Raw genomic sequence first — 205924 nt, forward strand, 5'->3', positions numbered from 1 at the left:
ACGGCAGATCATACTTTGGTTTTTGAGTCATGGATCAGACCATTTTTTGGATCAGCAAAAAAGGCCTATATGATTTACAAAATAAATAGAATTATACTAAAATATTACTGCAAAAACCATTAGTTTTAACAAACAGAACTGAGAACCTGTAATTTTACTAAAAATTAAAATCAAGAAAGAACCAGCTGAAAAACAAGGAAAACATTCAATAGGGAAAATCATCTTTGCTGCTGTTGCTGATAATGCTAAATATTAAAATCTTGTGCACTATTTCATATTTATTTTCAATTAATTATTCAACAATTCACACATAAAACTTCATTACTTTCATTATAGATGTATCATTTTTGAAAATCTATTCAGTGACAAAATTTTGATGGTCGTTTGTCACCACCCATTGGTTACACAATGTAATTTCTACAACATTCACCAGCATCAAGTTCCATTAAACTGTGATTTTAATCTTTACCATAAACATCAGTGTTTATATCTTAACTATAATCTGTTCTCCCAGTTCTTCGGTGGCATTTAATTTTTTTTAGTAACAAACTGAAGAAGTGTATAAACTGAATCTCTCTGCAACCCATCACTGTGAACCATTGAAAATACTGAAGTAAAATAAATGTTCATATTTTAAAGACATGACGTGAAAAAAATGCAATTTAATGTAGTGCTCCTTGTACATTCGGAGACCCACTTTATATCGTATATCAATCAGGCAGTGAAGATCATTGATTTTTAAAGAAAACACACCTTAAACGTGCCGGTTTTGTAACGGTGTAACAGTGTAACGTCATAGGGTTCACCGGACTCGTTTGACACATACTTCTGCAAATACCCTATTGTTATGTCACATACTATTTTTGACCTATAGTAGGCAAGTATAAACGTTTACTACAGCTAAATGACAAAAAAAAACAGATGTAAATACGAGATAAAAGGGATTTCAGATGTTCTGCTGACTGTTTCTGGTCAAACAAGTTTTAAAGACATAAAATACTGAATTAGTGGCCCTCAGATTAAAATATACACATAAATATAGTCAGTACAAAACTTTCAGTAAAGACTTCAAGTTTCGATTTGTATCAAGTCATGAATTCTTGGATGATTGCTCAATAGAAAAACTAAGAAATTTGAACAAAGCACTGGCAATCCATAAACGACCCCTACTGCATTATTACGGTCTCTTAAAATATTGCCACCTTTTAAAATGCTGAACATGAAAAACACAATGCGGCTTAAAATATTAGGAAGACATGCGACATTGCAAGGTGAAATGCAGTATAAACTTACTAATTATGCATACTACATGCAGACAAGAAGATAAACCCATGTTATTAATGTACTAAAGTCTTGAAGACATAGTTTAATAAAAAATTTATGAAATTAATGAATGAACTCACTATTTACTCACCCTCAAGTGGTTTCAAACCAACCTTGAAGTTTTGTTTGTCTGTTGAACACTATAGAAATTAGTTTGAAAGAAAGCTGAAAACCTGTAACCATACATGTCCATAGTTGGAAAACAAATATATGGAAGTCAATACAATTTCAGCTTTCAAACAATGAAGAATTTAATAAACTGAAAAAAGAAACTTAAAGGCTTGAAGGCGGGTAAATGATGATTAATAATCTTGTTTTTGGGTGAACTATCTCTTTAATATAGTAATTTAAATCACATTGATCTTTGCACATATTTAGTTGGATTCATATTCATCCACTGTGCATCATCTGGGAGAATGATGTTTAACCCAGTAGCTAAATTTTACAAACATGGTTGTCCATTGAGGAAATTCCTTCCAAGCGATTCCAACTGATATCCAAAGCAGTGCATAGGAGGAACACAGTGGGCAGGAATCTTTCCGAGCTCATATAGTGCCACGTGAGAGGATTGTCCAAATAGCCCCCCAAGGACTACACGAGTCACAAGATTCCATCTTTCCAAAGACAAGTCCGGCCAGCAGCAAACACAGTCATCATGATCCACAACACGCATTACAGAAATCAAAATTTTCCAGTGCACAGAAATAGTAATAAGTAATTATCTTAAAGTATGCTATTCACAGGTTTGTTGTTATTAAAAGACAATTCACCCTGCAGGACATAGGTGACCTCCATTACCTTTGGTTTATCGTTTTTGGCATTCGGTCTTAAATGTTGTCAAGGCTTTTCTTCCACTCACATTATGTAAATCAAACATTTGCAGTCTGTGAACAGGCAATCTGCACGATTGAGATTGTAATCAAACTTTGTCAACTGCAGTATCAAGCACAAAAACCATTACAATGAACAATTCAACAACTGAGTCTTCTCTTTCTGCAGCAAACACACAATATCAGCATGTGTGAGTTTTGAGCATCATCATGCGACAGGATATTGTAACATTTTTCCATTCAGCATGCAAAATATTGGATTTTTGCAGGCATATTTATTTTTTACATTTCCCAGAAATGTTGGCCAATACAGATATGTTTTTTAAAATCAATGCAATTACAGTGTTCCCTCGTTATTCTTACTAAAAATAACCGGCAATAGGCAAACACAGCGAAGTAGTCAGCTTTATTATTTTTACAATTAATATAGTTTTATTGCTGTAAATCCCCTCACTACACACTTTATACACTTCTCATTCAGGCATTAACATTTTCACACATTTCTCTTGTTTAAACACTCGCAAAGTTCAAACCTTCATCGAAAAATATGTGAAGGTATTATTAATTGAAACTAAATTTTAAAAACAGTTTTCAGGCCCAAACACACTTCTTTAAGCATGCCCAGAAGTCCAACTTTTGTGTAATTGTTAGCAAAGTTTGTTTGGGAGAAAACTTGCAAACATACAGTACAGCTCTTCAGAGTCACACTGCGAGCAATCAAAGATTTACAGGGCTCAAAATTAACATTTGTTCTTGGTAGCACAGGTGCTCCTAACTTCAAACATTTAGGCACACCAGCCAAAATTTAGGCGAACCTACCAAAAATTATGAGCACAGTTACTACAAGCTTTATAATAATAGATTTATTGCATTTGAAATCAACACTAATCGAAATTAACAAACAAAAAAAAATCTGCATGCATCCACCGGCCCTACAAGCACTGCTTGACTTGAATGAGAACTGAATTAACGTTAATAACATTGCTGTTCTCACGGGTGGTGTCTGATTTTGCACAGATGATATTGACATATAATTCATTATTTGCAGAAGTCATCTTAATCCCAATTACTGTCTTTTCATAAGCTGCAATAGTTTAATCTCAGTGAATGCATGCTCTTTTGCGATGGTTAACGCGGTGCCAGTCACACAACTGACAGCATCGAGACAATTAAATGAAGGATCAAATAACGTTAGAGCATCTCGTGCTTAAAATGTGTACATTTGGCAAACAATGTTACCTGAAAACTCCGTCCCACCAGCTTTAAGGAAAATGGCTTTAGTCATTTTTATAGCACACTTTAACTACCTGGAAGTCTTTTATCCATTCTTTTTAAAAAGTTTAAATGGTGGATTAACATTCACCACATAATCACTCATCAGATGCGCCGTAATTTGTAACTTTAGGTGGTTTCTAAAACACAATCTGTCAGTGTTATTTTCATTCTCTCGTATCCAGACATTTACATTTTGTGGTTGTAGCTCCCTGTCATCAGACCTGAGTGACTGACAGCTGATATTAACCAATTCATTTGCGATCTGTTCTAGAGCAGCGGGCCAATCAGTGCTTAAAGGTGGGGCAAGCATTACGTCATTTGTTTACTGTAGCAAGTTGACATGTAAAATGTTTGAAACTTTTGCCGAGCACTGCGTTTGGTGTATCTTGGTGAGACACAGAATCGAAGAGATTGATTGACATGATCTACAGCCAATCGGGAAGCAAAACTCAATGTGTGAATTAGGACACAGAACACAATGTGCTGTAGAAAAACATCATGTCGAATTGCACAAAGAGAAAAAAACACACACACACACTCACAAAAAAAAAAAGCGGAGGCCACAAAGGTGAACCGTGTTATGGTGAGGAACCACTGTGAGGGACCAAAGCAATTGTTCACCAATTAATAACATATTTTAATGGTGTTTAATGGTGTTCTAAAAGTGCATAAATTCATTGTGAAACCAACCCATATGCTACCAGAGGATTAATGCATGTCTTGTGAAGCAGATGGGTTTTTAATCAAAAGTATTTCCAATTTTTAAACTATAAACTTCAATCATTACACTTCCAGAAGCTGACAAATGTACACTCAACTACTTCTTGGCTTAATCAATGATTGATGCATAACATAAGACACGTTTGTAGCAGAAGCTCTATTGAGAGTAGACCAACAAGAAAAACTAAAAGCTGGAAAATAACTAAAAGTGGAAAACAAAATTTTTTGCACAGCCGAATTAGTTTCAACATGAACATCAACATCATCATCACGGGTGACATGTGAATACTGGGTCAGGGGTAAAAGAAAATAAAAATATTCAGTCAAGATCAAGCTGGTATATTATGCCCAACAAGTCGACCACCTTCTCTTACAAACAAAAATAACGCAGCATACAAGAAAGGAGAAAAGGTGCCGCAGTGATGTATTTGAGATTGTCACAAATGTAAACAGCAGCCTCTAGTGGATTCGTGAAAACAAAAACTGCAAACAGGGTACATATTTCTCAGTTCTCAAAAATGTAGCCCTGGGCACATATCTTTAATGACCCAGAGTTGGTCTTTTTGCACCTCCATCAGCAGATTACACTAGTTCACACTACAGAATTTTAAGCCTTATTTAAACCTTTTTTTTGTTTTTGTTTTTATTAAAGAGCTCGCCAACAGGTTGGATTGTGATCTAGGGGATATCAGCAGATGTTTGGTGCTCAACCAATCTATATGTGTTGACAATAAAGCATCAATAAGGCTCACTGAAGTGAAAAACAAACATCCACCACAAAACTGGGCACTAAGCTGCCAGTACTAATGTTGTTAGTTTATGGATATATTTCTCTATATCATATATGTATTACAGTATTTTTAAATGACAAAAACAATTCACTTTGTTAAACTTTATAGTTATATATCTAATTTGAAAAGTCTCATTTTACCATTTAAAATTGTACATAAACATTAAAATCACACAAACTGAGAAAACCTGGAGAGAATGTTTTGGTAAGGGTCGCTTTTGGTAAATTACTATGATGATTGAACACTACAAAAGAAGGAGTCACTCTGTAGGCCGCTCACATTTTATTTTAAAAGCCTCCAAAAGTCTCTTAAAAAAAAGTCTCAAAAGTCTCTTAATTTGAACTTAAATTACCATTCAGGAAAAACAGTTCACAGGAAATAAACATGTAGTTGATGTGATCTTATTCCTAGCACTCCACATAATCAACACATCAGCTTCTCCTAAAAAGCCTATCAGGCCATATCATTTTAAAACAATTGATGCAATTCATTCCTGCATTCCATTAATAGAGTTTTCAGATTCCAAGAGCGCTATGTTCATTTAACAAAGTGTGTCCATACAAAGTTATCATTAAAAGAATGATGCAACGAAAACTCCTCCATTAAATACTAATCAACTCAAACTGCCTCTATTTTATCATCCTCTCAGCACTCGGCTTCAGTTTATTCAGTGTTATCAGGCAAAATGCTGACAGACAAACACGGAGTCCTTTTCTTTAGGGCTGTTTGTTCCAGTCAAACATCAACACAGCTCTTCTCACTTCACAGAAGAAACTGGACACAAAGCCAGACTTCACTATCTCTGTAATGATGTTTGGCAAACAAAACAAGTCAGACACATCTCCATATCACTGCTGTGCGCAGCATGAGCACTTTTATCATTCATTACTAGTCAAGAAGACATGTTTACATAACCCCAGCGTTCAGTTTGGCACAACCAAAAGTGTTAGTTGGACGGGATACGGTATTCACTGTTTAAACAAGGGAAGACAAAAATGCTTTAAATTAAATTAAACAATGAAGTATATTTATTCAACAGTTCTCTGTAGACATTGTAATGAACATTATATTCATGTGCAAGGGATAAAATTATGATAAAAAAAAGTTACCAGGGCTCAAAGAAGGTTGTTTAAAGTTCTTGCAGTTCCCCTGTCTGGCATATTTAATGTACTCTATGTATGTATTTTAAGTACACTGTAAAACCCGATAAGTTAAGGTAACTCAAAACATTTGAGGAACCCGATTGCAACAAACCATTTAAGTTGAAAAACTAATCCTAATGAGTACTCTGAACTTAATCCATTTGAGTAAATGAAGCAATTTGAGCACAGTAAAACTCAATAAATGAAGAGAACTCAAACCAGCTGAGTACTTTAAAGTAAAGTAATGTAATGTAATGTATTTTTTATTTAATGACAAGTCAGCAACCAAGGCTATTTTCATGGCAGGAACATTTCAATAATAAATATACAATAAAAAAACAACAACAAACAAATGAATACATAAATTAAATAATGTTTTTAGTGTTAATTCTTGATAAGAATTCTAAAATCTTATCTGGTGTCACTTAGCTAAAAATTTCTTTAAAAAAAAGTTCATTTCATAAAAAAAAAGTCTTCTGGAATCATTAAAAGCACGACAGTCCAGTGAAAATGTATTTTACAGTATAGGAAGTTGTGCCTGAGTACTGTAAAACCCAATAAGTTAAGACAACTCAAATCGTTTGAGGAAACTTTACAATTGGATTGCTACAAACCATTTGAGTTAAAAAACTAATCTATATGAGTACTGTGAACTTACACTATACACTGAGTTCAAAACTCTTTTCAAATGAGTAGAATTGACTGTCCGTCAATTTTGAGTTAACGACACTCATTTAATTTGATTAAGTTGACTGTCGGGTTTTACAGTGTAGGGCTGTGCAATATATAAAAATTTTCTAAATAAATGGCAAAATACACATCACAATGGTCTGTGCAATCAATAGCTATATTTCCATCCATCCAGGATTTTGGAGATGAGCATAAAAAAAAAGAAGAAAAAAAAAAGAAAAAGAATCGTTTGATGGAAATAGCAAGATGCGCATCATTTTTCGAAAATGGACATAAAAAAAACATATGTGCATTACTTAAACTTTTTATTAAATAAGAAAATATGCTCAAACTACGATGGAAACACTTACTGAACTTATTCCAGTATGCACAATTGCACATTAAAAAAAAGGTCATGTGATTTTGTTGTAAAAGATCATGTGATGATTAAAATGTGCATGAATGGACAAACCAGCAGGCTGAACACAATGTAAAACATCTGAAATGTTGTTTTGGTCATTGTAATATGTCTTAACCATTTCAGTATTATTGTTATTAGTGACATTTTTGTTCTCCTTGACTCATTGGATGGAAATGCTGATTTATTTGCATGTCTTTTATGCAATCTTCAAGTTTTGCACATAAATTGAATTAACATTTTTAGATGGAAACATAGCTAATGACTGATCTAATACAATAGATGCTAAAAGAGACCAAGCATTCAGGATGCTCACCCAAAAATTACAATTTACACCATTTACACTCAAACGGTTCTAAACTTTTGTGCATTTCTATCCTCTGTTGAACACAAAATAACATATTTAAAAAAATGTTGGGGAAAAGTAGCCATTGACATCCATACAAAAATACTTTGGGAGTCAATAACTGTTCCCAACAATTTTCCTTATATTGTTTTCAAAAGTAGAAAGAAACTTTAACAGGTTGGAAATAAGTAAATGAGCGGTAAATTAAAAATAATAATAATAATAATAATAAATTTTATATATATATATATATATATATATATATATATATATATATATATATATATATATATATATATATATATATATATATTTTTTTTTTTTTTGTTACTTCACTCTGTTTTTTGTTTACCCGATTGTTCTTGATGTTTACAGATTTTTTTTGTTACTTTATTGAAATTGAATTGAAATTAAATTTGAATATGGTTTTATGCAAGCTGTACAAATTTCAGAAACAGTAGTTTTTGTTTCCCCAAAATAATATGAAACATGTTTTTTTTTATTTATTGGTTATTTTAATATATAAATTTTAAAATATTATATCCAGTATGGAATCTCACATCATTTAGCATGCTGTCACAGTACAAATTTTAATCTCACTGATTTAATTTAAAAATATTTGCATTTCAAAGATGAACAACAGTTTTGGAACAAGGAAAAGATGACAACTTTCTTATTATTGCATGTACTTCCTAACTGTTAATGTATGTTTGTTTAAACAAACGATTAATGCTATGAACACTATTTCAACTCAAAACCTTAATGAAAAGTTTCTAGGGCTCTAATATGTTGAAACAAAAACATTCTGGAATTATTTCTTAGTGACATTGAGGGTTTTGCCAGGTGATTTGTTTGAAACTTGCTCTCCTTTACAGTGACTCATTAAACATTCCTCTCATGTATCCGTACACCAGGTGAGACTCGGGTCTGGCCGACAAGAACCAGACACACCCTGGCACACAATCATGCAAACACTCTCACTCACACACCGCACAAGCACACACACAGACACACTCAGATCTACTGAAGGCACACACTTACAAACTAAACCCACTCAGATCTACCAAAGGCACACACAAACCTATATATGCACCCACACGTACACACACACACACACAAACACACACACACACACACACACACACACACACACGTCATGGCAACAGCGCAACGACTGCAGCAATCTGGAACGTTACACCATAAGAACTATAATGTTTGTCTGTTTCCTCAAGCACAGACTCACATCCTTGCAGTGATGTTAACCATAGATCTTAGATCAAAAACCAAATGCTTGAAAATGCCAAATCTTGTTGAGTTTCTGTAGGGATATATTTCTTTTAAACATTTACTCACTGTCAAGTGGTTGTAAATCATTATGAGCTCTCTTGAACACAAAATAAGTTATTTTGAATGTAAGAAACTAGTAGGCATGAAATCCACCCCAGGGAAAAATATCATGGAAGACAATAGCCACCAGTTTGCAATATTCTTCAAAAGAACATTTGTGTTCAGCAGAAGAAATGAACTCAAGCTAACTTTAAAAATAAATGCAGGGTGACCAAATGAGGTCAAATGTATGTATTCATTAATGGGGAGGGGTCCCTTTATCCCTTTGAATACAACATCCTTTGACTACAGACAAAAATGTTTTACATGATAAACTATTTAAAAATTAAGCAATATAAATAATCTCATCATCATTGTTTCAAAGTATTAAAATAATGGACAGACGTAATTAAAGTAATAGAATAACAAAGCAAGCAAAATTTTACACACTATTTCTTTGCAACATTATTACCCTTAATATACAGCCTCAGCAAACAGCACTCCACATGTTCATGACAGTTTGGAGCATTTCTGCTTTTATCCGCTAGTTAAGTGATGACGTGTTGGTGACGTACGTAATACTGTTTCTGGGTCTAAGCCGCCACTCATCTTTGAAAAATTATTTGTTTATGATCACTTATAATTCATATCACACATTAAAGTGAATTTTATATAAAGTCATAGTGTACACAACAATCTCTGGGCTTGCTGCATCACAAATACCAAAATTTTAACAATTTATTTTAAAAAAATGAATCACTTTCTGGCCATCGGATATTAGACATGGACATATATATTGCGATCGTGGTTTTTGAAAGCATTAAATCACTTCGTAAACGTTTATAATTACCACTTCATCAGTCTCCCCATACATTTGAATAGAGCGCTTGGACCCTGGAAGCCACTTCGTGTGACATCACACTTAACTAGCGGATATAAATTTCTTGATTTAGTTTAATTATCATTAGTGTTTTAAAAATAGCAATTTTTGCACACTTAAAGGGCCATAAAACCCCCCTCTTTCAGTTCAAGTCTACCTCAGAATTAAAAAAAAAAAATTGCTTTATGACGGCCATGGATCGCTGCATGTAGACGGAGGAGTGGGCGTGGCCAGCAGAGCAGGGGGAAAAGAGGGAAGCGAACAACTGTCAGTTGGCTCACAAAATAAGACACAAACCATAGGGAGACCCATGATTTTATAGTTTACAAAGTTAAAATGCAAAAAAATAAACAGTAAGTGATTTAATGCCCTGCTACATATGTTAAAAAAATGAATCACTTCTGCCTAATGTCACTTTCTCGGATATTAGGCATGGACATATATATTGCGATCGGGATTTTCGAAAGTATTAAATTCCTTCGTAAACGTTTATTTTTACCTGCAAATAAAAAAATAAACAGTAAGTGATTTAATGCCCTGCTACATATGTTATTTGTAACGTCATATACACATAACCACAATTTGTTATATCATTATAAAGATAATAATGTTTATATGAACACTATAATTGAGGAGAACTTCTCTCCTCCTCAATCCCCGGGTCTGAATGCAGACACAGTGGAGCAGTGCAGCAGGTCTCTTGCCCTGTCTATTCCAACCATTAACCCTACCTGTAAATTCAAAGGTTTTTAAACAGGTGGCAAACACAGCAGAATGGATAGGTGATGTGTCTGAATGGTATCGAACTCAACTGATAAAAGACAAAGCTCGCCATTCTCCAATTCTCGTACAGCTCTCATGACAAAAATGCTTGCTGCAAACCAACAGCTTTGTATCGGCACTAACAGCATCGCAGGGAAAAACATGCAACAAACTCCATGGATCATGAAAACAAACACATACGACCCTTTATAAACAAATAAATACTGCGTGTTGTGCACGAACACGGTCTCACCCAGTCATTGGGTCTCACAGCTTGGCAGGTACTCTAGGGTGTCTTGAACCTTTAAATAAATCCTTATATTTCACAAGGCTTAGTGCAGCTTTTGGGTTAAGGTATTAAGCTACTAGTGAAAGAGTAACTAATTTTGATACACAAATGTTTGACCTTTGTTACGATATTGAGATCGAAACTGGGAAGGGATGAACTAAATCTGAATCAATATAATTAAAACAATGAATCAAAAGATGCATTAAGCAACTACAGGTAAGTCAATACATTGAGCAACTTCTCTTCAAAGTCAATCCGCCTCATCTGAAATTAGTTAAAACAAATTTGTCCACATTGTTGGAACTGTCCAGCTGATCAAGGAGCGCATCATTGAATGGGAAAAACCACACTAGGTACTACTTACCTACAGGGGGGCCAGGAACACCTGAAAGCATTTAACACACAAACACACACACACATTCACAGGACACTAATTGCTTTTAGCTCAGAGTGAATGAGACTGTTTGTCTGCGATGGCGTACTGGGAGTTGAGAGTTGACACTATGCAAGTCTGCTATAAACTCTCAACATATCCCCTTACAATAACACATTATCCGCATTTCAGTCACACACACCTTAAAAAGCTTACACAACTAACACATAGTGGCCCTCTTTCATAATGAGGTCACAGAGAAGGATTGTGCGACTCTCTCTTTCACCCCACACACACTGTGATTATACAGCTGAGCCAGCAAATGATGAAGAGCTGCAGAATTCACAACGGCCTCCTGTCCCGGGATCAACACCTTTCAAACATCTACTCCTGCAGCCCTGAGGTGAAAGATGTGGGCTGGTAGTAATAATTAAAAAAAAAAAAAAGAGTTTGCAGGTTTGATACAGGTTTATCTAGCAAGAAGCATAGCTCAAGTCTGTTTGGATAAATGTGTCAGCTAAAATAACTCGTAGATAAGAAACTGAACTGTGGTTTTATGGGTTTGAAAATGTCATGGGCTTTTATCCCAGATCATGCACAAATTGAGAACGTAGAGCTTGAATGCACTATAAGGGACTGCGTAAATTAGTGTGCCAAATGCAAATATGTAAATGTTACTCTAAAAGTACACTGACTGGAAATTCAGGCCGAGGGAGCTGTAAATAATTAAACAAGATGGAAAAAAATACTTTCAGTAGTGTAATGTTTTCTTAGGAATAAACGAAGGAAGTTAATGAAGGGGATAAACCTTAACAGCCAGCTAAGTTGTAAGCTTAGAGTACAGAAAGAGCTTTATGCTTGCAATGACTAGAAATGATAACCATAAGAAATGCTGCACACAGAAACTGTAATCAGGGAAAAGTTTGCAACTGGGACTGTTTACTTATAATGGACAAGATCCTTTCAAAAGGCAGACTTCTGCAATTAAATGATACATTTTATTCTAAAATGTATCCTTTGGGTACAATAGGATACATAGAAACACAAAAGGATACAATATTAAAGCGCACCTAGTTTTTCACAATGAAAATTTTAGGACAAAAAATAAATAAATAAAATAAAATAAAATACACACACACACACACACACACACACACACACACACACACACACACACACACACACACACACACACACATATATATATATATATAAATGTATGTCTTATTTACAATATTAGGTAGCCTACTGGTGTGCAATATGACAAATTGCCGGCAATTTTCCGGAAAGGTTGTATGTGTGAACAGGTTCTTTTTGAAAATACCGATAAATTCGTTCTGGCTATTTTCCGGAAAGAGAAGTTGTAACATTACCGGCAATTTGCCGGAATGCTGCGCTGTGTGAATGCAGAAGGAAGATTGCCGTAATAAGCGCGTGCATGTCTAGAACGTGCTGACGTGAGACGTCTGCTTTAGCCAATCACAACAGTCAGACGCATTCACGTCCGCGCAGTTTGTGAGAATAAAAGCCTTTGATGATTTTTCCAGACACATTTAGCTGCTAGAAATTAGTCAGATCACGTTTATATGTTCTTCTTAATGCCAACTGTGTAAATAATCATCGATGAGATGCTTATGATAAGCCGTTGTTTGTTTACCTTCAAGCTTTGCCTGTGCCTGTGAAACAGCCTGTGAGCGCCAGCACACGCACATATTATGAACATCTCGACATGCGAAAGTGATCCTGCGAAAGTTGTTCATAATATTGATCATCCACAGAGTTTGTAATTTAGTCAATTGTTTACAAATACAAGTGCAGCCGTTTAAAGCTCATTTGTGGTGAATGATGTCAGAATTTACCGGTATTTTGGAATGGATTTGTGAATGCTCTTTTCCAGAAAATTTCCGTAATGTCCTCGCCTGTGTGAACAGCGCTTTTTTGAATATAACGGTAAAGTCGTTTCGGAAATTTTCCAGATATTTACCGGTATCACTGTGTAAAAGGGGCTATTAACACAAATCATAAAAACAAAGCTTCTTCAAAGACAAAATCTAAAATGGTAGGGATTAAGCCAAAGGAAGGTTGTATAACTCTTATTTTTATCCATGATCTTACTTTCATCTGACATCATGTATCGGACTGTGGACATGTGTTGCAGCTTCCCCTACTGTAATACACCTAAAACACGAATTTCTTTAAAACTCGTCAATGGCAGGGAAACATTTTCTCTCATTGGCAACAGGGAAAGATTTAAACAAAATCATTTATCCATTTCACGAACATCATAACACAAGCCTTACATGTAAAGCACAAACAATGTCCTTCAATTCAGTCAAATCCAGCGGCTGTCATCCTCGAACCAATCTCCATCATTGTAAGCCGCTTGCTTTTCTGTTTGTTCCATTGCTCTGTTTGTTAGGTGTTTGCTCCCACTTTCCTTTGTAGTCTGAAGAGCGCCAAATGCACAAAATGGCAATGTCTAATCGCATGTTTGCATTGACTTCACATGTAAATCACTCGCACTTCTTTCGTGTCTGCTTGCAGCACAGGCTGCAAAAAAATTTCTCCCCCTTCCATGCAATGTTAAGATTGTGAGGGAGCAGGTGAGACGTCATTTTTCGAGAGACGCTCAAATACATCCCGTGCGCTGCAACGCCTATAAGTCATCTAAAATAATTTCTTGTAAACTGAAATGAATATAATTTGATTATATGGTTTGGAATTTGATGTTTTATTAAATTATTTAAATTTTTAAATAAGAATTTTGCAAGATAGCAAAAATTTGCGACTTTGTTGATTTTGTGTTGGATTTAGTGATTGCGGAATCTCGAAAAACTAGGGGGTCTGATTAGTACCTAAAGGGTCCATATTTCATTTTAAAAGGTTCAAAGTAGTACCAAAATGGGACAAAAATCTACATTTTGAATCGGTATAAGCCTAGTGACAGCTTTTGAAGCTGAAGTAAATTTTGATTTGGATCCCACTGATTTTCACTGCCGAAAAACAACAAATCAAACACTTATTTTATGTTACACAAAAGAAAAAGTCAGGTTTGGAATTGACGCGAGTGTGAGAAAATTATTACAGGGTAATCATTTTTTTTAGGTGAGCAATCCCTTTAACACACAACAGCTGCACCTATTTCCAGAGAGATCAGAGAATTTCACAAGACTGCTAGTGAACAACTGAAAGCACTACTGAAAGCATACTGTTACTAAACAATTTTCACTTTTCTAAACTTTGTTCCTTTTCTTTTAAATATTATAAAGAGAATGCAGTTACGAGAAGCACAATAAATAAAATGCAGAAGCTAGATGACCAAAATGGTTTCTTAGTGTATTTTGCACAGCCATAAGCAAAAGGTAAAGTCTTTAATAAATGCATTCAGTCATTTACTCCCCAAGTCGGAATAAAAGAACAGATCATGAAAGGAACAAGCAAACAGGAAATATAGGGGTAGACCTTAAAACGAGAAATAACATCAAAAAACAACGATAAGAGAAAAATAAGAGAAAGAAATGTGGAATAAAAGACTCACATAAAGTGGCACCTCTCCCCTGCTGAGCTCCATTACAGCAGCAGCACCTGAAAGGAGAAAAAACACATGTATAATACATGGAAAAAAGACACACGCCCACAAATAAACCAAACACATCTGCAGAAATGAGCAGACCAGACCCTCACATGAACAATATAAAAGGCCAGTTGCAAAACCCTGAGAGAACAAATGCCTATTCACTGCAAAATCAAATCATGACATTTAGCTAAACACTGGGACAGAGGGAGAAATACAGTACACGAGGAACATAAAGGCCACCAAAGACAGAGTATTTAACATCGCTGACACCATTGGCTCATGTACATTTAAACAAATATGAAACAGAAGGACACGGTCACAATGAAACTGTACTGTCTGTTTGTCCATCCTTTCATTTTGCTGACTCATGGAGTCACCTGACTTCTCTTTTAATTAGGGCAAATCCTCCGAGAGGGATGGGAACAAAAACCTTGCCTTTTAATTGGGACATGTTCACATGGCTGTGCGGACAACAGAGAGCTTAATCTTTTGATCCTCCAAATGTCAGAACACAGCGCCCATCAAAATGCACCTCTCTCTCCCTCTCTCTGTCTAATTCACTCTCGGTTTGAGCATGACTGACTCTCTTACAGGCAACAGGTGGAAGAGCCGCCCTGACAGATGATACATTTGAACATTGTTTAATGATAATTGGTGAAAATATGCTTTTATCACGAGTAAGCTGAACCTGTAAAAGTTCTTTAAATGATTAAAACCTAAAAGTATATATATATATATATATATATATATATATATATATATATATATATATATATATATATATATATATATATATATATATATATATATATATATATATATAGATATATAGATATATAGATATATATATATAAAAATAGTCCATCCAATAAAATATGTGTTTCAAACTACTTTTCTAAAAATTCTTGACAAAAGAGAAAAAAAGTCATGTTTAAAATAACAAGAGGATGAATCAACAGGACAGTTTAGCTATTTTGGGTTGAACTGTCCATTTAATCATAAGTCAGATGAGAATTTTGAAAGCTGTAAGGACAATCTAAGATTGTAGGCAAGCCTTAAAGCAAAAGTTATGCTATGAATCTACTACACACAATATTGACCTTATTATTTACATATGAGTAAGACCAATTAGTGGAATCTTTTTGGCTCAAGACTTCCAGTCTCATTCCCTTCCATTGATTTCTAGACGTTATAAACACCTTGCTATGCTCCTTGTGCTTGATGTTGCAAACTCATATTTTCTCATTGTGTTAGTCTACTTTTCTATGTATAATTTAGGCATGAGATGATAATCGTTTTCAAGGCTTACCACGGTTTGGAAAAGTCAAGGTTTTAAAACTGCCAAAACTTTGTTATATCGTTCCTTTATGTTATTCCTAAACATACAGAATATGTATGTTTTTTTATTATTTAAGTGTGTTTCACAACTATTTTATTAAATTTTTTAGGGCAACAATATCACCAGCTGAAAAAGACCCTCCACATTAAAAACTACTGCCCCAAAATATTTTAAATGTTTCTTTAAAAAAAAAAATTTCTGAGTTCAATAGAGAAAAATGTTGTTGTTTTTTACCCAGACACTTAAAAAAACATGAGCAGTAAACACAATATTGTCATACCATGAAACCGTGATATTCTGATCTAAGGTTACCGTCAGAATCTTATAATGTCCAATGTCTAGTATAATCATAAACACAATTGTTTGTAGAGCAAGTTTGATTGTTTATTATCCTTAATTATTACTACCAATATGCAAATGAATCGGAAGTTCTAAAACAATCACAAAAAAAGAGCGCACTTCCACATCGCAGAATAAAGTCAATACACGTTCAATAAAAGAGTTTAAGATTAATTGAGTGCTCGCTATTGTCCTGTTAGACGTAGCCATTACAAGATGGGTAAACTGTGTTATAAAGAGATGGTCAAGGTCAATCAAAATATTAAATTATGTTGCTCAAATGATTCTCACTTTAAAAAACATCAATTACAATTAAACCACTAGCAGCAGGCTGAACCTTTGATACAAGGAAGCTGAATCAATGCTTTCATGTCATTAACATCAAATTCTAGCCCTCCCATCCAAAATATTACACTGAAAATAAAGTATTATCTAACCAGGCAATGTGTTTCTAATCGTCTATAGTCCAATTTTGGAGAGTCTGTGAAAACTGTAGCCTCAGTTTTCTGTTCTTAACCAATGTGATCTTCTGCAGTGGTAGCTCTACTGTTTCAAGGTTTGACCGGTTGTGCTTTCAGAAATGTTAACTTATTCTGCAGGTCTTGATTGGAACTAGAGTAGCTACTTTAGTTACTGTTCCCTTTCTTTCAGCTTAAACCGGAGTCATTCTCCTCTGGCCACTCTCATTACCGTTTTCAGATAATTCGCTGTAAACCCTAATGATGGGGGTGTGTGAAAACCTCTGAAATGCTCAGATCAGCTGTCTGGAACAGACAACCATACCACGTTCATTTGTTTATTTATTGTTACGTATGGCCAATTCATAACAAATGAAACACATCATGCAGTTTTTACATAAAGATTTTTATTATTAAGGGAAAACAAAATACAAAACTTCATAGCTCTGTGAAAAAGTGTTCCCCCGCCTAAACCTAATAATTGGTTGGGGCAACCTTAGCAGAAACAATTCCATTAAAGTGTTTTCAATAATTGCAATGAGTGTTACAGCAGTGTGGACGAACTTTGTCCCACTCATCTTTGCAGACTGGTTGTAATTCAGCCACATTGGTGTGTGTATGTATGTGTGTGTGTCTGTGTCTGTGTGTGTAAACATGAACCACCTTTTTAAGGTCATGCCACAGCATCTCAATTGAATTCAGGTCAGGACTTTGACTAGGCCACTAAGTTAATTTCATTTTTCTTAGCCATTCTGAAACTGATTGCTGGTGTGGTTTGGCCAAGTTCAATTCAGCTTGATACTTTTTTCACACAGGGCTGTGTAGTTTTGAACTTTGTTTTGCCTTATTAATAAAAACCTTGATTTAAAAAACTGCAAGATGTGTGACAAACATGCAAAAACAAAAGTAATCAATATGGGGTAAACACATTTTCACACCACTGTGAATAAATAGCATGTAAAACATCTTAACAACAAACATCTTTTCCAGTGATGCAATTAAAACCTAGTTAAAATGACTTGGGACAATGGAATCAGAAGCTCAAAAATTATAAAGCAAGTAAAATAATAACAAATCTGTCAATCCATTCTGGGTTCAAGATGTAGACTTTACATTTACATTAGGATGTTTGGTCAAGGTCACAAAACGTTGAGCAAAAAATGTGTTCTTTTTACAGATAAGTTGTATAGGTGTGTGTGTGTGTAACAAAGCATGGTTTAATTTTTGAGCAAGACATCGAAAACAATAGTGTCGTATGTTGTTTTCACACTAATGTTTGCTAGTGGATGACATTTCAAGGGATGATGACGTCTCGCGTAACTCAATACAGCCTTGAGATCCAATAACACACGCACACACGCACGCACGCGCGAAAATACACTGCAAGACAGAAACAATGAATATTACATAATTACACCAACACTAAACATATCCCGATATACATATTGCATGTACATGTATACTCGTGCAAAAATGAATGAGTAAATAAGGAAATTGTGAACCCAAGAAAGAAACAGCGATGACTTTTCGATGGCTTCGCCTGAAGCTCACAGACTTATCAGCTCTGATCAACCTTTAGATAGAGACTGAGCCACTGTTACACAATCCCAACCAGTCAGGGCTGGGAAGGAACATCTCTTCTCTCTTTAGCCTACCACAATAATCCAACAGGTGCTCTGGAGCCAGGATATATTAGAATAAACTTTACGAGATCCTCAAGGCTTTCTAGTTATTCATCCATTTCTTGTTATTACTAGGAAGAATAATGAGATCACACTTATCATATTAAGACATGCTATCTCTCACTCACATGCACATCTGGAAACTGAGTTCAACCTGGAATGCATTAAAGGAGGTGTTTCAGCATTTATGGTGTGATTAGCAAACCATGCCATTTCAAAAACTATTAAGAACTAAAAAGTGGACTTTATTATACCAGCTGAGCAGCAGACATGCAAAGAACATTAAAATAAACTCACACGCGGTGTGCGCACACACATACAAGATAGAGATTTAATAAAACTATTGCAAAAACAGAATAAACAATGCAGAGAAAAGAGACAGCAAAAGGACAAAATACAAGCAGAATGAGTGAGCAGGGTGAGAGAGAGAGAGCCAGAGCGAGAGGTGCACTGAGTGACCCGTGACTGCTTTAGTTTCTCTGGGTGAAATCAAGCTGACTTCAGCCTGACACGCTCAGATTCCACCTGCAGTCTACCGACACATGCCAGATGTCCTCTGTATCACTCTGCCTAATTAAGAATCATCACAATTATTATTAGGTCCAAAAAGGTAGCGAAGAAAAATATGAAGATTTTGAAACTGAATTAAATAGTGACTGAGTGAAATAAAAGGTTGGATCCCACAGCACCCAGAGTTATGTTCATATGACTTCTGAGAGGATGAGTTCAAAATATTAGTGTTGACTAATGTTAGTGACTAAAATGATTGTAAAACAAATTATATGTAGATTATATATTATATTAATATTTATATTATATATATTATAAATATTAATTCATTCATTCATTAATTTTCTTGTCGGCTTAGTCCCTTTATTAATTCGGGATTGCCACAGCGAAATGAACTGCCAACTTATCCAGCAAGTTTTTACACAGCGGATGCCCTTCCAGCTGCAACCCATCTCTGGGAAATATGTAAATATTAAAGGAATAAAAAACAACAAAAGTTGCTTTAAAATTAATAAATATTTAAAATATTAAATAACAGATATGAAAAAAGGCACATCAAAGTTAAGATCAAGTAAAAAGCCAAAGGACACAAACATAAAGAAGATATTTTGAAAAAAACTAAAGTAATATAAATAATAGTCAAACAAACTGTAGGATGACAATGGCCAAATTGCAGATCCTTAAAGGGCACCTATTTTACCCCTTTTACAAGATGTAAGATAAGCCTTTGGTGTCTCCAGAATGTGTCTATAAAGTTTCAGCTCAAAATACCCATCAGTTTATTTATTATAGCTTCCAGAATCTGCGCATTTTGGAGTCTGAGTATACTGTATCCGTTTTTGTAGCCTGTGGCTTTAAATGCAAATGAGCTGCTTCTCCTCAACCATAGTTCCTATATGCGTGTCTGCTTCTCATCATGTGTTACTTCAGATAAATAGTACAGTCACAGAGACGGACTCAGATGATGCTGAAATACAGCTCATTATTTAAAAATGTCAAGTAAGTTTATTTCATGTATTTGAGGTAGAGTTTATTCAAGCCTTTCTAAATTGACGAGTCTCACACAAATGCCGTTTATACATGGTAATTATAATGGTAGTTATAGTGGTTAAGAATTACTTAGCGGTTTTACTGTCTTTATTACAAACATGCTCCATTTTTAAAATGTTATAAATTTATAAAAATCACAGAGTTTAATCTTTTAAAAATATATTTTAATCCCAGTTTATTTGCAAAAAATGTTCTGTGGACATGTGTATATATATGTTATAATAAAAACATGGTGGGTGTCAATCAATTCGGTGGGTGGGGAGAACCACAATCCAAAGTCAAGTTGAGGTGAGCCTCAAAATCACTGGGATTTGGGTCCTATTTTAACATCAGGTAACTTTACAAAAGAGACTTGTTGTGTTTATAGCACTCCAATATGACAGTGGACATACTATACATACACACAGATCTGTCCAAACAGCTTACAAAAGTTATTTTTTCTCATAGGTGCTCTTTAAAATTATTAGTATTATAATACAGCAAATATAATAGCTCGGTTTTGGTAAGCATTTTAAAAATATGGAAATGAATAGTGAATAGGGCCAATAAATAAAACTATTATTGATTCAGTGATGTAGTCACAATTTGTTAAAACAGTTAATAATTGCAGGTTTCATATTTCTTTTGCTTTTAAACACCTCAAATATTGGCACGCCACAAGAACTGTTTTTTTAACTCTCACTTGAGCTCAACTTGAACTGAACCTGGAAATTTCATGTAAAACAACATTTTTCCCTGTTAAACAGCATGAATGTGACTAGACTAACATTGGTCTTGTGTGATATTCACTAGCTACCCTGTAGGCCTATGAACCATTCTTTTGTTGCCTCTGTTTGTTCAGTATTCAACAGAGCAAAGAAGAGAGACAAAGACTGATGAGGAGCGCACTTCAAAGTGCCTTTCATGCCAGACCCTCCTATTTCTCTTTCTCTGAAAGTGAGGGCTGGGACTCTCTCTCGGGCCACGCCATTCATGCAGGATACAACTGGGGAAGGAGGAAGTCAAAATCGCTCCTGATTACCAGGACACAATGCCATTGCCCCTTCTTCACTCTACGTCCTCCAGTTTGGCTCTGGAACATTAACTGGCCTCAAGCGTGTATCCAGATTTCTGTAAACATAATCATGGCTGCAACCCCAACATTGTACAATCAAGTGCTTAAAACACTTTTGATGACAGCTCTGCTCGCTACAAGAATACAGTCACAAAGATTCAATCAAATGGACTAAAGTAACATAATTCTGATTAAACACAAGAAAGCCATCCGGGTACATTTACAAAACACACAATTCATGTTTTTTTCCTTTGTTTTGCTTATTAAGTTTTGCATAATCTGCACAAGAGTTTGGCCAGTGGAGAAATGGTCGTGCCCAACTGAGCCTGGTTTCTCTCAAGTTTTTTTTTTTTTTTTCATTCTTCACTTTCGCCAATTGGTCAAGTTTTTTCCTTGCCGCTGTCGCCACTGGCTTGCATGGTTCAGGATCTGTAGAGCTGCGCATCAATCGATTGCTCTTCAGTGTTTGGACTCTCAGTAATGATTATTAAACCACACTGAACTGAGCTAAACTGAACTGAAATTAAACTCTGAAAACTGAACTAGTTTCTATTTACTATGATCTTTTATGTGAAGCTGCTTTGACACAATCTACATTGTATAAGTGCTATGCAAATAAAGGTCAATTGAATTGAATTCATGTTTTGATATGGTCCAATTAAAGAGGTCAACTGTTATATCAACATGGCCAATTTATCAGACAACATTGAAATTATTTTTTATACATCACCATCAGTAGACCTATATGGGGACATTCCTTGTGGTTGATGCTTCCTTTAAAAAAACAAGCCACACAGGTGTGAATCCAGCACCTGACAGAGAATGATCAATTGTGGTTTGTTAATCCTATCAAGCCCTTTTTTCCCCTTGGACACAAAGCTGGTGCACTTTAGAATTTAAGCTAAATCTACACAAGAGCTCTGTGGCAACTAATAACAATACGCTTGAATTCCCTCATATGTTTATATGGGAATATGCACAGTTTTTGATTGGCCATAATTGGGGTAATATAGCATCTAGCATACCTTTTCATGCAGAATGTTCCAGTCATATTTAAAGGGTCACGAAACACCAAAACACATGTTTTGAGCTGTATACGAGTCGTATATGTGTCCCACACTGCTAAAAACACTACCAGGACACCCAAAAAGTGTAAATTGGTTGTTTTTGCGTTATTTCAAGCAAATTCGTACTTCCGATTTGAAACGAATTTTTGAAGCTGCGTCACGGCCATGAGATAATAGTGTGTATTCCAGCGTGCACACTGGGCGTCTGTGCCAGTGTGATGCATTAATGCATGAGTAAGGCTTGGTTCAAACCAATCAGCGCGCTCTATTGTGCAACTTCATTAATATTCATTACTGTCACAGTGTTTTCACGACAGAGACGCCACGTTGTGTTGGCAAAACAAGCGTGAAGTGTTGCTTTTATAGTTTGCTGCAGTTAAGTTTCGTTTTCATTTTCTCTCTGTGAGAGCTCATCTGGAGTCACGTGAGGATTAACAGTGTACGCGACGCGCGACAACAATAACTTACGTGTCTAAGGAGGATTATTGTTTACCTGAGAGCTGTTCTCATCTGCAAACGCTGAGATCCAGATTCGCTTGTAGTCTCCTCTAAATAAAGACGCGGCTCTAGTTGCTGGTGATTGTCCTGTCTCTACAGATTTGGTAAGTGAGCGACCAGCGCTCTTTGTTTATTCAGTTTGTTCGTATCGAACTAAGTTAACTATTGCACAGAGTCACCGAGTGTAAACACGTTAGCATCACAACTAAACTTTAACCTCGTGTAGGGTTTTTACCGCATTTTGTGACCGGAATAACACACACGGCTTTCTGACGCTACCTGCCGTGTGCATCTAAGTTTCCGGGAAATGCGGAGGGGTTTTTTCTCTCATTCGCCGTGCGGTATCAAACATTGCATGAAAAATACACGCTTAGAGCAGTTCCTCAAATTAAATATCTCGTTTGTCGCGAGGGACATGAATGAATTCCCTGAATGAAAGAGCCAAACTGCAGTTAAAGTCCAACATTTAATAATTTGGCAAATAATTCGACTACAGATGTCCATGTAAACACCATCACTTTCTCCTGTGTGTGTATTTTGACTCTGAAACTCGCAGTTGCCCAAATAGACACTCCCACACCATCCCACTTTAGTTCCTCCGACACTCCCCCCTAAACAGAGCTGGACACGCCCACTTTTCTGACTTTTTCCAAAGTAGAGGTGTGAAAACACCCTGCTGAAACGAGGGGGTTTCATGGCCCTTTAATGTTATTTTTATGCTAGTAACCAAGCATGTTGTTTTATGCTAACATGCTTATGAGCAATTCAAGCGTTTTGGATGTGACGTTTGCAATAAAATCTGAAAACATCAATTTACAGAGAAAGTATATGTTAACATCATATAAAAATGTCGGTTTATATATTCTAAAACAACTAACCACAGAGTTACAGATCAGAAAAATATCAAACAAATAGCAAATATTGTTTATATTTTAAACAAGAAAAATGAACTTGCGTAATGAAACTTTTTTACAGTATACAACATACTTTGTAGAAATTATGTGAATTAAACTGCACAACCCAAAAGAGGTAATGCTTATCAAAAGGATAAGAGTCAGCTCACAATAGAACAAAAATAGTTGATTTTATTTTATTTGAAATTTGCATTTAAGATAAAAAAGCTGTATTATGGATGTGGCAGATGTGATATTGGCACTTATAATATTTTGATAATATTTTGAACAATAATATTTTGAAAACACTGACAGCAACATTTTTGAGTATTTTTAAAGCACTGTAAAATACTTGCTTACACAAAAAACACAGAAATGGTTTTGATATTTTGGCGAAAACTTTTTTTTTCATGGCAAGGATGACATTTGCATGGAATTGCTTTTATATTACTCTTACAATGAAACCAACAAGCAAAACAAAACGAAAACATGCATGTTTATTATTAACAAGCGATCACATAGCACAATTGAAATAACTTGTTGCTCTGTAAACTATACATGTGCTGTACTTAAAGTAAATGGAAGCACACATACTATTTTTCAACAATATTTTATTAATATTAATTTGTTTATTAATTATGATTGCCTTCAGTAAACACCTTTAAGTCATTGTGACTAAAATATCAAATGAAACAAACGTTTTAACTAAAACACATGTAATTTCCTGCTTTGATAAATATTTTTAGACAGTAAAATGTTCAAAACTACTTTGATCAATTTTCTGCATGCCTCTCATTCACTGTACATGCAATATACGCGTCTGATATCAGCAATAGGCAATACTGAATACTCAATATCAGCAATAGCAATGGCTATTAAAAATAACAAATGTTCTGACCCAAACAACCAAAATCACTGCATTACACATGCCAGACCAATAGTTTACAATGTCACTTACAAATACTATGTCCATATATAAACAAACAGTCCTGTGTGCCATCCAAAAACATTTACTGTTTAGTACATACTGCATTTATTTTTTAAATGTCATGACCATTACAATTACTTTCTGACGCCTATCCAACAGCAAATAATAACTTGACTTCTAGCTGATCATTTAGTGTCAGAAGGGGCTTATATAAAAGGCAAAGGCCTCTAGATTACGCTTATTTACCAGAATAAACTATGATCATGGATAGGTTTTTAACTGTCTTGTTACTTAACAGAAATAATGTATGGTACAGAATATAAAGTGATGGTGCAGTGGGAAAAAAAATTATATTGTGAATGAATTCCATGAGCTTGGAAAACAGCATCCACACATCTCTGCAATGACTCAAATAACTTAATAAAATCATCTGGAATAACAAAGAAAGCGTTCTTGCAGGACTCCCAGAGCTCATCAGGATTCTTTGGATTCATCGTCAATGCCTTCTTCTTCATTTACTCCAAACATGCTCAACAATGTTCATTTCTGGTGACTGGGCTGGCCAATCCTGGAGCACCTAGACCTTCTTTTGCCTGCAGGAACTTTGATGTGGAGGTTGAAGTATGAGAAGAAGCTCTATCCTGTTAAAGAATTTGCCCTCTTCTGTGGTTTGAAATGTAATGGGCAGCATAAATGTCTTGACACCTCAGGCTGTTGATGTTGCCATCCACTCGGCCGATCTCTTGTATGCCCCCATACTTAATGAAATCCCAAACAATGATTTTTTTCTTCACCAAACTTGACTTCAACAGTCAAGTTCAACAAAGGATTCAGCAAAAAATCTACCTTCTGCCACTTTTTCCAAATGATCAACTAGAAGACAAGTATTTACTTGTTGCTCTTACAACTGGGATTGACAACAAGATTTTGTCAAGTAGTGTACTATAAATGAAACTGGGATTTACTGTCTCCACCATGTTCTCACTGCCATGTGACCAATGACATCAGTTATATCACTTCACTTTCATTCACAAATCCTGTCCTGTGACCTCCTGAGAAATAAGCCAATCAGATGTGAACTTAAGAATTTCAAAGCAGTGGGAAATACAGAAAGTACAAAGTAACCCAGGTAATTCTCAATGTCAATTTAATTTAAACTTGTACACAGTGTTTGTCTCATCCTATTTCTCTCCCACATTACTATGCAAGTAGACATATTCAGATACATGGTTGTGGTCAGCAATTGTTTGCTTTATCACATACTCACTCATGCCTGTAAATTAAATCTGTTATATGCAAGTATAGGTGCATTTCTGTGGTTTACACAGAGACGATAAAGGCCTTATTTTAAAAGTTAGCATTTTCTGGCCACCAAAACACTACCATGAATGTCGAAAGTGCATAACTTTTAAATATGTTTAGAAATAATTGTAAATAGGCCACTTTAAATATGACTTTTGTAACAAAACGCCAGTTTTTAAAAGTTAGTTAGATAAGAAAATAGTTTATTGAGGCTCAAAGAATTGTGTTCACTGAACCTTTCACAAACATCTCTGTGGACTTGCAGAGCACATAAATGAATGTTCCCTTGTTTGTTTACAAGATGTGAAATAAATACAGACAGACATAGTCCAGTTATCTAATTCAGATGTCTAAATTAGACTATTGGCTAAATGTGGACGTTGCAACCAGAGTGTATTTACATGACTCTTCAACATAACAGCAGGATATACTGTGCATGTAAACACAGTCATGATTATTGCTGCTGCAATTGTCATTAATTGCAGTGATGTGCCATGTGAATACCTGAAGACACTGCACACTGACACTACACCACTAAACTACTCTGCAAAATTACTAAAACGTAAAAAAGTGGTTCATTTACTACTTTTGCCAGTTGTTGGTAAAAATAGTTGCATAAAACAGTAATAAATTCACCTTTTCACAACTTCGACAAGTTCAATGGGCGTAAACTAAGACGCTGTTATTGATCAAAACATTTGTACAGTGGGCTTCAGTTCCCATAGCTGCGACTGTCAACTGACTACAAACAATGACAGCTTTCACTGGCGCTGTCTTTTCCCATGAACAACTTTACAGCAATTCCAGAACATATGCAACATTACTCGAAGGCAAACATATGGAGAACTTCAGAAGCCGCGGGGAATAAACTACTTTCCTGCACTTTAATAAAAGTTAATTACGCCGCACCTGTACAAGACATAAGAGAACACCCACCTCACTCCATACGAAGGTATTTTCTTCAACTTCTCAATGTAAAGCCTTCAGGTTGTTTGCACAAAGTATCCTGACTGATTGAAGGTCAATACATCCGTGTGCGTGACTTGCACTTGTACAAAGCCGAGTGTTTTGAACGGTCACAGGGGTTGTGGATGCGCCACCGGTGTTCGCTCTCTTCAGTGCCGTGTGCGTATGATGATGATGGCCCTGCCCCTAGCGAGCCTATTAACCAATCCTACTACGGTGAGGGCTTGGCTCATTAATATTAAATAGGCTGCTTGACTGGATCCAGTGGAAAGGTAACCAAGCAACGTCACTATAAGGAAATAAATATTCATAAGAAAAACACTCAGTTCATAAGCAGAAATGACTTAAATCCCCTTTGTTTTTTCCCCATTTCCTAACCCTAACCCTAACTTGCTGAATTTTAATCTCTCGTTCCCTATATTAAACTTACTAGAAAACTAGACAACATAACAATATGACAACCTTTTTAAGCACACATAAACCCTTGTCGATTAATTTTTCTCTATTATGTAATTGCTTTAATTTGTGTAAACCCATTAATACAAACCCACATATTTTAGTTTATGTTTCTGTTACTGTTATTATTATTTTTTCTCTTTATTTGAAGTTTACAATTAAGAGAAATAATTGTCATATTTCCTTGTTATGTGCAAGTTTGACAATAAACAAGAGAGAAACCCTCAGCATAGTAGGACTCATTCGTTTCAAAAGGAGAGCGAGAAAACTACCTACAACAGCACAGTCTGGGTTTGGGGACCGTACATTGTTTCAGGCTAGAGGGCTTGGTAATCCATTCTTATTTTTGTCATGTTCAGACATGTTAATATTTTGTCAAATTGTTTCGCTCTATAATTATGTCATTATTATACATGATCAGACAAACAGAAATAAGGGTGATAAAAGCAGCAATCTCTTGCAAAAGTATGATCTTTTACATTATTAAAATGTATATTTTAATGTACAGTGCTTATTTAAACACTGCTTTGTTATATCTGATTAAATGTAAAATGGATTAAAAGGGTTTATTTTTGTAAAATTGGTTGTAGTATTTGTAATTTGATTGTAGCCTATACTTTTCAAATGCTCAGAGAACTACAGGGATTATAGACCATTTTAATGTGTTGATGCCATTGGCCCATGAACGTTTCCTGCTTGTTGTCAAACTATTTCATAATTGTTGAAAATTAGAGAGAATTTAATTATAACCTAATGTTAAAACAGCTCATAACAACATTTATCAATATGTGGACATTTTTTAATTCTCTGAAGCTTTGTAAATGAAAAAAGTAAAACAGGAAATACTTTAGGAACATTGTTTTTGTTTATTTGTCTATATGACTTAAATTATATATATATATATATATATATATATATATATATATATATATATATATATATATATATATATATATATATATATAGGTGCTAAATAAATAAGGGGGCTAATTATATCATCATTAAAATTGTTTAAAAAAAAATAAAAAAACATCTAAACTAACATAAATAAGACTTAAGAAATAAGATTCTTAAGCATTAAGACAGGAACTACTTCCTTGGTCAGGTAAACATCAATTGGGAAATATTTTTTAAAAATACACAAGAGGGTTAATAATTTTTACTTCAACTCTACATAGGTATTAGGTACATAGACCTACATGTTAAATAAGACACATTCTAGCGGGTAAATAAATAAAGGTGTATCACTTATTTGTTTTTATTGATTGTTACATTTATTTAGTTTTGATAAGCAATATGATTTTGGGGTCGCATACAAATTACAAACCTGGACAGTCTATAGAAAGAAAACATTTAATAAAACATAGGAAGTCATATAATCTCTGTATTTTGTATATATAAATCTGTCCTAACTCCTAGCATTAGCAATTAGAATCTTCATAATCAGATTCCTATTTATGGATTAAATGATTAAAAATATTTACAGAAGTTAATTAGTGGGTACTCCTTTTTTCCCTTTTCTTTTGTCTTTAAAATGTTTCCTTTCCCAAAACAAATTTATTTTGGGTCTCATCATTAGTTTGAAATATTTACATTTTAGATTAGCTGTATAAATGTCATGCTTAAACTCATAAGCAAATTTGCAAGTTACACAAGCTGTTGATTTATTAAAAGAGAGATAACCCAAAACTAAAGATTCTGGCATCGTTTACTCACCCTTTATTTGTTTAAAGCCTGTTTGACTTTCTTCGGTTGAACACAAAATATGATATTATGAAGAAAGCTGGAAACCTGCAACCAATGACTTCCATATTTGTTTTCCCTACTACGAAAGTCTAAAACATCTTCTTTTGTGTTCAACAAAAACAAGAAACTTGGGCCCCGTTTACACTAATGCGTTTTAGTTTAAAAATGCATACATTTTGCTAAGGTTACGCCTTATAAAGGCTTAGACCCATTATAGAGAGTTAGTAAATAGTAAGTAAATTTTTATTTTGGGGTGAACTATCCCTCTAAGCAAGTCAGATAAAAGGTAATTTAATCACAATGTCATAATACAATTCACAAACCACAATTTTCCTATGTAATTAGCAATTATTACCATAAAGTATTCTAGCCAGCACTGCTTTTAAAACACAAAATATCACAAGCTCACAACTGCAGCAAACATTGTCGTATGTAAAATATTGATTTGAAAACAGAAGCTTCTCTTCTATTTTAAACTCAAGTCAGTATTGAATACTCAGTTAAAAGTAGCCTTTCTGTTTAAGCTTGTCATGATTCATGCCAAATAACAAAAGTCCTGCAAGCATGCTTGTTAAACAGGATATACAACCAGATCACTCTTAAATCCTAAAACATCCAACACCTACACTGGTATAGCTTTAAAAAGGTATGACAAGCACCATTCCTATAGTCATAGGATTGGTTTACCCAAAGTGCCCCTGGCAATTGAACAGGAAATGGAGGGGAAGTCAATCAGTGTGTCCACCCTTCCTGTCTGTTCTTCAGCAGGCTGGATGCCAACCATCACAGACAGACCTTTATCCAAAAACCCACCAGTGTTTTGGAAAAATGTAAAGTGTAAGGAGAGTGACATCTAGTGGTGGATCAGAGTGAAGTAGTCGCCCTCCAGAAATCTGGACATTCTTTTCGGCTTAGTTCCTTTCATCCCTTAGGTCACCACAGTAGAATGAACCGCCAACCTACTCCAGCATATGTTTTTTACACACTCTTGCACACTCATACACTACGGACAATTTAGCTTACGCAATTCACCTATACCAAATTTTGGACTGTGGCGGAAACCGAAGGACCCGGAGGAAACCCACACCAACACGGGGAGAACATGCAAACTCAGCACAGAAAAGCCAACTGACCCAGCCGGGGCTCTAACCAGCGAACTTTATTCTGTGGGGCGATCATGCTATCCACTGCGCCACCGTGATGCCAGGTCTGGAAAAACCTTGTATAAAAATCAAATGTAACGGTACAAAGATCAAAACAACAATTGTTTTTGAGATTCAAATATTATTACATGTACAGAATAAAACTGCAACTGTATGTGGTGCATCTGTTGTCCGTAAAGAAAAGTTTAAAATGTTTATACATACCAATACATGCGTACATGATGATGATTGTTATTATTAATTAATTCTTTTTCTTTCCTGCTAAGCCACTTTATTAATCTGGAGTAGCCACAGCGGCATTAACCACTTACTTATCCAGCATTTGTTTTACGCAGCGCATGTCCTTCCAGCTTCCACAGACACACTAGGACAACCCAATTCACCTATACCGCATGTCTTTGTACTGTGGGGGATACCGAAGCACCCGCAGGAAACCCACGCAAATAAGCAAACTTCACACAGAAATGCCAACTGACCAAGCCAAGGCTCGAACCAGCGACCTTCTTGCTGTGAGGAGACAGCATTACCTACTGCGCCACTGCGTCGCCCCTATAATAAGAATAATAATTAACAAGTACGACTTTGTTGAGATAACCACTGATTGGTCTAATGAACATAAAATGAATGAGTTTCAGAAATATGACTTAACACTGCCATCTTCTGAATATCACCGTACACCACATCCATGGCCGTGAGAAAACAATACAAGCATTCAACCCCAGTATCTTTTATACTAATGAAGTAACATTAAATAAAACGGGGAAGGAAAGGGAAGGGAAGTAGGCCTATAAATAGAATCAAGTAACAAGTTGAACTTCATCCCTTGAGTAGAAAAAGAGAGAAAAACACAGTCAGTTATTATTTTGGTGCTGTACTGTGACCCTTAAATAATATATTGATGTAATTAATAGATTTTTTTATTGTAATAAAAATCATTTTGCCTGAAAGGATTTTTGGCAGGTTGTGACTACTCTCATTTTAGTTTTGTAAATCATTGTATGCATGTATGACAATTATTATTTTTATGTTATATAAATAAATATGATGATAATTATTTAATAATGAGTATTTAAATTAAATAATACATACATAAATACATGCAGTACATACAGTTGAAGTCAAAATTATTAGCCCTCCTGTGAAAATTAAATTCTTTTAAATATATATGTTTATTGGAGAGAAGTTTTTTCAACAAATTATTAATCAATAATTTTAATAAACAATTTCTAAAGAGTAGTTTATTTGATCTTGATGACAGTATGTACTATTTTTCTAGGTATTTTGTAAGATACTAATATTTAGCTTAAAGTGCAATTAAAGACTTATTTATTATGTTAACAAGACAGGTTATTAATTAGGCAAGTTATTAGAGCTACTGTAGTTTCCTTGATCTGTTAAACATTATTTGAAATTCACAGGTGGGCTAATAATTTTGACTTTCGGCCATCTCTACATATATTGTTCAACAAGACATATTCCAATGGACAGAAAAATAAATAAAGCTGTATCACTTCATTGTTTTTTTCCACTTATTTACAACTTTTTAAATCCAAGTTTAGATATTGAACTAGTCAGATGTTAGCTTGAATTAAGCTAAAGTCAACAGATGCTTGTTAAAAATCACTGATGTCTTATAATAAGTGGTCACGAATATGAAAGCAGAGGTGCAAGCAGCTGACAGAACTTATGTTTAGACTGCCGTACGCAATGGGGGGAAAACGTGTTCTGATCTGCGATATGATTTTGGGGTCACATAAAAATTAATAGAACTGGACAGTCACCGCATGAGGTGGAAGAGAGGAAATCTCCCACCGAGCAAAACCACCATCCTTCCTGTGGACTGGAGCTGGGACGTGACCCAAAAAACTGCCTTTAACCCTCGGATCTCACTCATTAGCAAAAGCACAAGCAACACTAACAAACAAACAAAACAGCAACTGCCCCCCTCCATCCCAATATCCTTCTGTCTGACTCCCTCTCTCCGTGCGAGAGGTGGACTCACGTCATGGTCCACATCCGTGCTGTGAAGAACAGCGGGGGACCAGGCAAAAAGACCGGCCACAAAAGCTCCAGCACGAACTCGAAATGAATCCCATTGACCGGAAGAACATGCAAGGATGTCCAGTCGAGTCTCACGTTATCGGTCTATTCATCAAGCAAACTCTCCCACTGCTGCCCCCCTTTGGTTCCTGAGTCACACCAGCAGGCTTGTACGACAGATCTCCAATCCTCCATCAGATCCAGTGCCTTCTCACATCTCAGAGCACTCAGAGGCAGTAAGGGAATGGAGCGTCATCTAAAAGTTGATCAATCAATAGTGCATCACTTATAATTAACATTACGCATAAACGCAAGATATGGGTGGTTCTCACTTCTCAGTGTGTGGTGGTGGTATGGATGGTTAGTCTGCATTATTTAGGGCAGAAGTGTCCTTGAGGGCCGGTGTTCTGTAGAGTTTAGCTCCAAACCTATCAAACACACCTGAACCAGCTAATCAAGCTCTTACTAGATATACTAGAAACTTCCTGGCAGGTGTGTTAAAGCAAGTTGGAGACAAACTCTCCAGGACATCAGCCCTTCAGGATAGAGTTTGGACACCCTGATTTAGGGCAACCAGAGCCGGGAACACCTCCCAAAAGACATTATAATTTAAACGATATCTGCGATTATGTTAGTCTGTTTTTGTTATTCCAAAGGTTTCCATAATCCTGGATCAGGCTGTATCCTGAGCAGCTGCTGTGGTGGTTATGGAGGACTGGAAAGCATGTGACTAAATCTTGTATGACCCCAGTGACAGACGAGTCTTCGCATTGATCATGAAAGGTCATTCTGTACACCAGTCGGTGACCTCTCCCACCTGCAGCTTCTCCACAATGGACGTCTAGCGCTCTCCAGCTCTGCACAAGAAGTCTGGCCAGAGGAGAAATGGTCGTGCCCAACTGAACCTGGTATCTCTATAGCTTTTTTTCCCTTCATTTTCGTCAATTGGTGAAGTTTGTTCCTCGCCACTTTCGACATTGGCTTGCATGGTTCGGGATTTGCGGAGCTGGCGCATCGATGGATTTGCTCTTCAGTGTTTGAACTCTCAGCAAGTAAATATTAAACCACACTGAACTGAACTGAACTTTAACTCTGAAAACTGAACTACACTGTTTTTAAGAGTTCACACTTAGCTGATGATTGATTATAAGCAAGTATGGCATGCTGTCCCGGGAGAGAGCCCTGAGCTCAAAGGTTCTTGAGCCCTGGGCTCCCTCACAATTGAAAACCCACGCAAGCATGGGAAGAACATGCAAATAAGCACAGAAACGACCACCGGCCTGTTAAAGAACTAGAACCGGTGACGTTCTTGCTGTGAGGCGACAGTGCTAATCACTGGGCCACCGTGCTGCCCTATGGAGGGAAAGGTGAAAAGGTAGGGGTGGAAGGGGGATTCTTCAAATCGAAGATGACTATAGTAAAAAAAACCCTGGCACTTTACAGTGGGTTAGGAATGGCCTGATTGGTGGATCATGCATGCTAATGCAGAACCAGCCGTGTTCAATCATAATCACGTGCTCCTCTCGAAATTAGTTTATAAATAAACTTCTCTTAATTTTCTATAATCTTCTATGTGAAGCTGATTTGACACAATCTACATTGTAAAAGTGCTATAAAAAAAAAGATGAATTGAATTGAAAATATGGGTCATCAAACAGACAAAATACACTCCTAAACAAAATTTAAAGACCAGGGGAAACATTTCAAGTATTCGCATTTTGCACTGGTGGGTAGTGATCAGATTTTACGCACTGTTTTGAAATGCCTCAAGTGCAACACATAAAAAACAGAGTAGGTAATTAAATGAAAATTGCATTTAAACTCAGACTGTTCATCAGCTGATTAAAAGTTAACTTCTTAATTCTGAAAAGGTAAATTCTGTAAAAAGCTGTCTTTGCTGTCATTTTCCTTTTGCCGATCCCACTGATCTCTGATGCCTAAGGCAAAAGATTTTCTCTCTTTAAAAGTGGCAGGATTTTTGAGCTGCACAAGCAAAGACTCCCAAGGCACATCATTGCTGCTGAGGTTAGACGCTCGCAGTAAGACAGTCATTTTAAAGTTTTTAAAAGCTCCTAAGCATTATGGGACAAAAAAAGTCAAGAGGTTGACTCAAAGAAATTTAACCTGCACTAAGCTGAAGGATCTGACAGGCTGTTCGTAAAGACACAGCAGATCCTCAACCCAAATTAAGGTCCTTACTGATGCTGACTGCAGCCCAATAACCACTAGACGACATCTTCGTGACAAGGGCTTAAAGAACAAAAAACATCTTCAAAGTTTTCTCCCACACCACATACACTCTCAGAAAAAAAGGTACAATGAGGGTACAATTTTGTTCCTAGAGGGAACAAAATATAAAATTGTACCTTTAAAGGTCCCATATTGGTCCTTAGGGTACAATTTTGTACCCAAATGGGCTATAAAGGTACAAATGTCCAGATTTAGGTTTGAAAGGTACATTTTTGTACCTTTTATAGCACATTTGGATACAAAATTGTACCGTAAAGGACCAATTTGGCACCTTTAAAGGTACAATTATATATTTTCTTTCCCTATGGAACAAAATTGTACCCTCAGCTCATGATAAGATCAAGACACTATATAACACTAATTTAAATGTATTAATACTAAACATTAATACTAAAATACATAATTTAAAAATAAAATAAATAAATTGATTGAATTAAATATTTTAATAATTAAAATGTTTTTTTATGTATTTAAATTACATTTTTTCTCAAAAATGTTAATAATTTAATTTATAATTGAATGTAATTTTAATCATTAAAAACGTAAATACTGGTCTTTGCTTACTGTTTAAGACCCTATAGTTTATGGGATGTAGAAAAAGAACCATGCAGAGTGACATCATCTTCATACAGGTGGTGATGTTGCTGTCTCTTTAAGAATTTGGCTTGTTGAGACGTTATAGTAGTGTTTGTTACTGAGGCGGTCCGTCGAGTATGCTGGCTGTTTACACAGAACTTCGCACGCTTTTCAAAGAAAAGTCTATTTTGGAGTCCACACTTTTCAGGTAAGAATGTATTAAAGATATATTTTCAGTCTCATTTTTACATGTGAAGCCGTGTTCTGTTGATTTTGTCTGACTCTCGGGTCTCGGCTTTCCCCCGCTTTAAGTGCTCCGGGCTGGCCTGCAGGATGGAGTTTGCTAAGATGTCTGCAGCTTATTAAAGAAGTTAATACAATGTGATATCGAAGTCACCGAGGGACATAACGTTATAGACGGTGAGTACTATATGCTGTTAGTTTTCTCGGTGTAAAAGTTCCCTTTGTCGCCTACGTTACGTATTCGCGCCTTATATCTTACGTTACGTTACTGCTTTATTAATAAGTGTTGCCTATGGCGAGTGGATCGTGCCACTTCTCAGCCTCACATGGAGAAGGAGAAGGAGCAGTCGACCCTTACGTCGCCGCCTCAACGTGTCGAATTTTGAATAGGAGTGAATGGGAGGGCAAACGTCAAGGTAGCGGCGACGACACGGCGACGTCATATAAAAAACATTTTAGGCGGCGACGTAGCGGCGACGCACGTAAGAAAATTGCAAAAAAAATTGACGTGTATAGTACGTCTTAACTAAGTACGCCGCCTCACACGACGTCTCCTTAGCACGACGTCTCCTAAGTACGCCGCCCCACACGACGTCTCCTAAGTACGCCGCCTTACATGACGTCTTCTAAGGACGCCGCCTCACACGACGTGTCCTAAGCACGCCGCCTCACATCGCGTGTCCAAATAAAGCATTACTTTACCTATTAAAGCATTACATAATGCTTGAAAAACAATATCTATGTTCATTTAATAGTTTATTAATCCAAAAAGTTGTGATTGATTATAAAAACACCCAACTTCTCTTCAATGGCTGGTTTGTAAACAATGCAATACATAATTTAGTGTTAAAAAATTTAAATCATTTACAAAATATGAAATTATTAAGCATATTATAGATGTGTTTTTAAGTTATACAGCATTTGTAGCTTAAACTGCTTATAATATAAATAATATAATATAAATATACATATAAATATCTATTAATGTAAAGTTAATGCCTAAATGAAAAACTATACTATTTGCTTATGTTTAATAACTGATTAGTGTGTATTATTATTATAAAGTGTTAACAAATTAGTAGCCTATTAAATTGCAGGCCTATTTTATAATACTTGATCATGTAGAAAAATAACAGGACATGGTCAGGTTTAGGCTTATGGTTTAGAGCATTGAAAAGAAGGTAAATTTCTTGTTCTTAACACTTGAACCACTTGAGATTTCTGTATACATAAAACCGCCAGGTATATTATACACACAAATTCTGTTTTGAAATGGCTTAAATCAGCATACATATTGTTTTTTTTTAGTGTACTATGTGTTAACAAAGAAGTGTCTAGACTCATTAAATGATCGTTTCTAGTATAGTTTGAGGCGTTGTTATGCAGCTCAAAGCAAGGCAGGTTTATTTATATAACATTTTATACAACATTGACAATGGTGATTCAAAGTGCTTTACATAAACAAACAAGAGTAGCCTAAAAGAAACAAGTATAAATCATAAAAACAACAAAAGATATAAATGAATTAAAAACAGATTAAAATGTATATCATTTAAATGTTTCACTTTTAGATTGATACAGAAATCTGCATTCTGACAATGACAATTCAAAGTAAAAAAGGCTAAATACATTTTTGAGTGAGGTAATATTATAATGCATCGTTGTTAATCATAGGTCTATATTAAGATGTAGGCTAATTTCAATATAAACAACAATCAACGATTTATCATTGCATTCACGTGGGCAGCTTCACCTTATATGTTATTCTATTGTTTAGTCTTATAATTTATGGTTTCTTCTGATATGACAGCTACAGTTCTGACTGACTCTCTGCAGGGATTCAGATACAAATTCATAAAATTAAAGTACAGTGATTTTACAGCACATCCTAGACATGTAGACCTACATGTTAATATTGTGAAGGGAAGTGTTATCATATAGGATTAGGATTTAATAATTATTAATACGGCAAGGCAGTGGCGCAGTAGGTAGTGCTGTCGCCTCACAGCAAGAAGGTCGCTGGGTCGCTGGTTCGAGCCTCGGCTCAGTTGGCATTTCTGTGTGGAGTTTGCATGTACTCTGCGTTCGCGTGGGCTTCCTCCGGGTGCTCCGTTTTCCCCAACAGTCCAAAGACATGTGGTACAGGTGAATTGGGTAGGCTAAATTGTCCGTAGTGAGTGTGAGTGTGTGTTTGTGTGGATGTTTCCCAGAGATGGGTTGCGGCTGGAAGGGCATCCGCTGCGTAAAAAACTTGCTGGATAAGTTGGTGGTTCATTCCGCTGTGGCGACCCCGGATTAATAAAGTGACTAAGCTGACAAGAAAATGAATGAATGAATAATTAGGAATACGTTGTAGGCCCAATGTTTGTAATGTTAAATGACTCCAGTACAAAATTATTTGCTGGATTGGTAACAGTATATAAAATAGCCTAATAACAATAGTCTAATACAGTAAGTGGGGTTTATTTATAAACTAATTTTGAGAGGATCACGTGCTTATGATTGAACACAGTTGGTCACTGCATTAGCCAATTAATGATCCTCCAATCAGAGGATTCTTTAGTCCCTATAAATACCCTAAGTTCCTCATCACAGTCATCTTTGTTTTAAAGAATCCCCCCTTCCACCCTTTACTCCTCCTCCTTTCTTAGATGGATGGCACGGTGGCCCAGTGGTTAGCACTGTTGTCTCACAGCAAGAATGTCTCTGGTCTTCACTAAGCCAGCCGACGTTACTGTGTGGGCAACCCCAATTTGTTCATTAGCTATTACAGCAGGGGAGTTCTCAAGATCTACCTGAGCTCAAACTCCCCTCTCGCCATGCAACGTGAGGGAGCCCCGGGCTCGAGTATCTTATGAGCTCAGGGCTCTCCCAGGACAGCATGCCAAACACGCTTGTAATCAATCATCAGCTAAGTGTGAACTCTTGAATAATGATTAAATTGTGGTGTACATGACGCGTTTAGCAGACAGATTTATGTGACCAAATGTAATGAAACTGTTTTCACAGATCAATCCGATCCTAGAAATGCATGGCTCAAAAAGCTCTTAGAGAAGCTTTATTCGTTAATTTGACTAAAACATAGACAAGTAGCCTAAAATTATTCAGATGACTAAATATTCATTCATTGATTTTCTTTTCAGCTTAGTCCCTTTATTAATCAGGGGTCGCCACAGCGGAATGAACCGCCAACTTATCCAGCATATGCTTTACGCAGCAAATGCCCTTCCAGCCGCAAACACTGTGAAACACTCATACACACACACACACACACACACACACACACACTACAGCCAGTGTAGTTGATCAGTTCCCCTATAGTGCATGTGTTTGGACTGTGGGGGAAACCGGAGCAACCGGAGGAAACCCACCCAACATGGGGAGAACATGCAAACTCCACACAGAAACACACACTGACCCAGCTGGGGCTCAAACCGCAGCGACCTTCTTGCTGTGAGGTGATTGGGCTACCCACTGCACCATCGTGCTGCCCTATGACTAAATATGACAGTAATGTTTTGTTATTTATTAGGTTAAACTAAATCAAATTTTGTGGTCAAAATATAACGCATACGACTTTGCTGAAAACGCAGATTGAGTTAACAATTAAGTGAATGTGAATGTTTAATGTGATTATTAATAATAAAAAATAACTAAAGTATAATACAGTATTTATTACAGCTTATCATTTATGCATTATGCACGGGGTATTTTTTTCTGGTGTAAAATGCTGTTAGCTTTTTTTATCATGACGTTTTCTAAAACATTTTCCCAGTGTAAGTTAAAATCAAAGTCTGTTCTGCATTTAGTCTGTTTAATTAAAATAAACACCTTGTTTTTACAGAGTGACATCTTTATTTTATAAATACATGTATTTATATTTATTGCTTATTTATTTTTTACAGTGAATCTGAGGCACGAATAAAGTGTGACTTTAGTAGGCTACAAAAACACTAAGCACATTTTAAAGATAATAGGTTTGTATATAAAACTGCTAATTACATTTCAAATCCGTTATTTAATAGAAAAAAGTTATTATCTAAATTGTTTATTTAGTGATCATGTTTATTTATGTAAATGCTACTTGACTTTGATGAGCGCGTAGGTATCATTCAAACACTGGAGCGGGAGTTGCTATGGGAAACGAGGCAATGCTTTGACAACACAACTTCTCTCACGCTGCTGTTTTCAGGTAAGTTTAGTGCCTAAAACAAAATAAATATTACATAAAACTGTTCTTCACACTTTTATTATTGGTAATTGATGTATATTCTGTTGAATATTTATGTTATATAAATGGTTAGTCTTCAGGAAAAAGTGCGTTAGCATCTTAGCACTGGTAATGTTAACTGGGCTAGCATTGCCTTGACTTAACATTACTGAGCTTTTGTTAAACATGTTTATTAGAGTTTTTGCTTTTAATTCTTCTTTATGTGTAGATGACAGGTTTTGTCAATGTTTTATTTAAAATACTCTAATTTATTTAGTCTAAAATATGCATTGTACTATCAAGGAGCGTGAATCAAAAGTTCAAAGATGTTTTGATGTTTCATGGTAACGTTAAGCAAATATTGGCTAAAAGTGCTCTGTGGTTTCAGGATTGACAGATTAACCCCCTGCTACAAAAAAGAGGATACAAGATATCTACATTTCTGAAGTGAGCTGATCACAGAGATGCAGGAAACACAGGTAACTGTAAGCAGAGGATTAATTAATATGAATTTCAATTGCATATCATTATACACATTAACTGTTACATGTCTATATCATTCATGCTTAGGTATCAAGGTAATAATATACAGTGTCTTGTAGTACATGAGCTGGCTAATACAGACTAGTAAATGTTAAGTTGTGGAACACTTACAGATTAGTTCACTAAATCCTACGCTTGAGACCGGCCGCATATAAACTGCATATGCGGCCGGTAACAGACACTGTATATTATCACCTTGACACTTAAGCTTTCTATAAAAGTATTTTGTGTAACTGAACGCTACACCAGCTATTCCACTGTGTGTATGTATATATATATATATATATATATATATATATATATATATATATATATATATATATATATATGTATATATGTGTGTGAAAATATGTATATAATTAATAGATTCATATGGTCCTTCAGAAAAAAAAAATATTCCAATGCACGAATTCCCTGCTCAAGCTGGAAATTTTAAATATAAAATATTTAAAGAAACTTAATATTTTTCTGTATTCTTGATGTATAAAAAAGTAATTTTTCAAAAGCTTAGTATTTATTTGAAACAAAAAATATTGGCTCTTTGATGATTGATGACAATCAGACATGTTGCACAAAAAGAATGTGCATTCAATTATCGTTTTATCTGAGTATTCTCACTGAGCATCGTCCAACCATATTCCAACGTGTCGTTTAAGTTTTCAAATAAGTCTGAAAGACTTGATTAGCTGCATCAGGTGCATTTAATTAGAAAGTTGAATCTATAATGCATCTCCAGTAAATAGATATCCAGATGCATTAAATATCATGTAACCCTTAAAGCATTATTAAGCAACAGAATATCTTTGTTATTTGTTGCATGTATATAGGCTATACATTTTCATAATGTCATATGCTCACAAAAGTCTGTCCTTTGTGTTAGCTCACTTGAATTGATTTGACAGTACCCCGTCTGCTAGATTAAGTAGTTTTTATAGACATTTTACTGCATTATTAAAGAAATTAATGTTAAAATCACTACGAGGATTTAAGTGAATTGCACATTTTCCCAATTAAAAAAATTATAATAATTATATAAATAAATAATTATTTCCTAATATAGCCCTACATATAATAGTTGTTTGCTGAAAAACATTTTTGTAGCAAAAATAAAATTATACTATATGAAATGTGGTGTACAGTATATAACACTTAAGTTGTCGAAACCCCGCTAAATTAGCATATAATGTGGTATTTGAAGATCGGATATCTGTTTGATACACAATTACACTAACACAACGATACTAAAAGTTAAAAAACTTTATGATTTCATTATGATTTCACAGAGAATTTAACTTCCATAACACATACTTGCACTTCAGTTATAGGTCATGAAACAGTTTTTTGTCTGAGGTAATATGAACTGCTGCAATACGAATCTTTCTCCTTTTGGTTTCTTGTTTTATTTTAGGGTTGCTACTCCAAGGTTTAGATTTGACTACTGCAGTCCTGGTGTGGGTCCAGCCTCACTTGTGAAGACTAAAGATGATGACAACATTTAAGAACACCTTTAGATGATGGCCACACACTTTTTATTCCACCTGTATATCCCTTTTCATGTGTAAGCATCATTCCACAAGACACAACAAAATTTAACAACAGGTTATTTAATTTAATGACAAAATCAGTTTTTTGTGTTGTGCATCAGTTTTCTTGAAAAATGAACTAGGTATCTCTGAGAAAGTATCGTCATTTTATTTTATTCACATGTTATTAGTACAGAGGAGATATTACAAATTGTTAAATACCGTTTAGAAGATTTGTTTTTTACAGAGCATATGACTACAGACTTTAATAAGATTTTATCAGAAAATTATTTTAATTTGTATGATTTCATTTACTCCTGTAAATATTGTTTGCCTGGTATTTTTAGTGTTTATGCACTCTTTTATTTATTATAACTCTATTGTAATTTATTTTAAGAAAGTCTTAGAATTAGACATAACTGTGTTCAGCTAGATTCTGAACACATGACTGATGTTATCTTATATGTTAAAATTATAATCTTGGAAAACATGCATTTTCTTTAACATTATTTAAGAAAGTACCAGCATTGTAAAATGTGCTTGCACAAGTTATTTGTGTTTTTACTATAGTAAAACTGTATCCACCATGAGTGTTTTGAAGTACTTGTAAATATTACTATGGTTTTAATGTAAATGCTGTAATGGATTTTGTATTTAAAATCTTTATTGCAACAGTAATAACTCAGCCATGGTTATTGTGAAACTGGTTGACTTTGTTTTAAATGTGGTAAAGCATGGTTGTGAAAATACTAATAAATCTTGAACTGTTATTGAGAGTGGCGCATCGTTTTTGTTATAAACCAGCAGCTGGTGGTCCATAAGTATGTATGAGCAAAACGCAGGTGAACCGCGCCCCCGCGGAGTGGCCGGTATTTCCGGTTTCGTCGTCCCCCACACCGGACAGCATTTCCGATCTTATTTAGCGACACATATGGCAAGCATTGTTGTCACAAGTTTGATGGGGCGACGTTACTGTGAGACGTAATTGAGGCGACGTTAGTGTCAGACGTCTTTGAGGCGGCGTGCTTATCACACGTTTGTTGAGGCGACGTCAGTGTAAGATGTGTGTATGAGGCGACGTGCTTATCACACGTTTGTTGAGGCGACGTAACCTTCTCAGACGTAAAAGTACACGACTGTCTCCTTCGTTCGGTTATCCGTGGCACTATCCACTCGCCATAGTTGCCAAGGCGGAATATAATCGCAACCCAATTAGCAAAATACACTCGGGCCAGCTGCGGCGGCAGAAGCGAGCCGACGCTGCCGTATCCGTGCACCGGAATCGGGCCGTGACCCGTGAGTAATGTGCGGTGTGGCCCGGAGCTCGCGCGACTAACGTAAAGTCTTCATATAAGTTACCTTGATATAAAACCTTTTGTTATTAATACTGGAAATTTGTAATTATCGATAATGTTTTATATTTTGAGGCCATTTTTCTAGCCACGTTGACCGCTGAAATGTAATTTTAGACGGTTAACTTTATATAAGTTACACCGCCATTTTGTGAAGAAAAATCACAATTTTGTCACCGACAAAGTGACTGATTATGTAAACGTGGCTAGATACAAACGTGGCGTGTGTATGCTTGTACATATCTTCGTTTCAGTGTCTAAGTTACATTAATGTTGAGGAGTGTCCACAAACTCTCATGTCCAGATTTGTTGGTGCTTTACTATCGTTTAAGTTATACTTATGTTAATGTATAATTATTAACATACCATGTTGTATTAATCGACGTTTTAAGTTATACTTTGTTCTTTAATGTAATAATTTGTCTCATCTGTTCTGAAACTGGTACCTTGAGCTATTTTACCTATTTTATTAATATCTCAAAATAAGTAAATAGTTATTGCTTTATCTTATTGCTTTCCAGAAGTTTTTGAAGTTTCCAATTGTCTTTCAGGACAAGATTGAACAACAGAATGCAGCCTAACAGCATCAGACCAATGAAGGCATGTCATATGAAAGCATGGCTCAGTTACAAGATGTAAGTATGTCTCATTATCTATATATACCATGGTTTTAATGGCTTACATACTATTTTAAATTTTTAGGTTTTTACTTACAAACAACAATAAATGTACACCCACGTGTTTAAAATTATTTTCTAGGTTTTCATCGAAAGATGAGAGATCAACTGAAGAATGCTATGGACCTGACTCTAAGGTACTCTTTCTAAACTTTCTCCACTTGATTAATATTATTAAATTCTAGCTTTGGATGGATTCATTCATATTTGTTTGTATGCCACATCTTATGTTCCAGGAATTGATTTTACAGCAGCACTTCTCATGTTGCCAGCCTTGTTAAGCGAGACACTTCAACATTTCGTTGTGCTCCGGTGCGTATGTTGTTTTCTGTTTAGTATATGCTGTGATAAATGCATTTTATAATGCTTGATATTCTTTATATTAGGATGACGGAGTGGGTAGTGCTGTCACCTTACAGCAAGAAGGTCGCTGGTTCGAGCCTCGGCTGGGTCAGTTGGCATTTGTGTGAGGAGTTTGCATATTCTTCCAGTGTTCGTGAAGGTTTCCTCCAAGTGCTCCGGTTTCCCCACAAGTATAAAGACATGCGCTATAGCTGAATTTGGTAAGCTTATTTGTCTGTAGTGTATAAATGTGTGTGTGAATAAGTGTGTCTGGATGTTTCGTAATACTGGGTTGCAGCTAAAAGGGCATCTGCTGCATAAAACATATGCTGGATAAGTTGGTGGTTCATTCCACTGTGGCAACCCCAGATTAATAAAGGGACAAAGCCGAAAAGAAATTGAACGAATGAATGAAATTTATATTAGTCTTTTAATCTGTGATACTTTTTTTTTTTTAATCAGTGAATATTAATTATTTTACTTTCTATGCATGTTGATTTTCTCTTCATCAGTGATAGAGTGACTGATATTAAAGTAATTATTGCTTTGTCATTTACAGTGAATCATCTTCACCACATCCAACAGTTCAAGTACAGGAGGACACCACCGACTGGACAACTGTGTTAACAAGACGAGTCACGGCAGTCTTCAGAGTTGATGGGATTGCGATTGGCCGGGCTAATGATGTGGACGAATATACATTTTTGACATATCCATCTTATTAGAAGAACACCCTGATGTTTCTGCTGTGGAATGTTTTGAATGAACGGTGGACGGTGACAAGCCTCGATCTACTCCAGTTACCAGAGTGATAAACCTTGTTTTTTGTTTCTTTACATGCTCTTGGGATAATCACAATCATCAAGTTTATCCAGCACACTGCTATCATTCATGCATAAAGCAAATTTTTAAATAACTTGTGCTCCTAATGACTATCAAAGAACATTTTCCAGATATGAGTGCCTTACATGTCATGTTTATCAAAAGCATAAACACATATTGTGTTACAACAAATTACAACTCCACTTGAGGATGATGAGGAGTAATCTACTGATGTTGAGGAAGAGGCTACTGATGTATTTGATTTTCTGCACTGTTGAAGCAATTTATAGTGAAAGTTTGCCTTCATTCTGAAATTCAGAGAAAATGTTAATGACAAATTATTTATTATGACCGAGTATTCTGACTAAAGACAAATACTTTGGACTTTATAAAGTGCAGTACTTGTTGTAGCCTGTGTAATGTGTTTATAAATCTTAAACAGTATTCTTGTGGTCTTTGTATTAAGTGTAGATTATTCAGTTTTTATTTGTTATCTAAATTGTTCTTTTTACTGTTTTACATGTCTGCTTTATACTTGCTGTGTAATTTTATTTCTTAACACATTCAGTTGTGAGTTGTAATTAAATATTTCTACATTAATAAATAAAAATGGACATCTGTGAACCAAAATATTTTATTTATTTATTTGTGCATGCAGTCACCAATGGATCAAAATGCCTGGGTCAGTACCCTGAAAATACTATATAATATAAAAAGGTACATTTTTGTACCTTCAGTGTCTAAGGTACAAAATTGTCCCTTAAAGGGTACAAATGTAGAAGGTACAATTTTGTACCTTTAAATAGAGGTACAAATTTGTACCCTTAAGGGTACCACCCCAGTGACGGGCCATTTGTACCCCAAAAGGTACAATTTTGTACCTTTTTTTCTGAGAGTGTACTTGCCCATTTTGATTTAGCAAGGGAGCACCAAACATGGGACATTGAGGCGCACTCACACTATGCTATCCAAACCGTGCGCAGGCCCGTTTCCCGGATTGTTTGATAAGTGTGAGTGCGCTGAATCCGTGCTCAGGCATGGTTCACTTAGCCGGCTCTGGAAGAGGTGGGCCTGAGCGCGGTTCACTTGGGCCCAAAAGCCCAAAACTGAAAGCGAGACGTGACCTTTAAAAGGGACTGTTTCATATGGATTTATTAATCATTCATACTGTTCAGTGAACGCAAACTGCCGTAGTTTATTAAATACGCAAACCCCCCAAAAATGTGAGTACGGCCTTGAAAAGGTGGAAGAAAGTTTGTTCTCTGACGAAAAACAATGTAACCTAAATGGTCCTGGTGGCTTTCAAAGTTACTGGCGAGTTACATCGAGATTCCACAGGAGATGTATTCCACTACAGGGCACAGTGATGGAGGCTCCATCCTGTTTTTGGCTTTTGCATCTGTGTCTTCTTTGGGTATTTCAAAGCAGTACTTATAATCAGATTGTGATCTATCAGTGCAAAATGTAAATACCTGTAATGTCCCCCTAGTCTTAAGATTTTGTTCAGTGTATGTATATTCAAAACCTGGAACCAATAAGTATTGTTTTATTAATAATACCATCTTAATTTTCTCCTGAAAATGGATTGTAATTGGATATTGATTCTTAATCAGCTTGGATCAAATTGCTTTGCATTTGTTCATCTGCAAACATGTGTTAGACATCAAATTTCTGACATTTAGAATATCTTTCTTTAAGATGTTTAACATTTTTATTCAGCGGAATACCTTAAAAATAGATGGTTTCCAGACTAAACAATCTTTAACATAGCCTACATATCAGAGACATTTGTGTGCTATTTGGGGGCCTGCCCTCTTATTAATTCACATTTAGAATGATTTTCAGAATCATGTTTATCATTATTATTAATTATTTTAGAAGTGAATGGGAACCATTAGGATTGGGTATATTTCATTGAAATAAATTGCAATGGGGCCCTCTCTGTTAATCACTCATATTTTATGTTCCTGCAGCTAACTTGGACAGAAAAAGAGCATTCACAACACTGTAAAATATATAAACAATGTAACTATGATGGTAAAGAAGGCATACATGGCTTTTCAATAAATAATAATTTAGAAATTTTGACCATATGTATTTATGCAAATTTTAATAGGACAAAAATGTATCATTTTTTATATCATTGTAAAATATAATAATCATACAAAAATAGTTATACATCTCATGTTCAAATGCATGCCATGAGAAAGTGTTCAACAAGCAAAAAAAAATGATTTCTTCAAATTTGACATTTTAAGTTTCATGATGGAACATAACCTTTTATTATCGCTGATCTACAGATTTGTTCTTTAATCATTCATCAGTTGAGTGACGTCTGACTTCAGTGTTTGTTAAGTTTGAGGAAAGTTTTGTGAAGTGTAGTTTTGTAAATGTGCCCACTGCTGTGCCAGTGGAGGCCTCATGCCAGCCGGAGTGAGAGATCGATGCCTGCCTGAAGGCCACTGAGAGTGCAATTGTGCTTGCATGAAATGAGAGGGCTCTTGTGCTCCCAGACATGCTGTTTTTTGCTATAATGGACACCTGGGTCAATCTTGAACTCAGGTCTAAACTTAGATATTGAACATATTCAGAAAACTATCATCTAGACGTAAACAACAACATCTAAAAATGCAACCATAACAGAGACTTTTCATTTATTTAAGCGCACATAATGTGACGCACTTATGCATTTTATTGTGCACGTTGTCAGTTCAGCCTGAAATTATTTTTTCCATTTAAAATAAAACATAGATTGTTATGAAAGAAAATACTACTTTAGTCTTTCTACTTCAAAATTGTGCATTTCCTTCAATTGTGTTACTTCATTACTTTCTGATTATTTGTAAAAGTGATGCGTGATTTACACCTGTAACCTTTACACCTTTTTCCGAAAATAAAACTGCACAGTTTCCTGTGAGGGTTGAGTTTAGGGGTAGTGTGGCAATTGAAAATACAGTTTGTACCATATAAAAACAATTGAAACCTGTGTAATGTACCCACAATTAACAAAAACAAACGTGTGTGTGAGTGACTTTATCTATTTATATTAGGCATGGAACGATAATCGTTTTCAAGGTATACTGCAGTTTGCAAGTCAAGGTTTTAAAACCACCAAAATGTTCTGCTATATCCTTCCCAGGGTATGTATACAATGTTTTATTTACTTTTTTGGGGGGGAGACAACATCTCCAGCAGAAAATTGAAAAGAAATCAGTGTTTTTGAAACTAGCAAAAACAGCTAAAGTAAATTATTTATCTGAATTATTTAGCCTGACGTGTTGACTGCTCCAAAATATTTTAAAAGCTTCTCAAAATAAAATATATTGTGTTCAAAGGGGGGAAAAAAATCACAATACTGTGAAACCATGATATTTTATCCAAGGTTATCATACCGTCAGAATCTTATACCGCCCCATGCCTAATTTATATCACAATCACAATGTAACTTTTTGTCATAGACATGTTCTGATTATTCAAATCATTTATTTCATATATTTTTTTATTGTAATTGCAATCATGTAAATCTGAGTTCACTTTCAGTTGCTCGTATATCAGTGTGCAGTGATGCTGTAAACAATTAGTCTTTAAAAATTTTGGGTGCTGATATTAACAGTGATTTATTTCTTTAAATAAAAAACAAAAATATTCAAAAGCTTTGTCACAGTCAAAAGATATTTATGATATATTATAAATTATTAAAATCACAAAAACATAAAAAATAAAGTGTCATTTCATTACTATTGTTGCTACTTTTCTAGAATGAAAAAACTTATATAATGCTCTACACTAGGCGGCTCAGTGCTTGTATCCTAATTTTTAAACTATCAATCTTCTCAAAGGTTCAGGAAAAGTTTTACAACAACTACAGTATTATGTGTGTTTGCTTTGGAACAGATTATAAAGGTGTTTTTTTTTTTTTAACTTGGATTAATCTATTTCTCAAATAAATCACAGTACACAAAGCAGAGTCTGATTATTCTGTTAAGTGCTAATCCAAGTTCACCCTTTGTGTTTAGGCATGCAAGGTCATTAATACCTAAGATTCTGTAATCCATTGGCTCAGTCAACACAATTATTTTGTTCTCGGTAATTACAGAAACAGGTCAAATGTGTATAATTATCCTCTGCAATCACTTCAAGCGCCTATCAGTATGTATTGCCAACATATAGAAAATACATCTCTAGGGTCTCTTTAAAAAAAAACAGCAATAAATTGTGAAAAAGAAAAAAGTTGTCAAAATTGTAAGGCAGCTTGCCTTTTTTTGAGTTGACTCAGCGTTCAGCACAAGTACTGCACTTAACTTGATTTAAGTTGAGTAAACTCAAAAAAGTACTGAAGCTGGATCTTTTAAAATCTTAAGTTGAGTCAACTTTTTAAGTGTGTAGGCTCAATACAAGTGTGGTTTAGTAACTAAAAATTAACTTGCATAAGAATTGGTATCATCACAACTCAAATGTTAGCATCAGGAAGAATCACAGTTTTGATTGAAACAGGCTAGAAAAAAAGATTAGTGAAGCAAAACTTGCTAAATCCTAAACAAGAGCTTAAAATGCTGCATCATCCAGCAAGTCCCTAATCACAGAGTTAGGAAATCTCCACTTTGGAGCTCTGGAGGCGTGTGTGCGAATTAGTCTCACAGTCAACTCAAAACAAACAGAGTTAAAGCCATGAAACGCGAGGGGTCAGAGTAAAAGAGGCGAGCAGCTGAATTTGATCCTTTCAGATTAACCTCTCCATAAAAGCTCTGCACACATAGTTCAAACCAAGCTGATGAAATTGTTTCGCTTGGTTTGTCTATAATATATCATCTCAGTGTAAAGGTCAGTATGATTTGGGTGTGATCGTGCTATACTGCCGTCTGCCAAAGAGATGATCTCTTAAATGCCATTCTAACTTTATTGTCCCTGCTTTAATAAAGTACACAGTGACTATTAGCAGGTCTGACGTAAAAACATTAACATTTGTAGTATGTACTTGAGGATTTAGATTCCAAGGGTAGTAATACCAGTGTTTCTCAATGTTTAGGCAGTTTGCTTTGCTTAAAGATAACAAGTGGAGGCACTAGAGAGAATGTGTCCTTTATGAAATAGTCACTCAAAAATTAAAACACTCAGAATTTACTTTCTCTTTCTCAAGTGGCTTCAAATCGTATTGAGTTTCTTTCTTTTGCTCCACCCTAATATATATGTTTTGAAGAACATTGAAAACCTGAAATGATGTACTTGAACTATGAAAGTTAATATTTACAGGTTTCTAAACTAAATAAATAAAAATCATAAATCAAGGTTATTAACTGTTAATATTTTTTTTTATTTAAGTTTTCACTTTGTTTAAATGTATGTACAAAGGTGGATTAATAAAAAGAATGGATATTTAATGATCTTTTAAACAAACAACGTAAAACAGGGTTGTTCGAAACAGAAATATCATCAATACAAACATTATAAAAGAAAACAAAACAAACAGCACTTAACTTTGGGTGGTAACTGAAACAAGATGATGCTGGTGGAGGTAAACACAGTACAGGATTCACAGGATGAGATAACAGACGGGATGACAGGCAAACTGCTGGGAAGACAGGCAGTCTGGGTACTAGCAAGTAGATCAGACAGTGAATGAGTGAATGTTCCAGGCTTAGCGTGTATGTGTGGGGGGGTCCAATTAGTTAAATTCCATTAGATTGGTTTACTTAATATTTGGGGGGCAAAACTGACGCAGCTTCATACTCCAGTCACAACAAAACACATTGGATGTATTGATAATATTACATAAATTTTGTTCAAATTTGTTACTTTTATGTTTTACTAACAAATATCAAACCGCAAAGTGGTTTATCAGTTCAATTATGTTGAAAGTATGTAATCCAAATAGATGCAAGTTTCATATGCAATCAGGATACATAAATCTTATATAAATATTTTTGACTGTAGTTTTCTTCAGAAAGTCAAGAACAATGGTGAGTAAAGGCTGTCAGAGTTTTCAGTTTTGGGTGAACTATCCATTTAAAACCTAAGCAGAGCTCTGACAGGTTATTTAGAAATATGGAATAAATCTCATGAAATCTGATTAGTGTTGTGCAAAAGGGGAAAAACCTATAAGCCTGATAAATGAATGATTGCAGTCAGAGCCAGTTAGCGGAATAGAAAGCTGCAATCAACTGAAAAATACCAGATCTGGATAGTGAGGATAAAAACAATGAAGATTCCCGATGCAGAATGATAAAATAAAAGTGCTAACCATTCAAAACTAGCATTATAGACAAACAGGCTTGCAAATAGTTTTTCAAAAAACAATTTGCCTCTGCTGCAATTTTGTTCATGCAGGAAAAATGTTTTAGTCTGTTCAAACTGAACTCAATCATTTCAGCTGCTTGTGCCCAAGCAGAGAATGGAATGGAAATGTTATTATCTGGGTATTTTTGCAGTGAGCCAGACTCCAGTCTACTTTGTTTCCTCTGCACTCGATTGTTTAGACCAGATTTCTACATAAATATTTAGGCATTGCTCCACTTGGTTCTGAGAATGGCTTTGATTGAGGATTACAGTGACCACTAATTCCAAAATCACACAAATATTTTGAAATAAACAAATGTCAAGAGCTCACGAGCACAAATAGGCTACTCAAAAACATCGCCAAAAAAGACATGCAAGACTTGCTCCAGACTCCAAACTCAACACTCATGCTGAAAAGAATGATTAGCCTAAATTAATCATCCTATTTTTTTCTAAAGGTTTTCCACATTGTACTCCACCCTCTAATATATCTGCAAAGATTTTTTAAAACAAGTTAGAAATTTTCATGTAATTACAAATTTTCATATAAATAAAATAATCATCATCAATATCCACAGCTAGTGTTTTTCAGCCACCAATAAACTTCCAGTGAAAGGTTTATGACTATTTTCAATTTCACAAGGTTCTTTTTACAACATTGATGTTGCAATATAAATAAAGTAATCAGTTAAATAGACTTTCATTTAGTTGTTCAGACGTAAAACGAAATGAATGGCTTTTCAATAAGTACAAATTTAATTCTGGTCTTATCTTTGCAAACTACAGTGCATCCAGACAGTATTCGTAGCTCTTCACTTTTTCCACATTTTTTATGTTACAGCTTTATTCCAAAAAAAGAGCAAATTAATTTATTTCCTCATAATTCTACACACAATCCCCCATAATGACAATGTGAAACAAGATTTTTGTATTAATTGTTGCAAATGTATTAAAAATTAAAAAAATTTAAAATCACATGTACTTGTATATTCACAGCCTTTGCTCAATACTTTGTTGGTGCACCTTTGGCAGAGATTACAGCCTTAAGTCTTTTTGAATATGACGCCACAAGCTTGGCACACCTGCCTTTGGGAAGTTTTGCTCATTCCTCTTTGCAGTACCTCTCAAGCTTTATCAGGTTGGATAGGAAGTGATGGTGTACAGCCATTTTCACATCTCTAAAGAGATGTTTGATAGGATTTAGGTCTGGGCTCTGGCTGGGCCACTCAAGGACATTCACCAAGTTGTTGTGATGCCACTCCATTGATATTTTGGTGGTGTGTTTTGGGTCATTGTCCTGCTGGAAGACGAACTGTTGCCCCAGTCTGAGGTCAAGAGTACACTTAAGCAGGTTATCATTCAGGATGTCTCTGTACATTGCTGCATTCATCTTTCCCTCTATCCTGACTAGTCTTCCAGTTCCTGCTGCAGAAAAACATCCCCACAGCATGAGGCTGCCACCACCACACTTCACTGTAGAGATGGTATTAGCTTGGTGATGAACGGTGCCTGGTTTTCTCCAAACGTAACGCCTGGCATACACTCCAAAGAGTTCAATCTTAGTCTCATCAGACCAGAGAATTTGGTTTCTTATGGTCTGAGAGTCCTTCAGATGCCATTTGGCAAATTCCAGGTGGGGAGTGGCTTCCGTCAGGCCACTCTACCCTACAGACAGACAGAATGACCATCGGGTTATTGATTTCCTCCCTGACTAAGGCCCTTCACCCCCGATCACTCAGCTTGGATGGCCGGCCAGCAAAAAGTACTGGTGGTTCCAAGCATCTTCCACTGTGCTCATTGGAACTTTCAGAGCAGCAGAAATTTTCCTGTAACCTTCCCCAGCCTTGTGCCTCAAGACGATCCTGTCTCAGAGGTCTACAGACAATTCCTTTGTCTTCATGCTTGGTTTCTGCTTTGACATGCACTGTCAACCCTGGGAACTTATATAGACAGGTGTATGCCTTTTCAAATCATGTCCAATCAACTGAATTTACTACAGATGAACTCCAATTAAGCTGCTGAAACATCTCAAGAATGATCAGTGGAAACAGAATGTAGCTGAGCTCAATTTAGAGCTTAACGGCAAAGGCTGTGAATACCTATGTACCATGTGATTTTTCAGGTTTTTTATTTTTAATAAATTTGCAGCAATTTAAACAAAATCTTTTCACCTTGTTATTAAGGCGTATTATGTGAAGAATATTGAGGAAATAAATGAATTCAATCCATTTTGGAATAAGGCTGCATCATAAAATTTGTGGAAAATTGAAGCGCTGTGAATACTTTCTGGATGCATTGTATGTCACAAACTATAAATTAATAATAATTATACAAAATAAGCAGTAGATGAGCATAGAAACTATATAGAAAATAATGTGGTAAAATAAATGTCCATATTTTAAAGACATTGCATGGAACAATGGATTTTTTCAGTGCTTTCTGACTGGTTTAGTGTAGATCACTGATTTTTAAAGAAACCAGATGTTAAATGTAGCGATTTTGCAATGGCAAGACAGTTTACCAGAAGCACTTGAGCCAACTTAATGAAAATTAAAAGTCTGTGCACATAGTAATAAACTAGTTATTATAATATAATAATATTACTATTATTAATGATGATGTTTTTTTGTTGTTGTTGTTGTTTAGTCATTTAGAAATAGTTTAGAAATGGTAGTTTAGTTTTTTGAAATGGTGTTTTTGGATAAACAGTGCCCAAGAAACTTATTTTCTGTCGTTGGCTTTTTATTTTATTTTATACATTTTCTTTGAAAAAGTGAGCTCTGCATGGATTTATTTTACTTTGTTTTATGAAGATAGAAACTTATAAATAATTTACTTCAGTCCACTAACCATTTAACTACAGCCTGTTTATTGAGTTGCTAAAACAAATTACACCAGTTCACACACAATCTACTATAGGCCTATATGTGTGTGCGTGTGTGTGTAGTACACACATACACACACACACACACACACACACACACGGAGAGAGGGAGAGAGAGAGAGAGAGAGAGAGAGAGAGAGAGAGCAAGCACACATATATAATAACTTTACCAACAATTAAAATTATGAGCGCAATTAAAAAATTATGAACTATAATGAGCGCAATATAATTACAAATTACACCCTTTGTATTTTGTTATAGTTTAATATTTTCATCTTCCACAGCCACATGCAGCCGCTTGACTCCGCCCTCTCAGCGTTCGAAAAAGCTTTATTTACAGTTTACTTCAAGGACAACTCGTCATTTCAAAACAAACGATATTAATAAACGGTAGGTATATATGATTTCACTATTAATATAAACGACGCTTTTCAATTGATTAAAATGTTTCACAACATGTACAGTTGTCGATGTTTATGCTGAAGTCATTAGATAGTATCCTTAGCCCTTTAATTCTGCATAAGAAATCAAGCTAAGTAAAGCTGACAAATGAATTAGCCCGGTGTGCTCTCTCGCAATCTGATTTCTGTCTGATCTAAAAAAAAGGCTGGAACTGAGATATATCAGTACACTAAGTTATATGTTCCATTTCCAGCGCAATATATCTGTTAGCGGTCGTTAGCTGGTTGGCTAACCAGGGTTGTTTTGGTCATTGACATTAAACGTGTTCAGTTGTGTACGTTCGTTACGGGTATGGGAGGTGATGTACGTTATTGTCCAGGATTAAAGAGCTTTTATTTCCAAACGAGCAGAGTTTAAAATTAAATTATATAATCTTATCAGTTATAAACCATAACAATATTTGTTATAACGTTACCATTAGTCTATTATTGCTGTTAGTGACTGCTTTGTGGTTATAGACCCAACATGAGAAATCACCAATGTTGAACGCTTTTAAATTAGCTAACAAAACTACAGTTGTAAATGTGAGCTACAGTTTGTGTGAAATTAATCTGATTATTCACCGTTTTCCACTATCTAAATACCCAGGTAGAAAAGCTTCTTTCTACATGGGGCCAAACATCAAGTTACCATAAGGGGTTTATTATATCTACGGAACCTGCTCTGGAACTGTTAGCTTCATTGAAATACTGCAAATCCTGAGTGGTCAATGGCATCAGAGGAGATGGAGGGTTTGTGCCCCTTACCAGAGGTGACGGGCATCAAAGTGGAGCCATCAGTCAGCATTGGCTCGACAGAGGATGCCAGCTCACAGAACGCCATGGGCATAAAGTTTATATTACCCAATCGCTTTGACATGAACGTGTGCTCACGCTTTGTGAAGTCGCTGAACGAGGAAGACAGTAAAAATATCCAGGACCAGGTGAACTCTGATCTGGAGGTGGCTTCTGTTTTATTTAAAGGTAAAGCAAATAAATGGAGCCAAATGACCAACATTTACTGTCAGGAGTGTCATTCATATGCCTCGTCTCTGCCTCTTTCTCTTTACAGCGGAGTGTAATATTCAAACCTCTCCGTCACCTGGTATTCAGGTTAGGCATGTGTACACGCCATCGACCACCAAACACTTCTCTCCGATCAAGCAGTCCACCACTCTCACTAACAAACACCGTGGGAATGAGGTCTCATCCACTCCCTTGCTTGTTCACTGTAAGTCTTCACATCATATTTGTCAACCTCCTTTTTAAAATAAATCATAAGCATAACTTTATTTAAATTACTGCTCTTTCAAATCTGTTCTAGCACTGTCGATACATCAGTTGGCAGCACAAGGAGAGATGGTGTTTTTAGCAAGTCGAATAGAACAAGGCAAGTTTATTTATTTTGTAAAACAGGGTTTCCATGGATAATGGAATATCATGGAATTTTGAAAGCCAATTTTCCCAAGTCATGATGTTTTTCATATTGCATTAAATTTTTGATTTTTCTTTTATTCGAATGTAATTTTACTATTCTGTGCACTCAAAAAATTACTTTTGCTGCTTGTTGAAACTATTGATTTAATATCAGTTGAACCAACTCAATTCTTAAGTTATTTGGGGGCAACTCAAGTGTTTATGTTCCCTTAAATTTTAAAAACAATTGAGTTAACTTAACAGATTTGTGTTGGGACAACATGAAGTATCTTGTGTTGTTTCGCACGATTTGGCTGTGGCTGTTGTTAAGCTCTTTTTCAGTGACATTTTATTAATTTCCTGATTGTCAACTAGCTCCCACTTATAGGAATAGTTTACATATACCACAGTATGAGTTTTGATCATCTTTTCCTTTTGTTGTTCAGAGTCTGTGATAAACCTACAGGATGAGGAGGGATTCACTCCACTCATGTGGGCAGCAGCTCATGGACAAATCGCTGTGGTGGAGTTCCTGTTACAGAGTGTGAGCACAAAATACACATTCACCACATCTGTTTTCTCACAATTGCTTAACAAGTTTATATAGTCTAAATATACCTGCATATTTACATGTCAGTGGGAAATATTTGGCTGACGCGTGCTGTCATCTTTGCTTCAATCCATGCTTTGTACATTTTTGCAAATTAAAAAGCCAGCTGGCTAAAATATCCAGATACTCACAGATGTTTGTTTTTTTCAGGGCGCAGATCCACATCTCTTGGCCAAGGGGAGAGAGAGTGCACTGTCACTGGCCTGCAGTAAAGGGTACACCGATATTGTCAGAATGCTTATCGACTGTGGAGTTGATGTCAACGAGTATGACTGGGTAAGCAATTAAACTGTTAATTCCTGAAAACATCTGAATATAATACATATCCAAATCACAATTAACCTGCTAAATTAATGCTCTTTGGTCAAATGGTTGACCATGTTTTGACTGTTTTAAATAGTGACTGTTAAATTAATTTAAAGGATGAATGTTTTGAATGATGGTTTACACTCACAGCATTCCTGGTTTACAAAAAAATCATACAATCCTGTTGCACCAACATATCAACCCATACCAAATGGTTGCTATTTCAGAAATTATGGGATGTGTTGAAAAAAATGCAATAAGTCTGTTAAATAGCGACTTAGTTAAGAAATGCAATCCAAAATTTTTTTGTTGGTGGGGCAGTTAAAGGGTTAATAGCAGAGCAAATGGGTGCGACAAGTTTGAGTTACAGTTACAGATGAGCACATCAGTGCCAATTCCATTAGCTAAAGGCCCTTTCACACCAAGTAGGATAACTATAAACAATGTGAGTTTAAAAAGTCATTCTGAAAGTAAAACGACAGTGGAGATCAGTGTTCTTTCTTAGCTTATATTTGACAGCCGTTTAGAATTGAAATAAAATAAGCTCACACAATATATAGCTAGAGACAACATTGTGGAAAAGCTCTGCTTATTGTTAAGCCCTCTTATTAAAGATTGTTTAAAAGTAATGACTAATGGGAAAGAATTATAACAAACACACAGAAGTTATGCAAGCCAGGCTGACAAATTGGAGTATGAAACTAAAATTACCTCGAGTATGCAGTGCTAGCTACTGCGACTTTGTATTTTCTCCTTTAAAAATGCTAGAAAAAGAGTTTTTTGTTTTTTTCTTTCACTACACTGACTCTGGTCGCTAGGTTAGTTTGATTAGATTAACACATTTTAAAATAAAGATTCACTGGTCAGATGTGCCAGTAGCACACTAAGGACATCTGCTGGGGGTAATGAAGAATGAAAAGCATAAACTAACAATAAACAGATTTGAACATTGGTTAGTGTGGATGCTAATGTAACTATCAGATTTATATTTACAGTTGTCACACTTGGTGATCCTTAAGAACAAGAAAAAGAAGCTACATTTAAACTTAGTTGGCATAACCGGGAAGGTCCACAAAAATGTCATAAGCACTTTTACCATGGGGGAAAACAAACCATTAGAATGAATGTACATTGCATTAGCTTTACTTTAAAAAATAAATAAATAAATAAATAAACTATTTAGTTTTGCTTAATTTAGTATTGAATTGAGCTGAAATGTGAAGCAGATGTTTTCCTAAACTTAAATTTTATGTAAAATAAAGAGATTGTTACAATGTGTTTTAATTGGGTTTTTTTTTTGGGAGGACCCAAAAAAAATCTATGATCTGACGGGCTGCATATAAAAGTTTCTCAAGTTGTTTCAGGTTGTTTTGGTATTATCCCACATTGTCACACACAAACTGCCCCACATTTAGTGTGTGGTGATGATCATACTAGAAGTCTACTGCTTGTGTCCTGCTGAATTTGTCAAATGATAACTAAACTCATTTGCCAGTATAAGGAATAATAGGCAGATTATTGAGTGGGTTATCTCATTTTTGTGTTATTTTTGGGAAAAAAAGCTAAAACTTTGCAACACTGTTTACAACACTGATATTCATTTCCAATGGAGGGGGGTAAGAATTTTCCCACCGTCGATGCTGCTTCAGGATTATGTGCCATGTCAAAGCATTAAACATCTAATACTAGCCTCTTAAACATGACCATGTTCTCTTTCCTATGCTCAAGTCATCAGATTTATCTAGTAGAGCACCTTTAGGAGATTTGCATCATGGATGTGCAGTTGACGAATCTGTAGCAACTGATGCTCTCATGATTATATGAACTAGATTCTCTGAGGATTGTTTCCAGTACATTATACAATCAGTGCCCCAAAGAATTAAGGTAGTTCTTTAGGAAAAGGTGGAGAATCCAGAAACAATGTTTGTTTTAGCTAAAAACTGATTAGTGCAATGTGTTTCCAGAATGGTGGAGCTCCTCTACTGTACGCGGTGCATGGTAATCATGTTCGCTGTGTGGAAATCCTCTTAGGTAAAGGCCTAATTTGACTTCATTTCTGTTTACTGTAAAGTATTTCAGTGTTGGGTTCTTCAGGCTGGTAGTGTGAGGAATTGTACATTTTGATTTATTTTACAGAAAGTGGATCCGACCCAACCATGGAATCTGACTCTGGGTTCAATGCCATGGACATGGCTGTGGCAATGGGTCATAGAAATGGTAACTAAAACATAATTCCTATTGGTTTTAAACGAATAATGCTATCAATCTTGGCTTTCTCAGGGCTGATATCAAGCAGTTTAGCTCCACTTTGCTTTAACACACCTACCAGGAAGTTTCTAGTGTATCTTGAAAGAGCTTGATTAGCAGATTCACGAGTGTCTAATTAGGGTTGGAGCTAAACTCTGCAGGACATCAGCCCCCAGGACCGAGTTTGGGCACCCCTGAACGAGACCACTTTATACAAACTATATACATATATTTTTAAATACCATGGTTATCACCAACAGGTGTACTACAACAGTCCTAAATAAATTAAGTTATAATCAAATCTGTTTTACCACAATGTCTTGACTTAACATATAGCTATTTAATATAACCAAAATCATTAATCTTTAAATGTACCTGTTTCATGTTGGCCTTAATTTGCATCTAACAGTAATTGCTTCGTATCGTTTTCCAGTCCAACAGGTCTTGGAGGCTCATCTTCTGAAGCTGCTGCAAGGCATCAAAGAATAATCATGGCATGTACAGGAATAAATGTGACTTCTTGAGTGTTTAATGTGTCAGTTGATGAAGTGGACTACAGCATTTCATGTGGCCGAAACAGACTTTATATTAACATTTTTGAGGCCAACATTGAATGAAGAGCCCAATGCACAGATCAACAAACATGAAAGATGCTGACACGAGTGTTTTGAAAATACTGATATATATGTGGTTTTGTTTAGTCAGAGTGATGTTTGTTTAGGTTACTGAACTTTACATAGTTTGAATGTGTACTTGAGAACGTATTTAACTTGCCATGCAATGCAAAATTAAGCTGTTTTACATTAAACTTGACTGGTATTATGAATGGTCCATCCATAAAGCAAAATTAAGACAGGCACTTTAGAATCAACCAAGTGGAAAAGAACATGCTAAAAAACACTTAACAATAACAATTCACAGCAAGAGATGTCAAAGTACTAACTCAACTGTCACATTTGTTATTACCGTTGCACCAGAGTTTCTCCTTGGATTCTCTTGTCCCTATAAGACTGTAAATAAACCTTTATTTATACTGAAGAATGTGATTTTGTCTGACTCTGAAAAACAGCATAACTCTTCACTTTAAAAGTGCTTCCACTGAATCACTTTTAAATCATTCTAACCTCTTCATTGTGGTTAACAAAAAGACATTTCACATCAAGAGACCTCATGTCAAACTTAAACAAAAAGACAAAACAGAGTATTTAATAAGGTTTTTGTCAATAGCAAATGTTTATTTCCAGATGTTGATACAGACAGGCTCCAAACAAATGAGCCTCAGTAACAGGGAAGGTGGAGGCAAAGATGCCTCTTGGACCGCACAAGCAAACACACACATTAAACTGTGTATAAACCTGTGTGGTGCAATCAATCTCACACTCTCAGCTTGGACACGAGGACCACAGCAGTGCACGAAAAAGTATAGGAGATTCAGGGATGCAATATATTTATAAAAGAAATGAAAAACAAACCAAAAAAAAAAAAAAAAACAGTCCCACAAGTCTCCGCTGAGACCAGAGATTCTCAAACGCCTTTTCCTTCCCATGATGTTAATTTGCCTCATTCTTTGAAGCCTCATCAAAATTCTCCACCAGATCTGTGAAAAGAAAACAAGGATTCAGTACAACAGTATTAGATCTACCACATTACAAAAGTGTAAAACTGCTGTGAAACTCATGGATAATGAAGAATTGAATTTATTCATTTGTAATGCCATGACAAGCATCAAGACTGATGAATAACCCATTTCTGCCCATCAGCGTCTATAGTTGACGGTCTGAAGTCAAGTCTGAAGGTTTATCATGTTTAAAAATGACAATATACATAAATGAAGAGACATCCAAAATCAAATTAATGTGATGAACTAAACATCTTTATGAAGCGATCTTGAGATTTATAGAAACATGGTCTGCAAAGTCAATTTGTGTGTCCACGCGTGTGTAAGTGATTTCCACAGAGAACATAAACGAGCACTGGGGGGACCAGTGAAAAGTCCACAGCTGTAAAAATGAAGCCACGGAGGATCAAAAGCAGGTTGCCTTTTGAAAAATGAAATCTGATAAATGGAACATCAACTTTTGTGCTGCGGGGCGTCAAGAGTGGAAATCACTAACAGAAGGCCAGGCTGATTGTTTTCAGAGGGAACAGAAAAAGTTGAATCTCGGCACAATGGCACAAGCTGTTAACCCTTTTTGTCATAGCACGGGCGAGCTAATTTCAGCATCGGAGATGTAATCACACTGTACATGTGCAAGACTTGAGTTACTAACTGGAGTTTGCTCAGGGACGAGAACTGGGGAATTGTAATGGTAACCGCATGTGTTTGAGCCCCTCTCTTTAAAAAGAAAAGCAAACCGAGCTTTCAGTGCTCATAAACAATAGACGAGATTTTAAACACTTGTATATGATGACATGGTAACAGCCAAGACAACCTGCTGAAGCCCTCCTTTTTTGGACGTTTGCACACCACAAGCAAGCGTGCTATGCTTGTATTAGCACACGCACAGAAAGCCATATGGTAATAATTGGGGAGCTCAAGCTAGAAGGCATATAAAATACACAAGGAATAATGGAAAATTCGAGCAAATCATCCTATGCTAATCTGTATTGCGAGTTAAGATTCAGTTCAGACTGATTAGAGGAAATACACACACACACAAAAAAAGGGAGAAACTTACCTGGAACTTCGTCATCATCTTCCTCTCCACCAGCTACCGGTGCCTTTCCATCACCAGCTGAAACAAAAGCGAGGAGAAATTTCAGACTTTTACTTAACAATAGGTGACTTGTCTGCATTTACAGTTTTCAATTACAACGAAACATCTTTAGTTATCAAAAAAGTACTAAACTACTTTCCATAAATAAAGAGAAACATGTATATATAATTGTGAAATTAACCATAATCCTCAACAGAAGCAAAATACATCCATACTACTACTACTAACAATCATAGGTACGAGTAAGGCCTAAGATGTAGACTTTCCTAATGATGAAAAATTTATTAAAATTTCTAAAAATAACTTTCTTTTGGGATTCTAAAGCAAATTAAAAGCAAATAACTCCTGATAAAAGTAAAATAAACTCAAATATAAAAACCTTTACTTGAAACATTGTTTAACCATCCAATGTAAAACCACATTACTGAAATATTCAATCTTTCAAGGCATTTAAAGAAGAGTTTAGAATTACATCTAATTATCCTTAGGTTTACTTCTATCATTTTCTATTACAAACCGCACTTGCTAAATTTGGTAGACTTGGCTGATGAACATGAAACTTGATGTTAGACTTGAACTTGGTTCTGTTCCCAAATACACAGGTCAATGCTTAGACAGAAATTCAAATATTTACGATTCTTGTTAAAAATACACAAGTTCAACACTAGCACTATCACTGACTACTTTTATTACGGAGAGGACATATGCAATAGACTGCATGAATATGTATTGACCGCATCTTTTACAGCAGCGGTCCCCCAACCTTTTTTATTACCACAGCCGCTTGACAACTTTACAGCTGACTTTCCAAGACTTCTGTTTCTTACTCATTTTGCAGCTTGTGGGGTAGAATTGGGCACCCAAATGACCGAAATGTAGCGAAAGAATATGGTAATTTTTCAAAATAAAAGATTTTTCAAACTAAAAGATTGTTCAGATAACAAATAAAATGGAAATAAATATTTCTTGTGTGGCCCGGTACCAATTAATCCATGGACTGGTACCGGTCCGCAGCCTGATGGTTGAGAACCACTGTTCTGCAGAAAAGCTGTATGCATACGGAATCTCTCAGTATTTGGTTGTACAGTCCCTCCCATTAGCAAAGAGATTGGCAATGGGCTAGAAAATTATTCTGACAGTATGATAATCTTGGATAAAAATATGAGGGTTTCACAGTTTATGGTATTGTGATCACTGCTCTAAATTATATTCTTTTTAAATGCCTGGGAAAAAAACTAAAAGTTTTACCCCCCTTTGAACACAATGTTTTATTTTAGAAACAATATTTTTGAGCAGTAAACATGTCAGGGTAAATCATTCAAAATGGATCATTGACTTCTGCTGTCTTTCAGTCTCAAAAACATTTCTTTACAATTTAAAACAAAATCTGGAGTCTTTGGATCTATTCTGCTGGAGATACTGTTATCCTAAACAATATAAGATTAACAATTTTGTCTGTTTTAAAACCTTGACTTTTCCAAAACGCAGTATACCTTGAAAATGGTTATCATCCCATGCCAAAAAGGGATATTTCACTCAAAACGGTCACCATGTAGGTGTTCTAAACCAGTTTGAGTTTTTTGTTGTTCTGTTAAGCTAAAGACACATTGAGGAATTTTGGAAACCTGAAAAATTGACAAACACCATGAAAATCAATGGCTACGTTTACAACATTCTTCAATTCATCATCTTTTGTGTTAAGTGTTTAAAAATGATTTAAAACCAAGGTAACTATGACCATTTATTTTAGGGTATCCCTTTAATTATCCCATTGCTTCCCTCCTGAACTTGAATATTTAATTGACAGAATCGTAGAAATGCTAAATTAAGATCGTATCGAATCGAGATCGATGCTCTACGCCACACATCTTAAAGTAAAAACAGAATTAAAGTCCTAAGTAGTACAGCAGAAAAACACTCAATCCAAATATGCTTAATCGTCAGCAGATTTCCGTTCAACAATTTTGGTAAAAAAAAAAAAAAAAAAAAAGTTAATTCCTGCTTTAGACTAAACAGCCAAGTAAAATGTCTATTTAAGTTTACCCTCTAAAAACAGACCAACAGCAATGACACACCCCTCCCCCAAAACACGCTTCCACCTGTTAGTAACACACCCACACGACTGTCATTTTGTGGCCCACTACATTGCTCTCTCTGTAAAATGAACGAAACAATGGGAGACTCATGCGTTCTGACCCAGTTTGGAGAAGTAAACACACCTTGTTTGGGCAGGGCCTCTGCAAGTCTGCGCAGACTGGTCAGGCTGTCAGCACCCAACTGGTTAAGGATTGAGGGTAGCATCTCGGTCAGCTGCTTGGTCTCGGCGTGGCCTGTGATGGTGAAGGTGTTGGCTGCCAGCGAGGCCTGCACTTTGGGGTTGTTAAAGTGTATCACCGTGCCTTGGTTTGTGAACATGTTCACCTGTAAAGCAACAGTGTGACGGTTGAATCCACAAGAAAAAGTGTGAAAAAAATTACAGTGTACTCGGGCTGAATGAAAGCTAACCTCCTCAATGCCAGAGATGTTATTTACTCCCAATTTCTTGAGGGAGAACTGAAGTTTTTTGTCATCAGCAGTGGCTGTTCTGTGGACCACCTTCTTCTTTCTGCGAGCGGTGCCCTGTCAAAACAGAACGACTGTGAAGAACTACTCTTATTTGACATTACATATAAAAAAATGGGCATTTGTCAAGTTTCAGTGAGTGTTTTACATTCACAAGCTTACCTTTCCACCAATGCGGACTTGTGCCTGCAACTTGGCTAATTTCTCCTGGTTCATTATCGTTTCTTTCATCTGTAAAACACAGAAGGATGTCAGTGATAGTGTGGGGTGAATAGTGCTTTAATGAGTTTCAGGGGTGTGGTCTGAATGACACACACTTAAAGCAAGACACTGCAGGCAAAAAAGGTTTCATACACCTGTCAATTTTAACATTATGGCTAATGTGAAGACAACATCCAAACTACACTGTTGCATTATTAATGCGAGTCTGTAGATTTCAATAACAATTTTTAATGGCAGTTTTCCTCAAAGTGAGTTTTTTTCTTTTGCACTGAGCAATACACCTCAGCAACACGTACGGTTTTTACAGAAGTATATGTTAAAAAATGTAATTATCTGATATAATAATTTTATCTTTTGAAAATCTGCAAATCTTAACATCTACGAGTGAAGTATAGCGAAAAGCATTTTTTTTATTGAGGTTAAGTTGGTTTGATACTCTCACATTCATTCAGTGACAACTTACGACGTGCTCCCTGTATTGTTTACCATGGTACTTTCAATATTCTATGTTTAAATGTAACATTAGCACTATTTAATTGACTGTGAACAATGCATAACTTTGATAATATTGGCTGCTAATAGGATTACACTATGAAAAAATTGCAAATAAATATTTTCTGAAAACGAAAAAACAATATTATTAAGGAGAAATTCAGAATGTGTGAAAATAAAACCAACTTTAACCTCATTTTTCATACCCTGGGCACCTGCAGTGCATTGCCTTAAGAGACAAACTACTCCCAAAGCCACACTCAACACACACATGCACAGCTAAAACAAACGTCCAACACGTTCAGGCGTTTTCTGATCTCCTGCGTTTTTGAACACTACCATTTTGAGAAGTTAGCGGTGTGATAGGAGAAAAAGATCGCAGACGGTTGTCAGGCCTGTATTACAAGAGCGACCACTTGATTGAAATAGCAGGTAAAGTCGTGTAGTTGTTGCACATTCAACACTTTTAGACGGATACTACTATAACGCTGTTTTAACGTTAACTACAGAACTCGAATGATTTTTTTCTGTGAATAAACAGACGATAGTCCACAAAGCAAACGCTTAGCTAGCGTTAACTTGCTAGCTAACTTAACTTATCGCTAAAGGACAGTCGCAACATGAGCAAAAGCACTATTGGCATTAGCTCTGTATATACTAGAAATAATCGATAAATTGTTCGCGGTTTTAGGAGATTTTAGAAGTTTGTTTGCAGTTAGCAGCAATGCTAATCTCACGCGCTTTCAGGCCTGAATCTCTCCCGACAGGGCCGAGTCTCACTGGAGCCGATTTAGGCATCTTTCCGCAGGCCATTCCTACAAAACAGCATCCGCTTTAGGTAAATAAGATACTTATTTACCTTGAGCCTCGGAACCAGGAGTGGTTGTGCAGGAAATATAGTATTTTAGAGCTCCTCACTGACCTGCACGCTAGCAGCAAACACACGCGGAGAGCAAGATGGAAGCGAGAGAGGGGGACGGAAGTGACGACAAGCCTGAAATGAGACGCAGTGGGCTGGATCCATGAAACCGTGCCTACCAACCCTGCCCGAACACTGGGCCAAGAAAAGACCTTCCAGCATCGTAATCCGCATTGGAGCTTAATAGTACACGTTAAAAGTGAGTTTATGCTACACAGCATTGTCTGTGATGTCGTCTCGATATGTTGACAATGTAAACAGTGAACATTTGTTCATTACATCTAACATGTTTTACAAGTTTTATTCATATGTTGTCTTTGCATTTGATTGTTATGGGCTAATTGTGTAATCTCAATTCAACAGGCACTTTTATAAGCATTAATAACATTTGTTGGTGGACATTTGAAGATTTACTGCTTTGTGGGAGAAAAAGCCCTTTAAAGTAGCTAATGTTAGTCTATATTTATACACTCATTTGCATATTAATATTAATACAATTGTGCTTCAAATGGAAATAGCGGCTATAACTTTTGAACGCCACTGTTATTTAAGCCGTTTACAGTATGCTAATATTATCAATTAGCTATTTACCCCACAGATTTTATTTCAAGAAACGTATGAGCTATGGGCTAATACCAAAGCTCTGTAACCTATGTAGCTTACTGAAAAAGGTATAGCCTAAATCAAATTAAACTAAATAAACTGTACTCCAAGTTACAAGATATGTTATTTAAATGATAAAGTCTGCATTTGAAATTAATCTGCTCTAAATCATGAATAGCTTAATGAATATAGGCCTACATTTAGAATTTTTAAGTTTGCATTTGAGGTGTAACTTTTTTCATGTGGATGGAAATCAATACATAGGCCTAATTTGAGTTTGTAAATGTAAATCAGAAAATAAATATAAATGAATTCTCCACTGAAAAGCTAAAAAAGTCTAGGCCTATTTCGTCATGTCCCAGTTGGAGAACGTTTCCTTAGAGCTTTACAAACACACTCATAACTTACACATAAACGAGTTTCATGTCGTGCATGTGAAATTAATTTTCGAGCACGTGCGAATGCCTGCAGAGTTTATACATTACGGATTATATTAGAGGTACTTGTCACCCAGGGCAGCAATGGCAATGAAGTGTTTTCATGGTGGCACGGAAAGCTCCTGCTCGCCCCTCCGGGACATTAGAAACACTTTAGATGTGGTTTGACCACACATACAAGCCCTGACCCGGCTCTCAAACCCGCATTTCATTCAGTCGCACGCGCAGAATAATTAAACAATAGTACAATCACTGCCAGTTATTGTGATGCCCTGATCATGACTGTAAATAATGTTCTTCCCAATAAATAGCACGTACAATGCTTCGCCGATGATAAGTGTTTATTTTTGTACCTGTAGCAATCTGTATTTAAACAATTTTTTTCATTAAGGGTTGATGAAAAATAGCCATTCATGGCTAATTCTGGCACATTTACAGTAGCCTAATGTTTAATCATGTACGTTGACCCTGTAAACAAATAAACTACACTAAAATTATCTGATCAGTTTCCTATACGTTGTAGGAATCCATGTTTAAGCTTACTTTGTCACACAGCATCGTAAATGGTCTTTTAAAAAAATATATAGGTTAGCTATTTATACCGAAATATGAAGCAAACCTGAAACGCCCAAAGCGGTACTCACAATACCCAACATGTCAAAAAACAGATTGTTGTATCAAATAGATCGTCTGTTTTACACCCTATACTTTCACAAAAAATTAAGCTGAGAAGCCTTTTGACATCACACAAAGAAAGTAATTTTATGCAATTAATCCTGTAGCACATTTAAAAATAGATTTAGATTAACAGTTATAACCGCTTCCCAGTATTTTACGTCATACAATCTTTTTCCCAACACCCTAAACATACTGCAGAAATGGACTATAGTATCATGCTTATTATAGAACATGTTATGTTCGAGAAACTCTAGCTAATTATGAAAACAAGATTGAATATTAATTTCATTATAAACAAACAAATGATAAGAAACAGATAGGCCTGTAGGTGACTTAAGGATTGACAAACATTAAGAATTGTTAAACTTATTACAAACAATAGGTTCTATATTGGCAACAATGTTTCCATAAATAACATTTACTTTAATTGAATCTTTTTAGTTTTTTAAAGGTTCTTTGCTGTGCAAAATGGTTCTTTATTTTTTAATAATTCATCTGATTATCTACATTTTATTATACGAAAAATATTGAAATATAACATATTTTTAAAGATAAAACAATTATTTGCAACATTTAACATTTTAATATACAAATACATTTCAATTGAACCTTTCCAAAAGTTAGATTTTAAAAAATATTTCATACACCAACGAGAAATGTTTATTATTATTATTATTATTATTATTATTATTATTATTATTATTATTATTATTATTATTATTATATTGTTGATCAGTAAAGGTCCTACAATGAAGCATGGTTGTACTTTTGGCATCACTGCATGTTAAAAAGTCAACATATTCCAGAACCTTTATGCAAGATAATAGATTTTTTTTAATTGTAAAATAATTACGTGAAGTTATAATCAATAATATAAAATAAATAAAATAATACCGTGGAAGTAAATAAACGTTGGCTATAGCTAGATACAATTTAGATGAAAAGGGTAAACGGATAAAATGATTCTGAGCGGCTTTAGCAAGAAGCCCATCTGAACTGCCGCAAGATGGCACTCTCACAGGCTTTAATAACTGCTGGATGAAGTAAATATATGTTAAATACACAAGCCTGACCGCATGAGTTACCATAAAACGGCCATCAAACCGGACCAGATGTTTTTGCAATCATACAAAAATACCCCTTATGCCCGCTGCATCCTCCAGAACCAACATAAGACTGCAATAAAGAAGGAAGAGATAATTCATTTTGAGAAGTTTGAAAAGACCTGTATTTTATGTCGGGTGCTATGGGTCAGCGTTATGTGTCTTTTGGACAAGTATGTTTTCATCACTCCTACCGCAAGTTGTTTTAGCAGCCAATTTTATATGCAATCTCTCTCTTGTTTTTGTTTTTCTTTTAATTGGCAGAGCACGCTTTAAGCTATTGTTACAATACTACTCAACAATACTATTGTTTATAAGTTTAGGCCTGCCGAATTATCACATTTATGCATTTATTTATAGGTTAATATTCGTAGTTTATAACAAACGTAATGTAGTCTAAAATAATTATCCCTATAATTATAATTAGTAGGCTAATAAATAAGATAAAAACGTTCGTTTTAATTTAATAATTCTTTTTTTTTTGTTTGTTTTAAAAAAACATAACGAAAAATGTTCAAAACAGTAGGCCTTCGCCTTTTTAATACTGCAGTGTTTGTAAGTGCTTTGTTAATCTATTAGTTAATATCCCACTTGATATATCTTATATATTTAATCCTCTGTTATAGAGATTATGTTAGCATTCGATGTAGGCTTTTGTGCAAAAGCAAATGTAGAAAATAAAAGAAAAATACTGAAACTCAACCCAAAGGCAACAGAGGAATCTAAATAAACACTGCAACTTTGTGTACAAAAACAACAACAAAGAGATTTTCGATCTTACGCGTGCTAAATGTAATTAATGCTTATTATGAGAATGTAGGGCTAGGCTTTAATTTTAATTAGGCAGCATTATTCTTTTCAATGAATTGCTCTTTAATTATGTATTGACCTCTTGTTAATTAAGGCCTATTTGCAAGTTAGACGTATAGCCAATCGTTATGAAAGTGTGTCAGTTCAATCAACGACACACCCAGCCTATTTATTATTTTTTTTATAATAGTAAACATTATTCAGAAGCATCTAATATGCCCTATGCCAGTGTTTTAACAAGTAACCCATTTTTACGTTTTAAAAATAGGCTACTCTTGCCCGACAATTGCTAATATATATTATGAATCTGACAATGTTGGCCTACTGAAATTGGGCACATGCGCATGTGCCCTGCTTTTTCGCGAGCTAGAATGCACTTTCGTGATCCGCGTGACTGATGTGAGTTAACAGCTGACTTTTTTTCCATTACCAATGGCTCGCGGATGATCTAGTGCACTCCCGTGTCACGCAAACTGCGATTCGGTGTATGAGGCAGACGTGGAACCGAGTGCACGTTTTAAAGCATTTGTGAAATCATCTACAGTAGCCTATCATATCCAGAATTAACGTGACATTCAGCACCCGAACACATAGAGCAAAAGCATTTATCATGGATTTCATCTTGTAATGATAAATAACAATAGCTGGGAGTGTCCTACCATAACGGCGTGCTTAGATCGCTGAGCTTCTCACATCTTCGAGTTTGATGAATGACAGTGGCATTATACGCAGCAAATGAAAAATCCCACCAACCCTGTGGAATAAGCGGTAGTGACCGCTAAAGATAGAGGTGAACCTCACGGTTCTTTAGAATAATTTTTAAAGACTGTTATTTTTTATCTATTCAATAACAGTGGTGACGATTTGTTGTCATGTGATCAGCGAGCTGGTATAAAGCGCAAGGAAAGGTCCGCCCTCTTTGGAATCCTGGTCTGGCCTTTAGGAGGGTCTCCCCAGATAGAATAAGCGTGTGGATGTGGGGATCTGGGCAACCTTTTGATTCCGTGCCGACAGTAATCCATTAAAAGCCTATGGCACTGGTGACACACTGGCACGTCCTCTCCGCCTCTCCCGCATCTGTTCGGCGCGTCCTATGAGTTCTCCCGAACCGAGAGCGCAGGTAACACGCAGGCTCAGCACACCCGGCGCTTTTCCACCGTAGCCCATCGGGAAACCCGAGAGAGCCATGACTCTGAGCTCCGAGATGTCGGATGCGTCTGTGCTCTCGGAGGAGACCGACATTGACGTGGTTGGGGAGGGAGATGATGGTGACGGCCACACGCGCTCCTACGTGGACGAGGTGGCTCAGATGCACGACGAGATCCTGCTCAACGGTTCGCCGCCTGGTGTGGATGCCTCCCCCGCACGGGACCCCTACAAGCCAGCAAGTAAAAACACCCTGGTGAAGCCCCCATACTCCTACATCGCACTCATCACCATGGCAATCCTCCAGAGTCCCAAGAAGCGCCTGACGCTGAGCGAGATTTGTGACTTCATCAGTAACAGATTTCCGTACTATCGGGAAAAGTTCCCAGCTTGGCAGAACTCTATCCGGCACAACCTGTCCTTAAATGACTGTTTTGTCAAGATACCACGAGAGCCCGGGAATCCCGGCAAAGGCAACTACTGGACGCTAGACCCTGAGTCCGCCGACATGTTTGATAACGGGAGCTTTCTACGCCGCCGGAAACGCTTTAAGCGCCAGCAGGCGCCTGAACTTCTCCGCGAGCACGGAGGTTTTCTTCCCTCTGCTGCTGCGTATGGCTATGGACCCTACGGTTGTGGATACGGTCTGCAGCTTCAGTCTTATCACGCACATTCCGCGCTCCTCGCCTTTCAGCAGCAACAGCAGCAGCAGCCGCCCCCGTCCCGAAACACCGGAACTCTCATCCCAGCGCCTTCCCTCATGCCAACCACAACGGAGCTCACCCGTTCCCGCTTCTACCCCCCTCTAAGTCCCGGGATTTCGTCCTCCCTACAGACTGCAGCCAAGTCTCCGGTTCACCGTTCGCCCTTCTCCATAGACAGCATTATCGGGAGCTCTTTAAGCCCTACGCACTCGCATTGTGCCTCACGGACTTCCCCGGTGGTCCCGGTGCTGCCGCCGGCCCTCGCGGCTCAGCACTCCCCAAACCCACTGCTGGGAGTCCTGCACGGACCGACGTCTTTACACGAAACCTACTCAAATCGGATTGTCAGTGGCACTAGCGGCTGCTAATTTTTTAATCTAAACGTCACGTTTTAAAGCGATACACTCCTGTGTTTAAGGTAGGATTATTTTTGTATTGTTTTTTTTCACGCAGCTGAATGGTGAACATTGCCACGTTCGTGCCTATATTCAAGCTGTGAAATATAAGAAAATATATTTATGTTAACATTTTAGTTCAATCTAATTTTCGCCCCCCACGAACTTTTCGTTGTCAGTGTGATTGTGGTAATCACTGCATAGGGCGTCTCAGGACAACACCTTTTTTAAACAGGCTATAAAATAAATTGTCAGATGTCTACTATGATATATTTTGTGTGAAAACACAGATGTTTTCTAGTTTGGCTAATTGATTTTATTATCTGTACTTTGTAATAAAAATTCACAAGGGTGAAATTTGAGCATTTTTATACAACGTTGTACTTCTCAGTAGCCTAATAAACAATGTACATTCTTTGGTATTGTATACTCGGAGTGTGATATTTTTACACGGTCTGTTTTTCATTAATAATAAATATTGTTTTGCAAAATAAGTTGGAGTGGAAATTACCTCATTGATAGCCTCAATAGCTTGTGCTTGGATAATATCACTCTCATCCTTTCTCTGAAGTGAAGTGTTCACTTAGTATTGTTTCTTGTAAGCATCGTGAAAATTATTGCAATCACAGAATCAAAATGCAAAACCACTTAAAATGCATGCCACTTCTGAAGAGACAAAAAAGTAAATAATACAAAAAGAGGTCCTTTATAACGACAAAATTAACAAGTTAATATATAATACTAATAAAAAATAATTTTTATTGATTCAAACATTTAGCCTATTTATTCATGGGTCAATAACTGTAGTTTGAGTTTTGTTTAGTTTTTTTTTTTTTTTTTTTTTGCTAAAATGCAGCATTTTATGCCGTCATGGAGACAATTTTAAAATAAATAAAAAGGAGACAGTAAAGTTTAAACCAGTTGAACTATAAAATAAAAGTTATCAAACGAGTCGTTTTGAAATGTCAGGCCGCAACATGAGTGTTTTGTCTCAGCCATATGAAGATATAAACTTTGTCAGTACTCAAGATTTCTCGGATGCTTCGTAAAAATTTAATTACCCACCTTTTCATGGCCGTCCATTCTCACTGAGGCCTCTGACAGAATGGCTTTGGCCACTTTTTATTTTTGAAGAAAAAGTGACATGTTTCCGTTGTCCGTCACTTAAATGCATCGCTGTCCAAGCATGTGAAAATTAAACAACATTTGTTGCCATCCGAAAGTTTTATTTGTGCTCTTTGAAGGCCATGAGGGAATTGTGCTTGGTTAAACGATGGCACGCATTCACCTTTTCTATAGTGAAAGCATAGTAGGCCTATTTTAGAAATCACATTTTCAGGAAAGATAATTAGAAAGATCTCAAAAGAAGTCAAATAGCAACTCAACAATACAAACAGTCAGTAGGTATAGAGCTATGTATTTCAAGACGTGCTTCTAAAGTCATAAATAATTGTAGATTTTCACCATTGTCATTCAAACCGAGCCTCTTGACAACATACAAGTCAATTTCTTCCAATATCAATATTAAACAGCTGTATTTGCATTGTTTAGTTTATCAATGCAATATATTCCAAAGCAGGACAATGCATTTTAAAAGCATACTTTAGTTTTCCACCTCAATGACAGACAACAGATGCAATGATGTTGGATCTTCAACAGGGCCTCATATATGCCGTTTCCCACATTTATCTCGCTAATAGCTACTCAGCGACAGCACTGTGTCACTGGGGTGAGAATCGTGGTGTTTCTCTGCCCTTAGGTCGATGATAATCGGCCTGATCTGATCCAGCTGGCCCTGTCCAAAGGAGTACACTGCTTTAAGACAATTATTTTTTGTCGTCTCGTGTCATGTAAAGACTAGGATTCACTTTATTTAGTGAGATAAAAGCTATCGGAGTGTGTAGAAACGCCGAGGCCAAGTGGCTTGAACTTCAGCAAATGCCATATAGTCATCATAATTAACTCCTGTTAGGATGCGTACTACGGGATAATGGTCTATAATTACAGATAAACTTCTTCAAAGGGACGACAATTAAGACCACAATAGAAAAAAAATATTTTGAGACTAACCCAGCTGAAACATATTTTAGGCACTTAAAGAGCACCACAGGACGAACGCGGTTTAAAACGAGCCATGGGTCATCCCGATGAAAAAAATAAAACCAAATGACTGATTTCTAAAACTGTAGTTCTCTATGCCTTTTTTTGTGACTCTAATTGGAGTAGCCTATCTGGAGTGCGCGTCGAGGAAATAGAGGCATAGTTCAGTAGGCCAATGGAGCAGGAAACGCTCGCGTGCTTACATGCACACAAATAGAGTAGTGCCACTATGATGTAACCACGGTTGGAGATAAACGCAATGTGGATTAATATTTTCCTTTCTCCATCCAAACCCTTGTTCATTTAAATGTGCAAACTTGTGTCATATAACCTAAAATATAATTCATTATTTAATCAGGGTTTAGTATTCCATAATAATAACAATAATAGCCTAATACTGTGACTGCATAAAAAGATACAGTAGTATGAACTAAACGTGTAGCTTAGCCTATAATCAATATTATTAAGGTTGCTTTGGAGAGATTTCTTTAGGCTATTTTGCGCATCCATTTAGCTTGTTGCAAGTCAAAGACCGGTCGCGTGCGAAACCATATTTAATCTTGCATGTTTATACATTATTGATTATTACAAGGGGAGCGTCCTGATGTGGACAGAATGTTAGCGGACAGGATAAAGGAGTCGCAACCCAGAACGCAATTCAAGCCCGGTTAATAAAAATAAAATCCACGCACACCCATTAAAAATAAAATTAACCATTTCCATGAGTCCGCAGCTACTGTAGGCTATGTATTTTTATAATCATGCATCTTCAAATCTTTGCAAGGCGCCTTTTGTGCGCGCGCGCACACACACACACACACACAACCCGGCATTAGAGACAGAGGGCGAGACAGATTCACATCATCTCTTAATTCCACCTGTCCCTGTTTCCCCTTGACGATACAAAGAGAGATCACACGCATGCGCAAAGCACACAAACAAGTTCACTTAGAAATAAAGATATAGGCCGAGATTTGGTTATAAGTGACCCGACCACTGATCATAAAGCCAGAGGGGTATCATTTAGTCAGAAATATGATCTTTTTGACCAGCTCAAATATGATCAAAAGCAGGCCAACACACACGCGTGCTAATTCTACAATAATCGTGGCCGTGTTCAAATTAAAAGCATATCTAACAATTTTTATAAGCTGCTTTAAAATTAGCCTACAATCTATATTTATATTGTTGTAACCTGTTTTGTTAAAGCTTTAACATAAACAATTTCTAGGCAGAATATGGTAATATAGCCTACTGTGTAAAGCCATGTTTTAAATCAACCCGTGTTACCCAGATAATTAAAATAGCCTATATATTCGTGCAAAAGGTGTTTTGATGACCCACAGTCAGCGATTTACAGTGTCACAATAATAGACTAATGATGCATGTACCTCAACTTTTAAAATGGCGTTTCCCCTCTATTAAATTCAAGTAGGTTACTATTATTGTCGTAATCTAATAATTGCATTAATTTCAGTACATGCGCCTTTTTGATAGCTCGATCTTCATGAAAAGCACAGCAATTTCCGTGGATTCTAACAAATCATTTGGTTGAAATAAGTATAGAATAGAAGATAGATAACCCACTAGCTAAATAGGCTACTAATGACAGTAAATGAAGAAGAAGAACTAGGCTATACTACAACTGTTGGTAATTTATAATTTAATAATAACAACAATAATGACTATTGTTATTATTATTATTAGGTTATAAGCATTTAATATTTGTTTGCTCGCTCACAAAATAATGAAAAGCAGTTTGTTTTGCCAGTGTGCTCTAAATTAACAGAATCATTGTTTCACAATAAGCAAAACAAAAATTCTGGAAAATGCGCGACTTGCAGGGAAACGGGTCTGGTAAAGTAACGTTTCTGAAGCGAGTAAAAATATGAATAAATCTGATAAACAAAATATGTAAATAATTGTCAAAAAAGATCACCTAGATTTAAATAATTCTACTAGCAACAAACTACAACAAAAATAGTAGTAGTATAGAAGTAATAATAATAGTAAAAAAATAATAATAATAATACATTACAATTTTATTAGCCTGTTAATTAGAAATTTAATAAATTTACTATGAATTCTAAATATATATATATATATGTGTGTAGCAAAGGAAAGTTTGTAACTTTCATCTACAAAAACGTTAACTTCAGTCAATAGACAAACTAACAAGGGTAAAAAAGAAGGAAGTAGAAGATTGAGTGGACTACACAGTGAGTGAATGTCTTTGTGGCCAGCATCAGACCAGAGAACAATACACAAACACTGCTGGCCATAATTTATGTTGTTACATCCACAGTTCTAAACCAATTTAAATATAAAAAAGAGAAAATTGGGTGAGCAGGACCAGTAAACCACACCAAGAGGCTGGAGTTCACAAAACTTAAACAAACTGCAGTTTGCAAAAAGTCAGTGCTGTACTTTTGTATTGTCAAGAATAACAAAAATTTCTTCAGTTGGAAGAAAGGTTTGAAGGTCATGTATCAAGACTATAACTGAAAGCTATGTCACCAAGAAATGCACAGTCTGCAATGATGCTCATACATCTCAATTACAATAATTCATAAATTCTATTTTATTGCGCATTGTTTAAACAATTTTAAAAGTAAAACAAATTTAGAACTTAGTAAAATGCAAAAAGTTATAATGCAGTAATACATTAAATAATATATTTTTTTTACTTGTTCAAACTACTTAATTAAAATGAGCTGAAGCAACACAATTCTTGAGAATTAATTGGGCCAACTTAATTTTTTATGTTCAATCCACATACATTTGTTAAAAGTGTTAAGTTAAATCAATTGATTTGTGTTGGGACAACATGAATGAATTGTGTGGAACCCTGCAATTTTACCGTGCATTTAGTTGACTTCACGTTAATACATTGACTTTTGGTTTAAAATTGACTTTATCTTTATCTCTAACATGATTGTTACTACATCCATCAGATTTATGTATCCTGACAAACAGTTTTTACTTTGTGATCCAAGTGGATTTAGTTTAGAATGACTAAATCATCACAATCAAAAATAACTTTAATGCCAGGTATGTTCACATATACAAGGAATTTGTTTTCGTGACAGAGCTTCTGTAGTGTTTAAATTACAGAGACAGGACAAAAAAAAAGATAACAAATAAACATAATAAGTAATAGATAATAAATATATTTAAAAATAATATCATACTCAGTTGAAAGCAGAATTATTAAACCCTCTTTTTTTCTTTTTTAAATATTTCCCAATTTATATTTAACAAGGGAAGAACATTTTCACAGTATGTCTTATAATATTTTTTTTTTCCTCTGGAGAAAGTCTTATTTGTTTTATTTAGACTAGAATCAAAACAGTTTTTAATTTTTAGGAGAAAATTATCAGCCCCTTTAAGCTACATATTTTTTTCAACTACAGTCTTAAGAACAAACCATCATACAATAACTTGCCTAATTACCCTAACCTATCTAATTAACCTATTAAGCCTTTAAATGTTTAAGCTGTATAGAAGTGTATTGAAAAATATCTAGTCAAACATTATTTACTGTCATCATGGCAAAGATAAAATAAATCAGTTATTAAAAATTGGTTAATAAAACTATTATTTTTAGAAATGTTTCTCTCTGTTAAACAGAAATTAGGGGAAAAGACTTCAACTGTAGTAAACAATAAAATACTTAATTTTCAGATTCAAAGACAACCATAAAATATGGTACAATTAAAATACGAAGGTAAGTTTGTTTCCACATTAAAAGAAACATTCAGTACACTATAAAAATGCTGGGTTCCACATAATTCCTTTGTTTCCCTGCACAAATAGATTAAGTTAACCTAATTGTTTTTACAAATTTAAGCGGACTGAACATAAAACATTAAGGTTGTCTCAAAAACCCCTTAAGAATTGTGTTGAATCTACTCATTTTAAATAAGTAGTTTAAATAGAATAGGCAGCAAAAATAAATGTAGTGTTCACACACACACACACACATTGGTATTGGTGGTTTACGAGGACTCTGCATAGGCGTAATGAATTTTATACTGTAAAAACCACTTATTATATGTCCTACCCCTAAACCCAACCACAGGTTACCTGTGGCAAAATTCGAATGTCAAAAGACATCAAGTATGTCAAAAACCATTTGAATTACATAAATACAAGGCATGTTCTCAGAAACTACCTAAATGTTGTAATTTCTACACTGAAAAAATATTCATTGAATTTACTAAAAAAAATTTAAGTGAGTGGTTACAAACAATCTATATAAGCTGAACTTAAACCAAATCAATTAAGTAATAAAGGTAAAAATGATCAAATTAATGTGTTAAAATTGAGCCCATAAAAAAGGTTTGCAAACACTTATCTTATTTTTTAAGTAAATCCAATAAAAATAAAACATGGAAACCCATTGTGTGTGTGTGAGTATAATTGTAAAAAAATCACACTAAATATGATTTAGTGTGAATTCTATTTTCATCATGAGGACAAACAAATATCACTGTGAGATCAAAAAAGTTGACTATTACTTTTCTTCAGGGGTGTTTTTGTCCCCAAAGCGCAATGAATACCTGAACCAAACACACTTTGCTCTCGCCATGTCCCGCTCTGATTACATCCTCTACTAATGTAACTTTTCAGAAACCATTTTGTGTGTGTGTGAATAAGCAAGAGAGGTATTATGAGGAGAGATGTAATAAGGCAGTGAATGCCCTCCATGGGAGGTGTTGAATCCCGTTCTGATCAATTCACAATGTAGCCCAGCAACACTTATCCTCTGTGTCTGTATAGGGACCAACAGTGTGCTTGTGTGGATGTGTGTGTGTGTGTGTGTTTTACGCTCCATTAGTAAGTTTGAGAACTAAAGGCAGGTCTGAATACAGCTCCAATTAGAGAGAGTTAGAGAGCCGGCGAACACACTAGTCCTCCCTGCCACCCAACTTCAGTCAATTACTTCTCTCTTCCTTTCATGCTTTCTCTTTTCTTCTGCTCATTCTTTCTGTCTTTTGTCAATTCTGCTTTATCTTTTTTATCCCTTTTCTGCTTTCAGCATTGTCTCCTTTCTCTATTTTCTCAACTTGTTTGAAAAACTTGTCCATTGCGATATTTTCACCATCCAGTCTTCCTATCTGTCCTGCTGCCTGTGGTGTCATTGCATTGAAGGGATTCCTGTGGAGAGGTTATGAAAATAAATCTAGCTTCGATCAACACTGCTTTTATGAGCACATGTTTTTTTAAGTTATGATGTTTACCAAATATCAAATCTCCACCTTGACCTAAACTCCACACAGGAGCTTTTCATGTGAAATATGCCTGTCTCATTTTAAGTGTTTATTAACTTCCACAGTCATTCTTACACATATAAGAAATGCAGCGGTAGCACATGTATATCGAAGCAGGAAATGGCTACTTCCGTCGAAGATGGTTTAAAGCACAATCAATTCCTTTACACTGGCTTGATTAAATTAAAACATTTAAAACTCCAATGAAACATAAAACGAATAGGTTAAAAAACTGAAAATAATGTACAAAACAGAACTGAACTCATCTGCAGAGTTAATTTTTGTGTTTGTCCGTATTTTAGCCAGTATTTTTGTAAAGTATACATTGCATAAGCACACTTATTATGTCATCAGCTATGGAAGATATAATTAGACCTTATTTTCTTGGGTTGATTTTGATATAAACAAATGACAAAATTCCAGGATTGTTTGTTAACCTTAATATTTAAATAACACACTTAGTAAATGTAATACACAATATAGTGGCCAGATAATTAAGGAGATAATTTTTTATAATTAATATGGATTATTATTATTATTATTATTATTATTATTATTATTATTATTATTATTATTATTATTATTAAATGTCTAAATAGATGACACACAAAATTAGTTTTTAATTACCCTACAAAAGCATTAAATCATCAAAATTTTAGGAAAATGCTGTATTTCGCACTGTAAAAAATGCAGGGTTCCACACAATTCATTCATGTTGATTAAGTTAACTTAACACTTTTAACAAATTTATGTGGATTAAACATAAAAAATATGTTGGCCTAATGAAATCTCAAGAATTGTGTTGCTTCAGCTCATTTTAATGAAGTAGTTTGAATGAGCAACAAAATATTTTTGAGTTCAATAGAAACACTTTCAACTTGATTAAGTTATTTAATTAATAAATATTTTTATTAAAGAATATTAGTCTATTAAGTAGTTAATTAAAGTATTAAAAGACTATTTATTTTAATTTACAAATGCATGTAAAAACAAAAAAACAACAAATGAAGTAATTAATTGATTTTTTATTCGAATTTACTGATTAAGTAATTAACTCATAATTAACAGATTCAGAAATTAACTTATTCTTTAAGTAAGTTATGTTTCACTGGTTGTCCCTTGTATTTGATTAGCAGCCTTTCTCCTGCACAATAAGCAGCTGTTCTTCTTCTCAAAAATAATATTTCACTGGATTATAACAAATGAAACAATGAAATCAGTTTATGTTTTAAAGTTTTACACTCTCCAAGCACAACTATGCTTACAAAAATGTTCCAAAATACAGTTTTTGCAGTGATGTCATAGAAGAAGAAAAAAGGCTCCCTTTAAAAACATTTCAGTGAACCGTTCCCAAAAGAATCATTTGTTTCTATTGTGTGAAGGCTGTTTTAATAATCTATTTTTTTATTGTTTATGCAATGTAAAAGGTTGTTTGGATATAAAAAAAAAGTAAAATGGCAGTAAAGAATAGTGTATATATGTATTTTTTTTTCAGATAAAAAAATGCTTTAAACAGCTATTACCCTGTATATATATCCACCATCCCCCACCCCGTTATATGTGCATCAGGAAACACAAGATAACTGTGGTTTAGACCAAGCAAGTAAATAAGTTAAATTAAATTTGACTTTCATATTTTCATATGAGGGTTAAGTGTTTAAGATTTCTTTGGTGTCACATATGAAGTCAGAATTATTAGCCCCCCTTTGAATTGTTCTTCCTTTTTAAAAATATTTCCCAAATGATGTTTAACAGAGCAAGGAAATTTTCACAGTATGACTGATAATATTTTTCTTCTGGAGAAAGCCTTGTTTGTTTTATTTCGGCTAGAATAAAAGGAGTTTTAATTTTTTCTAAATATCATTTTAAGCTCAAAATTATTAGCACTTGTAAGTTATTTATTTTTTCGAAAGTCTACAGGCTAGTCTAGTCTACAGAACAAACCATCGATATACAATAACTTGCCTAAGTACAATAACCTCCCTGGTTAACCAAATTAACCTAGTTAAGCCTTTTAAATGTCACTTTAAGCTGTATAGAAGTGTCTTGAAAAATATCTAGTAAAATAATATTTACTGTTATCATGTAATTTGATACTGTCATCAAAGATAAAATAAATCAGTTATTAGAAATGATTTATTAAAACTATTATGTTTAGAAATGTGTTGAAAAAATCGTATCTCCATTAAACCAATTGTGGAAAAAAATTCTGACTATATAGATTTTCCACACTGTCAAAATGTCAAGATTAACAGTTTTCTAGATACAGTATTTCCAGTAATGAATGCAACCAGTGCTTAACAGAGAGACAATGAGGGGGTTTGGTTTCCACAACTGTTCAATTCTGTACATTCACCATTTTCTTTGTAGCAGCTAAAACAAACAACCAGAATGTACAGACCTTTGCATCTAAGGGAAATTGAGAGTTATCATTCAACAATAACAATACAGGATCTTTGGGAAAACAAATCTTTGTAACTTTAAATAAAATGTCCAGCACAGAATCCCAAAGATTTTGCTCCTCCGGACATTCCCACATCATATGTTAAAGGTATCTGGACAATCTGGTTCTCAAACTTATAATAAGGATGTGGAGATAAATGTATGTGTGTAGTTAAATATGCCCTGTGAATGGCTTGAAGTGAATGAACTGGTGATCAGGGTTGAGAGTGTATATATGCTTAACAAATCATGAACTTAACATCTATATGTTTGAATAAATAGCAAATTATAGGGCTGAGATTTTTTTGGGAGAGAATGTGCCAATAAAGCATTCTTTCTAAATAGAGGAGCAAATCCCGAAGGCAACTTTCTAAAAGTTTTTATATATGCTACTGTTTTTCAGCTCATGTGGAAAACCTGGTCAACACAGGCACACTTCCTTACCTTTCATGTCTCCTGTAATGACTGACTCAATCGTATTTCCCCAAACAGCCTGATTGTGGACGCCAGTTACACGCAATAACGCCACTGGAGCATAAACATTTTAGCACGATACGCTGAGCCATTCATCACAGTGACACCCGTAGGTAATGTACACCGCGTGCCACACTTGACGTTAACCAGAGGCTCACAACCCCTCTCTCTCTCTGTTTGCCGTTTAATATGCTAAACATTGAGTCATTTCTATGACAAAGTCACTGTAAAAACTGAACATGAGCATTTGTTAGCTTAATGAGCTAATCCTAGCAAATCAATTTCTGTTGGTGTAACCTGTTTTTTTTTACTAAGAAAAAAGAAATCAATGTTACCACATGAAGTGTATTTTTAGGTTAACTAACAAAACATTTGCACAATCTTTGTTAGCCAAGCTAAAGTTGTCTGATATCCGTTTCACAGGCTATCCATCATCTTTGTATTTTTTTAGGAAGAAAGAAACCCAACAATCGTAGACACTGTTGGTAAAATAAGCATTTTGAGGACGGCTGTCAAAAACGCGCATGTGTGAGAGAAGGCGCATGTGTGTGGCCAGTCAAAGCAGACGTTTAGAGTTCCTGTCTCTGAACTTCGCATTTGCATGACGTCCTTGTCAGTCATTCAGCTAAACCAAAGACAACAGAGGGAACCACCCATGAAGACTCGCTCTTTCAGCCTGCCTCTCACTCGCTTTCCTCCTTTCTCCACTTCCCTCTTCTGGAATGAGTATGAAGCCGTCATTTCATCAGTCATTGACGGTGTTCTCCAGGCAGTGGCCAAAGTTAAGGCATAACACAAGGAGCACATGCAAACTCTTCTTCTACTCACAGCATCACTGTATGACCCAACTGCAGCTTTTTCAGTGTCACAGTTTCTTCTATTCAGCTATTAAAAAGGAAACCTCTTTTGAACAGCAGCAAGAACATGCCAGCAAGCCCTGAAACAGATTTGAAGCCTACTGGGCTTTGATAATATGCAAGATAGTGATCAAAAACTACACAGCAAGTATAAGGGCATCATAAGGTTTGAGGTAAAGCTCCGCACCGCCGTGTCAAAGTGGCTTATGCAGTAAGATGGAGCATGAGATAGGAAAGAAGTGTGCAAAGCCTTGTTGAAACACTTCCAAGGTTATATGGTCCACTGAAACATGTTCAGCATTAGCCAAATGCCAAAGCACACAGAGATGATGGAAAAAGCTAAATTGTGTTATTGAATCAGCGTTTGCAGGGTTTAAAAACATGTATGTTTTAAACTCTGCAAACACTGATCCAATAACGCAATTCTGGGCGACACGATGGCTCAGTGGTTAGCACTGTCGCCTTAAAGCAAGAAGGTCACTGGTTTGAGTCCTGACTAGGTCAGTAGGCATTTCTGTGTGGAGTTTACATGTTCTCCCCGTGTTGGCATGGGTTTCCTCCTGGTGCTCTGGTTTCCCCCACAGTCCAAAGGCATGCGCTATAGGTGAACTGAATAAACTAAATTGCCTGTAGTGTGTGTGTGGGGGTGTTTCCCAGTACTGGGTTGCAGCTGGAAGTGCATCCACTGTGTAAATTTAAAACATATGCTGTATAAGTTGGTGGTTCATTCCAAATAAAAAGCAGAAGGAAAGTGAATGAATGAATAAATAGCAATTCTGTCAACATTTACTCACCCAAACATACTCCCAACTTGTATTAATACACTGTATTAATGATTGATCAATCAGTTGATCATATTAAGGGAAAAGGCAGCTTTTCATGTGTCAGACATGTTTATGTCTGCACCAAATTAAATGTACAAAAGTGATTTAATGTCTGCTTCAAATCTAAAAATAAATTGTGAAATACGGGTGAAATCATTATGGATAAATTATTAAAAGAATAGGCAATTTTTGTAATTCATCATATATTTCATATTGTTAAAAACTTCTTGGTGACGTGGACAAAACTAAGGCTACTTAAAATTTTAAAATGATAGTTAAGTATTTTGCAGCTGTACTATGATAATTAAATATTTTACCTCAAGCTGGGAATCAAACTCAGGTCGCCGTGAGCACTTCGGTGCTATATGTCAACACAATAACTGCTAGTCTCTGGCACAAACTTGATGGAAGTTTTTTAAAAATATATAAACTATTGTTACGCTGAATTACATTTCGATTAGCATCTTTGGTATGTAATAGTAGTATGGTAAAATTATGGTCATTATGCACTTATATATTACATACAAGTAAAGTTTGCCCCAATGTAATTCAATGTGTGGACAAAGGCAATATGTTTTTTATATGAAAAAAACACACTAGATAATAAATCCATATGGGTAAATCCATTTGCACACTGTTCATTAAAGGGCACATATTTGACCCTTTTTTCAAGATTTAAGATAAGTCTTTTGTCTCTCCAGAATGTGTCTGAAAAGTTTCAGCTCAAAACACCCATCAGATTATTTATTATACCTTTAAGAATATTGGATGTTCTGCTCTAAACACAATGTAGCTGTTTTTGTTGTCTAAACCTTTATTCTCCCCGCTCACTGTTCCCACGTGTCTGTCAGAGTGTGCCTCAATCTCCGCTTCGGCTGCGTCAGATAAACAGCACAGTGACAGACATGAAGGAAGCAGATCTTATGTTTTTGAGATATACTACAGTAAGAACTTTCCCAATGATTATTCGATGTATTTGTTGTGGAGTTAATTCAAGCCTTTCAAACAAAGTTCACGCGCTCACTCAAAAACACACTACAAGGTAATATGCATGTGAAGTCATGTTAATACGCAGCTGTCAATTAAATTGTTGGCCGGGGAAACCGCACTCCTACATCACGTTCTGATGGGCGTCAAAATGGGAGGGATTTAAATCCTATTTTAATGTCATGAAATAAAAAAAAAGATTGTGTGCTTATTGTGTTTATATCACTTCACTATGACAGTGGACACACTATACCTACACACAGTTCTGTCTAAAAAGCTTCAAAAGGATGATTTTTATCATAGGTGCCTTTTAAAATAACTTTTTTTTCAACAATCTGAAAACTGAAGTTGGATCCTGCATAGTTGTTACTTTCCACAGAATCTTACCAAAATGTCATGCTTGAAGTGTCGGCAAACAAATTCTTGATTTTCTTGATTTGTGACTTAAAAGTCCCAGCTCTGGTGAAAGCATATTTTTTTTTAGCTTTTTAGCTTAAAAATTAACTTAAATAAATAAATATTATAAATTTGTTTTTTTGTGTGACATTTTTTTCTTTCTATTCCTCTGTTTTTTTCTCTCGCTCCCTCAGGTAAAAAGTGAGCCTGTGCAATAACATTATGTTACCCGATGTGGGCCAGATGAATGCAAGCTTTTGTTTTTTCCTTATCCCCTCTTCCAACGGGCTCGTTTTAAACGTCAGTGCAAAGCACCTCTGACCGGAGCTGAATCTCTTCCTAAAGTAGAAAAAGATGCCGTTTGATTTGATACTTCCTCCCAAGGCAGCAAACGCTTCCTGTGTCCTGTCACAACACGCTGGAAGTGAGTCGGTAGTCGGGGTCTCTGGGACGAGTGAAGGCTAGCACTTTCGGGGTGGTCGGAGGGTCCCTAGATGTGTGTGTGAGGAGTGTAGATTGTGAATGGATCGCAGGAGGAGGTTGGAGAGGAGTCTGTGGGGGGGAAACTGGATATATATGTGAGATGCTGTGTGGCTGAAGGCCTGTAGATTTCCCTCTCAGCGTCCTGTAAATCTATTTCTCTTCCCCAAACAAACCAGCTGCCAGATCTCCACTTCAGCTCTTAAATTTTTTCTGGGGTGCAGTAGAACCCTCCTTCTCTCATCCGTCTAGCTCACTAACATGTTAGTAATCAATCTTCATTCGCATGTTGCTCTATCACACTTAAAAATGAAATTGATAATATAATAATGTTAATAAAAATAAAAGAATAGGGATTAAGTGTGTTCTTGAGCACTAAATAAGTACATTTCTAAAAGATTATTTGACAATACTGAATTATAATAATTTAAATAAAAAAAAAAAACATGAACAGAAAATTGTAATTTTACTTTTTATTTACAATAGAAAATTTATTTTACATTAAAAATATTTTTTATAATTTTTATAATTACAGTATTAATACATTTCTTCAATAAAATACTAAAGCAGTTTAAATTTACAGTAAAACAAAATTACATTTACATTTAACATGAAAACATGCTAACAACTACATCTTAAAACCTCACAGAAAAAAAGCTGAAACCACATGGGGACCTATCTTAAGACTCTTGGGAATTTATTAATTTAAGTTTGTAATTTTCATCTTTATTTCTAACCTATATATTCATGACACTGGCTTTGTAAAAATGTGAGAATTGTCATCTCTTATTTATATGTTTATGCTACATATGTTGTTAGTATTTGGTAACAGAGACAAACCCTATTTCTTTTTTTTCTTTTTTTCTTTTTCTTTTTGTAGGAGGGGTGAAGGGGTTATTGTCAATTATTTTGCACTATAACATTACATAAAGGAATCAGACAGTGAAATTCAATACCTTTTTTAAGACTCTTTCCATACATTTTAAGACCTTACAACAATTTATCAACCAGAAACACTGGCAAGATTTTAACTTACAGTATTTTACTAAATATTATTGTATTAAATAAATATTAAGAAACTAATCCAAAACTAAAAATGATTCATAAACTGAATATAAAATCTATTGAATCTAGCTAATCCAGCAGGTTGGCGCATATAGAACTGCAGAAATAATGGAGTTGCCTTGGTTACTGCAGTAAACAAAACAGCATGATGTTTATTGATTTTATTAACGCAGATTTAATTCAGGCAAACTTTAGCCTACAACTATACATTGCATAATCAAATATGATATAAAATTTTAAGGGGCTTAAATTTCTCTACGTTGATTTAAGAACTTTTAATACTTTTTAAGACCCTGCAGACAACCTGTATTTGTGAAATAAAACAAAGTATTACCCAAAAAAAAAAACCATTAAAACAAGTTTAAACTTAATTTCAGTATTACAGTATTTTTACAGATTTAATTTATTTTAAATCCAATTAAAAAGCAGCTTAGTAGTCACCAAATATTTAACAATAAACACTATGATAAATATATAAAAGATTTTGGACACATCTGTATAGATTTCTGTTTAATTTAACGTAATTTAATTTAATTTAATTTTAATTTAATTTAACGAGTGAATAAATTTTTTTATATTTATTTTTGACCTTTTTGCCTTTATTAAGTGGATAGGACAGTTTTTCAGACAGGAAACGAAGTGGGAGAAAGAGAGGGGGTAGGGATGGGAAATGTTCTCGCGCTGGGATTCGAACTTAGGACGCCCTATAGTGCTACTGCACCATGTGTCAGCGTGCTAACCACAAGGATATTGCGCCACTATTGCCAATTTTTACCATTTATAGATTTTATATTTTTTATTTAAATGAGATCGTTTACGCCCGTCAAGGTCAGAAGCGCAGAAACACCATTGAAAATACTGGGGTAAAAAAAAATGTTTTTAAAGACATGGTGTGGGAAAATTTAATTTAATGTGGTGCTTCATGTACAATCTGAGACCTACTTTATATCGTATATCATGAGGCAGTGGAGATGGTTGATTTTTAAAGAAAACAGACATTAAATGTGTTGATTTTGTAATTGAGTACAGATTACCGAAAGCGTTTGACCCAGGTTACTGAAAAACTAAAAGTCCTTGTGCATTTACCCTATAACTAATTGTTGTTTTAAATCTTTATACTTTGTCAAAACCCTTCAAGCCACTAGGTTTTATTGATTTGCCAGCAAGACATTTCTAATCATGCAAATAATAAAATATAGCATGATTGTTTTTATTTTTATACATTTAAAAAAAGTTAAGATTAGAGTAATTATGTTTGTTACATAACAAATGGATGTGAAGCTGAATAATTATGCAACATTTTTACACATTTTATTTCCACAAATGATTTACTTGAACATTTATCAGTCTTTTTATATAAAATATTTGCATAAGAAAATAACTTAATGCTGACACCAAAATCAAGTCATTTCCTCCAATGTGAGAATAAAAGAGCAAACAGGTAAAGCAACTGCCACTTCAATGGGAAAAAATATATGCATCCAGACACCCACATATAAGTGAAATCCCACAGAAACACACGGTTGTGATTTAGTCCACTCTGTGCAGCTTTTTGGCTGGAGGGCTGTATGGGTGGGTGGTGAGCATTAATTACACCGACTGCCCAGTGTAATGCACTGCTCTTTAACCCACAGCTCTCTTTGAAACCTCTACACCCGCATTTTCAATCCATTTCTATTCCTCAGTTTTATTCCTCCCCCAATCCATGAAACACCAAGAGAAAGCCAACCAGCATCTACAACATCTGTAACCCCATTTGTTTGAATGACAAATATTTATTTGGTCACATGTTCAATCCTAAATCACTTTGTTTTTGAAGTCTGTAAAAACACGGGGGACCAATTAATAAATTAAAACATGCTCTCTAAACTATGAAAGACAATAGAAAAGCCGAGCCAAAGCCAGTTTTCTTGAAAATGCCCTAAAATTAGTCTCTTTTTTTTGTCATTTTTGAAGAATTTATCAAAGAAAAATGACACTATTTGGTAGCATATTAGCTTTCAAATGAAAAGCAACTCATTTAATCTGACTAAAGCTTATTGAGTTGGGCTATATGGTCAGATCTGGTAGAAATATCTCCTTAAAGAACTGTACACTTTCACTTTTTACAGCGTGTGAAGAGATTTAGGAAGACTGCATATAAAAACACAATAGCCGTGCTTGCTTTAACTACCTGAATTAACTTGCACAGCCCAATAAAATGAGTGTTTATTGGCTATATGTTGGGCTGTATATGAGCTTGACCTGGTTTGCTTTTCATTTAACTTTAATAGCAAAAATCGCTTGTCAAAGCTGAGTATAGTATGGTTTATAATTATAAATAATGACAGCAAAATACTATACCAAGCCAACTGAAAGAAAATATTTTTCATTTGAGTTCAGTGAACTTCCCTTTCGACTGTTTGTTTCCTGGCTACCATGTAAAATAACGTGTCTTTTATTTGCATGATTATATCCGCTACCCTGTGTTTGTTTTTGATAATTCATCTATAATTCTTTATTAGGGGGTTCGGACCTCCGCTATTTGCCAGTGCGCATGCCTCTATTCATCTTCGCATTGAAATAATATTTGCACAGCGTTTCTGACAGGTTCCACAAAACACATGCTTGTCCCTCACTAATAGTTCAGTACACCAGAGCCTAAGACAACATTCTCGGCTTTGTTTTTCCACAGTGTTTGTTGTTTTATCCGAGAAATCATCTAGGCTGAGAAAGCGCAAGAAAAATCCTTCACCAGGCATGACATAGGGCTCTGCATGCAGATGCGTGTACTGTCCACGCACATTTACACACAAAACACACGCTCACACGTAAACCCTGCTGCTGTGCCAAAGGAAACCTTAGAGAACATGCAGATTTTAAAGCCATTAATCTGCAGTTTGAGCGACTTTCACCTCTACTTCCCTGTTATTGATGTATGAATGATCTATTTATGCTGGATAAATGGCCTAAAACAAAATGTGCACACAAGCATGTAACATGAGCACAAAAACATCTCCAACACACACACCCAGAGAGAGAGAGAGAGAGAGAGAGAGAATCAGGTCAAAAGTTTATTACTGCATGGGTTATTGTGTATAGTGGCTATTTTTAGAAATAACTACAAATGTTTACAGTTCACTAAAAAAATAGAAGTTTCTAAATGTTTCACCTCAAAACAAGACTGTATCTGGATTAAAAAGAATGAGAAAATAAAAATAATATTCGTGACATTTTATCAGATGGTCATTGTTCACTTTTTAATAAAGTTTTTACATTTTTTGCTAACACAAATAACTGCACAACATGAATAATTTTTTAAGCGTCAGCAAATAGTGAATTCATTATTTGCTAAGCATTAACGTTACATTATTAGATGTTAGTATACAGTTTATAAATACAGCTGCAAATGCTGTATTCTTGACTTATAAGTGCATGTATGATGTGCTTTATGATTGAGTTTATATGCTTTATTAATGATTTATTTTTCATTACTACATTAAACATTGCATTATTTACAAACCAAGGATTTAAGAATAGTTGGTGTTTTTTTAAGATCATTTAAAATGCGTAAGTAAATGATTAATAAACTATTTAAATTAACATTATTATTCAGACATATTTTCATAGTTATTTTTATAAACTCAACCTCATCTGGTTGTGTGATCTAATCTAAAATAAGGGCTATTTATGCTTTACATATCCCTTATAAATGACAATTAAATGTTTGCTTAAAAAATGATTCATAGTTATTATAAAGTGTTACCATTTATATATAATAAGTTTGTATATAACAATTTTACTTTTGTTCTCATAATTTGCAGTGCGAAATTCTTTAATAAAAGAATTCTTTAATACAAGAAATTGCAAGGCATAACTCAATTCTGGATTTGTGTCTTACAATTATCACTTTTTTCTCAGAATTTCGAGTTAACATCTTTCTCAAAATTTTACATCTATATCTAGCAGGTCTGAATTTATTTCTGGATTTTGAATTTCTGCTTTTTATATCTCTAAATTTAGAGTTATAAACTCCATATCCTGGCTGTTGTTTTGTCATAACATCTTGCAGTTCTAACTTTTTCTCAGTGATTCTGGAAAAGTCACAATTCTGAAATTTAAAATATCATATATATATATATATATATATATATATATATATATATATATATATATATATATATATATATATATATATATATATATATATATATATATATATACGTCTGATAATATTTTATCTTCTGGAAAAAAACGTATTTCGGCTGCATAAAAGCAGTTATTAATTTTTTAAACACCATTTTAAGGACAAAGATATTAGCCCCTTTAAGCAAATTTTTTTCCAATAGTCTACAGAACAAACCATCGCTATACAATAACTTGCCTAATTAACCTAACCTGCCTAGTTAACCTTATTAACCAAGTTGAGCCTTTAAATGTCACTTTAAGCTGAATAATAATGACTTGAAAAATATCTAGTAATATTTTATTTACTATCATCATGACAAAGATAAAAGAAGTCAGTTATTAGAAATGAGTTATTAAAACTATTATGTTTAGAAATGTGTTGAAAAATGAATCTTCTCTCCATTAAACAATAAAATGACTATTTTATTGATCAATTTAATCTTTTAAAGTTTTGAGTGATTCTGCCTTTAACTTTAGTGTTTTCATCTGGTAAGAATACACACACACACACATGCACACACACAAGTAGGCATGGGATGATAACCGGTTTCAAGGTGGTTTGCAAAAGTCAAGGTTTTAAAGCTGCAAATGTTTTTTGTTATGCAATTCCTAAGGCAAGTTTTCCTTTTTTAATGTTTTTTTTGTGTTGTAAAGAAATCTGTTTTTAAAACTACTAAAGAGAACAGAAGTCTTTGATTGATTTTAACTATCTAGTATCTATCTTCACTGCTCCAAAATATTTTAAAATAAAATAAAATAAAATATACTGCGTTCAATGGGGAAAAAGTTTGATCCAAAAATAACTTATTTTAGAGCATATCAGAAGCTTAGACCGGCCCATGCCTACACACAAGTAAAAAATAAACTGCTGACAGTCAATTCTGGTGTATAAGGCCACATACAGAAAAGCTGTATGATTGTTTAAGATAATTTAATTTCATTCATTTCGTTTACTGGAAAAAGATGAGCACTACAACTATGAGTTTTAAAAAAGCTATAACATGTAATCATGAGATACAGTCAATAACAAAATCCTACAACCGCATCTGATTCAAACACTACAAATGTGTGACTCTCCTGATCCACAAAAGAAAAGTGACTAGTGTTTCCACAGTGCGGTGATATCATTTGATTATCTTTCCATATGGCATCCTATCAAGTTTTGCTTCAAGTTATTTCAATAAAACCTGTTATTTTCCTTTTTCACTTACTGAAAGTTTTATTAGCTGAACGTCAAATAGTTTCTATAGTGTCCGCACTGATTTGATGATATATTGCCAATATGACTTAGCAGACTATCGGTATCTGGCAGAAGAACACACACGCGCATGCATTCCTGACCCAAATCAATGTGAGATATTCATACTTTGTTTTTCCAAGGCATTCTCTACTGGGACGAATTACAGCCCACCGCAGCTTTATGGACAACACATTCTCACTCCCAACTCGTCACATACTGACGCTTGGTCAGGAACCCTCGGCGTCAGTTATTGACGCACAGGGTACCCCTTTAGCGTCATATTTAGACGTGCAGGGATTCCCTATAGAATCTGTGCCTGAGCCTGAGGCGTCATATGGAGACGCTGGAGGCTCGTATAATTACCAATAGATGTCAACGCAATTTTTAAAACCTGATTTACGCCTATAATCTTAGTTTTCTTATTTTAAAAATATGTAATTTTTATTTTGTTCATGAAAAGCGTCTGTAAACGGGGTCGAAACTACTGTATGAATAAACTTCGGCCCACGTGACATCCCTTCACGGTGAGTTTAACGCCGCTCTGCTATTGGTCAAACTGCATCAGCGGTGAGTTCTCAGATGAGTTCAACTGTCAACATTAAATATTACGTTAATGCTGCATAATATATTTTTATTGGAGATTAGTTGGTGTTTATAAATATTTTATCATTTACTTTATATTTAATGAGTGAAAATATATTCGGTTGTCCAGTTTAGGGTAACTATGCCTAATAAAACTTTGATTCATTCATATTATTTATTATTTTTTTACTTAAAAAAAATATTAAATTTCAAGTACTAAGTTTAAAAATGTTTTCGGCTGATATTTTTCATTTTAAATTATTTATTAAAGTTGGGGTCATTGTATGTGGCGATCTATTTTTTACAGTCTATGCTCGCTATCCCAAGGTTCATTGCGATCCCAAGGTTCACTGCGGTTTTCCACAAGGTAAGTAAAAAGTAAACAAATAAACACGATTTGTTGATAAAGCATGTACTGTAAACTAGCGACGTTATCTAATTACATCAAGTTCATTTATTAAAAACATATTTTTCTCACATATAACGTTGGTCATGCATTAGAACAATATATACATTTTAAGATAAGGAACAGTGTAACCAGATTGTTGTTTTCCACAATAGAATTCGTGCAAAATCTATATATAATATGCAATATGCAACTCTAATAATACAAATGTATTCGTAATTGTTTCAATATTAAAGAACATCAAGTGTTTCCAAAGGTTTATTGTAAAAACAATTATTTTCCATGCCTTTAAAGGAAAAAGGCAGAAATTCTGCCCGTCTGAGCACATTTTATTCATTGTACAACACAAAACTAAACAAAAAAATAGCTTAATCTACCACACACACACACACACACACACACACACATATATATATATATATATATATATATATATATATATATATATATATATATATATATATATATATATATATACAGGTGTACATTATAAGGTGTTCACTGTTCAGATATGAATATTTTTTCTTTGCTCTTTTCAGGTTCTTTAGATTTCTTTAAAAATCCAATTTTGTTTTCTAATAAGCAAAAAGTAAAATCACTTTACCCATGTTTATATGTTAAATTGCACTTGTCTCTCTCTCTATCTCTGTTAACACATTTATATTTGTTTGATTAATTCTTGTGTCTTTCAGCCTGTTTCTGCCTATCACCATGAGTGATTCCTCAATACTCAGATTTATCATCAAGATCTCAATTATAAGCTCAAGTTTTGATGACAACTTGGTGATCTGCAGAAAGCACCACCATGTAAGGAAGGCCAAGACCACTCTGGAATCAGTCAAGGGTTAGTGAAGTTTTTCATTCCATGTATATGAAATGTCTACATTGTTTAGGCATATGTGATTGTATGAGATAAAATGCATTTATTCTTTCACTACTATTGTAATAACAGAAAGAAACGCATTAGTTTTACTATTACTATTGCTTATGACAAACATTAAAAAACTACAGCATAAGCTCACAAAATATTGTGGCCTAACTGTTTAAAACTAATTGTTCTGGGTGTTGATAGTGGCCAACCATTTGTTTTCTTTTTCAGAAAGTATTTTGTTTTGTCTGATTTTATGACACCTTATAGGCAATCAACTGCCCACATTGGGGTTTAGGAAATTAGAACTGCTTATGCTGCTTGTCTACTAGTCTTAGGATAAGTTAGAATTGTTATAAATGTACATTTTTTTGTTGTTTTTATCTGGTACAGCTCATAGGAACTCCAATCTTCCCAACTGTGAGAGGGCCTTGCTCCAGTGACTGTCAGTGTGTATTTCATTGTTTCCATTAGTCCCTGTATCTGTAGACCTAGGTGACAGTGGGCTAGAGTAAAATTTTGGTTTTATTTAAACTAAGGCATACTGATGGCCTTTTTATCTCAGATTTGGTCATGCAAGTATTAATATATCCTAAAGTATTTTTATATTCTTTCCATTGGTGGAAAAGAGTTTGGTATAATTATTTTTAATAGACTGCCAAGTTCTCAGCAGACATTTTTCTGAGATATTCTTGAGTGGGAGTCTGTGCAATACAAGGTGGATAGTATTTGCAAGGAAGAGCCCTTCATCTGTTCTGCTTCCACACTAGATATACTGCCAATTTAAGTAGATATGAACCATAAGCATAACCATTTCAAGAATGCACGAGGTACTTTAAACTGTATGTGTTGAAACTAAATTAACAAGAAAACAGCTCTTTGATGTTCACCTAAGAAAATTAGATTAGAAGATATAAACTGTTATGCACTTGTTCTGTACTGTTTCATTCCTTTTTCAAACACTGGCATTTTTGAAGGTTTATTTACAGCTAAGGATTAAGAATTGACAGGAAGATTTGTGGACTACATCAACTAATGACACTACCTCCAAAGAGTTGCAAAAAGCTGTCCAAAGTTTCAGCACCATCTTTAAGCCCATGATTTTAGTGTGTTTCATGCCTAATCACATGAGTTTATATCTGAGATAGATGAACTATGTGATTGTCTTAAACTGATCTACAAGTAAATGCCAAAACTTATTGGTTTACTTATTTATTTATTTGTTTGTTTGTTTGTTTGTTTGTTTGTATATGTTAACCAGGTGAAATGGAGTGAGGCATACCAGGATATGCCTGGTTTTACTTTTGGGAAGGAGGTTGAACAGTGCAATATTTCTTCTATAGGATTGGAGTGACCAGACATGCTACTGTAACTCTCATGGTCATGTGCTGGAATTAGCAGATATTCAACAATTTGGCCATCTTGCCGACCTATTGATATCAGAAGGTAACAATATCCAGTTGAATTTGTTTTGGTTGTTCAGTAACCTATTTTAATAGTATTGTGATTTTTGATTGCTTATCACTGTAGACCGCAACAGCTCTGCAAAGCAAGTTGCAAAACAGAATCCATGAAACTGGCAGTGACTGGAAACCAGTTGGAAGACTTTGGTCTGTGATGTAGAGGAGTGGGCAGAGGGTGAGGAAATTCTTATTAATATTACATGTAGTCATGAAAAATTGTGTTACTATTACTGTCATTTTTTTTTCAGTAGCAGAAGCAAAGACAACAAAAAGAAGAAGTGATGTGGATGTCTTCGTCATATGGCACGGTATGTACACTAGACTTCTGTCAGTGTTGATTCTTTAAAAGTTGACGTATAATCCTTGTTATACAACTTTCTTTTCATAAATATATTTCAGACTCTGCTGACCCAGCAACAAAGAGGAGGGTGTTCAACATCATCCTGCTAGTCAGGATTCTTCAGGAGAAGCAGTGGATTATTGTGGCAGAGATGGCCATCCACTATAAATACCTTTCAACTCATCCTGGTTCTTTCAAAGAACTTTCCTGCTTGTTTGCTTCTGAAAAGTACTGGTATGTATTTGTATTATTTGGCACAGACATAAGCATAAGGTTACCCAGTCCAAAGGATATTAATATATTTTTATGTTGCTGTGTTCTTCTTTTAAGATTCGACATGTGGCCTTAACGAAGAGGGGTTAAAAGGTCTATGGATCATCATTCTCAAAAAGCAACAAAATAACTGAGAAATAAACAACAATAAGATGGTGCAATCTAGAGACCTGCAAGGTACCTGCAAGTTTTGGCTGGAGCAGAGAACATAGATTTTTTTTAAATAAAGCTCCAGCTGATGAGTATGACATTGACTGTGGATTTTCTTTTACTGTAATCCAGAAGAGGATGACCTTAACCCTGAATCTAAAGCATGTAATAAAATCTGTAAAAAATTAAATAAAATTGTCATCATCTATAACCAAATTGTCTTTTTTTTAAATACATAGATATGTACAGTATGTAAGCATTCCTCTAAAATCAATCAGTGTTGTAAATTAAGAGCATTATTGTATGCCTCACTGCTTACAACATATAACGATTTAAGGAACTCTATATTAAAATGAAATTATTACATTAAGTGACATTAAGAGCTTTTAAAATATTAATTTTATGATACATTTTTATGATAAATTTAATTTTTGCATATACTTGGGCAAAAAATGTACATTATTATGGTCAACTGCTCAGATACCTCCAGTCAATATGTGGCTGAGTCAGGCAACCACACTTCTACCTCTGGAAAAATTAACCTATGATTTACATCAAAGATCTGATGGATCCATTTGGTCCTCATGGATTTTTCTAAAAAAAAAAAAAAAAATTAATCTCCTTTTATTTTTGTCCTTACTTTGAAACATTTGTATTAATTTGTTAGAATGTCTAACAAAAAACTGCTGCACTTGTTGTGAGATAACAGTGCGACTGTTGTTATTCTGAAAATAAAAATTAACTTTGTATAATGTTTTATTGAATGCAAGATAAAAAATAAAATATTTTCCAAGAGATGGATTGCGGCTGGAAGAGCATCTGCTGCATAAAAACATGCTGGAAAAGTTGGCGGTTCATAGCACTGTGGCGACCCCTGGTTAATAAAGGTACTAAGCCAAAAAGAAAATGAATGAATGAAAATAAAATATGTATTGAAATATGTATTTTTGGTAGACATAGAACTACACAGTAACTTATAAATACAGCACAGAACTATTTTACTTCTAGTTTAGATAATTTAAAGGTTTGCATTTTTATTTTATTGGTTATTGACTATGTATTTTTAATCATTTGGAGGTTTGAACTATTCGCAGCATTTGAAAGGATATCTTTTCATCATTGTTACCTCATTTCTCAATATTTTCATGATTCTTACAATGCAGCAAATCTTACAATCATTTGATCATAAAGAAAATAATTAACAAATTAACCCACATGCAGGACAAAGACATTATGTGGAATCATTATTAAACACAAGTTCATCCATTGTCATCAAATCATACTGTTACACAAACAGTTGAAGATTTAGAAAGTAAAAATAATCAGATAAAGAGTGGTTTTTAAACAAATACATGTCTTTAAAAAGGTTTTATTTATAAACATTTACATATTTTAAAAGAGCTTTTATCCATATTTCAAATAAAGTGAAAACAATTAAATATCACATGATGACCATTAATGAAACACACTTTCAGAATTACATCCACACATATTATTCTGAACTCATAACATTTGTGATGAACATAGATCACTATTGCTAATAACTTGTAATTAAAGAGAATACTAATGTTTAGCTTATTTTTACAGCTTTTTTTTTTTTTTTTTTTTTACCACAACTGTACATGTGACAATACAATTTCTTGTCCATGTTGAAGATAATACATCTACATAGGTTAACTGCCCTTTTACTCAAAGGGGATGAGTAGAGCCCCGTAGAAAAGGAAAAAGTATTCACATTTCAAACGAGAAATGAGTGAGAGAATATCAGCAAGACTATTACCTATGCTATGTTCAATAAATAATGTTGGATATAATAGTCTGATATATACTGATCAAGTCAATAAAAGCTGTTTAAAAAATACTCATTGTAAAATAACAAATTTATGCCTGGCTTTCATATATGTCATAAATATATGCACAATGACCTTATTCAGATAGTCTTTAGTTCATTAAAATTTGTATCTGTTCCATTTTATTACAAAAAGGCTTTAAACTACATTACCCACAATCCTTTGTCGCTGTATAGATGGGAGGGGAAAGACATGGCGCTACAAATTGTAGTTCCTTGAAAGGTGTAGTTAGGGTTAAGTTTAGGGTTACGATCTTGGTTAATCGTTAACTATTTAAAACACAGCGATAACTCATTGATAAAGGACACTGTTAGTAAAGTGGCAAAGTTAGCAAAACATAGTTAGCAACACGAAGGATCTTTTAATTTGGCTTTGAAGTTATAGTCCAATCACAACGTCGCAATCTACGTCACACTTTGTCTCTATTTGGTAATCTTCCGGCTGAAGGTTGATTATAACCTTATAATATAACTTAAATATCAAAATGTGTATTAATATTACATGTTATTTATTGTCTTATTAAAAATACAAATGTATATTTACCGTGAGATTACTTTGTGGGGGTAACCTGATGTGCAAAATGATCATAGTAAAACCAGATCATAGGCAGTATACTTAATTTGAAACGAATAATAAAATAATAAAAAAGCTTCATGTTTGAAAACATTTCAAGCATTTGCTGTAACTAAACCCTGCATCATGTAGGTATACAAATATAAATATATGTCAAACTTAAATGACAAATATAGTGCCCATTAAATAGTATAAATAGTAGTTCATTGTAAATGAGTATGCAAATAAACACAATACATTTTTAATGAAACATTTATAATTTATTTATAATGCCACAAATAAAAATAAATAATAAAAATCACACAAAAATGCAAAAATATATATTTTAACCAAAAATATATATTTTATAAGTTTTTAATGCAATAATATATTACCATACATATATAAATGAGTAAAAACAATTATAATTGAAGGAAATGTATATTTTGTATTATTATTATTATATTTATTTTGTGATATTTATTCATGTCATACATCTGGTATGTCAAGCTCAAGTAAAACTGCACTGCAAAAAATCTTTTCAAATGATGCCTTTGGAAATGCCATCATAATAAACAGCTTTCACAACAACAAGAAGTCAAGTTCATGACAAATGCAAATTATGTTTATAATAACAACTTTCTGAACTTAAACATCAAAAGTAGAATAAGTTCAAAACATATTCAAGTATTTACTGAAGAATAGCAAAAACTATTTTTACAAAACACTGAGAACCAAAGTGTGCTTGGTGAGTCCAGGTGTTTATGCTGACTAGACTGTCATATTGCAATCCGGTTAGCATGAGGAGACTTGGGCGTAAAGTGTCAGCAATTCCTGGAGGGCTCCCATGTGTTATTCCAGGTTTTGCCACTGTAAAGTATTAGAAGTGCACAACATCATTACTGAACAAAGAATGAGTGTTAGGTTTCATTTAGAAAGTTCAGTGATATTTATTTATATATGTAAAGTGTCATTAAACCTGGCACTCTTGAATTAACTGTAAAATAGGTTAAACATTTCCAGCATGTTTCCATTTATTCCAAGCAGATCTGTCAGTTCTACAAACTCAGAGATCAGGATAGTAACTGCACTTCTCATTATGAACACCCTTATCCTTCTCATACATTTTTATCACCACTGATGTCCACTGTTGTAGTTTTCATTGAAGGGAATGCTGACACAAATTCCAGTATGATTTTTTAAATAGCAGAATATGGGTATTATTGGGCCAAAACCTTAAAAAATATAAGATGCAAGATTTGAATCTTGATGAACATATTGTTAATTCACTTCTTGCAATTTAAAACACATCTCATGTTTGACTCATCAATTATATGAAAACTACAACAGCATACTGTGCTCCACCCTAAAAATATTTCTAAATTATAACAAGCTTATTGCTTTACATGGCTAAACATTTATTTTATGCCTGCATGATTCACTGCTATTACTGTAACCCATTACACTCTTAACCCAAACTAGTTGACTTTATTAGAAAACTGCATCGAAACATGTTGCCTTAAATCCTTTGTTTTTACACAAGGTGAAACTAAACAGCCCACTTTAAATTAACCTAAAACCTTTACAATCTTCTTGAACTTACAGTAATATTTTAATTCAAGTATGGCTGTTAAGTTGTACCTTGTATAAAATGTAAGGGGTTTAAGGCACTGGGTTTCTATACAATTTTCTAGTAAAGTCAACTAGATTGGGTTAAAGGAATAGTTCACTATTTACTCTCCCTCAAGTGGTTGTAAACCTTTTTTAAAAACTTCCAAGTTACTTTGTGTTGAACATGAAGGAAGTTTTTTGATGAAAGCTGGAAAGCTAAAAACATTGACATACATAGTAGGAAAAAACAAATACTATGGAAGTTAATGTTTGCAGGTTTTCATCTTTCTTTAAAATATAATTTTTTTGTGTTTAACTGAAGTAAGCAAGTCAGACATATTTGGAACAAGTGAAGGATGAGTCAATAATGACAGAATTTTCATTTTTGGGTGAATCTCTTTAAGAGTATACTGAAAGAAATGTCCTACTCAATGTAGCTAACTTCAGCTGCATGTGTAGCCCCATGAGTACTTATCTAGAAATCAAAACAATGATCACGTCAGTCCCATTTTAGGCCCTTTATATCATATTGGCCACAGAATGGACTACTTAGTGTTGCAATAAAATAAAAAAATTAATAAAACTATGACTTACCACACAATACAAGACAAACAGTGAATTTTCAGCTCTGCCTTTGCTGTACACAAGATGAGGTTCCAGCTTCAACACTGATCTGAGTGGGGTAGTTGTGCAGCTCTGTGAGGTTGTGACTGTTTAGCTGCAGTGCTGTGAAGAGTTCTTTATTAAAAGAAAGTACATTTTTTTAAAATCTGTACATAATAACAAAGAAAATACAATGATTTTAAATAATGATTAATTCTGAACAAAAACATTACCCTTAGTCAAGATGAATTCATATGTCAAAAGTTTCTGCATCTGAAATGAATAAAAACAGATGTGACATTAGTTAAACCCACTAAACTACTAGATACATCAGTACTGCATTAAGCAGTTGTAAAGTAATGTAAGTGTAGTCCAAAATGAGCCTTAATCTGTTTAAGATAATAATTTAAAAAAACGTTGCTTGTGTTAAAAACAATCCAGCCACTTGTAATACAAATATCAATGGTAAATTTCTGAGAAGGTGCAAGGTAATCCTTGAATTTTACCATTACCATCCTGACTGACATAATATTTGAAAAGAAGACAGCTTGTTGTGCCTCTTTACCACAATTTAGAGATGATAGATTCTTTCTTTTATTAAATAAATTGGTAAAGGCCAAATTGTACTGGTAATAGTGTATGATATTCATTGTGTGACATACATCAGCTTAAGTTATACTTGAGCTTTTGTTATGCTATATATATATATATATATATATATATATATATATATATATATATATATATATGTATATATATATATATATATATATATATATGTATATATATATATATATATATATATATATATACATATATATACATATATACATATATATATATATATATATATATATATATATATATATATATATATATATATATATATATACATATATATATACATATATATATATATATATATATATATATATATATATATATATATATATATATATATACATATATATATATGTGTGTGTGTGTGTGTGTGTGTGTGTCTGTGTGTGTGTGTGTGTGTGTGTGTGTGTGTTTTAAGGCATGGAAAATAATTGTTTTTACAATAAACCTTTGGAAACACTTGATGTTCTTTAATATTGAAACAATTACGAATACATTTGTATTATTAGAGTTGCATATTGCATATTATATATAGATTTTGCACGAATTCTATTGTGGAAAACAACAATCTGGTTACACTGTTCCTTATCTTAAAATGTATATATTGTTCTAATGCATGACCAACGTTATATGTGAGAAAAATATGTTTTTAATAAATGAACTTGATGTAATTAGATAACGTCGCTAGTTTACAGTACATGCTTTATCAACAAATCGTGTTTATTTGTTTACTTTTTACTTACCTTGTGGAAAACCGCAGTGAACCTTGGGATCGCAATGAACCTTGGGATAGCGAGCATAGACTGTAAAAAATAGATCGCCACATACAATGACCCCAACTTTAATAAATAATTTAAAATGAAAAATATCAGCCGAAAACATTTTTAAACTTAGTACTTGAAATTTAATATTTTTTTTAAGTAAAAAAATAATAAATAATATGAATGAATCAAAGTTTTATTAGGCATAGTTACCCTAAACTGGACAACCGAATATATTTTCACTCATTAAATATAAAGTAAATGATAAAATATTTATAAACACCAACTAATCTCCAATAAAAATATATTATGCAGCATTAACGTAATATTTAATGTTGACAGTTGAACTCATCTGAGAACTCACCGCTGATGCAGTTTGACCAATAGCAGAGCGGCGTTAAACTCACCGTGAAGGGATGTCACGTGGGCCGAAGTTTATTCATACAGTAGTTTCGACCCCGTTTACAGACGCTTTTCATGAACAAAATAAAAATTACATATTTTTAAAATAAGAAAACTAAGATTATAGGCGTAAATCAGGTTTTAAAAATTGCGTTGACATCTATTGGTAATTATACGAGCCTCCAGCGTCTCCATATGACGCCTCAGGCTCAGGCACAGATTCTATAGGGAATCCCTGCACGTCTAAATATGACGCTAAAGGGGTACCCTGTGCGTCAATAACTGACGCCGAGGGTTCCTGACCAAGCGTCAGTATGTGACGAGTTGGGAGTGAGAATGTGTTGTTATGGACCTGCAGAAAGAAGGACGAGCGAGGGAGGGAGTGTTCTGGAGAGAGAGAGGGTGTCTGACGGATTTCCACAGTGGCAGATTACATGCACATTCTCCACAGTCATGAGCAGATCATTCGCTTTCTGTGACCCTCGAAGTCTTCCATCTTCTCCTCGGGAAGAAAAAGCGCCGTCTTGGGTCGTGACCCGTTTACGCTCTCCCTCGCACACGCTCATAAAACTTTAGAGTGGACGTAGTGAAACTGAGCTCGGAGAGACTCACTCTGCGCAACCACAGTTTGCCCGAAAAGATTCAAAGTAAACGGCCACATGTATCATAAATCTCACACTGCGAAACGAAGGGCTTCGCTTGCTCGGGTTGCTCACACACACACACACACACACACACACAAACACACACACAGATGATGTGTTAGTTTTTCCAAAGGTGCTGCTGTGCGTCCTGTGACATTTAACCTGTTAAGCCAGAAGGGTGGATGACTTCCTTAAAACTTCCACAAACATCTGGATGAGTTACACCTCTGATATCCCCTCAAGATCTTACGCACACACAGATGGAGGAAAAAAAAGCAGTAAAGATTTCAGCTCTCCTGCTAATTTTCTACAGCGAGACTCTGAAAGACGCAGAGAGGGATTGTGCAGCTTTTAATGAAATGCTGCAGGAGGAAAAAGGTAAACACTTTCTGCTAATAACTCTCTGATGTGGGTTTGCCTGCACTCAGTGACTTGCACGTTTTCTGCCTCAAGATTGGAAACAAAATGCTGGTGTATAAAAGTCACACAACAGCTCTGGACCTGGTCAACAGCAGACCTATCCTGAAGTCAAACAGGAAATTGGATTTCTAATATTACTTCAAATGTAAAAATTTTGTATCTCACTGACATCTTGCAGGCATGAATTCGCTTTCTCTGACTGACTGAGGGGTTTAATTAATGATTGGTTATTGTGAGTGTGTGTAGTCTTTTCCACATCTGTTTAGCCGAGTGGGAGGACAGACAGCTCAATATCTGACTACACTCCCTCTTTCTGAAAGTTGCATGTGTGTGTGAGTGTATTTGTCATTCCTGAAGGCTGCCACAACAATTTCTCTGAATATAATTCATTAATTTTCTTTTCGGCTTAGTCTCTTTTTTTAATCTGGGGTCACCACATAAGAATGAACCGCCAACTTATCCAGCATTTGTTTTACGCAGTACACTATGGACAGTTTAGCCTACCCAGTTCAACTATACCACATTTTTGGACTTGTGGGAGAATCCGGAGCACTGAGAGAAACCCACGCTAACACAGGGAGAACATGAAAACTCCACACACTCCTAACGCCAACTGCCCCAGCCAAGGCTCGAACCAGCGACCTTCTTGCTGTGAGGCAATTGTGTTCTTGGAAAAGTATACAATTTAGATACAGACAGACAGAAAGGAAGAATATGTAAACTTTCCACGTACACTCACCGGCCACTTTATTAGGTACACCTGTCCAGCTGATCATTAACGCAAATTTCTAATCAGCCAATCACATGGAAGCAACTCAATGCATTTAGGCATGTAGACATGGTCAAGATGATCTGCTGCAGTTCAAACAGAGCATCAGAATGGGGAAGAAAGGTGGTTTAAGTGACTAAACGTGGCATGGTTGTTGGTGCCAGACGGGCTGGTCTGAGTATTTCAGGAACTGCTCATCTACTGGGATTTCCACACACATCCAACTCTAGGTTTTACAGAGAACGGTCAGGAAAAAAAATATATGTCCAGTGAGCGGGAGTTCTGTGGGCGCAAATGCCTTGATGATGCCTGAGGTCAGAGGAGAATGGCCAGACTGGTTCGAGCTGATAGAAAGGCAACAGTAACTTAACCACTTGTTACACCCAAGGTATGCAGAAGAGCATTTCTGAACACACAACACATTGAACCATGAGGCAGATGCGCTACAGCAGCAGAAGACCACACCGGGTGCCTCATCCTGTCAACTAAGAACAGGAAACTGAGGCTACAATTCTCACAGGCTCACCAAAATTGGAAAATAGAAGATTGTAAAAACGTTGCCTAGTTTGATGAGTCTCAAATTCTGCTTGGACATACGGATGGTAGGGTCAGAACTTGGCGTCATTGAGATGGGCCCATTAGTACCAGTTGAGCATTGTGTCAATGCCACACATATTTTTAGTGTCATTGGATGTATTTGTCCAATACTGGAATTATTATCTTTTTTAATACATGCCTTACAAGAACTTACAATCACACAAACTCAAACTGTTAGTAGTGTCGAAAAGCCGGTGTGCGTTTGCTGTTAGAATTTCCGCCAGCCGGCAATGAGATCACATCCAGAATCATCATTTCTTGGGGTCAAGCCCAGATAAGCATGGTGATCGAATGCAACAAAAACACATATAAGACATAGAAAGTGCAGGCTGAGGTGCAAGAGCCCATATTAATACACACACACATGCACAGAGCTTGCGTGACTATGGCTGAGATCCACAGCCACACTGGAAACACTGCTGTCCGGGCAACTCTGCTAGTCACAAGCATCAAATATTATTAGACTGCACTCGCCAAATCAGTCAAGGCCAGACAGACAACTGGAAAAGGATACTTGCGAACAGTCCTAACGAAACGCTACAGGACACTTTCCAAATCTCTTAATTTTCCTCAAAAGAGAAACACACACTCATACAGACACACAAGGCTCATGTGAGGGTTTATTGGAGCGAGAGGAACACCACCTCTTTCCCCGTAGGATTTCCTTGACAAGAAAACTCCAGTGGCGGTTTCAGCGCATCATCTCCATCTCTCTCTCTCTCTCTCTCTCTGCTCTCTTTTGCTTTCAGTGATGGAATATGAATTGAAATTTCAAACCATTGTAAATCATTTAATCAGCACAACCATTTTTCAATGCTACTGATTTTGATAAGATTTGAAAGCATAAACAAACCAAAGAAAACAACATAATCATTTGAACAGCAAACATTTATGTTTATTCTGGAACACCATTTTTGTTTGAAAATGTAATCCATAACTATTCCCTACCCCTAAACCCAACCCTAACTAAATTATTTCCAAAATCAGAGAAATAAATCAGGGAATTATGGTTGGATAAAAAAATATGTGAAAGTGTGTAATCCTAACCGTAAGCCTAAACTTAAAGGTCACCTATGATGAAAATCATCTTTTGTAAGCTGATTGGACAGGACTGTGTGTAGGTTTAGTGTGTCCACAGTCATACTGTGATACTGTGAGTAATTAAAAAAGCTCCTAACATTAAAATAGAATCTAAATACCTCCCATTTTGAGGCACACCGCAACGTGATGTATAGGAGTGTGATTTCCCCGCCCACCAAACTGATTGACAGCCGTGTATTGACATGTCTCTGTAGTAACGAGTATAATCATATCTACAAGACAAAACGTACGCAAAGCAACTCGGAATAAAAGATCTGTTTAGCTCTCTGTGATCCACAATCATCATCAAATGTGATCAAGAATGAGTTTTACATGTTTAAAACATTTTTAAAACAGTGTATGTTTGCAACAAATTACAGCGGTTTTACCGCCTTTGTCAGCACAGCTGCATAGTATCAGTATAATTATATAAGAAAGCGCTTTAATCACGGTTTGTGTACGTTAAATCAGGTTTATTTTGTAATACAGCAGTTATTATATTTATTTAGATATTAACCTGTATCCTGTCATATTTGCCGTGCAAAAAACATGCAAAGTTAATTGAACTTCTTATGTGTGTGTGTGTCCATTGTGTGTGTGTGTGCATGAACTTTGTAAAGACATTGTATGTGACTCGTCGTTGCAGAAAGGCTTGAATTAGCTCCACAACAAATACATCAAATAATCATTGGACTTACTGTAGCATTTCTCACAAACTTTACACAAGATCTGCTTCCTTCATGTCTGTTACTGTGCTGTTTATCTGATGCAGCTGAGGCAGAGATTGATGTACACTCTGGTAGGCATGTGGGAACAGTGGGCGGGGACAAGAGCATTAAAGGCACAGGCCACAAAAACAGCTACATTGTGTTCAGAGCAGACAATTCCAACATTCTGAAAGCTATAATAAATACTCTGATGAGTGTTTTGAGCTGAAACCTTACAGACACATTCTGGAGACACAAAAGACTTATCCCAAGTCTGACAAAAGGGGTATAATAGGTGCCCTTTAACATAAAAAATGAACATAGCTCTTAATTCTGATTGGCTTTTTGGAAAGTTGTTTCAGGATCAACATAGATGTTAATCCACGAACACTACTTGTAAAGTGCATTTTTTTTCTGTAAGAATACTTTTTAATAAGCATTTTCAAGGGTAGAGCAACAAATTTTAGAAAAAAAATAATAATTCAAAATGTATATTTTCTTTTATGATTGTTATGCATGGATGCATTTAATAAAAGTAATAAAAATAAGTAAATAAAAACCAGGATCACATTGCTCAGCACTTTAGGCTTTGAATGTGGAATTTAGAGTGTGTGCTAGAATGTTGTTTTAAGGGATGATCTACAATCATCTTGTCATGTTTCATTTATGAGTGTGTGTGTGTGTGTGTGTGTGTGTGTGTGTGTGTGTGTGTGTGTGTGTGTGTGTGTGTGTGTGTGTGTGTGTGTGTGTGTGTGTGTGTGTGTGTGTGTGTGTGTGTGTGTGTGTGTGTTCCAATAAATTCCTAAAACCAAAAAAAAGGATCTGACTGAAACCATTTGTGGAGCCTTCGAAATGTCAAAAAATGTTAACAAGCTGATTTAGGAAAGAAGTGCAGGCATTGTTTGGAACTATTTAATAAAATAAAGCTAAACAAGCCCATCATTTGTAAACACCCACCAAAATGGATAGCCACCGGGCTTCAGTCACACACACAGACAGGACTGCAGAAGGCCTGATGACAGACTCACTGTGAACTGTCTCTTTAATGACGGATCTACAAGGGAGGGTGAACACTCATTATATCAAAAAAGATTGAGTTGGGTGTTCTTTAATCTGATAATTGGCCAAATATAAAAGAGAGAGAGAGAATGCGGAGGGTAGAATGCGATCATGAGCAGGAGAGAGAGAGGGAGAAGCAGAAAAAAGGCCTCGATAGGCTGAGTAGATAGAGATGAAAATGAATAGGACACCATAGAGAGATCAGAGAGTGGGAAAAGAGAGAGTGAGCTGCTGAAGTGATGGACTAAAAGAAAAGCCCTTGTGGGGATTGTGCGCTCCCCTTCTTTGAAAGTTTGCGTGAGGCAGTCCGGGGCCGTTTTTCCACTTGACCGCTTTCGGCCTGAACTGTAAAACCGAGACGACATTCCCTCATTAGTCCTGCCGCCCTGCCAACCACATGGCCATTTAGTGTACCCAGAATCCCATTGTTTAAATTGTAGAGGTCATGTCAAAGGTCGCCCAAAATATTGATGAACTTTTCCATAGAGCACTAAGACTGTGAGCGGCAGGGGGACGAGGAGGGGGCGACAACACAGCTGTATATGGGCAAACACTGGAGACCTTCTGTGCTGCACCCATTATTATACACTCTGCTACAAAACAACACACACTTTAAATTTTTAAAAATCACACATTCAGTCTGAGGCTTATTTCACTCTCCGTCATTCAGAAAAATTCTCTCTCTCTCTAGCTTTAAACATACAAACACACACACACACACTAGGGTCTGTTAATTCAAAGCTGTTTGAAGTGAGATGGTCTTGTGCATGGTGATTGACTTGGACAGAGATTGTGCTTAAAAAGCAGACTCTCTGGCAAAAGATCTGCTCATGTGTGCACATCGAAGCTGGCGTGAGTCACACAACATTACATCTGACCAGCAGCCTCTTGGAGGACTCGTAACTTGGCACAGAAAGGTGAGCGGATGTCTTAATACGGAGAGAGAAACAACACACTGCGTTCATTAACTAAATGGCCGAGCAGAAAAGAACGGAACCCCCCCCTGGCAGAGTTCAGTTAACCTCAGGCGAATTGTTTCAATGGCATGATGGCTGAACAGCCTGATACACAGTTATCTTAAATCTTAACAGCTGTTGTTGTTGTTGTGTTGTTGTATTTTTGAGTCACAATTAAGATCTTTTTGTGGCCGAAGAATATGCTTTAAGATGAACATTTTAATCTCAACAATATACACACACAGAAAGGTCTTTATTATAATGTTTCTTTGAGTATTTGAGTAGGTGCATATTTTAGGCATGTTTGCTTACTTAATTACAGCGACATTAGGGTTTGAAACTAATAGTTTAGAACTGATTCTTGTCATAAATTTTCTATTGGATAAATGATATATTGAATTTTAATATCATAGCAGAACAGCTTGTTGCATTTGATTTCAAATGCAATTAAAAACAACATGCTTAAATCAGTGAAATGTCATTAAAAAACTCCTATGACATTCAATTCAATTCATGTTTCTTTTATATAGCGCTTTTACAATGTAGATTGTGTCAAAGGAGCTTAACATAAAAGTTCTAGTAAATTAAAACTGTGTCAGTCCAGTTTTCAGTGGAAGTTCAGTTTAGTTAAGTTCAGTGTGATTTAATTTCACTGCTGAGAGTTCAAACACTGAAGAACAAAAACTAGCAACGCACAGCTCCACTGTCGACAGTAGTGAGGAACAAAACTTCATCAATTGACGAAAGTGAAGGGAAAATAACCTTGAGAGAAACCAGGCTCAGTTGGGAATGATGATTTTCTCCTCTGGCCAAACTTCCTGTGCAGGGCATCAGAACATCAGAGTGAAACTACGTTCCAAATGGGACTTTTATTTTTTTTAAATGTAAAACAGGTTATGATAAACACTGTAAAATGTAATAAGTTTACCTTGCTTAGAAAAGTTGAGGAAACCAATTGCCTTAAAATTTCCAAGTAAACAAGTGTTTTAATTTTAAGAGAGCATAACTTAAAACAGTTTGTATTTACAGCTTCTTAATAAATTAACCTTCGGTACCAGTGACTCAAAGTTGTGTTAGCGTCATATTAGTGTTCACATTCAGGAAAATATTAGGAAACTGATTGCCTTAAAATTATCAAGTAAGCTGAACTAAAACATTTAAACCAATAGCTAAAACATTTTTATTGTCTAAATATTGTACAGTACTGTAAACCCAAATTAGTAAGCAGAACTCAAAAAATGTATTTAACTAGATGCAAAAAACTTAAACAGCTTAAATTACAGTGTGCTAAATTTGTATCCTTTTCTATTTATTTATTCCTATTTACTAAAGGCATTGTGTTCATGTGTGATTTTAATTATCAAACAGCTTTTCACTGCAATAGTAACCACACAGTTACCTTTAAATAAAAGAAGATACAGATAACATCAGATACTGACACATACGCTAATATTCTGCACAATATTAACACAAAGCTTTTACAATAATTTGCTGTTTTCTTCTTGATTTTACAAGCAAGTACAGCTGTGGTTTCTGTTTGGTTTTTTTTTTTTTTTTTTTTTACATTTTACATTCGTAAATTCAATTTACTTTGCCAGAGATAGGTTGCAGCTGGCAGGGCATTCGCTGTGTAAAACGTGCAGGATAAATTGGTGGTTCATTCCACTGTGGTAACCCCAGATTAATAAAAGGACTAAGCCGAAAAAAAAATGAATGAATGAAATTCAATTTACAGAATATTCCAATTAAAAATACATTTCACAGTGAAGGGATGTGGGGTTTTGCATGAGCACTGGATAATTCTTACAATACGCTGGGTTTTACTTGTTGTGAAGCTATAAACAGACAAGAGCTTTTCATCAGTCTTCCCTAATTGCAAAAAGTGAGAATGATATTCTCAGGATTCACGCACGTGCTGCAATCATTAACCCGGAACGACTGAATTTCTCAAATGTTTTTCTTTCTTGCACTAAACAGATGCACCACAGTTTCCTTACTGCTACTCTTTAAATTGTTACAGTGAAGGGTGAGAGAGAGAGAGAGAGAGAGAGAGAGAAAGAGAGAGAGAGAGAGAGAGAGAGAGAGAGAGAGAGAGAGAGAGAGAGAAAGAGAGATTTAAGAATATTACTAGTTGCAAGCTGTTTTGCCATCCCATCTGGTTAATGCTGCACTTTCTCACGGATTCACTCACAGCCAAGCAGTTAAAATAGGGCTACATAAGTAGATCGATAAATGCACAAAAACAAACTTAAATAACAATTAAAGTCAAAATAAATAAACCGTGACATGGCGTTAAATTGCCAGGAATGTCTCCAGATGTTCCAATATGTGTTTTAAATTGTGCACAAATGCACAAGTTCAAAGTGCAGAGCAAAGATTGAGAGATAAGGTCAGGGAAACGCCCGTTACCATTTGTGTAGCAATGGCATGAAATAAAAATGATTCATAAAAATGCATATTCCATCATCATTATGACATCAGGTGATTTTCTTTTCTTTCTTTTTATTTGCAATGAATAAACTGGTAATTTCACAAAATCTGGAAGTTTACGTCCAATGGAAATAATCACAGGTAGATTTGTTATAACATATAATTTTGTGATTTCAAAACATATGCATTTGTCTAAAATAATTTTAAAAAGTGGTAAAATAGTATTTGTAATAATTTACCTTTATTAATGCTTATATATAGGTGAGGTTTTTGTCTGTCCTGTTCTTTTTTAGCCAAACAAATTAGCTACCAACTAGCTTAAAATATTCAATCAAGTTACTGTCAGCCCTCTTATCTCCTGGGAGATTTTGGTCTTGATTTGCAAAAAACATACATGGATTACATAACATATTTCATGTAAATATCATCCATGCTGTTCTTGTTGTTCTGGCTTCAGTCACTATTAATTTATATATATATATATATTATAATTTATGTGGCCTTTTATATGTATAGATTGTAACTTTATTTGTATTGCATTTTTAGACAAAACCATTATTTGACTTCTCCTGTTAAAACATAGATCCTCGAAAACTGATGATGCTGTATTCATTTCACTGATAATGAGAAAAATATTAATGCTAAAATAAATCCCCCAAAACGCTAAATTAATGCCTCAACAACAACTCATATTCATTAAACCCGTTCAAAGCTAATGCGGTGAATACGTAGGCTACTAAAAATTCAACCCTGCTTGTTTTTATGGGAACTTCTGTGAGACGCTTACACTCATAGTCTCAAAGAAAAAAAGGCTTTTGCCCCGGGAACTTTTCTGTGACATTTTGCAGCGTGGAGAGCTATTTCCTCCACCATGCAAAGCAAAATGCCCCTAATTGGTCTGGAAGTCTGCAGCAGTTTGGGAAAATGTTTGTGATATACCATGCGCACTTCTCCTATTGATGCTGCCGCCCTGCCTGGCTGGTAAGTAGAGTGTTTACAGTCCGGCAGAAAACAAAATCGTTTATTTGTCCAGGAACTGCAACGTGACAGCAAAGTATTCTCTTGAACTATTGCGCTCCATTGAAAAGCTTTGTGCTCTATTATGGCAATTCATTACATGTGTCACGATAAGTTTATGATGTCATTAAAACCGATTGTACACAGAAGCAAACATTTCACCAACTGGGACTTATCTTTTGGCAAAGCGTAAAGATACACCATTACTAAGCTTCATCTGATATCTGGACTGCCAAAGCAGCATAGCGACGTATTTTGATGATTACAATCTAGAGAATTTTTCCCCTTTGTATACTGAAAAGGCGAATTACTCTTGGAGCTCACCCGAGGGGATCCCGGAGGACTGGTCTGGAATTTCCTCTCCGTTTATCAGGCCTCGCTGTGGGTTGGTCAAGGGCGCGTGCAATATAACCAGTGGAGATGCGGGAACTCCGTTTGAAGACGCGCGCAGATGTTACAACTCCGGTAGAATTAATTACAGTGTCCAAAGTAGGGTGAAGTCAGCTAAATTTTAACATTTTTTTTAGAGTTGAGCTGTGTGTTAAATTGCCTACTAATCTACCTTTTAAAGAAATGTCGATGTAATCATCAACTGAAGGAATTATGGGTGGTTATTTAAAACGTGCCTACAAGAAACAATTTTAGTCATTGGGACAGTGCTACTTGTGAAGTGAGAAACACATTTTACCTAGTATGTGAAGGAAAAATATAATAGTTTACGCTAACACGATTTTTTTTTACCCATTTCATTGTCTTTATTGTTGTTTTTACTCATTTCCCCTGTTATTTCCTCTCAATGTCGTCGTGTCCAGTGGTATAATGCAAAAAAAATATTAAAACGATTTAAAAAATGAAAATCTCACCTATCTGTTAAGTAGGCTATGTTTTATGATGTCCCGCTTTAGCTAATTGCAATGCCTAAATCCAATGCCTAAAAGTAAATTGGGACAATAACAACTTAAAAAGGGCTTAAATTTGACAAATCAAATGGTGATATACCTCAAATAAATACAGTTATTAAAACATTCCAATGCCATTTTTCTTAACTAAACCAAAAACTTTTTTATTCCATTTTAGATGTTTTCCATTTTTCTTACTTGATTTTGCATAAATACTGCTAAAGTATCAGCAAAAAAATGTGAAACATATGAACAGACAGCAAGAGAAAGTTTATTCCACAGACTACTCGTGAGGTAACAATTGGAGGACGTGTGAAAGTGAGCGCATGGGGTCAATGGAATAAGCATCCGCTGGGAAGAGAACCTGGAGGGGCATAGGAAACAAGGAAGATTGTTCGCGCAAGGAGACGAATTGGGCAAGCATGTGGCGCTCAGATGTTAGTGACAGGTAAGTCTAGGGGTGAGAGAGCGAAGACATCAGGGTAAACCATGGTAAAAACAAATGTAATTCCCCCAGAGGAATATTTATGCGTGGAGATGCGCCAAGACTAGAAAATGCGCTATAGGAAAAAAAAATAAATACACAATTAAGCATCTCAGTCTGCATTAGGGCCACTGAATGGCGGTAAATCAATTACTCGGTCTTCACATCTGGTAGCGATTAAGGAGAAGGGGGTGCGATGTATTTTTGGTTGTCTTGTCCAGATGTATTCTGATTTGGAGTATGGTGTGTAATTATTAACACCGATATCTTAATTTAAAGCACAGTTAGCGATTTATTTGAACTATTATTAAATTTGACAGGAAAGTTTTACAGCGAAAAGTAAAATTTGACAGCAGCAGACAAAGTGTTCGATGGCTTTATTTGCCATTGTATGGTAAAGTATGTAGATATAGTGCTCATAAGTTTAAAAGTACATAAATTCTATTTTGCCTGTAGCTGAAAAATACAGCAGAAAATTATATTTCCACCGTCAATATTTTCAAGTGTGAATAAAGCCATTTCAGGATGCTGCTGCTTCCATTAAAGTCAAGATTACGCGTTTACGATTTTCACCAAACCGAAACATATAAACTTTTTTTTTTAAATAAAACAAAATGAAACAAATTACTACCTCCAGACGGATACAATTGAGGTTATGTGAGATGAAAAAAATATCTATATAAAATAAATAAATATCAAGCCTGTCAAGATCCAATGACCTATAGCTAAAGCAAGTAACCGAATTCTTAAAAAGAAAGGCTATTAATAGCATCGATAGCCTATTGTTTCATTTTCATCCCATCAAAATTATGTATGATAGAAAAGCGTTCTTTAGATTATAAAAATGGGAAAAAAACTGACTCTTTGAAATTCATTATAAAGGATTCTCGAGATTTCTTCTGGAATCATTGAAAACTTTTTTTTTGTTCTTCCTGGCAGTGTATGGCTTAATAAAACGCTTACACATTTTTATAAGGTGCACAATGAACTAGGTAGATTGTAAATGTATTAATTTTACGAATTTCCGATCATTTGCAGTTGTGAGCTTCGATTGTCATTTAAAAAAAATAATTACAACAATACCTGAAATAGTATATCTAATGCATTTTGTAACAAGTCTGCATATCAGCAACGATCAGACCTTGTGACAAGACTTAGGATTATAGAGTCGTGACCACTAACCTAACCAGACGCTTGTGAAAAGAAGTTCGAGAGCGACCTTTAACTCCACAACCAACGCTCACACAGCAGACGGGTCCCTGTCACTAAAAGACACACACACACACACACACACACACACACACACACACACACACACACACACACACACACACACACACACACACACACACACACACACACACGTCATCTTCATCTCTGTCTGCACATGTGTTCAGTCAGATTTTTGAATCTCTCGCAGACCCGGCTGTGATTATAACACTTTGCGTGAGAGTGAGATCATACAATTGATATCATAATACGCGTCTTCTGTGAGCTGAAATATGAGAAGAATGCCCGAGCCACATTATTCTATCCAATCATTCGAACCCTGAGCATCAAAAAGAGACACAATTTAACATCTGGTTTCAGACTCGCACTATCCCGAGACCCGACACTCTGCAAGCAGCTCCACACAGCAAATCCGAATCTGTTACAGAGAGATATTTTAGGCTACGTTTAATAAGAAAAACAAGAAAATAACCCATCGCTTCTACCACATGTTCTTTTTTCTTTTTCTTTTGTTTAGAGTGAAAATATATTTTTCAAAAATCTCATCTGTGCAGGAAAAGAGCATATCTATTATCTATCATATCCCATCAATATAAAAATACAAACCTTTTTATACAAAATTATATATATATAATATATATATATATATATATATATATATATATATATATATATATATATATATATATATATATATATATATATATATATATATATATATATATACACACACACACACACACACACACACACACACACACCCACACACACACACTCACACACACACTAATAAAATCATTAGATTTACAAATTTTTAAGGCAAGTGTTTGCAAACAGTTTATTTGGGCCGCATTTAAACAAACAAATTAAGCTGACAATTACTAAGACTAATTTATTTGTTCATGAATTCAGCCCATATAAATTGTTTTAAACCACTTACCTTAATAAAATTAGAAAATCCAATGAGCTTTTTTTTGTGTGTAGGCTATTTTTTAAATAGACAAGTTCATATTGCTTAATTGTAGTTTAAACTGTTAGCGTTTTCAGTGGTTTATTTTGATGAAATTCTTTTCAGTTCGCATTTTAATCATATATACATGAAGCGCGGAAAACATTGAACAAATTTCACTTTTAGAGAATTAAAATGTACTATCTTTATAAATGTAGGCTACTAAACATTTAGGTGCACACGAGCTTGTAAATACGAGGATTAAAATGATTTTTTAAATAAATTTATTTTACGCTGTACACAGCAAATTCATCAGAGTTAAATTCTCGGTGTTGAAGCATTTCAGAGTAAAGTGTTGACGTTAAAGAGTTAGATTTTGACAAATGAATATAATAAGAGTTAAAATTGATTTTATTCAGTGAGAAATCAAGGAGTTATCTTTTCAACACTTGGTGGTGTTATTTCCAACATCCGGGAATTCATGCAGCCCCAGTCACTGAAGAATTTTCCAGACAGCAACTGGTGAGTCAAACTACCTAAATGTTGGTATTTTACTGACTTTCTTTAAGGAAATACAGTTGTAAACACATTGTTAATTTAATAACTTTAGAATGGAGTGACAATTTTAAACTTCTGCAGTTCATTCATGGTCGTTTGTGTATCTAGCTTAACTGCATTACTATTGACTTCTTTTCAAGAATGTTTTTATATATGCTCACGCATACAAAGTGCATAAAAACATCAAATGTACATGTTCAACGCATTTCTGTCACGCTTAATGCCATTTTGTGCGTTGTTTCCCATCTATAAAATAAAATCGACACTTCTCCTTTAATTTGAAGCAAACTAGCGAGGGAATCCCCGGAGCCGCCTAACAGCCTACTCTGCCCGGATGCTAACGGCAACACAGGACGGTTTCCATAAGCTCTGGAGAGTTTCTAAAACATATCTGGTGAGTAAATCAACACATGCTTACTTGTAAAAGGCTTCCTGACTAAAACAAATGATTGTTTGTTATTCGTGTACGTTAATTTGGTTATTTTAAACACTGCGGCCCTTTTAAACTGGTTGATTCGTGGCCGTCCATATACCGTAAGTCCATAGACTCGTGTGATAACGTACGCTTGAATTATATTAAGTGTTGACAACCATTAAAGTCGAAATGTTAACATTAATGCCTTTTAAATGACCGCGTTTGCACTTTCTCGGACATTTAACGTTACAGAACTCTCCCGGAAGTTGCGGGACTAACGTTAACGTTATCCCGCAAATGCACAGAGACTCCCAGATGCCCAAGTAGATGCCCGCAAATGAATGATTATTTCCCGGAAATCGCGCGTCTCCCGCTCGGTCATTAAACACTTTCCACACCCCTCTCCACCGCATGCCTCCCAGCTCTTCAGGTACGTCGCGCGCAAGTCACCCCCACCGCTCTTTAGGTACGTCGCGCGCAACTCATCTCATTGCTCTTCAGGTACCCATCTCTCCCGCTACTTCCCGCAAATCAACTCTGTAACCCCCGAAAATGACTTTTCCCAACTCGGGATGTCTGACGTTAGTAAGTTAGGCTATTTCTGTAGTCAGGAACATCTTAGTCAAACTTTTTCTCCCGCATGATATTGTGCTTATAGACTAAACCTAGCATGTACACAACATTTCCGTTTTATTAAAGACAATTTAGTGCGTTGTAAACAGCCACCTGTCTGTAAAATTAATCAACTGATTCATATTTGAGCAGCCTAATGATGATACAGGTTTGATTTGTAGATTTATTATCAATAATCAACATCTGAATCAAAAGATATCTGAAAAAGTGTGAGGCATACTTTGTGATGTTCATCTCCCTTTTTTATCTGAAGGTTATGCATATGTGTTAGATACTAATGTGTTGTTGTTTTTTAACAGCCACAGTTCTCTATACAATAACACAAGACCCTGTGATGGTGACGGATGGTGTATTTCCAGAGTTGGTGAAATGACCAAGCACACCTTCTTGGTCATATGTGGTGATAATAATGAAGGTATGTTTGATAAAGTTCTGTATTTGTTTCACAATAAGCTGAGAGGGTATTAGAGCATTCAAGAATAACAAATGACATGAAGGTGATAGGTTTTGTATTGTGGGTGATCTGTTACTTAAATAATGTTTTGCTCTTTGCTTTGCACTTTTCCTCTTCTGCTTATCCTAATATTTTAGATTATATTTGGACCTGAAACATCTGCTAGACTCCAGGAAAGGTGGCGTCAATACTGGACCTAAAAGGGCCTAACAAGTTAAATCTGGTAAAGAAACGCGCACGCACACACACGCAGGCACACACTTACATAAAACTGTAAGTTTATGAATATTTTTTACACTGTGGCCAATATTTTGGGGAAGTCAGCATCACTAAATGATATAAAAGATTTTAAGCTCCTCTAAATTTTGCTCCAAGTGTTGTGTTAAATTCAGGATTCTGGACAGACAGCTGCCTGTTTTTCCAGTTCTAGTCATAGTGGTTAACCTAATTGTTTTTGGAGATCCAACAGTGATGTATGTGTTTTTTCTACTTTTCCATATCCTGTCACCTCAACCAGCTGGGAGAGTCAAGTTGTGGATCATCATGAAGATTTTCAAAAGGTGAGTTTAGATTTCTTGAATGTTTTATTTACTTTAAATGTTCTTTTAAATATATCATAGAATTTGATTGCAATTTGTTTTCAAACATTTTTCTTAGTCATGCTGGAGTCTTGAAGAGTTCTTAGATGAGCATCACCCTATATCCGTGCATCAGGAACCACCAGACGAGCGATCAGCAGCTACTACATCATCATGGATAAAACGGTCATCCTGTGGCTGGGAAGCACATCTTTCACAGGACATGCTTGATGAGATTTCCTAGCTAAAGTTTGTTTTCACACAAGTTTACAGCATTTATACCCTCATAAACTGCTGTGTTTGATATGGAGGACCAAGGAAACACCAGAAGTGAAAGATTTGCACGCCAAGTTGTTTAAAATGTCATTTCAGAAGAAAACTATGCGTTTAGCAGAAAACTATGAGTGACACTATATTGAACTTTCAAATTGCACTGATGAAACATCAAGTTTGGACTAAAGGACTGAAACTATTTTGTTGATACTGTCTGTACTAATAAAAAATTTAAAGCATATTTGACATTGTTGCATTTTAAAAACTGAATGAATTGTTGAAGCGGTGAATGTTTTCAAATAAAATGTTTTTTCTTTTGTAATTTACAGTCTATTTGACCTTTTTACCATATTTACACTCAAGAGAGTTGAATAAAATAACAACATATTGTAGTAAAAAAATTACTACCAGGCGGTGTTAAATATAGTTACATTTTTAACTCTGCCCAGAGTTAAAATTAACCCTTACTTCGGTGTCAATGTGCCAACCCTTTTGAAAGTGTTAATTTAACTAAGTTTTGAGTGGACCCCATGAGACACTTTCAAAGTGTTGAAATTAACACCCATAGAGTTGTTTTGGGTCCTCATATTTTGCTGTGTAAGACTCTGAAAACACCCTGTAATAAAAACTAAACCTGTCTTGATGAGCGAATAAAAATTGTTTAACCATACACACACACACACACACACACACACACACACACACACACACACACACACACACACACATATTTTTTCGGTCGCTATCTGTCCATGGAAATTGAACAGAATTACTGTAGCTTTCATTTAGACTCTCTGACACCAGAGTTTCTGTGTGTGGAGAGTGTCAAAATGTGTGTATGAAATATAAATGAAACGACAGGTTTGTAAGGAAATCCACCTGTCGCTGATCTTTCTAAAAGACTGAATGAAAAAAAAATCTGGCTCACCGGTGTACGATCTTGTGAACCGCTCAGCACAGTCTAAATATACCGAAAAGTTGGCAAAAATCCCCAACAACATGAAAGGCGCGAGTGATTTAGTTATGCCAGCCACTTACGCCTCAGGGGCCCACCAAAACGCCGTAAAGCTGCGGATGCCTGTAACATCGGAACCAGGCCCAAAACCTTACATCACTTCCAGCTCTTCTAATTAACAATAGGCTAAAACCTAAATAACTCCCGTTTTCAATTCCACAAACCCTTTTCTGTCATAATTACCTCACTCTGTCATCCAAGTGAAATTGCAAGCCTGAAAAGTTTGATTAACCCTTCCTTTTCATTTTTCACTTTTTGCTCAGCAGATGTTTCGGTGTAAATGTGATCTGCACATGGCAAATAAGTTCCTGAAACCAATTATATCCGATGACATAAATAACTCTCATAAAGTCTCAGGTCGTCTAATTGTAGTTGTAAACTGTAACTAGATAATGTTAGTAGCAGATGCCAACATACCATATATTAACTATATTTCACAGCGCGTATTCATTGAAATTTCTGGCGTGGAAAACCGAACAATGATCCAAATGATAGGCCACAAATACATTGGCTGGGAGGCCGCCGTGCAACCAAAATCTTTAGCGGGGAAATGAAACGGTAAAACTGTGTGTGGTCCAAATGGAACCATTATGATTTAGATTTAAGCAGGTTAAAATAGAGGAACAGAGATGGCAATGGCAGCTGTAGTGTAGAGCAAGCAATTGTTAACTTAATAAAGCCATGAATATACTGTAAGTCATTTTAAATCATATTTTGACCATACATTTTGCAGACTTGCGTTATAAATAGCTAATATAATATAATATAATATAATATAATATAATATAATATAATATAATATAATATAATATAATATAATATGGAATAATATAACGGTGGCTCAGTGGTTAGCACTGTCACCTCACAGCAAGAAGGTCGCTGGATCAAGTCGGTCGCTGCTGTGGAGTTCTCCCTGTGTTTGCGTGGTTTTCTCTGGGTGCTCCAGTTTCCCCCACAGTCCAAAGACATGTCCTGTAGGTGAATTGAATAAATTAAATTGGCCGTAGCGTATGTGTGTGAATGCAAGAGTGTATGGGTGTTTCCCAGTGTTGGTTGGCGGCTGAAAAGGCATCCGCTGCGTAAAACGTAAGCTGGATAACTTGGCGGTTCATTTCGCTGTGGTGACCCCTGATCAATAAAGGGACTAAGCCGAAAAGAAAATGAATAATATAATATAATATAATATAATATAATATCCTAATAATAACAATAATAAACAAATAATAACAATATCAGCATTGTAATGTTTTATATCTGAAGATAACTCAAGGAAAACATAAAGCATTTTAAAGGTAACCCCCTTTTTTGCTTTGTCAACATGAGAATCTTTGTTCTTCTGATTTTAGGATAATTTAAATGCCATTACAGCCTACTGCCAGTCCCCTTAAAATACCATAGTCATCTCTCCTACGGGGGCATGTTTTCTGAGGAAACAAGGTCTCTGTATTATTTATGTACTATTGAGGATTAAGTCGAAGGATAAAGCGCAGGAGTTTGACCCAAGGGCCGGTCGACCCTGCCAGAGGAAAAATTCTTCAAACGTCCACCAAAAGCAGGTCCCCTCTTAACGATATTTCTCACAATGGAGTTATGATAATATTTTTCTTCCACGTTTCCAGGCGCTTTCACTGCACACAGATCGAAACTATTTGCGTGGCGAAATCCCAGAGTGCTGCTTTGAATGATGAGTGTTTTTCGAGCGCGATTGCCGTGCTGAAAGTTGACACTGTTGTCCTACAAATCAATTAAAATCACTTATTTGAATGATCTATCCCAAACATGCAACACGTTCTCACTCCCAACTCGTCACATACTGACGCTTGGTCAGGAACCCTCGGCGTCAGTTATTGACGCACAGGGTACCCCTTTAGCGTCATATTTAGACGTGCAGGGATTCCCTATAGAATCTGTGCCTGAGCCTGAGGCGTCATATGGAGACGCTGGAGGCTCGTATAATTACCAATAGATGTCAACGCAATTTTTAAAACCTGATTTACGCCTATTATCTTAGTTTTCTTATTTTAAAAATATGTAATTTTTATTTTGTTCATGAAAAGCGTCTGTAAACGGGGTCGAAACTACTGTATGAATAAACTTCGGCCCACGTGACATCCCTTCACGGTGAGTTTAACGCCGCTCTGCTATTGGTCAAACTGCATCAGCGGTGAGTTCTCAGATGAGTTCAACTGTCAACTTTAAATATTACGTTAATGCTGCATAATATATTTTTATTGGAGATTAGTTGGTGTTTATAAATATATTATCATTTACTTTATATTTAATGAGTGAAAATATATTCGGTTGTCCAGTTTAGGGTAACTATGCCTAATAAAACTTTGATTCATTCATATTATTTATTATTTTTTTTACTTTAAAAAAATATTAAATTTCAAGTACTAAGTTTAAAAATGTTTTCGGCTGATATTTTTCATTTTAAATTATTTATTAAAGTTGGGGTCATTGAATGTGGCGATCTATTTTTTACAGTCTATGCTCGCTATCCCAAGGTTCATTGCGATCCCAAGGTTCACTGCGGTTTCCACAAGGTAAGTAAAAAGTAAACAAATAAACACGATTTGTTGATAAAGCATGTACTGTAAACTAGCGACGTTATCTAATTACATCAAGTTCATTTATTAAAAACATATTTTTCTCACATATAACGTTGGTCATGCATTAGAACAATATATACATTTTAAGATAAGGAACAGTGTAACCAGATTGTTGTTTTCCACAATAGAATTCGTGCAAAATCTATATATAATATGCAATATGCAACTCTAATAATACAAATGTATTCGTAATTGTTTCAATATTAAAGAACATCAAGTGTTTCCAAAGGTTTATTGTAAAAACAATTATTTTCCATGCCTTAAAACACACACACACACACACACACACACACACACATATATATATATATATATATATATATATATATATATATATATATATATATATAGCATAACAAAAGCTCAAGTATAACTTAAGCTGATGTATGTCACACAATGAATATCATACACTATTACCAGTACAATTTGGCCTTTACCAATTTATTTAATAAAAGAAAGAATCTATCATCTCTAAATTGTGGTAAAGAGGCACAACAAGCTGTCTTCTTTTCAAATATTATGTCAGTCAGGATGGTAATGGTAAAATTCAAGGATTACCTTGCACCTTCTCAGAAATTTACCATTGATCATATGTATTACAAGTGGCTGGATTGTTTTTAACACAAGCAACGTTTTTTTAAATCATTATCTTAAAGAGATTAAGGCTCATTTTGGACTACACTTACATTACTTTACAACTGCTTAATGCAGTACTGATGTATCTAGTAGTTTAGTGGGTTTAACTAATGTCACATCTGTTTTTATTCATTTCAGATGCAGAATCTTTTGTCATATGAATTCATCTTGACTAAGGGTAATGTTTTTGTTCAGAATTAATCATTATTTAAAATCATTGTATTTTCTTTGTTATTATGTACAGATTTTAAAAGAATGTACTTTCTTTTAATAAAGAACTCTTCACAGCACTGCAGCTAAACAGTCACAACCTCACAGAGCTGCACAACTGCCCCACTCAGATCAGTGTTGAAGCTGGAACCTCATCTTGTGTACAGCAAAGGCAGAGCTGAAAATTCACTGTTTGTCTTGTATTGTGTGGTAAGTCATAGTTTTATTAATTTTTTTATTTTATTGCAACACTAAGTAGTCCATTCTGTGGCCAATATGATATAAAGGGCCTAAAATGGGACTGATGTGATCATTGTTTTGATTTCTAGATAAGTACTCATGGGGCTACACATGCAGCTGAAGTTAGCTTCATTGAGTAGGACATTTCTTTCAGTATACTCTTAAAGAGATTCACCCAAAAATGAAAATTCTGTCATTATTGACTCATCCTTCACTTGTTCCAAATATGTCTGACTTGCTTACTTCAGTTAAACACAAAAAAATTATATTTTAAAGAAAGATGAAAACCTGCAAACATTAACTTCCATAGTATTTGTTTTTTTCCTACTATGTATGTCAATGTTTTCAGCTTTTCAGCTTTCTTCAAAAAACTTCCTTCATGTTCAACACAAAGTAACTTGGAAGTTTTTAAAAAAGGTTTACAACAACTTAAAGGAGAGTAAATAGTGAACTGTTCCTTTAACCCAATCTAGTTGACTTTACTAGAAAATTGTATAGAAACCCAGTGGCTTAAACCCCTTACATTTTATACAAGGTACAACTTAACAGCCATACTTGAATTAAAATATTACTGTAAGTTCAAGAAGATTGTAAAGGTTATTGGTTAATTTAAAGTGGGCTGTTTAGTTTCACCTTGTGTAAAAACATAAAGGATTTAAGGCAACATGTTTCTATGCAGTTTTCTAATAAAGTCAACTAGTTTGGGTTAAGAGTGTAATGGGTTACAGTAATAGCAGTGAATCATGCAGGCATAAAATAAATGTTTAGCCATGTAAAACAATAAGCTTGTTATAATTTAGAAATATTTTAGGGTGAAGCACAGTATGCTGTTGTAGTTTTCTTATATAATTGATGAGTCAAACATGAGATGTGTTTTAAATTGCAAGACGTGAATTAACAATATGTTCATCAAGATTCAAATCTTGCATCTTATATTTTTTAAGGTTTTGGCCCAATAATACCCATATTCTGCTATTTAAAAAATCATGCTGGAATTTGTGTCAGCATTCCCTTCAATGAAAACTACAACAGTGGACATCAGTGGTGATAAAAATGTATGTGAAGGATAAGGGTGTTCATAATGAGAAGTGCAGTTACTATCCTGATCTCTGAGTTTGTAGAACTGACAGATCTGCTTGGAATAAATGGAAACATGCTGGAAATGTTTAACCTATTATACAGTTAATTCAAGAGTGCCAGGTTTAATGACACTTTACATATATAAATAAATATCACTGAACTTTCTAAATGAAACCTAACGCTCATTCTTTGTTCAGTAATGATGTTGTGCACTTCTAATACTTTACAGTGGCAAAACCTGGAATAACACATGGGAGCCCTCCAGGAATTGCTGACACTTTACGCCCAAGTCTCCTCATGCTAACCGGATTGCAATATGACAGTCTAGTCAGCATAAACACCTGGACTCACCAAGCAAGCACACTTTGGTTCTCAGTGTTTTGTAAAAATTGTTTTTGCTATTCTTCAGTAAATACTTGAATATGTTTTGAACTTATTCTACTTTTGATGTTTAAGTTCAGAAAGTTGTTATTATAAACATAATTTGCATTTGTCATGAACTTGACTTCTTGTTGTTGTGAAAGCTGTTTATTATGATGGCATTTCCAAAGGCATCATTTGAAAAGATTTTTTGCAGTGCAGTTTTACTTGAGCTTGACATACCAGATGTATGACATGAATAAATATCACAAAATAAATATAATAATAATAATACAAAATATACATTTCCTTCAATTATAATTGTTTTTAATCATTTATATATGTATGGTAATATATTATTGCATTAAAAACTTATAAAATATATATTTTTGGTTAAAATATATATTTTTGCATTTTTGTGTGATTTTTATTATTTATTTTTATTTGTGGCATTATAAATAAATTATAAATGTTTCACTAAAAATGTATTGTGTTTATTTGCATACTCATTTACAATGAACTACTATTTATACTATTTAATGGGCACTATATTTGTCATTTAAGTTTGACATATATTTATATTTGTATACCTACATGATGCAGGGTTTAGTTACAGCAAATGCTTGAAATGTTTTCAAACATTAAGCTTTTTTATTATTTTATTATTCGTTTCAAATTAAGTATACTGCCTATGATCTGGTTTTACTATGATCATTTTGCACATCAGGTTACCCCCACAAAGTAATCTCACGGTAAATATACATTTGTATTTTTAATAAGACAATAAATAACATGTAATATTAATACACATTTTGATATTTAAGTTATATTATAAGGTTATAATCAACCTTCAGCCGGAAGATTACCAAATAGAGACAAAGTGTGACGTAGATTGCGACGTTGTGATTGGACTATAACTTCAAAGCCAAATTAAAAGATCCTTCGTGTTGCTAACTATGTTTTGCTAACTTTGCCACTTTACTAACAGTGTCCTTTATCAATGAGTTATCGCTGTGTTTTAAATAGTTAACGATTAACCAAGATCGTAAGCCTAAACTTAACCCTAACTACACCTTTCAAGGAACTACAATTTGTAGCGCCATGTCTTTCCCCTCCCATCTATACAGCGACAAAGGATTGTGGGTAATGTAGTTTAAAGCCTTTTTGTAATAAAATGGAACAGATACAAATTTTAATGAACTAAAGACTATCTGAATAAGGTCATTGTGCATATATTTATGACATATATGAAAGCCAGGCATAAATTTGTTATTTTACAATGAGTATTTTTTAAACAGCTTTTATTGACTTGATCAGTACATATCAGACTATTATATCCAACATTATTTATTGAACATAGCATAGGTAATAGTCTTGCTGATATTCTCTCACTCATTTCTCGTTTGAAATGTGAATACTTTTTCCTTTTCTACGGGGCTCTACTCATCCCCTTTGAGTAAAAGGGCAGTTAACCTATGTAGATGTATTATCTTCAACATGGACAAGAAATTGTATTGTCACATGTACAGTTGTGGTAAAAAAAAAAAAAGCTGTAAAAATAAGCTAAACATTAGTATCCTCTTTAATTACAAGTTATTAGCAATAGTGATTATGTTCATCACAAATATTATGAGTTCAGAATAATATGTGTGGATGTAATTCTGTAAGTGTGTTTCATTAATGGTCATCATGTGATGTTTAATTGTTTTCACTTTATTTGAAATATGGATAAAAGCTCTTTTAAAATATGTAAATGTTCATAAATAAAACCTTTTTAAAGACATGTATTTGTTTAAAAACGAGTCTTTATCTGATTATTTTTACTTTCTAAATCTTCAACTGTTTGTGTAACAGTATGTTTTGATGACAATGGATGAACTTGTGTTTAATAATGATTCCACATAATGTCTTTGTCCTGCATGTGGGTTAATTTGTTAATTATTTTCTTTATGATCAAATGATTGTAAGATTTGCTGCATTGTAAGAATCATGAAAATATTGAGAAATGAGGTAACAATGATGAAAAGATATCCTTTCAAATGCTGCGAATAGTTCAAACCTCCAAATGATTAAAAATACATAGCCATTAACCAACAAAATAAAAATGCAAACATTTAAATTATCTAAACTAGAAGTAAAATAGTTCTGTGCTGTATTTATAAGTTACTGTGTAGTTCTATGTCTACCAAAAATACATATTTCAATACATATTTTATTTTCATTCATTCATTTTCTTTTTGGCTTAGTCCCTTTATTAACCAGGGGTCGCCACAGTGCTATGAACCGCCAACTTTTCCAGCATGTTTTTATGCAGCAGATGCTCTTCCAGCCGCAATCCATCTCTTGGAAAATATTTTATTTTTTATCTTGCATTCAATAAAACATTATACAAAGTTAATTTTTATTTTCAGAATAACAACAGTCGCACTGTTATCTCACAACAAGTGCAGCAGTTTTTTGTTAGACATTCTAACAAATTAATACAAATGTTTCAAAGTAAGGACAAAAATAAAAGGAGATTAATTTTTTTTTTTTTAGAAAAATCCATGAGGACCAAATGGATCCATCAGATCTTTGATGTAAATCATAGGTTAATTTTTCCAGAGGTAGAAGTGTGGTTGCCTGACTCAGCCACATATTGACTGGAGGTATCTGAGCAGTTGACCATAATAATGTACATTTTTTGCCCAAGTATATGCAAAAATTTAATTTATCATAAAAATGTATCATAAAATTAATATTTTAAAAGCTCTTAATGTCACTTAATGTAATAATTTCATTTTAATATAGAGTTCCTTAAATCGTTATATGTTGTAAGCAGTTAGGCATACAATAATGCTCTTAATTTACAACAATGATTGATTTTAGAGGAATGCTTACATACTGTACATATCTATGTATTTAAAAAAAAAAGACAATTTGGTTATAGATGATGACAATTTTATTTAATTTTTTACAGATTTTATTACATGCTTTAGATTCAGGGTTAAGGTCATCCTCTTCTGGATTACAGTAAAAGAAAATCCACAGTCAATGTCATACTCATCAGCTGGAGCTTTATTTAAAAAAAATGTATGTTCTCTGCTCCAGCCAAAACTTGCAGGTACCTTGCAGGTCTCTAGATTGCACCATCGTATTGTTGTTTATTTCTCAGTTATTTTGTTGCTTTTTGAGAATGATGATCCATAGACCTTTTAACCCCTCTTCGTTAAGGCCACATGTCGAATCTTAAAAGAAGAACACAACAACATAAAAATATATTAATATTCTTTGGACTGGGTAACCTTATGCTTATGTCTGTGCCAAAAAATACAAATACATACCAGTACATTTCAGTAGCAAACAAGCAAGAAAGTTCTTTGAAGGAACCAGGATGAGTTGAAAGGTATTTATAGTGGTTGACCATCTCTGCCACAAGAATCCACTGCTTCTCCTGAAGAATCCTGACTAGCAGGATGATGTTGAACACCCTCCTCTTTGTTGCTGGGTCAGCAGAGTCTGAAATATATTTATGAAAAGAAAGTTGTATAACAAGGATTATACGTCAACTTTTAAAGAATCAACACTGACAGAAGTCTAGTGTACATACCATGCAATATGACGAAGACATCCATATCACTTCTGTTGTTTGTTGTTTTTGCTTCTGCTACTGAAAAAAAAAATGACAGTAATAGTAACACAATTTTTCATGACTACATGTAATATTAATAAGAATTTCCTCACCCTCTGCCCACTCCTCTACATCACAGACCAAAGTCTTCCAATTGGTTTCCAGTCACTGCCAGTTTCATGGATTCTGTTTTGCAACTTGCTTTGCAGAGCTGCTGCGGTCTACAATGATAAGCAATCAAAAAATCACAATACTATTTAAATAGGTTACTGAACAACTAAAACAAATTCAACTGGATATTGTTACCTTCTGATATCAACAGGTCAGCGAGATGGCCAAATTGTTGAATATCTGCTAATTCCAGCACATGACCATGAGAGTTACAGTAGCATGTCTGGTCACTGCAATCCTATAGAAGAAATATTGCACTGTTCAACCTCCTTCCCAAAAGTAAAACCAGGCATATCCTGGTATGCCTCACTCCATTTCACCTGGTTAACATATACAAACAAACAAACAAACAAACAAATAAATAAATAAGTAAACCAATAGGTTTTGGCATTTACTTGTAGATCAGTTTAAGACAATCACATAGTTCATCTATCTCAGATATAAACTCATGTGATTAGGCATGAAACACACTAAAATCATGGGCTTAAAGATGGTGCTGAAACTTTGGACAGCTTTTTGCAACTCTTTGGAGGTAGTGTCATTAGTTGATGTAGTCCACAAATCTTCCTGTCAATTCTTAATCCTTAGCTGTAAATAAACCTTCAAAAATGCCAGTGTTTGAAAAAGGAATGAAACAGTACAGAACAAGTGCATAACAGTTTCTATCTTCTAATCTAATTTTCTTAGGTGAACATCACAGAGCTGTTTTCTTGTTAATTTAGTTTCAACACATCCAGTTTAAAGTACCTCGTGCATTCTTGAAATGGTTATGCTTATGGTTCATATCTACTTAAATTGGCAGTATATCTAGTGTGGAAGCAGGACAGATAAAGGGCTCTTCCTTGCAAATACTATCCACCTTGTATTGCACAGACTCCCACTCAAGAATATCTCAGAAAAATGTCTGCTGAGATCTTAGCAGTCCATTAAAAATAATTATACCAACATCTTTTCCACCAATGGAAAGAATATAAAAATACTTTAGGATATATTAATACTTGCATGATCAAATCTGAGATAAAAAAGGCCATCAGTATGCCTTAGTTTAAATAAAACCAAAATTTTACTCTAGCCCACTGTCACCTGGGTCTACAGATACAGGGACTAATGGAAACAATGAAGTACACACTGACAGTCACTGGAGCAAGGCCCTCTCACAGTTGGGAAGATTGGAGTTCCTATGAGCTGTACCAGATAAAAACAACAAAAAAATGTACATTTATAACATTTCTAACTTATCCTAAGACTAGTAGACAAGCAGCATAAGCAGTTCTAATTTCCTAAACCCCAATGTGGGCAGTTGATGGCCTATAAGGTGTCATAAAATCAGACAAAACAAAATACTTTCTGAAAAAGAAAAAAAATGGTTGGCCACTATCAACACCCAGAACAATTAGTTTTAAACAGTTAGGCCACAATATTTTGTGAGCTTATGCTGTAGTTTTTTAATGTTTGTCATAAACAATAGTAATAGTAAAACTAATGCGTTTCTTTCTGTTATTACAATAGTAGTGAAAGAATAAATGCATTTTATCTCATACAATCACATATGCCTAAACAATGTAGATATTTAATATACATGGAATGAAAAACTTCACTAACCCTTGACTGATTCCAGAGTGGTCTTGGCCTTCCTTACATGGTGGTGCTTTATGCAGATCACCAAGTTGTCATCAAAACTTGAGCTTATAATTGAGATCTTGGTGATAAATCTGAGTATTGAGGAATCACTCATGGTGATAGGCAGAAACAGGCTGAAAGACACAAGAATTAATCAAACAAATATAAATGTGTTAACAGAGATAGAGAGAGAGACAAGTGCAATTTAACATATAAACATGGGTAAAGTGATTTTACTTTTTGCTTATTAGAAAACAAAATTGGATTTTTAAAGAAATCTAAAGAACCTGAAAAGAGCAAAGAAAAAATATTCATATCTGAACAGTGAACACCTTATAATGTACACCTGTATATATATATATATATATATATATATATATATATATATATATATATATATATATATATATATATATGTGTGTGTGTGTGTGTGTGTGTGTGTGGTAGATTAAGCTATTTTTTTGTTTAGTTTTGTGTTGTACAATGAATAAAATGTGCTCAGACGGGCAAAATTTCTGCCTTTTTCCTTTAAAGGCATGGAAAATAATTGTTTTTACAATAAACCTTTGGAAACACTTGATGTTCTTTAATATTGAAACAATTACGAATACATTTGTATTATTAGAGTTGCATATTGCATATTATATATAGATTTTGCACGAATTCTATTGTGGAAAACAACAATCTGGTTACACTGTTCCTTATCTTAAAATGTATATATTGTTCTAATGCATGACCAACGTTATATGTGAGAAAAATATGTTTTTAATAAATGAACTTGATGTAATTAGATAACGTCGCTAGTTTACAGTACATGCTTTATCAACAAATCGTGTTTATTTGTTTACTTTTTACTTACCTTGTGGAAACCGCAGTGAACCTTGGGATCGCAATGAACCTTGGGATAGCGAGCATAGACTGTAAAAAATAGATCGCCACATACAATGACCCCAACTTTAATAAATAATTTAAAATGAAAAATATCAGCCGAAAACATTTTTAAACTTAGTACTTGAAATTTAATATTTTTTTTAAAGTAAAAAAATAAAAAATAATATGAATGAATCAAAGTTTTATTAGGCATAGTTACCCTAAACTGGACAACCGAATATATTTTCACTCATTAAATATAAAGTAAATGATAAAATATTTATAAACACCAACTAATCTCCAATAAAAATATATTATGCAGCATTAACGTAATATTTAATGTTGACAGTTGAACTCATCTGAGAACTCACCGCTGATGCAGTTTGACCAATAGCAGAGCGGCGTTAAACTCACCGTGAAGGGATGTCACGTGGGCCGAAGTTTATTCATACAGTAGTTTCGACCCCGTTTACAGACGCTTTTCATAAACAAAATAAAAATTACATATTTTTAAAATAAGAAAACTGTGATAATAGGCGTAAATCAGGTTTTAAAAAGTTTGTTGACATCTATTGGTAATTATACGAGCCTCCAGCGTCTCCCTATGACGCCTCAGGCTCAGGCACAGATTCTATAGGGAATCCCTGCACGTCTAAATATGACGCTAAAGGGGTACCCTGTGCGTCAATAACTGACGCCGAGGGTTCCTGACCAAGCGTCAGTATGTGACGAGTTGGGAGTGAGAATGTGTTGAAACATGCGTGTTTAAAAACGTATGCGTATGAAAACAGTTGTGTCCATTACTGCTGAGACTTGGAAGGATTTTATTACAGTTTGGTGGTTTGATCCGCACACAATTTTTCATTCTTTACAAATAAGCAATAACACATTTAGGCTATATCACACAAAGCCACACACAGATAATCTACACGCACGCATAAGCTATATGTGCAGCCCTCAAGTGGCTAACTGAAGCAAAGGAAATGCAGCTACTTGAACTCCTAGTCAGCGAATAAGCTTTCGGAAAGGTGATGTCAGACTTTCTCCACATGCGTAATTAACCCCTCGCGCTCTCAAAAGGCGGGCTCCGGACTTTGATTAGCTAACCATCATCAGATCACCTCCACCTCCTTCGCTTTCTCCTTCTCGAATAAGCACTTATGTCCACGTACTCATTCATTCAGTCCAACCCATCGCCAATTAACACCTAGGCCACCGTTAATGAGACAGAGGAACCTTCCACTCCAAAACTTTTCAGGCGTCCGGACATTCAAGAGGCCGCCCTCAAACCTACGTTCTTTGCCGTATGGGTTCTATTGACGCGATTTCAACCAAAACACTTCAACCGAGACCCTAAGAGGATGCTTGAGGGGTAAAAGGAGCAGATTTGAGGCTTCATTTCACCGCCGCTACAGTCCACATGCATTAGGTATTTCTATAGCCCTGTCTGGGGTTTTGGATAACGTTGCAAATCAAGCTGTAATATCGCGCTAACAAACGTCCTGCTTTATTTTTCTTTAGTGTATGTTTCCAATATCCAACACCAATATCAGCACATAAATCGTTCATTGGTAGAACAGTGCATCTTTACGGGAGCTGTCAGGACCAAAGGTGCTGAACTAAACATTCGCCAGTGCACTTAAACCAAAAACAACTATATTTTAAGTCAACTGCAATTTGAAATTTCATTTTACATATAAAGTCCAAAGGTCTGAGACCACAAGTAAAATTTAAAAATTTCAGATTTCCCAGAAAATCTCAGATTTGTTGTGTGGTCAACAGAGTTTTAATTTGTGATGCAGGCAGCTTGTGACAACCACAAATATGCACTCAAAAATGCAGTTGATACAATCTAAAGTTGGGTAAAATATTGACAGAATGAACACTGATTAATAATAATAATAATAATAATAATAATAATAATAACCTTAATTTAACCAGGTAAGTCACTTGAGAACAAGTTTGATCTTGTACTATTAACTGGATTGAATTTTTAAAGGATGATAGTGGAATATAGGTGTTGAGCTTTAAGGTCTCCTGCAGATGATTCATCAGCAGCAGAAAACTGAAAAGAGTAGTGACCAAATGAAGTGCGAACTTTGGGTATGCAAAGAATAATAAAACTACTAGAGCTCAGATTTCAACATGTTTCCTGAATGTTAGGAAGTGACTGTAAAAATAGTGGAGTTTTCCCAATAAGTGTTTTGTAAATTAACAGAAACCAATGTTTTGTCAATGTGATTGAAGAAAAGGCCAATTCAATAAAGAGTACAGTTGACAGTGATGAGGATTAAATGGCACACCAGTAACTAAACAAATTGCTGCACGGTAAATAACATCCAGTTTGTGAAGGAGAGTTTTTGAAGCTGATCTGTAAATTAAATCATCATAATGCAAAATTGGTAATACTGTTTCTGTAAAGAAAGCCAAAATGGGCTTTAACCTTTGTAAGCAACTCATTTATTTGAGTTTGAGGTGCCCAAACTTTCTTGTGAAGGGCCAAAAACCAAACTTAATTGAGGTGGTGGGCCAAAGATAAATATACCAAACTATGTATTAAAGCTGCCATAGTAATATCCTAATTCATATTGAAAAATAAATAGTAAAAACACTTTAATAATATTAATAATTATATATTTTTTTACATTTTATAATGAACTTCTACAATAAAACATGAACAAACACATTTATAACATAATAGTGTTTAATCATTGTTGAATACATGAGTCAAGTTGCACCTGCCATTGCCTTATAGAACTATAGAACTATAGATATATAAATGATATCATCAGCGTATAGATGTATGTAAGAATCACCTGCAGCAGAAGCAATATCATAAACATAAATGTTAAAAAGTGTAGGCCCCAATATGCTACCCTGTTGGACCCCTTTGAAGTGGCAGAGGATCTGCCAGAAGCCCCTCCACCCTTACTGATTGTAGACGACCAGAACAGTAGCTCCTGACCCCAACCAGACAGCAAATAGTCCAATATATCTTAGCCTTTCCAGCAAAATTTCATAGTCCACAGTAAAAGGTTTTTGCCAGATTTACAAATGCAGCTACACAATACTCCTTATTATCAATGGCACATGTAATATCATTGAAAACCTTATATGTAGTGGTTACACAACTATGATTATAATTTGTCTATTAAATTTGTAACCCAATGGCTGGGCTTTCACAAATTTAACCCAAATCTGGCTTAATTTAAACCAGCATTTGTATATACAACTGATAGAAGGACAGTGTCTATGTGAAAAGAGCATGAGCTATATGTAAACGGTTATGGCTGCATGTGTTTTACATTACGGTCTTGATTTCCCTGCAGACTAATAGACCACACCTGTGCTTAAACGGGCATATGCTTTTGCATTTCTTAGATTTTCAGCAATGGCAACCATTTCTGCAACAACATAGACTATTCCTCTTTTGTTCACACAATATAGATGAGGCTAAACCAAGTGATCTTGATTTATTCGATTTTGTAAAGAAGCTTCCCAGCAAGCTTTTTTTAAACGATGTCTAATACAGTAGATGTTTAATAGACTTCTAAACATAGTCGTCTTACTAATTTTATGATCCTTATGAAAAAATTATGTTGTCATCAAACGATTTCTTTTGATGCTTACAATTAAGAAGCTTTTGTACATTACAAATCATAAAGAACAAGAAATTTTCAAAAAAGTCACAACTTATTTGAAACAGTATTCTATTGATATATATATATAAAAAAAAGGACTACATAAAAGACATGTGTCACATATATAATAGACCAATTCTTGATTTAACAGATAATAACACTCTTAATATTAAGGCAAAGAGTAAATCTGAATTTAACGAAAAAATTGAGGATTTGATTTGGGAAAACATTCATTCATTCATTCATTCATTCATTCATTCATTCATTCATTCATTCATTTATTCATTCATTTTCTTGTTAGCTTAGTGCCTTTATTAATCTGGGGTCGCCACAGCGGAACGAACCGCCAACTTATCCAGCAAGTTTTACGCAGCGTATGCCCTTCCAGCCGCAACCCATCTCTGGGTAACATCCACACACATATCACACACAATCATACACTACAGACAATTTAGCCTACCCAATTCACCTGTACCGCATGTCTTTGGACTGTGGGGAAAACCGAAGCACCCGCAACGCAGGGAGAACATGCAAACTCCACACAGAAACGCCAACTGAGCCAAGGCTCGAACCAGCCACTGCTTTGCCCCTAATTGGCGGTCTCCAGAAATATTCGCGGGACTACGTTTTCAGAATGAACCTGTGTTGCAGAAATGCCAACTGACCCAGCTGAGGCTCGAACCAGCGACCTTCATGCTGCAAGGCGATTGTGCTACCCGTTGCACCGCCATGTTGCCCTGGGAAAACATGTTCAGAATCTCATAAAGAGATTAATAGCCATAACTGGAAAGAGTTTGCGTGGAAAACAAAAAATTGTTTTTTTAGAACAGGTGGTGCAGTGGGTAGCACAATCACCTCACAGCAAGAATGTCGGTGGTTCAAGCCTTAGCTGAGTCAGTTGGCATTTTCCGTGGGGAGTTTGCATGTTCTCCCCATGTTTGCGTGGGTTTCCTACGGCTGCTCCAGTTTCCCCCACAAGTCCAAAGACACGTGGTACAGGTGAATTAAGTAAGCTAAATTGTCTGTAGTGTATGTGTGTGATTGAGTGCGTATGGGCGTTTCCCAGTGATGGGTTGCAGCTGGAAGGGCATCTGCTGCATAAAACATGTGCTGGATAAGTTGGCGGTTCATTCCGCTGTGGCGAGCCCTGATTAATGAAGGGACTGAGCCAAAAAGAAAATGAATGAATGAATGAATGAATGAATGAATGAATGAATGAATGAATGAACACCACTGATGGTGTCAAAATAAGTCCACAGTCAGAGGAATTCTGGAGGGTTGCAGAATGTAGGTAATCACACACATATATTTTGGGAATGTCTGAAGTTACTGGCATTTTGGTCAAGGGGTAAAGATTGAGATAATGAAAACTATGCAGTTAGATCTACCTTTTACTCTCCTGTTTTTCTGTCATGAAGGGATACCCCAAGATGTATATAATAAAACCAGAGATATTTACACTTTTACTAAGTGCAAGAAAGACTATAACAATAAAACAGATTAACCCACACCCTACAATAATAGCAGTGGATAGAAAATCTTGAATCAAGAATGGAATAAATGACTGCACAACTTCAATTGAAATTGCATATTTTTAAAAAAAGATGGACACTTGTAACTTTGTATCTGAACATGGCAACAGGGCATAGTATTCCCAGCTGTATCCCTTTGAAATTTGAAAATGATGTATGCCTCTTTTTTGTAATTTGTTTTTATTTACTGATAGGATTACTGGTTGTTATTATTATTATTATTTCTTTCTTTCTTACTTTATTTTAAATAACTGCTGCTGTCAGTGACTGTGCAGTTCTGTAAAATGTTTTAATGTATAAAAAAGTAGAAAAAATAAATGAATCAGCATAGTCATCTTGGCTAAAACAAGGCTAAATTTGGTCTGTCAGTGAAAATCTAATATAAGAATAGGCCAGAACTAGACTAGTCATCAAATAAACAGAAATGAATGACTACACATATACAGTCTAATCTTTGACGACTAGTCTAGTTTTGGGCTATTCTTAGATGTCTATTAGATTTTCACTGACTTTCACATCTGCCAGCGATCGATGACTGCAGAGATCGCTGATGAACTACGAAACAGTCATGAACTACAAATCCCTTCATTGAGCTACACACACACACCAGGTTCCACTTTCACTGATTACACACACGCAGATTACACCTGCCGCTATGAATTGTTTGGACTATTTATCCACCCTGCACTCGTTTGTTTGTCACTGAGTTGTTGTTTATGGTATGTTGTGGCATGTTTTGTATACCTGAACCTTGCCTTAGTTTCTTGTTTTTTTTATGGTTGTTCTTTAGATACTTTATTTTTGGATTTTCCATTTTCACCTGTTATCTGCACAACAATTTCTACATTGAAATGCACTTGAATCTTACCTTTTGTATATGTCTCATCAATGTACCGTGACACTGACAGCCAGAGTTTAGCCTTGTTTTAACCAAGCTGTCTACATTTAGACGTCTATTAGACATCTATTAAACACAAATTGTTTGTTGGGTTCATACTAAACACCAAAAATTACAGATTTTTTTTTACATTTTAACTTTATTATTAGATAAATGTATCCAAGGGTAAATATGTTTCAGGCACAAAAAGTGCTCAGTTATCACAAAACCAAAGCAGATATGATAATTCCCCACGCACTCACAAACTAAGACAGCTGGTACCACAACAGAAAAAAGAGAGAGCCGTAAAAAATATGTTTCTTGTTTTCAGTGAAGATTTCTAAAGTGATACAATTTTGTAAAAATCTCTGCTGCTGCAGTAAATCAGTTTCATTGCCTATGTTGTGTGTTACTGGAAAACCGCAGTGATTAAAATTATTATACAGAAACTGGAAAGAATCCTGAATACAGTGGTCTAATGTGTGTTCATGTGCGTCTGTTTACATCACAGCAAACACATACAGCACAAAGGCAGATAAACAACAACATCAGGCTCTTCCCTTCTCACGCGAGACCTCAAGTGATTCAGGACAATCTGTGAATAATCTGCCCTGTAATGGAGGGGAAGATACCGATGCGGTCCTTCAGTGACTGACTTTCTGTAACAAGTTTCAAGCAAAAAAACACTGACAGAGGATCCCAACACACTGGACAAAACAACATACTTATAATGCTTTATTCATTTAAATGTCTCTGCCTCAAACACACACTTGCACACTTGGAAAGAGATGAAACACCCCCACGCCATTAGTGTTCACGAGGATGTGACTCAATAAGAGACTCACACAAAGGCTCGCACTCAAGTGCTCACTAGAAGAGAACCTGAAAGCTCTTGGCATATAAGGACAAATAAGCTATGTGTGAATGAGGAAAGCTATGGGTGATGTAAAATTATTTGGCTAATTTTCAATGCATAACCTTATTAAAAACGAGTAAAATAATAGCTAAATGAGAATAGAGGGGTTGTGGAATTAATGTATTATACGTTAATTAAGTACAATCATAAAGCCTAGGTAGAAAATCTCAATTTAGGAAAAGCTCACATTCTAAAATGACAGTAAAAGTTTGGGTATATATGAATTGATTTTTAGCATAATCCAAAAAAAAAAAAAAACTGATCTCTATCTGAAAATACTTTTGACTAAACATAAAGCAATTAGTTTCTGATAAAGGTAACTATTTGAAGAGGATAATGAAAGAAAGATGTTATCAAAGCAGTGTGTCTACATTTTAGACTAGCAGTTGTATTGGTAGCTTTGAGTAAAAGTGGATTAGAATTTGACAATAAATTTAATAAACAAACTATAAAAAAACAAACACATTTATTTTGTAACAATGAAGTCTGGATGTCGAAATGCATCAACTATCATTTCCTCACAGATGTTTGAATAATTTTCAGATTTCTTTGTTAACATTAGTCTCCAAATTTTATTTAAAGATCTAAGATGTAGGTCTTATTGTCCTCAGAAAGAATTTTAAATAAATGTTTTAGCTAAAACCCTGGTTGTATAGTTGCATTACAAAAAGCAAGTCAACAGTTACCAGCACTTAAAGAGTACAAAAAAAATACAGGCAAAATAATACATGTGAATAATTTGAGACCTTGTGAGGTGAAATGATCTGTCTGTGGAACAAACTGTGCATTATTTTCTAACATTACATTTAATCCACGGCCTTGGCAAACAGAAATGAGTGTTAACAACAGTCTAAAGGGTGAGCTTTATGTTTCATGCATGGCTGTATTTGCTACAAAAAACTTGCACTTCTTACTGTTGTGATCACATTGAGAACAGTTGTAGGATTATAATGATATAGGGCTGGGCAATTTAGCCTAAAATCAAAATCCCAATTAATTGATTTTTACTCAGTTACGATTAATGAAAAACCATTATTTAATTAATTTATTTTTTGCCCTCATAGTTCACTGAATAGTTTTGGACAGTAAATATTCTAACATATTAAAACTTTAAAGATTTTTGAATAAAAGGTGCATTACTTGACTTAAAAATAACTTAAAGAAACACACACTGTCTACTATCTATATGATTATTTACTGAACATTAATGTTGAACAAGTAAAATTACATGTTGCCAGAAACCGACAGTCTTTTTTCTTATAAAAGAGTGAAAATAAATAACTTGCACGCTTGAAAACAAAATTAATTATTTTAAATGTTTTTCATAATAAAAGTGTAAAGTAAGCAGTATCTCTTCTAAATAAAATAACTCTTGTATATTCTTTAAATAATATTTTAAATATTGCATTTCTTGAATCTTCTATAAACAAATATTTTGAGAAGTTTAAATCAGCTTTAACAAAGCAAGGTCATGTGACCACACGCGGTATAAAAAGTAACTGAAAAAATTGACCTGAAAATATTATAGGTTCTGATTATAGGTTTTGAATGTGGATTTCAATTACTTTTCAGTTAATCGCCCATGCCCTATAATGACGTGCTGTAAATTGTGTTCAGTTTTTTGCACTTCACTTAATGCTTAAATCATAAGCCACTTTTAGTTTTGGCTGCATACTTTTTTTTAGGATTAAAAAAAAGCTTTCATAAACTTTTAAAGTGCCATCGACTTGAATTTGATGAATTTCCATGGACCACAGTTTCAGCAAAAAATAAATAAACTAATAAAATAAAATAATGTTTTAAGTATAAGAGTAAGTAAACAAAAAAAAAATATATATTATTTTTTGTTGATTTAAGAAGATTAATAATTTTCCTCTAAAAAATATCATACCCTCAATATTTATATTTAGATTTTTTATATTTGCATCCCCTTCAGAACATATGATTCTATTTAATATGTAATTTTGAGAAATGGTTCGCCACACACATTCAAAACACTCTCAGAATGTTTTGAAAACATTTCCCCACTCTGTGGTCTATTTCTCTCCGAGTTTAATGTGTTTTTATCTATTTGAGAACATTTTTGAGTGTCTTTTTCCTTGCAAAGTTGATAAATGTCTTGTTTCTTAAACATGCATTATTGTTCCTAGTTACACCATGAAGGAGAAAACTGCTCTTGGAAATTGGTTTATGTTACGGTCGGAGGACTAACGCAGCTCTCTAGTGTGGGCTTCCCCCAACCACACACACACACTTAAGAGATCTGGGATGGGATCATAAGTGCTGAACACTTTGCAGACCTCTCCAATTTTCTCGGTGATTTGCTAACTTGAGAAAGCCTAAGCCGGGTGAATGATGGTGGCCAGCTTCACGCTGCAGCGATAATCATGTTTTTGTAGAGGGGTGAATGTGTAGCAAATTTGGGGGTGAAAAGGTTCTTCAAGAGAAAAAGAGTTTGAACACCATCACAAAGACCACATAAGCAGGTTAATGTATATCACAGATGTACCATGCTTTAGAAAATGAGATTATATAGGGTTCAGGGAGATTTCTGCGAAGGCATTCACTCTCAATAAACTTAAAAAAGCTTTACTTAGCTAGACTTGAAGAAGAAGAGTCATGTCATAGTCTCTCTCTTTCAGCTGAAAGGAATGACCACATTAGCATCTACTGCCTCCATTCTCACCAGATCTTCCATTGCTTTTCTAATAAACTCGTTGAACATTAAGGACCATGCTTAGCGACAGAACATAGAAACTAATATATACAGCAAAAACTGTCAGAAGGTCTTTTTAACATGGTGATAATCCCAAGGTTGTCAATAAACTCCACTTGTAACCCCGGATAAAGCCCCTTGTATCATGTCTGGTTTAGAAGCAGACTTAACATAATTTTTTAATGCAGGGAAACTCTAAATGTTGTTAACCCTGCTTCAAAACCAGACATGTGAAAAGGGGCTGCTGTGTGAAACAGTAAAATGGTAGGAATAAAGGATTACTAGCTGTCACTGGAGTGGTATCTTTTCAAAAAGTACACATTTGTACCTAAAATATCCATAAGTATACTCTTGTACTGTTTAGCTACTAATGCATACTTTAAAGATATCAGTTTGCACCCTTTAGATACAAATACAATTCGAAAAGTTACTACCCCAGCTTGTGTACCGTTATTTCTTAAAGTGTAGATGCAGCCAATAGTTATATTGTGTGCCTCTTATTTATGTGACTTGCAGTAACTGAAACTCGATGAATATACCTTATATACCTCATTCCTTTCCTTGACGGTGAAAATGTCAAATATTGAAAACTGCAGTAAAGAAGAGACAAATACATTATACAACGAGATTTGAAATGCACCGACGGAAACATGAGCATATGAATATCCAGAATTATGTTAACGCCAGGTAAATTATGAGAAGTATGAAAAATGAAACAAGAAACCTGGATGTTATCTTCACTCTACAGGTTTTGAATTGCACAGGGTTAACTACTTAAGTGTTAACTAACTAAGGGTGAAAGAGAACAGAGTAAATGACATTTGCAAATTAATGGAACAGCTGGTTCAGCTGCACAATTCAGAGATACACAGTTTTAATCAGTTGAATCATACCAAAAGGTACAACTTAAAATGAAACCCAAAGCAAGACGAAACCTAAAGCAAGACAAAATGATTTATTATTTGAAATAGAATAAGCATTAACTGATTTGCTGTTGTTGTTGGTATATCTAAAAAACAAACAAAGTAAGTGTCCTTCTATTGAAATTGAGTTTTCTACGTCAAGCTAAATAAATAATCTTTCCTTTGATGTATAATTTATTAGGATAGAACAATATGTGGCTGAGATACAACCATCTGAACATCTGGAATCTAAGTGTCAGAAAAAAAAATGCTAAGAAAATTGCCTTTAAATCTTTCTAAATGAAATGCTTAGCTATGCACATCACTAATAAAAAATATACTTACAGTAGGAAAATACACAAAAGGAGTATGATCTATGCGGCTGGAAGGGCATCCGCTGCGTAAAACATATGCTGGATAAGTTGGTGGTTCATTCCGCTGTGGCAACCCCACATTAATAAAGGGACTAAGCCGAAAAGAAAAATGAATGAATGAATGAACATAATACTCTAATTATTTTTAGTATAGTAAAATGTATAATTTTGACCCACACAATGTTTTTTGACAATTATTAAAATATATGTACCTGCACACGCAAAATCAGACTGTAATTGTAGATAACATTATACATTTCACATAATCCAAGCCAGTTCTAAAATATTATACAATCTTACCAGTCTACAAATTATTATTATCACTTATGCTATAATACAATTGACAACAAAACACAAACAAGTGAACTAAACTAACTGTTAACTTAATTAACTGAAATGAGTGCTGAGTGCTAAAATGAAAGAAAATACAAAACTAATAACTCAAAAACTGCTGATCTGCTGGGATTTTCACACACAACCATAGAGTTTACAGAGAATGGTCCAAAAAAGAGAAAATATCCAGTGAGCAGTACTTCTTTGGGCGCAAATGCTTTTTTGACGCCAGAGGTCAGAGGAGAATGGCCAGACTGGTTCCAGCTGATAGAAAGGCAACAGTAACTCAAATAAGCACTCGCTACAACCGAGGGACGCAGAAGAGCATCTCTGAACACACAACACATCCAACCTTGAGCTATAGCAGCAGAAGACCATAACGGGTAGCACTCCTGTCAGCTTGGAACAAGAAACTAAGACTACAATTCGCACAGGCTCACGAAAATTTGACAATAGAAGATTTTAAAAACATTGTCTGGTTTGATGAGTCTCGATTTCTGCTGTGACATTCTGACATGGTAGGGTCAAAATTTGGCGTCAACATCATGAAAGCATGGATCAATTCTGCCTTGTATCAACGGTTCAAGCTGCTGGTGGTGGTGTAATGGATCACTAAAGTGAGCCTAATAAGTATTGGAACAATTTTAGATCTTTCATGTCAATCCCTGCTGCCGAGTAGTCGTGTTTGACTCATCATATCCAGCCTCATTTCACACAAAGCGTAAACTATTTATGTGTTGAAATTGCTGTGTCAAAAAAAAAGCATGTGCCCTAAAAATTCCTATTCATAATATACTCATAATAAAAAGTGAATGAGATGTGATTCATATGATTTCAGAGCCATTAAACTCAAGTAGATATGAACTGCCATGAAATTATAAACACAAAAGCATGTAGTTTCTATATTAACCATATGAGTGCCAAAAGTTATACCACAGCTTAAAATTAATTTAAAGAGATTGCTCACCCAAAAATGACAATTTACTCCAAACCTAATTGAGTTTCCTTTTCTGTCAAACAAAAAAGATGTTTTAAAAAATGTTAGATATCTGCAACATTTGTCGAAATAACTCATTTTGTGTTCAAAAGAAAAATAAAGAAACAAGTCTGTGACAAGTGAAGTGCGAATAAATGATAATAGAAAGTTTAGTTTTGGGTGAACTATCCCAGCAGGCACACAACATTAATAAGACGTTAATATTAGGTTAGTGACATTAAGTGACCAAAATTCAATGTCTAGCCAGCGTCTAAGGACATTGTAATTTTGACATCCAATAACGATGTCATATTACGTTGATATTTGGTTGATTTTAGGTTGTGTTGGAAAGTGACCAAAATCTAACGTCAGATAGATGTCATAGTGGTAACGTCCACACAGCGTCAAGGTGTAACATGATTAAACGTTGATATTTGATTGATTTTAGGTGGATTTTAGGTTGGATGTTGGACAGTAACATCAGGCTGATGTTGGGTTCTAACGTCAACCCGATTTTCATTCCAACCAAAATCCATTGTCCCCACAATGTTGGGGTACATTGGGGTACAACATCAGTATGACGTCCTGTTTACCTCCTGTGCCTGCAGGGATCATTTAATTAGTTGTCAATCTTATTATTGCTATTTATATCTTTGCCCACTGACACTGACTGTCAGAAAACACAGAAGTCCCTCACTACTAAAAAAAAGAAAAGAAGTTGCATTTCTGAAACATTAAAAAAAATCTTTTCCCTCTTAACCCTCTTTTCGACCCCAAAGTGCAGGCAACATGTTTATTAACAAACAAAACAATCATGACAGCTGGCTCATGTCAAATTGAAAGTACATCAAAGCATCTCAGTAATGGCCGCTTAAAATGTTTCACATTTTTCATCCGCAGCACATGGCAGGCATGACATAGCTTGTGCCTGGGGCTGCTCTAAAGGTACGCTCTGCTTCGCTCCAACACTTTCTCTCAAACACACGATTGATGACCACGACTGTGTCTCGTTGAACTCTGTGTCCCAAGAAACACTGGCTTCATAATGATCTTGGTAATGGGCTCCCTTGTCTCTGATTTCACAGAGGCGCAACTGCTTTTTTTTTTTTTGGAGAGACCCATAAAGGGTTAATGTTCTCAACGAAAAACAGTCTAAATATCTTTCCTCTGTTCCTCAGAAGGTTAAACCTTTTGTAATCAAAGCCAATAGCGCTGAGTACCACCCTCACCTAAAACAATAAACACACACAAGCGCATGCACACACATTCACACACTCACACAGGCAGGATCAAAGAAGGCAGGGCCACGCTGCACCTTAAGCTACAATAATAAAGCAAGCTGCCGTTGAGTCAGGACCTGGGTTACTCATATTTTCCTATTTGATTAAGCCAATATATCATCCCCTTTAGAGAGACACACACACACAGATGGGCTATGGTTGGAATTTTTCAAATAAATTACATCAAGACAGGAAGCCCTTTCTGCTTCTGCTCAACAACATGCACACATAAACCCTCTCTGTCTTACACATACAAATAAGACAATCCAACTTCATGAAGTAAATGAGGCTGCTTCACCTTCTGCTAAGCACTAACGGACCAGTATTCAAATTCTGGGAGATACTGATAAAACTATAGGCTGTTCACAATAATCAATTCATCAGCTTATCACACAACACATGGAAATTACCTCAATCCTTTTTGGTGATGCAATATATATAGCCCATACATAAAAACCAATTCTAGCAACATTTTAGCTGATTGCACAACCTCTATCTCTATTAGAGGTATCTATTAGTGTCTATCAGGGTATCTATTAGAGCCAGTATGGTCAAAACACTGTAGTATTTACTTTAAATTGATATAGTATATTTCATCATGTGGGTGTCTGACAACTCAAAATAGATCTTGTAGCAGATATCGCAGCCTCTGTTACTTTTTACCTTGCACTTTTTTAACATTTATTATTAATTTGCTTAGCATACATGTTTTCACATTTTGATTCAAACGCCTAATTATTAAATTGTTAATCTTATAATTAAATAAAATATTCTTAAATGTTCTTTGGGGGAGTGTACTTTGTACATTGTGATGATATTAAATTGTCATTCTGGCATCATATAATGAGTGGCATAAAATGGTCTTAAAATGACAATATTGCAATATATTTTGGTGCAATATATCCAGCCTGATCTCACGAGGAAACATAAGTATTTTACGTTTTGTCAGTTTAGTGGCTAATTCAGTCTTTAGTCGTACAGTCGTACAAAAATGTACAATTTTAAAAAGGAGGCGTGGCACCCAACCCCACCCGTCATTGGGTGATAAGCAAATCGTACTAAATTGAACGATTAAAATTGTATGAATTCATACGAATTAGCCATTAAATCAAAAAGTTACGAATTGCAGTGAGATTGCATTGATATATCCTACAACAAAGAATTGATATTGTAACAGGCTAGTCAGTACTTTAATATTTTAACTGATAACGAATGAATGGTGTTGAAATAGTAGTGTAAATAAACATTCTAGAAAAGCATAATTTTGATTGACGTAGTCAAAACTAAAAAATTATAATAATCTAGTCATCTAACAGAGCTATTAGAGGGAGTTCCTCAGTTACTCCACTTTATTTACTCACCCTCCACTTGTTCCAAACCAAGCTCTTTTATGGAAGTCAATGGCTACTGCTTTACAACATTCCTATAAACATTTTCTTTTGTTTTAAACAACAAAAGAGGCTTGTAAAGGTTTGGAACCACTTGAGGGGGACTAAATGGTCTTCTTAATTATACTGTGGATGCAATTGTTGGTTCTGCAAATCTCAAAGATGTAAAACACTGCATTGAGATCTGAAGAAAAAGGTAACAGTTTCAACTCATCCTATTTTTCAAAGAATTCCTTTACCATGTGTGCAATGTGGCACAGTGCATTATAAGGGAACATGAAAGTATCATGCGATAGCGCTAATCAGTAGCTTTTTACATTTAAGTCAATAATCAATATATTCAGTGTAATGGAGGCCAGCAAGCAAAGTGCTTTGCAGGTAAACCTCACTCCTCTCAGCTCTAAATGTGCTCTAGCAACAGATGCTAGAGGCCATGGTATTTAGCCTCCTTGTTAGAGCAATCAACTCCCATACAAAGAATCACCGTTTCGATCCCAGCTCAAAGCAGGCTGGGTGCAGTAGGACTGGTGGGTTACCTGTGGGGGCTCATCCGGGATGGGAGTGAGGTTTAGGGGGCCAGGCTAACGGAGGCCAACCAGCGAAGTGCTATGCAGGTAAACCTCACTTCTCTGACCTCTAACATAAGATGCTAGGGACCATTGTCTTTAACCTCCTTGTTAGAGTGATTGACTCCTACACAAAGAATCGCAGGTTCGATCCCAGTTCAGAGCGGGTTGGGTGCAGTAGGACCAGTGGGTTACATACAGTATAAACTGATAAATACAAATCTTGATTGGAATAGTTTTATCCTAATTGCAAAAATAAAAGAATATAATGAATAATTGATTTTATTTGAAAAAAATCTGTAGAAAATCATGAAAGTACAGGAAACATCTAGATATTTTTCAGTTCCTAAAATCAATGACAAACTGCAATTCTGAAGTCTTCATTTTACATGCTACAAAAAATCTACACTGTCAACATCTTGTCTTTACTCTGGCAAACTCTTCTAATGTTTATTGTCTGCTGCATGTAGAAAGTGCCAATGAACAGTCATGGTCAGCAGCAAACAAATGATCTGGATCAATTGGCAGAATTCATGATGTATCAGACAACAACTTATAGAATTAAAATTAGAATAAAATTAAAAATAAGCATTTCTAAGCCAAGCATTTGTATTGTTAAAAAGTATACTCGGTCTGCAAAATGTGTGTAACATGGGCCATATGTACTCCTCAGCAGAACATTAGCAGAACATAAATCAAAAACAACTCCCTCCATTGGCTTGTCATTGTTTTATAGGGCAAACTGGTGCCAAATCTTACCATGCAGATAAACAATGTAATTAATAGTAATTAATAAATAATTACACAATTAAAATTGTGTTCAAATTACTTTTTTAATAGCTTAGTCTAAAAAAATAAGTACTGCATACAGTATAGTGTATAAATCTCTTCTTAAATAATAGAAATTAAACTTTTAAATAATAAAATGTGAGTCAAACGTGGCCATTTATCTTCAGAAAACATAAACATATGTGGCGACACGGTGGCTCGGTGGTACAGTCTCTCCAGGTCTGCTATAAATGCCCAAGTTCCCATGACGACGCCCCCTGTCAAATCAGGGCCACTCAATACTGCTCATTATGGTGGTACCTAGAGGGACAATTCTTTTCTAAACAAAATTGGCCGTAGTGTATAAGTGTGAATGAGTGTGTATGGATGATTCCCAGTACTAGGGTGCAGCTGGAAGGGCATCCGCTGCGTAAAACATATGCTGGATAAGATGGTGGTTCATTCTGCTGTGGCGAACCCTGATGAATAAAGGGACTAAGCTGAAGGAAATTGCATGAATGAATAAAAATATGTATCAAAACAATGGTTAAAGTAGTGAAACCATATTTCACACATACCATAATATTGTAAGTATATAGTCAAATGTAGTCAATTAATTGCTTCTTAAGCATGAAACTTTATTAGGTATAAAATTTTTCTAATTTAAAAAAATATATAGTTGGATAACAAAAAAAATGGATTATATAGAAAGATTGATTGATTTTCAGTATTTAAGGCAAGTATAAGTAACTAATTAAATTACCCCAAAAAAGTCATTCATAGTTGACTTTATCAGCAAATAAGTATTTTATTACAGTAACTAATTACTCTACACCGCATTGCCATTTACATGCTCCACAGACTGCACACATACAATATTGCAAAGGAACGAAAAATTACCGCTTAGAATTAAGTATTCAGTATTTCAATTCATCATCTAGTCATCATCTATCCAGCAATGAGCTCCATTAAGTGAATGTGGTGAAAACTGGCAAAGCCTATCTTAACAAAAAGAAAACCTAATTACACATGAATGACAACAATCTGACATTCAGAACACTTCCATTATATAAAAGCTATATATCATCCCCTTCTGCCATTCATTTTCAACCCCATGTTTTTGCAGAGAGAAGCCTGCTCTATGTCAGGACCGAGGTGATGCAACAGTTTATTACGGCTGAGGCCTATCCATCAAATACTCATCATCAACCTTCACCAGACATCAGCATCACTATAAATCTCTGTGATTCACTGTGAGGAAACAGGCTTCTATTAATAATTAAGACGTGTATGCGTATGTGTGTGAGTGTGTGTGTTAAGGCTGCAGGTGTCGGTGTGGGTGGGCTGCTGTGTGGTGAGCAGTGGCCTCTTTGAGAGCCGTCTCTGGCGAGGTTAATATCTCTTTCCCATCTTTCCCTCGGGCCCCTCTAAATATCGCGGCTTTCCCTGGTCTAAGCCCTGCGCGGAGCTGGAGACCCTCACTTATGAAATTACAAGCACTTGAAAAGATCTAATGTGCTTTTAATTGTGTCTCTCCATTCAGAAGAGAAGAAGGAAAAGGAGCGAGGGAGCGAGGGAGGGGACGGGTCTGGAGTGTTTCATATTACAATAGAGAACGAATGCATTGGTCTCACAAAACAAGCGTATGCGCCGTAACCTTCCTGACACAAGGGAAGTGAGGAGGGGGTCTGCTGAATTGCACACACACATACACACCAAAACCAGAACTTCAAACGGACCCCTGCTTCTGTGACCGGAGTGATGTAGTCTCCAAACTGTTGTGTTTTCATTTTCTTTCACGTTTTCCGCTTCTGCCTCTTTTCAAACGGGTTAAAGGATTCTCTGGATAGCATCAAATGGAGAGTCATCATTGCTGGCTGTACAAACAAAACACAGCGTTACGGCTACAATCAAACACAGGCCATGCACCAGCAATACGCTCATGAAGGAAATATTCCGATCGCACTCTTTCCATTCAGTAGGAAGCCAGGATTAACCTGCAGACAGTATTGCTACAGCACGAGGGCACACTGAGTAATTGGAGACCAATCATCCAATCACAGGCTCCCGGTTGGTCCTGCAGCAACAATGCGGTGCATTTTTTAACCTGTCAACCCATAACTCATAAACGTGTGTGATTACCACTCAAAAACACTCGGTGGGTCCAAAGGTTAAAGACATAAATCTCTGTTTACTTTGCTATGGCCCCGCCGTGCCAGAGGGATTTGTGCCGAAGCCCCTTTGTGGGAAAACATGAACAAAAAGGCCCAATGAATCCCCGCTGAGGAGGGCATGTAGAGCTGGTCCAGAACACCAGATACCTGCTAAAAACATGACAATACACAGACACCCACAAGAGCACTTAGGGAAGTATAGCTAATGGAGGTGTATTTATAATATTTGCAAAATACTTTTATTTGCACAAATGTACATATAATTTTATTATTACACATTATTCAATTTCTTAACAACTCTGGTTTGCACCCCTTGCTGTGTGCGCTTAGGTTTAATTGTATTGTTTACAATTTTTATTTTTCTTATTTTTTTCTAAATTATATTATATGTGTAATTGTATTTATTGTACTTTCTTTTTTTAATTTTACTTTTTGTATTAATATTATGTGTTAGGCACCTATGGCCTGAGAGTAACACAATTCAAAAAGATCCTACATGTGGTTGAATTGACCATAAAGCTGACTTTGGTTTAAAACTTGAGTAGTGATTGCTTGCTGGGAACAGGGCTGAAAACCTCTATAAACTGTTACAATTTTACAAAACTGAAACAAATGATACAAATACCCCTAGAATTAAGTCAAATTGTAACAGTGTGTGTGTGTGTGTGTGTGTGTGTGTGTGTGTGTGTGTGTGTGTGTGTGTGCGTGCGTGCGTGTGATTGAACAATTAAATTGAACAATTTGATGACCTATGAATGTTGCAGGTTCAGTTCCGATATGTACTTGTTTACAGTTGTGCACAGCTCTACCCAAAGGAAGTTTACGTTTGTTGTAAATAAGGGTGTATTTATTCTTTTGCACAATGGTGTGAATAAATTAGAATGGCAAAGAGCAAATGCAGTAAAAATGTGAAACATACAGTTCATAGTCCGTGTCTTGTACTCAGATACCACACTAAATGCTGTAGTTTTCAAATGGCTGTGCAAATAGAATATAGTGCTGTCTTGACCATTTTAAGAAAGTGTCACCAAAATCTGACTTTGGAAAACATGTACAGAGTAAACTGTCATAATGAAAACATGACAAAGCCATATGACTATCTTGTCCCTAAACAATGGTGTCAGGACTTTTCATCTTGATGACACTAACACTTTCATTGACATCAATACTTCTTTTTGAGGATTGATCTATATATTTTGAGCAAGTGACACACTTTTGCAGGCTATTAACTATGTTTAGCAGTTTGTACAAATTGTTATGAGAAATGCAATAACTGTTGTGCAAATGTAAAAAATGTTGTGAGAAATGCATCAAAGCGACTGAGAAAAACTGTAATTGTGTACAGTATTTAATGTTGTGCAGGATGGGATTTTAGGACTCAAAAATTGTCAATGAAATAAAAAAAACTAAATGTTTTTAACAGAAAATGTCAAATTTATTGCTAAGCAAGTTGTTAATAATTTAACTTTTTGCTGAAATTTTTTATTAAAGTTTATTCTATTTTGTTTAATTGTTTGTTTTAAACAAAAATCATTAATTAAGACATTTGCTTTGGGTAAAGTTAAGCAACACTTTATTTTGATGGTCCATTTGAGTATTAGTAGACTGTCTGCTTAATATCCGTTGATACAGACATTCAACAGACATTAAGCTGACTATAATAAACTTTGCAAGTACATGTCAACTTACACTAAACCTAATCCTAACCCCAACCTAAAATTCTACCTATAATCTACCGAGAATTAATTGGCATGAAAGTTGAGATACTGTTTTACAAACATGAACTAACAAAATCAATTAGATTTTGATTTAGAAAATGTAAACACATGCTTATAAAATGCATGTATAAATGGTGATATTCAATGTTTAATATATATTTTGAACAAATACAAAACTTGTATGACATAACGAATTTGTATTAATGAACATCTACTTTTATTAAGTTTTTTTCATTTATTCATTTTTCTTTTGAGCTTAGTCCCTTTATTAATCAGGGGTCGCCACAGCAGAATGAACCACCAACTTATTCAGCATATGTTCTACACAGCGGATGCCATTCCAACCGCAACCCAACACTGGGAAACACCCATAAACACTCTTGCACACACATACACTACAATTTAGCTTATTCAATCCACCAATAGCATTTGTCTTTGGACTGTGGGAGACAACGGAGCGCCCGGAGGAAACCCATGCGAACATGGGGAGAACATGCAAACTCCACACTGAAATGCCAACTGACCTAGCCAGGACTCGAACCAGCGACCTACTTGCTGTAAGGCAATCGTGCAACTCACTGCGCCACCGTGACGCTTTAAGAAGTTTTCTTGTAAAACACAATTAATCACTGTATATGAGTATATGCACTGTAGTTGTCAATCACTGCCCACCCATTGTGTTCACCAGCACTGCTAACAGATTACAACGGCTCGGGCTAATTAGCCTTTTCAGAAATTTTATGAATTAATAAAAAAATGAGTTTTAAACTTTCCTGCACATGTTTTGTGGTATACACACCCCAGAACACACAGACGCACTCCACATTTCAACAGCTGCATGCCCTCTGAAGCTGGGCTGCAAACAATAGGCTCTTCAATTGTGTGTTTGGGTGGTGCTCACCACGCAACGCCAACATGTGTGCGACAAGATGCCACGACTCATGTCAGAAGATGAGAACACACAGGAACAGGAGAGCGGCTGCCACCCAAATGTGCGCATGGGAAAGCAGAACAGACTTTTCTTGGCAAGGATTTTAAACTTCAGCCACATTTTTCCTCCCCATAATAAATCGGAAAAAATATCTGATTGCTAAAAATTGGATAAACGCCTCAATTATGTGTGTGACTGACTCTAACTGTAATCTCTGGGTGAGCTTTATCTTTTGAATATGAACCCTCAGAGCAAGGTTAATCCTTTAATCGAGGAGTATAACCTGATGGATGAATAAGTGTTGACAAGAGATGTGAATGTTTTACCACAAACCCTTTGTCAACCACTTTAAAGAGCAATGAGATAATCCTGCTATTCAGACAGTCAGTGCCTTTCAGTGTTTCGAGGTTTTACCCCCCACACACAAACCCACACACAATCATTCCCTCTCTTGCAGACTCGCTTTCTCGATTTCCTCATTAACACTTGCACTCGCAGAGACAGAAGCTGGTCAGTCTTTGTGGCAGGTGCAGTGACCATGCTGAATCTGTGCAGAGATCAGGCCTTGCTCCCTGACACCATTATCTGCGCTCACAAAGGAGTGCTTAAATCTGTTCTGGGACCAGTGACCCTGAACCCGTTCGAATCAGCTTCTGATAAACTATGCATTTTCACTGCCCTGAGATCTGCGGTCTGAAGCTTCGTCTAATTTATCTGACAACAGACCAGCGTGATCAGACAAGGACAGACCACCAACTCACTGTTAGTCTGGAGCCACTGAACCGGAGTGTGTCTTCTCAGATGCTCAATGAACCCTCGCCGTATACAAACAGATAGGGACACTGAGGCGGGCGCATGTCTCTGTGTTAAACATAGCATCTGAGAATCTGAGTGCCTTTCATCTGGAGACGTTGCATGCAAATGATTGGGTTTCGGAGATAATCGTTATGCATTTCGCTTGTGATCACTTTGCATGGGAATCTGCCCTGTGAAATCCTGAATGCGTGTCTTTGGTTGCATTTACACAAGCCACACGCATTATGTGAAGAACAATTAAGGAAAACTTGTGCACCACTAATAGTAGGGCTTGGGTTTTACATTTTCCCTCATGTGAGCATACATATGCATATTTCTTGTGAAGATTGAGGTTGGTGGAACTGAAGATTGGACTCCCACAAAGGTGGATGTATTCATGAACCACTACTTAGTAAAGTTACCAAAATGTGCTTCTATAACATATTGTATGTGAAATATTTTATTTAAAAATTAGTTTAAAAGGTTATTAATTACTTACCCTTGTGTAGCTCCAACCCCCTGGGCCCTTCGTTCATCTTTAGAAACCAAATGATGATATTTTAGGTGAAATCTAAGAGCTCCCTCATCCTCCATAGATGGAAATGGTCCGATTTTTTCAAAGTCTATGAACAAAAAAATACAACAAATGTTTTTTTAAAAACCTACATGACTTCTGTGGTTCAATCGGAATATGATCAAGCTACAAGAATACATTCAACAGGGAAATTTAAGCCACACTGAACTGTACTAAACTGAGATTCAACACTGAAAACTAGACTGACCGTTTTAATTTGCTAGAACTTTTATGTGAAGCTGCTTTGACACAATCTACATTGTAAAAGCGCTATAGAAATAAACACAAATTTAATTGAACTTTTGTGTGCACATAAACAAAAAAATATATATTTTAAAACAGCTTTATTTAACTGTGTCAGTTTAGGGCACACATTCATGTGTTGCACTTCTGAGGTATTACCTTTGATGTGCCTGTGCTTAGTTTCAAACAGAGATATTTTTATTCTTTTTTGTGTGCGAGCCTCCTGTAGATATATGTCCCTCCACAATGCTCATGAATGCACAGGTCTCAGGGTTTGGAACAACATGAGAGTGAGAAATTTAAGGCTCAATTAATCCTTTGAATTAGCTGAGCACAAGTAATATTTAATTATTATTATTATTGTTTAATACTTGATTTCAGTGATAGGAAAGAGTTATTAATCACCAAATTATAAGATGGTGTCTGCTCTGTAAACCCCGCCGTTGTTATTACTAAAGATATTAGGTTAATATAACTTGATATTACTTAAAATACCAAATTTGGCATCAAAACCTAAACAGGTGTTTAACTTACACATTAGGCAGCAAAAAAACATATAGTATTTTAATTTAATTAAATAATTTTATTTTAAACAATTCACCATGTCTGTTTAAAATGATTGGTTGCGCTTGAGATTCTGCCTTGACAACCGCACTGATTGGTCACAATGTTATATGACACAAGGTGTTTTTTTTACTTGTGATGTTGTTTTTTCGCTTAAGCGCAATAGAACAGAGGCACTACCTGAACCCATCTGACGAAACAAAGACAAAAGGTAAATTATTTTAATAAATTAGTAAATAGATATTTAAATGCTTATATACATTTTTCTTCATTGATATACACGCAGAAGGGCATGGTGGTGCAGTGGGTAGCGCTTTTGCCTCACAGCAAGAAGGTCGCTTGTTCGAGTCCCGACTGGGTCACTTGGAATTTCTGTGTGGAGTTTGCATGTTCTCCCTATGTTGGCATGGGTTTCCTCTGGGTGCTCTGTTTTTCCCACAGTCCAAACACATGCGCTAGAGGTGAATTGTGTAAGCTAAATTATCTGTAGTCCTGGTTTTCCAGGTTGGGGGTTGAGTGTAGGGCTAACGACCCACCTCGTAAAAATTAGATGTTATGAAACACCAACATGGTGCTGCTAAATATCAACTTCGATATAAATGGCCTTGGGGTAAGTAAAGAAAATAAAAGTTTGAAAATTTTGGTTAAACTTGAAAAGTTTAGTCTATTAGCCATTTTAAGTAATCTGTACTTAAACATTTAAGTTATCTGTGCTTAAACATTTATCTGTAATTAAACATTTAAGTTATTCATTTGGTAATTAAAACATTTGGTCAACTCAATTAATTGAGTTGTCGTTTTCCCATTACTCAAACAAACTGAGGGAATCACTTTCCTCAAGTAGTCTCAACTTATTAGGGTTTACAGTGTGAAGAATTGTGTGATACTGAAGTGCGTGACTGAAAAATTATCTATATTTACTATCACATACATTTTTTGCATATATTTTTTTAATCGAAAGTGGGTAGGTACAGTAATAAGGGCTACATAGTGGATCAGTGATTAGCACTGGGCCACAAAGCCATAACAGAACCTGAACATAAAGTCCTGAGCTTCAGTTCAAGCGGATACCAAAATGTTGTTTAGTACATTATATGACTAGAAATCCTCATAAAGCACTTTTTAAGAAATAGTGCTGATAAAGATTTCAAAATCTTTACCTTTCAGTAAAAATTAACATAAACAAAAATCTACGAGAAGAAATCTATCCTGGAATATATTAAAGATGTTACCAATATGATTCCAATGTGTTGTCTTGTAATGGTTTTTAAAAGGACATTTATAGAATGAATGGGTAGTAAATGTGGCTATGTTGGTTGAGGTTCAAAAAGTGAAGAATATGCCACACACAAATGTGATTTAGAGAAGTCACAAAACGAACACTAAGGCACACACAAAAATAACTAGTTTCACTTAAGGTTAATGGGTGTTCAAACAAAAATGTGTTTTTGTAGAGACAATAAATCATATTGCCTATGTGGTGCAAAGTTTCAAACAATTACCATTCACACATATCATCTGATCAAGACTATTTGGAAAGCAGAAGTAGAGTTTTTGAATAGAATAGAATATAGAATAGAATAGAATATAGAATAGAATAGGCATATGCTTATATAGCATAAGGATATTATAAGGAAATTAATATGGCAGAATTTTCTGTACAAATGTGCGTTATATGGTCCTTATTTGGCTTTAATGTGTATGAATGCCACACAGAGATTTGGCCAGGGGAAATAGAAATGAGTTCAGTTCCTATCCCAAAGAATTCTCATGGCTGCCACACATGCAGTAAAATGCCATAAAAACGATCAAGTTAATCGTCCCCAGACATAAAACGCACACTTGCCAAACAGGGTATGCCTAGTTTAGCAGGAAGGAGATGTAAGGACAGAGTGTTCGTTTCAGAAGTAATATGCCAGCAAACAGTCTACCACACAAATTGGACAACAAATGCAGCCAACTGATCACTTGAAATCCTACTAGGATATACAGAATTAAAACTGCTTTAACCCTTTGACTGACGCTCTACCAAACGGTTGACCATGAGTCATTCTTTTTATAAAGAATGACTGTTTTAAATAATGGTTTACACACACAACAATCGAACAAATCTAATCCTGTTGCACTACTACACTTGACTTTGGTTTTATTGTAAAAAACAAGAAAGCTTATCGAATGAGAATCTGAAATATTCTATGGCATATACTTCAAAAAAAAAGATTCAGTATTCAAAATTTTTTTGTTTTTTAATATTAATATTGGTAATATTTTAAATAAATTGATCTTACACTTCATATTTTCAGATGTCTGTGTTAATTCCAGTACTTTTACCATAAACTGACATGTCTACCATTTGGTAGAAGTTGATATTTTCGAAATTGTAGGATGTTTTTGAAAAAAAAAAACGCATTGAGTGTGTTAACTAGCGACATTAGGAGCTAAAAAATGTAATCCAAAATATTTTTTTCTTGGTGGGCTAGTTTAGAAATAATTAACTTCCCCCTAAAAAGCAAATTTATTATTTAGTCCATACTTTATTTTAAGTTATAAGTTTCGCTATAAATAAATCACGAACTATGGCATATGTCTATTTGAACATCTATTTTCTGCTTATTATAAGTTATTAAGATAGTACTTGGGTTTATGTATTGGTTATGATTAGGAATTTAGAATAAGATCATGCAGCACATATAGTTTAGAAGTATACATAAACAGCCACTATCTTAAAGAAAGAGCTCACCCCAAACATTTAAATCTGCTCACTATTAACTCACCCTTATTTGGTTCCACAACAATTTGAGTTTCCTGTTTCTGTTGACCACAAAATAATATACAAATTAATATACAAAATAATATACTTTGAAGAATGTTGGAAACCTATTCACCTTATTCTTAACGTACGAATAACTTATCTTTTTGGCTCGAGACTTCTGGTCTCTTTCCCTTTCATTCATTTTTAGACATTAAAAACAGCTCGTTCTGCTGCTTGATGTTGCAAACTGATATTTCCTTATTATATTATTCTACTTGGTCTGTATGGTCATGCAAACACTTGTTTGTAGAGCAAGTAATTTGACCATTTTCTGACAACAATTGTTCCTAATTTCTCCCATTGTGACTGAATCGGAAGTTCTAAAACAATCGCAAAAACAAGTCCACTTCCGCATTGAAGAATAAGGTCAATAACCATTGACTTTTATAGTAAAAAAAAAAACCCAAATACTATGAAAGTCAATGGTTACAGGTTTTCAACATTTTTAAAAATATCTTGTTTTGAACAGAAAAAAGAAACTCAAACAGGTTTGTGGCAAGTAAAGGTTTAGTAAATGATAACAGAACCTGAGAGCTTTCCCTTTAATAATATGCAGGAACAAATAGCCAATAGTTAATAGTGACAATCGGGACATCAAATAAAGTGTTTGCCTTTATTTAAAACTATCCCAAACCAAACAATCGGAATCAGCAGATCAGCAATAACCCTAACATCCTTTAAAAATAGTGACATGGGAGTAACTTCACAGATGTTGTAATGTAAGACTACCAGGAGAAAATGACAGGTGGGTGGGTCTGGGTGTTTCCAGCTCTCTCCGTGTTGGTGGTATAGTGGAACCTCCCAAATAGCTCAAAAGACTGGTGCGACACTCTCTCTGTGGGAATGAAACGATCCATATCTTTCAAATGTGAAATGTATGTGTGCTCATGGCCATGTGCATATATTTATCACAACTCCAGTAACTGATGGGGTGTTATGATTAATGATGTGGTGGATGAAACGCATCCTGCAACTATAATCACCGAGCATGTACACAAACACACACAGTTATGAAACAGTGAGCGTTGGTGGTCCTTCGGTGACAGTAATAGCTGAAAGAGAGCGTGTTGCATGTTGGGGTGGAGTGGCTACCACTGACGGAGGGCCCTTGTTACACATCCTTTATGGCGCACGTCATGAGATGTCTATGAGAAACACATGTGGTCTGGTCAATGGGAGGAAAAATATGACAGCTCAAATCACTTGTGGCAATTTTCAGTTAAGTGCAACCCAGCCAAGCATATACACACACAAAGAGAGAAAGTGATTGGATCTTTTTCGGTCTCACACAGACATCTGTTTATCTGCACATCAGATAAAGACATATCCTAGGTCAATAACAGAAGAGACTGTTCCAAAAGTCAAATATACAGCACACATGCAAGCACATGCTCTAAATTAAAGCCTATTATCTATCAAATGAGTGTGTTGTGCAAATAAATTAAAGATGTACCATAAAGATATCTGAAGAGAACTGCTCTTCAAACCATAAAGCACATCACTGGAATCTGTATTTGTTGTGATGTTGGTTATACGGATGTCTATTGAACTACACTGCATGGGGACCACACACACACTGTCCCCACAGAGATGACAAACTGCCACACTGACCACTCTTGGAGTCCTATAATCATACAGCAAACAGTGTGATTTACGAGAGAGATTCTCCCACACCCTCACTTTCACTAATGCCACAGACAGAGAGAGAGAGAGAGAAAGACACACACGGTCAGGACACACACAAACAAAAACACAGCTTTTTCTCATGACACGCAAAGATAATCTAAAACAAATATAAGAGAACATATACAGCATATAAAACTTTCACTGCCTTGTCAGAGACTGAGCAAACAAATGTAATAGCTTAAAAAGAAAGCGATAATTAACCCGAGATCTTGTGAAACAGTTTAAAAATGGAATGACCAGTATTTTTTTATTAAAAAAGGAGAAACTATAAATTGCTTAACCTAAAGGAAATGACAATAAATAACACTCAGATAATGTGAACAAATCTGCTCTGGTTAATGCAAGATGAACAAAAGAAAGTCTTTTAAATCTGAATAAAGCTGTGGGCAAATGAGGTTTATTTGGATAGTCACATACAGGAGAGCAAACTATGTTAATCGCCACAAATCTTAAAATATTGACTTGAAAATCTGATGTCAAAAAAAAATCTGATGTCAAATTTATTCAAGCCCTTGACCTCAGCCTTTAAGTCAGAGATAGCACATACAAAGGTTTCAAAAGGAGTGCGTTTGCAGAGATGCCATATACGAACCATTTTTGTTCCCCAAAGAAATTGGGATAATCTCTTAAAATATTAGTTTTTCTTTGCGAGAACGATATTTAAATACTTCAAATAACCTACAAATATTTGTAAAATAAAAGGTTTTATAGAAAAGTTCTTCATGGAACCACCTATGGCAAAAAATGTATTCTTAAGAGTATAGCCTAGGGCGCCACGGTGGCGCAATGGGTAGCAAGATCCCCTCACAGCAAGAAGGTCGCTGGTTCGAGTCCCGGCTGGGACAGTTGGCATTTCTCTGTGGAGTTTGCTTGTTTTCCCCGTGTTCACGTAGGTTTCCTCAGGGTGCTTCAATTTCCCCCACAGTCAAAAGACAATGCTTTATTATAAGTGAAATGAATAAGCTAAATTGGCCGTAGTGTATTTGTGTGGGTGTTTCCCAGTGTTGGGTTGTGCCTCAAAGGGCATCCGCTGTGTAAGACATATGCTGGATAAGTTGGCGGTTCATTCTGCTGTGACGACCACTGAAGAATAAAGAGACTAAGCCAAAAATAAAATGAATGAATGAATGAATGAGTACAGCCTACATCAAGAAGATCTGTATTATAGGAATTTGTCCCTGGCATTCCCATCAATGCGATTGCTTCAGTGCTGCTAGATGTCACCATTACAATGTGCAAAATAATCACCACCTAACAAAAGTCTAGTTGCCTATCCAAGTTTTAGGAACAGCAAATAATAACTTGACTTCTAGTCGATCATTTGGTAACAAAAGTGGCTTATATGAAAGGCAAGGCCTATAGATTACGCTTATTTGACCAAAATAAAATATGATAATGCCTTAATTTTCAATTAATTAATTAGGATAGTAATGTCTGACTTTGCTGAGACAAAAGTCCTGTCACTTACCAGAAATAATGTACAGTATAGAATATAAAGTGATGGTGCAGTGGAAAAGGAATTAATTTTGTGTCTGACTCTCATGAGCTTGGAGGACTGCATCCATATCTCTGCAATGAATCAAATAACGTATTAATAAAGTCATCTGGAATAACAAAGAAAGTGTCCTTGCAGGACTCCCAGAGTTCATCAAGATTCTTTGGATTCATCTTCAATGCCCCCTCCTTCATTTACCCCAAACATGCTCAATAAGGTTCATGTCTGGTGACTGGGCTGGCCAATTCTGGAGCACCTTGACCTTCTTTGCTTTCAGGAATTTTGATGTGGAGGCTGAAGTATAAGACAGAGCTCTATCCTGCTGAAGAATTTGCCCTGTCCTGTGGTTTATAATGTAATGAGCAGCACAAATGTCTTAATACTTTAGGCTGTTGATGTTGCCATCTACTCTGTAAATTTCTTGCACAACCCCATAATTAATTTAATCAAACCATGATTTTTCATTCACCAAACTTGTGGAGGAAAAAGACTGAATTCTGTGAGAATTTTGGGTCCATGCGGGTTCCAATAGGTCTTCTGCAGTATTTGTGATGATTGGGATACAGTTCAACAGATGATTCATTCGAAAAATCTACCTTCTGCCACTTTTCCAAATGATCAACTAGAAATCAGTATAATATTGTACTGCTAACAACTTTTTGTTCCCAAAACATTATGGGAACATCAGTGTGTCTGGTTTCAAAAATCTACTTTGTTGGGTGAAACAGAAAGTTTTCTTTTTTGATAAACAGAACATTATCTCTAGGAGAAGATTCCCAAAATAGGTTCTCTTTAAGGTGTTATGAAAAACATTTAATTTTTAGCTAAAAGTTAACCTAATATTCCAAGACCATTTTACTTGATTCCCAAATAATAACTGAACGAGAACAAAATGTTAATCATCTAGAAATGTTTTAGGGACTGATAGGGGAACATTCTGTGTTTGCTGTGTATTGTAGGCCTATAATGCAAGGTTTTAATAAAAATTGAAGGTTTATGGTTTGGTATACTACATTGCTTGGTTTAATTTTTAAAAATGTAACTTTTTTAATTTTGCTGATAGCCATTTTCTGACAAAATAGCTTATGTATACTTTAAAGATATATATATAAACATACACACACATACAGTTGAACTTAGAATTATTAGCCCCCGTTTATTTTTTTCCCAATTTCTGTTTAACGGAGAGAAAATTTTTAACACATTTCTAAACATGACATTTAAAGGCTTAACTAGGTTAATTAGGTTAACTACGCAGGATAGGGTAATTAAGGAATTTATTGTTCTGTAGACAATCAAATAAAAATAGAGCTTAAAGGGGCTAATAATTTTGATCTGAAAATGTTTTTTGAAAAAAATAAAAACTGCTTTTATTCTAGCCAAAATAAAACAAATAAGACTTTCTCCAGAAGAAAAAAATATTATCAGACATACTGTAAAAACTTCCTTGCTCTGTTAAACATCATTTAGGAAATATTAAAAAAAATAATAATAATAAAGGGGGCTAATAATTCTGACTTAACTGTATATATATATTATATTATATATATATTGGGAGAGCTGAGGGTTTAGGTTCCCAACAGTTTCTAGCTTCAGTGTCAGACCCATAAAGTCAAAGGAACAAGTGACGTCACTGTGAGGAGTACAGACTGGAGGCGGGGTTAGGTGTACATTTTAAAATTGTGCATCATGTGCACTCGGTCTGTAATTATCACTGTAAACAGATTTGTGGCATTACATGTTTAGTTCGATCTCAGTTTGTCTTTTGGAGTGCAACATGTTTGCCAGCTTGTCCAAACGCAAATAAATTAGCCTACCTACTGTACTATATCTCACAGTAACATTTGGAGTGAAATGAGTTGACGTGGAAACAGGCAGCCTGGGTTCACTGGAAATATATGAATCTGCCAACAGACTTCTAAGGACAGACCAAGAGAAATGTTTTCACTCTCGTTGAGCTCATAGGATTTGGTTTGTGTTCGCGCGGAGGCGACGGAGTTCACAGAGCGCTAATTAGTGCAGGAGAGCCGGGAGAGCCACGCCGTCATTTATCATGCGACCATTCAGGGGCCAACACTAACGAGCTCTGCCAAAAAAATAGAAAGAGAAATACCGTCTGATTAATTATTCATTTTTAGGTATGTGTTGCATCTGCATAACCCTCATCACTACGCCATCTCCCTCTCTCTCTCTCCCCCCTCTCTGCTCTGCTCCAGCAGTTTGTTTGCAGCGGTATGGTCGATTTTCCAGGGCCTATATACTTCCTAGCTTAATCCACATAGTTTATTAAGCAAATATAATTTTAAAGTTATTATGTAATTAAAATCATGTTTCACTGCTGGGAACTTCAAAGGATAGGCCCTTTCCGTGGACATAGTTTGCAACTGATGTAATAATTTCCTTGGGATATTTAAAATAAACACATTAGGCTGCAGGAATTCAAAACTTGTCTCTGAGTATAAGGCACGAGCTCCTTGATTGGCGCGAGTTACTGACGCCGCAAAGCGGCTGAAGGCGTCTGCGCACGCACTGTCCGAATGATCTGAAACAGAGGAAGAGGCATCCACGGTTGCGGGCATTGTGAATTATACCTAAAGTCAAAGCGATGATTGCATGCGTTTATTAGGACAATTTCTTAACACCCTATAGTATGTCTTCTTCAAGGTCTTAATCGTGTCTCTTTTTTCTGTTCTTTTCTCTCCGTCTATGCACTGCTTGGTGGTCCTGCGATCCGACTGACCTCAGCCATGTGTTTTCACTTTCTCCTCTGATCTCGCCTCCGTGACCAGCGGGGAACGAAATACAAATTGAATAGTAACCATTCACAGACCCGTTCCATCACGACGGCGTTCAGGTCACTTTGTCTTTTCCTTTGAGGAGAGACTCCAATAAAAGATAGGCCTAAATGTTGTTTAATTCCTCCTGCTACTCCCGCGCTTATTTATTTTACCCTGTCTTGCGCATAAAAAAAGTTTTAATCCTGCTTTATCTTTAAAGGCGTTTAATAGCTTGACATGGTTGCAGGGTAATACCACTGATAAAAATCACTTGGGCTGTTTTTCTATTCTCTCAGTAGGCTTTTACTACGGACGACCAAGGAGCTTGTTAAATTACAATCACCTAAAACGAATCACGCTGCTATGGCTCTTTTATTTTTGCTATTCTGTGGTGTGGGCTTTTTTTTCTTTTTTGTTTTAGTGTCTAGATCTCCCCATCCCCATGTGATCTGTTATGGTGCCGCGCGCTGGACACCGCGCGCTCGCCGGTGGCAGGTTGTGTTTGTTCAGCTTTTATTGAGATGTGGTCTGAAGAAGTTAAAAAGAGCCCCGTTGTTGTTTTTAGGCTGGGTGTTTTCTCTGGAGCGTGTCCACGAGCGGTGTGCTAGCTCTTCTTGTTGAAAGGCTTTGCTCGAAGGGAAAAGCCACGGCACTTTGACTTTATAAAGGAGGAATAACCGCCTCCCCTGGGATAACTGATAATAGTGTAGCTATGCAATGTGCAACATAGAGACTTGTTTATTAAATATGGTCAAAGGGCCAAAGCTCATAATCAGGCTTATTTTTTAAATGGCTATAGGACGTTTTTAGAAGACGAGGCTTGGAAACAGTCTGCTCTAAATAACTATTTTACTAGTTTAGCCTAGTAGAAATAATTAAAAATTTCACATTACAGCCTAAATGAACATTTTACATCACAAACTTCAAGTAATCACACGCAGTTCATTAAAGATTTACGTATTTTTTCCGTCTTACATATTTATTTCCGATAGCCTATTAAAATATTCTTGTAAACCGCGATTCGTTTACTTTGTCTTGATTTCATTGCGGCTGTTTGCCACGGTTTACTTCTGTTTGGTTTATTAGCCCGAGAGGTTACCTTGGCAAAACACTCAGACCTGAATAGACTACATTGGCTTTAGGTTTTATGGATCTTTACTCGACTCCTTGAATGTTTCTAAGAGGAGTGTCAGGGTTTATAAAATGCATTTACACATAGCCACCGGACCGTCAAGAAAATTCGTATTAGAACAAGATAGATCGACTAAATAATATAGCCTATAGTGTCGCTAAAACTGATATGTTTTTATTTTGTTAATTATATTGTTAATTGTTAATCATTCGTTATAATGTAAAAAAAAATACGAATTTTGTAGTTAAGAGCTGGACACATTTTCTAAAATAAAAAGTAATTTTCATATTTTTATTTTTGTCGTTTAAGGGGTTAAATAGCTACACCGCCTGTAACATATCTCATTTTAAATAATTGAATGTGACAAAATTTGAACAACCTACATTCGACGTGCAATGCGAATTTGTATTACCAATTAAATCATTAAGATGAGTGCGTTATAATATCCATGCACTTATGGGGTTTATTTTTCAAGGTTTGGAAACTTTGCTTGGGAATCAAAGCTTTGGTACTTAATTGTCTTGCCTCAGAGCAATGCAACCATACCGATATATAGTCATTTTAGCAGAAGCGAAAATGGTAATTGACATCCGTAAACTTTTTTTTATAATTTTATAATCCTCGGTTTCTCCTGAACCAGCTATAATAGGCCTAAATGCCAGATGTTAATGGAAAAAACAACAACTAAATGTGTCATAAGTCAGATTTTGGCTCGATGAGAACTTGATTATTTTTTAAATATAAATTTCATATCGTTTATGAAAGTCTTCCCGTATTTCTCGTTTAGCAGGTTTAGTCCAAAACTTGAGTGATAAGTGTACATGAAATGCTACACTTACTTACTCTCTATCAGCTGAATTATTAGATTAATTACCAACTGGAAAAATAAATTACATCTAAATCTTATTTTGTTCAGTGCAGCCTGAAAACCAAGCATTTTGATTTAAACAAAGGCTGATCGTTACCTTTCAAACAAAAGTCTTTTTAGTAACCTTGGTAATGGCAGTTCTTCTCTCAGTGATTAACCAAGATGATAAGTAGTATTTCTTTGATATACTGTATAAGGAGAATCCTTTTAATTTCCAAGTAAATGGCCATTGGGTGTGGTCCAACAGCTGGAAAATGTTGAATGAGAAAGTGGGGGTCTCCCTCATTTCCAACACGCATTCATAATGAGCTGTAGCAGAAATTACCCCCATTTGCCTTCGACCCTGAAGCACAAATGCTGTGGTCATCACAGGTGTCAGGGAAAATTAAGCCTTCAGTCAGTCAGAAGAAAAGCTTCATTCTCCTCTTGTAAAATCTCCTGTTAGAATGGAGGGATGTTGTTATATGGGTTGTTTTGGAGAGCTTAAATCTTGGTGCTTTACAAAAATAATGGGTAATCAGTTAAAATGGTTAATGACAAAAAGTAGCAGCTATATTAAAAGGTAAAACACTTACTGTGCAAATTGTCTAATTACCAAAATGACTTAAGTTAACTTGCAGCTTAAACACACTTGTCTAATGAGCAATATGTTTAGGAGGAGGGTAAAATCACTTTCCAGTTTTAAATAAAAGCAAAGGCTATAAGTGTTGACAGGTTAAAGAATGGACATCTGGTTAGGGATGGGAAAAATGTGTGAGACACATGCTGATTTGCTGCTGTGTTTCAGCAAAGATGAGCCTTTCATCAATTTACGAGGTGCTGAGCATTGGTTCAGCACTGCTGGTCATTTGGACCCCACAACTCAAACCCTGCTTTGTCTGATTTATAGTGTGAAACAGCGAAGCTTTTTTACTGTCATATACCTCATATGTTACATTTTGAAGAGTATAATACATTGTCTTTGATTCTCACTGCCTTAGTCAGATGTACAGTAGCAAACAATATCATTTGCATGCCTTTATTAATAATTTTCTGAAGAATTCAGCACTAAAAACCAGATGTTGCTGCTGCTGCTGATGTCATCACATCATATCAGATAAATTGTATGTGACTATAACTCTATTCTCTAGTTTTCAAAATATCCTCCACATTATTTGACAACATCCATAAATATGCTTTCAGTTTACAAGTGTGTGCAGTATACTGACCAGCAGAACAAACCGCTCTGCTCTCTTCATTAAAGCCTTTAAGATTGCCATGCGGCAGCCATTTGAAGATACTTTTTTGTTTCTGTGTATGTTTGTGAAACAATTATTTATATTCTTACAGTACAGTTTAAACTGGTAATTGAAAAAAACAACTTTATGATGTGCACTGAGCTGCTTTTTTACCTGAGGAAATGCTTTCAGTGACCACACCTCCAGTGTTTAGAGTGAAGCCAAGACCATCAAAGACCAGCTTCTCCCATTACGGAAACCAGCAGGGTTTCTTTATATGAACAACTGGAAATCCCCAGAGAAGTAAAAAGACAGAGCTGAGAGATTGGGTGGGATGGAGGAGAGAAAGAGAGAGAGAGTTAGACTGTAAAATAATGTATCAGCCTACTTGCGTAGACTAAAATAATTGGTTGTCAAAGTGGGATGTTTAAAACGTTTGTGATCAATCTGTCCACTGTGAGTGATATGATACCAGATAGTTTGTTTATATTACATGTGCTCTTATGTCTTCAGAAAACAAACTTCCAACAACAAATGTGTAAAACTGGTCAGGTGTTGTGTTATTTCCATTATACATTCACTGTCAAAATGCTAGGTTCCACAAAATTCCTACATGTCACCCGAATGCAAATAGATTAAGTCAACGCTGAATTTACAAATTACAGTGGATTAAACATAGAATTTTGTCCCAAAAAATCTCAAAAACTGCTCATTTTAACCAAGTAGTTTCCACAAGCAGCAAAAATAATTTCTGAGTGTTGGTTAATACGAAACATTTCTACATAACAGAGAAACACAAAGCATAACATAAAGATTCCCATAACACAAAATGTCCAGCAGTGGTGATATCACCTGTTACCCACGTGTGATTCCCTCTGGTTTAATTCAGCCTTTGAGTGTGACATTACCATTACAGACTGATGTCCACTTATTCCTGATTAGTTCAAATAAGCATCTCTTGCCTAATTTAATTAAATAATATGCATAGGCTAATAAAACTTTAAATTTGATTTTGATGATATCACCCCGCTCTTCATTACTTCACCCACTGTGCATGTCTAGTTCTAGTCAACAGTGATTTGTGATCAACAGGACGGAACAATAAAGGTGAGTGTGCAATACAGTACATTAAGTTGTATTTTTTTTCCCTTTCTAATATCACACAGACAGTTACTGAAGTGAGCCACCTGGCTATCCACAAACTCTCTGCGTGTGCTCAACGATCTCATCAGTGTTTTATTGTATCTTGCTTAAATTAAAGCTCAGTTCCTCCCTTACAACTGACTTGATGACTCTAAGTCTAGAATCAGTGGAAATCATCTAAATGTCAGATTACAAATCTACACATAAAACACATAGTTCCGTAAAAAATAAAAAATGAAGAGGAACAAAAATCTGATATGCTGGAACATCTGCCGTGCTGAACAAAGGCATGAAGCTATTAAACTGGTTTGATTTATTTGCCTGCTTGTAATGATATGCATAATTACACAAATCCTCACAGTGACCGTATCTGTTCTTAACTTCCTGCCAAACATACATTCTCAGAAATAAAGATAAAACAGCTGACACTGGGGCAGTAGTGTTCCTTCTAATATGGTACACGTTTGTACTTTTAAGGTACTGATATACTTTTAAGAACTGGCCAAACACAAAAGTACACTCCTAGTGACATTTTGTACCTTTGATGAATTTTTCTAAAATGATCCCAACAATACAAAAATTTAACCATTTGCTATTTTCATGTTTTCATGAAGGCTTTACACAACTAGTGTACAACGATTGTCTTGGGTTCCAGCTACAAAAACTAACATCTGTTGCTTTAAAGGGCATAGGTTACCCCTTTTTCCAGATTTAATACAAGTCTTTTGTGTCCCCAGAGTGTGTCTGTAAACTTACAGCTCAAAACACTCAACAGATTATTTATTATAGCTTTCTGAAGTTTCTGTTTTCTTGTACTGGGCCTTTAAGGCTAGTCCTCCCCACCCACCGTTCCCACGTGCCTGTCAGCGTGCTTTAATCTCTGCCCTCGGCTGCCTCAAAAAGAAGATCTCACGTAACCTTTGTGAGAAATACTACAGTAAGAATGAGCATTTGATGCATTTGTTGTGGAGTTGAAACGATTATTCAGACACAATGTCGTTACAAAGTTCACACACACACACACACACAGACAGCGTGCACGTTTTTTGTTTTTGCACACAAATGTGACAGGATACAGGTTAATATCCACTGCTGTATAGATATCTGTTATGTTAATGTACAAAATAAACCCGATTTAAGGTCCACAAACCAGGAATGCAGCGTCTTCTTTCACAACTGTTCTGACATGCGGCTGTGGTAATAAAGTAAGCTTAAGTAAATTGCTGTAATTCATTACACACATGCACTGTTTAAAAATATTTTAAACTTGTAAAAATCACTCATGATCACATTTGATGATGATTGATGATCCTAGCAAACTGAACAGATATTTTATTCCCAGTTGCTTTGGGCACGTCCTGTCGATATGATTATATGCGTTACTACAGAGACATGTTGATAGCAGCTGTCAATCAATTCGGTGGGCGGAGCTAAAACTTTTTTGAATCCAGGTACCTTTAATTTAAGAAAATACATTTAGCGGCCACTTTATTAGGTACACCTTACTAGTACCAGGTTGCACCCACTTTTGCCTTCAGAACTACCTTAATCCTTCGTGGCATAGATTTAAACAGGTACTGGAAATATTGCTCTGAGATTTTGGTCCATATTGACATGATAGCATCAAGCTGAACACCAAACTGAACTGTTGATACAAGGAAGGATGGACCCATGCTTTCATGTAGTTGATGCCAAATTCTGACCCTACCATCCAAATGTCGCAGCAGAAATAGAGACTCATCAGACCAGGCAACGTTTTTCTGTTGTCTAGTTTTTGTGAGCCTAAGCAAATTGTAGCCTTAGTTTCCTGTTCTTAGCTGACAGGAGTGGTATCCGGTGTGGTCTTCTGCTGCTGTAGCCCATCCGCCTCAAGGTTGGACATGTTGTGCCTTTAGAGATGCTCTTTGCATACCTCGGTTGTAACGAGTGGTTATTTGAGTTACTGTTACCTTTCTATCAGCTGGAATCAGGCTGGCTATTCCCCTCTTACTTTTGGCATTAATAAGGCATTTGCACCCACAGAACTGCCGCTCACTGGATATTTTTCTCTTTTTCCAACCATTCTCTGTAAACCTTAGAGATGGTTGTGCATGAAAATCCTAGTAGATCAGAAGTTTTTGAAATACCCAGACTAGCCTGTCTGGCACCAACAACAATGACATGTTCAAAGTCACTTAAATCCATAATTTCCCATTCTGATGCTTGGTTTGAACTGCAGCAGATCATCTTGACCATGTCTACATGCCTAAACACACTGAGTTGCTGCCATGTGATTGGCTGGTAAGAAATTTGCCTAACCAAGCAGTTGGACAGGTGTACCTAATAAAGTGGCCGGTGAGTGTATGACACTTTACTTTACTGACAATTGAGTGTAAAAATTGGTTCCCACCGATTAAATATTGATAAAATACTCTACACTGACAAGGGAGAACTGAAAAGATGAAGTTGTTTCCTCAAGCTAAATAATTTTGAGTAATGAAATACATTTTTGCTGCTTTATTTAGGAGGTTTAGCGAAGGCAGGTTATTTTTTACTTATTTGTAGAAAAAACAAAATATACAGAGTCTTAAGAACACAAAACGGTTAACAAATGGCATCATGGTGGCGCAGTGGGTAGCACTATCGCCTCACAGCAAGAATGTTGCTGGTTCGAACCCCAGCTGGGTCAGTTGGCATTTCTGTGTGGAGTTTCTCCGTGTTGGCGTGAGTTTCCTCAGGATGCTCCACTTTCCCTCACAGTCCAAAGACATGTATAGGTGAATTGAATAAAATTTCAATAAAATTGCCTGTAGTGTATGTGTGTGAAAGAGCAACTATGGGTGTTTCCCAGTTATGGGTTGCAGCTGGAAAAGTATCCAGTGCGTAAAACATATGCTGGACAAGTTGGTGGTTTATTTCACTGTGGCGACCCCACATTAATAAAGGGACTAAGCCGAAAAGAAAACGAATGAAAAAACAGTTAACAAATCTGCATAATAAATAACATTTCCTGCCTTCATTCTCTTAATCCCCCCTCAAATGCACCACTATTCACACTGGACAATCGCTGTACAAGTTCTCATTCAAATCTATATGTAAAGAAGAGAGTCGGAGAAAGTGTGCATGTGTGAGAGAGAACAGGCGCGCTCTTTCAAAGCAATGTAAATGTAACCTAAGCCGTCGTGTAGGCTGACTAAACACTCGGAGCCCAGGTGGCTAATGGGAGACCAGGATGACCAAATGACCACCACCATAGTGGATCCATTCTGATGTCTCTGTCTCTCTCACTCCTGCTCACTTTCTCTCTCTCCCTCAGTCTCTCCTCATCTCTCCATCTGCTACGTATTACACCCGTCAGCTCTTCTGTTTGTCCAGGAAAGACTCGGATGGGTGGTCTTCAGATAACAGAACGCCAGGGGCCTCCTGTGTCACCAAATTACCCAGACCTCTGTTTTCCCTTCAATCCTTTCGAAAACACGGAGGGTTTTGCTGCGAAGGCCGCAGTGGATAGTGGACACACACTCGTCACTGTCTCAGACCTCACAACGAATATCAAACAGTAGAAAACCCAAGACAGTGAGAGGAAAAGACTCCATTTCTAATCTTTGAATGGTTTTAGCTAATCTGAACAAATGTGGAGATTTAGTAGACTGATAAACAAAATCCCATCGGAACTTTTGGGTTGCATTTTATTACATATGACATATGTACTTTACCTAGTGTCATCACTTCTTCAGAAAGTTAGTGCAGCATTTAATAACTTTAAAATGAACCTTTTTAGAATTATGATTATTGTTTTTTTAGAAAGAGCAATGTTTTGGAGGACTGTATGCAATACTAACTGGTGGTCAATCAAGTGATGTGATAGTAAGAAACATATTTGCATATTTTATATAATAAATTTTAAATACAAAAAACTTAAAAATACTTACATTACTTACAAAAAATATAAACATTATTTTAAATAAATTATTTAAAATGTATTTAAAACCAGGATTGGGTACAGGATTGGGTGGGTGGGTAGGTAGGTAGGTAGGTGGATGGGTGGGCGGGCATGCAGGCGGGCGGGCAGGCAGGCAGACAGACAGACAGGCAGGCAGGCAGGCAGGCAGGCAGGCAGGCAGGCAGGCAGGCAGACAGACAGACAGACAGACAGACAGACAGACAGACAGACAGACAGACAGACAGACAGACAGACAGACAGATAGATAGATAGATAGATAGATAGATAGATAGATAGATAGATAGATAGATAGATAGATAGATAGATAGATAGATAGATAGATAGATAGATAGGCTTAGGCTCCGTTTACATTAATCCAGTGGTTCTCAAACTGTGGTACATGTACCACAAGAGGTAGTTCCTTCTTGGAAGTTCCTTCAATCTTTCGCTTTTACGCTTGTACTAAGTAATTTTTGCAAAACCTCAGATCCTGTTGGTTGGTTCCTGTTGGTTGTGCACCTTTTTTACCAAGCAAGTTTGTTGACGCCATTATAACTACACAGATCATCTGCCTATTCATGCCAGAGTCCCGTGAAAAAGTGATTGACAGGTGGTGATTTGGTGGTGTAACTTGGTGGTGTAACTTGATTTGGTGTGTAACTATGATTTAGTCATGGGTAAAAGAAAGACCATGTGGGTCAGGTAGTTGAAACGGTAGGCTACAAATAATTCATTCGCTAATAATGAATTAATTACTCAAAAATAATTAATTCACCGCCGCCTACGATGTCATCGTCCATCGCAATGTTTCGTACCATGCCAAATTGGTCGACATCGCACAACCTAAATTTAAAATAAACTTTTTTTCCCAAAAGATGTTTCCCAATGCAAAAGTTACAATCAGGAGGTGCGCAAAAATTTTCATTTCCTGACTCCAACTTTTATAGGCAGCTGATATTAACAGGTAGAGTTAAGTGAAATTCGTCACCTGTCAATCATTCTCCAGTCCTCTATTGGCCGCACCCATTCATATGTCCTCTATTAATTCTATGCACACCATTAAAAGCATAAGACTTTCTCATTTCAACCCATCTCTAACAGGAGTTTAGCTGCAGAGCTTAAGTAAATTTTAGACAATCAGGCCTCTGCATTTCTTTAAGCTTAATCTACTTCTGCAAAAATGCTTCATTAGTATGCAAGGAATATCACACTCAAGAGAAGAAGATTGGTTAATATATCACCTTTAAGCAATACAAATACAATTGTTTAAAGAAGAGAAAAAGAGACAAAAGTAATAAAAAATATATTCTTTTTTCACAACAAAGCTTAAAAAAGCTGAAACCATGCAGGAGATGTGACAGTAAACAGATGCTGAGATTTACAGTAGAAGATTGATAAATAAACATCCCAAGGGCACTTTTGAGTGCATTTTATTTTATGGCATATGTAATTTACCTAGTGACATAATTTCCTCAGAAAGTAAATAACCATATGGGTTATGGTTATTTTAAAGGTAGTTTTTAAGCTTAATGGCAAGTCATTTATTATTGACTAAAAAGTATATGTTCCATTGCATCTACATAATATAGTTATTATCATAATAATTCAAACAACTGGGTAATAACATAACCTTAAACATTGGTTGTTATTTTATATTACGCAGTACTTGTTAAGGTGAGTACATATTCTCTACACTTTTGAGTACATATACTGTAAATTACATATACTGTAAATTAATGTATAATTCAATGAGAACCCCCCGCCCCCAGCCAAAAAAAATTAAATAATAAATAAAAATATACAAAAATTATTATTTTAAATGAATTAAAATGTATTTTCTCAATTCAAATGAGTAGCGGCTTAGACCCGAAAACAGTTTTACATACATTTTACATATGTTGCCACATAACAAGCGGATTGGTGGGATTGAATATATATGAAGCTTTAAAAAAATGAAGCCATGCAGGAGTTCTGACAGTGAGTTTGCTCACAGTCAGCAGGGGGCAAGAACAGGCACAGAGAAACACTTATTATAAGGTGGGCCTATAGATGTTTAAACTATACATATCAGAGCTTATTTGCATGTCATTCCATGCACAAGTCCTATTTATTTTGGTAACGTAAAGGGGTTTAAAAATGTAATATGTAAAATTTGAAAAAAAAAAAAAAAAGCAAAATAGTATAATTGAATGTTTATTTGATTATTTATTAATGCATTGTTTAAATAAAAAGTTGCATATGTTGATATTATTTCACAAGCCTGAGCTAACATAAACAATTTAAAAAATTTAACTAAAGGCACCCATTTTACCCATTTTTTAAGATTTAGGATAAGTCTTTTATGACACCAGAATGTGTCTGTAAAGTTTCAGCTCAAAACACCCATCAGATTATTTTCTATTCCTTTCAGAATATTGAATTGTCTGCTTTGAATACAATGTAGCTGTTTTGTGGCCTGTGCCTTTAATGCTAGTTCTCCCTGCCCACTGTTTCCACGTGCCTGTCAGATAACCAGCACAGTGACAGACATTAAGGAAGCAGATCTCACGCAACTTTTGTGAGAAAAACCAGAGTAAGGTGCCCTTTAAACTATTTTTATGAACAGCATTTTCACTATGAGATGTTAAAAATAGAATAATACATACTGCAATTAGATTAAGTAAATTAGTTTGTGCACAATACAAAATTGCACTTTACTTTAGTGTTAGCAAACTTTCAATTTAATAAAGAACACAAAAAAATAAGTATCATGGTGTCCAAAAAAAAGTTTTTCTTTTTCAACATTAAATATATAATAGTAATGTGACTTGAGCAATAAATCAGCATTATATCATATCTGAAGGATCATGTGACACTAAAAAGGTAATAATGCAGAAAACACAACATTGTATTACAAGAATAAACTACATTTTAAAAGTTGAAGTTGTAATAATATTTTTTTATATTATTATTTAACTGTATTTTGGATCAAATGAATATTGAACATGAGCGGCCCCAAGCCCTTGAACACTAGCTTGCAGACAGTCTGAAGAATACGATAAAGCCGTTAACAATGTCTCTTGTTGACTTAAACAGCCAATGACAGCATCGAGAGAAGCCTATAGGCCTCATTCTATCTGCATACGCACACAGATGCAAACACGCAACAAAAGAGCACAGGTCTGATCTGCTGTAATCTCTAAACGCTGTGCTCATGCAGACAGAGGAAGGGTCAAGGGTCGTGGGTGAGAGGTCGCACTGAGTGATTGGAGAGGCTGGAGACACACACACAGATCATCCTACGCAATTTAGGGGAGCTAATCTCCATTTATCCCCAAAGTCTGATAGAGAAAAATTCATTTAGTGTGACAAATTTAATCGAGACAATAAGCGCACAGTGTGACATTTGTGTGTGTGGCTTCGTCCTCAGCGAGCACGCAGGTGGTCGTGTCACTGCGCTCGGGACGGTGAGCACTCAGGTCAGCACTTTATTGGAGCCTCAGTGACACACACTCTCCTTCTCTATTGTCTTCCATAGCATTGATGCTAGACTTCTAAATCTGCTGCCAACAAGATGTCTGCCAGTCTTCATTATGGGGAGAGCCCATTTCAGCAGAGACTTTTAATAAGACTATGTGATGACAATTAAAACACTGGATTGAACTGCCTGATGAAACGGTTATGTGGATGAAGTTATTCAGGAGGAGAGTGTGACAGAAAGACAAGTGTGAGCTTGACTAAATAGAAAAGGCTGGGGTCAGTGTGTTTGGACAGCTTTCAGAGGGTCATTAGTTGCAGGTGGAAACAATCAATGACAGCTTACTGTTATATTATTTGTCATTTTACCTCTTTCTTTTCTCAGTCAGAAACAGAGAAAGTTGAGATTTTGTTTCATGCTGTTCTTTGTCTGTATATCTGTTTGTGTATCTGTCTGTCTCTATATCTGTCTGTTTATTCTCCCGTCTGTCTGTCTTTAAATCTATCTATTTATTTGTCTATCTGTCTAGTTTTGTATTTTGAAAATTGTCAGCACACCTGGCGGCATGGTGGCTCAGTGATTAGCACTGTCACCTTATAGCAAGAAACTTGCTGATTTGTGTCCTGGCAGGGTTAGATGACATTTCTGTGTGAAGTTGACATGTTCTCCCTCTGTTTTCATGGATTTCCTCTGGTTTAACCCACAGTCCAAAGACATAACCTAAATTGGCCATAGTGTGTGAATGTCAGAGTGTACAGGCTGCAGTACGGGCAGTTTCCCAACACTGTGGAGTTCATGAGTGTAATCTCAGTGCTGGGTTGTGGCTGGAAGGGCATCCGCTGCATAAAACATATGCCAGAGTAATTGGCAGTTTATTTCACTGTGGCAACCCCTGATAAATCAGGCACTAAATCCAAGGAAAAAAATCGCAATAATTAATGATCTTTTAAGCATATTAGAATAAAAATAAAAATTCATTCAATTAATTAATTTAATTAGTAAATGTGTTCATTTGTTTATTGTTAATTTAATTTAATTGTGAATTTAATTGTAATCATATTTCATCATACATGTATGAAATCATATCTAATCATGTATGAAATCATATCTAATCAAAAATAATTTTTACTGTATTTTTGATTGAATAAATGCAGGCTTCAAGAATTCACACTTAGCTCATGATTTATACATAGCTTGTTTAGCATGCTGTCCGGGGAGAAAGCCCTGAGCTAAAGGGATCCTCGGCCCCAGGGCTCCCTCCCTTTCGCAGGGCGAGGGCAGATTGAGCTCAGGTCGATCTCAAAAATCTCCCGCTGCTGAGGCTAAGGTGAACTTCCTGAGATTAAGACATTTAGAACAAAGATTTAAGCTTATTTTGTCTATAATATAGAGCATATTTTGAAGGTGGGAGAAAACTGGGGAACCTGGGGGAAACCCACACGGACACGAGGAGAACATTGCAAACTCCACAAAGAAATACCCAATAGCCCAGCGAGGGCCCGGCACCATTGTTCTTGCAGTGAGGCAACAGTGCTAGTCACTGGGCCACTGTGCCACCCATTCAGGATAAAGGTGGAAGAAGGAGAGAAGGGGGACTTCTTGCAGACGAAGATAGTTGTAGAAAGGAAATGAGGATATATATATCCATATATATATACAGTGCTGTATAGTGACTTGAGATCCTTTGATTAGAGGATCGTGATTAGCTGATGTGGGCCAGCTGGGTCAATCAAGAGCATGTGCTCCTGTCGAAATTGGCGTTTGGCGAGCATAAGAGACCCCTTTCAATGGATATATAAAGAAATCTTGATGATCTCAAACTGTAATTTTGACAAGATTGCATAAATATTCAGATTTTGAATTGTATTATTTTAAAAATTGTGGTAATTTTGTTGTTCTGGCATTGTATTTTTATAGTCCAATATGATGGGTTATCTGTTTTTGTTTTGGAAACTAATTGATACCTATGTACCTGTCAACTAATTGAAATAAAAAGTCATATGTTTGCAGTTTTGTGGGCTAAATAACACTTTCTAATACACATTATGCAACAGGGAATAAGGGGATAATGAAAATCATTCCTAAATATAGTTTTATTTATTTGAGGTAACCTATATTCATGTAATCAAAATGATAAAACTTATATAGAAATATAATGCAGAAGGAGAAGGGAAGAGGAAAGAAAGGTGAGCAGAAATGAAGGGTTGAGGATTTCTAACCCACCACAACCACACTGAACATCTAGCAGAAGTTTCTTTAAAGACCAGAACATATAAAAGTTTTGCCATCAACACATATAATCTCTTATATAAAAGGCCTGCCATCAACACATATAATCTCTTAGCTGAGCCCATTGAAAGCCAGGGCTTTGGGGTTAATTCACCCATCGCTCTGTGTTTGAATCAACTCCAGACTCACATTGAGATGAAAGCCCGAGAGTCCCACGGACGAGCTGCACCATGGGGCCCGCTGGGCCTCTTCAACGAGGCCGGATTACTGCTTGTTGGTCTGCCTGGGACCTCCATCAGGACAGGGAAACTGAAAAGAAAAACAATAATTAGAGATAATTGCTTGTGTCCAAACATGAACATTAAAGCCCCCTCCACCCCTCCCTCCTTTCCTCTCTTTCTATCTCTCTCTCTTTCTTTAACCCCCCATCTCCCCCACATCTCCCAGTCTCTCTCTTTTAGTAGTATATCGGGTGCAAAGAGAAAAACACACCCCTGTTTTGACAGCTGGGCAGGCGAACATAATTTGTGACAGCTGAACTGAAACGTCTTTAAACAAGACGGAAAAGGAGAAAAGGGGGGTTTGAGTGAGGGACTGCGGGCCAGAAGAGGGAAGAGGATGAAGGAATGTGGAAAGCAAATTATTAAAACAAAAGAAAGAGTAAAAAATGGTATTCATGCAGATTTTTATTTGCATCCAGAAGTCGAGGAAGGGCGGAAGATGAAAAATTTAGAACATTAAAAACAGAATAATAGAGAATAATTTTGAAATTATTAGAAACCTTTTTTTATATTTAAAAACATTTGCAAATCTGCACTGAGCAAAAGTGAATCAATATAACAAAAAGGGGGAATTTATATAGGGATTAATATTGTAAAAATATATTAAAAAATGTAATATTTTTGGAAAATGTGACTTGATCGTGGTGTCACACAAAGTTTGACACATTGGGTTAATTTGCTGCTCTGCAACTGTGACCTCTGAACTTTGAGGTCCAAGGGGGTCAAACTGAACCCAGAATGAGGCATCCAAAATCATGTCAGTCTGAGGGAGCAGTGTCAAAGGTCACCTGTGAGATCTTGGGGTATATGGGCCAAAACAAGGACCATATGCGAATAGATACACATTTGAAACCAAAATAACCCCTTATTTTCCATCGCCTCTAACCCTTCTGTAGGCACACAGACAGACCCACCGCAGACATACGGCATCCAAATTGAATTAAGTCATAAATAGAAGTGCTGCACTGATGTTAGAGAGGCATTGACGGAACATTGGCTGACCGCCCTGCAAAACTGACAGTGACAGAAGTTTTCCCTTAAGGAAAATACTAATGTAAACAATGGAATACGGTTTCAAAATATCCGCACTCCCAATTCTGCTTCTGTTTACATTTTCTCACTGAAACTATTTCAGTTTGAAAAAGAAGAAGAGGCGTGATGAGGCTGAGCACAAGATGCCACCTCTGAGGCCTGTAGCACGAAACCTGTGGCTCTCACCCAGGTAGTTCACTTGAGCACAGTTTTCAGACTCAAGAATGTTGAGTTTTGAGTGTTTCTTCAACCTGTTACAAAATAAGGTTACAAAGTTTTGCTCCCAAATTAAAGTCATTTGGAAAAAAATTGTATTTGTGAAACAGAATTGCTGTCTTTTGCTGCTAATAATTTATTGTGTTTATATTGCATATGTTAAAATGATATCTTAATATTATTTTGAATTACAATCTGCAACAAAGTGAGTCTGGCAACAAAGATGAAGATCCATGTGCAGTTTATTAGAGAGAATCATCAGGCAGGCAATAGTCAAAAACAGGAGGAAACAGGAGTATAAAGGTAATCCAAAAATCGTGGTCAGAATAACAGGAGAATAGTTGGGACAGGTGGCAAAACAACAGGAACAATAAACAAAACAAAGGTCAATAACAGGGGAAGGCAAGACAAGTATAATGCTGACATGATACTCTAAACAGAAACAGGTAATGAGTCTTCATGATCTATAGCTGTGTGCATGTAATCAGAGGTAATCCAGAACTGGTGTGTGAGTGAGGTGCCTAAAGGAAAATGAAAAAGTGCAGATCGGTTGCAAAATTGTAGTCCACATCATTGTACATGTTTTTCAGTGGTCTGCAAGACCTGAATCACTGTGATCATGACATGAACATACATTTACTTTAAACTATAAAGTTTTACAAATACTAAGATTGTCTTTAAAGCTCTCAGTAGAACCCTATAAATCATTAAAAGAGAATTGTTAATTGTTGTTCCAGCTACTCTCAAACTTTTGCTGCATCAAGCAATATTTACAGTTGAAGACAAACTTATAAGTCCTCCTCTTGATCCAAAAGGTATCATTAGTTGCTTGGCTGACTTTTATAAAAAAAAAAATAAGTATATGAATCAAAAAAGGATAAAAATCTTAAGGGTAAAAAATTCTTATCAAATATAGATCTGCCTACTTTTAATTCTAAAACAAAATAATGTTTAGATGAAAATATCATATTAGAGGAAGTGACAAAATTTATATTACAACTACCTATTAATGGTATGTGATGACTAATTTTATAAAAATTTAAGAATCATCTTGCACTATTGATGCACAGTCTGCATAAAAATGCAAAGCACAGGGTAGATTCCCACCAATAGCATCAAGCAAATAATGTTGTTAATTCTATAACCCGTAAAGGATAAGCTGAAGATTTCTTAATATCCATTGATTTCTCTAATTCAATCTGAGCCAAAGATCATACCATAACATTCTAGCGAATAGACTGAATAAATAGATAGGTTCAATCGTTCATCAAGACCAGACTGGTTTTTATGCCTGGTAGGCACATGTATTTTAATTTGAGATGGCTGTTTAACATAATATATAGTAAGAAAATACTTAAGAATGTGTAATTTCACTTGACGCCCTGACAAGCTATGGATTATATGTTTGCGGCCCAAACAAATTAGATTTAGATTTAAATGTAAAATAGCCAATAATTCTTTTAAATACTTGGGTATAAAATTGGTTTTATTACCAATATTTTTGTATGTTTTTCAAGCTATCCCTCTCTTTATTGCCTACCATTATTTTAAACAACTTGAATCAATTATAACCAGGCTTATTTGGGCTAATAAACCTAAAGAATCTTTAAGGATTGGGTCTTTCCAGTTCTAACTATTATTATTGGTCAGCTAAATTAAACAAACTGGCATGGAGAAGGCAGACTTGTTCAGTGGAACAAAAAGTTAAAAACCAAAATGGTTAGCTATTGAGGACACGTCTTGCGATATGAGATCATTATCAGCTCTTCTTAATAAAAATAGATATAAGAATATCTAAAGTAATTTAGTCATTTCTAATTAAATTTAAATATGAAAACAAATTAAAGCACGCTTGAAAATTCCAGATTGGACTACTTGGACTTGGAAAGATAAGGGTATCTTGACAAATCAAGATCATTAAAAAGAAAGAACATTTCGCACCTTTGAGCAAATAAAACAAAATCACAACCATACTTCAGCAAACTTTTTTTCAATACTTACAAGTTAGAGATGCTGTTAGAAAACATATTAAAGACTTTGAAACTGAAAAGTTGGATCCAACAGTAGACATTTCGTCACCTTGGAATTATAAGGTTCTATCTGCGTTCTAAATGATTGTGAGATATTGAGCTTCAAAGTTTTTACACTCCATATAACAAACAACATGTGTGTAACAGTTCTGTTTCATACATTAACATGACAGAGACCCTAAAGGTATTCTAAATGTAAATTATCAAAGTTCCCTTACATTTGCAAATTGGAGTAAAAGAAACATGGTAAATGCAAATAAAACCTTCTAATTTTGAAAAGTCATTTTCCGCTCCAAATTATAAGGTTCTATCGAGCAGATCATTCATTGAAGCATTTCTTTTAAAGAAAGACAAAAAATAAATTATTTGGTTTTGTAACAATATGTAATGCTTGAGAAAGTTACAGTCACAAACTAGTAATGCTTCAGGATGAATATATTTTCTTGTTCAAATTTAACAAGGCTGTGCTAAATATTTTATCCAGTGCAGATGTCAATTTTATGTAATCAATGTGGTCATAGTTATTAAACTTTATATGAATTATGTTTATTAACTTTTATGCCATATTTGTTGAATTATATGCTCCATGAAAATTATATGCCTTTCAAGGCTTAATATTAAGTTTAAATACTTTAAAAGAAAACAGACTATGAGAAAATGAGTTTAATAAACACTGTGAACACAATATATACATTTTTAAATTTCACAGTGTGAAATTTAACATTTAATCTCAATGTCAAAAAATCTAATCTTCTAAATCATCACCTTTACACACTTCTCAATTTGTGTGGTGCGGTATTATTTAACCCACTCTAATTTTGTATGATTTTTGTATTTCTTTCTGGTCATTCCTGCTGTCAATGGAGTAGTCCAGCAAAATGACAAAGAAAGCTGATCCTGATAGGTCCTTGTGCGTGCATTAAAATGCTGATTTGCTTACAGAAATACCTTATAGAGCCAAGCTAGAGTTCAACTTTTTAGATAAACCGTATTTGCTTTTTAAATAAAAAGTCCTAAAATGTAAACAACTTATAAAAAAAAAAACATCACATAAGTTGTAATTTAATAAGAATATGTCAATAACTACATTTTGAAAAAAATGTCAGATAGGTAATGTTAATGTATATTTTGTAATCATTATTATACAGTATCTAACCATTATAAGTTATTATTGTGCAGTGCAGATAAAATAAGATATGATGGGTAAGAGGACATGGATATTAACATTTGTGATGACAGGTGGGATAAATTACTTTTGGAAGCAGAAGAGAATTCCTGTAGTAAAGGGGTGTCCAAACTCTGTCCTAGAGAGCTAATGTCCTGCAGATTTTAGCTCCAACTTGCCTCAACACACCTGCAAGGATGTTCCTAGAGAGCCTAAGAGCTTGATTAGCTAGCCCAGGTGTGTCTGATTAGGGTTGGAACTAAACTTTGCAGGACACTGGCCCTCCAGGACCGAGTGTGGACACCCCTGCTGTAGTAGAAACCAAACACAAGCAATTTACACAAGCAACACAAGCTATTTTGTATGTGTATAGCAAAAAATAAAAAAATAATAAATCTATAAGTGTGGAAATCTGATGGTGTCCCAACCTTTGAAATGTGGGTTAGAGAACTGGGAAATTTGTTACACATGGAAGAACTGTGATTTACACTAAGCAACAACTTGGCCATTTTGAACAAGATTTGGAAATCATTCACACTATTTTTATAGATAAATTGAAATGCTATAGATTTTCACATGACTACTGTATGTTGTTTATTTAATCATTCAGTAATTACTTTGTCTCCATTGGTTTCATTGTCCATGTATACCTTGATTAAGTTTCTGTCCCAGTCAGCTCCATAAAATGATTGCAAAAAACAATTCATTAAAGTGCCTTTTGTTTTTTATAAACCTTCAATAAACTTTAATCTGCTTTAGATAGGAGGGGTTGGCAAAATCTACTGTGATTTAAGAGTACTTCCTAGAGAAACTTTACGTATACTGAGATACTGTATGTAAATTGCTCAACAATATATACGTACACCCATCACAAATCTCTCTTTTAAATTAATTTTTTAATAAGAAGCTATACAATATTATATTTGTGCATTTGCATTAGATTAGTCAGTACTGAAGCCAAGTCTGGAGCTTATCTAACAAAATAACTTACGATAACAGTCCAAAAACTAGTACACCCAAATTTAAATGTTATAGAAAAATATTAAATACAAATTTTAAAAAAAGGTAAACTGAAGAGAAGCTAAAAAAAAACTTAGTTGAAATTTTGTAGGTTGTAATTTATTTCGCAATATTTTTCTTGAATTTAATTGTATTATCTGTCAATTTATATATGTTTGGTGACTAAAATATTATTTAAAAAAAATATATCTGTTTAATAAATCTGTTTTGTTTAAATGCACCAAAATACATTACTTATATTCACTGTAAAATGGATAAAAAGTTAAATGAAAAAAAAAGAGTGGAACAAAAAGTATTAGTCCTTCCTTTATCGAAAAAAAATACTTAAGAGGAATAATGATATTGACCTTAGCAGTTTTTTAAAACAATATTACAGCCAAACTAAAAGAAATAAGACTTTCTCCAGAAGAAAAAATATCACAGGAAATAATGTAAAAAAATTATTTGCTCTGTTAAACATCACAAGGAAAATATTTGAAAAGTAATTTATTTCATGGGCTAATTATTTTGTCCTCAAATTCATTACATTTCTATTATCAATCTTCAACAGAAAAGTGAATTTCTCTGGCTCTTGCGAGGAGTTAACTGACACTCTCATATAATTTGCTTTAAGACTGAACCCTGAGCTGACAGCGAGTATTTTTGTGAGCTGTAAAACTGCAAGTCTGCAAGTTAGTTCAACTATCATCATGCACTGCAAATTTAATTTAGAAAGGCAAATATTTCATGATAATAATATAGGACTCGAGGAATAATATCCCAGATGTACAGAACAAATCTGATTCCCTCTCCAAGTGTGATGCCGTTCGTTAAAAATCAAGTTTTATAAATCTAATAAAATAATTTAGTGCGACACATGCTTTAACATTCCTCAAACAACTAACAATGAAATCTTCTGAACCAACAAGGTTTCTGGGGAACTTTTGAGTGTTTGTGTACAGCTTTCACACCAAGAAATAGGGAGAAAAGGAGAGAAATTGAGCCATCGAACTGATGCTCTGTGGACAAGGCCGTGTTTCTTTTTCCAGACAGAAATCAAACATCTGCAAAGATCATCTGGGCCGTGATCTGAGCCTCATTAGGTCTCCCTCTCTTTTATTAAAGACAGGGACATGATTTCTCCATTAGATACAGTATTACCACTGGACCGCAGCCTAAAAATGGCAATCAATATCCCAGAACGTACAGTATATGTGATGGTGTATGGCTCATAAGGTCCATTGCACTATGCGTTACACTATGACATTTATTGAGGGGTAATGAATTGAACTTCGGAGGGCAGTTTTTCTGACCAAAATGAAGCCCGATTTGTAATGAAGAAGTATCTGAAGGCAGTCCTGAATTTGATCCAGGACTATAAGTGAAATGGATCTTGAAACCTTGGCATAACTTTTAAACCTACAAGTTTTATGATTCCCGACCACAAATGACTTTTCATTACTAATTGTTTTCTGAAAAGAAGATATTGATTTAAGAAAGCTACATTTTTTCCACTCTTAACCGCGTTTCCCACAGTCCAGCTGTTACTAATACGTTTTTTTTATAATTCATATTTCTAAAGCCATTATGTTGTCTCGTGTCCTTTATCTGAATGGGTTGGAACACCTGCCTAGTGACTGAGGCCAGAGTGTAAAAGTCCAGACGCCAAAAAAAAAAAAGGAAAAGAAAAAGTGTACAGGAGGGCTCATAGTGGCTCCAGAAGACACAGTTACACAAGAGTCAATGGATTTCTCAGGCTGTGGAGAGCAACTGGCGTCCAGAGTGAATTAGACTTGAACGAGGGCCTGGGGACCGCTGATAGATTTGCCATCAGAGCTACTTACGGCCCTCACACACACATCAAACAGCCTTCGCACAGTAAACATTCATTTCGACACTCGCTTACATTCTCAAAAGGTAGCACTCATCCCTCATTGACCACCGCATTGGGAAAATGGAGGGAGGGAAAAATGCAATAACATGTGTGTTGGGGGACACTTGTCTCAATAACAGCCTTCCTGTTTCTGAAAAGTAATGTAAATGAGCGGCGGTAAAATGTGCTGAGCAGATCTGTTTGTGTGCATGTGTTTATATATACTGTACTGTCTAGTGTATGTGTGTGTGAGGCTATATGCAAATGAGCTGCAAGAGTCTGTGAATCATTTCCTGTTTGCCATATTGATCTAATCATCCTGGGGTTTTACTGTCAGATGCGCCCCAAACAAACTGTGTGTGTGTGTGTGTGTGTGTGTGTGATGTTCAGTCAGCTTGTGCCATTCATGAACTGTGTATGTATATCTGCGAGAGTGCACGTCATTAGCTCAAGCTTATGTATATTGAGCATATATACTTGAGCCTGAATCCAGTAATAAAGAGTGTGTGAATGATGCTCTCTCTCTCTCTCTCTGGGTGGCAGTACCTCTAGAGGAACGGCTGGCTCTGCGCGCAACATGAACAGCGGGAGGATAATTTGGATTTGATTGGTTTCACATGTTTTTCATAAACAACAAAGCTCTCTCCCTTCGGTTTGCTTCGCTGTGTTTGGCTGAAAACATGGAATCCATTTGTCCCCTTCTCCCCTCTTTGCTATTTAGCATTACTGAGCAGCGTGTCACGTGTTGAACAGACCACCAGCACGACGGGCATCTCACAGCTATGGTGACAGACTGTAACACTGGCATTTACTGTAGCAAAACACCCCCCCACAGACTAAGATATTAAGCTGTGGGATCTGCTTGTCTAGTTTGGATACAGGACACATAAGCATGTCAGGTTGAGGGTACACCACCTCTGTCTTCTCTTAGATTTGGTGTTATATATCTTTGAGCAGTGTACTAGCATATAAACTTGATGAATAATAATGTATGTGTCAAGTAAGCTGCCTTCTCATTCACTTTGTCCCAAAGGGGTTCTGTTTGAATAAAGTCAACAGCTGTGGTCGAAACTGCCAGCCAACCAACAGGCTATGCAATGAATGGGAATGCTAACTTTATCCAAATACATTATTTACAATGTCTGGCACATTGGCATATCTCCATTAGACCCTGCTGTTAAAGGAGGTAACTGCACCACACACAGTTGACTATCCTTCTCCATAAAACAATATTAATATTAATTCTTTTACAAAATTATGTTTAGCACTGCACAATTATGTTTCACTTTTTTCCATTTGTTGAACACAGACGAATATTAACTTCACTCCAAAAAAAAAAAAATGGTTTTGCTGCGTGTTTAAACTACTTATTTAAAATAAGCTGAACCAACACAATTCTTGAGTTTTTTTAGGACAACTTAATTGCTTTATGTTCAATTAGGCATGGACCGATATAAGATTCTGACGGTATTATAACCTTGGATAAAAATATCACGGTTTTGCGGTTTCACAGTATTGAGGTTACTGCTGTAAAATAAGTTATTTTAAAAGGTCTGGGTAAAATAAACATAAAAACTTCCCCTTTGAACACAATATATTTTATTTTAAGAATCATTTAAAATATTTAGGCTTTTTTGTTTTAAACATGTCAGGTTACAAAGTTTAAATAAATCCCTGACTAGCTTCATTAGTTTCAAAAACGGATTTCATAGCAACTTGAAAAAGGATCTTTGGATATTTTTCTTTTTTGTGGATAAACTAAAGCCACTGCACTGTTCAGGTCTATAGCATGCCTGTATGTTGGTGTATAAGTTACTTGTTTTTAAAACAATTGTGGGCTGACCAATAGCTTTTGATTTGGAGGGTCCTTTTGCTGTAGATACTGTTGCCCCAAAAAACTTAACAGAACGTTAAATTAGCAACAATTAATTTAACCTAATTTGTGTTTGGACAACATGAAGAGATTGTCTGAAACCCAGAATTTTATGATAGCATTCCATCCTATTTTTCCCCTAGATGTCAATGGTGACTGGTTTTCTGCTTTCTCCAGAATATTGTCTTTTGTGTTCAACAGAATTAAGGTTAGGAACCATTTGTGGAATGGTAAATTTCTACTTTTGTGTGATTTATCCCTGAACAAGCGTGAAACTGGAGCATTTAATAATACGTTTGATCTATTATTTTTTCATTATTGATATTATCATTCAGTTGTACTTATACATTGTGCCTCTATTACTTTAAATAAACATAGATCAAACAGAAAGATAATAGACTGTATTGTGAAACTTTTTATCAAGAGTGCAATTATTTTACAAGTTGGATATTTAAATCACTCTTTGTGGTTACAGAAATCTTTTTCACTTTGTAGACAAAAACATTGAAAGCATGAAGGTCCAATTCATAAAAAAAATCCTTCTAACTGTACAATAGTGACATGCATGTTTTTCAATAGTAAAAACATGCCAGCTGGCTGCTGCCATCTTATGATCGATTATGCCGATTGCTTAATTTGGAGTCTGCGCAGTTTGCAAACACGCAAACTTTACACCACAAAAAGAAAAGCACAAATATTACAAAAACAACACTTAAAGATCTGGATGTAATTTGGGAGGCTCCATTTAATTTTGGCAAGCCAATTCATTTTGACCTATACTGCAGCCAGTCACCAGAGGGCGATCAAAATTTTCTGGCTTCACTTTTCAGAATGTGTGTTGCCCAATCTGTCTAACATTAAATGAATCACACCTAAAACATAGTATATGTATATCAATTCATGCATTAACCAAAAACTTACAAAAAAATTGGGTGAGTTTCCTAAATTACACAACGGGCAATTTGAGTGTTTTTTTTTTTTTTTTTTTTTTTTTGAGAGAGAGAGGGGGGATATCAAAAAGTGCTAAAAAAGAGGTTATTTTATATCATCAGTTACATAGCATTAAGTTTCAGCCATCATAAGACTTTAAATACCACCAAGTGCCCAATTGCTATGATGAATGGGAATGGTTCACTTTTTATAAGCCTTTGCCTTAAAAGAGATCACATATCAACAACTCGTGTTGCATTATAAGCTATGTCCTACAGAAGCTATATCGATCTGGAATTTACAGACAGGGTGCTGCTATGGTTATGTGTTCACTTTCTTCCTCCTCGTTCATCTGAACAAGTTCAGATGTTAGACGTGTTCTGTAATAAATAAAGCGGAGCTCTCTAATAATGAGCTTTGTCGGCCACCCGCGCTTTATACTGCGCAGTGAAATTAATGAAATTCACATTGCACTGCGGTTTCGATATGCACCATACACAGTTTAAAATGTATTGGACAAAAAAGCCTACTTTTTTAAAGTAAGGTAGATTATAGCCAAATGTCAAACACAGATCATTTAATGAGCGTGTTAAAGAGAATAGTTAAAACTAGACTGAATAAAGTCTAGATTTCATCGTTTGAAGAAAGCAGGCTACAGAAAAAGTTTTATGAAATGCCAATTGTTTGATCATTCTTTTCTATTAAGAGCGCCATTCATAAAGTTTATATATAATCCAAATATAAAGTCAGCACGGAATGGCTGCAAATGCCAAAGCGGGTTTTTATAAAGATTTTAATTATTTTAATTTAAATTTTTAAATAAAGCAAAATCTTATTTCCAAAGTAGCGATTTTAAACAGATTAAGCACTTGTAAATCAAACCGTAGTCTAAGGAAACGAATAATGATTAAATAAGTGTAATTATATGCACCAAGTACTAAAAATATACATATTTCCTGCTTAAACACAATAAATATAACCATTAGTGCGGAACAAATAGCCTAGAACTTCACTACGTCTCATGAATCACATTGCCAGTTTAAAACTATTATAGACCTCCATGCAGTACTTTAACTGGCCCTTTAATGCAGTGGATGAATGACGTTTGGATAAAATGACGCTGTTACAGAGGCATAGATAGTAAATGTTAAAAGTACCGTGCTCTAAATTACCGGATGCAACTCCTCATTTTGTGAAAAAAAGCACATTTGTATAACCAACATTTGCCTTCTGTCTTTTGTAGAAATACACAGCCTACATACAATACTCTTAATTTTAGCATTACAAAAAGGTTGTGGAACTTATTTTATATCATATAGCATATGCGTTAAACGTCATTTGACAATTAATACAATTGTTAAAAACAACAAAAATAATTTACAAACCCCACTGTCATTTATTAAATATGAACAGCCATCCCTAGAACTAAACAAAAGACAATCGTTTACAAAACAAAATGAAGTTAAATCAAAAAGGCTATTAGAAAAAAAAGATATACCAAAATAAACTGTTTACTGTTTAAACATCTAAGTTTTCATCATGTTACCAAAACAAAGGAAGGAAAGGAGGATAACACGGTGTCTGAGTACGGTGAAGATTGAACCTTATAATGTGGGCTATACTTCTATGAACAAACACACACAACACACACATATACAGATAAGAAATGTTTTCGATAAAATTGGGACACGAAGTGGTGATGGGGAGGGCAATTGTTTTTAACAAGTAAATTCCAGAAATAATCCAAATAACATTTTCACCTCAGAGAGAGAGAGAGAGAGAGAGAGAGAGAGAGAGAGAGAGAGAGAGAGAGAGAGAGAGAGAGAGAGAGAGAGAGAGAGAGAGAGAGAGAGAGAGAGAAATGCTGTTTAGATTAGGAAAATGTTCTTCCCACTGATATTATTCTATGAAGAACGTCCATTAATCTTTAGAAAACCCCAAAAAAAAAAAAAAACTTTCTTGGATCACTGTGAAAACCTTTATTTTCGATTCTTCAACCTTTATTCTTAAGTGATAATAATAATACAGATTTTTTTACTTAATTTTAAATTTATAAATCGTTTAGATTGCGTTGGTAATTTCACATATTGCTAATTGTAACAAACACCTTGAAAATTAAACTGTTAAGGGATAGGTACATATTTTAAATAATTGTATTTTTACTTTACAAATAGGAAAATATCGTATCCAAACTAAATTTGATACAAAATCATGCGGATACAACACAACACGATTTATATAATAGCCTACACCAGGGAAATAATATTAGCCTAACTGTAAATTAGTCGTGCAACCATGAATAATGCTCATCTCTCTGGATCACACACTGACCAAATTACTTTTAATAAGCCAAATTCTGTTCATTTAAAACGGAATTGTTTTTATTTATTTATTTATTTTTTTACTGAATTGGTAAGTATTGTAGGTTATTTGATACACTCTAACATTTTAAATAAATTCTGATCAGATGTTTTATCACAACAAAACAAAAAATAAAAATAAAGCAGACTCGCTATAGTTATTTTTAGTTAAAGGTTCAGAGAAACGGACTGTTATGGCACAGTTCAGTTCACTTCTTAAACTCAAGTAAGCTTCACTACAGCCAGCATTCATGAAAAAAAGGTTAAACTATAGGTTAAGCTAAAGAAAAATGTGTATACTGGTTACGTGTGAACTTTAGAGCTTATGCAACTGTTGGACTAACGGGAACGGGAATTGCGCGCGATTAAAATTAATATTTTTGTTAAATGTTGAGCTATTAAACGAATGCTCAAATAAATACACCAACTTCAGAAGTTTTGATGAAACAAGAACTTTGCCTCACTCCTTCACTTTTTCTGCCCCCATGTGGTTCTCACCGGACGCTCACGTGCCATAAAGTTCTCAGGAGCCCAAGAGGACACGAGAGAAAGCACCACAAAATATTTTTAAAAATAGTGTAAAAAAGAATTAAAGGACGTTTAAACATTGAAGCAACAGTAAGAATTAGTATATCTCCTACTAGTCGCAACATTATTTAACAATAACAAAAAAGTAGCCTAACTCAACTACGTAGTAAACATGAACTTTATTTGGAAAGTTCTGCGTAATTTGGTTAATCAGGAGTACGAGTCACATGAGGTGGCGAAAAGCTCCTCGTATGCAGGTGGAGAGGAGGCGCTGTCTGCTGCACCCGCTTTCCCCTCTTCATCCGAGACGCTCGCATTCCTGCAACGAAACCAGCAGATGTCAAATAATGCACATTTACAAACCCTTGGTCATTTGTGTAAAAATACCGTAACGTGCCAACTTCTTTATTTGATTAAGTCTACGCTCTTTGTGACTATTTTAGCTCAATGATGGCATCCTTTAAAATCCCAAAGACTGGTTTGTGTGGTAATTTTGTTTGGAATTGAGTCTTTTGCGTTTCAAAAAGATTAAAATAATCACCTGCTTTAAATAAATGAATCAGTTTAGAAACCTACAAATTATCTTTTAAAATGAATGTGCTAAATAAAACGAAAAGTTTTTTAGTGATCCATAAAAGAATCTTATTTGGTTTATAATATCTTAGAATGAGATAAAAATTATTTTTCAATGTGTGTGATGACATTTATAATCTAAACTAAAAAAATGTGTATGTAAAAATAGCCTTAATAACCTAAAAGCCTATTAGCTTATAAATAGCCTAAATAAATAATTATTCTTAAATTTAATCGTGCAAACGATGTAAATTAATGCCCGCTTTTTAGTCCTGGAAGAATCGTAATATTATATTATTTAATTTATTAAAATGTACTCATTTAGTCACCTAAAAAAAACATCCCAAATTTGATATGGATATCCATGATCGCAAATCGAATTATAATGATTTTTTGTTATATACTTTTCCCCCTTTTTACAATTATTATACAATCAGCAAAGGAATAAGAACCAATGCAATCTCATCAGCTTCGTGGTCATGTAAAGTAATTTAAACTAGATTGCAATAGCTTAAAATAAGTTCAGTTATATTCATTTCTACATGTTTTAATTCAAGCATGTTTACTATGTTTAATACAAATTCTTGCTGGAGCAATGATGATTTATATTTAAATTATTACTTATTTATTATAAGCTTTGAACATTGAGTTTATACATTGCACATAATTTAAACAGTTCTCACAAAAGTTTTTTTGTTCTGTCCTATTTAGAAACTACTACAGTGGATAGTTTTTTATGTTTTGTTTACTGTTTGCCATAATAAACCTATCACTCTGACATAACCAAAAAGCGAGGAGTTAAAGAAATCAATTAATAAAAAAAAAATCTCATTTGTTTCTTATTTGTAGACTCTATGGTTCTTATCATGTAAATGAAAGTAATACATACTACCATGAATATCATACCTGTTTCCCCTTTGTACGGTAGGGTTGTTATGTTCACCAGAAATAAAGCCAGCGTTGTCCATCGGAAACACACTGTAATACTGTGGTGGTCCGCTCACCGTGACTGCTAATGGCTGGTGACTGGAGTGCAAACCATTAACATGGCCTAGACCATGGTCTGGTTCTACAGAAGCATATGGTGGCGGGATGTACTGGACCACTGTACCCCTGTGGAAGGTAATGGGCTGACTGAGTCTAGTGAAGACAAACGACGGCCCTGAAAGCGGTGGCAAAGTATCCACTTCAGGTGTTGTCTCCTCCTCAATCTGCTTGCAGTTCAGGCAAGACAGCATTCGAAACTTGCAGATGCTTATGAGCACAAATGTTCCTCCTACTGACAGAAGAATGGGTCCCAGAAGCTGTGTCCATTCATAGCCATTGCTGCCATTGTTTTTTGCCCACCCCATAGCTGTAAAAGTCATGCCAACCATGCCCAAGAAGACCCCGGAGAACAGTAGCGTGGCACCAGCTTTGTCTCCATCTGATACCTGACTGTCTGAAGAGCTCAAGGCCTCGCTGGGAACCAAAGAGACAATGTTCACAGGGACATCACTGGGACTCTGGTTGCTGCTCGAGTTAGTATTACTAATATCAGCAGGTATTGCATCACTTGGTCCAGCTGGAGGGTTTGTCCCTTGATTCCTTCCTTCTTGAATGCTTTTCCAAATATCACAAATGCCGTTATGTCTCATCTGGCTGTTTTTGCTGCAGGATTTACACACTTGTCTGACAAAGATGCACTTATCTGTGCCTGGAGAATCTTTGAAGATCATAGTTTAAGTATCTTGGACACTAGTTCAGAAGCTTAGTTAATGCGTAACAGATTGTTATGGTTACAGTAACCTGAAGTCACTGTCTGATTATGAGAACACTGAAATGTGAAATCTTTGTCTCGCTTGAAAGGACACATTATACAGGCAACTGGTATGTTCAAAGAGTAATTCACTACTTTATTATCTTATTTTTTTATTTATCTAATTTATTTATTTTATTTACATGAAAAATTATAATGTTTGCCGTATATTCAAACTACTTATATATTTGCGCAACTACTTGTATAAAATGAGCTAAAATACCACAGTTTTTGGGGACAACTTGATTGTCTTATGTTAAATCCACACTGTAAAACCCAAAAGTTAAGGTAACTCAAACCATTTGAGGAAACCAATTGCAACAAACCATTTAAGTTCAAAGACTAATCCTAATGTGTACTGTGAACTTAACCCATTTGAGTAAACAAACCAATATGAGCACAGTAAACCCCGATAAATGAAAAAAACTCAAACCAACCGAGTACTGTAAAACCCAATAAGGCAACTCAAACTGTTTAAGGAAACCGATTGCTACAAACCATTTGAGTTAAAAAATTAATCTATGTGAGTGCTGTAAACTTACTCCATTTAAGTTGAAGTAATGAGGTATTTAATGAACTCATTATCTTCAACACTGAGTTCAAACCTCTTTTCAAATGAGTAGAATTAACTTTCAGTCAATTTTGAGCAACTACACTAATTTCATTTGATAAAGTTGACTGTTGAGTTTTACAGTGCACTTAAATTTGGAAATAAAATAATAAGTAAACAATTCCTTTATGTTGTCCCAACAACATGTTTTTTTTCTTTTGCAGTGTATATTTATTTAAACTCAAAAACTTTTCTTTTTCTATTTACTTCACTCAAACTAGGATCTGAAGTTGAAAACTAATACAATATTTATAGGATATTGACTCAAATGTTAACCATATACCGTTAAAGTCAACAGGCTCCAAAACAACACTCGAACTACCGAGTTATACACATCATTTAATAATTAAAAATTCTTCATTTGTTTTGTTCCCCAGAAAGAAGTCAATGAACACCAGTTTTCTGACTTTGTTTAACTTTCCCATTAATGTATCACCAAAATCAAAAGAGAAAGTTTCCAAAATATGATATTTTTGATTACAGCACAGGCACTATGGATGTTTATTTTAGTTACAAATATTTTGAGCATTCCCTTCAGTTATTTTGTTAACTTCACAACTGCATCAATTAACTCTTAGAGGTGTCCACTTTTAGAGTTGGCAAAGCTACTTAAAGTCAGCAGAATGTCTTTTAGAGAAACAACCCAGCAAGCTTTTTTTGATTTCAAAAGATGTCTAATAGATATCTAAACAGTTGTCTTGGGTGAAACAAGGCTAAATTTGGGCTGTCAGTGAAAATCAAATAGACGTCTAAGAATAGGTGAAAACTAGACTAGTCATCAATTAAACAAAAATAAATGAGTACACATATAAAGTCTGTCTAATCTGTCTATTTGACAACTAGTCTGGTTTTGGGCTATTTTAGATGTCTATTTTAACAGATAGCCCAAGTTTAGCTTTGTTTTAGCAAAGCTGTCTACATTTAGTCGTCTATTAAACACGAAATTGTTTGTTGGGAACTAAATAATTTTAGGAGATATTAACAGGGGGTCTACTAATTCCCCAATTGCTGTTTATTGAAATGCGATTGCAAAGTTACTTTTCAGAATGTCTGAAGGAGATCAAAGTAAATGTTATATAATTAGTTTGGAAAACGCCTTCAAAAGCTTCTTCAAACACAAGGGAATCACATGGCAACATTGCAGTAAGTTTCCATAAATGAGTTTCAACAGAGACAAAGAGAAAAAAAGGAGATAAAAAGCTTTGTTTCAGACGGTTATCAAAACAGTTCCGCATCACTTTAACATTTTCAAAGCCCTCTCTGGAGATCTAATGGATTTGTTTAGCAAAACAGTGTTTCATCCAGAGCACTGCCTGACTATAGCAAATTTCAACTGACTTAACTTTGATGATGCATTTTCCCCACAATAAACAGCTCACTGTGGTATTTGGGTAATGTTTTAACTGTTGGGAAATTACAACAAATAAAACACATTAAAGGTCCCATGAAATTAAAATAAAGTTTTTTAGATGTCAGTATTAGTATTGTTAGTTTTTAAAAAAACAGTGCTCTGCATAATTGATTACACCCCATTTTGAAAATGAATATTTGATATTTGTATCTATTTCTCAGTGAATATAGGCAATGTTTTTGGGGCATTTAAACAAAACAGATTTATTAAACAAATATATTAAAATCATAAAACATATTTAGAAAATTGACAGATAATACAATTAAATTCAAGCAAAATATTGCAAAACAGTTACAACCTACAAAATTTTAACTAAACTTTTCAATTTTTTGTTTCTCTTGATTTTTCCTCTTTTTTTAAATTTGCATTTAATATTTCTCCATAACATAAAACTTGGGGTGTACAACTTTTTGGACTGTTATCGTAAGTTATTTTGTTAGACAAGCTCCAGATTTGGCTTCAGTACTGTCTAATCTAAAGTATATGCACAAATATAATATTGTTTAGCTTCCTATTAAAATATGAATTTAAAAGAGAGATTTGTGAAGGGTGTACTTATATGCTGAGCACTGTATCTATAAGTTAGCATGCTCCAAAACAGTGAAAAAGTTCTAATTTAGAAGATACAAAACTGATATAAACATGAAAAGCTTGTAGCTCCACCCAAATGGATCAACGATTTTATTCACGTCACCTTATACTTCAGTTTCCCATCAAATCTTAACCAATTAAATGCACTTCAGTATCTGACATGCCCCACCCCCATCAAGACAAGTTCAATCAGTGATAAAAACTAGATGCTATTGGCTATTTTTTTCTCTTTTTTTTAAAGAGAAGGAGCTACACTACCCACCCTCTCTTCGTGAACATTGAATAAAAATGCATATTTTAAAGCACTTTTAAACATGAATGGTGCCGATCAGTCTTCTGATGTGAGAGGATGCATTTGTTCATAAATTTAAATGCTATTTATAGATACTTTACTCACAAAATGAATTGTAAATTCCAAATCGTATTGTAGCCTTCGACTTTCAGAGTCCTTATTACATGTTGGATAAAGGAGTGTATAAAGGACCAAATTTGAAGATGAAAATCTTTCAAATTTATTATGATCACATGAGACGGCAAAAGATGTTTGATATATGATATATTTTATATGATTTTGAACACACACTATTATTCAGCTAGATTTTCAAATGCAATCACTTAATCTCCATTATGCTTTTTAGAAGAATGGATTGTGAGCATCATGCTAAATTCCTTCAACTCTTCACAGAGGTCAAGCAGCATGTCAGAACTGTCCCGTACTAAAGATTTTGTTTTAATTCCTTTCCCAAAGCTCGAGGAGACACCTGAGAGACATTTAGGAAGGGAATAGATTCCAGCACAAGAATGTTTAAAATCAGCCTGGATTTTGGGTCTGACACACTCTTTCAATTAAGCTGAGTCCAAATATTTATGAGGAGAACATTTCCTCTTTCTTTCTCTCTCTCTCTCTCTTCGTGATTGTGATGTGTGTAGTAAGCATGTGAATAACAAATGTGTGCGCTGGTAAATGTGTGTGCAATACTGGTCTGCTTAGATGAGAGAGCTAGGCATTTGTAAAGCTTAAATACTGCCATTGGGAATGCTTCGGACAACCGAAATCTTCTCCTTTGATTTTCACTAGCCACTAGTTATTTGCATTGGACGCAGTGGCAAAACAAAAGGCAGAGAATTTCTTCATATGCACTGAATTAATTATTAGTAGAGGCCACAATGTCTCAATATTGTACAAATATTAACAAGCCCTAGTCACTCATTGATTCGTTTGACTCTAAATGATTAGCCACCAAATTAAGTTCTGGACTGTAATATTGTTCTAATTTACCTCATCTTCCCTCTTCCTTCCAGCGGTTCATATGCAGCGCAATAAGCTGACGGCACGCTAGGCTGCATGAGCATCTGTGTCCTCCAATGGAAATGCAGCCTGCAATCACAAGAGGGGGTTTAATGGGTTTCCATTGCTCACACTCTCTCTATTCCTCCTTTCTCTCACTCTCTTTTTGACCACCCCTCAGTGTGTTAGTCTGACAGTCACGTACATTCACCACAGCCAATCAGCTGAGTGCTACTCCACCCATGTTTTCACTAGCATTATTTGGTTTAGCTTCATTCATTAATTTGCTCATTCAAAAAAACATTACAGTACACACAGCTAGATTTATTTAATGAAAAGACTATAAGAATAGTTTTGTGAAATAGATTTTAAAGTTGAAATTTATTTTAATATTGTAAAATCTTTTATATTCCTTTTATTAAAAAGCTGGTTTTCTCAATTTTTTTAATTACTCAAGCCTTAAGTGTCGCAAGATCCTTCAGAATTCATTAGAATCTGCTCATTTGTTGCTGAAGAGACCTGAAGATGAACAGTAGAAATAATGTTATCTAATGAATAGTTTACGCTACAGTATATGTATCGTTTCAGCATCGATGTCAAAATGTGTGAGTCTGCAAAAGTCACATCGCAGGCATCTGCAATGTAGTTGGGACAATAGTTGACCAAATATTACAGTTACAACATAGTGGAGTAATTTCAAAGTTTGACTTGAGAGTGAAAATGTATTTTTGTATGTGTTTTTAAATCTGACTATAAGAATTTGAAGCAAACTTGAAGCCTTTTTGGCACAATAAATGAAATGTTTGTAGCTTAAAGATTAATTGAACATTCATAATTTAATAATTTTTAAATTTCTGCTTCTGACTACCCAGAAAATAATGAATTATTATTTATTTGCATCTTTTGTCTATTGTATTAACCTATGTTTGTCATTTTTTAAATGAAATTTTATGTAGATATGCTCCACTACAGAATCATCTCAATCGATCTAAAATTCTAAATTCTTTACAAGCTATTCAAACCATCTGGTGAAACTGCATTTATATCGCAATATACTGTATCTCGGAGTGAACTGAAAATATCAGTTTTTTCCAGTATCGTCCAGCTCTACTACAGTATATCGAGCTGGTTGTTTTTGCTAATTATTACATGGCTGTCTGGAATACTTGATTCTTTATGGTCAGTCACAACATTCCGAGGTATATTAATCCTGATAAGAACAATCACTGAATCTAATAGCACAGGCTCATCCAGATATTTCAAACGATCTTGACCATCAAGGATATATTCACATTTACATACTTGTCTTACATGCCACTCTTTTTGACTGCATGTCTACATCTTGTGACTAGCCATGTGACGATAACCGTTCTCATGGTACATCGCAACAAATGAAGACAGCAGAAGTCAATAATTCACTTAGCCTGACATATTTACTCTTCCAAAATATTTTAAATGTTTTTCAAAATAAAATATTTTGTTTTCAAAAGGGAATTTTTTTTTTTACCCAGACATTTAAAAACAGCAGTAATCACAATACCGTCATATTTTTTTACAAGATTATCATACAGTCAGAATCTTATACCGGCCCATGACTACTTGTGACTTAATAATACATTCATAACTTAATGAATGTATTGACAAAAATTCATCCGTATAGAATTAATATACTAATACGGTATATTAATTATCCTATAGACTAGTACAGAACAATGTTCAGTGTCCAATTTTTACTTTTTGTGGCAGGTAGTCATGTAATACATGGGATAACTTACATCCAGGTGGTTGTTTTTCCTTCACGCTGGGCTGCTGATAAGCATGTCAGGCTTTATTCAGCATAAAAACTTCCTGGATGAGCATTATCCCCTACACAAACCCTGAAAGTATGTTTTTGCATAAGCCTGAAGGAATACATTTTGTGATAATAACCAACTGGATGTAGAGTATCTCATTATTATACCAACATAGGCTCATTTTGAAAACATAGCCCTATATAAAAATTTCAGGAGATTGCAAATCATGTAGCCAGAAGTACGCATGGCTGCATTTCTTTTAAAATGAACACTATGGGGCGATATTACACCATTCCTTTTTGTGCTTAACAGCTGACCGCTTAGCTCGCCATGTACGTCAGAGAACTTGAGACGCAGAGAGAAGATGACCATGACAACATGGTTTGAGTCCAGCAAAGAACAATTCTAGAAAGCGTGCAGGACAAAAACAAAAGCCAAAAAAATTAAAATAAACAAGTGAATAACAGAGTGAGATTGTTGTAAAATTTCAAAAATATGGTAAGGGCATTTCCTTTTCTGGATTACTTTTTAAAATGGTCAATTGGGTTTAAGGAAGTGGGTTGGCGGGTCTATCGGTGCTTTTGAAAACACTATTGGTAGAGTTTATTGAATGAGGAGAGTGGGTCAGTCGATCAGTCATTCAGTCAGTCGACAGCGGCCTCTGGTGTATTTAAGCGAGAGCAGCATTCAAGAATGGCACTAGTGTAAAAAATTTGAGACATCAAAAAGCATATACAATGGCTTCTGGTGGATTTCCGAAAACAAAAACTGCAAAAACGTCCTGGAGCGTATTTGACACACTTTCACAATTAGCCTGGGTTGTATTATACATCTATGAGCTACTTGAGAATTCAGTTATTCAGGTCAGGTGAATCTGTGTTACTACTTTTTACCAGTTATCAGAGTATAACAAACCCCAGGATAAAGTGATTTCAGACAACCATAGATAAAGTAGTATTGTAAATAAAGTGAATTGAAGTGATTTGAAATACAACAGAGAACTGAGGCACAAAATCATATCAGTTGCTATTGTATTAAACAAGTGGGCGTAATACAACAGATACGCAAGTAGTGCCTTTATTAGTTACAGCCTGATAACAAAAGTTGTCATGGCCGACAGTGTATATTTGGTAATAATAATAATACTGAATGCTTCGACTGACCAGTTGTAATTAAGTATTCTAGAGTATCATGCATTAGCTCTCTCACAAATGCCTTTCTCATTACGTGATCAGATCAGATTATGTTTCTATTAGGACAACTTGATATTTTTGGTGTAATCTGGTGCAGCCAACATTACCTCATTTTTGGCTTGCAGATAGTAGACAGTGTGGGGGCTGCTCCACGGGAGTTAAGATGTCGCCATCCTCCATCATGGCCCCCGACCTTGTGACAAATTGCCCGTGACGTGGCTCTGCTCGCCAGGCACGGAAGCCTATTCTCTCTTGTATCTCTGTCCCTCCAACCTGCCTTTCTCCTGTCCCCCCATTGTTCCATCCTTCCACTGCTCTGAGCTCTACAGTATCCTCCATTTCTCTTTAGCTCAGTATGGAGGGACAGTTTTATGCCCTTGTCCTGCTTTTGAATCAGCGTGCAGAAGCATAGACAGACCAGGAGGGGGGAAAGGCTAGCTTCTGCTGAGTAACTGAAATGAACCAATCACAATGATCACAACTTAATCAGCAGATGGATCAGTTAGCCTGTAAACATTATTCCTTTATATCCAACACACACTTGCCATGTCTTTAGCTATTTTATCCGACTTTCAATAAAGGGAACACCAGATCAGAGTTCACCACAAGACTGTCTACTGTAAGAGTCACAATATTTTCATTGGTTTTATTGGTAACAATGGAATTTGTATTGATTTTAATGGAAATTGTAATGTTCGTCCTTACTGGTCCTTTTTAAAATCTCAAAAACCCTAAAAACATTAAAATACACAGGGTTTTATGCATAAAATTTGTATTATTATTATTTGTAATAGTTTTAATGGTATTTATAGTTAAACTTATTAACTTAAAACCTCAGTGATGTTTTTTGATGCTGTTTTGTTCCCTACAGGATGAGCATTTTGATTTCTAGTAGGCTATTTTTCAAGTACAGTGTCTGATAACATTAAAAATAGGCTGACGTTACAGAGAAAGAGAGAGAGAGCTTCCGTCTTTCTCTGACATCCTTAAAAAAGTTAAATTAGTGGCATGTTCAGTCTCGAACAAATCGTGAATAATGAAATCTTTAAATAATGTATGAACACACTAACCTTACAAACGGTTTCAAATCCAGAGGTTATCAACAGTAAGTGTTGTCCAGGTTACTTAAAAAACGCATGGAAGTGTTTTTCACGCGCAGCCACCGAACTTCCGGTGATACGTTTTTTTACAGCGTCGATTGTGTAATTTAATAAAATATATATTCAGCTAAATATACCTAAACATTAATTTAGTTGTTCAAGAGTAAAACGAGATGAAAGGCCGCTAAGCACCGTTAACCTAATTAGGAGCTGCAACTGTGGTAAAATAAAAGTTTATATTTTAAAGTCATAGTGCTGAAACAACAAACCAGATCATAAATGTAGCGACTATATGATGACACAACAGTTCACGGGAAGCTTTTAATTTAGAATGTTATTCAAGATTAATCGTTTCATACCGGTGTCTTTCTCCACTGATGAGAGGTCCTCGCTGATTGTTGACAACCAATCAGAATCCTCGAATTCCCCCTACTTACATGAAGCATTAACCCTTTGACTGTCCCCCTACCAAATAATTGACCATGTTTTTACTGTTTTAAATAATGAATGACTGTTTTTAATAATGGTTTACTCGCACGGAATTGTTGGTTTACAAAATAATAATACATTTTTATTGTAAAAAATAAAAAAATAAAACAAGAAAGCATGCTTAGAAGTTAAGAAATGCAATCTAAACATTTTTTTTTTCCCTTGGTGAGGTAGTTAAAGGGTTAAAGGAATATAAAATACACTCACCGGCCACTTTATAAGGCACACCTTCCTAGTACCAGGTTGGACCCACTTTTGCCTTCAGAACTGCCTCATCCTTCGTGGTATAGATTTAACAAGCTACTGGACATATTCCTCAGAGATTTTGGTCCATATTGACATGATAGCATCACACAGTTGCTGCAGATTTGTCGGCTGCGCATCCATGATGCGAATCTCCCGTTTCACCGCCACCATACCAGGCAGAGTTTTTCCAATCTTCTAATGTCCAATTATGGTGACCCTGTTTGAATTGTAGCCTCAGTTTCCTGTTCCTAACTGACAAGAGTGGCACCCGGTGTGGTTTTCTGCTGCTGTAGCCTATCCGCCTCAAGGTTGGACGTGTTGTGCGTTTAAAGATGCTCTTCTGCATACCTCGCTTGTAACGAGTGCTTATTTCAGTTACTGTTGCCTTTTTATCAGCTGGAACCAATCTGGGTATTTGGCCTCTGACCTCTGGCATCAACAGGTCATTTGCGCCCACATTATTGCCGCTCACCTGATGTTTTCTCCTTTTTTTGGACCATTCTCTGTAAACCCTAGTGATGGTTGTGCATGAAAATCCCAGAAGATCAGCAGTTTTTGAAATACTCAGACCAGCCTGTCTGGCACCAACAACCTTGACATGTTCAAAGTCACTTAAATCATCTTTCTTACCCATTCCGATGCTCGGTTTGAACTGCAGCAGATCATCTTGACCGTGTCTACATGCCTAAATGCATTGAGTTGCTGCCATGTGATTGGCTGATAAGAAATTTTGCACTAATGAGCAGTTGGACAGGTGTACCTAATAAAGTGGCCGGTGAATGTAGATGTGCGTAGGTTCAGTAATTTCACTTCTATGACAATGAATAAGTTCATTGCCTTTAAAGTAAAATAACTAAATAGGCTTAGATTAATTATAACCATAGATAACCATTTGCGTTTTCCATACTGTCCCAGCTTTTTTTCCATTTGGGGTTGTATCTCCCTCACACACCCAAACACACCTGTTTACTTATCAAAATGTTCTGCTTTTTAAAAATAAAAAAATATAATTTTATCTTAATATTGTTTTCATTAAGTAATTAGCAGGTTCATGCACATGATGATTTCTAATGGCATAATAGTTTTTATACTGAACTGTAAAGCTATTGAATATCAACTACAAAACCCTGACAGAAAAAGTTCAGCATTTCTGCAATTATAATTATAATATAAAAATCGATAAAATTAATTATTAGATATGATATAAGAGCTGTTTTCATTGTGGGCCTACCTAAATGTAATCTATCATCAATCTATCAGCATATACACCACACACACACACACACACATACACACACACACACACACACACACAATGAAGTCTGTTTAAAAAAAAGAATATAAAGAATGTTTTTTTTTTTTTTTTACATTTTTTTTTAGAATGACATCAAATCAGACATAATGCCAATTATGGCCAAAAGACATGAGGCCTTTAGTAATTTTGCATACAAAAAATCCACTGTATCTGCAGCTTTAGCTCACTGTAGGGAAAAATTTTATGTACAAACTACAGCTGTACTTAAACACACACTTCGGCATTAATAAAGCACCTCCCATGTCCATTTCATGTGCACAAAAACTGAATTAGCCATAGCATGCATCTTAAACATTCAAGTCAACAACCCTAGAATTAGCATTGAAAGCATTACGAGATGCAAAGATGTCACTGGACAGAAGACATGGTTCTTCAACAAGGTTGCATGCATCAAAACATTTTTCCTTGTATGGATTCTATAGGACGAAATATGAGCGTTGGGAGAACTTGAGGGATTTCAGCTGGTATGAAATGAGCTCCTCGTTCACTGTTGTTTTGGGAGACAGACCAAAACTGTAGAAAAGGAAGAGCCGGCAGATGTGGACGCAGATCAAGAATGATATTAGGTGTGGTTAGGAAGAAAGAAAAGAGATGATACAGGAGGATGGAATGGAGGGAGAATGGAGAAAATAAACAGAATACAGTCAAGTCGATGGGTGCGAATGGAAAGACGGAGAGAGAGAGAGAGAGAGAAAGAGAGAGACAGAAAGAAGCCAAAGGATTAAAGAGGAGTAAATGAGGGGAACAGTGTGAGATGGAGGAGAAAAGCAAACACATTTTTAAGTTATGAAGGTCCAGCTAGTGTGTTTGCTCAGATGGTTTTGCTCATAGTGAAGAGGGGGGCGCTGGATCAAAAGGCCATGTCATTCTGTAATGGAGCATAAACGTAAGTGATGCTGCTCCTGCTCTCTCCTTCTTTAATAACTCAACTCTATTACCCCACAGAGTCTCTGCGAAAACACAGCCTGTGACAACATCCAAAGAACATTTGAAATCAGTTAGCTAAGAGCCCAAAGACCCGCTCCTCTTTAACCTTCTACGTACAGCATAATATCTTTAATCTGGATCACTCTGAGGCATTGATGAAGCGTCGGGTGCTGCTAATCTAGAGTGGCAGGAGATTATTTTGCTTCATGGTGCCAAATTAATGACAGATTAAATAATTAACGCAAACAAGAGATCTGTCACTCAGAACATTCAGACCTACAACACTGCTGTGAGACTTATATATGTTTTAAAACAGCTCAAACAAAATAATACAATTTCATGAGCAATTTACATTTTATATGGCTAATTCAGTGTTTTTATTTCACCCCTGAAAATGGGTCCAAATGAACCCATCACAGAATTTACCTTTATCTTTAAAATATAATAGCGGCATTTCAGTTTTCAAGCAACAGAAGAACACATCATTTTCATTACAGTCATTCTTAAACTTACACTTCTAAATGTGAACCAGTTTAATCCATATTGGTTACAAAAGGGATTCACTTCATCATGGCCGCCATATTGAAATTTTATTCCAAACAAAAGCTGAGCACATCGAAGGGCCTTTCGGAATAATGGATTTCAAAGGGAGCAACTGATGGACACTTTGTGCCCCAATGATACTTTGTGCAGGTTAATTTTTAGGAATCACACTCTGCATTCCATTTGGAATTGGCTCATCCCTATGCTCTAATCCCTTCGAAGCTGTCACTCCAAAGGGTAAACCCTATGAAAGGATTAGGGCATAAGGATGAACTCTTTCAAATTGAAACAGTGTTTGAACAAATCACTTAAAGGGCATCTATTTTACCCCTTTTCAGAATTTAAGAAGCTTCTTATGTGTCCAGAACGTGTCTGTAAAGTTTCAGCTCAAAACACCCATCAGATTATTTATTATAGCTTTCAGAATATTGGATTTTCTGCTCTGAACACAATGTAGCTGATTTTGTTGCCTTTAATGCTAGTTCTCCACACCCACCGTTCCCACATGTCTGTCAGAGTGTGCCTCAATCTCCGACTCACTTGCGTCGGATAAACAGCACAGTGACAGACATGAAGGAAGCAGATTTTACTTAACGTTTGTGAGAAATACTACAGTAAGAACTTTCCCAGTGATTATTTGTTTGATGTTTTTGTTGTGGAGTTGCTATGATGAGTCACACACAATGTCGTTACAAAGTTCACGCACACACAGACACACACAGCGTGCACATTTAACTTTGCACTTTTTTGCACATATTGCAAATGTGACAGGATGCAGGTTAATATCCACTGCTGTATGGAAATCTGTTATGTTAATGTACAAAATAAACCTGATTTAACGTCCACAAACCGGGATTAAAGCGTCTTGTTTTATAATTGTTCTGACATACGGCTAAGCTGATAAAGACAGTAAAATCGTCTTTACAATCATTACAAACATGCACTGTTTTAAAAACGTTTTAAACTTGTAAAACTCATTCTTGATTACATTTGATGATGATTGATGATCCCAGCGAGCGCAACATCTTTTAATACCGGTTGCTTTGCTCACGTCCTGCTTGTTGATATTATTAAACGCGTTACTACGGAGACATGTTAATACGCAGCTGTCAATCAATTTGGTGGGCAGGAAAATTGCACTCCTATGTCACGTTGCGATGGGCCTCAAAATGGGGAAGGATTTGGATCCTATTTTAACGTCAGGATATTTTAAAAAAAAGAGACTTGTTGTCTTTATATCACTCCAGTATGACTGTTGACACTCTATACCTACACACAGTTCTTATAAAAGATGATTTTCATCATAAGTTCCCTTTAAAGGATTCAATCATTATGCCTAAAATCGATAGCAGGAAGTACATTCACTTTGAAGCTTTAAGCAAAAAAATGTATTTAAAAGCATGTTGTGTATGATATGAATGTGTGTAGTATGAACAGTTGACAAAGAACATATTAAGGAGATGCTTTAATGTATGAATAGATTGAACTAATGATAGACTAACTAATGTTAGTCCAGTAAAAGAGTTGTGTTCGGTATTTTTAAAACAGAGTTATAGATGAATGTTTATTTATTTTGCATTAAAAGCTGTACTGGCAAAACATCTCATGCACCAATGATAATAATTCATGTTTGCAACGTTTGCCACCATCAATCAAGACACTGAAGCTCTGGAGGAG

The 205924-nt window shown here is 35.4% G+C and overlaps 6 protein-coding genes and 4 long non-coding RNA genes across 42 annotated transcripts in view; 5 read left to right on the top strand and 5 right to left on the bottom strand.

Annotated features, from left to right (window-relative positions):
- arhgef28a (Rho guanine nucleotide exchange factor 28a) overlaps positions 1-26980 on the bottom strand; it is a 123259-nt gene extending 96279 nt beyond the window's left edge. For all 8 annotated transcript variants that reach the window (XM_087253674.1, XM_087253671.1, XM_087253672.1 and 5 more), the window contains exons 1-2: positions 26778-26980; positions 14683-14729 (exon numbers count right to left, since the gene is read on the bottom strand). In XM_087253674.1, coding sequence (XP_087109800.1) covers positions 14683-14715 — 33 coding nt within the window. In that variant the 5' untranslated portion in view covers positions 14716-14729; positions 26778-26980. The remainder of the gene's footprint in view (positions 1-14682; positions 14730-26777) is intronic.
- A 4471-nt stretch (positions 26981-31451) lies between these two features.
- LOC147844044 (uncharacterized) lies at positions 31452-50345 on the bottom strand. Its single transcript, XR_015491408.1, has 3 exons — positions 45652-50345; positions 33759-34510; positions 31452-33321 (listed from the first exon to the last, which is right to left on the bottom strand). It is a non-coding gene; the product is annotated as an uncharacterized LOC147844044 (long non-coding RNA).
- Positions 35143-59967, top strand: ankra2 (ankyrin repeat family A member 2). 2 transcript variants are annotated; one of them, XM_087251613.2, is made up of 11 exons: positions 35143-35246; positions 35351-35458; positions 54192-54297; positions 54958-55331; positions 55420-55578; positions 55672-55737; positions 56210-56307; positions 56524-56649; positions 58644-58710; positions 58816-58896; positions 59360-59967. In XM_087251613.2, exons 4-11 carry the CDS (start codon positions 55079-55081, stop codon positions 59413-59415), a joined length of 906 nt encoding a protein of 301 aa, XP_087107739.1. In that variant the 5' UTR covers positions 35143-35246; positions 35351-35458; positions 54192-54297; positions 54958-55078; the 3' UTR covers positions 59416-59967.
- A 168-nt stretch (positions 59968-60135) lies between these two features.
- On the bottom strand, positions 60136-70283 carry btf3 (basic transcription factor 3). Of its 3 annotated transcripts, none has more exon segments than NM_001076558.2 (6): positions 60136-60523; positions 61605-61661; positions 63863-64064; positions 64149-64262; positions 64368-64436; positions 70129-70283. In NM_001076558.2, coding segments are annotated over 5 exon segments (489 nt in total). In that variant the 5' UTR covers positions 70129-70283; the 3' UTR covers positions 60136-60476.
- On the top strand, positions 65178-84855 carry LOC141385843 (uncharacterized). Its single transcript, XR_015491407.1, has 4 exons — positions 65178-65351; positions 65667-66037; positions 81933-82116; positions 82455-84855. It is a non-coding gene; the product is annotated as an uncharacterized LOC141385843 (long non-coding RNA).
- foxd1 (forkhead box D1) lies at positions 70416-72208 on the top strand. The gene is given in 1 exon segment (NM_212913.2): positions 70416-72208. A coding segment is annotated over 1 exon segment (1032 nt). The 5' UTR covers positions 70416-70655; the 3' UTR covers positions 71688-72208.
- On the bottom strand, positions 77939-201220 carry tmem174 (transmembrane protein 174). Of its 17 annotated transcripts, XM_087253695.1 has the most exons (12): positions 200698-201130; positions 199735-200079; positions 196633-196731; positions 177273-177392; positions 153464-153587; positions 131067-131125; positions 130190-130341; positions 128723-128825; positions 128530-128637; positions 128396-128452; positions 128130-128304; positions 127725-128033 (listed from the first exon to the last, which is right to left on the bottom strand). In XM_087253695.1, exons 2-5 carry the CDS (start codon positions 199929-199931, stop codon positions 153581-153583), a joined length of 423 nt encoding a protein of 140 aa, XP_087109821.1. In that variant the 5' UTR covers positions 199932-200079; positions 200698-201130; the 3' UTR covers positions 127725-128033; positions 128130-128304; positions 128396-128452; positions 128530-128637; positions 128723-128825; positions 130190-130341; positions 131067-131125; positions 153464-153580. The 17 variants fall into 17 exon arrangements, with proteins under 17 accessions (XP_087109813.1, XP_087109817.1, XP_087109818.1 ...); XM_087253691.1 differs by lacking the exons at positions 127725-128033; positions 128130-128304; positions 128396-128452; ... (2 more) ...; positions 130190-130341; positions 131067-131125 and adding exons at positions 78848-78974; positions 165441-165553; positions 166324-166405; positions 166507-166649 and having other exon boundaries at positions 200698-201134; XM_087253687.1 differs by lacking the exons at positions 127725-128033; positions 128130-128304; positions 128396-128452; ... (2 more) ...; positions 130190-130341; positions 131067-131125 and adding exons at positions 77939-78974; positions 165441-165553; positions 166507-166649 and having other exon boundaries at positions 200698-201124.
- Positions 92209-96317, top strand: LOC147844045 (uncharacterized). 7 transcript variants are annotated; one of them, XR_015491402.1, is made up of 9 exons: positions 92209-92543; positions 92909-92968; positions 93700-93851; positions 94269-94320; positions 95137-95321; positions 95406-95513; positions 95587-95646; positions 95738-95912; positions 96009-96317. It is a non-coding gene; the product is annotated as an uncharacterized LOC147844045 (long non-coding RNA). The 7 variants fall into 7 exon arrangements; XR_015491401.1 differs by lacking the exon at positions 92209-92543 and having other exon boundaries at positions 92933-92968; positions 94269-94324; XR_015491399.1 differs by lacking the exon at positions 92209-92543 and having other exon boundaries at positions 92933-92968; positions 95590-95646.
- Positions 116206-118975, top strand: LOC147844046 (uncharacterized). Its single transcript, XR_015491406.1, has 6 exons — positions 116206-116264; positions 116585-116694; positions 117648-117763; positions 117940-118025; positions 118320-118362; positions 118460-118975. It is a non-coding gene; the product is annotated as an uncharacterized LOC147844046 (long non-coding RNA).
- Positions 190535-192605, bottom strand: LOC147844047 (transmembrane protein 174). The gene is made up of 2 exons (XM_087253701.1): positions 191850-192605; positions 190535-190689 (listed from the first exon to the last, which is right to left on the bottom strand). Exons 1-2 carry the CDS (start codon positions 192578-192580, stop codon positions 190581-190583), a joined length of 840 nt encoding a protein of 279 aa, XP_087109827.1. The 5' UTR covers positions 192581-192605; the 3' UTR covers positions 190535-190580.
- Positions 201221-205924: the final 4704 nt, after the last annotated feature.

This window comes from Danio rerio, chromosome 5, assembly GCF_052040795.2.
Source record: "Danio rerio strain M-AB ecotype USA chromosome 5, GRCz13ab, whole genome shotgun sequence".
NCBI classification, from domain to species: domain Eukaryota; kingdom Metazoa; phylum Chordata; class Actinopteri; order Cypriniformes; family Danionidae; genus Danio; species Danio rerio.

What these genes read in the sequence shown, in the direction of transcription:
- tmem174 (XM_087253687.1), bottom strand. Translation starts at nt 199,931, where the DNA reads ATGGAACAATGGGGGGACAGGAGAAAGGCAGGTTGGAGGGACAGAGAT. An exon ending in ATCTGCAAGCCAAAAATGAG is followed by an intron (nt 196,732 to 199,734) that starts GTAATGTTGGCT and finishes TTGTGATTGCAG; the next exon opens with GCTGCATTTCCATTGGAGGA. An exon ending in GAAGGAAGAGGGAAGATGAG is followed by an intron (nt 177,393 to 196,632) that starts GTAAATTAGAAC and finishes TTTTCTTTTCAG; the next exon opens with TTTCCCTGTCCTGATGGAGG.
- ankra2 (XM_087251613.2), top strand. Translation starts at nt 55,079, where the DNA reads ATGGCATCAGAGGAGATGGAGGGTTTGTGCCCCTTACCAGAGGTGACG. An exon ending in CACTCCCTTGCTTGTTCACT is followed by an intron (nt 55,579 to 55,671) that starts GTAAGTCTTCAC and finishes AATCTGTTCTAG; the next exon opens with CACTGTCGATACATCAGTTG. An exon ending in CTGTGTGGAAATCCTCTTAG is followed by an intron (nt 58,711 to 58,815) that starts GTAAAGGCCTAA and finishes TTTATTTTACAG; the next exon opens with AAAGTGGATCCGACCCAACC.
- LOC147844047 (XM_087253701.1), bottom strand. Translation starts at nt 192,580, where the DNA reads ATGAGACATAACGGCATTTGTGATATTTGGAAAAGCATTCAAGAAGGA. An exon ending in ACCGTACAAAGGGGAAACAG is followed by an intron (nt 190,690 to 191,849) that starts GTATGATATTCA and finishes GTTTCGTTGCAG; the next exon opens with GAATGCGAGCGTCTCGGATG.